At 41.6% G+C, this 220539-nt stretch overlaps 4 protein-coding genes across 15 annotated transcripts; 2 read left to right on the top strand and 2 right to left on the bottom strand.

Annotated features, from left to right (window-relative positions):
• Window positions 1-16485: 16485 nt before the first annotated feature.
• On the top strand, window positions 16486-49988 carry XPO1 (exportin 1). Its single transcript, XM_030235537.2, has 25 exons — window positions 16486-16959; window positions 20517-20648; window positions 24306-24407; window positions 28245-28317; window positions 35492-35553; window positions 35630-35674; window positions 35762-35943; window positions 36414-36462; window positions 36555-36674; window positions 36778-36906; window positions 37493-37651; window positions 39133-39330; window positions 39920-40058; window positions 41375-41556; window positions 42353-42509; window positions 42618-42781; window positions 43345-43479; window positions 44355-44538; window positions 45615-45721; window positions 46077-46271; window positions 46714-46882; window positions 47621-47755; window positions 47885-48044; window positions 48123-48219; window positions 48933-49988. Exons 2-25 carry the CDS (start codon window positions 20523-20525, stop codon window positions 49077-49079), a joined length of 3216 nt encoding a protein of 1071 aa, XP_030091397.1. The 5' UTR covers window positions 16486-16959; window positions 20517-20522; the 3' UTR covers window positions 49080-49988.
• A 6855-nt stretch (window positions 49989-56843) lies between these two features.
• On the top strand, window positions 56844-170448 carry USP34 (ubiquitin specific peptidase 34). Of its 12 annotated transcripts, none has more exons than XM_050972978.1 (81): window positions 56844-56987; window positions 74097-74184; window positions 77524-77944; window positions 82948-82998; window positions 83150-83299; window positions 87466-87533; window positions 94413-94605; window positions 97329-97390; window positions 103750-103831; window positions 103924-104016; window positions 105994-106119; window positions 106498-106627; window positions 107179-107214; window positions 107548-107678; window positions 108126-108742; window positions 109430-109644; window positions 111331-111446; window positions 111531-111658; window positions 112902-112991; window positions 113482-113577; window positions 114646-114728; window positions 115314-115468; window positions 116329-116442; window positions 117098-117200; window positions 117341-117500; window positions 117914-118040; window positions 118131-118278; window positions 119926-120026; window positions 120796-121005; window positions 121612-121737; window positions 122481-122603; window positions 122720-122803; window positions 123123-123209; window positions 124836-125036; window positions 126377-126459; window positions 127939-127979; window positions 129673-129797; window positions 130955-131107; window positions 132129-132233; window positions 132715-132770; window positions 132864-132984; window positions 134195-134378; window positions 137793-137956; window positions 138965-139030; window positions 140474-140620; window positions 140713-140769; window positions 140862-140939; window positions 141593-141687; window positions 142578-142750; window positions 143333-143486; window positions 144217-144295; window positions 145139-145192; window positions 145288-145383; window positions 146298-146362; window positions 146459-146534; window positions 146632-146679; window positions 147041-147172; window positions 148268-148348; window positions 149461-149546; window positions 150959-151127; window positions 151210-151284; window positions 151789-151940; window positions 152318-152366; window positions 152458-152562; window positions 152685-152729; window positions 153701-153805; window positions 155692-155839; window positions 156806-157440; window positions 158485-158642; window positions 159476-159554; window positions 161794-161920; window positions 162249-162356; window positions 163346-163450; window positions 163575-163699; window positions 164725-164877; window positions 165789-165912; window positions 166609-166688; window positions 167212-167352; window positions 167480-167626; window positions 168016-168175; window positions 169181-170448. In XM_050972978.1, exons 1-81 carry the CDS (start codon window positions 56945-56947, stop codon window positions 169765-169767), a joined length of 10854 nt encoding a protein of 3617 aa, XP_050828935.1. In that variant the 5' UTR covers window positions 56844-56944; the 3' UTR covers window positions 169768-170448. The 12 variants fall into 12 exon arrangements, with proteins under 12 accessions (XP_050828935.1, XP_050828940.1, XP_018773617.2 ...); XM_050972983.1 differs by having other exon boundaries at window positions 163623-163699; XM_018918072.3 differs by having other exon boundaries at window positions 147041-147106.
• Window positions 170449-173386: 2938 nt separating this feature from the next.
• Window positions 173387-181866, bottom strand: AHSA2P (activator of HSP90 ATPase homolog 2). Its single transcript, XM_009093710.4, has 9 exons — window positions 181710-181866; window positions 181442-181632; window positions 177831-177916; window positions 177098-177212; window positions 175850-175938; window positions 175523-175645; window positions 174686-174787; window positions 173833-173884; window positions 173387-173685 (listed from the first exon to the last, which is right to left on the bottom strand). Exons 1-9 carry the CDS (start codon window positions 181787-181789, stop codon window positions 173510-173512), a joined length of 1014 nt encoding a protein of 337 aa, XP_009091958.1. The 5' UTR covers window positions 181790-181866; the 3' UTR covers window positions 173387-173509.
• A 100-nt stretch (window positions 181867-181966) lies between these two features.
• Window positions 181967-187817, bottom strand: LOC103819317 (cadherin-1-like). Its single transcript, XM_050972986.1, has 10 exons — window positions 187629-187817; window positions 187384-187518; window positions 187093-187229; window positions 186720-186917; window positions 186271-186365; window positions 185152-185307; window positions 184389-184586; window positions 183727-183849; window positions 183133-183343; window positions 181967-182669 (listed from the first exon to the last, which is right to left on the bottom strand). Exons 1-10 carry the CDS (start codon window positions 187642-187644, stop codon window positions 182487-182489), a joined length of 1452 nt encoding a protein of 483 aa, XP_050828943.1. The 5' UTR covers window positions 187645-187817; the 3' UTR covers window positions 181967-182486.
• Window positions 187818-220539: the final 32722 nt, after the last annotated feature.

The raw sequence follows: 220539 nt of genomic DNA on the forward strand, positions 1-220539 counted from the left end.
TATCTCCAAGGAGGTTCCTTCTTTTCCCCCAGTGCGCACCCGAGCCCGTCCCAGCCCCGGCTCCGAGCTGACGCAGCTCCCAGCGGCACCAGTAGATGGCACAAAGCATTTGTTTCACTGGATCCATCACCAGAGGCATTGCAGCGTCTCCGAGGCAGAGCCAGCTCCACAACAGCGCCGGGATACCAAACATCTGCTGGGATACACCCCTCTAACCCCTGTCATCTTCAAATTAATCACTTGTTCTAGAAAAGCTCAGAATATACATCTAGAACTGAACGAAAATTATATTATATACATATAGATACATTGCATACCTTCACAGGTAGAAGTGAGTATAGATAACGAGGAGAAACACCAGACAGCAATTAACTGCAGCAGCTGCTAAAATATCCTGTGCTTAGGAAATAAGAAAATAAATTAGAAGTATAGAAGTTATACAAATCAGGTTAAATTCGCCAAAAAAAGCAACTATTTATTTTAGAATTAGATAGATTGATAAATAAATCTTCATCTAGATTTAAAAGAAACAACAAACCTGACAAAAATTTTAAGAAAATTTGACAAGGCAAAACCAAAAAAGGACTAAATATGTCTAAAGCAAAAAAATTAATAGCTTATCAGTCATACACTATCATCTATGAAATTCACATGATTTCTAAAGAACAAGTAAAATAGACACAAAAATTTGATTTATTATTTTAAAAAAGAATATACACACTCCTGGAAGAGCTGCTTTGCTGTTACAAACATGTTGGAAAACCCCAGTTCCTGGAAAGAGAACAAAAAGGGAATTACACTGAAATGCAGGGCTGGAGAAGCAGCTCATGTTCTGTAAAGCACAACACTTGCTCCTGTACAGTTTTGACAAAATTCCTGGAATACTACACAAGGAGAATCAGGCTGCCTGACTCCATTTTTCAAGTTGCAAATATAACCTATAGCTACCTAATTATAGGATTTAATGATACTTAATTTTGTATTTTCAGAGAAATATTATGACATCATGTCATTTTACAGGGCAAACCACTTAGCTTAATAGCTGCTATTCACTGCAGAAGCACACATTAAAAGCTATGCAATCATATGGTAAATTATGCTCATATCTCTTGTTCAAATTACAGCTTAATAACATGAGAAAAACTGTAAATAACGTGAAGATTCATGGTTTAATTATTGTAATAGAAAATAGTGTATCAAATAATTATGAAAAATAAAGAAGCAGCCAGGTCTAATGGGCTGGAGTATAGAAGCAACGTTCTTCTGTGTTAAGCCAGGAGCTCCTGGACCAAAATGTTCATAGGAAGAAATCTTCATTTTTCCTCCAGTCCAGGACAACTCCAGGCAGGCAAAGCACCAGGCAGTGCTTGCCTCTGCCTCTCCCACCCCTGGTGAGACCCAGTGGCTGTGCAGATCAGCTCAACAGGTTGATCTGAAAGGCAAATTTGATTCTGGCAGGTTTGTTCTCTGCTGGCCCAACCCAGGCTGTGCCACGTGCTCAGATGTCACCCATGGGGACAGCAGGGAATATGCAGCCAGGAGTGGAAGAGCTGCTCCACACCAAAGCCTGCTTACCCCAGATTAAGGTGTAAGGCCCAGCTGATTAAATTTGGGACCATTCAGTCAGGAGCATTTGACAAGAGAATGTTTGGATGGCAACAATTTTACAGATAAACCCAGAAATAACAGACATGCCCACCACTGTAAAGAAACCTTATTAGTGTCCTGTTCCCAAAGCAATGCTGTGACACAGCATTTTGCAGGGTAAATACCCCAGTTCCATTGCTGCCATGCACAGCTGGGCTGTTTGCCTTCATTCCTGAGCAGCTCGGGTACCCACAATGGCATCCAGGGGAAGGTGTCCCTGCCCAGGGCAAGGGGCTGGAACAAGATGGGCTTTAAAGCCCCTTCCAACCCAACCCATTCTGGGAGTGACAAGTGGAAAAACATCTCCTGTGAGTCTTGACCACGTTTGCTGCTAGAGAAGTGAGACCCTTGAGAATCTGGTGGGGGCAAACCCCAGTTATAACCTTTGTACACAAAGCTTTTTTAGCTCCTGGTGCCCTTCTCACTGCATATCACCTTAAAATTCACCATGGAGAAGGTACAGACTGATGGAATGGGATTGCTCCTGCTCTGAAGGGCTGCTTTGCTGAGGAAGGCAATGCTAGCAGTCTTCACAGTTTTGATCACCCCACAAAGGGCTGAGGAGGGAATCAGAGATAAAGTGAACAGGAAGCAGAGGTAAGTATCTGTCTGTCTCCAGGACATGGGAATTCCCTCCTGCCTGAAGCTCTCAGCTGCCTCTCCACCTGACTCACCGTTTCTCTGTAAGACATTTCTGCTGCACTGAGTACACCTGCTAGCAGGGCTGTTTATAGTCACCCACCTCCATTTGACTTCAACAGAGCAGAGAAGGAGCATAGAAAAAGCTTAATTGGCAGTTCTGGGGGAAAAAAAAGAAAAAGTAGTAAGAGGGATTAGTTATGTCTGTAACCAAAATGGAACAGCACTGATAGTCCCTCGTGGTGGAAGCAGGCAACAGTCACTGTGCTTGCCCTGGAGATAAGAGAAATGTGTTTCCAGAGTCAGCAAACTGTCACTGCTCCTCTCCAGAGCAGCTCGAGGGTCACACAGGGCTGAAGTTTCACTCTAACCAGGCATCCTGTCAGTGGTGATTTCCTGAGGGGCACAGAAAGCAGGGCACCAACTAAACCAGACAAAATGGGCACCTTTAGGAGTCAAGGGAAGGGGTAGCAGTGCACATTTCTCTGATGGCTGCACCAAGAGTAGCTTTGCATCTCACAAAGATGTCCATACAAACACAGAAATGCAGTGGAGCATGGATAACCTGAGAGCACTTTGGGTACAGGAACACCTTTGCCAGGCCTGCACTGTGATTATAACCCCAAATTTACAGGACAAACTTGAAATTTCATGGACCAAGATCCCAATACTGCTGGCAGAGAAGCAAATTGTAAAACATCAACATCCCTAACCCCTTACTTCAAAGTGCAAGCTGCAATTTTGCATCAGTAATAATCCAGGGCAGATTTACAAAACAAACCAGAATTTATGTTTTTGTTTTTCTAACCCCACAAGGAGGCAATTGGGAAAAGGTTTGCACAAAACTCAAATCCCATTGTCAAAAGAAGGAATATGCTGGATCTGAAACAGGCCAAAAAGACAACTTCAGCAGGAGACAGGAGGAAGATGAACAAGTGAAATTGCTGTTTGACAATGAGTGCTGCTGAGATGGAAAGCACAAAGGACTGGCTGACAAAAATAATTATTACATTCACAAGTGGCTCAGACGCAGGATGATGGAGCTGATGATTTCTCTCAGCTCAGCAATAAAATACTCCTGTTGGCTGTTTAATTGCAAACCTGGCTGAGCAGCCCCCTCCAGGACACAGAAATGTCATACATTAAGATTTAACTGGAAGTTTCCTTCCAGTACAAGTCATGTGACTCTTATCATCCCAAAACTTCAGTAAAATTCTCCTTATTAACAAAAGAAACATGAACCACACAGCAAAGGGAAGTTAGTTTAAAAATAAAAGCTATTCTAGGTCTCTGAGAAGACTTTAGAGGTCCCTTCTCCCAACACTGGGAGACAGAAATAGGCTTATTGAATTTGCAGATTGGTCAAGGTCCAAAAATTTTCCAAGGTCCTTAAAATTTTATTTTCTGAAGGCACAAAAGACACAGCTTTTATTGCTGCTCAAATTAGCTTCCCTGGGTCACAGGCTACCATTCAAAGAGTGATTACAAACTAAAGAGCTTTTCTCCAGTCAAGAAAGGGAAATAAATGCCATACTTACAGCATTTTAGCAGCTCTTGCCACTGAGAATTTATTGTCTCAGAACAATGAAAATAAATGCAAAATAACTCAATTGAAAAATGCAGGCTACAATCTGCAGAGAAAAAACAACCACCCAAAAGGAGAATAAAACCTATTTCTTTGGAGCCTTGCCAGCTTCTTCCTGAAACACACTGATTTTGGATGCCTTCCAAGGCCACCATCTCACCTGTTGTTGCAGTGGTCTTGTAGCAAACATGTTTGACTTCACAGTTTTAGGTCAAAAATATATTTTTTGTACAAGCATGAGCAAGCCAGAGCCCTGAGACATCTCAGCCCTCACTTTGTGGGGATGTTGAGAGACTTTTTTTCCTACATTATTTTCTGACTTGGTAAATTTTCTTGGGGGGATATCATCAGTCTTTGGCTCGGAGTGTGCACTGTGCCTTCAACTACACCAGGACCCAAAACTTATGGTACCCTCAGTTACAGAAAAAAAATTATAAATACAAATTATAGCTCAGAGGTAGAAACTCTTCCTCTTGTGGGCAGCAATTGCAAAGCTACAATTAACCTCAATTAATAGGAAGGGTAAACTTTCTACCAAGAATATGCTGTTCAGGTGTTCTTGGTGAGAGCACTTGGCACTGCTTCATCTCTCTGTAACAGGGAGCTCTGCTGGGGTGAAAATTAAAGTGGCTAACCTTTAATCCAAGTGCAAAGTAGGCTTTTTCCCCCCTAGAGAAAAGCAATCTTGCTTATAAAAGCTACCTGGAGAAGCTTAGAGTCTGTTTGGATCCTGAGTGCATCACTGCCCTGAAGAGCCTCCCCTGAGACCCCCAACCCACGCCCTGGCCACTGCCACATTTCAGCTCAGCCTGAACTCTTTGGTTCTTCCCTGAGGTCTGTGCCCAGTCCTGCCCCTGCTGTGCCTGACTCAAGTGGACTCCCCAGGTTCCTGACCCCCAGCCTGCCTCATCACCACACATTTGTGTCATTTCTGACAGTCACCACATGTCTGCTGATCACTGGGCTGCACCCAGAGCTTGGGAGTGCACCAACCCTGCCAACTCCTGGAAAAGTTTCTGCAACCCTCACCTTAGGCAGCAATGCAACAATAAGGCTATTTTCCCTTGCTCTCACTGTTCCTTCCTCCTCTTAGAGGAAGAAATATTCAAAAGTGCCAACTTCCACTCCACCTACAAGATTGGTGAAACTGACAGAAAAAGATCAAGGTCACAAGATATAAGAATTTGGGGGAAATTACTAAATCTTGTACAGAACTGTCCCCTTCATGGTTTCTACTGTGTTAAGATTACAATTTTCAACCCATCACATCTCCCTCACATGCATTGAGATATATTTTACAGTCCATATCCAAAAGCCATTTCCTATTGGCTTTCTCAGTGTTACAGCTGTAGTAATTATGAAAAAAATAGCACTCCATGCATGCTATTTATATGGGTTATGTCTATCCCATAGACCAGCAGTATGCACCTTTAGTTGAAGCTTTATGCCATCAAGCCAGGCTGCTAATTACTTACATATACTAATGAACTTGTAAACAGTGCTGCCCAAAGTAGAATATACTAGACCATGCTTTCTAGAAAAAAATAAATTACATCCCTTGAAGTCAAAGGCTTTGACTTCACAACTTTAGATTTTTAATTTAAAACCTCCCTGTGTATCTGAAATGACTTTATGTGCATTTCAATGTAACTTGGCTTTTTAGTTGAGTACTTTTGAGGGGACTTCATACCACCTTGTATTCCATACAATTGGCTCAGTGTGAAGGAAGAGAGCAAACACCCCATCACTGCCTGAGATCAGGTGGCCTTTGGCTTGGGAATGTCCTCACCTAACCTAAATGGAAGGTACAACAGAAGATCTGAGTAAGAGAGACTGAAAATATAAAAAGCTTCAAAAGAAAGAGGATACATTTGTCTTATTTTCCCCTAATTTTTTTTTGTATTCCTAAATTCCAGAAAGATACACGTCCTGCACCCCCCCTCCCACCTAATCCTAGCTCCATACTCATCCCTACTGGAAAGAATGTTTTCTACAGCCACAGTGCTGCATATCCAGGTTAAAACTAATCACATTTGTCAGGTGAGATTTCAGTGCTGGCTTAAAGCATATGTGAAACAATGGCCTCGTTAATCAGCAGATTTTACCTAATTACCAGAAGCCACAAGGGATGATCCTGCTGCTGTAACATTTCACAGCTCCCATTCCCAAACTTCATGGGCTGTGTTGTCCCCTTACATCAGGCTTGTGACCCAAATACCAGCACACATGAACAAATTCCCATCCCCCTTGAGACCCAGTTTGGATCTGCAAAGGGCTCCAGCTCACAAATTGCTGCTGCTCTGCAGAGTGAGCTCTGAACAGAAACTTCTCCTGGTTTGGCAGCCCTGGCCTCAGGTGTACCTCATTCCACCTGGGGCCAGGAGGCAGAGGGAGGTGCAGGATCAGCATGGGAAGGTACAAACAAACCCAGGCCCCTCTTGCAGTGTGGCTCCCTGACCCCCACTACAGGCAGCAGAGCTGAGGAGAACCTTTGTTTCCCACTTGGGAAATCTGTTCCATGGAGGATTGCAGCAAACAGAACCATTTCATTCCAGCTCAACTCCACAGCTTGGTTTGTGCTCCTCTGACAAGCCATTAATCTAGCTCACATACACAAGGATCCATACAGGAGAGGAAGAGCCTTGCTCCTGGGCTCTTGGGAGACAACACTGGGCTTTTACAGGCCCTTATCACCCACCCAGCAGAGGAGGGCTGACAATGGCACATTTTCTTCTAGAACAATCTACTGCAGCAATTTCCACCCTGCTAAGAAAACAACTGAACTATTCTGAAAGGTTGGAGATTGGACTACTTATCTAAAAGAGATGAAGAATTGATTTTAGTCTTCTGTTATCTGTTTCCATGAGAAAACCTCCATGCTTGCTCCAGAGTTCCCCTTTTGTGTCTAGTCTAGACTATCATAATAGATCTGACAATTGTTTTTATTACAAAACTTTGGGAAACAGACTCAGAGAATTTAGTTATTAGAAAAATTCTCCTTTGAATAAGATAGGACAATGTGTGGCTTTTAAAAAACAAACCATGAATGCCTCTATTGTTGGTTTGCTTTCAAACTTGATTTCTCAGTATTAAAAAAAAGGCAAAAGCCATTAAAATATTTTAGATTGTGCTAAACAGTAATACCCATAGGAAGATTTCCTTTTCCTACACTTCTTCCTGTGGATAAGAACACTGTGGAATTCTTGATGCATGGAAAAATAGGATTGCTGTCCCAAATGACAGTAAAGTGATAATCCCAAACAAGCACTGGATAAAACTCATGGCCACCAATTCACCAAGTTAATCTGTTAAACCACCAGGGCTGGCCATCCTGCCAGTCACTCACAGCTAAAAGCTCTGAAGTACTGCTATCATCCTTTGTCGTGACTTGCTCCTGCAGGCTGGATGCACTCCATGCTGCTGAGGAGTGAGGGGTGATAGCTCTTTGCAAAGCAGTTTTCTTGCACTCATGGCCATGGTACTCCACTGTCTACTGAAGAAATGCCCTCACCGTGCCCCTCAGCTGCCCAGACATTCTGGATTACAATTAGAGCTGATTCAGATGTGGTTTCTGCTAAGCACCTTCATATTAAACTAGTTTTGGTGCTATTTTGACTTCCTCCTCAGTTCAACCTTTCAGATTATTTCTCTGTCCTGCTTTACACTTGGAAGGGATGGGAAAACTTCTTAGTGGTGTTAAATGGAACAGAGATTCCTGCTAATGGATTATTGATCATACCTGAATGATCTTTAGAGTATCACAAGCAGAATGCCTTTCTTCCCTCTGTAGAAGAATCTAATATTAAAAACACTAGCATTACATGCTGATTATTTTCATGAGGGAAAGCATTAAGCACAAAGCCCACCTCTGTAAGAGGAGGTAGCATCTCTAGTTTTAACCAAAGATTTTTGAGGCTATTTCATCAAACTCAGAGAACGCCTTCAAAAAAAAAAAAAGAAAAAAATGAGTATGAAAGTTCTCCATTACTCAGCCATAACCATGGGATTGTTTGGCTGAAATACATCACAAAGTAATTTGCTACCTCCCCACAACACCAATTTTAAACAGAGCAAGAATGAAGGACTTGGCAGATGAAAAGCACAATTTTATTTCATGTACATTGTCCTAGAAACATTTTCAAGCTTTGTGGGCTGTATCTAACAGGCATCTTGAAGCCAACTCAAAGTCCTTTTCCATCTACAGTCCAGGACATATTGGACAGATTTGGGTTTAAGGTTAATTTGCTGTTAGGTGACACCTAACTAAACTATAACATTTCTTTCCTACAGCTGGAGTCAAATGCCAGTATTTAGTTTTACTTTTTATAAAGTCAGTTTTCAGAAATAACTTGGGCAATGGGCTAGTCAAAAAATTATATGTAAATATAGATCTTCATCTAAGATCCAGCCAGGGGAAAGAAATCACCAAACTGGAGACCCTATGAATAAATAGCCCCTGTTTTCAACTCAGTTTGTAATGAGGTTAGAATGGTTAAAGGCACCCCAGGTTTGCATCTGCACAGAGCTGTCCCACTGTGCTAATCCAGCCCTTCACTCTGGCCCAGACAGCTCCTGGAACACTCACAGCACAACACATGCTTCTCATTACCCATTTTCTCTGTGCAGGCAGCTCTCAAGACCTGCATTTCCCAAATGGCTGCAGTCTAATTCCCCAGGAAGGAAAGAGGGAGTGACAAAGGCCTGTCCCCTCCATCAGACAAATTGCTCACCAGCACCAGCATCTTTCACATTTTGGGAAGTAACTTGGAGATGTTTGGACCCAATCCTTCCTAGCAGGAGAAGTGAAGGTGGCTTTTGCCATGCAAGGTGTTGCTGACATGCCCCTCAGAGGTGTGGTGACCTCTGTGACACAAGGAATGTGTGGCAGCCCTGTCCTTTTCAGCCTGGGATGCCAAGATTCTCACTCTACCCCACCTACAAAATTGCTTATTGCTACCTGAGCACAGAGCTTGCAGGGATGCTCTCTGCAAATCTAATTCTCCAAAGGATGCTCACAGGGGAAAAATGATTCTAAGGATAGAAATACATTTTTTTTTTAGTTCTAATTTTCCCTTCACAGTGGAAAAGACCAGCCACAAAGGAACACGATCAAAGACTAAGTTTAGTCACAGGTATGACAGAAGAGAGCAGCAGTTTAAAAATACAGCTTGCCAAAGGCTGAACAATAATTTATGGACTGAAATAGAGAAATGATTGAAAAACAAAGCTTAAGCAGAGAAAAACCCCCATACATAAAATCAAGGAGTTCACTGTGAAAACATGAATAATAACCAAGAATTCTAATGAATTGGAAGATTGTGTACATGCTATGTACATTCAAAAAGCTACAAATCATCAAAAAGGTCGGGAAGAATGTGACAGCTTTTCCTTCAGCACAGGTTATTTGCTCAAAAATGAAAACTGCATTTTCCTCCAAACTGTTTCTTAGTATCACCTCTCCAAGAAAAACCTAAATAGTGATTTGGTTTCTGCTCCTTCCATCCTTCTACCTCTTTCTTTGCCCAAAAGTAAAAAAGACGTTGCTAATTTCCAAAATGATCAATCTAAAGGAGCCTGTTTTGGAATTCCAGCCCCATGTTCATCACTTGGGGAATACATTTTCATTCCAAGCTGTTCACTGGAGCACTGGGAAGGGATAGCCAGGCTGTACATGTGACAGCAAGGAAGGTAAAGGCAGTGCACTAAAAACACCTGGAACTGCTGAGGGACAGTTTGGAATTTAGGCTCAGTTATAAAGCTGAGACTGGCCTGAGAGAAAACAGTTATAAAAAAAACCAGTCTCCCTTGGAGCTAAAACCTGTATTTGATCCTGATGTGTTTATGAATTTGGCAGCCCTCAAAGCCACCGATGATCATGGAAGTGACAGCTACCACACTCTCCTTAATACCTGGCTCTCACATCCTGTGAGCCACAATCCCAGCCACAGAAGGCTGGCTGCTGTTCCAGTACTGTTACCTGTGGATATAAAGTGGTTTTTTTTTTTTCATTTTAAATCAGATTAATGACTGAAAGTTACCACATGCCTACTAAACCATAGAGAGGACAGGGCTCCACCCATCTTGTAAATACCAAGAATTTACTAAAGACAAAACAATCATCTTTAGTGGAGCTGTTCCTCAGTTGCCATCTGGAGTTATTTTACTTGTTAGAGAGAGATTATTGCCTCAAAAGCTGAAAGATCAAGTGATGGCCCAAATAAAGACACTATCACAATGAATTGAGCAGTTCCGTTTGAAACACAAAGTGGACCTAAGTACCAGACAATTGCCCAGAGACAATTGTTAGATTTAACACTGCGGTAAAGTTTATTGGGGAGAATCAATAGTCTCTGCCAATGGCATTTGGAGCACTGACACTATAGAATACTTTATCTCAGATTCCTGAGTCTTACAGTTTGATGGCTATTTTGGGACACAAATCCTATTAACTTTGCTAAAAAAACCCCAAACCCTCTAAAAGTTGCGATGGGTTAAAGAAAAAAATAAAGAAATTGTATCAAAAGCAGGTATTTAAAAAAAAACCACAAAGCAGAAAAACCCCCAACACCTCCAAAACTAATTAATGTTTCAGAGATTAACAGATCTGGTTTAACAAAAGGGTGACATCTTGGGGTTTGCCTCCTTGCAAGATTTTATTACCATGGCTTTATGGCAGTGCCTGTGTCAGCAGAACAGCTCTGCTGGGACACACAGCAAACTTCCCACCCTCTTACTGACAGTCACAGCATCACAGAAAACGCTTCACAGCTGCAGATTCCAGAATTGTTCCTAGAGCTGAGCCTAACAGAATTTGTGCTAAGCTTATTACAAGTTAAACAGCTTTTGAAGAGCAGCTGATTTCTCTTAAGTTATGAGTATCACTTTATGGCTCCATAATGCAAAAGGAGGATTTATTTCTCACTGTGCTCACTTGCTACATAGAGTCCCACTTCAAAGACTTTTTTCAGTAAAAATTTTCTAAACTCACTTATTTAAACTTCACTAGAGAAAGGGGGAAATCTCTTACCTTTGCCTTCTGACCTCGTTTCAGCATCAGCACAATTCCTATGAATATGGCAAGCAAGGTGTGGCTAACAGAAGACTTCAGCTGGCAGTGGGACACCAAAAAGGAGGCATCTTTAAAAGGCTGCAGATGGAGAATTTGTTCCCTGTAATACAGGGTGGCTTTTCTCAGTTCCTTCTTAGAATCTGTTTTTCATGGATTTGTACATACAGTGAAAAGTTACTTGACAGTTTGAAGTTTAATACCTAAACCTTTCTGAGAGCTACTTTAATTATCTCAAAATATTAATTAACTGACTAACAGTTCATGACTTGAGGAAGTTTATTGATGAATACATCCCTATCTGGCTTTCCTTGGTCATGTTTCCACATTTCATACTTTAATCACCAATCATCTCTGAAACTGTGCCCATCTGTTTAAAACACATTGATACGAGACACCCAGGTTCAGTAAAATATTCTATGCTACTGAAATTACTTTAGGCCACTTTTCTGCTGCTGTTTCAAGCAAAGCCCACAGATACTCCCTCTGTTGTCCTTTCCTGTGCCCTGTCACCAAGCAAAGGAATATTCAATTTGCTCTCCACTTTCTCCCTCAGCTCTATTTTCCAAGTTTTCCCTTGCACTGACTTCTGGGTTTTTTTCCCCCCAAGACCACATCAGTTTTTATTTCTCCTCTCCACTCAGTTACATTCAATTTCCTGTTTCCAAGATTTTTAGGTTAGGTTTTATTATTTCTTCCTACTTATGTTTGTTGCACCTGACTTATGATCATCTGCAAATGCTGTTAATATTCTTCTTACATCCAGTCTCTCTGAAATCCTTGATCTGGGACATTCATTAAAACAGACAGTTGCTTTCTTCCACATAAGATTAAATTAAATTAAATGCAAAATTGTTTGGCCAAAGACACTGTAAAGGTGGAGTCAAAAGTAATTAAAGAATAAAGAAAGTACATTAGAAGCTCTCCCAAAATAAAAATAAAACAATTAAGAATGGCAGCAGATGCTCAATGAGAAGAGGGATGCTCAGGCAGGATTAGTTCTGCCATTTCTAGAATGACACGAGGCTAGAGTGGAAGGACAGAACAAATTCTCTGCATTCCTTTCATTAGCCAAATATATTTCCTGGTCCTGGCACGTCAGTAGCCCCAGAACAAAGTGGGACAGCTGCAGGAGAAAGTGCAAACTACAAGGCATCTTCCCTGCTTTGGGAAGAAAGCTCTGGCAAGGGCCACAGCGTGGTGAAGTGCGAACCAGCAGTCAGGACACGCCCCCCATAAAGGCAGGGATGGGGAAAGGGCCTTTCCCGGAGGATGAGGCGGAGGCTGGAGCTGTTTAGAAAGACCCCCGACATTAACAGATTGTTTCACTTGTGTGTTGCCCAGACATCCTTGAAAATTTACAGCTGGCAATTTCCTCTGAATGCCTCACTCCTTTCACTTCAGCCTCACCCGACACCTGCCTTCTCTTTGCCTTATTTCCCCAGCTCTATTTTATTCTCTTCCCTGCTCTTCCCACTTACAAGTCCTACATCACCAGCCAAGAAATTATGATACCAACAGGATTCTTTTATTTTTATGCCTTCTCCCTCAGCTTTCCCAGCTGCTCAACTCCTAATGCTGACACACCACCCAAGAAAATAATTCTGGTTCTGAAAAACCAAATTGACCACAGCTAAAGGAGATAATCTGCTAAAGCAAATTTACAGGAAGAGTGTCCAAAAACACACAAAAAAGCTTTAAAGAATAAAAGAAAAATCTTTAGTAAAAAGAGTAAAAGGAAGAGCTCTCTATCTTCAGGGTGAAAGTTAATAAGCACTGCTTACCTATCCCTGTAACCTTTATTTTGTGACACTCCAGCCCTTGGTGGCTCATCCCATCACCCCTGAACAGAGATTAGACAAGTGTTCAAAATATAACAACTCCACAAACTCCCCTGAGAAGAACAAACAGACCACAAAAGCTCAGTTGCTCAATTCTGCTCACATGGTACCCACTCCCTGTTTTGCTTTGTGCTGCTGGGTCTCCCCTCACCCTTTTTTTTTTTTCCAGGCTGAAGAAGCCCAGCTCCCTCAGCCCCTTCTCTACCTTGAGGATGGGCTCTCTTGGACTTGCACAGGGTTTTCCACATTTTCTTGTAGTGATGGAGCAAAACCCAGTCATGAGGTGCCAGATGCAGCTGCTGAGTGAGAAAGAGTCACTTCACTTGATGTCCTGCTCGTGCTCCTTTTGATCCAGCCTAGCGTGCAGTTAGCTTTTATCACTACCAGGCCACACTGCTGACCTGAAACCCAAGCAAATTTTTCTATTGATTCCAGCAAGGCTGAAATACCAGACTGGACATCTAATAAAGGAGCCATCAAACAGGGAACAGTGGCAACAAAACAGCGAGCACAAGCTCACAGCAGCTCCTGATAGCATGTGTGGGAGAAAAGCTGTGATCAGATACACCCATCCTGCTGGAACAGCTGCTTTTTACTGCCTGCCCCGAGCTCCTGAAGCAGCCCTCACCTGGCTCCCTGCAGAAGGGACGTGGGAAGAGTTCAGTTTGCCCAGAGCACAGCCTGCAGGAAGATAGGAAGGCTATTTCTAAAAAAAAATGTATTTGTTATTTGAGGTAACAGTGATGAGGCTGGAACCCTCCCCTACTCAAGCACAGGATTTAGCAAACAAACTTTAGCAGAGCCAACCCCCGCTGTGTTTGTTACTCCTGCAGTTTATTAAAACCACATTGCAATCTGGGCATTACCAGCACCTGATGAAATTGTGAAGCTGCATCTACTCCCAAAGCAGTTAGCATTCATTTAGGAACCTGATTTAAGGATTTAAACATTTGTCTCTTACATACATGTATACACTAAAAAAAAAAGGGAACCTTCTGCACAAGCAGAAGGAGTTAAAAGAATCTGACTTTTTTGGTCTCTTACATCAGTTTGTTTTGAACACCAGAGCTAGCTAGAACATCAAAACACACATAAGAACTGTTTATTTTAAGTGCTAGAGTTACAGCCCTGCTTTTAACCCACCAGCAGCTCGCTATGCCTGTCCATTCTACTGGAATCACTCTCAAATCCAATCCCAGCAGTTCCAGTGCAATCTTTAATTACAGTCACTCTGCAGAGGCCAACCCCCCAGAGCAACACAAACAGGCTGAATTAAACAAAGAACTGTTGCCACCCTGACACAGATGTGAACAGGATGCAGCTCCTTTTAGGCACAATAAAAAAAATTAAAGAGACCACTCACATTCAAGCTCTTCAAGCCTTAAATCCTGCAGAAGTTTTCCCAAGAAACTTAACTGAGGAATTAAGTGCAGTAATACATCACATTTAGCCAGTATTGCATCACACAGGGTCTGATTTGGCACCACACCATCTTGCATCCTCTGGGATTCTGCCCAAAACACAATTTCCCCAGCTGTCCCAGAAACAAGGTAAAAAAATCACATAACACACACCCACAAAATGAAGATTGAGGAACTGGAATCCCCACAGCACTTCTAGAATTGGTCAGGCAATTAGAACAGTGAATGTGTAATTGTATTTATTCATATGTTATGGTTTGCATTGCACTGGCCATCTTTCTGGGATGACTACAGATGCCTAGTTTTAAACTGCTGCATTCCACAGAAGGTATGGATTAAAAAAAATCCTGTGGAAAAAAAAAAATACAGGTTTTGAGCCCCATCCAGCAGCTTTATGGCTGAGCACATAGCCTGTAAAGCTAGAAACCCAACAAAGGCTATGAAAACACAATTGACTGTCCTTCTTACAACTTCTTAGCAACAGCACGGCACCTGCCTGCTAGATACAAACTTCACACCAGTGGTAATTTAGCCACTGCTCACAAGCAGTCCACACACCACAAAACTCTACTTATTTTTCCTTTTAAAACTGTGCAAAAGTGCTCAAGCATCTGTCCCATACTCCCAGCCATAGCAGAGGTAAATACCACCTCAGCAAAGGTATAGAGAAAGCTTCCTTTGGAAATCACCCAGAGGGCATTTCACAAATCCAAAGTATCACTCCTGTAACAAGTTTCACTGACCAGTGTAATGCTATCCCAAAAACAAAGTAACTGCTTGAATTGAAGTGAAAAGAGAGAAAGTTTGTTCCAAGAAGGGTATTTAAATACTTCCTAATAGTAGCCTCCTCATAGGAGCGAGACATAAGTTTCTACAGCTATAGCTTTTGCAAATGAGGAGGTAAGACTGAAGAAACCCATCAGCTTTTCCACCTGGAAGTTGGCAAGCACGTTCTCCGTTCCTTCAGGCAGCGATGAAATGAGGAAGCACAGCGTGCTGAGCTTGTGCTGCCACAGAAAAGCCCCAAGCTCACCCCTGTTCACACCTGGTTACCTACAACACCTCACAGGGCTCGAGATTTGGATAAACCTAAAGCCAGCCTTGCCTGAAGCACGCTTTGGAGGGCAGGTGCAGGAAGCTGGACACCCTACAGAGACATCACAGAGGAGGGGACACACACCTCACTTACAACCTGCAGAGGCTCGGGTGGAGAACTGCGGTAAGGGATGGCAAGGACACACCGAGGGCTAGGGCTCCTGCTGCTCACAGGGCTCACTCTACAGCTGCAATATCCTGCTCCACTCCCTCCCAGAGAGAGGCCTGTGGGATAATGCCTGCCATTTCCACACAGCCCTCACACCCGGGATGCCCCATCTCCCTCAGATGCAGGGCCTCAGCATGAACAGGATGGTGCTCGAACCCCTTCCCCTCACGGGCCAATTCAATGAGGCTCCTGCCCTCACAGGCCAGCAGCCTCGAGTCCCTTCCCCGCAGTGAGAAGAGAGACTCCCAAACCCCTTCACCTCAGTGAGCAGAGAGGCCCCCAACCCCCTTCCCCTCACACGGATCAGCCCCTCGAGTCCCTTCCCCTCACGGACCGCCCGCCCGGCTCCCGCCATTGCGCCTCAGGCACGCGCCCGGGGGCGCCCAACGGCCGCGCCTTTCCCGCCCCCTCCCGCCGCAGCCCCGAAAGCCGCGCTCTGGCGCGCGCGTCACACCGCCACAGCCACCGGCCAATGAAAGCGCGTCCAGGCCGGCGCCCGCGCTTTACGAGGACGGAGGCGGGGCCTCTCTGAGTGACAGCGCGGCTCGGCCTATTGGAGAGCGGCAGCCCCCCCCTTAGCGCGCAAAGCGCTGCTGGAGAGGGGGCGGATCCCCTCGGCTCACCCCCCCCGCGGCCGCACGCTCCCCCCGCCCATCCGAGGCGCGCAGAGAATTGACAGCCCGTCCGACCAATCAGCGTGGCGGCCGCCTTCGCGGCGGCACATCCCGGGACCAATGGGAGCGGCGGCTGGGCGGGGCCCCCGAGGTTTCCAAACGCTCCGCGGCGCCATGGGCTGAAAACTAAACCGAGATGGAATCTCCCAGTCTGAACCGGTTTGAGCCGGTTCCGAGCCTGTGGCATTAGGAGGGGGAGACGCGCCGCGCTCAGTCCCCGTCGCCGCCGCCGCGTGTGTGACCTGCTCGTAGGGGACCCGTAGCTGAGGGGGCGAAGTTTAGTGCGAGCCGCGGGGGGGGCGGCGGGAATGGGGGCGAACTGAGCGCCGGGCGGGGAGGGCGGCAGCCGCAGGGGCAGCGAGAGCCGGCGGGGCCGGGCCTGGGCGGCGCGGGAGGCGCAGCCGGGTAGATCCCCCCGCACCAGCGAGGCCGGAGCGCCGCGCCGGCCGCTTTCCCGGGGCTGAGGGGAAGGCGCGGAGCCCCGGGGGCCGCTGCGGGCGCCTGGTGCAGCCAGGCCGGGCACGCTGCGAGGGGAGGAGTGGCGCCACTAACCCCGACCCACCGCCGAGGAGGGAGCGCTCGCCTTCCCCCCCACCTCCTGCCGTGGTGGTTTTTTTCCCTCCTTCCCTGCTGATTTTTTTTTCCCTCCTCCTTCTGTGGTCCTTTTTTTTTTTTCCTATCTTTTTGTGAGGGGGTTATTTTTGGTGGTCTTTTTTTATTTTGCCTTTTTTTTTTTTTTTTTTTTTTTGTGGCGTGTGGTGGTTAGAAACTTGGCTCGCTCGCCCCTACTTTCTGAAGGAAGAGGCTGTGAGAAACCCCTAGGTAAGCCAGGGTTGTGGGGGGGTCGCGATGGGCAACGCGGAGGGGGAAGAGGGGGGTATTTTGAGGGGCAGAACGGGGGGATGTGCCCGTGTAGGGGCCCCAGAGCCTGGCCTGTGTCAGGAGAGATGTGATGGAGACCGTGGAGAAGCCCTGAGGGGCGGGGGTGCGCTCGGATGGGGTTCGGGGTACGAGCATCCCCGGCCTGGCCCAGCGCAGCCACGGATGCTGCGGGGGATGCTCCTCGTTAGGAGGGGGCCGGGCCGGCTGGGATCGGCTACGGGCAAACCCGGCGACATAATCTGTAAATTATTAGGAGTGGAAGTTTCCAGAAATATTTTTTTGTGTGTGTGTGTGTGTGTCTGTGCAGCAGTATTGAAACGTCCGCCTGGATCACGTGGGGAGCCCTGTATAGAGCGCAGGGCTGGAGCCCAGGGGAGGAGGAGGAGGAGGAGGAGGGAGGGAGGGGCTGCGGGGCCACCGCGCTCCGCAGGGCCCCGGCCCGCCCGACCCACCGCCCGGGCCCGCTCCCCGCCGGGACGCGGGGCCCTGCCGGCCCGAGCCGCAGCCGGAGCGGCTGCCCGGGAGCCGGGGCGCTGCCCGCTCGCCGGGGCGCTGCGGCAGGAGCCGGGGAAGGGCCGCGCCGCTGGGTGGGTGTGAGTTATTTCCAGCCGAAAATGAACGCTCCGAGGTGCCGGGCAGATGTTGCTTAATCCGTCTCGTCCTTCTCCTTCACGTGTGTGTGTGTGTGTGAAGGGGCGAAGGGAAGGGGCGGTTTCGTTGCCATTGCTGGTGTGTGATGCGGACGCGTTTGTCGTGCGCTGCGTTTCGGAGCCACTCGCCTCTTCTGGGTGGGATTTACAAGTGATGCAGCTAATTCCTCGGAAGAGGGAGGAAATTCATTTGCATTGCGTGCTTGGAAATGGGGCACAGTGACTCTCCCAGGATGGGTTTCCTTTTTTTTTTAATCGCTGCCCCCGATGAGCTTTAAATATCTGGGTTAAAGGTGCTGTAGGATTCATGGTAAATGTTCAACGTTTCTTATTATTAAGTGCCTGCTGTTATTCCTGTGTGCTACATGCCAAAATGAATCGGGTCTACCACAACAAGCTAACTGTTGTGTTAAAGGTCCAGGGTCATCGAGAGTTGGGATAACTGTGTAAACAGTGCTGTAAATGCAGTTCTTATGACCTTCGGTAGATGTCACATTCTTGCTGTGTTGTAGTTCAGATTTTTTTTATCGTTTGGTTTTTGTTTTTTTTTTTTTTTAACTTTTTCTCTTTTGTTTCTGTTCGCCCATTTATTGAAGGACTGATCAGTGGTGGTTCTTGGAGCCGAGGCTTAAATCTGTTCCGGAGTTCAGGCATGATGGGGGAGGGAAAAGTGTAGGAGTACAGTAAATCAGAGATTATGAGCTTCATGTGGGTACAGGGTTAGGAGTGGGAGATGGAGTTGGTTGCAGGTTCTGCTGGCCACAAAGCCGCCATTTCTGTGTTTCGGCTGGCCAAGTAGGTAGGTCATTTTGAAGATAATGCTGGGAGTGGCGAAGGGCCCTATTCAAAACATTTCCTTTCTGCTCCCATGTGTTGAATAACTTCTCTCGGTCACGCTGCTCCTCCTCGGCGCTCTCGGGGTGGCCTGAAAACCACCGAATGAGGCTCAGGGCTGAAATGAATGGCCCTACCTGGGTGTACGACATTTATTGTAGTTTGGAAACCGCTTTCCCGGCTCAGCCATGGAGGCCAGATGTGGACAAAAAGGGGCGTGCCTGGGAGCAGAGACTGCTCTGAGCCTCTTCGTGGGGGCAGTTTCCTTCCAGTGGGGCTGCTCACTGCCCCTCATTTGCCAGGTGACATTTTCTGCGTCCTCCTGAGCCAAAAGAATGAAATGAAGAATGAAGTCAGCCTTTTCTGCTGCTGTGTTTCTTGCTTCCCGAGTTCTCATCTCAATTTTGAAAACATTAGGAGTTGAAGGAGGGAAGAACAGACATGGAGTGTTATTTTTAATTTATTTTGTTCCCTACTTGATGTTTGTTTTCTCCTGGTTTTGCAGGAACATGTAAAAAGATTTGACTAGATGTTGAGATGAAGCCTTTAAAATGGTTGTGTTAGTGTAGTAATACTGAGTTTTCTAGTTGAAAATGCAATTAGAAAATTTCTGTTCGAAGCTATTTTTATACATAGAAGTAACAGAAATTCCTTGACACTACTTGCAAATACACATTTCCAAACAAAAGATTTTCCTTGTCTGGATGCTGCAGTAAAACTTTCACTTAATTAGTAATTACTAGGGTTGGGGCACAGGTTTGTCTTGCTCCTTACTTTTGAGCATGACTTGAATACGTAAAGCATGAAACAAATTCTTCCTTACACATGGAGTTATTTAGTGAGAGCACATCTGACTTTATGGGGTGTGTTCCTGGAAGAGTTTCAGGTTGTATCTTTGGGCAGGCAGATGGCTCTGGTGTAACTTTTTCATTGATCTTGCACTTCCCAGACTTCACACTGTGAAGTGAGCAGTTTCATGTGGGATCTATAGGTTTACAGGGTTTGGAAAGGAGGGTGAGTGGCACAGAGGTGCTGTAGATGGCAGGCTGGGAGTATGTGTTAAGAGTTGCCATTTTCTGTGAGAGCAGGGCAATAAACTTGATTAGGTGTTTCAAGGTGGTGTGAAAAAGGTAAAGTGTAACTTAGCATCAAAAGTTCTGTGGCTTCTGGCTTGTTTTCCTGCTCTTCACAAATGTCTTTATCTTGCACCAGTCTCTGGCTAGTGAAGAATCTCACACACCCCACCTGACTCCCTTTGCATAATATCAGGGCTGCTCTATCTAGGACAAAGAGTTAATGCTTGTGTCCCTGGGCAGTAGTAGAATTCCATTTCAGTTTGGAGTGATCTCACATGGCACACAGAGAAACCTGCTGATTTAACAGCCCCTGTGCTTCATGGTCTCAAAGTGCCTTCAGTCAACTTAGTTTCAGTGGTAATTTTTTACTTGGATGTGGTTAACTTGTAAGGTGGTTTTCTTTTTTCCCCCAACAATTTGAAAAATGCCCTGTGGCTAATTTCTTGCTCTGTGTAGATCACGTTTCACCTCCATATTCAAGTGTTTAAAAGCTTTTGGAACTGAATCTTCTGAATGTGCTTGTCGGCCTTGGGAACTCGATACTGGCTGAGATTGCCAGTCTGGGGTTTGGGTGTAGTGGCACCAGGCTTTTTGGCCAGCAGACATGTAGGGGTTGGTAGGTGCTGTGAAAAAAGCCCCAGGGTGCTGGTAACAGAGCCCATCCTCTGCTCAGACTGTCATTGTGTTTTACCTGTTGAAGATTCTGAGAGTTGAGCTGGGGTAGTGATGGGTGAATTTTTCAGGGGGGAAAAAGAAAAGTTTGTCCTGGTATGTGCCCCACAATCAAAGCAGTGTTGTACCCAATGTTATCTAGTACTGCTAACATAAGCATCTTGTTTCAATGAGACAAATGAGCTAAGTTGAAGCACTTGCTTTGCAGCTGCATCTGAGAATGATTTCTTCCTAATTGATCAATTTTTAAAAATTTATTTTGCAGTAATCTATGCCAGCAATTATGACAATGTTAGCAGACCATGCAGCTCGTCAGCTGCTGGATTTTAACCAGAAACTGGATATCAATCTCTTGGACAATGTGGTGAACTGCTTGTACCATGGAGAAGGTGCACAGGTAAGGTGGACTTGGAACACACATTTATTGACCATGTTTAACCTTACAGCAAATCAGCTGAGCAAAATCAATTGACTTCAGGAACAATTAGTAATATGAGTGAATTTTCTGAGCTAGTGACTGGAATATCACTGGCAGTCACATGAAACGTGAATTCACATTGAAATGACTCTTGGAGAAATGTTTATTTGGTGTGTGATCATTTCTGATGGTGAGAATTATTAGCAAATATGATTTGGTGAGGACACTTGGTGCAGCTCACCTTTCCTGACTTAGTGCTTCAGGAAGGTCTGAGCTACCTGTTACTTGCTATCATGGACAGGATTGTGAAGCCATAAATGAAATGTTTGCTTCGGTGAAGAATTGTATTTGAAAGAAAAATCATTGTGATGCTATTACTGTGTTTATATTTATAAAGAAACCTATCATGCATATTTAATAGAAGAGTTTGTTCTTTTCTTGTATCTGGGCTTTTTTATTTTCCATTACAATTTGCACAGGTTCTTGCATTCTTTCCTTTGGACTTAGTGCAGATTGTTAAATATTAAGTTGAAATGAAAGGACTGTGCATTTGTGTGTTTGAATATATTGCCTTGAAAGTGAATCTTGTATTGCTTTTTTTTTTAAATCAGTTTCTTGAACTTCTTTGGAAAGGAGACTTAAATGTTGAGAGCAAGTATTGCTACAAAGGGTGTTGGCATAGTTCCTCTCCTGGCAGATTTTAATTGTTCAGGCTCAACAAATTGGGAGTTTCAGTGTCAGGCATCTCTTACTAAGATAGTCTTGCACAACAATAAGTGAATTAAATGGGACGAAGTAGTTGATACTTTTCTATTCTTTCCAGCTGTTAAAATAAACGATACACAAAGCAAGTATATGCAAGTATATCTCTTTAGGGAAAAAAAAAAAAAAAAGAAAAGCTTTTGTAAAGATTACTAATGTGAATTCCAATAGGTTTTGAAATACCTTGTTTTTTGAAATATTTGCACTTTGGGTGTCCTACATTCAAATAGCTAATTGCTGTAGTTTTTAAGTGCTTAAGACTGACAGAAAACTCCTTTTAGCTTTTGTCTTAGAAGTATGGACATCTGTAGCACTTATCTTGTGATCTTTTACTGCCTGCAAAATAGGTGATGCTTATAATGTTGTTTGGTTTGAAAAGAGTTGAAAAAGTTGGGAAAGTTTGTAGGGAGAAGAAAGGATTAACACTAAGTACAGTGATCAAATTGCCATTGTTCTGGCATTGTGAGAAGTTGCTTCACTGAAAACAGCTGGGAAAACTCTCCAGTGTTTAGAAAATCAATGCTATAAATGCAAAAATTCAAGAGGTGGTGTTTAACTGGCAAAAGTAAATGATGATATGAACTTGTTTAAATACATTTACTTACACGTGTCACCTCAGTGAAACTTTGATCAGCTATTGTAGTACCTTTCCAAACTGGAGACATTTCTGGGAGTCTGAGCTTTTTCCTCTTCCAAGGAGTTAAAAACAAAAAATCAGGAAAATGGTTCTCAGTGGAGTCTGATAGCTCAAGTCCTTTACTAAAGGGTGACAGGAATAATAGGAGTTGAGGAAACTGAATATTAAAATTGAGAGATTGCCAGTGGTTTTCCTGGAACAGGTCAGGGTAATGTCAGGGTAAAACAGGTTTAGAATGCAACCTGAATGGCCTGTGCTGAACTTGCTTTCAGATTCACCTGCCTCCTCCTTCTACTTAGTTCTTATCTCTGCTTGCAAAACTGTTATCTGCTGATCTGTATTAGGCAAGAAAGAAGCTATTTTCTGTCCTGGAGATTTGAATTTTTTCTTTCAGCTTTTTTGGGTATAGTTCTCTGAAAAGAAAGAATGTCCTCACCCCAGTGCAACACATGACTAAGGAGATTTCATGCAACTCATAAATGTTTACCTGGACTCATCCCAGCCTCTTAAATCCATTGATTTGTTAGATCTTCACACATCCAGAAAGATTATTTGCAAATTCCTTTTTGGTACCAGCAACATGATAAAGCTTTGTTCTTGATTAACCATTATTACTAAATTTGTACTGTTTATGAAACTACAGGATTTGATGTCCAGAAAAGGGGTTAGTGGGTATGAGAGCAGACCTCTCAGCACTGGGGGAAGGACATAAACTGTTTGTGTTTTGTTGGTGTTGAAATTTGATCCTGGGATATGTCACCAGTATTAGAAGCAAACAGGAGGCCAATATGAAAACACACTTGCAGATTGAAATACAGCCATTCCTTCCCTTTTAAAACTAAACTGTATTAAAAGTGCTGGGTTTTCTGTTTGGTTTTTTTTTAGTTCTGATGTCACACTGGAACAATAGGGCTGTACTGGTTGTGTTCTTAAACAGAATATTGGTGTGGTACTTGTCCATATCAGATCTGCAGGCACTTGCTGGTCCAGTTGCTCCACTGTGCTCAATTAGATCAAGTAGGGGTGCAGGTGGTTTTGTACATAGTTTAGACATCCTTGCCTTTTTCTGTTAAGACCTTCAATTTCATTTTGTAAATCACATGCCAAATTTGTCAGTTTATTGTGTTTTATATATATATGTAGATATATAGATTTGGGGTCTTGATTGGGTTTCTAAGTTGCTGAAAATACAGGTTTTCCTACACCAGTTGCTGATTAGCTCAAGTATGCACTTGGATGAGAGTAGAAAGCTGCATGGCTGTAGTGAGTTGAAACTGTTGAAGCTGATCCTAAAGCAAAGCTCTAAGTGCTCTGTAACTGCCCAGCTGGCTCTACAGTGCAGTGAAGAATGAGCTGAGTTGTGTTAATGGTGCTGTAAAATGTCCACCTTGTTGGTGTGGCAGTGTCTGGTGCTTGCAGGGGGTACAGCTTGCAGCAAGATTTGTCAGTACGAGACACTTCAGGAAGTGACTGACATCACTTTGGCTCCCTAAAAATTCCTGAGGATATGCAGGTTTCTGAAGAGGATAGCTGAAATGAATTCAGCTATTTCACGGTGTAATTGCTGCAGATGAGGTTTTCAAGAAACCACAGCATCTAGGACAGTAATTGATAATGTCAGTCCCAAGGAAGAGCGAACCATTAGCGTGACCAGCTCCCTTCCTCCTGCCAGCAGGTTTTTATTATGGTTTTGTAGGTTGGTAGGTACACCAAGGATCCCTCAGAAGGAGGGATTGGAGACCTCTTAATGCTCTGCTCTGTGGTTCTTCAAAATAAAATCAACAGTTTTGCAGCACAAAACAGTGTTCCTGGAGCCCGGCACTTTGTATGAGTGTTTCCACTGGAGCTAGTAGGTTTGGGTGCCCTAGAACAAAGTTTTATCCAGAAGGCTTTGTGGAAGGGAAGAGAACTTCCTTCCCTAGTAGGTTTTCCCCATCATGTGTGCTGTTCTTGCATGTTTGCTGCTGGTCTGGATGAATCATTCAGGATGGAATAGTGGAAATGAGGAATTACTGTCCTGCCTCAATGGGCTTTTGGAGTTTGGTTGTTACTGACTTCAGCTGACACAGAAGGTGGCTTAAGGGACTTGTTGCTACTGGTTGAGTTCTGCATAACTCTTAGATAAGTAATTGAAGTGGAGTGTTACATATTGATGTCCTCAGTGACAGTATATAGCTTCTTAAATAATCTAATCTTAAATAATCTAAATGCTTTTTTCAAATCAAATTTTCTTTCAGCAAAGAATGGCACAAGAAGTGTTGACTCACTTAAAAGAACATCCTGATGCGTGGACAAGAGTTGATACAATTTTGGAGTTCTCTCAGAACATGAATACCAAAGTAAGCAAATTAACTTTTATTTATTTGGTTTTCCTCTTTCTTCCATTCATAAACTTTGAGGAAGGTATCTCAATTTTAGTCATAGACTTTCTTGATTCAAACAATATTTTTTTGATTGTCTTGTTCCCAAAGATTGCTTTAAGCAAGAACTGTGAATGAAAAAAATACTCAGACTTCATTTGACATTGCCAAGAGTTTATCCCTCCCCCTCCCCTTTTTTTTTTTTTTTTTTTTTTTTTTTTGAGGATGAGCTAAATTGGATACACAGAATTTTTTTTCAAGGCACATCCAAGCATTATGCCAGTTCCCAAGATTGGTATTGTGTCTGTATAAATCTGAGTCATGAAAAATCTCCTAGAGCCACATTTTGTCCTTGGGTAAGTGCTTGGCTGTGTGTGATCATAATGAAAGCCATGTGCACGTAACTGAGGAGGAAATTTGTCCCTAGGTGTGTTAAAGACAAACCAAACCTCATTAGGTCAAGGTTTTGAGCAATCAATGAAGGTTAAGCACCCCAAAGTTTGTAGCACATCAGTTCTTTGCTACTATGCAGAGCACATTTGCTTTTTAGTGCTGTTGGAAATCCATCCATCATGGTAGAGGCTACAATGGGCAGCACTCAGGGCTTATTCTGCAAATTGAAATGCTGTACCTAAGACCTGTGAAGTTTGAGCCAAAAAGATGAGCAAAATGTGTTTTCACTGTCTTAAGCTTGATGATTATTATTTCAAATAACTGACATGCATGTTTTTCTGCTGGATGCATACTGTGTTCAAACAGAAAAAAAATTGTGTTTGGATGGTTTCTGAAATCATGTGGTATTCATGAAGCAGTTCATATTTTTTTTTTCATTGCTCTCTGAAGTTGAGGGGAAAGCAGTTTAAAGAACTTCCTCAAAGTAATACCTTTAAGCACCTTTAAGTAACAGTGTTTGCCTGTTTGCTTGCCTGGTAAACTTTGCTTTTTATACTGACAGACATTACTAATGTTTAAGTTGATTTATCAACAGTATTTTTAAAAACTCAAATTTGTCTTGTGAAAAATGAGATGATTAGAGGAACAGAAAGAAAGCAACAGGTAAAGAATTCTTCAATTTACATAAATTGCAAATGATTTGGTGCTAAATTTATGCACTATGACATTTGGCTTTTATGCAATCATATTTTTTCTTTAATTAAAGCTGTTAACACTACCTGATATTAATCATAATGTTCCATTATGTTGATTGCTTGTAATAGGAAGAAAAGGGGTGTCTTCCTGTGCAACTGACACAGCTAGGCTTTGACGGCAGGCCTCCACAAGGTCTACCCTTTTGATTCCCTTTAACTGAATTCTGTTCATCAATTGTTTTTTGTTTCTTGGGAGGTGGGAGGGAAAGGGATTCGGTGCATAAAATAAGTAATAAGGGTGCCAGAGAAATTTCTACCATAGGGATCATTTCATGCTATTTTTTTTTTTTTTTTTTGAGTCTTTTGCTGTTGCCTGTCCCTCATCTTCATAACTGGGCAGTGAATTAGTGGTAGACAGTTAGCAAGCCAAGAGCAAATTTGTTTTTGAAAAGCTTCTGTCTTACACAGAGATAAGATGTGTTCTCATGTGCTGGTGCAGTAGTTTGATTACAAGGCAGGACTTTGTAATTGGTTATCAGAGACTTTTCTGGGAGTGGAGTTCCTCATTGTCAGAGAAATGAGAGTAATTAGAGCCACCAAGTAAATGAAACAAAGTAAGGACCTCTGAAGGCCCCTGCAGGATGTTGGGCTGCTGGAGCCCTTGCAGTGAGGTGTGGCAAGAAGGAGGTGCAGGTGAGGGCTGGACACAGTGGTTTTACTGCTGCTGCTGTTCAGTGTCACCTGGGAGTGTCAGGGAAAAGGATTAGTTTTGGGACTGAGGAGGAAGTGAGCAAGGCACTGCAGGGGGCAGAGCTGAAGGCACAAAAGGAGTAGAAACCTTTGCAGTATGAACAGCTTAAGGTCCATGAACCCAAATGAGATGTTTGAGCAGGTAATGAGGGATAGGTGTGGCAGATGGCTAGAGGTGTCTGTCCTTTTCTTTGACTCCAGGCAATTCTCAGTGAGGGAAAAACCCACTGAAGATGAGGTCTGTCCTTAGTCAGTTGTTAGGTTTTTCATTTAAGTTTCATTTGGCCATCTAATGTTCATTTAAAATGAAAGTAGACTTGCCATTCTGGTGTAAAAGCTAAATAAGTTCACTTGTGGAAAAAAAGTTTGGGGGAAAATGAGCATTTCTAGTTAGTTGATACCTGAAAAATTAATCTATGTGCCTGCAGAAATAGAAATTTCACTAGAGTTTAGATGTGCTTCAGGAAAGTTAGCACTGTCTGATATAAAAATTCATACTGTCAACATTGTTAGGAGCTTTTGTGTGTTTTGTATAGTGAGCCTGTAAATTTATAGGAGTGGCTGAAATCAATTTCTGTGAAGCATTTTGCTTAAGAATATTTTTGCACCTTTTCCTACATGTAAATCCCCTTGATTTCATTTAGCTTTTATGTCACGTAATTAAATCAATTTTTCAGGTTAAAATCTAGTTGATAAGCTTTTGCTGCTGACCATGGAGGCAATAAAAATACCCTGCCAACTTTCTGTGATTCATAATTTCTCTTGGTGCCAAAGGTTTTGGAAGGGGACAGAATATTTTACAGATGCAGAATGTGCACCTGGGATCTCTTGAGAGCTGGGATCAGATAGGGAAGGAAAGGGATGTAGGTTATGTTAAGATGAGAACAGCAAAACTGCTCTTTCAGTACAATGTAGCTTGGGACAGTCTACATTGTGTATTTTTTATGAAACTGAAGTCTGGATGATCCCTTTGGTGGAAATGTAATGATCCTACTTTGTGTAACAACTAACCATTTTAAAGAGGAACTCTTATTCTCAGCCAAACTTGGAACTGTGAAAACTTGAGTTTACCTTTCAGGCATTGATTTTTTTGGTTTTTTTTTTTCTTCCTAATCCACTGTAGATAAAGTAAATGCAAAACTCCTCATCCCCTTTTCTCTCCTGTCTATTCATGCTAATGGGGTTTTACATATTAAAGGTTTTTGGTTGTGCTATGACAAACTTCTTTCCCTGTTACTGTGAGTTGGCAGTAGGGACAAATGGGCAGAGGGAATGGCCATTTGCAACGTGAATGGTTTGGGTAAGAACATAGGAAGGAATTCCTGAAAGGTAAAATGATTTCCAAGAGCTTATTCACGTTTTTATTGTTCTTTGACTGAGCACAAAAGTTCATCTTTAAATATTAGAAATAGCTGCCATATTGGGGTGGGGATTGAAATGAATTAAACCTTTGGGTTGTCTTGCTGTTCCTAAAGTACACACCAGTGAAGTTTGGGAAATACTTTCTCTAGAAAGTGCCAGGGTGAGGACATGTGATGCTAAGACAAGATTTTTTTTTGCAGCTCTTAGAGGAACAGTAGGAAGCTTGAGACACCATCCAAGCTGCTAAATATTTTAGGAGCCTGGTTGTGTTAATACTCAAACTTAGGAGCAGTCATTTGTGATACAAATTCATATCTGGCTGCTACTTTTCCAGATAGCCAAAATTGTCTGCCAGAGAGCTTTCCATTATTGTTTTTTCCCCCTCCTGGTGTGAGCATGATCAAACAGCAGGACTTAGTATAGCCAAGAATAAAACAAGAAAATACGATGCATGAAACCTCAGTAAATGGGTGAATAGACATATATTTAATAAAATTGTTAGTTTAAGAATCTTGAAGTCTTAGGTGTTAAGTGTGAATGTCTGATTGAATGAGAGTCCTGCAAGTTACTTAGTCCTACAGTAATGTACTCACATTTTCTTCTTCTCCAATTTCAGTATTATGGACTGCAAATCTTGGAAAATGTGATAAAAACAAGATGGAAGATTCTTCCAAGGAACCAGTGCGAAGGTAGGGAGGGATTTTTGTCTTTTCCTCAGAAATTTGTCCATTAACTGAGATTTAGACTGTCAGTCTCCAAGTAACATTCTGTCATGTGTTATGCTACCTTGAATGATGAAACCACATCTTTCACTTTTGTGATAGTGATCTCAGTGGGTTGGGGAGCAGCTGAAGTTCTGTAGCTTTGTGGAAAAGGTGTCACTGATAGTTTTGAAACATATGAGGTGAGCCACTGGCATTGAGGTAGAGTTTTCATTCCCTGTGCTTGGCACAGGAGGTTTTGTTTTCTTCCTCTGGAAGCTGTGTGTGCAGCCCCAAGCAGACTCTGTGGCCCACTTGTTACCTTGTGTAGGTTTGTGCTATTATTTTGGAATTGTAAGCAGTTACAATGATTTTAAAATGGAAACAGTGAGTAGATGGACTGTCTTACATGTTGATGGTCACTCATTCTGTTAGGCAGGGAGGTGCTGTGCAGTTGGGTTTAATTCATGAAGTGTATAGCCAGGCAGGTTGCTGGACTTGGTGCAGTGTAGGGTAAGCCCCAGTCTCCCTCCCATCAATGCAAGGAAGTTGCAAGTCTGGAAATCAATTCTGTGTTTAGTTCGTGGGTTTTCCCCTCCCCTGTAGCTTGCAGTGTTGCTGACTTTGAGACATTGGCTCCAGTAGATCGTTGCAGGGTTAGTGCTTTTCACATGGCTGGCTGGTCAAGTCATCACAACTTGGACTTCAAAACATTAAGTGCAACCACTTCAAATTCTTGACATTAAATGGTGTCACTCTTCTATACTTGGCTTTTTACTAAAAGCTGGTCTTGGAACTAATTAAAAGTTCCATATTTCTGTGTTCTGCTGAGAGCTTTTATTAACCATGCTGAGACATGCTTTGAATTTTTACTGCCAGTGCTTAGGTCCTGAAACTATATTAATTAAACCAGAATTTGAAGTGCTGATGAAAACAAATACATAGAAAGGGACTTTACACTTTTGGGCTTATTCCTCTTCTCAACTTTCCCCATCCCTTCCAACGGTAGGTTGGCAGAGGGTAGCTGTCTTTGAAAGTAAAACTGAAAGTTAAGTTTGTATTCATGCTGCTGTTGGAGGTTTCTAGGGAACAGCTTCAGCTAAGGCTCAGACACAGCTATGCCCTTCTGAGAAACTAAACAGAACATTAGTTAGCTAAAGTTAACTGTTCTTTGTGCTTTTATTTACTGGAGTAGCTCAGCTCAGTCATACTTTGTTACATCCCTGACTATGAGCACTCAGTTTCAGCATTTTGAAGTTGTTGTCCTACAGTTTTTGGCTGTGGGAGCAGAGCAGGAGGAAAAGGAGTTGGGAGTATTGCCCACTGCTAGAGGGAGAGGTAGAACAGATGTCACAGGGATGGACCTAATTTGGTAGTCTGGAACTGAACAGGTGCCAAATGCAGGATGTAATTCAGGAATTCAGTCTTTAAATTCATGCTCTTAATGCATAGGAGAGCTGAGAAACAGTGGTGGTGGGATGAAGTTGCTGCTGGCTGTGGTTTGGGTCATTTTATCTCCAGCAGTGACTGCTGTTGGAGTGGTTCCTGCCATCTAAGAGAATGCAATAACTCTATATGTTACAAGGCAAAATAAAGTTACTGTCTGTAGGTGTGTAATCATCTTGAGGTATCTTATTCTTATTCTTTCTGACTTAGATAGCTATAAGAACTCCAGAGGAAATACAAAAATCCTTTCTAATAGCAAAAGAGTGTTGTTTGTTCAGCTTTGAAAATGTTTCCCTTTTACAGAGGAAAACTAAAATTGGGAAATTGGTTTTTATCCTGTTCTAGGGAAACTAGATTAGTGGCTTTCACTTGTGTGGTAGAAGAGGAACCAAATGTATTTTCTGTACCATGGCATTTTATCCAGCTTGGCCTCAGTGGTGTAGGAGGGAGAATCTGTTTCATCTCTAATCCAGTTTGATCTGGTCTGTGGTAGTTGTTTTTTAAGTTTTTTTTATTTGGCTGATGATACTGGCTGGTACAAAAGAGCTGCTGCAGAGCTCATTCAGGTGGCTTGATTACCTGGGAGATAGTAATGCTGGCTAAATTGAGGTTTCCTTGACTCCAGCCATTCTTGGGTTGACAGGATTTTCCTGTTTGAAGTGTAACTGGTGGAATGTGTACGCAGGAAACTGAAACTCAGTGTACAATGGAATGCTTAGTGACAAAGCAAATCATGCAGGTTTCAAATCAGTTTTACCTTATAATTTATAAAACATGACTTCTGCATGTCTGCTTGGTTTGTGTAGTAAATACAGCTGACAAATCTTATTGGTGAAGAGGAAATGAAATGCATTTATGAGGAAACCAAATGCATTTATGAGGAAACCACTGTTCCCCCTTTTTAGCAACAGCAGTGCTTAAAAGTTAAAGTGAAGAGCAGATCTGAATTAAATGGTCAGTGAATAAAAAAAGTTCTTGAAACGACTTCCCTGAAACCTGTTGGTAGAAATAAAGCAATGTTAATTACAGAGCATGAACTGGAACTTTTTTACAGGTTTTTTTTTTTTTGTTTTTAACAAGTTGTACATCAGAATGACTCGTTGGGCTGTGAGGTTAGCCAGAGGTTTGTTACTGCTGCTGTCTGTGTGCTGGAGGCTTTTAGCTTCCAGCCTTGAATTTCAAATGCAAAGAGGAAAATGTTTTCTTCAGATGTCTTCTTTAGACTTGAAGCTCTGTTCTGAAGCTTTTCTTTTGTTTTAAAATAGTTTTTGGGTTTGAGCTTTTTGGCCCTGCTGGCTTTTAAGTTTTGTAAAATAGCTTTCTGTTCCTTGGGTGGTGGTGTTTGTGAGCACTTACAAAAAGTAAGTTTTATCTTTCCATGATTCTGAAACAAGAATAAGGCAAAACAATCAATTTACAATTCTAAAATACTGATGTGATTTTGGTTTTTGTTTTTGATTTTTGGTTTCCTTTTGGAGTTAGCAGTGGGAACTGGTTGGTTCTGTAGACAAAAGTGGAGTTTGAGGCACAGAAGGGGTAAAATTCAGTTAAATCAGATGCCTGACCTGCGTGTTCAGCCTTGAGACATGTTTGGTCATAGCCCCCAGCAATGGTTAGCCTTGTCTGGGTGATTTATTTAGTCCTGGGAGGGTGCTTGGGATGGCTCTTCCACGTACACAGATGATGTCATGTGGTTTTCATTGAAGCCTGGCTGGGGTGGTGATGGATTCCAGAACATCCCAGGCAGTGCTGAACCTGGCTGCTGGCCAGGGTGTTGTGCCATCATTCTCAAGTTGAGTTCTGAGCTTATTGAGGTGTGCTACTAAATTGCTTTAAACTCTGATATCCTTTAGAGTTGATTGTTTAATAACACTCAAAAGGATGGCATTTGATTAAAGTGCTGTGGTCTCAAAAGGATTTTCTCTGGCAGTGTGAAAACCTGCCTGGAAAGAAAGGCTTTTTGGTCTCCAGTGCAGTGATATGTTTCATTAATCCTGCATTGTGGAATGAAATGCTGTTCCCCTGAACAGAGAGAGCTTGTCTGGAGTGTTTGGAGCTGGAATGGATAAAGCACTTCTTCATTGAGAAACACAAATTGCTTGTACAACTTTTCTCATTCTGAAATGAAAAATTGAAGTGTTCAGAGGTGCTGCTCAGTGTTTTCCAGGAAGGTCCTGGAGTTGAGTGTAAAGCTTTTGATGCAGTGGAAGATGCTGTAGAGGAGGTTTTTCTGTGCAGTGATATTTTAGTGGAAATTCCTGGCCTGCTTCATGAGGAAGATGTTTCTTTGCTTCTCTGTAAGGAAGAGGGGATGAGCTACATGGCTCTTCTGTGTGTGTGTGAAGACAAGTTCTGTGCCTTTTCTGTTGGAAAGCAAACAAATCATGGATTGATTCAGTTCACCACTAATGGGTAAAGGTAATTTGGACTGTATGGGAAAGCAGTGTTTCTTAACACTACAAATAAGATGGTATTTTGGCTATATTTGGGACTAAACAATTGAGTATGAGTGTGTGTGCATACAAATGTCCCCAGAGGGGACAGCTCAGCTTTAGCATTTGAAATTCTATTTTGATTGCAAAATAATGTTCATTTGCTGAATACTGTTGCCCACCTGATTAATTTGTGCCTATTATTCTTTAATACAAGCAGAGGCTTTATTAATCACAGTAAATTAGAGTGAGCTTGCATCTGTAGCACCAGCTAGGATAATTTTGGACACTTGTTAAATGCTTGTGCTCTGTGATTGCACAGAAGGCTGTGCTTATGTGCCTCGAGGACAAGAGGGTTTGTTGCAGGTGTGTGTTTGCTGAGTGTGTCCTGCTGTCCTGGGCTGTGGCAGGAGCTCTGTGCTCAGGGTACACAGAGTGCAGGAGAGGTAATGGCTTCCTAGAGCACTTCCAAAGGTTAAACTGAAGAGATTTCCTCAAGTTCAGGCTGCAGAAATTACTCATAACATGACTCTGCTCACTGTCCCAGTTCCACTCGAAGCACTGCAGAGCTTGGGTCACTTGGGAATACAACTTTCCCTCCAGGAAGGGTTCAGTTGGACTGGATGTTTGCCTCTCTGTCGAGGAGCAGCTTTCACAGAAGGATGACAGTATCTAATGGATATCCAGGAATGTTCTGCAAGGCCTCAAGTTCATGCCCCTGTTCTATCATCCCCTTTATGGGACTTGGTACAAAAGCACTTCTCAGGCTTTGCTTTCTAGAAAATTCCAACCTTGGGGCTGGTCCATGTTTGTTTGTCCTGAGATCAGTACAGTTGCAAGGTCAGATCATCTTTGAAGAACATTTTGTGTGTCCTGGCTGTTGTGGTTGGTGTGGTTTTGTTTTATTTTATTGGAAGGTCTGTTTTCCTGCACTGTCTGTCTCTTCCTGCTTGGCTCAGTGAAGGGCCTGAGCTTGGCAGTTGTGGTGTTGGCCTCTTCAAGACTTGTTCAGCTGCTTCAGTGATGGAAGGAGACCTTCTAGGCAGTGGTTGTGGGGTTTGTGCATGTCCTGTGCTTTCCTTTCTAACATAACACTTCCTTTGAAGTTCCCCAAACACAGTGCTTTTAGCTTATCCCATGGATTACTGCCCCTGAACAGTTTCTTGGACATGTTCTGCTGAAAAATGGTAATGAGCCTCTGGGTTGATTTTTGTCAGAATATAAATTTGGACATGTATTTGTTCTGCTGAAAATGATCTTTCCTATGGAATGATAAATAAATGAGCTATTAAATATGGAGCAGGAACCATAACACTTGAAGTTGAAGAAGTATAAAATGACATCTGTGCCAAAAGGAGCATTAGAGAATTGGATAGCTGCTGCTTTTAGGGGATTAAGAGTATGACTTTGTTCAGTGGATGGACGATCTCAGGAGCCAGCCTGTGAAAGGGAGCAAACTTTTTAGGTTGTCTTTTGAGCACTGGTCACCATTTTTACTTTTATTTTAATTTTTTTAAATTAAGAAACTGTGAAGCAGAGCAGCTGTTCTCCTCTTGCTGGTCTCAAGGCCGAATCGATGGCAGCACAATACTGGAGCTGTTAGTGAACAGCACACTGCCATTGATGCAGCAAGATGGAAAATGCCATGGATCTGCAGTTGGAACTCTAAAAGCAATATTAACTTTTTAATTCCTTTTTGAAATGCAAAGAGTTGCAACAGTAGGCTTCCCTTAGTGGTTTGGCAGATGGTTATAACAGTTTAGTTTCTGAGACTGCAAACCTATTTCCCTACTGTTGGGAGGGCTTTCATATCCCATTTGTGAATTACTGTAATGCTTCAGCAAAGAGTGTGCTTTAGGTGTAAAACTTCAGGTCTGTGATGCTTGGTGGTAACTCTTACCCAGTGCCTGACAGTGATCCTTTAATAATGACCATTCTGGAGCAGTGGGGATTGATCCCAGCTGATGGTGATGAATAGTTCCACTTGCAGCTACCTGTAGAACAGCTCCTGTCTAGGATGTATCTAATGGCTCAAAGGCTGGATCTAGTTTTTCCAGATTTCACAAGAATGCAATTAATAAATTGTCTTTTCTAATCCTCTTGCTTAAGCCTGAAATGAAAAAAAAATTACCCTAGTAAATTTGGTCAAGTCTTAGAGAAGTTTTGAAACTTAGTGTCTTCAACAGAAGACATTATTTTCTGAAAGTGACAGCTTCTGAAATCTTCAACATATGCATGTTGTCTGCATGAGTCAGCTGACTTGTTTTGTAGAAGAAATGATTAAAACAAGGTTTTTGGGTTCATGGATTTGAATAGCAAAGTATCCAGCAAATATCAAACTTCCCTATGACAAGAAAACACTTGCCTGGTTTGAAGTGTGGTGTCAGAGCTGAACTCCTGGAATGTTGACCTGGGTCATGACTCCAGGCCCTCTGAGCCTGCCTTTTCCTGGGATTTGGGTGGATATTTTCTCTTGGAAAGTTATTGTTCCCATGGATTTAGGAATTAACAGTGAGTTAAGGGTTAAGTGGCAAAAGGAAACTTTGGGGGGCAGTGTCACTTCCCTACAGTGATGTGGGTTTTTCTGGTTTATGATGGAGCTGAAAACTCTAAAATAACTTAAAACCATTAATAGAAGAAACACAACCATATTAACAGTTCTAGTGCACTGTGTGTACCTGGTTGTCCAATTGCCAATGTAAGGTAAAAAAAAAATTAAAAGCAATAAAGCAGAATTTACTGAGATGGTGGACTCACAGCATCCATGTGTGCCAAAAAAGCCCAGTGGTTCACACTCAAATTGGGCTGTATGAATGAAGGTTGGAGTTCTGTTCCTACAAGATTTCACAGGAGAAACTTTGCTAAGCTTTTACTTTAAAATGCTGTGCATTCCTGTTTTTAAAATGGACCACCTGAGTAGACTGGAGCAACTCTGAACTTCTGCCTGCCGTGCAGGTGATGTGTCAGACCTGGCATTACAACTGGAGTCACACTTAGGAAGTTCTGTTTATTCTTGGAGTTCACTTCCAAATTACTACAAGGACAGTAATCCTTAGTCTTGTGCTTCATTGAAATAGTTATGGTGTAAATCTAAGATATCCCCCGTCAGGATTGATGAAGGTGCATTTTCCCCATGTAGATGCTCACTGCCTCAGGCTTGTCTGGCCTGTTAGAGGTGTTTCTGCTTTAAAACCATGAAGAATCTGAATTCAGAAATACTTGTTGCTACATCTGTATTGCTGATATCTGGCATAGCTGAAAATAAATCCCTACCTCTTCTGCAGGTATTAAAAAATATGTTGTTGGCCTAATTATCAAGACCTCATCTGACCCAGCGTGTGTAGAAGTAAGTGAGGAATTCTCAGGGGAGGTGAGGGAGGGGAGCATTATGCAAAACCTGACTGCTCTCTTCTCTTTTCCAGAAAGAGAAAGTGTATATTGGGAAACTGAATATGATTCTTGTTCAGGTAAGGCAGAGCTCATAACACTTGAAACCTTGCAGTAAAGTCTGTGCCTTTGCTGTGTGTCTCACGTGGGGCTGGCTCCCTTGGCAGATCCTGAAGCAGGAGTGGCCGAAGCACTGGCCCACGTTCATCAGCGACATCGTGGGGGCCAGCAGGACCAGTGAGAGCCTCTGCCAGAACAACATGGTCATCCTCAAACTGCTGAGTGAAGAAGTGTTTGATTTTTCCAGTGGCCAGATTACTCAAGTAAAAGCTAAGCATTTGAAAGACAGGCAAGTATATCTGTTTAAATCTTAATGAACAGAGTAGACTTTGTGCTTGCTGCCAAAGAGTTGCTCTCACTTGGAGCCTTTGTGTGAGCACCTGCAGCTGTGTAATTCCATTTCTGAGCCCAAGAGGGTTACTGATTTTTCTTTGAAGCGCTACTCCTAGGGAATCCCTATCTTCATTTTGTACACACAGGGATTTGTACCTTGCTACAAGTAGCATCTCTTGACTGATGGCTCCTACTCTTTTAACACAGCATTCAGCATTGATTGATTCTATTTCCTTCTTTCCTTAGAATTTGCAGGCACAGGCTTCAAGCTACCTCAGATATGCATTATTACCGTGAAAATGGGGATAAACCAGGTGGCTTTAGAATGCCTCCATGGGCCTATGTCTTAAGGCCTGTCCTGTGGGCATAGATATTTTGATTTATGAAATGTGGAAATGGCTTAGTTTTCAAATTTTTTTTTTACAGCATGTGCAATGAGTTCTCTCAGATATTTCAACTGTGTCAGTTTGTGATGGTAAGTCACATTTCTTTAATGATGTTTTCCAAATTCCCCCCTTTGTGCCTAACAGTCTCACAATGCCATAAACTGCAAATTGTCATTTACAGGAAAACTCCCAAAACGCTCCCTTAGTCCATGCAACTTTGGAAACTTTGCTACGATTTCTGAACTGGATTCCTCTGGGATATATATTTGAGACCAAGCTAATCAGCACACTAATATACAAGGTATTCTTGCCAAAAAATGATAGCTCTTAAGTCTAAATGCAAGTGTCAGAAAAGCTCTACAACACTTCTGTAATGCTCTTTATTTTTTTTTCTTCCTCAACAGTTCTTAAATGTTCCCATGTTTCGAAATGTCTCTTTGAAGTGCCTCACAGAGATTGCAGGTGTCAGTGTAAGCCAGTATGAAGAACAGTTTGTAACACTTTTTACACTGACCATGATGCAGTTAAAACAGGTAAATGTTGATCAGAAATCTCCCTTTGAATTTCATATCACAAAATCCATTTCTGTAGAAAGCTGACAGGTTTATGTTCATTGCAGAGCTCTCTATAGGAAAGGTATTGTTCTTTGGTGATATTTGTGGCTTGATCAGAAGATGCCAAGTGTGTTTTTCTGAACTTGGTTGCAGCTGTATTTCTGCTCTATTGATTTGATTAATTTAAGAGATATTTTGAGCCCTTGGGCTGTCTCCTGGGGAAATGTGAACTATGTGTCTCAAGACCTAAACTGACCTAACTTCTGCAAGTTTCTTTTTGATTTTTGGAACAGATAGAAACATTTCTCACTAAAAGCCATACACCAAATTTATACAATTTGATGATTCCCCTCTGAGCAGTTCAGATTTAGGTACATGAGTCCTTTCCTCAGTGGATTTATATAATAAGGCGATGGGTGAAGGGGTATTTTGTAACAGTCTTTTCCTCTCTTGTCAATGTTGGTGCATCTTGAAGGTTCTTTATAAAAACCAAAAAGCTGCAGACTTGTTAATACAAAGTAATTGTGTATAAAAAGGGAAATTCTTGCTGATTTGTTTTTGTTAGATGCTTCCTTTAAATACCAATATCCGACTTGCATACTCCAATGGAAAAGATGATGAACAGAACTTCATTCAGAACCTCAGTTTGTTCCTCTGCACGTTCCTCAAGGAGCATGGTCTACTTATAGAAAAAAGGTTAAATCTGAGGGAAACACTAATGGAGGTAAGGAGCTTGGTTTATCTGGTTTAGAAATGCAGGTGTGCTCAAAGAATGTGACATTAATGGAATTTCTAGATAGTTGTAATTCAAGTTGGTAAGAGAAAAAAAACAGTCAAATACAAAGCCCCCCCTCAAAATGTTTGTTTCCTAGTATGCTTCAATAGTGATTCTTTACCAGTGCAATGGCTGAAAACTTAACTCTTCTTCCTAATTGTTCCTGCATGGAAGAGTCAAATAGTGCTTCAGAGTGAATGAATTTATTTTTTTTCCATGGGTTTACATGTTCTGTTTAGCTCTCCCATGAAGAAGGGGTGTTGCTATGACTTCATCAGTCTGTGTTTTCACTGAGCACCCAGAGCTGCTCCCTAGGGACCAGCACATGCTCCAGGCCAGTTCCTCCTTCCTGGTGTAGATTCTTGCCTGGTTTGCCAATTCCCAGCGTTTAAGCAGTCTTCAAGGATGAGATTTCCATGCAGTAAAGACTGTGTGTGGCAGTGGCAGAGCCCTACCAGGTGACTGGGACAGTAAAACCACTGGGACTGTGGCAAATATTGGAGGTTTACTTTAAAAAGCTGTGTGTCATTCTAACCTGTTAATTCCTGCACTTTGGGTGTAGCAGCTGAAATCATCCCATGATTTCAGAGGAATCTACATCAGTTATTTGAAGTGAAATTACCTAGAGAAATTGATGAGTAAAGACTAATGTATGGCTGTCCTGAATCCCTCTATTGACACTGTAGGTGGAGATGCTCTATCAGGTCTTTATCTTTCAAAGTGCTTAATATTGGAGTGTTTAAGCTATGAAAATATCTTCAGATTTTATCATTTTCTTCTATTTGTTCACTAATGGGCAATTGCTTTGATATCTTTCACCAGGGACTGCATAATAAGCTTAGGCAAAAGAGGTTTGTCTGTGTAGTTTTAATTTCTCTGGCTGGTATCTGAGCTTGTCAGAATTGCATCAGTGGCTTTCCCTGCTCAGCCTGCTCTGGCTGTTCTGTCAGGCAAGAAGTTGAAAATGTTCTGGTAGATGACTTCTCTGAAAGCAAAGGAGCAGTGTGCCAGGGTCAAAGGATCCAGAACAAAGTAGCAGCAATAGTCTTGAGAATAGCAATCACTGACACCAGCTGGTGAGGCTTTTTTGAGGTTCTGGAAATGCCTTGCAGAAGCTCCAGAGGCTGTGGGTTTGATAATTTACAAACAGGCTGGTTTGGTGATGGCATTTCTAAGATGACTTTAGGCTATTTCAGATTTAAGAATACAAACACACTTTGAAAATAACAAAGTGACAGGAGTCCTTGGTTAGGAGTTCTGCCAGTCACACCTGTGACCGTAAGTGATGTCACTGCAATGTTAATGCCTCTTGTTCCAAACTCTCAGATTCATTTGGCATTTGGTCAGGATTTGGATAACTGAACTCGAAGCCATGAGGTTTGATCTGCAGATGTACTCACCAAGTGGGTGTTCAAACCATTTTTTTCCAGGCTCTTCATTACATGTTGTTGGTATCAGAAGTTGAAGAAACTGAAATTTTCAAGATTTGTCTGGAATATTGGAACCATTTAGCTGCTGAGCTCTACAGGGAGAGCCCGTTCTCCACGTCGGCGTCGCCGCTGCTCTCGGGGAGCCAGCACTTTGATGTTCCTCCAAGGAGACAGCTGTACTTGCCTGTCTTGTCCAAGGTAACCCATGCTCAAGGGAGGGCACTCTGCAGATTCAGCCTCTCTTGTCAATTAGAGATTTCACTTGTGTAAGGAGGGGCATAAGAAAATTTACCTTAGAGTAATTGATAGTTGATTCAATTCTAGTTATAGAATCAATGTGGAAATACTTTAAGATATCATCAGTATGTAATAAGATAATGTGATATTTCAGGTTTTTTAAGATGCTCAGTTTTAACATAAATTTGTATTAAGCAGTTTCTGTAAACAGAAAGTCTGGGGTGTTTGAGTTAGAGGAAAACCTGTGTGTTTGGGAAGAGTGATCCTTAAAAGCCCCCTAATGTGACATAAGCATTTTGAACTTACTGTTGTAGTATAAATACTGCATAGGTTGGGGTTTCTTTAAGTACTCCTCTTGTTTATTGGAGGGAGAGAAGTCAGCAGGCTCTATCTTCCATAGAAGAAGCTGGCATTTGTTAGCTGCCATTTCTGTATAGCTGGCTGTACCCTGTCTGTGGTTGAGGCTGCCTGGGCAGAGTGCTCTGCAGGCACTTGTGCAGCTGGGAGAGAGGTGCTGGTTGCAGTTTGATGGAGTTTGAACTTCCCCCAGGTTCGATTGCTCATGGTGAGCCGCATGGCCAAGCCTGAAGAAGTCCTGGTTGTGGAGAATGATCAAGGGGAGGTGGTTCGGGAATTCATGAAGGACACGGATTCCATAAACTTGTATAAAAATATGAGAGAAACCTTGGGTAAGTGAACTGGCTGCAGTTGGTGTGCTGTGGGTTTGTGCAGCTCCACCAGAGCGCTGCAGTGTGTTATCTTAGAATCTGAAGCATTGTGTGGGTGAAATGGTTATCAGCAAGGAGTGCTACACAGACTGGAAGGGGAGGAGGCAGTGGCTGCTCTGAAGTTTCCTGTTTAAAGCATGCAGTGTTTTATAACCTGATGGAGTAGTAATACACTACTTAATTTTGTCCTTAGGTATTGCAATGATAATGAGATTTTTGAGGCAGGAAACAATATTGAGAGTGCAAATTGTAACTTGAGAGAGCAAAGGGAGAAGAGTTGTCAGATGTTCAGGACATTAAACCTTCAGTATTAAGTTTATTTCCTCAAATGCAGATAGGAACACTTGAGTGTTGAACATCAGGTTGATGTACTAGAAATGTGTGTGTTGAAGACTTTGTGAGATGCAAAATAGATGTGGGTGTAGTGAGTATTTTTATTCTCACCTGTCTGCTGAGAATGTAGGTATAGCCAGTGTTAAATTAATTGTTTTAATACATTCGCATGTGGAATGTGAAAACCATTTTTGTTTTGTGAAACAATTGCTGTATATTCTGAGCCTGCGTTGTTTTGCCAGCTACAAGATTATTTCTGTGAAAATGCAGTTTTGTATTAATGTTGTGTTACCTATAAGATTCACCTGGAGAAGAAAAAAGAAAAGGAAGGAGAATATAGTGGAAGCTGTATTCTGTGGTACAGTAAAAATCTATTTCTGAACCTGGCCATAAATTGCTCTTGACTTGCTGGGATTTAGAGTTTTATATTGGAGACACTAATCCTATTAGGGGCTGATGCAAGTGACTGAGTTGTGATACCTGAATCTTCCACCTAGAAGATTCAGGAGCACCAGCTCCACTTTAATTGTGACTTATTGCAACCAGCAGTAAAATCCAGAGCTGAAGAAAATGTGGGGGCTTACACACTGTGTAATGTCCCCCATAGGCAGCCAATCCCATATTTGCTACAGGCCATCGCTACAGATGCTTTTGATAAAAATCTGCCTTGGTGTCACATGGGATATGCATTGATTTATGCTTCTCACATCACCTGCATGTGAAGTTTTCCTGAGGTCCCTCAGAACTTAAATGCTCAATGAAATTTGTTGTCAATCTTTAAAATAATACGAATAAATTTTTGCTTTAACTACCTCGTGCTGTCATGACTTCAGGAAGGAAACAGGCCACTTCTACCTGAGAACTTCAGTGGGTTTTGATGGAAGTGCTTATGGAGTTGAGCTCCAGGCTGCTGCTTTCAAAGGTTGCACCTTGGTGTCTTTCAGTGTATCTGACACATCTGGACTATGCAGACACAGAGCGAATTATGACGGAGAAGCTTCACAATCAGGTGAACGGGACGGAGTGGTCGTGGAAGAACCTGAACACGCTGTGCTGGGCCATCGGCTCCATCAGCGGCGCCATGCACGAGGAGGATGAGAAGAGGTTCCTGGTCACAGTCATCAAGGTATGCTGGGGCAGGGCCAACAGCCTGCTCACTCTCCAGTTGGTGCAGCAGAATCAAAGCTTGCAGAAGTACTGCTCTGTCATTTTAGAAAGCTGCCCTAGTGGAGAAGAATAAATGAGTGGGAAATCTTCCATCCTGAATTTAGGGGTGATGCATAAAAATGCCTTGATCCAAGGAACCTTTTAATCAGATAACATTTAATTTATGGTTAAATGTGTTCTTTGGGGATGCAGAAGAGATGGAAAGGGATTGCTTCTGGAATACAGCAGAGTGGCAAAGTAACCCATGACTATACCTAGCCTAACACACTGCTCTTATGCTATATCTGTATATTCATTGATCAAACTCAAAGTTTGGTTAATATCTGGATAATATTTTTACAAGAGTAACAGACTTTTTAAAGTCTTGCGAAGATGCTTACAGAATATTTTGTTTTTAGTCATACAGAAGATGTAGTTTAATTTCTTCTACTTGATGTGGAGCCTGTGCTTTTATCTATCAGCTTCTCAGCCAGTATTGAGTTCTGTGAGGCTTGTTGAACTCCCCCTGCAGGAATCCTTAGGTTATAATTTAAAATGTAGATTCCTTAGTTTAAAACACAGTGATCAGGGTTTGGGTAAAACTTCCATAATTGCATCGCCCCAATCTTAACACACTTGTTTGGGGTTTTATTTTTCATTTGGATTTTGGATTGTGGGCAGCCACCTTTAATATAGCTGCCTATAGGATGTTATGCTGTTGTAATGTTTTTAATGAAACTACTTGGAGAGGGAACTGAGAATCTGTTGTGTTGCAGGATCTCCTGGGTCTCTGTGAACAAAAGCGAGGGAAGGACAATAAAGCCATTATTGCATCAAATATAATGTATATAGTAGGTCAATACCCACGGTTTTTGAGAGCTCACTGGAAATTTTTGAAGACAGTAGTCAACAAGCTGTTTGAATTTATGCATGGTAATTATCTGCTTTTCTTAATTTTCTGTTTTAATTATTAAAAAAAATAATATGGCTATACGTGGAGAGGAAAAAGTACCAAGCAGTAACTGCCTGAATTTCATCTAGAAACCCACGATGGTGTCCAGGACATGGCTTGTGATACCTTCATAAAAATAGCACAAAAATGCCGCCGACACTTTGTCCAGGTTCAGGTGGGAGAGGTCATGCCATTTATTGATGAAATCCTGAACAATATTAACACAATCATCTGTGACCTTCAGCCACAACAGGTAGGTTCTATTCAGGGTTGTGGATAGTTCCTAAAGATGATTGCACAGGTCCTTCCTGTTGAAATAGAGGGGTGTTTTGTGAGGGTTGAATTATATTCTTTAGTTTTTATTAGGGACAGTGTCAGAGTATGAATGCCATGATCAAGATGCATTGCTGAGATGGCATTTGGAAAGTTTGGAAGGAGAATTAAAGTGCATTTAGTTGGAATTTTGATTTCTGGAATGTCTTCAAGAAGACACTGCCTGTAACTTGGTGATTCTGCTTTGGGAAATAGCAATATCCTACTCTAACAGTGTATAACTGCAGCTCTTGTATTTGGGAAGGAGGGAGTGAGGAGCAATCCAGAAAGGGAAAATGGAAAATCCAATCCTTTCCAAAAAAGGACCAGTGTGCACCTGCAGAGTGAATGCACTGAAACTTCAGGCAGAGTGCATCTGGCACCTGGAGAAAGATACCTCCAGGATTGATGGGAGCCAGTGCACAGTTCAAACATGTCTGGTAGAACTGAGTTTTTCCTTAGTCGTTTGTAACTTGGTGCTTGTGGTGTTGCTCTTGCCATCAGGTGCACACATTTTACGAAGCAGTCGGATACATGATTGGGGCACAGACAGACCAGACTGTGCAGGAGCATCTGATAGAAAAGTACATGTTGCTGCCCAACCAGGTGTGGGACAGCATCATTCAACAGGCAACAAAGGTGAGCTCTTCCATTTGAATGTGTTCTGTGTTCAGGTCAAAACCCCTGCTAGCTGTTTGCCCTCTCCTGGCTGTGTTTTTCACACTAAGTGCACAGAGTTGGCCTGGACTTCATTATATGATGGCTGAGACAGAGATTGACATGACAGTGAAGGTGTTGTTTAGAGAGAGGAGACTTAAATGACAAAATAAATACCTGTTTAAATCTGATTTCAAGTACAATCTGTTACTGTGCAGAATTCATTTCAGTAGTTTTTTCTAATGCCTCCCTTTCACTTGGCTTTTGGGTAACAGCAAAGTTAAAACGCTAAAAATACTGTTCACTGTTCTTCCTTTCTGCTCCCACCACTCTCTTAAAGTACATCTTTTCTTGCTTTATCTTCTATTTCTTTCAGTCTGCTGAAAATACTTTTATCTCTACACATTAAAGAACAACAGTCTTGCACTTCACAAGAGACAATCCATTTGCAGTTAATCTAATTAAGGGCCTGAACCTTAAGCAAGCTTGAGTTACTTTTCCTACCCTGACTTCTCCCAAGAACATACTGCATTTTTATTGGACCCCTTCTATCTGTTTTCAGCTTCTTAATCTCCTTAGTTTTTCTTCTTTCTCTAACTAGAGTAATGCTTGTAGCACTGCAGCAAAATAATTCTGCAGAAAAGCAGAATGAAATGAAGTTTTATCCTGACTCTGTTGGAGGTAGTGGCAAACGCCATGAAATAAACTGCAGGATCTCTATAAAAAGTCCATAAATTTGAATGATCTGTACTTTAAGGCAGTGTATAAAAGAAATTGTTTAAAGTTAGGCTTTTATATTGCAAGCCAAAGGGTGGTTGTATTCACTAATGAAGATAAACTCTTAATTTTCTTCACAGAATGTTGATATTTTAAAGGATCCTGAAACAGTTAAGCAGCTTGGTAGCATTCTGAAAACCAATGTACGAGCATGTAAAGCAGTTGGCCACCCCTTTGTGATTCAGCTTGGAAGAATTTATTTAGATATGCTGAATGTGTACAAGTGCCTAAGTGAAAATATTTCTGCAGCTATTCAGGCTAATGGTAAGAGATTCCAGGTTCTCCCTGAAAATGGGGTTTAGCAGTGTCTGCCTTTGGGTTCCAGAGTACATCCCAGTTAGGTTAATTTTACTGTTTGGGAGAAAGTGCTCACTTAAATCTTTGCTTGTTAGCAGATGTTGTATTCAGATAAAGAATTCCCAGCTTTAGAGGGAGGAAGAAACATCTCTAAATCATCAAGTTTAGGAGAATGCAGAACACCAGGGCTGCTCACTTAGAATTGATGAGCATCTTGCTGAGATGCAGTGTAGCCTGTGTTCTTTTAGCTTGCTCTGGTTTTGAGTATTAAAGGACTGTCTGTAAATGGGATCTTGTTCATTGCTTCAGAAAATGTCAGCAGGGTTTGGGATGAGAGTGTGCTGCTACAAGGCTGTCTTGCAGAAATGTGATGAGTGAGGATGCCTGAAAGCCCTGGTAAGCCAGGCTTGCAATCACAGAAGGAATTCTCAATTACCTCCCTTATTTTTACCAGCTAACTTAGGGCCTGTGGCATCTCAGCAGAATGTGCTTCTGTGTTAGTCCATTACAGGATGAAATGAGTCAGTTGCTGAATTCTGTGCTGTGCCCAGTTTTCTGGCCAGTGCACAAGGTGTACCTGGAAACTGGAATGTTAAATGCAGCTTGGTAACTGCACAGCTGCTTTACCTTGAAGTGGCTTCTCGGAATTCAGAGTAGAACTGGCAGAGAAATCAATAACTTTTCATTCAGCTGATCTAATGGCCAGAATTCATCATTGCCAGACACACTGAAGTTAAGGGAGCAGTTGCTGAGGCTGAGGGCCTGGTGGGCTCTTAGAGAATAGCAACTGCTGTGATTGCAGTTGCTTCTGAGAATGTTTTTACAACTGGCAAAGATTAAAGACAAAGGAAGTCTTTAATAGTCTTTGTCATTCAGATATAACAATCAAGTGTTCTCTGTTTTGGTAGTATCAAGTTTATTTGGTGGGGGTTTTGTTTTGGGTTTTTGTTTGTTTGTTTGTTTTGTTTTGTTTGTTTTGGGGTTTTTTAATTTGAGGTTTTTTGGCACCTCACGCAATTGACTGAAGCTTTAAAATTTTCCAGGTGAAATGGTAACAAAGCAGCCCTTGATCAGAAGTATGAGGACTGTAAAAAGGGAAACTTTAAAATTAATTTCTGGCTGGGTGAGCAGGTCCAATGATCCACAGATGGTAAGTGGATGCATTTTATACAAATAACTCCTAAGACAGAATTGGGAAGAACTCTGCTCTGTGTTCAGTTGTTGGTCACAGGAGCTTGCTTCAGGAGGTGTGTAAAATATAATGGAGGAAGTGGAATTAGAAGAGGTAAGCCTGAGCAATGCTTGAGACACTTCAGTTAATTTTAGCTGGGAGTAATCTTGAAGGGAGATGAGGAGATTTAAGATGGAGACAGAGGATGGAAACTTCAACTTCCTCAGGAAAAGTGTCACCTGCAGCTGAAGGAGGAACTAACTTGGCTGCTAACTGTGCTGGAGACTGTGCCCAGTAGCTGCTCTGCTATAACCTGGCTTACTCTTCCAACCAGGTAGCTGAAAACTTTGTTCCTCCGTTGTTGGATGCAGTTCTCATCGACTACCAGCGGAACGTGCCGGCCGCGCGCGAGCCCGAGGTGCTCAGTACCATGGCCATCATTGTCAACAAGCTGGGGGGACACATCACTGCTGAAATACCTCAGATCTTCGATGCTGTGTTTGAGTGCACATTGAACATGATCAACAAGGTATTCCTGTTTGAAACCTGACATAAGGCATCTCCCTGTGAACATCACTGCAGCGTCTGGGATCTTGGGAATTTATGGGGTTTTCCGGTCACAGAGCGCCTTTGTGGCACTGGACAAAATTTCTGCTCCAATGAATGTACTTGTTTTATAGTTGAGCTGTCTAGTTAGATGCCTTAAATTGCTTTCAGTTTCCCTGGTTAGCTCTTGATTTTAGCTATTATTTTTCGGGGGCCTTGAAGTGCTGCACTTCTGCAGGCAGAAGTCAAATGTCAGTGCAGGACAAAGTGCTAAAACTGATCAATATTTAAAGTGTAGGAACACCACTTCTGCTCAGTCCAGTATTTCCTCACTAAGTGTGCAGTAGTACTGATTTGCTCTGTTTAATGGAAGATGCTGTGATGGAACTTAAGGAGACTTGGCTTTTTTCCCCTTAATCTTCTAGGACTTTGAAGAATATCCTGAACATAGAACAAACTTCTTCTTGCTGCTTCAAGCTGTAAATTCTCACTGCTTCCCAGCCTTCCTGGCCATTCCACCTGCACAGTTCAAACTTGTCCTGGATTCTATTATTTGGGCTTTCAAACACACGATGAGAAATGTTGCAGATACAGGTAAATTGAAGTATTTAATACAGATCAGAGATTTTCTGATAGAATGCTGTTCTTTTTTCTTCCTTTTCTTTAATCAAGCTTAGCCTATTGTTCACATGAATCTGCATTTGCACAAGGATAGAATTCCTCTGTCTCAGTTTCAAGGTGTCAGCCAGGGATCCATGGATGGGCTGAGATGTTTGGTTGTTGTTTAAGTCCTGTAGCTGGAAGAGAGCACTGTTACAGTTTCTTCTTGCGTGCTTTGCCACCTGAGCATTGGCAGTCTTCTGAAATGGCTGAATATTTTAAGCAGCAGCTTAAAATGGTGCCACAAAAAATTGTGGAACCAGGGATTCTTTTAGCCATTTGGGAATGGGGAGAAAGGATGTTTTTCAGTAGCATTTCACCAAGTAAAGTAATTGAAGTTTCCATTTAAATCTAAACATTGAGACATCTTTCCCTGTTTAAATAGCAAACACTTGTCTGGGTAGAGAGTTTTGCACATCAAGAAATGTGATTGGCTCTTTATGCTAATGATATGCTAATGATAGGATAATGAAGCTGAAGGGGTGTGCCGTGTCTGGGAGGCAGTGCCCTCTAGTGCCAGCCTGGGCAGTGCCTCACAAAGCCAACATGTGTGCCCTGCTGGGCATCCTGCTGCCCCTCAGGGTTTCTTGGGCTGTTCCTGTTGTTTGGAAAAGGCCAAAATCTCCCAGCTGTTGGAATATTGTTCTCTTGGTCACTTTTCCTGTTTTGCAGGCCTGCAGATCCTTTACACCCTGCTGCAGAACGTGGCTCAGGAGGAGACTGCTGCCCAGAGCTTCTACCAGACGTATTTCTGTGACATCCTGCAGCACATCTTCTCCGTGGTCACGGACACCTCGCACACTGCAGGTGAGCACGGGCCTCTGGTGAGGCAGGTGCTGCAGAGCACCCTCTGAACATCACAGTAAAGCTCCCATCCTGCTCTGAAAAACAACTGCTTCTGAGTAACAGCTGCCTGTGTCTGCCTTTGACCTGCAGGTTTGACAATGCACGCGTCAATCCTTGCCTATATGTTCAACTTGGTAGAAGAGGGAAAGATAAGTACTCCTTTAAACCCTGGAAACCCAGTGAACAACCAAATGTTTATTCAGGAGTATGTGGCTAATCTCCTCAAATCTGCATTTCCTCACCTGCAAGAGTAAGTCTGCCGTGATTCATTCATGCTTCTCCGTGGGTTTTTACTTCTTGGAATTCTAACTGATGTGTTTGCTGTTAGTGCCCAGGTTAAGCTGTTCGTAACAGGACTCTTCAGTTTAAACCAGGATATTCCTGCCTTCAAGGAACACCTAAGGGATTTCCTGGTCCAAATCAAGGTGTGTTGGGCATGCTTTTCTCAAGAAATTAAAAGTAATTTTCAGCAGGATACTGTTGGAAAGCTTTTGGACAGTGTGGAGTCAGTGCTTGTTTGAGAAATAAAAGTTATTTTGCATCTTTTTAAAATGCAGTGAGAACTCTGTCCAATGGCTTGTATGACTGAGTAGTGTTCATGGGACCTGTTTCACTGGGATTTCACTTCACAAATTGGGTTTGAACATCATTGCTTGTGTTATGCATTGTGCACACAACCCTTATGTCTTAGGACAACTGCAAAACTAAATCTAATGGGAAATAAGTTTTTAGTTTTAATCTAATGGGAAATCTGTTTTTTAACCCTATTTTTTTTCGTTCTGCTTGGAATTGGGACCAGTTTTGAAATTGACTACACTAATGCTATGCCTTTGATAAGATTGTAGGAAGTAGTTTGTTAATTTGTTTTGAGATTGCAAGTGTCAAGTATTTCAGAATTGTAATGATTCTACTTTAGTGGTGATAGACTCCAGATGCTGGGTTTGCCATCCCATTCTGTAATGTACGGTGAACATCTTTAAATACTGCTTGATATTGGTTGTGACCTTAGGAACAGAAAACCGTGCAAGTAACCTGTCAGGGAGCAGGAAGGGAAGATGTTTCCTCTATCATTTTGGAAGCTGTTACTCTGCCTTAAGCACTTGACAATAAACTGATGTTTTTGTGTGAATTATCCCAGGAATTTGCAGGTGAAGACACATCAGACTTATTCTTGGAGGAGAGAGAAACAGCCCTTCGGCAGGCTCAAGAGGAGAAGCATAAACTTCAGATGTCTGTACCTGGCATCCTTAATCCACATGAAATTCCCGAGGAGATGTGCGATTAAAACAAAAATAAAACAAGTTTTGCGGTTTTCTTTCTGTACAGCTACTTTGTTGTGATAGAAGAAAACAGCACTTGGATATTTGTTGACCAAAATGATGCCAATTTGTAAATTAAAATGTCACCTAGTGGCCCTTTTTCTTATGTGTTTTTTGTATAAGAAATTTTCTGTGAAATATCCTTCCATTGTTTAAGCTTTTGTTTGGTCATCTTTATTTAGATTTGCATGAAGTTGAAAATTAAGGCATTTTCAAAGTAATTACTTCATGCCCATTTTGTGGCTAAGGGGAAAATAGGCAAAGCGTAACTTGTAAAAGACTATATTGCAAAATAATACAATTTCCTGTAAGAGTATCGATTTTTAATTCGGAGTCATTTTCTTTCTAGTCTGTCCTGCAGTCTAGGAGAAAAGGTAAAGAGTAAAGCAGACAGAATGAATTGTTAAGCAGAGGATTCTAGTGCTGCGTTCGTTCTGATCAGTTAGCAGCTTTCTGGACTGAGTGGTAAGGCTATAGGCTACGTGTATTTGCAAGTTGTATGGCAAGTTTGCAGCAAGATCATGTGCATATCATCCCATTGTAAAGCAACTTCTAAAGAGTATGGGAACACAGTACAGTTAGTTATTTTTACACAGTTCTTTTGTTTTTGTGTGTGTGCTGTCGCTTTGTCGACAACAGCTTTTTGTTTTCCTCAATGAGGAGTGTTGCTCATTTGTGAGCCTTCATTAACTCGAAGTGAAATGGTTAAAATATTTATCCTGTTAGAATAGGCTGCATCTTTTTAACAACTCATAAAATAATAAAAAAAAAAAACAACTGGCTTTTGAGATGACTTATACTAATTTACATTGTTTACCATGCTGTAGTGCTTAAAGAACACTACTTAAGAGCAAAATAAACTTGGTTTACATTTATTTTTCTTTCTTTGGCTTATTCTTTTATTGGATGAAAATGCTGTGATCATATTTAAGATTTGTATTTGAAGGCCTAGGAAAAGCTCCTTGAGGTTTAGATAACTGTTGCTTCTGGCTTGCCTCATCTCAAGGACTTTGGTTTGTGCTTGAAGTTACCACGAACTAAGTTGGGTTCCATTTGGAAGTACAGTAGCTGTTCTGACTTACCTCCGTGGATAACTGTTCCATACCACGTTACTATAAAATGCCAGGAATGAGGTACTCTTGCTCTTTCTCTCTCTGGACTCTTTGCAATTTATTTCAAAGAGGTATTGCACTGTATCTTGACTAAACAGTTAATAATAGTCCATGTTAATAACATGTGTAGACAAGATCTACGGTTATTTTTCTACCTAAAGTTTTGTAGTTAAATGATTTTCACAGATATATGAAGCAGTATGAACACTAAGGTTGTGTACAGTCTTGGCTTCCCCATCTCTGTCGTGTCTTGTCTCTGTTCTCTAACAGTCTGTGTCGAGCTCTCCCAAGGTTCTCCATGGATTTGGTGTCCGTTCTCCAGGCTGTTCTGGGATGAAGTGTAGCCATTGTCAGAGAGCTGCCACAGGGGCCAGGCAGGCGTGGGGCTGTCGTGTGCCCCTCGGGGCGCTGTAGTTGTTAGCTTTGTGCTGTGTGTTCCTTTGGAGTAGAAGTGCATGACTTAGTGGTGTTCCTGTAGGATGTAGCTGTGCCCAGGATGTTTCCCCTCTGTGTCTGGGAGCATTTCCTGTTCCTTCATGTGCTCGGCCCTGGCGAAGCTCAGCCGCTCCCATGGGAAGGGCCTTGGGCAGTGGCACTGAGCTGGCACTGCTTGGAGACCTCCTGAGAACCCCCCATGGCTGGGACTGCCTACAGCCTCCCAAAATACTGCCAGTTACAGAACCCATTTCTTACTCTCCTGAAAGCTCCCAGTTCCAGCTTTTTCATGTCTTCCCATCTGCCTGGAGCCTTCTGCTCCACCCTCGAGGCAATATTGCCTGTATTGGGCAGGGTCGAGTGCAGCAGGTGCTCCTGTTGAGGGACAGGTCTGGAAAGGACATGAAATGGCTCGTGAGCAGCAGCAGAGCTACAGCTCAGCAAAAGCTGTGCAGAGCAGTAAGAGCAGGTTATTACAATGGAGATGAGCCCCAGCACTAGTGTGATGGCAGATCACATCCCGTGAGTCACAGCTGAAGGCTGAATTGGTTCTGACTCTGCACTCAGAACAGTTCTGAACAGAAATACACACCTGTGTTTGTGCTCCTGCCCTCCTTCCTTCAAGGCTGGAGTTCGGCTGAGGCTCACGGACTGGCTGTTCACTGAAATTTAAATGTGACCTAAACTGGCAAACAACAAACCCAAAATGTATTTTTTATGTTGATACAAAGAGGAGTTGTTTGGTTATTTTGATACCTTAAGAGTTCTCTAGTAACAACATTCTAATCTTAGGTTTTGCTTCCCTTTTAGATCTAAAAATTTAACTGTGGTCTTGTCTTGTTCTCTTAAGATAATTGGTGCCTTTCCCTGATCTCTGCAGCTGCTATAAAAATGCAGCTTCTGTGGAGTTCTGGATACCATTAAAAATTTGACTTGTGTGTGTGCATATTTCTAGTGCAGTTATCCTGAATGTGAAAAAAAAATATTAATAGACAATGTACATCTAAGAAAGTTCTAGTTCTAATGCACACTCTGTAAATCAAAATATATGGATAAAAAGCATGAACCATCATATAAAACATCTCCATAACTTGTAATTATATGTAAACCAATGTTTTGTGCATATTTCTATACAGATTTTACTAAAAAAAAAAACCCGAAAAACAAACCAGTTCTGTGTACTCCAGGTACATTGATAAATACAAATATTTTGGGGTGTTTTCTGTGTTTACATGGATTGATTGTCAGCTGATGAAGACACCCCAAGTACTTTGTTTCAGGCTGCCATGATGTGTTTGCTACTGTAACTGAAGCAGATTATCTTCCAAAGCATTTTAGGTTAGTTGGTTTTGGTTTTTTTAAACTAGAATAATTTGGTGTGTGTTAATCTGACTGGTTTAAGTGAACTATTTTCCAATAAAGCTAATATTTATGCAAAAAAAAGCTTTAGAAATGCTCATCTCTCTAGGAAGCTCTAAAAGTTACTGCTGATACTTTTTAGCACTGGAAAGGCAATAAAATTTCAGCTCAAAGGGGGGGAAAAAAAGAGGAAAAAAGCTGAAAATGATGCATTAAACTGCCTGAGGTGAGGATTTGCCTTGGTGTTATGGTGAGGGACCAGCCTGTCCCAGAGTCCATTTCTCAGTGGGTAAATGAGAATTGCTGATCCCAGGCTCCAGGGGTGCTGGGAGGTGTGGCTCAGCTTCCTTCTCCTCACTAGGTCTGTTTCAGGGTGTTATGGAGCTAAACTGGAATGCTGGAGCCAGCTCTTTAAAAACCATCAGTAAAAATATGATCCTGTCCCCCTGCCCATCAGGAATGTACCCCTGCACTTCAGTCCTTGGGAGTGAATTTATTTTTAGGCTTTCTGCTTCAGGACATCCTCACCTCATTTTCCAAGGCTGGCCCTGGCAGCAGGGTTCCCTTGGGAAAAGGCTTGGCCATTCCCATTGGGGGAATAATTTTTGGGTCATTATTCCATGTGCAATGCACCTCAAGGACCCAAAAGTCTCAGAGTTTATACCTACAAACCTGTGAGCACTTTTCTTTTGGTTTTAAGTCCGGATAGGCGAAGATGGGATTGAGGAGGAAGGAGCATTATGGAGGTTAAGAGTATGGAAGAAAACAAACCACTCAGATTTTCAATTTTATTTACTCCTTGTAAATCAAAGTCACCCAGCCCTTGTCCTTGGGTAATCTCTTCCAGTCTCAGATCAATGTGGGGTGCCTTTTTTGGTTGTGAACACCCTGTAAATCTTAAATCCTTTTCAATAGTCTCAGCTTTTCCCGAGCCTTGAAGTCTGCAGTCTTTTGTGGATCTTGTGATTTCAGCAAAGATGATCAGCAAGAATGGGCCAATTTAACAACTGCAGTGGGGAGGGGAGTTCAAATTTTCCCTCATGTGTTGGGAGCAGGCTCCAGCCCAGTTCCTGCCCCACTGCTGGTTATTTTAGCAGGGACACTGCTAAGCAGACAGGAAACACTGCCAATGGGTGTCACCACTGGAAAGTCCAGCAGAGGTCCAAATGTACAACAGGAGCAGCCTGGACCACTCTGGTAGTGGCAGCCTCTCATGCTCAGCAATGCCTTGTCTGTACTTACGTGGTATTTCTGGCCAAATTTTGAGTATTCTGTATATCTGGGGTCAATCAATTTGGATTTGTCTTCTCAGGGTGCTATGACACCAAAGCCCAGTTAGACATGGACCCTGGTAAAAAGCTCAAAATGCTAAAGAGCAGTGAAAGTCAAGTGCTGAAACAAATGTGGGTAAACTTAAAACTGACTGTTGCTCGTGGCTTCCAGTGGTTTCCAGCAGCATTCCAGACACGAGGTCAGGGATTTAACTGGACTCCAGTTAAACTGCTAGCTCAGTGTTGGGGCATGAATTTTGAAAATTCCTAATCCAGCCCCAAACTTGGATTAGGGATTTTAGTTTTGCCCAAGTCTTGCATTTATCTAATTTACTCCTCCAGAAGAACTGTGCTGGCACTTTACCAGAGCAAATATTCCCAGAAGAGGAGCACTGCAGCCAGGGGAAGGGAAGAGGCCTCCTGGGGATATAACAACCTTGCTGGGCTGGCACACAGAGAGAATAAAGGTTAAGAGGAAAAACAAGCATGCAAGAGCTGGAGGCTGATGATCTCTGTAACCAGGCCACTGACAGGTCTTGTCTTCAGCTTGGAAGTTAACATTTAATTTCATTTTAAAGAATTCAATTTAGTCTCCAGCTTAAAAACAAACAAAAAAAAGTGTGCAGTAAAAGGAATCAGGCTTTCAATACTGTGTTCTGCTTAAAAGCAGGAGTGACTCAAGGTCACCCATGCTCTCGTGCCTGTACCCCTTGAGCCTGGCATGTGACACCAGGCTCCCTTCTGCTGACTCTGGTGTTTGTGTGGGGCTGCACTCAGATCAGACAGCTGATTGCTCAAGAAAATCCTCTCTGAAGATGTTCTGGCAGTTCATCTTGAGTCTGCTGGAAAAGGTACTTCAGGGCCTGCTTGAGGAAGAGAGAGCAGAGAGGAAAGTGCAAATTCCAATGAGATGATGCAGACTGTATGGGGTGTTCCACAGCAACTGAAATCCTCCTGGACACACAGAAGGTAAGGCAGCACAACATCAAGTGAAAACTCACGTGTAGATGCACAACATAAAATCCTCTGATCTACCTTTTGATGGACCTCAGGCTTTGAAATCGGTGCTGTAGAAGAGAAAGGTGTCACTACATTAATTCAGGCAGGAGCAGAACACAATTGCAATGTTCTGTCCTTTTATTCTCCCATTATGCATTCTCAGGCTAGCTGGAAGAGATGAAGCAACCAAAAAAGGCTTGACAGGGTTCAGTACATCTGTGACATTTTAATAACTAAACCAGTTAGCTATTAAATAGTTGTTATTACTATGGAAGTTTAGTGATGTAACCAGTTTAATAGCTAACTGGCTCAAGCTGGTCAGATTTCTATCAACAGAAAATATATAATTCAGAAAAGACACCGCCAGGAATTAAAACATCTATAAATTAAATATAAGCAGAAAGATGAGTAAAGAGTTTCAGAGAAGTTTTAAAGTTTTTACTCACAGTCTTCAACCTCTCTCTTGCATTACTGCCCCTTGTTAGTCCCATTTGAAATACTTCTGCATTAACACGCTATATGAATTCAAGTTGACAGACAAGGAATCTCTGTCTCCTGTAGGCTTTCAGGTTAATTTTCTCTATTAGTTTAAAACAGTAAAAGGAAATTTCAGCAGGGAATATTTATGAATAGCTGTCTTTATTGATAAGCCTAACTTTGGAAAGTATTTCAAAACCAAGCAGTGACAAGAACTCTGGGTGAAACATCATTCTAGTATATCCTGACTTGTACTCTAGTTGTTCCCTACCTGTTGTTTACAGTAAATTGTCTCTTACTTTTGAACAGCAGTGGGATTTTTAATCTTAGTTTAACAAAGTGACACCTCGAGGATTGTCTGGAGTTGAGCATTCTGTGGCCTGTAGTGGGAGGTTACACACACAACCACCACGCTGTTATCAGCCTGGATAAATATACACACGGGATTGAAACAACCCCAGAACTGCATCTCCACCATGCCACCAGAGTTAGCTCAAGTGGAAGAAATACGAGACAGCCACTGAGCAATTCAAAACAACTTTCTTTTTCTTTCCTCCCCCTCATTTGGTGATTCTATCTGACTTTCTGCTAAGCTATATTGCATCTGCATTGCGGCTATGAACAGGTTTGGGTTTTTAATCCGGGGTTCAGGTGGGCGCACTGGCAGCGCTCGGAGCAGCGCCCGGGCTCGCCGCTGGGGGGCGCCGCACAAACACAAACAGCGCTCCGCACCCGGCAAGGGCCGGCCGAGGGCAGGAGAATCCCCACTCCAGTTACACCTACCTGGCAGAGGGAGCAGGACTCGGAGACGGCAAAAAAAAAAAAAAAAATTAAAAAGAGGGTTGGGCTTTTTTTAAAAAAAAAATGGAAAACAGATGTTCGCCTGAAAATTCGTCATGCGCGGGTTTGAAACCTTGTTCGAAACGCACCCAAGGCAGAGTGAACTAACTGCTAGTTGTAACAGCGTAAATTATGCATCCTCAATTAAAGTTTTTCGTTCATTTTGACCGTGTCTTTTATTTAGAAAAGGCTATTTCCAGCCAGTGACAGATGCCATTACTGATTCTGCAGAATAAATCACGGTGCAAGGAGAACAAAAAAAAGAAAAAAACAACCAACCAAAATCCCCCCCTCCCCCCCAACAAACCAGGGCAGAAAACTACGAGGTAAAAATAAATTAGTTATTAGTAGAAAACGCTACCGTAGCCCTCCAAAGGCCCATTCCCCGGGTCCGGGTCGGCGGCGCCCACAGGTGCCCCCGCTCCCCTCAGCCGCGCTGGGCGGGAAGGAGATGGCGGCGGCTCTTCCGTCCCGCGCCCCGACAGCGGAAAACGCCAAGAAACCACCCCAAAGACCTGGAAACGCGCCTGGAAGCTGGGAGCTTCCTCGCCACGGAGCCCGGCTTAGCGTGCTAAGCGCTCTCTTCAGGCGGGAGGTCCCCGAGGCAGCCCGGCGAGCGCGGCTCCAGGCACCGAGGGAAGGGGCGGGCAGGAGAAGCCGCTCCCCCGCCGCTGTCAGAGCGGCGGCGTGCGCGCGTTCCTGGCGGAGATTCCCGGCGGCGGGAGGCGGGAAGAGGGCAGGGAGAGGGCAGGGAGAGGCGCTTCCCGCCCTTCCCCGGGCGCGCGCCCAACCGCCGCCGCCGCCATTTTACCCTCCCGCCCCCTTGCCTCCTCCTCCCCGCTCGCCATCCCGCCGCTCGGAACCGCGGTGGGAAGGCGGGGCGAGAGGGAAAAGGGAGGAGGAGGGACTCGGCCACCTTCGCCTCCTCCTGCCTGGTCGGAAACTGCCGAGCGGCGCTCGAGCGCCCTGTCCCCCCCTTCGCTCCCGTCGCCTCCTCCTCCTCCTTCCCCCTCAGCAAAATGGCGGCGCGTGGAGTCCCTGGGAGCCAGTGAGTGACTCGGCTTCTTCTCCTCCTCCTCCTCCTCCTCCCCGCCGCTGCCGCCGCCGCCGCCACAGGCTCATTTGCATTGATCAGCCGCCCCGGATCCCAGACCGGCCCCTGCCTCTCCCCCCCCCTCCCCCCCCTCCCCTTCTCTTCCCATTCCTTCCCGCCCCCTCCCTCCCCTCCCCCCCGGTGACCCCCGCCCCGGCCCCCATCAATCATCAATCAGCAGCACCGAGCGGATCAATCAATGGTCGGGAGGAGGCGGCGGCGGCGGCTGCTGCTGTTAATGAACAATGTGTGAGAGCTGCGCCGAGCTGCTGGAGGTGTTAAATGAGAGTAAGTGCGGCCGCCCTCCCCCGCTTCCCTCCCCCCGGGCCGGGACCCCGCGGACCCTCCTCTGCACCGGGTTACAGCCCCGCTTCGCTTCCTTCCTCGCCTCTCCCCGCCCGCCTCGGGCCTCCCGGCCGCGGGGTTCCCTCTCTCCGCTGCCATGGAGGAGCTCCCTCCATGCCCTGCTCGGCGCTTCCTTCCCCCTTCCTTCCCCGCTCCCCGCGGCCTGGGGCGGGCCTGCCGCCGCCGTGTCCCCGCTCCATCCCCCCTTTCCCTCGGGATCCGCATCCCCGGCAGCCGCGGCGGGGCCTGGCCGGGCTGAGGAGCTGCCGGGAGCCGCTCCGGGGCAGCCGGGCCTGGGCTGGGTCTCTTTGAACCGGCAGCAGAAGCAGCAGCAAAGGCGGCTCGGAGTGATCCTGCCTCTCCCTCCCCGTGCCCGGCCTCGGTACGCGGTGCAGGTGCTTTTCGGGCGCCGATTCTCCCGAAGCTGTGAGGGAAGCGGCGCCTGGAGGAGCCTGGCTCGGCTTGGCGAGGTTGGGAAGCTGCTGCCGGGTGTTTGGCTTCGGGGGTGGTCTCTGGCTCCCTCCCGAAGTTTCCTCTTTCCGAGTGTTACCGGCAGGGTCGGAGGGGTGATACAGCAGGTGTTCCCCCCGCTGCCGCTGGAATCGGGAGTGTTTGGGGCACGAAATTCCCTGTAGGCCTCGTGTATCCCTTGGAACCTGCGCTCCGTGGCAGCCGAGGTACCTTCCCAGCTTCTCAGGAGCTCTGCCTCACGAACAAAGACGAAAAAACCACCATTTGTACGGATGCTGAGGAATTGAAACAACTTACCAGCTGAAGTTTGTGATTAGAGGGAAGTTTAACTGTCTTGGATGTTAAACATGGCATTTTTCCTGGTTACACTCTGCAAATCCTGTTCCAGCAGAGTGGAGCACAGAATGCAGCCTAGGACAGGGTTTGGGTAGAGTTGTCCTCACTCTTCTGAGGCCCACTTCCATGTGCTGCTTGTTCTTCCCTAGGATCCTACAGGAGTTGAATGTTGGCCTCTTTCTTGGTGGGGAAATAGGGTGTTCAGTGCTGGCCAGCGTTTCATTTGAGAAGTAAAAATGTAGGTGTAAAAAGTAACTTCCAGGAGAGTTCAGAGGCTGGATTAAATCAGATTATGTCGATATTACACACCAAATGGTTATTTAAACAGTAGGTTCAAAATAAGAATTATCAATTGTATATGATGACAGCTGCTTGTTGGAAGAGAAAACTTTGCTTGCTTGGATGGATTGATTAGTAATCATTGCTTAAACTTGATTTGGATTGGTATGATCAAACAGAAAAATGTTGTAACATTACATTTGATATTTCAAGGAATCCCTGAAATTTCAGTATGAATTGATTTTTGCAGATGTTTTAAGGTAATTGGGATTGATGAAGATAGATATTTCCCTATAGATAAGCAATGTCTTCAATCACTTTAACAATTCTTTTTTAATGTAGATATATATATTTATATATATATATATATGTGAAACTGGAGTATGGATAATTTAATGGTTCTGCATTATATAAGATATATCTCTGCTATTAAGTAGAAGGAAATATGTCTTTGGAAGTCAAAATTCATTAGGAAAATTCTGCAGTACTGCTGCTATGTAGTTAATTTCAGAAAATGCTGCTTAAGTGACATTAGGTTTGGCCTTCCCTTCAAGAAGGAAACCCAGTGTAAATCAGCAGAACTGTTTGGTGTGTGTGTTTGGCTACAAAGACATGTGATGGTGCTCCCTTCTCACTGGATGAGACTGAGTTGTGAGGAAGGGATGGTTTCTTTTATAACTTCCAGTTGACTTCTTTGTGTTCCTTCAGTAATAATGAAAGGTACATAGTACCAAAGTGATGTCAAGCTTTGTTTTTTAAAATGCTGCAACAGAAATGAAAAGTGGTAGTAAAGAAAGAGGTCATGCCCGAAGTGTGTGAGCCACAGGCTGCCAGCAGCTTCCTTTGCTGCCCGCGGAGCATTTGGGATCAGCTCTGCACCTGAACTCCCCAAGCAGGGTTTCCAGAGAGGCCCAGGGAACAGCATCTCCTTCCTTTTGGAATTTTCTTGCTGAACCAAACATTGTTAGGAGGCACACACTGGCCTTTGTGTTCATTTGCTCTGATGTTTACAAAATAGGGTTTGGTGTCAGTTGCATTGCAGGTGACTTGGAGAGGGGAGTGACAGCAGCTCTCAGCCTGGTGTTTGGGAAGGAGCACGTGGGAAGGCAAACACTCCCTTTGCTTTCCTAGGAAGTTCCCAGCTGAGGGGTGACGGAAGGGTGAAACTGAACGGGTGAAACTGATCAGCTCTGCCCTCAGACAGAGATGTTTGCATTAGAAGCTGTTAGTCCCACCGCAGAGTGCCCCAGTGCTAACCCACAGCCCATAGCTGCAGAGCTGGGCATTCTGTCCAGCAGTGACCTTTGTGTAGGCCCAGGGTTATGTCCTGGGAGCACTCCAGGTCCTGATTTTGTCACAGGCAGTCAGTGGTCCTGGCTCTGGCACTCAGGGGCTGCCTGAGGTGCTCAACTGGACACCTGTGGATTGGTAAGCTTATTTTTTTTGGCCAAAAGTGTGTAAGTATGCATGTATGTATTTAACATACATTGCTGTGCTTAAGCATGAGAGGCAGGCAATATTCTGTGGGCAGGATCAGCAGTGTTGGGTTTTTTTGTATTTATTTCTTTCTCTTCTCTTGCAGCATCTTGATTTTCAGCATTTGATCTGCATGTTCAACCCAGTAAATTCCCTGATCTTGAAGTTATTTCCTGAAAAGTAGTAATTTCAAGTTATGATTAGATCCAGGAACTCGATAAAATGCAAATTCCCCTATGAAATGTCCAGACTTTAGAGGAGTTTTTGCAGTATAATACAATCTGTTCAATCAGAGCAAACAGTCCTAATTTCTCACTGTAGGTTTCTTAGCATCATTTACATTATCCCAGGCAGGGTTTAATAGGAGTAAAGTCTATAAAGAGTCTGATTTTTCTTTAATTAATCTTCCACAATATAAACATTTTTAGTAGCCTTTAATAGAAGGAAAAAAAGGGAAGACACAATGGGCTGCTTTTTAAGATAAGGCCACTTATTTGCAAAAGGCTTAGGAACAGATTCTCACAGCATTAATTATAGGGACTCATTTAAATGTGCACAAATTTTACAGGAAAAGTGCACCGAGGACATTCTGTGCTTTTGTGTTAATCTACAGCATTCTGTATCCCAAAATGAACCCTGATACACTTTGCATTCCTTGGTTTCTTTGGATGCCAGGTCTTGTCAGTCTAGGAGGGTTTATATTGAGTTTCATTTGCTCTTGAGTAGTATTTACATTTCTGTGCTGTCCAGAGGCCCTGATCAGGACAGCTCTGTTTTGCTAGGCACTGCACGGATACCCAGATAATCTCAGCCCCAGAGTGAGCCAGAAGACACAGAAATGCAGCCTCAGAGGTGGGTTGGGCTGTCTCAGGTCTCTCCCAGGAGTTCTGCAGGTTGCTGTGTCCCACTGGAGCCAGGAGCCTGGCTTGAGCTGCCTGGAGATCCTCGCTGTCCCTGTGGAGGCTTCTCTCCCCAGTGTTGAGGATGTGGTGCTCGGTGCTGTGTTTGAGTGCCAGGCTGTCCTGGGAGTGCCTCTTCTTAGCTGGAAGTGCCCAGTGGTTCTCAGACCAGTCCTGAGTCCGTGTCCCCACAGTCCTGGCCGTGGTGTGTCCCACAGAGCCCAGCTCAGCTCGGTTGCTACGAGGCTTCCCTTTGGGACTGCAGCTGATCTTGATGTGTGTTGACTTAAAACCCTGTAGATGATTTTGGTTTAGGTTTGGTTTGTTCTTCTTGTTTGGGTTGGGTTTTATAAAAGTAAGAAACAAAGATTACAACATGGAAAAATAGGTTTTATTATGTAGTGACAGCTGTGGTTTTAGGTTACCTTGGTAGGCCTCGGTTATTCCCAGTTCTTGGTTTCTGGGAACAAAGTTTGTTTTCTTCCTAGCATTCTGCTTCACTTTTTTCAATTACTACCTCTTCAGCCCATTTTTTCCCAGTCAGCTCTGAAGTCTTGTAAAATCAGTTCACACTGGTTATTAGAGCCTTCTAGATGTTATTCTACTACACCAGCTCTCAGGCTATTATTCTTCTCATGCTTTCTCTTTAGTAAACCAGGAAAATAAAAAACCCCAAGGACCAACCCAAAACAAACCCCCCCAGTTTACTGAAGCAAGAGATGAATGTGGACTCACACTGTTGTTTTTCTCTCTGTTATCACTGTCTGCAGAAGTGCTCCCTGAGTGATCAGGTCCATAAAACACTTGAGGTGCTGGAGTGCTTGACTATTTGTGTAGTTTCAGGATAGCCCTGAATTTGGGTGCTGGGGATTCTTGGTTTGACTCCTTGTCATGGTGTTCTGGCATGTAGGGAGTACAGAGAGTAGTCTTGGAAGTTGGGTTGAGGGTGTGTTTACCTTGAGGTAGGTGAGAAATTGTGTTCCAAAACATTGTAGCATTCAGTTTGCTCTTTGGGATCTGGGGAGGATCAATATTTTATGCTGTGAGAACTCAGATATTGAGGATGTGTTATAAAATTATTACAACTATTGCATCATTAACATCACTTGGTCTCCAAGAGCTGCTCTCACTTGTTCCGTGGTTACCTGCAAACTTCAGGATTGATTACTCTGGTGTTTTGTGCAGATCTAGGGTTTCATTTGGCTCTTTGATGATTCCTCTTGTGCAAAACTGTAGAAGTTGTCTGTTGCATGGCTTTTTCCTCTCTTCTTTTTTTTGCCTTTTTAAAAAGATTCATCTTTTTTCCCCTTAAGGGATATTTCCATGTTCAGAATCTGCAGAGATGCTCTGGAGGATTTATTGGGGTAACTGCCCAGCCTGTTGGATCATTGCTGTCTCCTGTTGAAGAAAAGAAAGTCACTTGTTTATAACACTGAAATTCTGTAATATTTTCATGTTTACTTTAATCTTTGACCCTTTCTAAGGCAATGAGCAACCAGGCCTAAAGGAAAATGAAAATAATCTTTTCTTTATAGAAGCATTGCCAGATTGCAGTTATGGACTCTGAAGTGCTACTCCAAATGAACTGGAGTAAACAGAGGGAAAAAATGGAAGGAGAAACTTGTATTCTCACTAATTGTGAACTTTCTAAAGTGAAAGGGAAGGTGGCACTAAGACAAAGTTGGTTTGTTTGTAAAGCAATGGAAGGAAAAACTCTGTGACTTTAGTAGCTAAAGGGCTTCTATTTTTGGAAAGATGTTTCAGCTTTTGTTCTGTGCAATTATTTTGGTTCATGCTATTTGATGTGATCAGGAATGATTTTGTCCTGAGACTTTTCCTGTTCAGGCTGCTGCAAACTGGTTCCTTCTCATAGCTCAGGCCACTTGGTCAGTGATGCTGAAGATGAGTTATGTAAATCCTGTTCTGCTGAGTTTTGGTGTGAGTTACACAGAACTGAGGTGTATTTACTGAGATGCTTCTCTTTGTATACAGGGAAATCTTCTGTTGGATAAGTACTTGGAATAACATCCTTAAAGCCATGAGGTTCTAGCACTGTAGATAAGTTCAAGGAAACTGGCGAGAGCAAGAAAGGAGAAGAGAAGCATCCCTTGCTTCATGTCCAAAAGAGACTTGATCAGTGTAGAACTTGAAGTCATCATGTTTCCCATGCAGGAAGTCTTCCTGTTGGATCATTCTTTTGGTGTGCTTGTTGCTGTATTGCTTTCCCTCCCTAAGGGTGGTTTTCAAGTCACCCAAGTCCCAGGCAGTTCCTGAGCCAAATCCAAGACAATGTGCTTTAGGCTGTCTGGGATGTTCTTGGTGTTGGTTCTGCCAGAGCAGCTCTTGGAGCTGTCCTTGGATGCAGAGGTGGTGCAGGGTGTCGTGGGGCACGGTGGATGCTCAGGCATCCACTCAGGGGTTTTGGGGGCAGGGTCCTGGGGAGCAGACCTGGCTCCATTTCCCTTGGCCTGCCTTGGAGGTGATGCCTTGGCTTTGGGAGATTGGTTTTGTCTGCCATGGAGACACTTATGAGCCTCACCCCTAAGAATTCCTTTTTGCTTCTTCTGTGTTATTGCTAATACAGACTTTCTGTGTTAGAGGTTTTAATTCCTTGCTTGCTTGATTTCTCCATGTCACTGCAGTTTGCTTCCATCTTTCTGTGCTCAACTAACATTGAGTCAGAAAAGCAGATCCTGGAATTGTGTCCTGTGTCCAAGTGATGAGCAGGCTGTGATTTGGCATTTTAGTGATTGGGAGGGAAGAGCAATGTTTACTTCTTGGTTCCTTTTATTTCATCTGTTTTCTTCTCTGAGGTTTTTTCAGGTAGCTAATAGGGATTTCTGCAGCCCAAGCTACACCTTTGTAGTTGTCTGGATGCTGGGACAATGTGAAAAAGATTCTTACCATCCTCAGGAGCAAGTGGTTGTGCTGATTGCTCAGTGCTGCTTGTAGTAACAGCATGCTGCAATTAAACAGAGTTGTGGCCATTTAATTTCTGCCATTTAATCTTACATTGAGGTGATTTCTTCTTTCATTTTGTGCAGCAAATTGGCAATTTCTTGAAAATGTGAAGAGGTGAGAAGCCATTCATTCCACTTTGTTCCTTTCCTTGTATGGGAATTGATTTGCAATCTGAATGCTAAACACAGACATGCAACTCTGAGGATTTCTGTGGTGTTCTTAACATGTAGTAAAAAAATCCAGCTTGTTGGAGATTTGCAAAGTTTTCTTTCTGGAGTTGTTCAGATCCAGCGTTCTGGTGGACAGTGAGCTTAGAGCTGCTCATGAGATTTAGTGCTGGAACAACTGGTGGAAGAAGTAGAAACTTGTCAGAAAAAGTCCTTGTGGAAAATGCACCTTTGGGGGTGGACCTTTTTTCAGCTAATTTGTAGAAGGGCTGTGAATAAGACTTGAGAAACCTCTGCCTATTGAGACTTATTTCTAGATCAGCATCCCTGCAGATCATTGGTTCCCATCAAGGAGATGAGGAACAAAACTTTTTTTGCCTTTTTCCACGCTTTCCACACGTTGAAGAAGCCTCCAATTCATTGCACTGACTTCCACCTGAGAGTTTTTGATCTATGTAATTGTATATAGAAACATGCTTTATGCTGTGTTGTTCAACATTCATTGTCTTTATTTTTCTTTTGTGCTGCTTGGCTCATTTTGGGGGGATTTGATAATTTTTAGCAAGAGTTTATTTTCATCTTCAGGAAGTGCTCAGTTGCCTATTTATTATTCTGTGACACGTAATTATTGAATTCTTCATAAAAAACCCATGGTTTTCACCAGCAGTGAAATTACTTTTAAGTGGGTGTGAACTGAAAAACTGGTATTTTTCAGAGTCATTTTCTGCCTGTAGTCTCTGTTCTTTGCAAATTCCACAATCAAATTTCATTCTAAACTCTGTGGGCATCAACAAAACTGCCAGTGCTTTCACATCTGTGCTCTGCTTGGAGAAGCTGTGAGCAGTGCTGGAAATGGACAGTGAGGTGTTTGCTGGGGAGGGCAGCTCCAGAAGAGCTTTAGAGGGGCCAGAATATGTGCTGAGGAGTTTGGGAAGTGGGCTGTCTGTGGGAGGCTCGTGGAGCACAGCTTACCCACCCTTGTCAGGCCCCTGGCTTCTGACAGGAGGTGTGTGCTGGGGTGGCACTCCAGGCTCGCAGGCAACAGCTGATAGGAGAGACTGAAAACTTTGGTTTTCCTTCTTGGAGCTCCTGTGGGATAACACTGGGCAGTGTGAGCTCAAAAGCTTGATAAAAATAAGTTCTGCTTAGGTGAAGGATGGTGAGTGCAGTAAATCCTTGTCTGTCTTGGCTGCTCTCTGACTTCTTTCACAGTTAATAACTGTTAACTGTTGCTGGTTTACTTTGGGTTGAACTATTTTTCCCTCTGAGCTACTTTTTTTCCTTTATATTTGAAGTCAAACTTGTGCCAGAGTATTTCAAGTCCTATGTGTCAGTGCTTGATCTATAATATTTAGAGTAGATGCAGTCTGGTCAAGCTGATCAGAAACTGAAATCAGTTTCCATCAATGTTTGGAAACTCGGTGGGTGTGAACAGCAGTGCCAGTTTGAGTCTTTGCAGAGTGGATTGGCTTTGAACTCAGTGTAGCCATAGCTGTACTTGCTGATCTGAGACCTGTAAGAACATTTGTTTATATTAAAATAGCACCTGTAAATATGTTTTCTGGTCATGGGGGATGCTTGTCATGGAACTTGACTGCTCTCTTGGATGTGCTTCTATAGACCCTGTGCATTGCCTTCAGCCATCTCTTATTTCTCTTACTTCTTTCAACCTATCAGCTTTTAAAAATTATATAATTGTTTTAGCCAGTAAATTACCTAATACACCATGTGTTTGAGAGAATTACTAAATACAGATTATCTGGCACAAAGGAATGTGAAATTTGAGTGTATATCTGAAAGTTGAGAGACAGTGACTTCATTGCTAGCCTGTCCTTTCTCAGAATTTTATTGTCCTTTCTGAATGAGTGTAGCTTGCACCTGTGCTGCTGGAAACAAATAAAGCCTCGGAGTTCAAATGCTGAGCAAGCTCTTCTGGGCTTTCAATGAACTGCCTGAAGCTCCATTGAGGATAATGACCCATTGCCCATTTACCTCTCATCTCCTTGTTCAAGCAGCCTTAAATATACTCTGTGAGAAATGAATTCATCATATTTGTCTCTCACAGATTTTGTCCCTGAAACCCAGGGCACAGTCATTACATGCTTTTGTTGTAAATCTACTGGTAATCTGTTGCTTCTTATGGGCCAGGGTGGCTCAGTCCTGGGCCTTTTCTTTCTGGCTGTGGGGGAAAGCTGCTCTTGTTGTCTGAAGCTGATTCACAGCGTGCCAAGTAGTACAGCTGAACTAATTTGCAAAGTTCTCTCTTGAAAATAGAATGCTTCCTGGAGTAGGTATTTTAATTTTTGCATTCCTTGCTACTTTTAATTAAAAATGATAGAAAACTCTTCAGTGTTTGGAACCTTGTTCATGCAATTAAGTCTTTGTTCTACTTATAATGTAGTTGGATAGACTGAGTTCTGTGTCTTCACCTTAAAGTAGTATTTAAAAAGAAGTTCAGAGCTGGAGTATTAGAGAAAATGACTCAAACCCAGAGTCATTCAAGTACTGATACATTATTTGATTGAAAGGGAAGAATGCAAGAACTCTCTTGTAAACTGAAGGCGAGCAGTCCTTTATCTGAGCAGTAATTTTGGCACTGACACTGTCAGCCCTAGCTTGGAAATTCACCTTGGGATAATTAGTGATATGCTGGGAAATGCTCGAATTATGCAGCGCTTGTCCAATCCTGCACTGATTCCTTAAGAAACTTGCAGTGGCTGTTGTCAAAATATTATGATGGGCAGCCTGACTTTCCACATCTAGTATGTGTTTTGGTGATGTCAGGCAGACTTGATTGTGGAAATACTGCCTAAATTGAGCTGGTTTTTTTTTTTGTTTTGTTTTGTTTTGTTGGGTTTTTTTTTAATTGAAAGAGGAACTATGACAACTTCAATACAAAGAAAAAAACACAGCCCTCCCAGAATTGTAACATCTTGTCTTGGAGTCAAAGGCAGTTCACAACACTGAGTTAAAATAGAAAAAGTAGCAGTCAATTTAAGAGTCCTTTTTTTTTTTTTTTTTAAACTCCAGTGAGTGGCATAGATGCTTTGAAATTGCCTTGTGGGTTTTTTTTCCTTAGTAATATGTAACCTGCCTTTCCCTGGAGAGGGAGGACTGCAATATCTTGGCTGCTGAGAATCCCAAGATAACAGAAGCATTAGGAGGTGCAGTGCAGATCCCACAGATCTTCCATGAGCTGCTGTCTGACATGGCTGCAGTGCTGATGAATGCTGCTGGACCCAGGCTCAGCCCTGCTGTGCTGCCAGGCTTCCATGGAAATGCAGCAGCCTGGACATCCCACTGGCCAGGAGCAGCTTTGTGCATTCCTGCTCCGCTGTGCTGGGCCCAGGGAGCCCTCTCAGAAGCTGGGGGTGTGATAAGGACAGTGTGGAGACTCCAGGTCTTCTTGGGCCAGCAGAGCCAGAGCCAGATGCAGCTTGGCCTGGTGAATTCCATCCCCAGCCAGATATCCCACAAGCTGATCTTACCCATTTCCTCCTGGTGTTTGATCAAAAAGGCCATATGTACATTACACAGTGTTGAACTGGTGGAAGCTCATTCTGCTCCCTGAACCTGGGATGGGAATCTCCTTTATATCCATGCCACTCAGTGCTGCACGGGGTACTGCTGGTTCCTCAGTCGTTGGCATAACTCAGCCTCAGTTCTGTATTTCACATTCCCATCTTATCCTGGCCAGATTGCCACTGTTAGGCATCTGTGGATTCAGCATTGCTGAACTTGGAGCTGTGGCTCACTGAGTGGCAAAAGTGAGTTTGCATGGTGTAGTAACTTAGGCTGGGCTTTGTGTGCAAGGTACAGTACTGCTGCTAGACCTGGCCTGGCTAGACCTGGCCTGCTAGACCGTGCTGCAGCACAGCTGTCCTACATTTGAGATGCTGTATCTAAGAGTTTATTTAGATTGTGGTTCGCTAGGGTAGTTCTGGGTAGAGCCAGCTCCAGTGTGCTGGGTAAATCTGGATATTGTCTGATAATTGGCATTTGACTGCATTTAAAACAGTGTGGAACTGCTCCTTGGACCCGTGGCTGTGTCAAGTTCTCTTTGAGAAGGTAGAAGTCTTAAGATGCTCTCAAGAAGGACTTTTTTTTTGTTTAGGTGGACATCTGCAGCCATTCTCAAGAGGGCATTTTAACCCAAAGCAAACGTGGCCTAGCATGATGAAAACCTCAGGGTGACATCACTCCTGCAAGGTGCCAATTCTTAAATTGCACACAGCTGCCCAGAGCCAGCTGCTGCTGGTTTGCTCCAGAGTGCATTAATTTATGATTAAAGGAGGACAGGTGTTTGTTGGAGAAGACAGGGAGTTGGGATGGGAAGGGAAGTGGAGAGATTGAAAGAGAGAACTTGTTGGTGTTTGCAGAGGAACAGAAGATCAAGGCAGCAGTTACCTGGGATCAGCTGATTTGCCCTTTCTGGTGAAGTTGTTTCTCAGAAGTGCTGTTTGGTTGGTGAACATACCAAGGCTGGTTGTGCTCTTTGTGTAACTGTGCTGTGCCCTGGAATATTGAATTAAAACTCCTCAGTTCCTTCTGATCTCAGGGTGTGAGGAATTACCCAGGTGCTGAAAAACCAACAGATGATGTTGGGACACCAGTTGAAACTGCTTTTTCCTTGCTCTTTAGAGTAGCTCCTGTATTTCCATTCCTAAGAACACAGTACTGCTTAGACTTGCAAACCTTTGCCAGTTTTGTTGAAATTGCCTTTGTTCAAAAGTTGTGTCTGACACAATCACATTTTGGTTTTTTCTAGGGAAATGAGACTCTCAGAGTTGATAATTCATGTCTTTAAGCCATTAGGTTGTCTTCAAAATATTTGTGTTTTAATATTTGTATACTTTATAGTCCAAAAGTTGCAGGAAAGAAATCTATTTCTCAAGGTGTAATATTTATAAGTACAAGAAGTTAAGAGTTTGATGTAGACTTGAAATGAATGGAGGTGTGTTATGGGATGGAAATGGTTGTAGGTATCTGTCATGCTCTGGTGGTGTGATGAGTGATCATCAAGGCAGCATTAAAGACACTCAAGCACCTTAACCAGGCCATTATTGTAAAATTTTATTGTGGTAGAGTTTGGGGTTACAGGTCTGATTGTTCCTGGCATTGGAACAAGTGTTTGTAATATCAAAGAATAAACTTTTTGTGTTTCCTAGTACGTTCTGCACTTGTGTTTCTTTTTGATTATGAGTATCTAGTGAGTATTCTGGGATGCTTTTGTGCTACAGAGACTGAGGGGTAGAAAGAAAACTTTATCCTCACTGAAAGGTTGTAGAGGAAGTTTGGCCAGTTGAATTTGAAGCTGACACTGTCCTATTAAATACTTGTCAAGGATGGCTGCATAAAGGTTGGGGAGAGCTCTGGAGAATCAATTTAAGGCAGTCATGAATTCTCTATAATAATAATAGTAATTCTAATAGGTGAAAGTAGAAAGGGAATGGGAGATGCTGGACTCTGTGGCTATCATCTTACATGCTGTTGATCCTAAGCAAAAGAAACCCCCTACTAATCACTGAAAACATCTCAATGCATTGAAAAAAATGTGCTGGGTCTCTGTGTGAGCAATGGTACTCACACAAAAAGTTACACATTTATATATATATATATATATATATATATTCACAAATAGATTTCTTTCAAGATTAGTATTATTGCTCCTAATGCTGTTTTGTTTAGTGCATGGCTCATTTCCTCTGGTTATTCTGTATCAATGACCAATTTGTGATACTAATGTTCATTCTCCAAGTGATCTGGTCTTTCCTATGAAAAGCTGATACCAGAAGAGGCTTGGGGGAGGAGGGGGAGGGAGCACAATCCATATGCAGCTGGACCTCGTCACAGTTTGGAATATGGAGAAATTAGGAGTTACAGATCTTAGAAGAGTTTGAATTATTGACTTTTGACTCTGTTATGTTGCTGAAACTAGAGAAAGTATGCTTTTAAAAATGATTATTTTTGCTTGCCATTTGATTTTGTACTTGGTATGATAAGTGACCTTTGGATACAAGATATTCCCCACAAGTCCAGCATGATGGTTGTCCTTGAGGTCTAATTACAGTGTGTTCCTCTAGCTCCCAGGTTCTTGCTAAAAATGCACTTAGGAGCTTAGCTCCCTTTGGCCACAGTTGTATTTTGAAATTGTATTGCCTGGTTCTTTGCAGTTGATTTGTATTTTCCTCATCCTCTGTCATTTTCTTGGTTTAGTCAATTTATTTATAGGGGTTTTTCTGAGTTGAGGAGCCTGTGTTGTTTGTAGTACTGTAACACACTTTTAGCAAATCACCCTTCTGTGAGAGATTAGGTAAATCACCCAAGTTTTCATTTAGAGCTGGCCAAGTAAAACAGGAGACTGGGGAAACAGCAAGGAAATTTTCTTTTCTTTTTTTTTTAATTTTTATATGGAATGTTTTAAATTTTTACTTTGACCATGGTGTGTTTTGGCTTCTCATCAGCTGCTTGAATAAACAATTACACTTCAAGTCAGTCTGTTTTGGGTTTTTTTTTCTAGTTTAAGAAAACTTATAGACTAGATGTTAAGTCAGGTTAGTTCTGAGCTCAGCTTTTTTTACTGTGATAAAAAGATCTTGAAACTATCTTGTGACTCCTGAGTGAAATGAGCCCTTGCCTGTATGTGCAAAGAACCCATTTCCTGCTTTATATTGGTAGAATGTATTTAGCTGGAATTTACCTGCATCCTAGTTTTCCTTCTTTCTGCTGGTTAGTTCTGTGTGTTTAAAGCCTTCAATGTTCTGGTTTTTGAGACTCTAATAGTAACCACATCTTTGCCCACAGATGAGCAATGTTGGGGTGAAGTTGCTCCAGGTGAGGCGGGGCAATTTTACAACTCTGGTTACTGCAAAGGTGTTTACTTCACCCAGCTTCACATTCCTCACACTTCTCTTCCCAGCTTCCCCTGCTCCCAAGGTGCCAGCCTGTGTTCAGTGGTTTACAAAGCCAGCAGGAATGTGGGCAGATTTCAGCTGGATGGGCCAGTTGGGTTTGTGCAGTTCCCAGGGGTTCCTGCAGGAATGCTGATGCTGTTGGACATGCATGGCTACAGATGTCATTGCAGTGTGGGCTTGAACTGGGATCCACTGGTTGTGAACTTGGATCTGGTGCAGGGGGAAGGTGTCTGTGTGCATGGAATGGAAGAGGGAGAAGGAGAGACTGGAGGGTAGAAAGGTCTAAGAGGCTTTTACTGAGCAGGAAGAGTTGGTAGAACAAATTTAAGGAAGGAGAAGAAAGCTGAGCTCAGAGGTAGGGAAGGAGAGATCTCTAACATTGCTGCCTTGTGAGTGCCTGGAGGAAGAAGCAGCCATGCAGATGTGAAGGAGCTGAGCCTAGGATGGGAGTGCCCCTGCTGAGACAGAAACTTAGAGATCCTGGAATGCCTGGCTGGAGGATGAGCTGTGGAGCACATCTCATCAGTTCTTGTTCATGAAGGCACTCTGGCAGCTCTGGAAGGACACAAGGATCACTTGGTGCATTCTGTGGGGATCTCTGTCTTAGGTGGGAAACCAGGGAGAAGTCTTGGCTACCAAATCAATTTGCAGGATGGAGGCTTGGTGCAGTAGTTGGTTTTGGAAAAGTTTGGCACATTGGTGCTGCTGGATTTGAAACAGTGTAAGTGTGAGAAAGTGGGGAGGCAGCAGACTGAGGAGTTTCTGAGGCATGGGAGAGAGTAAAGGACAGGCTTTATTTTAAAGTCTGGTTTAACTACTGGCCCTTTCAAGGTAGAAGAGAACTGATTTAAAAAGGAGAGGCAGACATCATCATTTGGAAGTGAAATCGTGCAGCAAGGAAGTTCTTACAGAGCTGACAGGAATCAGAAAATGCCCAGGAAAGACAATGAGTGCATTTGTTCCTATTGCTTTTCCATCTGTACTTTCCTTAATGAAAAAATCTTTGAAATGCTTCAGAACCAATTGTATCTGTACTTGGAGGTGCACGTGGCCCTAAAGAGAGGTGTTGTAAATCAAGAGCATCCACAGAGCTGATACTCAGAGGAACTCAAAGGCCTAAGACTGAAATTTTGGTTGTGAGGACACAAATTAACTTAACAAGATAATTTCTGCTAAGGAGCAAAAGAGAACTGGAGCTCAAGTCCAGGAGGAGAAGCCCTGCCACATGTGTCACTGCCCCTTTTGATAGTGGCACAGACTTAGCTAAGCTCCATGGAAAACTGCAGCCTCCCTGTGGTTCCTCCTGCTAGGAGCCTCCTGCCTTTTCAGGACTAAACCCAGGATTATTTCTAGGCACAGAAACCCAAAGGGAAATCACCTCTGTAGCCACTGTTAATTAGCAGTGATTAATAAATAAGACCAGTAGAAGTTGGTCAGTGTGTGAGATGTAGAATGCATAAACAGGCAAATAACAGGTTCTCCAGCTTGTGCAAATTCCTCCCTGTTTTTTGACATTAGTTTGGCATTAGTCTCAGTCTTCCCATAACTTCTCTATTCTGTCTTCTTTACGTGGCAGTTGTAGCTTTTAAGGAGCCAGTTTGCTTAACTTTCAGTTCTTTATAATCTCAGAGAGGGAAATTTCGGAGTGATTCAAACTTTTGCAATGAAAAGGCTGCTCTGTGAGTTGGAGTTACTCCTGCTTGTTAGAGTGGGGTCATGTGGGGGTGAGGCAAGTGTTAGAAATGTATGTGTAAGATCCTACAAGGTAAAATCACATTTGTTGCTACTAAATTGTCAACAATTTTTTTTCTGTCAAGTTTGAAGGAATTAATCTTAGTGAATCATTACTCACAAAATTGGGAAAACAGTGGTTTTATGAAGCTTTGAGGCTGGGCAGGGTTTTTTTGGTGGCTTCTTTTTTTTTTTTTTTTAGATACTATCTATAGCTAAAGATCTGTCTTTTGTGGTAAGCTTGACCTAAATTGTGTGATGGAGTTCTTGATTTCTTCAGCACTGTGCTTTGGCTTTCAGAGAGTTAACTGTCCTGCTAATTTGTGGTGTTGGAAAGAAAAGGTGGTATTGAGTGATTGCCATCTTTTAGTCTGCTTCTCCATCTTGAGCTGTGTCCAGTGTTGTGTAGGATCTTTAGAGCCTTCTAGGAGTGAGACAGAAAAGTGGTTTTTAGAGTTTGATAACTCTAAAAACTGCTCAGAGGCTGCTTTTTGGGTAGTTTTTATTTGTATGTATGCATAGGTATGGAAATGTGGATGTGTGTGCATATGTGATGTCCTTAATTCAAAGAAGTCATAAGTATTTGTTCAGTGTGATTATTCTGTGAAGTGGTTTTCTTCTGAGCTTTGCTTTCTGATCCATGCCCACAGACTTTCATTAGCTTTAGCTCTTGGGAACCTGGTTGGATGGATGGATCACACAGGACCTTGCAGGGCTGAGGTTGGGACAGGGATGCTGAGGAGCTCAGTGCTGTTGGAGAGCCTTTCCCACAAAGTTTGCTTGTGAAGTGGATTTGTGAGTGTGTGATACTTGAAATGCCATGTGAAATGTGGAGATGGAAACTTAGATGTGTTATAAGTGCAAAGATCCACTTAAAAGGAGTGCTGACCTTGATTTGTGTAGCAATTAGATAATTGTACAAATGTTTGGAAGTTGAGGACAAGGAGGAAGCGGGAATTGTGCTCTGCTAGTTGGGGAAGGCTGTGTGGCCAGGAGGCAGAATCCAGTGCCCTGGGATATAATCAGGTGCTGCCTAAGTGGAACTTGGACCTACTGATGTTGGCCTTACTTGAGTGTAGAAGCATTTCTGGAGGGAAGTGGGACATTTGATAATCCCTCAGTGAAGCATTCGGGGTTTGAACTCAGTTCTGGTTTCCTGTGTAACAAATGTGGTAAGCCTTTATCATTTTGCCAATTAGTGATTCATGATGGTTAAATGTCATGCTAGATGTGTCTGGATTTGAAAGCAGTGATCGTCAACTCAGGCTGAAATAACCTTCTATGTACACAGCATGTTGTTCTTATCTTGATAGTTCTGTTGTGGTTTAGGTTTTATTTGTTTGCTTGTTTTTCTCAGTCTTTATCTGATCAGGAGAAGGAAGTGGAGGTCTCAGGGTCATCTCAAAATGCAGGCATTTAAAAATCTGGGGGGGAAAAACCCCAGCAAAACAAAAGACCAAACCTAAGGTGGCTGGTTAATGAGTAAAGTTGTTCAAAGTTCATACTTGAAAGTGCCCATCAATCAGGAGTTCCCAGTAAAGCTTATGAGGAATATTTGATAAAAATAGAATTACAAGAAGGGTCTGTTCCCAATCACAAACCTTTGGAGCAATATTCAAGAACATTGTGCACTTTGAGTTTCTAAGTCACTTGCATCTAAACCTTGTTAACCAAATCTGCAAGTTGTTACTTCAGTAAAGTATTTATTTTCTGTGCTATCAAAGGTAGTTTCTAGTAACAGAACAAGTGAACTTGGGTTTTTTCCTCCTAAAAATGTGTTAATGTTTTTGTTTATGTGTTTGGTTTTGTTTTCTTTAGTATCAGACATTGAAGGTGGTGATGCTTTGCAGCTCAGAAAGGAACATGCCCTCAAGATATTTGCTTACATCAATTCATGGACGCAAAGGTAATTTTGGATTGAGGTTGAATGCTGAGGATGCTGAATCTCAACAGCAGCTTTCCTTTTTAAAAATACAGTGGAGTGTTTAGAATTAGCAAATTATTAATGTGTAGCTAAATGATACCTGGAGAATAAAGACAGTTTTACTGCTTAGGAAATAAAACCAAACTGGTTACCCAGTGCATTTTGGGAAAAGCCTGTTTTGAATGCAGTTGGCATTCTGGATGCTGTAATAATTGTGTAGAAAAACAAACTGCTCTCTTGTGGTGACAAACAAGAGGTCTTGCTGCTTTAACCTGAAATTTTGGGACCATCTTCTGAAGGGCAGGATAGGGTAAGAGGAATTTAGAAAAGGTGACTGAATGGAACCATCATGGTAAATTTTTCTGCATGTTCTGATACTCTGAGTCCAGGTGATGAAGGATTGCAGCCTGTAGCTAAAGTGATAAAGAAAATGCTTTGCATGTTTTTGTCTTAAATTACATTATTCCTTTTAATCTAGTATTTAAATTCTTGTTTTGAGTTTGTTTCTTTAAAGTAATGATATCATTACATTATGATATAATGATAAATTACTTCACAGCTACCTATTTTTTTCTAGCATGAGGAAATGTATGGATATTACTTTTTAGAAAGAATCTACAGTGAAAGTGTTTGGGATTTAGTGTTCAGCAGTAGTTTTAAAACCAAACTGAATCATAAGTAATACTGGGAAAAGCATGGAGGATAAATTGGAAAATACCAGTGGGTATTTAGAAGACTCCAAAAGGAAAAAAAAAAAAAAAAAGAATGTCACATTTTGGATACCTGTGAAAGTAGGAAACCTCCTCTTCCTCATTTTGCCCAAAATTACAAGCCAAGCTCATTTTCTTCTGCCATGTGCTTTTAGACACAGAGAAGGAATTTTTAAATCAAAATAAACAGCAGGCATGGAAACCAGACTCCTGACATTTCTTGACAGGTCCTAGATGCCAAGTTTGTCAGAGAACAATTGCAACCCAGTTTTCCAGGTCATCATCTGTTCAGAGTTTTGTTCTGTTCTATAGCTTGACAAATCCAACCTGAAGAAAAAAAATCAAGATTGCATAATATTTAACTCTTTATTTTCTTCTGGTTTCCTTGTTGCCTTCCATATGTGGTGGGTTCATACTGGAAGAGTCTAGGGAACAGTCCTTAGGCTGGCTAAAGGGGTCTAACAAAGGGGCCACAGGAAGGAGTTTTAGTTGATATTTTAATTTCATGTCCTGTCTCTACTCTGCCAAATGGGCTTTTGAGAGTTCTGCTAGTTTTGGGTTTGAGGCCTTCCTTAAGAGCTGTTTTTGCCTTTGTTGCCTGTAGTTTAAATATCTGCTTTCCTTCAGGAGATCACTTGGTGACTGATCCTGAAGAGCCCCTTTTCCTTCCATCTGCATGTAGTGTTTCCATTTTAGTTTTCTTCTGCAAATTGTTACGTTCAAAGAAGTAGCATCCTCATTTTTTATTGATCTCCTCAATTTTTGGTGGAGCTCTTCTTCCACATTCCAACAGACCAAGACTTAAGAGATTTTGCACATATATAAAAGAATTCTCCAGTGTGTGAGAAGTCTTTACCAGACTGTTTTCATTGTTATTGAGGATGATTTGGTGCTCTTAAGTGGGGCAGTAATTTGTAGGCATAAGTGATGGACCTTTAGAACATCATTTTCCCTGAGGATAAATGCTTGAGGATACCCTGGGTTCTGCCTGCAGTCCCTTGTTGTCATTTGCTAACATGAAAATACATTTCCAAGTAAATGACAGGAATGTTTTTCACATGGGTGAAACTCATTTACACAGTGTTAAAGGGATTTTTCTTCCCTGCACAAATGAAACAAAGAGGTTTATGTGCTTCAGTCACTGTGTCTGTTCTGGAATTAGGGAATCCTGAATGTTACCTTTTGGTCTAACCCACTGAAAAAAATAAATATCTGTGTTCAGAAAGTATGTGCTTAAAGAGCTGTAGCTCAAAGGCATGTTGGTGTTCCATCAAGAGAGGCAGCACCCTCTACCTGTCATAGCTCTGGGTTCTCTTGATTTTTTTCCCCCCTAAAAATTATAATTTATTAATCTCAGTCTCTAAATTAAATGCTGTGTTTGCAGAAAAAAAAATTAGTTGCTGCTTAGTGAGGATTTCTCACCCTGTCTTTTTTCTGCTGATTTCTTTTCCAAGTGGTACATGTGATTTTTGTGTTATTGTAATATCTGAGAGCTCTGGTTGTGGAGTCCATTGTTCTGTGTCTGACAGGAGATGGAGAAGATCTCTGTGCAAGACAGCTCCCAGTTTATGTAGCAGTTACTTTGTGTGGTAGAGTTTGTCAGAAAGGGCAGAGTCCATCTCCCAGAGTCTGCCACAAGCATGCAGCCTAATTTTGTTCTCCAGTAAGTAAGGACAGTGCAGTGATGGCTTTCTTTGCTGTGTTCTCCAGGATTTAAATCCCTCTACAGGAACATCTTCCACCTTTTTGGTCAGAATGAAGGAGGTGCTTGTGTGTATGGAAGAAGCAGCTGTTCCCAGACCATAGGTTTAGGTACCTACCTCAGGGGTTTATGCACCCAAAATCTGTTTGGCATCCACAGCTTGCCCACAACTAGAGTCACATTAGAGCTTTTAAACTTGATGATTTAATTGATGTTTTTAATGATATTGTCAAAGGGATGTTTTCCTCTCTTGTTCTTTGCAGTTTACAGTGGGTCAGTAGATAGGCAGGGGAATAATCTCTGAGCCTGCCAAGTGAAGAAAGTACTGAAGATACTTGAGCTGCCTTTTCCTAGATGGAGAAAGGATATCAGTGTGCATGGGATCACCATCCACATGCAGACAAAGGGAGTGAACTTGAATACTCCATTAAAAGTAAAATTACTTTGCAGCCCTGTTGATTTGAAAATAACAATAACGAGTTCTTACACAGCTGACAAGAATGTCAGGATGATTTATTGCAGTAAAGAGCAGCAGAGAAAGCCTGATGAGGAAATGGAGTCAGAAACATACTGAAAAATGTGACTTCTTCAGTAGCACAGTGACCTTGCCCACAAGGCTTTTTTCCTGTATTTTACTTGCTGTACCAGCTGCTAAGTGATAACAGGGACATCATAGTTTGGGTGAGCATTTGGAAATAATGGGATGTTCTCAGGGCTTAAGGAAGGTTCTGTGACTCCCACTTGCTGCTGGGTAGAGTCTGTTTCATTTGGATTGCCTTCATTTTATGATTCTGTCAAATAACTTGTTGTTTAAAATGTTTTAATGTGAAGAGTTCTCTTAGGTTAAGTACCCGGCTGATTTTAACAGTAGGAATTTTTATTCATTTATTTTTTTCTCTTTTCTTCCAGACAATGTTTGTGCTGTTTCAAGGAGTATAAACATCTGGAGATCTTTAACCAAGTAGTTTGTGCGCTGATTAACTTAGTGATTGCCCAAGTGCAAGCTCTGCGGGACCAGCTCTGTAAACATTGCACTATTAACATAGATTCAGCATGGCCAGAGCAGAGTCATCATGCTGATGAGCCCCTGAATGTAGAAAGAGAGTCTCACCAAGAAGAAAATGGAGAACGACAAAAACCTCTAGAGAAAAAGTTTGATTCTGCAAGAACTTGTATCCTGAGCGAGGAGGAGCCCGCCAAGAGCACGGAGCCCTTTGGCTTGTGGAGCACTGATGAGAAGGAGAAGCTGCTGCTGTGTGTGGCAAAAATCTTTCAGATTCAGTTTCCTCTGTACACAGCTTATAAGCATAATACTCACCCCACAATAGAGGTATATCTTCTATTTGTGTCTGTCTTGGTGAAAAGTTAATTGTTGTCATTAATGAGCAGATTGGTGTTTGTTGCTTTCGCTCAGGATGGGCACATTCAGCTCTCCTGTTGACTTCAGTAGAGCTTTTCAGAGAAGCTTTCTAAATATATCCATACTCTTCCACTTTCCTTAATTGTTATAGGTAATATATTGGTAAGAGCTGGCTGGAACTGTACACTGAATTATTGTGCTGTTTAAATAACAGGTAGGCAAAAAGGGGACTAAAGCAAAGCCTTTCTTCCAGAAGGTAACCCATTAATAGTTTACTAATTTTTCTTTCCAATCTGTGGTTCTAGAAGGAAAACTTTATAAACTAAACTTCGTGCAAGACCAAACTTGTTGGAACACCTGGTTAATTGACTGGGATAGCTGAGATCAACACAGATTGCTTTGTTCCAGGGTGCTGGTTTTTCTCTCTGATATTTGTTATGGCTGCCATTCACATTTTCCCTGATTTTCCTGTTAAAAAAATTAATTCCAAAATCCTGCCATGTTTAATTCACAGTTTCTGAAATAAATATGGTGGTGTTAGCATTTCCTAGTGGAAACAACACGTTTTTGGAATGGTTGGCTTTTGATCCAACCTGTGGTAGTCTAATAACAAGTAAAGAGTTATTTTACAAAGTTTGTATGCAAATTAGATGTACATTTCACTACATAGGAAAAGCTTCTATCCAGCAAACTTCTGAGAAAGAGTGGAGAATTAAAGTGCAGCTAACCCACTCCTTTTATTTTATATTTAGAGAGTTGTGGGAGCTCAGTGGAGCCCCGAGGGTTGAAATTTGCTTTATAAACTTAAGTCCAAAATGAGGAGATGCTGAGTCAGCTACAATGATGTGAGTTAGGGTGATCACAACATCTGATCAGTTCTGATGGAATGGATGCTGCCCTATCTGACAAGAAATGGAGTTAAAACCCCCTACACAGCAGGTTTTTTAGGTGGGCTGGATCTTGGTTCTTGTACTCTCCAAACCATATGGGCATCAGTTAACAGAGGTAGTTTCAAGTCTATCTGTATGGCTGTAAAGTGAATTGATTTATCTTCTGCACTCCTGTGGGACATGTACTGGGACTGGCTTCAGAGCAATGTGCAATGAACAATTCTGGAACAGCTTTTCTGTGGACTATCACACATCTTTCTTTTAAATTACTATTTCATGTATTTTTTTCCTTCTCTTTGAATTTCACTTCCAAATGATCAAAAGGAAATCTCAGGTGCCTGCTGGGATTTCTTTTCCCTTGGTGTGCAGCCTTGGAGTGATTCAGGCCCAGGTCTGTTGTAGCTTGCTGTGCTGTGATGGTGCCCATCACTCCAGACGTACCCATGTCTATATATTATATGTACCATCTCTTATACATCACTTGAATTATCAAATACATTCATTAGCTAGCCTAAAAACATAATTTAAGGAGAAGATGGAAGGAAAACCACTGGCCTGAGGTACAGGCAGGTAAGGGAATTTTTTTTTTCCTTTCTGCTAGATTTTGTGTGTTTCCAGGTCTGGATTATGGAGGTGTGCCAGCCTGCCGTATTTGTATACCTTTTTTTAGGGGGGGAGATTTTTAAATTTTGCTTTTACAAGGTCCCAGCATCAATAATTTTTCTTACAAACTGATATTTTCTGTATCTGGGAAGCACTAGGATTCTGTTCTGCTGTTTTAATGTCAGAACTTTCTGCTCCCATGAGTGACTCACTGAAGTTTAGAATTTAATTTTGGATTTCAGTCTAGAGCACATCTTAGCTGAACTGAGACAAGTTATTAGTCCCAGTAAGAAGAGCACTTCTTGCTTTAAATCAGGCTTGGTTTCAGTCCTCAAGAGATCCTAAAATAAAAAAATCTCTGCTTTGAGTGCATTAGCTATACTTGTAAGTTAAACAGATCCCTGAACAGCCTAAATCTGCAAAAATATATTGGGAGAAGCTGGTGTAGCTCTCCCTCTCCCTCCAAACATTTCCTTTGCCCTGGAAAAAAGGAAATTTGCTGATCCAGAACAGACTCCAGTCTCCACTCTGAGTGACTTCAGGAATTCCTTGTTTTAGATTCTTGAGGTGAACTTTGACAGCTTCATGGAATTATCACATCCATTAAGGTTTTGCTGTGCCTAGGCTGCCATTTAGGAATTCCCAGTGTGAGGCTTTCCCACAGTAACAATTAGTGGTCAATATTTCCCTTGTCCTTTGCTCCAAGACACCTCCAAGGGCTTTGTTCTTAATGGCAGCAGACAATTCTTGAAGTCTGCTCCCTTCTCAGCTGCTGGCCAAAGCCATTGTACCCTGGGCTGTCTGCTGGAGAGGGAAAACATCCATGTGGAAGCAGGAGGTTTTCCCTTGCTCAGGAGTTCATGAAGCTGGGTGAAAATGAACAGCAAAGCAAGATTTGTTGGGAGTCAGAAAGGTGGCTCTTCCTGTAGGATCATGCAGATCTTTCCTTAAATGATATGGGCTAGGAATTGGTTTTGTCCCTTACAACATCTCTGAAGTGAGAGGGAAGACCACAACAGCCTGACTGGTACCCAGAGGAGCCATGTACACTCCTCTCTTGAAATTCATCAATGTTTTTGGTGCCCAGGGGGGTATTTGTGTCTATTTTTCATCCTGAACAAAATTAACTCAAAGTATTTTTAAAAATATGGTTGGTTTTTTGAGGAACGTTCATACTTTGAAATTAATATTTTTTTTAATGGGATATTTTTCTCCCTTGCCCACAGGGTGGTATTTATTACTGTATGCTCTGTCCTTTTCATACTTAGTGCAGCCAGTGAATGGGCACTTCAGAGGAGGGGAAAAAAGAATTTATAAAAGGAAGCTCTCAAAATCCTGTCGAGAAGGAAGCAGCAGTGTGAAGTGCACTCCTGAACTTTGCACTGTGTCAGAATGAACAAAGAATCTGAAGGGAGTTCCCTGACCATTTAACAGATCTTGACAGGATGAAATGAAAGAGGAAACAAAATCAGTTGTTGAGGTGCCTCTGGCTGCAGTCCCCAGCTCTCTGGGGTCTCGTGCTCTCTGCTTCTTCTCAAGTAAATATTTTCTTGGAAGATGTGTGCTTTCTGCCAGGGATGTGTCCAGGTCAGACCTCAGCCAGTGCATTTTCTTGTGGAATGTTTGGAATGGACCTTAAAGCTCATCTCATCCAGTCCCCTGCCATGGGGACACCTTCCACTGTCCCAGCTTGCTCCAAGCCCCATCCAGCCTGGGCACTGCCAGGGGCACCCTGTGCCAGGGCCTGCCCACCCTCCCAGGGAAGGATTTCCTCCTGATCCCAGATCTAGCCCTGCCCTCTGGCACTTTGAGGCCATTCCCCCTTTTCTTTTTGCTGTGGCTTTGGGACAGCACTGTCCCTGCCTGCCTTTCTCCAAAGTCCCTCTCCAGGTAGAGGTCCTGGAAAGCTGCTCTGGCTTCTCCTGAACTCATGGTGGGTTTTAATGCCCTGTTAGATTCTCATGAGGAATTCTCTAATTTCCTAATCCATTTGGAGGAGTAAGAGGAGGAGAGTAAGGAACTTCAGCCTGTTGTGTTTGCCATCTGCAAGAACAGAAGTCACATTTCCAGACTCAGTCTCTCAGAGCAGCCTTTTCCAAGCTTTGCAGGACTCGTGCAGCAGCCCTCTGTGAGTTTGGGATTTCTGCATTCTAAGAACTTCAGTTCACTTGATAACAAAGCTCTTGTTTTTTCAAGAAAACTAATGAAATTTCTCACACCATTTCTGCAGTTTTCATGAGCAGAGCGCTGAGCACCTTTTCTTGCTGCTTAAAAACATACCACCTACTGCCTTCAAAGCTGGGTTAAAAATAACTGGTAGAGTATCACGAGTTCAGGCATGACTTAGAGTTCAGCAGAAGAAAAAAAGAAAAGAAATGCTTAGCTATAATATGAGCATATTGAATAATTCAAAATGTTTGTATCACACTTAATCCATCCAAAATTGCTTGCCTCCAGCATCCTCTGGTACAGTTCTAAGATTACTCCTACACAGCTATTTAAAATATATTCAGGAAATTTCATTAAAAAACTTAACTTTGTGTTAAACTTGCATTTGATTTGTGACTCTCAGTACTGGGTGTTTGCCATGGAGGGATGAGAAGAGGAATGTGTGGTTTTACCTACAAGTATCCATGGCAATGTTGGGTTTTACAGCCACTTTTTATACCTCCAGTGCCCTTTTGCCCCCAGCAAGTGCATGAAACCCACAATAGGTTACAGCCCTAATAAAGAAACTTCCCTCTCTGTACTGCCCAACAAGTGGGTGTTGTGGACATTAAAAAGAAAAGCTGTTTTCCTAAACCATTTTAAGTTTAGTGCTTCTAGGAAATAGATTTCTTGTTGCAGCAAGTAGCTAACAGAGTGATAGGGTGATAGGATTCCTTCCCCTTCTTCACTTCACTCACTCCTGTAAAAGTCTGACATTTATTTTGTATGAGGTGTTTTGTTATATATAAAAATGTAGTAGTTGAAATTTAATGGCAGTGAATATTTTGACATTTTAACCCTTTCAGTCATTACATGTAGGATGTCCTACAATTCTTCTAAATTCAGAAATTTGCATATGTGTCTCATCTTTATTAGAAATTGCATTCCAAAGTTCCTGGATTGGTTCTGTTCTGTATTTCTCAGGCTGGTGTGACAGAGTGTGCCCTTGGCCATATTCCTGTGGAAAAAATGGCTGATCTGAACAGGGGTGGGATTGAAGAATAATCTGTTCATCCAGCCTTTGAGAGACACTGCTGAAATGTTCTCTTAAGTGTATCTGTGTGTTTATATATATTAAAAGAGGTAAGGAGTATGGAAAAGTCTGTTTTGCAGTGGAAAAGTGGAGCAAAACTTGAGATTCTGTCTTCCTCTGAATGAGGAATTTGGGCTTTTTATTGTTGACTGTGATACCTGCTAAATGGCAGTTGGTTTTTTTGTTCTATAAATGTGTTTTTATTGCTTGAGTTAATTTGAATTTTTTTCTTTAAACAGGATATTTCTGCTCAAGAAAGCAATATATTAGGGGCGTTCTGTGATATGAATGTAAGTTATCCACTTTCAAATGGGTGCACATTTCCTAGAAACTTAAAATAACCAAGTTCTATGGATTTGTGTGACACTGATGCAGCTTTTGAATTTCCTCTGTGTGTGAATGATCTGGTGTTGATTCTGGTGCTGGTTTTTCTCTTTGCAGGATGTAGAAGTCCCACTGCACTTGCTCCGTTACGTGTGTCTGTTCTGTGGCAAGAATGGCCTTTCCCTCATGAAGGATTGCTTTGAGTTTGGAACCCCTGAGACACTGCCCTTCCTCATAGCTCATGCATTTATCACAGTGGTGTCTAATGTAAGTATTCCCTTTCAGCTCCTCCACTTCAACACCACCACTAAAAGCCATCTGAAGGCTGCAAGAGCTGCCTGGGACCATGGAGGGATAAAAAGGCTGTAAATTCTCCATGTTGGGAAGGAGGTTTGCTCATGCACAGAGTGTTTCATTATCCAAGCCCTCTGCCTCTCCTGGCAGCACAAGGAGTTTTCCAGGTTGTGCCTAGATAGGAAGATTGTAACAGCCCCTAAAGATACTTCAAAGAATGTTGTCTGAGGCCATTCTATCCCTGAAATTGTGCCGTGGAAGTGGTTTTAGTTTCTTCAGGGTATTTTATTTCTTAGCTATTCCCTATGAGGCACAGAGGAAAAGCCTGTGGATTTTTTTCTCTTCAATTTCCTGTGATTTTACACCATTATACACATTTGTAGCATTGAGGTAATCATCTTTTTTCCCACTTAAAATCCATATCCTCCATCATGTCTGCATTTTGAAATCACAGGGATTTTTGATTGGCAGAATTATGAATTGATTTTAGTGGAGATTTGAGGAGATTGGTGCTAAAAATAAAACCCAGTCCCTGAAGAAGGAGATATGAAGACTTAGTCAAATGTCAGGATAGAAGTTGTGACTTGTCTTGTGGATGGACAAAAAGAAAAACCAGAAGTTTGTTACACCTTGTACAGAGTGAGTTTGACATGATTTTGACACTGATTGCAATTTGAGATACTTCAAATCAGATCCTTCCTCCCACACACCTTCCCTCCTTCCTCACTGCTGTTACTGCCCAGCCAGGAGGATGTTTTGGGGGAGCCAGTGCTGAAATCAGCCTGGTGCTGGGCTCTGTACCCCCCTGTGCTGGTCTTCAGTGAGCTAATTCCTGACTTGCAGCTCAGAGAACAAATGGGGGAGGCCATGACCTGCCCCACTCTTTTCCTCCTGCCCAGGAGGGCTGAGCAGCACCTCTGCATGTGCCTGGGAGATGTTCTCTGCTGGCCCTTTTCTGTGAGCTGGTGAGTTCTTCATCTCCAGCTCTGGTTCACAAGGAAATTTTTAAACGTTTTTGCATTTTTATTTCTTGTGAGAAGGGGCAAAGCTGCTTGAATAATGAGTGGCAGCTCCCTATCACTGCAGCATGTTTTTAAACCAGCATTCTGCCTTTCTTCATTGTCCTTTTTGAAAGTCTCAATTTTTCTCCACATAAATAGTTTATTTTCTTTATTCTTTGTGATGTGCCCTGTTCCAAAATACTTCCCAGCAAAGGTTTCTCCTTTCAGATATTTACTTAGCAACTTTGCATTTCTCTTTGGTTCTAGCAGGTAACCTGTTAAGCTGGCTCTTGCAGCAGTTTTAGATGAGTTCTATGGCTAAACCTGGCAGATAGAATGAAATTCAACCCAAACCATAACTAAAAGTGCTGTTTCTTCAGCCTCTTCCAGCAGTGCAGCTTTTACCATTCATCAGGCATCTTTCTTTTGAACTCTGGATTTGCTGACAAATCTGTGTGAGTTGAGGAAAACTGTTTAAAAAAAAATTATTTAGATTTATTTTTGTGTCAATTCACTAGAGAAGGAAAATGTTCTGTGTGGAAGGGGCTTTATTCATCCACTTGCTGCATTTTGGTATCACTCAGTGTCCTTGGAAGCGCTGCTGCTGCCTTTCAAATACAATATATTTATTACAGCCAAAGCAGCTAATTATTTTGGACAAAATACATTTTATCCTGCCAATATTAAAAAGATATTTCTCCACCTCTATAATGATGCATGAACTTAGGATTTTGATGTAATGTTTCTCTTTCCCTGTTTGGTTTTATGTCATTTCACTGTGTAATTCTTAGAACTTAGGTAAATAGAAATAATTGAAGAAATGTTGCTGATTGTCAACCAATGCACCAAACTCCACTAAAAGAGAATCATTCACAAAACTAAACAGGATAGTGGTGGTCTCAGCAAGAACTCTGCTAATCTGCCTTAGTTTTATCCCAACACGTTTGATTTTATGAAATATAAATATTTATTCCAGTAATAGCTCAGCAGTGTCAATTGTTACCTTGTTCCCAGTGTGTAAAGCCAGCCCACAGTGTGTAGTAACCCTTAAATACAATTTCACAGCTGTAGGAACTCTTGAGAATGGCACTGAAGTGGCCATTCTTATAAAGATTCCTTGAAATATCCACGCTGGAATTTTTTTTCAAGTCTGTAAGATGGAGTTCTTTAGCCACTCTCTTCTAGAAATTAATTACCTCTGGTAAAGAGCAAATAATAGGAAAAAAAAACAACCTCTGAAACTTGAGAACAGAACAGATGCAGTGAATACTTTGTCTTAAAAGCAGGTGGAAGCAAAAAGTGATGTAATTTTATTTTTTGTCACTTTACAGGTGCTAGTTGTTATTTTGTATATGTTCTTTTATGTTCTTATTTTAACAAGTTAGGATGGAAATGTGAGTCCATGTTCAAAATCACAATTTCATTTGTAGCACGTGAAATGATTCTTTAATTGAATTCTGAGGCTGAGGTTGTGTGCAGTGCAAGTTCACAGCTGCATGATTGCAGTTTAGGAGTTGGAACTAATACAGAGTGAAGCTTACTGTGAACAGTGAAAGCTATAAAAACCAAATGATAAAAACATTTCATACTCTCATTTCAGAAAGAAATGTATTTTCTTTGGTATTTCATACTGTATTTTAAAAAACATTTCATGCTCTTATTTCAGAAAGAAATGTATTTTCTTTGGTATTTCATACTGTATTTTAAAAAACATTTCATGCTCTTATTTCAGAAAGAAGTGTATTTTCTTTGGTGTTTCCTACTGTATTTGAAGCAGAGTACATGATGTTAAAAATCAAAAGTGTAATCACAATAGTATCTTTGTCCCCCCTGCAATTCCTTGTCAAAATGTTTTTTAATTCCTGTTTCTAGAGCAAGCATCTTCTAGTGACACTTTGTATCTTTGGGATGTTAGCATTTTTTTCCTTCTTGAGGCTGCCAGTTGGATCAGAAGCTTATTCCAAGTGTGGTCTTTTTTTGCAGTGGGAAGATTTGGCTGGTTTGTCTTGCAAAGTAGGTTATATTGTTACTGTGCAGTGCTTGTTGCCTTGTTAAAAGTAAGCCTGCAAATATTTTTGTCAGAAGTGCCTCAAAAAGTTCCTTGGCAAACGCTGGAAAGTTGAAAAGAAGCTGCTGAGAAGTTTGACTGCAGTCTAATATTTTTCTCTCCTGTCAAGAAGGAATATATCCATTTTCTGCATATGGAATTGAGTCCTTAGGCAGAATTTCTTGCATCAGCTGCAAAGCTGAAATTCTTTTTAAGAGCAGAGGTGGGGATGCAGAGGGCCCTGAGTGAGTGACTGGGTTGCTTTTCACGAGGTGCTCATGATTGAATTTACATTGAATTTACATTGAATTTACGTGGGCAGGAGCAGCTGCTGCTGCTGCTTCATCTGTGCTCCAGCCCTTACCTGGCACGGAGTAACAGGTTTAACAGGCTCTGGATTCCTGTTTGAAATGCAGATGGCACTTCTGACTTTGCCTCTGGAAGTCCTTTGGTTGGTGCTTTTCCTCACAGCGGTGCTAAGTAGCTGTTTCAGGTTGTTTGTTTGCTTTTTGTTTTTTTACTCTGCATTTATTTTCTTCCTGCAATCAGTTTTGCAAAGGTGGTAAAGGCAGAATGGTAAATATGAGAAATGCAAATATGGTAGTACAAAACTGTGCTTAATCACTGCTTGTAAAACATCTTATTTTAAAGGATATGTAAGCCCTAAGAAGCAAAACAACACAAGTCAAAGAGTGTTACTTGGTTTAGGAGTGGTTTGCAAGGAACTGAAAGAATGGAATGTTTTTCATGTAAACTATAAAAGAAAAAGGAAAAAAAAAAACCCACAAGGCTGACTAGGAGTTTTTCCTACTGAAGAAATTACAGAAAATACAAAATACACCTGGGCAATATGATCCTATTTATACAAAGTCTGTATTTCCAGCTGACTAGCAGGAAAGATGCAAATCCTCTTTATAAGTCTGAAAAGCATTCCTCAGGTACCAGTTTGGAAAATCAGGAAATGAAGTTGAACAAAAACCACCAAGAAAGCCTTTTTTTAAAGTGGGGTTGCATGTGCAAATGTACCAAGAGTATTTCAGCTCTCTTTAAATGTCATTAATGAAATCTTTATTTATGTTTTTGCATTATAGATCAGAATATGGCTACACATCCCTGCTGTCATGCAGCACATTATACCCTTTAGGACTTATGTTATCAGGTAAATTTTTATTTTTAAGAATTTTTCTTGTGGGGCTTTTTGACAGCACCTATTTCTAATTGCAGCTGCTACTTTTAATTGTACAGGTTGTTACTCTGACTATCATTTCAACAAGGAGGGAGGAGGGTGGAGGTCATGTTTAGAGTAGTTTGGGCAGCTCCTTGCATCTGATTTCAGGATCAGTCAGATCAGTCTTGTTAAGAACATTGGGAGTGTGACACCCAGCCCCGTTCTGCCATGCTGGGCCAGGTCCAGCTGTACTCCAGTCTCCCTCCCTGTGATATCTTCAGCAAACTGCATCAAGTTTGCAGTGAGGAGCTGGAAATACAGGAGCAATGTGCAGTCACTGAGATTTCAGACCCTGAGTTTGAACACAGCTTCACATTCTGATGTTCTGGGTTTCCAGCTGGCAGGAGCTGAAGTGTGATCAAAAGTCTGCTTGCACTTTTGTGGAGCTAAATATATCCAGTCCCAAAGATTTGCTTTATATCAAGCTGTCTATCATGAAAATAACACTTTCAAATGGAAGTACTTGTAAGGGTATTTAATTATACAAGCAATTTGTTTTTATTGGCCTTCTCAGGACAATAGAAACATTGCAGTGAGCTCCTGATGAAATTATCTCTGTGTGTGTATCTGCCTGGAGGTGGAGGGGTGTGGTCACAGCTAATTCCCATCCCAGTGGCCCAATTTAAAATTTTCCTGGTGCAGGCCACTGCTTTTGCATGGACCCAGAGCTCCTCCAAGGCTCTGGCTTTCCTCTAACTAATGTTAGAAATGTGCTTGTACTGCTCATAGCAAGAAATGGGCCTTTACACGTTATTCTGTCTTAACTCTACCACTGTAAAATAACACTCAACAGAAATATTTACATTGGCAACAAACAGGCTCCCAGAACAATGGGACTGGGAATTGTTTCATATTTTAAGATGGTCTGGTTTTATATTGACTGTAAAAATTTAAGTACTGACTTGGCTGTCAGTCTGTTTTCCTATACTGTGGTTTCTGCTAAAATGATACCAGCAGACAGAAGAGTATTTTGATCTTTTATTAAAACACATCACTCTTGAGTTCCAGTCCAGCCTTGTGCACTCCTTTAATGCTGATGTGCTATCTGTGAAATCTTCCAGAGGTAATTATTAATCATGAGGCAGTCAAGAGAGGGCAGGCAGAGGATTTTCAAGTGCTTGTCTCTGTCCATACTCCATTAATGCTTGTTGGTGTACCTGGGAATTTGGTCATGAGCCCTCCTTGTCTTCTTGCAATGTATGGAAATGGAAAAGAGCATTGAGGGATCAGCAATTAGAGTTAGGCTGATGATAAGGAACTACTTGAGGGAGACAGAATAACACATCCTGTAGTTGCTGCTGCTAATCCTTGCTTGTCATCCTGTAATGCTTAAAACATTTTCTATTTTATAGCTATAGGTGCAACTGGGGTCACTGGAATGTATAGAAGATTTTTTTTGGGGGGGTCCTCATGTCTTCCTCTTTACCCATTCGAAGATTTGATTTGCAGTTTGATTTGTCAGCAGCTTCTTGCCATAAATAATGCCCCTGATGTCTGTTTGTAGAATTTACAACAGGTTGACATCAATCAGAAAGGTAGCCCTGACACAGGATACATCCATGGAAAACCCAGCTTAGAGCAGGAAGGTGATCTTCTCCCAGTTTTTATTGTTCACAGCTGAATCCTGATGGGATCTGAGGTTGCTCAGTGTTATGAAATCCAGAGCTTTTTTAGTGAAGAGTTGCTGATGGAGTGGGACTGAAGCTTGGAGCCAGATAACAGCAATAAGCTCTGCTGTGGGACAGAAGTGAGCCCAGATGCCTTCAGGGAAGGATGACTTTCCTCACCCCACGTGGTTGTCAAACTTAACAGATCTTGGCTTAGCAGATCTTGGGTCTCTGGGTCTCCATCTGCTTTTACTTCAGGAAAAAGACAGAAAGAAGGGGACACAATCCAGGGCACAGCAGCTCAGCACCTTCTAAAGAAATGCTGCAGAGCTTCTGCTGCCCTGCACACTGTGGGGCTTTGGAGAGGGTTTCAGTCCAGAAGGAGCTCCTGGGGCTCTGATTTAGTTCCAGTTGCTGCTCCTGTAGATTCCTGGCAGGAAGTGCATTTTGCAGGGCTGAGCAGCAAGAGTCATCACCTGACTGTATCAGCTGAGGTTACCCTCATGGAATGGTAATTTCTACAAGGAGTGGATGAAGGAAACAGCCAAGTGTGTATTTGTACAGAGGAGGCCACTGCTGGAGTTTCCAGAGATCATGGACACAATCCTGTCATTATTGCTGCCACTTGAAAAAGATGAATAAATGTTATTTTCTGCCTGGCCAATGAAGCACAGGCATTCACATCTTGCCTCTGAAGGGCCTGTGCTTTGAAGCAGTTTAGGAAAGAAATAAAGGATGAAATTTAAAATTATATGAAATAAAGTTTGCATCTTTCAGTAAGAAAACAAAGTGAATTTGACCTCCTCATAAGGAAGCTCTTACTGGTCCTAATACTTTAGAATTCTGCATTCAAAATTGCAAAACTCCCATTCAATGAGACTTCCAAAAGTGACTCAGGAAAATGAGTCCTGACTTAGTGCAGTTGTAAATGAGGGTGAGTTGATGATGTCTGTTTATGGGCAAAGCCATTGGTTTCATGTCTTCTGCCTCAGGATCAGAGATGAGAGATTCTCTGCAGGGTTGCAGATCCTGCCTGTCTCAGGGGGGCAGGAGCTCTCAGCAGTTTTGGAGAGCAGAGTTTTTTCACTGGGGAGGCTTTGACTGAAGGTGCCATGGAGAGTTCTGTCCTGCAGAAAGTGCAGCAGTACCACTGCCCAGGAGCAGGTTGTGTTCCACCCCTTTTCTCTCCCATCACCTTCTCCTGTCTCCTGCTTGAATATGGATCTGGAGACATTTTTTGTGAAGGATTCTGTCTCTGCCCCAGTTGGGCAGAAACAGTCTGTGCTGGAGAGGGAATTCCAGGTGGCAGTGGCTCCTGGATGGCTGTGGCACAGGGCACACACACAGCCCTGGTGAATGCAGAGGAAGTGGAAGCTCCAAACAATTCCTGATCCGTGATGCTGCCTGTAGAAAATGCAGCTGAAAGAATTCAAATTACTCTCCTGTATTAAAAATATTCATCTTAAAATGGTGTTTATGGGAGTACCCAAGACTACTCCTTGCCACTACATGTCATAAAAACCTCTTGTAATGAGCTTTGAAGGTTTGAATCACAAAAAATATTTGCCTCCTCCAAGAAGTCTGAAAATTTCAAGTAAAAGGAATAGATAAGTCAGAAGACAATAACCAGACACTTCAGGAGAACTGACTCATTCTGCTGGATGCCCTTTTGCAGCTGTGGTCCAAAGCAGTCAGATTAAGGAAAAAAAGATGATTTCACAGCTGAGTAGCTGAAGTCCTGAAGCATAAGATGTGATTGTAAGCATTACATTAGCATGGAACTGCATGTTTAAAACTGAACTCTCTCTGTCCCCAAATGCAGCAAAGTGAAATCATTTTAGTGGGTTAAAACTGATATTTAAAAAATGAAATGTAGATACTATTTGTTATTTGATTATTTTAAGTATGCCAGGCTGGCAGGACAGATCCTAGAGTATGTGAAGTATCCTTTCTGCAGATGTATAAAAAAGTTATGTTTTATTCTGAAAGTCTCATTTAGGCAAAAACTAAATAGACTACACAGGTCCTGTCATATCATTCATCTCTTCCTTAAAGAATGCTCATCAGACTCAGAAAGATAAAAAGGTAGGAATTAAAAAAATCATGAAGGACAGAATAGAAGCTATTATTAAGCCAATACATGAGTCAGTCACACATTCACATTTCTATACTGTCTATACAGTTCTGATCCTTCCATCCTGCAGATAATAACAGAGCCACCTCAGTGGTAGGAAGGGTGACAATAAAAAATGTACAATAAAGAAGGTGGCAATAAAAAATTTACATTGAGAGGAGGAGAGACAGAGTCTAGGAGGGTTTTTTTTTTTTGACAGGGCAATTCATATCATGTATGAATTATATGAAGATAACAAGTAGGAAATGGTAATTCACAGGTTTTTAAAAACAAGGGATGGAGAAGGTGCCACCCAATTGTCAGGTTGCAGGTGGAAGAAATGAAAGGAGTTTGTTTTTTACTCAAGCATAATTGTCAAACTGACTGGCACAGGTTAATGAGAGAGCTAAAAGTAGAAATAGAAAGAGATAAATGAATTCACAGTAGTAGATGGGTTCATCCATTTTTTTATACATGGGATAAATCTTTAATCTGCTTTTAGAGGGGTTATTTTGGCTTAAATAGACATTTCCCTTGCTCCACTGTTCTTACATCAGGCAGTGCAGCAAATTTACAGCTACTCAGTGCAGGGGAAGGTGTGAGTTAATTGCCAGTGCTAGGTAAAGATCTCTTTTTTGTTAATGTTATACCTCTAAAAACATAAAGTGCTACTGATGCAGACAAGCTTAAGCCATTCAATTTTTCCTCAGTAAAAAAGGAGGTGTGGCCTACTTGGCAAGTTTGTGTGGTTTTAATCTTTGCAGTAAAGATAGGATCATGTTTGATTTATGACCAGTGTAGTGGTGCCAATAAATTTTCTAGTGTTGGCTGCTGTTACACTTCTAGAGAGAAGTTTGTCATTTTTTGCTTCTTTTTAGGTCAGAAAAGCCTGTTGTGTGAAAAACTGTGGTAACAAGTGCTCTGTTCCCTTGCTTTAGGGCCTTGGCAAAACAGAAGAGACTGTTAAAGTACTTCTGTGGCTTTGAAAATGCACCTACACCATAGTTCCAATTGCTATAAAGTGCAGGTTTTTTAACAATACACTCTCAATATCATAATAAAGAAAATATGGCACAAGTCTGATTCAGGTTCCAAATATGGCTGTAATGTGAATTGTATACATGAAAGTCGGTTTAGACTGATCATTAAAATAAGAAATGTTCTATTTTATAAACTGTATTAATGTAGTTACTTCACCAGACTTTGTAGTGTGAGGAAGAGTTCAGGTCCAAGTCCTGTTCCAGACATTGAGTGAAGCCACCACAGCACTTTCCTTTGTGTGTGTAGGTGTGTCCATGCCCCTGCTCAGTGCATGCTAACACTCCTCTGTCCTTTGTGAAGTGAGAGAGTTCATGGGGTGTGTTTGGACATGTCTGAGATCTTTAGAAATGCTTCACCAAACCATTGAGTCTGATTTGATGGGAATTATGGGCACAGAAAAGCTCTGGGAGCCAGACCTGATGAGAGTTCACAATAAAAATGGGAAGGTGAAAATAGGTCTGATATTGCTGAGAGCTGTTGAATCATGAAGGGTGGAAAACACCCCTGAGATGGAGTCCAGCCTTTGACCCAGCCCTGCCATGCTCACCACTAAACCATGTCCCCAGGTGCCACTTGTGGCCTTTTTTGAGCACTTCCAGGGATGGCAACTCTGAAATCCCAAACTCTGTACTTGCTTAGGGTGTGGCAGCTTAATTATGGCCTCTGTTCTTTCACTCACTGCCACTCCCATAAAAGAAATGCTCAATATTTCATTTGCTCTTGGCACAGCTGGACAGAGCTGCTGGATGTCCCTTTGTCAGAAGGGCAGGACATACAGGATGGTGGCTGGAACACAAGTGCTGTCATCACTGTTAGCTGGTGACAAATCACCTGGTTTGCTAATCACCAATGATTGCTGGGTAACACAGGCCAGGACATTCCCTCCTCAGAGTGAAGCTCTCCCCTGTGTGCAGGGTACAGGCAGGGCCCTGGCTCTGCTTTGCTGCTGCCCTTTTTCAGTGCATGTTCCCTTTCCATCCCTGTTTGCTGCTGGTCTGAGCTCATAGCACAGAAGCTGCATTTTCTTGCCAGGACTTGATTTCCAGTGCTCCACACAAGGAGACAAATTTCACAACAAAGAGCAGGGAAGGCTCTGATTGCCTGGGCCTGGAATGGTCCTGCTTTTGTCCTCCTGTTCCTGATGTGTGATTCCTGTCTACATCTCCACTCCCTGGGATTATTTGCACTGAAGTCTCTTTTCTCTGTTTGACAGTGTTAAGTATCATTTAAGTGTGTTTATTTTAGGCTTCTACACAAGAGCTGTGGAAAAGAACCATCATCTAAATAAGAGTCACAGCCTGTAATTTTGCTTTTGACAAAAAAGCACTGATGTTTATATGATGTAAATGCAAAGGAATGGTGCATAAATCTGGTTAAGTGTAGTTTAATATCTTGTGTGTTTTTTAAAAGATTCATGCATCTATTTGGCCAGTCTCCAAGGAGAGATCCAGGCTTAGACTGTCAAACAAATGGATTTTTAACACATTTCTGTGTAGTTAAATCTAGTTTGGATGTAGCTGAAACTTCAAAACCCTGAAAAAAAGCAGAAAAAATTAATTATGCTAACTTTGTATGCATGTACCTTTCACTGTGCCATCTTTAATGGCATCAAAATAAGCTGAGGAAGGCTTGGTTCTAAACATTTTCCTGTTACACATTCAGTTAGGGGAAATTCTCACTTGTGCTGGTGTTTTGTATGTGAACTTTGCTGGCATTTCACTACAGATTTTCTGTGTGTTGGTCTTCTGAGGTTCACCAGGTTCTGTCCATTAGCTTTTGTAAGTATTTCTCATGCTTTCCATTTGCAGAGAGTATTTGTGTTGCAACTGATTGTGCAGGATTAGAATCCTGCAAGAGAAAGGGTTTAAGGAAAGTTCTTTACCAATTGACTTAAAAAACATTCTACATATTTCTGGTGGTTTTCATTAATTGATGCCAACTTTTAATAGTGGCATTTTAAGATGGATTATTGGGAATCCATCTTTGCTATGAGCAGGGTGGCTCCAGGAATGCTGTAGTTAGAGTTTGTTTTTGCTGTGATTTCTGCAGGTATTTGTGCAAGCTGTCAGACCAGGAGTTGCGGCAGAGCGCGGCGCGGAACATGGCAGATTTAATGTGGAGCACAGTGAAGGAGCCCTTGGACACAGCCTTGTGCTTTGATAAAGAAAGTCTGGATCTTGCATTCAAATACTTCATGTCACCAACTCTGACCATGAGATTGGCTGGGCTGAGCCAAATAACAGTAAGAACTTTTTAAAAATACCAATTACATTTGCAATTTATGATTTACAGGCTTGTTTGGGGGACTTTTTTTTCATGTGTGAAAGCAGCAGGATCCTCTTACATGAACCTTAGGAAATTGCAGCCGTGATGGTGAGGGTGGGGTTTGCTGGGAGCTGCCTCCAAGTGCTGCCTGTGTTTGCACCATATGGAACTGGCTCACATTACCTGAACAATTCACTAAACAGCACCCTTAGAACTGGGCTTTGTGACTACTGGGTTGAAATGCAACCCCCTGCCCCAGCAATCTTTGGTGTTGAGAAAGGCTTTTAATCTGTTTGCAATTTTAGCTTTGCAGCATCTTGACCCTGCTGCAATTAGCTGCTGCTTTGTCCTGCCCAAACCTCATTTCTGTTCATTAGTGCAGTCTGCTCCTCCAGAGAGAGCGTTTCTGCACTCGTTAGCACAAGGTGCAGCTGAAGAGGTGAATACATGCAGCATCAAATGGAAAACAATTAAAACTAAAACAAATCCCCATCTTTTCCCTTTCCCATGGAAATGCTCCACGTTGCACCTTGTCTTCATTTGTCATTGCTGCCTGTAACCATAGAGAAACAATCCCAAAGTGAAGTTTTTATCCATCTGAGCCTTTTCAGTTTTGTGTTTTCTGAACATATTTGGCCTTCTCTCTTCTGATGATGTGGTGTCACTGAGTACAAGTTTACTTAAACTTGATTTTGCTTCTCACTGGAGCTATAGATAGAAGTACCTTCAATTTAATAAATGGCAATTTAAAGAGATCTGTAAGTACTTTTAATCAGATTATTGCTGGTTTTTACCCAAAGTGAATATTTGTTTACATACAGGTAACTTACTAGGTTGTGAAAACAGGCCGTGAACTACATCCACCACTGTAATTGATCTTAAAATCTGTTTCCACTTTTGCATAGTTCCAGTTACATTAGATTTCAATTCCTATAAATCCTTTGGCTTTATACAATTCTCCTTGTTCAGCTACCAGTGTGTGGTTTTTTTGTGTATCCTTGCCAAAACAAAGTCTGAAAACAAGAATTTTTCAGCTGCTTTATTTTTTCAGGCATTTTCTAGCTCATTTAAGGGAGTGTGAAGTTGTATTAAGTAGTTACATGTTTTCACCTGTTGTGATGGATGAATATTGCTGTAAAAATGAGAGTTTTTAAAGAACAGACCTGTATTACCAGAGGAAAAAATTTGCAGTATTTTTAGATTAAAGCAAATAGATTTCAGCTTGTAAAAATGGAATATTTTCAGCTAATTTATGCTAATAAGTTACTGAGTCTGGGTTTTTTATGTGAATAGTCTTTACAACTGCTCTGAAACACTGAGACAATTTAATCTTACTCAAATCACAGCAAGTTTTGTTTTTGTTGTTACCTTGTTTCTCTTCCATTTCATCTCTCAGTCACCTGTAGAGGTGGTTTAGCTCCAAAATACCTTCTCTGTCCTCTCTTGCCTCACAAACAGAATATTATTTTCCTGTCCTTTGGTGCTCTGGAGATGAGTCCAGGGACAGTTTTAGTGCTCAGCTTGGTCTGCTGAAGCCTTCCCACCTTTGTGTCCTTTATCCTGCCACATTTGTGCTGCATTAATTGTCTTTAGTGCCTTTGGTTTCTTGCCATGTTTCAGAGATAATAAAAAATGAAAAAGGATTTTCCCCCTCTGGCATTCAAGGAAACAAAACTTGAAGTGAGGAACCTGTTAGGAGGTGAGGGAGAGCAAGGTGTTGCAAACTGTCCCACGTGTGCTTTGTCTTGTGCTGCTGGGGCAGAATCCTGAGAGTTTGGCTGAAGTTATTGGAAAAATTGTTTGCAAATCCCAAATAAAACCAGCTTTTGTCAGAATTGCTTTGGAGCAGGGTTTGGTATGGGAGGTGTTGGTCAGTGCTGAGCCTGCATTTAAAACTGGAGATAGGAACAGCTCAAGACTGTCATCCTTTCAAAATATTTGCATTTAGAGGTGAATCTTCAGAAAAATCAGTGAGCTTCCACTGTGCTGTGTGACCCAGGTCTAATTTCCACTCCTAGATATGTTTCATTTGAAATTCTCTGTTGGTAACCAATCTGTTCATGGTGTGTGCTCAGGCTCTCACATCTCTCCAATTGCAGTCCATGTTCCCCATTTTGCTTTCTCAAAACTGTTTTTCCCCCCTGAAGATTGTTGAATTGGACACCAATAACTCTTGAGAAGTCTTTGCACACAGAGTTACTGAGAAGATTAGTGAATTCACCTGAATTATGGAGTGCATGTTCTAGACTTGTTTTAAGAGAGTAAATATTTTGACAAAGTTATGCAACAAGTTTAATTTTAACTTCAAAAATTCACATTAGTGTGCCTTTAATTCTTTTTTTTTTTTAAAGAAGATGCCAAGAAAGGTCTATTACATAGTTTAAAATATTTTTAAAAAGGCTGTGTACATGTAAAGAATTGGATACAGAGCCATTGATGCTGAGGGAAGAAGTGGAAAAGAGATTTAAAATTTTTAACAGGCTGTTTTTTTCCTCTTAAATTGAAGAGCTTGGACATGTTTGAAAGCTTCATTTCCTGTAAAAATACATTATTTTTGTTCTCTAATTTTGTCTAAACAACTTTCTTAAAAACATATAAAGTCCTATAGTGTCACTAATATTATTTTGAAATATAAGAAAACTGCCTCACCAAATAGTTGGATGAAATAGTAATTTTTTTTCTTCCTTTTTCTAACTATAGAATCAACTTCATACCTTCAATGATGTGTGTAATAATGAGTCATTAGTTTCAGACACAGAAACGTAAGTAGGAACCTTATTCTGAATACTTCAAGTGTTTTACATGATTGCATTTCTTCTCTGTTGTTGTTGTGGATTGTACACAGTGGGGAAGCAGTGAAAATCTGAGACATTTATTAGAAATATTCTAATCAGGGGGTTAATAAATGCTTTTCAATGGTAACTGTAAAATATTTCTAAATGTTTCTGTCTTTTTTTTTTTTGTATTAAAATACTTAATCAAGGTAAGCTTTAGAAAAACAAAGATACTGAAATAATAAATACCTATAATGGCCAATTATTTCCATGGTGATCTATCCAATTCATATCATTTTTGCCAGTTTCTCATTTCTCTGGATTATTTGTTTCACCAAGACTTGTGTTGCCATCAGTGGCTCCCAAACTTGTTATTTTTCCACCCAGTTTGTGAGCAATGCTCTTGTTGTTGTTTTCCTTCCAAGTCCATGCTTGTATAACTCAGGTGTGCTGAGCAATTCTAGAGGGACTCACATAAAGAAGATTCCCCTGTGGGATTGTATTCCAGCCAGGAAATGTATTCACTTCTCTAGTAACTCTAAACTTCATGGTAGAACTGTCAAGAGCTTAAATTAAAAAGTTGTATTTTGGTAGCTGAAATAACTGTTCTTGTGAAATAACAGGGAAAATGTGTAAATGGTAGAATTTTACTCACAATATTCTTAAGTTTCTCTTGGGGGGTGATGTACTCTGCTGGTGTTGGGAGCCACAGACACTCTCCAGTGCTTTATTAGTGGCAAGTCTCTCTCAGCAGCAGTCTCTTGCTTTTGTCTGGATACTTTTATTACTAATTGCATTTGAACACTTTCTGAAATCTACCTTCAGTCATGACCACAGTTCTGGAGATTTCATGCAAAAAGCACCTTAGATATTTGAAGAGAAGTTTCTGGGAATGTGTTGCTATTTGAAACATGAAGAACCAGAATTTAGGGCACTTTTGCCTCCGTGGAGATGTGGAAATTCTTTGGGAATAAGAACTAAATAGTAAATAGTGCAGGAGGGGAACATGTTGGGAGTGTGAGGTCAGCTGGGGTGTTTCCTACACTGTCCTCCCAGTTCCTGCTGTGTTCTTACACTGGGACTGACAAACCTCAGATTCACCCAGTTCTTCTCCTTCCCTCCCACTGAAAATCTGAAGCAGAGGTTGATTTTAGGTCGTAATAACAGTTACAAGTGATTGTACCAGTTACACCTAATACAAAGCTGTTTGATTTTCTGTGGCAAATGTGAAAAGTTACCAAGGTGGAAAAAGAGAAGAGTGGTTAAATTTCCCTGCAGAAGAGCAGATGTACTCTGCAAGAGCATCAGAGTTCTTTTAAAGCTGAAGGAAATTGTCAAATTCTCCTTTGGGATGTTACTTTCTTGGCAGGGGCATCTGTAAACAGGCTGTCATTTGAAAGGAATGCAGCACGAACAGAAAATGTTCTTTTCCACTTTTGTAGTATGTGATTTTTTTAAAAAATCAGAATTCCAGTTGTTCTGGTGTCTTACCTGAAAGGTTGGTTGCAAACCAGTATCAAGCATTGCTGCTCATCTTCAGATATCTTGTGGAATCACTGATGTCTTCCAGCCAAATAATCAGGAAGGGCTGGAGCAGAAGGATGGGGAAATGTCTCACTTCTCCAGTTTGTCCAGCACAAAGCTTCCCTCTCATTACAGACTCTGCTCATGAAAGAAATTTTTGGATGAAAAGGCACTTAGGGAGTTGGCAGTGACTGAATGAGCAGCAAAAGGAAACTTTTCATTCCTGTGTTCTTTCCTCAGTGGAGAAAGGAAGTCTTAAGAAGTTTTATTTTGTACCTTTGTAGCCTCTGCAGATTTGCCAAAAGAAGATGTCCTGCATTATGTCTGGTCATCCCCATTATATGTTTTGACTTTTCCAGATGCATTTGGAACTGTCAACCTTTGGGATTTCTCCTTCTGTATCTTGATAAGGTGGGTTTGCAGGAGGTACCTGTAACAAAAAATCAGCTCTCAGTTAGTCCTGGCTCTTCAATAGAGGAGTTTTTAGCAAATATTTTGCGATGGTGGCTTCCCACCTTTATCCTCAGCACTGCAGCTTTTCCTGGTAAGACAAGCTAAAGCATCTTCTGTCTAGGAAAACACTGGATTTCACAGATTGCACTGGGGAGCAGCAGAAAGCTGAGGCAGAGGGATCTGGTTTGTGGCTGCAGGTGTTTTTGAGATTTCCTTTGCCTGTCTTCTCAAGGCTGAGGGTTGTGCTCCAGGTGTGGGCAGTGGCTCAGCCACCCAACTTCATCCTTCCCCTCTGAGATGGACTTCTCATTTGGCTGTTCCTGCCTCTAAAGATAGAGCCAAATTCTTTGCAATCTGAGGTACTGAGGAGTGTGAAATCTACTGAAGCTAAAAATAACAAGCCTGAACAGAAGAGGCTCAGAGTCTTTGAATAAGTGATTCCTGCAACTGTTTCATTGATGTCACTTAGTGAGAAATGATGATGCTTTTCAGGAAGTGAAAGATACTCCCTTTTTTTTTTTTTTGGTGTTACTTGGACCACCAGAGGAAAAAGTGTTGGTCTTTTCTTGGGTGAGGACACTGGCAGCTTCTGGAAATAACATGTGTAAAGAGAGATTTTGTTTTGCTCTTCCCTTGGCAGGCAGCCGAGTGTTCGGGTTTCAGGTTCCAGGTTGACACTGAGGCAACTTCCTGACTCATTTAAAAACCTTGATTACCCTCCCCTGAAAAGCTTCCTGCAGAGCAATTTCAGGTGTCCAGAATTCCTTTCACCTGTTTCTGTTTCTGTGAACAGAAAGAACTGGAATATTTCTTCTTTCTTTCCTTATTTATTGAAGTACTCAATTGCAAGTCCTGTGTTGCTTTTTCCCTTCACTGCAGTGTTTTACCTTATGTTAACTCTTGCTTTCTCCATTTTTGTCTGAGCTTACTGACTTGAGTTTCTGGCAGCATTATTTAAACACCTCTACTCTCTCTGCCCCATTTCAAGGAGGTTTTCAGATTTTCTCTGAAAAAAAAAAAAAGTGAATTTTTTCACTCAGCTCACTAATGTTTCTTTCTTGTGGCCACACAGCAGTTAAATAAATATTCCAGATGATGTCAGAGTGGTGGTTTCAGAGCATCAAAGAGGAAAATTTGTGCTCAGAAGCAAAAACATGTGCTTGAATGTGTGTCAGGAAGGTGCCTTCTGTATCCTCTTTGCATTTCTGATCCTAAATAGTTGAGATCAGGGTTTCACATCTGTTGTTGTGTTATAGATCCTATTTCAGTGATGTTGTCAGGAGGTGTTAGTGTTCCTCCCTTGCAAGCTGCCAGTTGCAGAGCTGCCTTTTTCCCTTGGAGCTTTTCTGTTCTGTGTTCAGTGTCATTGTGGACTGGCTGTTGTGTTCCATCCAGCTCTGAGCTGCTGTGGTTTTGTAGCTTTGTGGGGAATGGACTGGTTGAATAAAGAAGGTTTTCTTTGAGGGGGGTGACTTTGCTGTGGGATTTATTGCTGGATGCAGGTCATCATGTGGGTAGCAAGTATTGCACCACAGCCTTAGATTAAAATGTTTCCAGGACTTGAACCCAGTCCTTTCATTGAGAGGTGTTCTTTGACCTGCCAGGAAAATGCATGAACTGGAGGATAAGAATGAACAAAATTCAGTGCAGTTCCAGACATCAAGTTTATCACCAGCTGCACAGTCCCCCTCTCTTCCTTGTAGACTCATAGAATGCCTGGGAAAATTGCTGTCAGAAGTGCTTGAGTTACATTTCTTGGAAGTAAAGCAGTTATTTTTGACAGACATGAATTACCAGTGAACTCCAATTAAAAATCCTGCAGAGAAATGGATTAAGTGTTATGTACATTTCCAGTGTAAGAGAGATTTAGAGACAATTCAACCAGAGTAGCTGCTACCTTTGCCTTTTTATTCTCTTCTCCTCCCTCAGCCACAACACAGAGCCATAGAGAATATCAAGTTCTTTAAATGACTTTTCCTATTGCTATCCAGTTATTAAATCCATGATAAACAGCTACCATGTATTACTGCCAAGGTGAATTTTCTTACTCCTAAAGTCTGTCTGATTTGGATATCTAATTTGTAAAGCCATTCCTTGTGCTGCTCCTTTGATGTGAGAGGGAAAAGCACATTAATGCTTTGATCATAATGCATGATTTTCACTCTCATCATTTCCTTTAATACAAAAGAGTAACTTTTTTCAGGAAAACCTTTGCTGAAATGGAAGTGTTGAGGAAGAAGATAGACACCCTTCATTTACACTGAAATTTGCTTTTTTGGTGAATCCTTGAATCTGATATTGTAAATATATTCCTTAGTAAATCAAAGAACTAAACACTTAGTGGGAGGAATAACTTGATCATTTTCAAAGGTACTGATTGCTGTGCCTTCAGCCAGATTTTCTGGGAGGAGCAGTTCTCTCTGGGAAACACAAGGGTTTCATTCTGCCTTGCACAAGGATCCTCTTGTTTCTGGTCACCCTCAACAAATCCATATCAAATGCACACTTACCTTCAGAAATCTGAGATGTTGTTGTACCAGAGCTGAGCTCACCAGAAGGATAAAGAGTTTGTTACTGCTGAGAATACATCCATTTAAAAAGGCATTCCTTCAAAAGAATTATCTGTGGTTTTTCAGAATAAACATGGTGTGAATTAGAGAACCAGCATGGTAATTTAATAAAATGTGAAGGAACTCATTCTAGAGGAGAGCTTTTGTTCTTTCCTTTGCAGTGGTTAAAATGCAACATATGACTGGATACAAAGCCTGATGGGTGTTGTGCCATGAGCAGAAGGGCTGGGATGAAGAGACCCCATGAGGAATGTGTCCTTTCACCCTGGCACTGCCAGTGAGCCCAGCAGTGGTTATGGATCTGGGATTCCTTCTCAGAGCTGCAGGCTGACAAACTCAGATGCTAACCAAGGTCTTCCTTCAGCTTTGGTTAGCCAGAAATCCAAGCCCTGGCTGAGTCACAAATGTGCCAAAGTTTGGTTTGGGTGCTGGAGATAGTTGGGGTTTGGTTTGGGTTTGAAATGAGGCTCTGTGGGAAGCTGAGGACATCTTGGATTCATGGAACAGATGCAGTTTATCTTTTCAATCCCTCTCTGAGCAGATCCTCTGTCAAACTGACTTTACAGTGTGAAACTCATTTATTGATAAGCCAGAAATGATAACTGCTGGCAAACTTTTGTACCCTGCAGGCCAGTCATTCCTTCAGTGTTTTGGGACATTATCTTTGAGCAGTGTGGCAGTGTTTGATTGCCAGTGTCCTGCAGTTAGAAGAGAACAGTCCAGAAATGATGTGGAGTAACAGAAGCTTTGCTCCTTGAGCTCAGCCATGAGGATCAGGCAATTCAAAACAATGGAAGCACTGGCAGTGTGCCCCTGAGTAGTGAATCCTGTTTGGAAAAGCTACAGAGGCAATCTCTTTTTACCTGGAGAATCCTGGTTCCTTCTTGAGGGTGATAAAGATTTGGATTTTAATAGTGACCATAAATGTGACATGAGCAGAAGTGGTAAAAAGAATTCTTCCTCAAGTCCTCTAAGCATCCCCTCCCTCCATCCTCTCCTCCCTGTGAGACACAGCTCTGTTATTGCAGGGCCAGTTAAATAAAAGCTGGGCTTTGAATGCTCTGATGTCCTCTGATTGCTTCTGCTGCCAAAATCAGGGTAAACAAACATTTCCTTGAAGAGAAGGAATAAAAAGGAGCTTTGGCACTGCTGGGCAGACAGGGCAGTGCTTTCTGGAAGTTCAGCTTTTGTTTTGGCAAACTCAATTTCCTTGTCCTGGTCAGTTTGGATATTTGCTCAAGGAATGGCAGTGGGTAAAGTTCCCTGTTGGTGTGGATGAGCAGAGTGAGAATTTGGAGGTATCTGTGTGCTGCATGTGAGTATGACCATGGCAAACACAGTTTGGGAGAGTTGCTATTTGTGTAGGAGAATCTAAAAATATATCCATGGCTTCCTTAAGGAAATAATTTCTGTCACTCCCACCTTTAGCTACATTTCAATACTTGTGGAATTTCATGATAAACTTGGATTAAGTGCAGTGTCAGAATCTTACCTGGGAGGTGTTTGCACATGATGTGTTGCACATTAACTAATACAATTAGTAGAATTATTGCTTATGTTTGCTGATGATCCACTGGGGAAATGTTGATATTTAGTCTTCCAGCTAAAGAAAAAAAATACAGAAATCATTTGCTTCCTGCTTGGAAAAATGAAGATTGGCCATGGTTTGTGTTCAGAAGGTTTTTGTGCCCTCACTACAGCTGCAGATACCAACTTGCAGGATGTGCTGTGCTAGAGGAGAGCACAGAGTAAATATTACAGGCAGATCATTTCATCTTTCCACTCCTTTTTCATCTCCAGGTCAATTGCAAAAGAACTTGCAGACTGGCTTATCAGCAACAATGTAGTTGAGCACATTTTTGGACCAAATTTACATATTGAGGTTTGTATTTGATTATTATTAATTTGGTATAAACATGGAGCATGAACTGGTTGTTCTAGTAAATCTTTCCTCGCTGTGTTCTCCCTTTGCAGATCATCAAACAGTGCCAAGTGATTCTGAATTTTCTTGCAGCTGAAGGGAGACTTAGTACTCAACATATAGACTGTATTTGGGCTGCTGCACAGGTATATATTGAATTTTTGTAATTGCAGGAGGGATAAAAGAAAAACAAAATAGAAATTAAGTTGATTTTGTTTCACATTGTTAAATTTGAATTTTTTTGCTTTTTTTTTTGCTGTCTGAGCATTTTGCTGACCAAAATGTCAAGTTAGGTAACTGCCACAGTTACTGGGTTATTTATTAGATGGAAAAAAATCACCCTGGTTACTTCTATACAAGGGAAAAAATGAGGTTGTATAGCAAGGAGAGAGAGTTTTCACTGGGAATGGGGAGGAAGGTTGTAGGGTGGTTGCAGTATTTTTACTGTTGTGCTAAATTGCCTTGCTCCTGTGTGTTGTAGCTTCCATTTCTGGTACTCCTGGTGGGAACAATCAGGTGAAAATTGTGGCAGTGAAGTTTACAGCTGTGCTCCTCTGCTGCTGTTAAAATCTATAGAAGGCACTGAAATTTTATTTTTTGCTTGCAAAAGCTGGAAACTCTGATAGGCTTTTTGCCTTCAGAAAGATTTATTTGTGTGCTACTTTTAATGGGTCACTCTGCTTGGTATTTTAGGTTTTGACATTTTTTATTTAGGGGATTTGAATACAATAGGCCATGAGCAGGCCTAGGGAACACACTGTTACAACAGGTTAGAATTTAAAGAGGGTTTTTTATGTGTTCAGTATTTCTTTGTCATTTATTTCAAATAGTATTGAACACACTCTCTGAACCAGTGTGGTCCATTGGCATTAAGAAATGCAGCTGGAATGTTAATTAAATGCTCATTGGAACAGCATTTGCTCCACCATTTTTCTGTGTCAGAGTAATTCATAATTATTTATTTTACACTACATTTTAAAACAGTATTTTCACTTCCTTGATGTTTTCACACAGCATGTCACACACTGTAAGAGCTCTGGATTTTTTCAGTATATTTTATACTGCTTTAAGAATAATATAATTACCTAATTTTGATAGTGCTTTTACAGTTGTAAGTGTTCATTCTGACATAGTGATATTTTCACAATATGTTTGATACCAGAATTAAGCATGTCCTGATCACTTCCTGCCAAAGGCTTAAACCTCTAACGTTGTTTAAAAGGCTGACACTTTTAGACTGAAAGAACAGAAGGCCTTAAAGTGTATTTTCCACTTTTGAAATGAGCTTTCAGACAAAAATTAATCTTCCCTAAGTTGAAGTTATCTCAAGATGTTTAAATGCATCTTTGCATAGCACGCACATGATTTCCCCTCACTGTGAATCCTGTGAAGGTTGGCCTGTACCCAGTGAATTGCTGACACAGATATTGTAATGCCAGGAAGGCAAAATGAAAGAAATCACGAAAAAACCCCTTTTGAGGTGCAAGTGTGGCAAACAACGTAAGAATTTTTTTTTCTAGAAGTTTCCTGTAACCATTATTTTATCTTTTGAATAAGGACGTCCTTACAAACGTAAAGAAGCTCTTTGAAGTGGCTGTGAAAAGCAGCATTTAACCAAAGAGGAGTCATCCAGGAGCACTGTCCCTTTCATGTGGAAATGGAGTAGTTAGCTGAACACTCTGTCATGGTTTTTGACATCCATCACTGGAAACACAAAAGATTTCTTTATAATCCTCACCCAGTCTGTTCCTGAGTAGTCTTTATTTGTATTTACCTCTGCTAGTAAGGTAATCATTGCAAATACTGCTTCCCTCAGATTTAGCATATAAAGTTAATATTTTTGAAGTTATATTTAAGTTCAAATACAAAACAAACTTCCAGTTCTTCTTCTCACCCAATCTCTCAGAACTAGAACTAAGGGAAGAACTGTTGCATTTGATTTGTACCTTTGCAGGCTTTACAGTGTCCAAATTACTTGAGTCAAAATTGCAGATCTGCTGGAGTTTGAAATTATTCTACAGCTGCTCCTGAGAACTTGTAAATAAAAATGTTTATTTGCTGTAATATTTGATTTATTTGTTGATTTTGCTGTTCCTGTCACCTCCTCTGTTTGTACCTTGTAGCTGAAGCACTGCAGTCGGTACATACACGACTTGTTTCCTTCTTTGATCAAAAACTTGGACCCTGTCCCACTTAGACACCTCCTTAACCTTGTCTCAACTCTTCACCCCAGTGCTCACACTGAACAGGTAAAGACAAGGCCAGCAACACCACTGGCATGAGAAAAGCAATTAAATGAGAGTGTTAAACATGATGGGTTTGTCTTCCTGAGGGAACATTCCCTAATGCAGAAAAGGGAAACTCTAGGAGTAAAGCTGTCATGGTTCTTCAATTGCACTTTCCTGGCTTTTTGAAGGATCATTTTTAAGAGATTATGTAACCACTGATGGAAGATTTTAACTTCCTGTCTGAAGTTGGAATGTGTTTCACACATTATTTAATTGAGTTGTTTATTTTGATGAGTTTATTTTGGTGAGCTGTAGTATTGGCCTAGAGAAAAATGAGCAGTGGATCTTTCTATCCCAAACCTGCTGCTTAATGGGACTTCTCCCTGGTTTTCTTTCCAGACCTTGTATTTGGCATCCATGCTGATCAAAGCCCTGTGGAATAATGCACTGGCAGCTAAGGCTCAGCTGTCCAAACAAAGCTCCTTTGCATCTTTGCTGAGTACCAACCTGCCCATGGGAACCAAAAAAGGTGTGTGGTTTTCCAGTAGATCTGGGAGTTAAATTTGGAATTTTCATAGTCTCCATGTTGAGTTTGGACAAAAAGCAGGTATAGAACTTTCTCCTTTAAGTATTTCTTGAAAGTGTCCTGCTGGTATATTTTTCCAGCAGAACTTGAGGCTGTAGATGAAAGCATGAAAAGTCTGTGAGTGCCTTTGGGAGGCTTTGTGTTTCAGACCCATTCTGTTTGTATAGCTAGAGTAGTCTGTATTTTTCTTTTTTCTTTTTAATTCAGAAAATGATCCATAACTATTCTTGTTCTGGTGCACATCTGTAGCTTAAGAGCTGCACAAAAAGCTCACTTACCTTTTACCTAGTTTTTGGTATTACATGCTGTTTCTGATTTGGTGATTGTGTTTTTTACTGGACTGTGTGTTTCCCCACAGTCATTACTAAAGGTGCTGCCAAGCCATTTCCCTGTAGTTTCTCTTCATACTGCTGGCTTTTATGAATCATTGACAACTATATGCTGACAAAATGATTTTTAGTCACTTATTTTTCCATCCTGCTTCTTTCCTTCAGAAGAAGAGGAGCTCAGAAGAGCAGCCCCTTCCCCTTGTAAGTATAATTTTAGTTGTACACCATTTGATTCTACAGTGCTTTTGAATTTGAAACAGAATTAAATTTGAAATTTGGTTTTTATGAGAAATCAAATGAAATGGTATTTTGAGTGGAAATTTGTATAACTATGGCAAGAAGAGACATCAAAGTACAAACTTTGTAAAATGCTCAGGGTTGTGAGTGAAATTTTTACTGTTTAGGTACACATAGTTTAGGTTATATCCCTGTTTGCTGCAAGAATGCTCAATATTTGAGGCAGATTTATGCAATGCTGTTACATTCCAGTAATTTCCTGTCAGTGAGTAACTGGGAAATGTGCTTTTGAATTAGGGTCACCAGCAGCAAGCCCTCAAAGTAGTGACAACAGTGACACCCATCAGAGTGGAGGCAGTGACATTGAAATGGAGGAACAGCTGATTAACAGAACAAAACACGTCCAGCAGCGACTTTCGGACACAGAGGTGAGAGTGTGGCTCTGACTCGGGGAATTTTGTTACTGAGCTGCCTGTTACTAGCTATAAAAATGATCTTTTATCTGTACTTGTTTCCAAACCACCTGAGACAAATGTATTCCTGCATTTAAATTGTGTTCCAGTTAGGTTAATCTCTTAGTAATGGACAGCAAGACATTGTCACACTGGGGCTCTGTGCACAGCAAAGTCTGCACATAGACCCCGTTAGCAACAAGGTAATGCAGAAAATCAATTATTAAATCTGAATCTTGCTTGGAGCATTTTGTCATCAGCAACCAAATTGAGAAAGAATGGATGGGAACTTTCAGAGGTGACACATTTCCTCCTAAAGGAAGAATGATGTTTGAATGATGATGATGATGATATTAATTATGTATTTCCAGCGGTGCTTTATTTTTCCACCAATCTTAAAAAAAAAACCCAAAATAATTTCAGGAATCCATGCAAGGAAGCTCCGATGAGACAGCCAACAGTGGTGAGGATGGCAGCAGCGGGCCTGGGAGCAGCAGTGGCCACAGTGATGGATCCAGCAATGAGGCCAACTCCAGCCACGCCAGCCAGTCCGCGGGCAGCCCCGGCAGCGAGGTGCAGTCCGAGGACATCGCGGATATCGAGGCTCTCAAAGAGGAGGAGGACGAAGAGGAAGAAGACAGGAGTCACAATCCCCAGAAAAGCAGCAGGAGCACAGATCTACGAGGCAGAAAACTGGAATCCCAGGCGGGCATTTGCCTGGCAGATGCCCAGGGGGCAGCGGAGAGGAGCGGCACCAGCAATGGGCAGGGCAAGGAGCACGTGTTCAGTGCGGACGCCGTGGCGCCCGTGGACGGCCGCATCCGCATGCTGGACACCTGCCCCCACGGCGAGGATGCTGAGCACGACATGGCAGGGGAGATGAGCACTGCTCACATTTCACAGGGCTCTCAAGATTCCTGTATCACTCACACAGGGGACTTCCTTGGGGAAACTATTGGGAATGAGTTGTTTAACTGTCGGCAGTTCATTGGGCCCCAGCACCATCACCACCACCACCACCACCACCATCACCACGATGGGTAGGTAGCTTGGCATTCCACAATCACAGAATGACTGGTTTGGGAGAGACCTTAAAGATCATCGAGTCCAGTCCGTGCCCTGACACCTCAACTAAACCATGGCACCGAGTGCCACGTCCAGGCTTTGTTGGTGACCCCACCGCCTCCCCGGGCAGACCATTGCAGAACTTTCACCCTTTCTATAAAAAACTTCTTCCCAATATCCAACCTATATTTCCTTTGGCTCAGTTTCTTCTGACTCCTTCCATAACAAAAATAAAAGTGGTAGCAAAATCCTCCATCTGGGCCAAAATTGGTGTATGGACATTCTGCTGTAGCTCAGGATGATTTTGTCCTGCAGAGATGATCATTGTCACAGACAGTTACACAGATATCTGACTTATTAACATCTGATTCAAGGTTTCCCTTAAGTTTTGGTACTGAATAAATGAGACAGCATTTAAGAAAATGTTAAAAATGTTTTGCAGAGTGCTGCATTTAGTTAACATTAAGAAGCCAACTCAGTCATCAAGCTAGTGAGCCCTTCAGTTTATTTATCTGTAGTTGTTTTTCCAATTCATGCAAGGGCTGCTGTTCAAACAGATGATTCATCCTGACTTTTGCTTTAGGGAGATGTCTGCTCACTTGTAGTCTGCTATAAACAACTTCCTCTTTGATATTGTCCATTCTGATATTCTTCTTTTACAGGCATATGGTTGATGATATGCTTAGTGCAGATGATGTCAGCTGCAGTAGTTCTCAAGTCAGTGCAAAATCAGAGAAAAATATGGCAGATTTTGATGGGGAAGAGTCTGGCTGTGAAGAAGAGCTTGTACAGATTAATTCCCATGCTGAGCTAACATCTCATCTTCAGCAGCACCTCCCAAACCTGGCCTCTATCTATCATGAACATCTGAGTCAAGGTAAGAGTGATCAAAGAAAAACTGAAAAACTTGGTTTGGCATTTTGAATTAGTCTCCAGTAATTAAAATAATGACGTTAATTTAACCATTTATTTGTATTTGTCCAAAGAAATCATGATGACTGCTGAGAACTTAATATTTCTCCAAGAGATTCATTTTTGTTTCTCTGTTCATTTGTCAACACAGAAATATTAATTTGTGTTTAGTTGTGTTTATATTTTTAAATCCCCCACTTTTCCATTTTATCTGGAGCTTTGAATGCAAGTTGAAACAAATAAAGGCACAAAAGAACCTAGTAAGTGTTTTTTAAATAGGTTATTAAAGTGTAAAGAGAGGTGGTACTGAAATGCAAAACTCTTTAAAAGATTTTCCACTCTGAAACTTTCTGCAGTTTTTGTGCTGGTGGGTGCACTGTACTGTGATTTTGTACATTTGACATCATAAATTAACCTATAAATGAATTAACCATAATGGGCTCTAGAGAAGATAATTCTGGAAAAATGACTTAAAATATGACCTGATACTTTTGGGAGTTGCTGTAAAGGGCATTTTATGCTATTTCATCTTACACTGCCAAATCTTCTGCTTTACTTCAGGGTGCAATTTAAAATGCTCCTAAAACACTTCACAAGAGTTATATCATCTTTCCATATGCTATTTTGGCAGCTTTATTTTCTCTTTTACCCTGTTTTTAAACATAGTGGAGAGCAGGGTTGGGGAAGGGTTCATGTTTTTCTTCACTGGCCTGCAAGAACCAAGTTTGCTCTCATCCAGCAGACAGCAAACCCAGTGCTGTTTATATATTTCCCTGAAGCAATTGAATGAAAAGTTTTTATGATAATACTTTTAGCCTGACATTGAAAATTTGGATTTTTATTTCCTACACTGCAGAGTTGAATAAACTATTAAAAACTTTATAAATCTATAAATCAGCATATTTTTTTCAATATTTTCCATCTATATTATTTGTCTAACTGAAGATTGAAATTACTGGTTGAGCATGAGGCCTTTAGTGCATTTTAATTTTGACACCCCTAGTTTTGCATGTGCAAATAATTACAGTGTTCTGTGTGCAGTCTGAATTTTCTACTTGACTTTGCTGTTCCATGGAAATGCTATTAAATAGCAGATCAATGAATGGTGCCAGCTGTGGGCACAGAGAGGCAAGAAAATATCTATCAGTGTTTATGAAAACATGATGAGTTTCTAAACCCCTGCACATGGAAAAATGCTGTTTGTTTTGCCTGGTTTTCAGTTGGATGAAGGGAATCCTGTAGTAGGAGGGGGATTTATTGAAATGTGCTCCTTCCCTGCATTCCAGCCCTGGTGGTTATGGAGATAACTCCCTTTGGACCACAGCAACACAGAAAGGCTTAAGAAATGTATTAATTACAGTATGAATTCAATTAAAAAGCAATTGCATTTGCAGTTCTTCAGTGCTGTTTTTAATTGCACTTTGCCATTAGCCAAAAGCAGTGTAAATATTGGCCCAACTGCCCTGTTGGCTTCTGGTATGGCTTTTTAAGAACCCATATGTGAAAAAAGGCTGCAATTACAGTGGTGTTGCACTTTGAAATCGCCCAAGTTAACAAATAAAATGTGGTGTTGTTTGTGCACTTAGGGAATGGTGTTCAATTCAGCTGGTTCCTTCTGTTTGGTCACTGATGCTCTTTCTATTTTGTGCAGGACCAGCAGTTCACAAACATCAGTACAACAGCAATGCAGTGACAGACATTAACTTGGATAATGTTTGTAAGAAAGGAAATACCCTGCTCTGGGATCTGGTCCAGGATGAAGATGCAGTGAGTCAAAAACCAGAAAACACTGTTTTTAACAAAAAAAATAAATACAAAATATTCATTGACCTTTCTTTCTACTTGCTGTAGATTCATCTCTCTGAAGGGTTAATAAATGAGGCAGAGAAGCTGCTCTGTTCTTTGGTGTGCTGGTTCACTGACAGACAGATTCGAATGAGATTTATTGAAGGCTGCTTAGAAAACTTAGCAAACAACAGGTAACTTCAACCAGAAATTATCTAGTTTAAAAATGTCTTATTTTTGCAAAATACCAGCAATCCAAGTTGGCTGTAATGGTTCTTTCATTTTACAAGAAGACAACTTAAACTAGGCAAAAGCAGAAGAATAAAAGTAGTTTTCAAAGTGTCGTGGATGTTTCTGGTGCTCCATTTCTTTTTGTTTTGGTGTCCTGAGTTTCTCATTTTGTTGCATTTGTCTGCTCTCCTTTGTGCCAGAAGTTATTGCTTTCCTGCCTTTGGTAAAATCAGGACTGCACCTCAGTCAGGTGCCTTTGCCTGAGCATTTTATACTGAATATTCAGATTTTACCCACAGGTGACTGAGGAACAGACGAGTCCTTTTCCACCAAGTCTTTTAGGGGGTCTGGTTTCTGTGAGGAAGGAGCACCTTGACATCAGAGAACTTGTTTTAATACCAGCCAAAGCTGTGAGATTGTGCTGGTGAAAGTGGAATTTGTTTTCATGGTACATATGGCTGCTAGACATCACCTGCTGTGTTATGGTGTTCCCTTTTTTGCATTTGTGAGATGAGTTAGAAGCATGCTGAGAGATTATTCTCAGCTCTGTGTCCAAGGAGTTGCATGTAAAGAAATAGAAGTAAGTGTAGTTCAGGTTCAGAAAACTTCTCGTTTGACTTGATGGGAGATTTCCCAGGCACAGGAAGGACATGAGCCTGTTGGAGCACCTCCAGAGAGCTGAAGAGAGGGATGGAGCTCTCTCCTGTGAGGAGGGGGTGAGAGAATTGGGATTGTTCAGCCTGGAAAAGAGAAGGCTGTGGTCTCTAATTGTGGCCTTCAGTTCCTAAGGGACCTGGGAGAGAGACTTTTTACAACAGCCTGGAGTGACAGGACAAGGGGCAATGGCTTCAAAATTAAAGAAAGTAGATTTAGATTAGATATGAAAAAATAGTTGATTGTGGGGGTGGTGAGGCCCTGGCAGAGGTTGCCCAGAGAAGCTGTGGCTGCCCCATCCCTGGAAGTGTCCAAGGCCAGGCTGGATGGGGCCTGGAGCAGCCTGGGATAGTGGAGGGTGTCCCTGCCCATGGCAGGGAGTGGAATGAGGTGATTTTAAAGTCCCTTCCAACCCAGATCACTCTGATTTATGATTTACAGCACATTCCTTTAGCTGGTTTGCTCACAGAAGTGGAGCTTCTCAAAGGAATTGTTCAGTCCATTATTTCAGTTTTGTAACAATCTCATCTTGCCATCCTTTTTCTCCCTTAGATCTGTAGTAGTTTCACTTCGTCTTCTCCCCAAGCTGTTTGGAACATTCCAGCAATTTGGGAGCAGCTATGATACACATTGGATCACAATGTAAGTAGGGCCCTGTGCCAAGAATTTAGGGGGCTCTTTGGTGTATAAACCATGTGAAAGGTAAAGATAATACAGAGTTCAGCATTCCTTAGCAGAACAGCCATGTCTGGTGGAGCTGTAGAGAACAGACTGGCAGCTGAGAAGGGGACAGTGATAATCAGCAATTTTCCTTGGCCTTTTTGATGTGACATTCAAACTTTTGCCCAGTTCTTTGTTAAACCTTTTCTGAATTAAGGCTTTCAGGAGCAGCTTTCATGGGCTCCTCAGGGAGTGTTCTGTCAGTCCTACACCTGGAAATAGCATTAGGAAGCCTTGAGGATTGCAGGGAAGAAGAGAGTGCAGTTCTAGGAAATGCTCCTGGGATGGGAAAATGAATGTTCACTCTGGGGGTTACGTGTGTGCCATTTCCTGGAACAGCTGGCTGCTTCTTGGGGCTTTTCTGATCTTTTTCAGCAAACCATAATACTTTCTGTCCTTTAAATTGCCACAGGTGGGCAGAAAAGGAGCTGAATATGATGAAACTTTTCTTTGATAATTTGGTACACTACATCCAGGCAGTCAGGGAGGGACGACACAAACACGCACTGTGAGTACACAGCTGACTTGGGCTGTTTGATATTTTTTGGTTTTAACCACTGTTGCTGCTGATGTGTTCTTGTAAGTAAAGGCTTTCTGCAGGGACATTTCCTGCCTAAGGAGACAAAAGTCTGTAAAAACATTTCAAATAGCTCCTTTTTCTTAAAAACCCACCTCTTGTGTCATGTTTTGTTAGACATCGTTGAATATTTGTGTGCAAATTTAACATGAAAGTTTTGATATTCCAGTTAATTTTAAATTTCATATACCAGAACTGTTGAAATGTTTTTGTTTTAAAATTTGTCATTAGCTTTTGCATGGTTTTTTTGTTTGAATACATCTATCTGCACTTTCTAATCTGTGTGATTCAAATCAGGTGTATATAAACAAGCAATGCAATTTCCAGCTCCCCAATCCCAGAGGAACAGGCTGTTCATGTTTTGACAGATGTCAAAGTCAATATGGGCACCCACATCTGAAAAATGTTGCTATTTATGGGTCCAATTTAACTCCTTCAAATCTAACTTCACCCTTTATATTGGATGTTGCTTAAGTGAGGAATTACTTAGGAAGGTGGGATCCTTTAAATTCTGATAAAATGGGAAATTTTTCTGCTCCTTTTGCCGTTGAGCTTTTACTGTATAAGTGGAAATAAAGTCAATATTTTTTATGTAAGTTATGAAAATATTTTCATAAATATGTATCATTTGGAATTGGAAATTCAGTGTAGAAATGTCAGCATTTTACAGCTTAGAGGGGAAAATAGGGTAGATCCTGCAAGGTGACAAAATGACACACTTGAATTGAACTGTAAGACAAAAAAGCCACTCCTGTCCCCCTTCTCAATTCCAAAATAAAAAGGACTATACCTAGTGACAGCTCTTGTGTCATTCTGCTCTTTGGGCTGGTTCTGCTACATCTTCAGCTGGGCTTTGGGCCATACATGAACTAGACATTCAGAAAGAAGCTTGTAAGAAACAATTATTTCTGCTTTTAAGAGGCACAAGGATGAATAATAAAGAAGTTATGGAATAAACAATGAAACAAACTTCCATTTTTTGTCCAAATTTTCATTTAGATACAGCCACAGTGCAGAGGTTCAGGTTCGTCTCCAGTTCCTGACATGTGTGTTTTCTACTCTGGGATCCCCAGATCATTTCAGTGAGTATTTCAGGTCATCTTACCACAGCAGCACCCCAGAGTGAGGCAAAAATACCTCTTAGCAGTCCGTGTCAGCTTAATGTGTTACTTTAAACATACAATTTAGAATAATCTCTGAGACAGTTTCAACAGAAGGAAGATTTTTTTGGCAAAGGCGCAGAATCAATGTTGGAGTTCAAATTTTGTTGCAGTTCTGTAAGAACAAATTTTCATCTTCTCTGTGCTGCAGTTTTCCTAAAAAATAGGATTGTAGTAATTACTAAAGGAAGATAATACATTCTGTACTTGTGGGCTTTGCTTTGTGTCCATAATGTTCCCAGAGATCTTTTACTGGAGTACTATAGTCCAGAAAGAAAGAATTCTTCATATTTAATACTGTAAGAAATTAATTTTCCTTATGAACAAAGAAATGACATTTTTTACAATTAATATTTGGGTGGTCTCACTATAGCTAGTCAAATTGTCATATGATACATTTATATGCTGTGACCTGACCGAAATATTCTGATTTTTCTGCGTATTCTCGGGTTTTATGGAATATTTGGTGTTATAGAGGAGTAGTTAAAAATGCTTCCCCAATTGTAGGGTTGAGTTTAGAACAAGTGGACATCCTGTGGCACTGCTTAGTAGAAGATTCTGAATGTTATGATGATGCACTACACTGGTTCTTGAATCAAGTACGCAGCAAAGACCAGCACGCCATGGGTATGGAGACTTACAAGCATCTTTTTTTGGAAAAGGTATGTGCAGAGTTAATTGCAACCTCATCATTCCAGTAATGAATAGAATGTTTCATTCCACATCAACACTGTTTATTGCATTTAAAATAGTTTCTATGGAAATCATCTCTTATGTAGTCCAGGAGGGCCCTGCTTGTCATGGGAAGGTTTTTCTGTGCTTGGAGAGAGGAAGGAAATGGATTAGTGGGAATTCTTTCACACCACAATTTACCTGAGTGCTTCTTTACAATTAGCCCACATGTTCTGTCTGCAGCTGTGTAGCACTTTATTTTAATTTGGAAAAAAAACTTCACAAAACTATAGCTTGCTTTATGCTGTACAGCTCCACCTGACTGAAAAATTGACTTTTCTTTTTCCAAGGGGCCTATAAATATCATCAGTAGAGCCACTGAAAAGACAAACATGCAGAGCTTTCTCCAGGGGGTTCTGTTCCATCCATCTCTTCTGACAGATGACATTACAAAATGGACAGATTGTGCAATAATTAATGTAGTCTAGTTCTTTCCCAAGATGTCACAGGTTTTTGTCTGGGTTTGCACATGTATAAGTTTTTTGGATGGGTGTCACATACACTAAGAAGTTCTCCTGCTGTTGAGAAGTTAAGCAGCTGATGTTAAAATGGAATAACTTTGTTCCCCCTCTGCATTGTTGCAGTTCGAGTCAGTGGTGAAGTGAACTGTTTAAGCCAATGATAGCTGATTTTTTTATTCTGTCTGAAACTCAGGGTATGATCATTTTCAAGAACAAATCTATTTGAGTGGGATGAATAATAGCAGTGATTAGTAATAACAGTGCTAGTGAAATAAACACCCTGCAATTGCTCTCTGTTCCAGCAGTGACATTGTTTTGCATTTGTTTAGATGCCCCAGCTAAAGCCTGAAACCATCAGCATGACTGGCCTGAACCTCTTCCAGCATTTGTGTAACTTGGCTCGACTGGCTACGAGTGCCTACGATGGTGGCTCCAACTCCGAGGTGAGCCTGCCCTCTGTCCTTGCCTTTCTTCTCCCTGCCACCTGTGGATTTTGTCACTCAAGGCAAAGATAGGAAACCACCAAAACCTGATCCCTGTTGCCTGCATCTCTTATATTTTATTTTTATATTTATAACTGAGCTATATCCACTGTTGAGTTTGTAGCATTTACTTATCTAATGAAGAGTCAGATGACATTCTGTTAGTCATACTTAACTCTGACTAGAAATGTGTTGTAAAACGTGTCTCAATTTATGAAGTTTTTAATCCAGAGCAATTACCTCATAAATAAAATGATAATTAGAATATATTCTCTGAATTGATTTGAGGCGTTTTTGTTTTCTTACAGTGAATATTGATTGTAGTTGTGGTTTTATAGCTTCATTTGGAAGTACTCCTGTTTGTCATAAATGAAATTTCACTGTTTTGAATTTCAGCCAGTTCTCCTCATGTGTGACTTTGAAACTGTTTCTGAGAAATTGAGAGTTCTGTAGTAATTGGTGTGTGCAGTGATGACAGTGCAAGCAGTGGAGAAAATGAGATGTTGTTAGTGATTGAGTCAAGAGGTAAAAAGAATGTCTCAGATCAGAAAATTCTCACTCCCAGTAAAATAATGAGGCAATATTTTGCTTCTGTGCTTGTTTTCCTTTTGTCCAGCAGCTGTGTGGCATGGACCAGTTCTGGGGCATTGCTCTAAGGGCCCAGTCTGGAGATGTCAGTCGAGCAGCCATCCAGTACATCAACTCCTACTACATCAACGGTATCAGCTTGCATTTTCATCTTGCTTTTGCTGTTTGAAATGCTTTCAAGAACACCCTGCACTATCCTTGTATTACTCTTAGTATTAAAATGTGTTGTTCCAAAGCTGTGCCTATAAATTGACTTGAACTGGTGTTGCAGGTAAAACTGGTCTGGAAAAGGAGCAGGAGTTTATCAGCAAGTGTATGGAGAGTCTGATGATAGCTTCGAGTAACCTGGAGCAAGACTCTCATTCAAGTCTGACCATTATTGAAAGAGGGCTCTTAATGCTGAAAACACACCTGGAGGCTTTTAGGAGAAGGTAAAAACCTCTCTTGATCTATTTGGATGCAGAATTTATTTCTGTTCCTCTTACCATAATGATGAGTGTGTTAAGAGTGATTATTAATTTAAGGAATGGTTTCTTTGTGTAAAGGAAAGACAGTAGGGAGTAATTGTGAAAGGTAATAAATAAAGTTTAAACAGTTACCAGAGCTGGCCCTTGTTGTATAAAAATGCCTGGATGTGTTTGTGTTTCCCCATCCCTCACCAAAGAAACTTCTTAAAACTTATTTTAATTTTATTTCAAACACAGTGAGGCTGTCAATAACTTCCTCTTACTGAAAAAAAAAAAATCAAAACAACATTTGCAGGTTTTGCCTTCCTTTCATGTTCAGCAAACATTTGTGTTAAACAGGCTTTGACAAAACCACTTTTTCCATGGTTTTCCCTAAGGTTTGCATATCACCTGAGACAGTGGCAGATTGAAGGCACTGGCATCAGCAGTCACTTGAAAGCCCTGAGTGACAAACAGTCTCTGCCTCTAAGGATTGTCTGTCAGCCAGCTGGGCTTCCTGACAAGGTGAGGGAAAATCCCTTTCCAAGCACACCCTGCTCAATGCCCCTAATCCCCCAGCTCTCTTGGGAAAATGAAACCCCTTTTTCCTTGCAGATGACCATAGAAATGTACCCCAGTGATCAGGTGGCTGATCTGCGAGCAGAAGTCACCCATTGGTATGAAAATCTGCAGAAGGAGCAGATCAATCAGCAAGCACAGCTGCAGGAGTTTGGCCAGAGCAGTCGCAAAGGGGATTTCCCTGGTGAGCTCTTCCTGCCTGCAGGTTTTGCCTTTACAACTTAAATGATTGTGTTTTTTTTTTTTTCCCCAGATACCTCAAAGCAAGCATTATGATTTATTTATTTTCTTTTCTTGCAGTTGAAATTAGTATCACCCTCTCTTCTAATTAATAGTGCTGTTTCTTAATCACTACCATTTATTTGAAATAGCAAAGAAAATGTAAATCCTTTAAAGTCCTTGAATCTGTCCAAATTCCATGTTCTAAGAGATTTTCCCCCACATTATTTTTCCTTCTTGTTGTTTGAATGATGTAATTTTCTGTAAACTGGAGATTCTGTTGCACATGCCTTGATAAAATTCTACATTTCTGTGTATCTTATGCTGTATTTCATCTGATTCATCCACTTCTGGCTCTGCCATTGAGTCAGAGTTTGAAGCCACAATTCAAATCCATAATTTATGCTCTGTATACATGTATTCCAGTCAGGTGGAAGATTTTCCTTACTCCTGCAATTGCTTTTTAATTAATGGTCATCCAGTAGCAGAAATGATTCTTCCTCCTGCTTTGAGGCTGCTAATTTGGAATATCACCTTGCTTTGTATAGTGAATATGCATCCTCTTGTAGTTCCCTCTTTGTGTTTGTGAGTGAATGAAAATTCCTGCTTTATCCTTCAGGAGGGTGTTATATTCCTGATATTACAGCATTCTCATCACTTATTGCTGCTCAAAGCGTTTTCTGAATTTTCTTTTATGTTTTCTTGGTTTTTCTTTCTCATTATAAGGATGAGTTAGCACATCATGAACAATAATCTGAATAAATTCTGTCCATGAGCAGCTCCTTCCAACACCACCATTAGTATATGTTTAAACATGATTTAAAATTGCTGTTCACAGTTTAACAACTTCTAAAAAACACGTTTTAATGAGACACAATGTAAGTAAACCAGACTGACTTTTGGACACATTAATTGCCTTCTTTGTAGGGAATCCTTTTCCAGCCTCAGAAGCAGTTGTAGTAAAGAAACTCTCTTGTTTTCCACCACATAGCAGAAAATATTTATTTTTGTTGTAACTGGCATTTTAGAAACATGTGGTCATGTTGGGCAAAGTGTGCTTGTTAGAAGAGAGGCTTGGTTTTCTGCACCAAATGGAATTTAATTCTTCATCTTCTATTTGTTCAGGTTTCTTGTTCAGTGTTGAGTTCTTTGCAGGGTGTTCTCAGTTTTTCCCTTCTGAAGTGGGTGTGACTTCTTTGGTTCCAACTTACATTTAAGTAAGATTAATCAATGTTTCTTTGACTTGACCCCAGGTGTGTGGTACAAGGGCATTTTGTTGATGATCACAGTCATTTTCCATTATCCTTCTGTGGCACAGTGTCATTTACTACAAAATATGGAAGGCACGTTTGAAATTGTATTATAAACACTTTTCACTACAAATTTGAGTGACCTGGTATTGCAAAGGTTTTTTGTGAATACAAATGCAAGTAAAGTAAATTTATGCAAGTAAATTTAGTTTATTTATGCAAGTTTGAATTAGTTTCATGTAATAATCGCTTTTCTTAAGGAAATGGCAGCAAGTTTTTGCCTCTGCTGAGGGGTGTGCTATCAAAACTGTGAAACTGAAACTGTGATTCCAGAATTGTGCTGAAAGAAGCTTTGATCCTAGGTGGCCTGATGGGACCTGTGAGAATGATTTCATCTGGGCACGAGCTGACAACTGACTATGATGAGAAAACGCTCCACGAGCTGGGCTTTAAGGACATGCAGGTACTGCCAGGGGGAGCAGGCCCTGCAGCTGGGGCCAAGGCTTGGCTCCTCTCTTCTGCACGTGGGGCTGGCTGTGAGCAGTCCCTGGCTGATACCAGCTCAGGATTGGAGTCTCCCCAGCCTCAGGGGCAGAATCAGAGTGTGATTGGTGCTTTGTGAGGGTTCACCTAGAGCAGAGGCTGCACAGAGCTAAAGAATAGAGCAGGGATTTATTAAAAGGATCTCCTCCATGGATCCACCTTGAGCAGCACAAGAGCCCAGCCAGGGCTGCACCCAGGATGAACCAAAATGGTCCCAAAATGGATCACGGGGTCTCACACTTTTATAAGTTCTGCTCCATTTGTATATTGGGGTTAAATGTCCAATTACATCTCCGGCCCATCAAGTCCCATCCTTCTTGGTTTTTTTTCTTTATTCTACCATTATTATGCTCCTGGGCCTGAGATCTGGGTCATTTGTCCTTGGTCCCCAGCTGGAGAAGGAATTGTTTTGTCTCCCTACAATGTGCAGAGAGCTCACCATCCCATAATATGAAGCTCAGACTAAAGCAGCTCAGAATCTGATCAATAGAAAAGCTAAACCTGAGGCATCAAGTGCAGCTACCCCATGAATGCCTTAAAGCAAACCCAAACTTCATTTGTGGCACTTACTGAAAATGCTGCAAAGCTGAGATTTGACTACAAAACAAAAAAATTGTCTTTAATTTTTTATTTCTGACCCTTGTGAAGACATTCCATGCTTGTCACAAAGCTGTGTCTCTGACCTGCAGATGGTGTTCGTGTCCCTCGGGGCCCCCAGGAGGGAGCGCAAAGGGGAAGGTGTCCAGCTCCCAGCCTCCTGCCTACCTCCTCCTCAGAAGGACAACATTCCAATGCTCTTACTCCTGCAAGAACCTCACCTCACCACCCTGTTTGATTTGTTAGAGATGCTGGCCTCTTTTAAGCCTCCTTCTGGAGAAGTGGCTATGGAAGATAGTGAGGTAATGCAGAGTCATTTCATTAGAACAATGACATTTCAGTCTTATTTCACTGGACCTGGTTTCCCTGTGCAGCCTATTTTTTGTCTACTCTGTTCAGTTGCTAGAGATGTTTGATGCATGCTCATTCACGTGGTAAAATCTTCATAATTCCCCTTTTTTCTTAGCAGTAATATTGTTCTGATACATTTGTAGAAGCTATAAAAGCAATTCTTAAGAAATGATATTGATTATTTAAGTTGATGTGGTGACTCACAATGGGAATTGGCTTGCAGAAAGGTTTGTAAAATTTTATTGCAAAAACCCAAGCTTCATCTTGTATGCCATCATCAGCTTGAGGGAAATGAAATCATATATAGTACATTTGAACCTGTAATTTATTGATAAGTTTTATCTGCATTTAAATATTTCAAAATATGTGATATGATTTAAAGATCATATAACTTAGTTTCTTGCAAGTTGAGACCTCAATTTATCATATCCTAATTATAGATTTAGTTATTAGATAGGAAACAGCTTCTTAATTACAAATAAATACATTTTTGGGCTTTGACATGTCATTTTCTCAAAGAATTTCACAGTAAGGATGGTTGTGGTTTACTTTTTCAGAGTGCAAGGTGTGAAGAGCTCCATCTCCATGCAGAAAACTTATCCAGACGTGTCTGGGAACTCTTAATGCTCCTACCAACGTGCCCTAATATGCTGCAGGCATTCCAGAATATTTCTGATGAGCAGGTGAACAAAGTTTTCCATGGTTTTCTCTGTTATACTCGAATTTTTTAGCATCCAGTGCTTTAGTTGAAATTTCCCCAAATAGGAATTTTATGTAGTAAATCTCTTAAGTGTCCTGAGACAAGAGTAAACCTAATAAATCTAAAACTAACAGAGATGTCAGCTGAGCTCCCAAAGTTTGTTTTTATCATTTATTTGCAAAGTTTATTTTATAAATCAAAAGAATAGTCAGTATTAATGATCACAATCTTTTTACTTGGGTGGAAAGAGCAGTTTCTTCAGCTGCAGCCTGGCTTTAACACTGTGCCTGTTGTGGCAGTGATACTTTTGTGCTCTGTTCCCTCAGCTCATAGCATGGGTTGCTTGGAAGCACAGTTGATTTCTACAGATAAAAATATTACTCAGCCTCTTTAAAAGTGGTTGAAATTACATCCTAACAGATTGTAGACATTTCAGCTTTTTATGCACACATGCATCAAAATGTTGGTGGCAGTTACAGTGTGACATTTGCTTTCTAGTGTAAAACTGTGTGTATTTTAGCATGGAATAATGTTGCCTTTTCATTATTCAGGTTGTTAATCATGTATAGAAATCTGCTTGATAGTGTCTGATTTCAGATACCAGCTGAAATTAAACCCCAAATAATTTGTCTGTGCCACTTGAAAAATCCTCTCTTTGAATTTTTAGATAGATGAGCATTACATATACTTGTATTAATTATTTTCTTTTTTTTTTCATCTTTTCAGGGTAATGATGGCTTTAGCTGGAAGGACCTTTTGAGGATTAAAAGTGCCCATAAACTTTTGTATGCCCTGGAGATCATTGAAGCTCTGGGGAAGCCCAACAGGAGGATAAGAAGGGAATCTACGGTAATTTCCCTGCACAGAACCTCGGTGTTTCTCTGAACCAAAGCACAGATTGATGGTTTATTTTAGAATATTGCAATTCCTTTGCTGTTTTTACACCTAATCTTATTTATCTTCAGGGAAGTTACAGTGATCTTTACCCAGACTCAGATGATTCGAGTGAAGATCAAATAGAAAACAGTAAAAACACTTGGAGCTGCAAGGTTTGTTTTTCCTGCAGTATTTTATGATACCTAAGACAATTTTTTAAGAGAAATATAAAATAAAAACCCATTTAAAACATTATTTACCCTAAAATCTTTTATCTCCAAATTAGGGATAACATTTGCAAGTTTTTCTGTGTACCAGGCTTGTAAATTTGTGGTAGCCATGTACAATTATTTCATTTGTTTTCATAAAATATCCAGCTGAATAATTTGTAATTTATTTATTAATTTATAAAGCTTAGGTTGGTATCTCACTGATCTTTGTGGTATTTCTGCATCTGCTTTTTCTCACATTGATTCCATCATATGCTTACAGTTTGTTGCTGCTGGAGGGCTCCAGCAGTTACTGGAAATTTTCAATTCTGGAATCCTAGAGCCTAAGGAACAGGAATCGTGGACTGTGGTAGGTGTTCACTCTGCCTTTCTCTCCAGAAGAACATTCCTGGTATTTTAAAGACTTTTAATACTTTGAGCCTTTGGTACAGTTATTTTTCTGTTGTGAAATAGATCCATTCTCTGATTGAAACCACCAGAGTCTAAGTAGTAGCATCTTTTTTTTTTTTTAATATTTTATATTCCTGGAAGAGCTTATTTAAAAAAAGAAAATATATACTTCTGCTTTTTTATCTTTTAAAACCACCCTTCCTGTTTTTCGATGGATTTTAGGGAGGGTTGTCTATTCTTAAAATTGTAGAACTTAAAATTGTAGCTCATGGAACCTTAGAGGGGGAAAAAAAATCTGAATTCCTTCCTCAAGGATGATTGCAACAGCATTGGTGTTACTCTAACAGATCATACTTCTTTAAAGAAGTCAAAAGTAGCCAAACATGATTGGAGTAAATGTTTATTTTTGCTCTTTTTTCTGCTTATTTTAGGGAAGGTTGTTATTTGGAGAATTATTTATTATAGTCTGCATTAAAAGCAGCAATCTGTGAATGATCTTTCCCTTGTCTAAGAGCCAAGGAATACCATTTTCCCTTGCTGTCAGTGAGACAATTAGCATGGTGGCTGTGCTGCTAATAAAGATACTTCTCAATAATGAACATGTTCTATAACAATGACTAATAATCATCTTTTCCATTATTATTCTATCATTACTTTGAGCTAAATTCAAGTTACTTCTAGATTTTTCTCCTTCATACCTTGCTGAGGTTTTCAGTTGTAAATTCCATAGCAGGCATTGAATTATGTGTTAAATAAATCCCTCGAAATTGAAGATTTCTCTTGTATTTTTGGGGTTCTCCAATGAAGGGAGGAATGATGAATCTGACTCCATGTTTTTAGAAGGCTAATTTATTATTTTATTCTATTCTATTCCATTAAAGAATACTAAACTAAACTATATTAAAGAATACAGAAAGGATACAGACAGAAGGCTAAAAGATAATAATGACAACTGGGGACTCCTTCCAGAGCCCTGCTTGGTCATTTGTCATGGACATATTTTATGAAAAATTCTTTTGCTAGGGTTTTTCTCCTGAGAAGCCTCAGAGGAAAAGAAGAGCAGTGATTATCTGCTGCTGTGGAATGCAGCAGGTGCATCTGTGCCTGGTTGTTTCTAATTAATGGCCAATCCCTGTCAGCTGGCTCAGGCTCTCTGAGAGCCATGAGCTTCTGTTATCCTTCCTTTCTATTCCTTTCAAGCCTTCTGATGAAATCCTTTCTTCTGTTCCTTTAGTAAGTTTTAATATATCATTTTCTTTTAATATAATAAATATCATAAAATAAGAAATCAGCCTTCTGAAACATGGAGTCAAGATTCTCATCTCTTCCCTCTCCTGGGACCCCTGTGAACACCTCCACAGTCATTAAGTTCAAACAATTCACATGAGACCAGTGAAACAACCACCTGTTGGATAAATAATCTCCAAATACACTCCAAAGCAGCAAAACACAGGAGAAGCAAACAAGATAATATTGTTTTCCTTTTCCTCTGAGGCTTCTCAGCTTCCCAGGAGAAGAATCCTGGGCAAGGGGATTTCTCCAGAAAATATGACAGTGACAGATTTCTTTTCCTTCCCCTTCCCAGTGGCAGCTGGACTGTCTTGCTTGCTTGCTGAAGCTGATCTGCCAGTTTGCAGTGGATCCCTCAGATCTGGATCTGGCTTACCACGATGTCTTTGCCTGGTCTGGGGTAGCAGAGAGCCACAGGAAAAGGACATGGCCGGGCAAGTCCAGGAAAACCACGAGTGACCACGTCAAGGGCCTTCACATCCCCCGGCTGACAGAGGTAGGAGACACACAGAGGTTCTGGGAGCTGTGGGAAACAACTCCTTTGCTGAAAGAGTCAATGTGAAGTCCTTATTTTAGTACTAAAAGCATGGAGTGGAAAAGTTAGTACTAGTAATTGATCTCAGTAGTATAATTGATCTCTAGAAAAGAGATATAAGAAAGAGATATTGAAAAGTATTTGAATAGCTGTAGACCTGGCAACCAAAAGGTGCTTTTTGGTGATTGATGAACATGTTAATTGGGAATTCAGAATTCCAGTGCTTTGTCCCTGTTTCTTAGATTTTGTTTCCTGAATTGATCAGTCAATTTTACAGTAGCATATTATTGACCTGTATTTATAACATGAGCTGCCCTTGTCCTCGCTAAATCCATGTTGGATTGCTTTAGTAAACACTAAAATAACTATTAGGGACATCTGAGTGGGTGTGAACCTACCTGCAGCTGTGAACCTTCCTGCCAGATGGCTGCATGCTGATTTCCTAAGGCAGGCCAGGCACATGGGATATTTTGGCATCAGGGAAACGTTCAGTGTAAATCAGCTTTCTTGGGCACAGGACCAGCTGTGACTGCCAAAAAGTGCAGGTCTGAACTCTGAGCTGGAGCCAAACTTCCCCTTTGTTATACCTGGAAAGACCTTAACTGTTCTATAAATATCAGCCATTTTTGCTAAATCCCTAAATCACCAGGGCTGCTGTCATACAGGGAACTTAGCATATCTATTAAATTTTTGAACATGTAAATGCTGCTGTTGTTTCCTCTAACTGGTTTTAAATCTTTAGTTGTCAATGGATTAGTAGTTTTGATTGCTGTGGATTTGATATTTAAGTATTTTAAGATTGTCTTCACACTTGCGTTTTAAAATTCTGTGTAGTCTGTCAGATTGATTGGCTAAAGATGAATATTTTTAGAAAGTGGTTAGTCAGTAAAATGTGTTGATCACAGAGATAGGCAAAATTTAAGTGTCCAACCTCATCCTCAGCCCTGTCTCCTCAAACCTAAGGTTTTTAAAAGGCTGTGAGTAGTTTATGCTTTAAAAAAATACCATGTTTTTACTAGAAGGATTGAATAAATGGTTGATTTTCCTATTCAGTTGAATTGTCTTCTTTAGAGAATGAAATTGTAGCATCTAGACCTAGTCAGTGAAACATGGCATTTAATAAACCCAGTAAATTGTTAACTGTGAAGATGCTGTGATTTGCCTTTGGCCCTTCCTCCTCTGCACAGGTGGGTTTATTTAGATTCACACAGTGTGTATAATTGAAAAACAGATCAAAAAGCTTGTTGTTATATTAACTTGTTTTTTTTTTTTTTTTTTTCTTTCGACTTCAATTTTTAAAGGTGTTTCTTGTACTTGTCCAGGGAACCAGTTTGATTCAGCGACTTATGTCAGTTGCTTATACATATGACAACTTGGCACCTAGGTACAAATCTTCTTATCTTTGTGATAAAGCTGATGAGTGTGCACATTTCCATCGCTGCTTCCCTGCAGGACCCACCCCGGGGCTCTTCCAGCTGTGCTCCCGCTGGCAGCCACATCACAGCCTGAGCTCCAGAGGCTCTAACTTGCTTTTCTTAGTCACCTCCTGCAGTGGCACAGGGGAGAGGGGTGAGAACTCTGTGCTCAGGGTGGATAAATTTAAAGGACACAAATTCTCATGCCAAAATGTGGGAATGTTCCTCACTGGGGTCACCAAATGTGGAGGTGTTCACAGGGGTCCCAGGACGAGGGAAGGGATGAGAATCTTGACTCCATGTTTCAGAAGGCTGATTTCTTATTTTATGATATATATTATATTAAAAGAAAATGATATACTAGAACTATACTAAAGAATAGAAGAAAGGATTTCATCAGAAGGCTTGAAAGGAATGATAATAAAATCTTGTGAGTGAGCAGAGTCCGAGCCAGCTGAACTGGGATTGGCCATTAATTAAAAACAACCACATGAGACCAATCAAAGTTCACCTGGTACATTCCACAGCAGCAGAGAATCATTGTTTACATTTCATTTCTGAGGCCTCTCAGCTTCTCAGGAGAAAAATCCTAGCAAAAGGATTTTTCATAAAATATGTCTGTGACACCCAAATAAATCCCTTCTTTGTTTTCTCCAGAGCATTCTCAATTTCAAGGCAGCGTAAAGGAGAAATTCAAATAAATTCACTCTCATGTTGCTTAGTTGTCTGTCAGTTTTGACTTATTTTTCCCATCCTGCTGATACTGAAGGCAAAATGTGACCTAGAGGAGATTTTGGTCCTGTTGCCTTTTTAGGCTGCATTGTGGCAGGCAGACTGATGCTGGGAGCTCAGGTTTTTGCTACATTGCTGTTGTAGAATTGATCCAAGTGATGGATAGTTGTTTTACCTTATTTTTAAAAGATTGTTAAGGACATTCAGAACATTTCCAGTCTGCAAGTGTGCTTAACTTTGACCTCTAGTTGAGTTGCAGGAAAATTTTTTAAGTCTATATGCTATATTTTTGGTTTCATGACCTTTTATTGTAATTAATAAAAATGGAAGTAACTAAATAGAAACATTTAAAGTTTGCAAATGTTTATTCAGAGTGTGGTTCCTTCATGAAGAAAACTAAATTTCTTCTGTATGGGTCAGTTCTTAGCTCTGACATCTCTGTTTTGGATAAAATAAAGAAGGGGCTGTGGGAACTTCTCCTTGGCTTTTAATCTTGCAGTCAGTAAAGCTTTATGGGGGGGACTTGAAGGTTTTGATAGTTTTATTATTGTTGCTAATTTTGAATACTGCAAGCAATGAATCCTTTTGAGATGAATCATTTTCCAAGTGGTTACTTAAGAGTAACTGTGTTGTGCCTTGTGTGTACTTGTGTTTCTGAGAGAGGATCTGTTATGTGCTGTGATAAAATTCAAATGATTTTCTCTTCTCCCCACCAGGGTGTTGAAGGCTCAGTCTGATCACAGGTCAAGGCATGAAGGTCAGTGCTGCAAAACAGCTGTGTCAGGAACTAATAACAGGGACAGCAGATTGGTGATAGTTTATTATTTTGGTTTATTCCACCATTAGAATGATGGAAAATCATGTTACTCCAGGGAAATATCCCTGGTTCTGAGTGCAATCCAGTCTGGATTCAGGGTGAAATCTGGTTGTGGTTATTCCCCAATCCACTTTCCAGAGGAAATCCGTTCTGTGTTTTCCCCCCATCTGGATTTTCTGTGAAATCTGGTCCAGGTTTTCCCTGAGCCACTTTCCAGGAGAAATCCAGTCCAGTTTTCCTTCATTCCTAATTCCAGGAGAAATCCAGTCTGGTTTTCCTCCTGTCCCAATTCCAGGTGAAATCCAGTCTGGTTTTCCTCCTGTCCCAATTCCAGGTGAAATCCAATCTGGGTTTTCCCCTGATTAAGCTTTCCAGAGAATTCCTGTCTGGCTTTTTCCTGCTTCTGTTTCTGGCTGAAACCTCATTGAGATTCTCCCAATCCTCTTTCCAGGCTAAATCCCATCTGGATTTTCCCCCATTCCTGCTCCCACCCCTCATCCCCAAACTTTATCTAAGACCAGGAAGGGGGGAAATTCAGTTTTATTTTGGGAGTGAAGCTGGGGCAGTGGTTGGAGGCATCTTCTGCTCAGTGAGTTCTTCAGCTGCTTCCCTCTTGCCAAAACATTTCTTATTGGGCTTGTGGCAGAAATTCCATGTGAGAATTTTCAGCTCAGGTTGTATCAATGAGGAGAACAGCAAATTCAGACCAGTGCCATGCTGCACTTCATCCTGCATTAGTAACCAATGGCAGAGGTGGAAATGTACCACTTTGCAAAGAAGAAAATAGGAAATTCAGGTGGAAGTTAAGTAGAAGGTGAGGGAGATACCAGGAATAAACGCTGGTTGCACCTGAAAAATTAAATTTAGACCTTATTCCAAGAGCAGCTTGCTTTATTCTGCTTGAGGAAAAGCTTCATTGGCAAAACAGGTGGGGTCCTATTCCATAAAAAGCTGTTCTGGACACCCCTGGACACATCTGTAATTGAGTGTTCAGGCCTTGTTTGCTAGGAATAAATCCCAGATGATATTGGCCCCAGAAATTGCTGCCATTCATTTGATAGGTCTGTGCTTGGGCTCTTGCTGCTGGCAGTCTCTCTCCTAAATAATGAAAGATGAAGAATGGTTTCTCTGTTGATAATTCCTTCAGAAAACTGAGTATTTGAAATGGTAGTCCTGGAAAACTTGCTGGCCTTATTACAGAGGAAAGGTGACACTGGATGGAGTCTGAAGCACTGCAAAATTCTCATTCTAATTTCATTACAAAGATGTGACCTAAAAATTTCCAGAGTTCCTTGGAGGTTGAAGGTGATTGCAATGGAACTTTTGTTTGAGGCAACAGAAATTAGTAGAGAACAGGAAATAATTGTGAAGATGTAATAAAAAGCACCAGCTCACAGGTCAAGAAGTAGAGATTTAGGAAAGGACTGTGCCCCTCACTGGTAATATTTCTAATATTAATTGACCATCTAATTGGATGGTCAGCATTAGTACAGTGCTCAGTACTGAGTGCCAAGAGAGAAAAACTCTGAGTGCCAAGAGAGATTTTGTCTTGCCTGTTGCTGTGACAGAAATAAATGTTCCTTCTGCCCAGGAAGCCTTTGCTGTGCTCACAGGGGTTCCTCTCCTCTTGCAGTCACTCACTATTCCATGTGGCTCTTGGTGAGCTGGGCTCACTGCTGCTCCTTGGTGAAATCCAGTCTGGCTGACAGTGACCATTTGCAAGACTGGCTCAAGAAACTCACCCTGCTTATTCCAGAGGTATGCTGATGGGGAGCTTGGGCCATTCCTAATTCCTGTCATTTCCTTGGCCTTGCCATTCAGTCCAGGGCTGGTGTTTTCCTGCTCCAAGGGACAGGATCTGCTCCAGTTCCTTGCAGTGCTGGGTAAGAAGTGACCAGTGGAAGGTGACACCTGTGCTCAGTGGCAAACCAGGTTATAAAATATAAACTCTCACCTTGCTCCTTGGCTTCTGTGTGAAGGTCATTTTTAATTACTGATTGTTGAAATTTCTGGGTAATTTGTTGAAATTTCTGAGTAATTTGTTGAAATTTCTGAGTAATTTGTTGTAATTTCTGGGTGATGCCACCTGACTCGAATTAGCTGAAATATTTTCCTCCATTATGTTTTTCACATTATATTTTTTTTTTACTATTTATTTTTCTATACTTAGAATCACAGAATGAGGTGAATGACAATTGATACAAAGATCTTTGTCATGACCAAAGATTGGTCTAGCTTTAAGTAATTTTTTTACTAAAGCTTGACCAGATTTTTACTAAAGCTGGCCTATAGGCTTAAATGGAATAAAGGCTTAAAAATTGCATCAATTATAGTGGAATTTTTTTTGTGTTTATTGGTGATTGCTTAAAGGTGCAAGGTGGACATGGTGTGATAATTCTTAGCTCTTGTTTTATTACTCAAGCACAGAAAAAGCTTACAGGCTGGCTTGATTTAAAATCCCTGGCAATGAGAGAGTGCAAACTTCCAAAGCTTGATTACATGGTGGATATTTTTATTAATAAAATGAAGAAGAAAATAGTTTTTGTAGTGAAATTAAATTAATTAGCAGTTATGAAAGAGTTAGGGTAAATTCAGGATTCATGTAGGTTTCCTTGATATGCCTGATGTGATATTTTCTATTCTAGCCACTGTAATAATTCCCATGGAAATACATAACTTGAGACACAGGGCACAAGCAAATAATTTTTTTAATTAGAATAGTACAAATTGCATTTTTCTGTAAGCAGTTGAAATGCACCTTATTTTTAATCCCTCTTTTAGAAGGACACATTCCACCCTGCTAACCTCTTAGATATTGGGAGAGGAATTGATGTACCTATGAAAGAAAAACATACAAAAGTAAAAAATCTTCCAAAGGATGTGTGTAATCATGTGAATTTCATTGTTTTTCCTAGACTGCAGTTCGCCACGAGTCCTGCAATGGTTTGTACAAATTGTCTCTCTCTGGCCTGGATGGGGGAGACTCCATCAATCGTTCCTTTCTGCTGCTGGCTGCATCAACCCTGCTCAAATTTCTCCCTGATGCCCAAGCTCTGAAACCAATTAGGGTAAGAATTTCAAAACTGATAAGACTTCCTCAAAGATCAATTTAAAATTAATGTCAAAAAGTAAAAAATTTAAAATAAATCCAAAAAAATAATTAAAATTTGAAATTAATATTAAAAAGTAAAAATTAAAACTAATGTTAAAAAGCAAAATATCAAACTATAATATATAAAATATATAGTTTAATATCATCTACAATAATTTAATATTATATAAAATATAATAATGAATGTACTATAATATAATGGAATATAATGCAATATAATATAATCTACACAATATACAGTATAATATATAATATAATATAATTTAAGGATTTATGTCCTTAACAATGTAATATATAATATTAAATTTTCATAATATAATATAAAAATATGAAATATAAAAACTAAACATGGTAGCATATTATTGCTGTGTTTGGCACACTCTTTCAGATACACAGAGGTATGAAGGCTTCTGGTTTAGATGTTTCCAGAAATTTTCCAAAAATGGTCAAACTGTGACACTGCAGTAATTTCCAGCTTGGCTGTGCCTGGAGAAATGCAGGACAGCTTTTGGAAAGTGCTCTTGGTTTTAAATTTCAATGTCCATTTACACAGATATTTTAAAAAAGAGTTAAATAAAACAATCTACAGAAGATTTTGCAATATGTGTCTGCTTTTTAGGAGAGTTTAAAATCAGAGATGTATTTACTAATTGAAATCAGCTCAAGATTTTTATGTTTTGTCCAGTCTAATCCTGAATATTTTTGTGATTTGCAGTGGGTGGGATGAACTCCACACTATTCTACAGATCTTTTACAGGTCTGACAGATCATCCTGACAGTTTTTCAAGAAAATTAATAAATATTGCAGAAGAAAAGCAGAGCATACACTGTTACCCTTGTAAAATACATTGTTCTTATACTTACCTTGGAGGCTTGAAGAAAGTAATACTCTTGTAACACAGTTACTGGCTTCCTGTGCTGTTTTAATACACTTATTTTGTGTTCTACTTCAGATCAAAAGCAATTTCTTTCCACAGATAGAGGATTACGAAGAGGAAGCTGTGCTTCGACCTGGGTGTAAGGAATATTTCTGGCTGCTGTGCAAACTGATTGATAACATTCATGTCAAAGATGCAACTCAGGTGGGTTTGCCTTGCATTCATACCAATGTTTATTGCTTTTAATTTGTGTCTTCTGACATTTGTTCTTAAGAGCTGATGGACTCTGAGCAGCTCTTGGGTGTTTTCCATCTCCCACTTTACTCTGTACTCAGTAGCTCTTGGAAGCTTCAGGGAGTGACTCTGTAGGGTCAAGAAAGGGGGGTTGTTACACAAGGTGAACTTAGTTGAAGGTCACAGACATGGGAATAGTGTAATTATCTGTGATAATTGCACTGTTGATAATTCCAGTGTGTTCCAAGGAGGAGCCAATCAAGTGTTTGATTAAAGCTGAAAGAGTTAAATTCAGTTTACAGCCACTTAGCATAAATCAGAAAACTCCCCTTAGAGCCTGCCTGAGAATGAGTTTTGATTGTCTCTGTTTGTCTGTGTGCAGTAATAACATTCCTCCAAAAGGAGTCCATCATTCTTTCCCATTTGTTTTCTTTTCTTTCTTTTGCCTCAGACAACCCTGCTCGATTTGGATGCTCTGGCCAGACACCTGGCTGACTGCATTCGGAGGTGAGCCTTGCCCCCAGCATGTCCCCTTGCAGTGTGCAGGGTCACTGGGGCAGAGCTGTGACATTCCTTCTGTCCCTGTGTGTGCATCTCCAGCAGGGAGATCCTGGACCACCAGGATGGGAACATTGAGGACGATGGGCTCACGGGGCTGCTGCGCCTCGCCACCAGCGTCATCAAGCACAAACCACCTTTCAAATTCTCCCGGGAGGGCCAGGTGAGGAGCACACTGCAGCACCTCTGACAGATCCAAACTGGGCCTTTCCCACCACATTTTGATTGCAGGGCTCAGTATATGAAAGTTTGTCATATTTCTAGCCTTAGGATGATGGACAAACCCACACATATTCCTTTATTAACAAGCAGCACATGCAGTTCCTTCCCTCTCTATGTAATTCCAGGGTAGAATTCTTCCAAGATAGAATTCTTCCATGCCTCAAGTTTTATCTGCTTTCATTTCTTGTCTTTAAATGTTTTTCTGTTGATCAGCATTATCTGGTTTAAGTCCTTAACAACAGCTGATTTTGGCCAGATCCTGGGCAGTCCAATCTAAAAGTAACAACAGTGGCAGAGATCTGTTACAAGATTGTTGCATTCTTTCCACCTGTGCTTGTGAGGTGCAAAAGTGGTGAAGCAGGGGAAGTTTGCTAAAAAACTATTTTATTTGTATTCAGACTGTTTATTTATATTAAAACGATTTAATTTGTATTAAAACTATTTATTTTATCTTTGGAACTGCATTGTCTTAAAAAAAGAGCAAATTATGTGTAAAAAAAAAAATTAGATTGATTCTTTTTTTATAGACTCTACAGAACTTATTATTGGGCCTTTTCAGCTGAAGAGTAGGCCCTGGTGTCTAATGATGTTGTTTGTATCTTGTCTGTTTATTCTGTTGCCATAAAATGGCCCTGAAGGTAATTTGACTGTCCAAATGTGACATTGCTGACAGCATTTGAACAGACTGCTTCTGTTGTTCTGCTGGATAAGTGTATTTAACTTAGGGAGAGCTTGCAGATGAAATGAGAGTAAGAACTCAATTCACAGAATGCAGTGTGGAGGAGGATGTGGAAATTAAAATAGAGGTATGCAAAGAAAGGTCAGGTTTATGTAGCTTGGATGTATGGAAAGCTTAAGAAAAGTTTGAGAAACTAGTCCTAAAAGTTACTGAAAATCCATGTCTGGTTTGTCAGGTTATCAATCATAAAACCAATTATATTTTGTGATTCTTTTTTCCAACTGGTATGTTCCTCTTTAGACTGTAATGTGGTTACAGTGCACTTTGATTCAGAACTTGTATTCAAGTCAGAAATTTCTGCATGATAGAGGTCCAGAAAGTCTACAGAAGTTCCTAGAAAATTGTTGCTCTATGGTTCATGTTTTAAGAATGCATTCAGGCTGCTCAGTGTGCCAGTTTGACTGTTTTCCAGGAGTTTCTGAGGGACATCTTCAACCTCCTGTTCTTGCTGCCCAGTCTGAAGGACAGACAACAGCCTAAGTGCAAGTCCCACTCCTCCAGGGCTGCTGCTTATGACCTGCTGGTGGAAATGGTGAAAGGCTCAGTGGAAAACTACAGGCTGCTCCACAACTGGGTCATGGCACAGCACATGCAGTGTAAGAACCTCTGGAGTGTTTGTGGCCACTAACTCTGCTCTGGGAATTCACTTCATAGCTCTGCTGTTTAGCCCCTGTCACCTGGAGCAGTGTCACACAAGTGTTGGCATCTTTTGCTCACCTACCAATGAAATCCCATCATAATTTCCATATCAGCTGTTCTGAAATATGATTATGTAGAGGGTGTGCTCCTGTTAAATGACAGGTACACATGGGTAGCACTGGCTTTTACATGGTTCATCCTCTTGGGCTGGATTTTAAATTCCCTTTCTGACATGAGCCATGGAATATTTCTACATAAACCAAAGTGTAGAAACCACATGGAGGAATTGGAGTTGTGAGCAGCCCTGGCTTGTTTTCAGAGCCTCTGGTAGTTGACTTCAGTCTGTACCCAGATATCTGCATCAAGCAGTTCTGCTGTGCCTCTTGGCTTCCATGCTTCCTGCCTGTTGGAACCACAGTCCTGTGTATAATATGGAAATCACCAACATTTCTAGCTAATTAATATTTTATCTTTGGTTTGCAAATCCTCATTATGCATTTTTAGCATTAGCTAGATTTCCTTTCACATGCCCAGTTAAAATTTCTCTAACCTGAGGTTCTGTAATTTATTAGAATCTGTGGAATTGATTTTAGTGCCTTACAGTTCAGCCAGTAAAGATCATAATAATGCTTTTGTTCTATTCTCTTACACCTGGGGCCTTCCAAGGTCTCCTGTGTACAGATGAAATATTATGAATAGTATATTTTATGAAAATATTGGGTATTTATGTTTGCTATGAGCACATTATCTGCTGCTGAGGTTGTCTCTATCCCTCCAGGTGCAATCATTTGTTTTTAACAATCAGTGTTTTCCTCACTCCAAGTCTCAGTAATTCCTCTGTAACATTTACCACAATTGTTATTTCTTCCAAACACTCCTCCCTAGATTTTGTTCATCCCAAGTTCTCCAGAGCCATCTGCTCTGTGCTCCTGCTCCATATCCAGCATTTCTCACTTGCATGAATGTTAATTTTATTACAACTGCCACAGTGCTGTTATCCCTGTGATGTGCACCCAGCACAGGACTTGTGAAACTTCATTTGTTTAAGGGCTTGTTATTCCACTGTTATGATCCAAAGATTGTTGAAACTGGGCTTTTCTACTTTGTTATCCTGTAATCTTACTTGTCTTCAAAAATCTTGGTCTTAGGCCTATCCCTCCATCCTTCTTAGGAGAAATATTAAGGGAGAGAGTAGAAATTTCCATCCTGGCTTTGGTTTTAAATGTGGTTTTTTGGCAGGCAGGGCTCCCAGTTCATTCAGGTTGATCTCACTGAAGAGTGGATTTGGGTGTCTTCAGTTGTTCATAACATTTCTTGCAGCATTTTGGACTTTTGCTTCTTTAAAGTCTGATAAAACCCTTCAGTTCAAAGAGCGGGTGCTTCACTTTCCAGCAAGTCAGAGATCGTGTCTGGTGTTATCAGTGGAGCAGGAGCATCCTCAGAAGGTGGAATATAAAGAAATGCATGGTCATTCTGAGAGGAAAAAATTCAGCTTTAGTTTGCTTAAAATAGAATGTGAGCATGGCAAGTTTGGTTTCAAGTTTCCCCATCTCTTCCTGAGAAAAAGCTGGTTTCTATAACAACAGTGAGGAATAAAGAAGATAGACATCAAGGAGCCTCAAATTTGCCTTTCTAGTTGAGATCCATATGGAGAAGGAAAAATTTTATTACACAAATGAAGTCAGTCACTTAAAAAATCCCAGGGTGGGGAACACAAGGTCATCCTGAGAAAGTCCTTGTCAAATTCCTGAATGCTCTTTGTCAGATGGAAGGAGGTGGAAGATCCTCCCAGCTGCTCTGTGAAGTACAGAGGAGTCAACTGATTGCTTTGCAATTAGAGCTTGATGAGCTCTAGGCAGGGAGAGATGCTGAGCCCTTACATCAGAAAGGCTGAATTAGGATGCTCTCATTTAGGGATTGCAGTCAAGGGAGGGAATTTTGGATTATTCTGCCAGGCTGATGACCTCCTTTAGGAGGTGAAATGTGCAGGGGAGCTTTGTTTCAACTGGCTGACCAGCCCAGGTAACCTGAGGTCACAGCACTGAGGTTTGCTGAAACAGGAGAATTCAACTTCTTTTCTTCCCTCCTTGGAGCTTCAGGGCTAATAGTTGTTTTGGTGCCAGTGCCAAAATGAAGATTACAGCTATTATTTGTTGTGCAACAGAAAGTCTTGAGTGTCTGGTCTCTGAAGATGTGAGGATGCCAAATATTTCCTGAATTTCTGTCTGATAGCTTGGATTGAGAAGAATCCCTAATGAGTCTTTCATCTGTGACAAAATAATTGAGGATTTAAAGTTCAAATCTTGAACCCCACATAGCTTTTATGGATTGTAAAATAAATCCAGACTATTTTGGGGATTCTTTTTCCTCTTTACCTGAAAATCCACTTCAGCAGAGTTACTGAATGATTTGTGGGACACACTGTGCTTTCAGAGAGTGACATCTTTGGGGGTGAACAGCAGGCTGGATGCATTGCAGGGGTCTGTGTCCAATTTCTTGGGTAGCAAGGAGGATTGTCTAAGCTGGTTCCATCTTCCTGACTGGCAGATGAGAAGAACTTTGCCATTCTTCTGCTTTCTTGGCAGCCATGTCAGAACAAGGCTCATGAAAGAGTCACTCAGCCCTGCCAAACTTGTCTGGTGCCTCCCTGTGTAAGAAATCCATCTCTACATCTGGTATGAAATTCAGAGCACTAGAAAGCTTAGAGGAAAAGAAAATGGCTTTTTCAGTCTGATTCACTTGACATTTGGAGAGCACAGAGAGCCCCTTGCAGCCCAGAGTGGTGTTGCAGGAAGGCTGCTGCTCTTTCCAAAGATTTTAAAGATTTTCCTGAGGAATATATAATCCATTTTCCCAAAGATCAGGCACAGTCTGGCTCATGCCTGTAAATGTACTGTCACCATGATATTTCCTAAAAAATCCCTTAGCCAGGAATTCTTCTCCTGGGAAGCTGAGAAGCCTCAGAAAAGAATGAAAACAATAATTATTTGATAGTCTGGGAATGTGCTCTGGAGATCATTTACCAACAGGTGCCTCTTTGATTGGTTCCATGAGAATAATTTTTAATTAATGACCAATCTCCATCAGCTGTGTTGGACTCTGAGGAGTCAGTCACGAGCTCTCATTCTTGTCCAGCCTTCTGATGTACCCTCTCTCTTTCTGTAGTATAGATTTAGTAGAGCATTCCTTTTAATATAATATCACAAAATAATAAATCAGCCTTCTGAGAGCTTGGAGTCAAATTCTCATCTCACCTCATCCTGTGCATTTTATTTGATTGGAAATGTTATGAGTGTGAACATCAAGCTTTTCACTGCATTGATATTTTTGCACATTGCACTCTGCACTGACTCTTCTCCTGCCCTCCCCAGCTTCCCATGCCCCTTACAAGTGGGATTACTGGCCCCACGATGACGTTCGTGCTGAGTGCAGGTTTGTGGGTTTAACCAACCTTGGAGCCACCTGTTACTTGGCCTCCACTATTCAGCAGCTCTACATGATCCCAGAGGCCAGACAAGCAATTTTCACTGCAAAGGTGAGTGGGGGGCTTGGGGAGAAATTCACATTCAGAATCCCTGCAAATACTGAAAAAATACAGATTGCCTTCTAAGATTTCCATCTAGATAAAGAGAATTTCTTCAGGCTTTGGTTTGCTTTTTGTGTGCTTGGATGCTTTTGCTGGTGTCTGAAGTGATTTTTTTTTCTTAAATATTTCATGTGGTAGGTTCTTAAGGTGGCAGTGAAATAAAATGTTATAAAAGTCATTTCTGTTGCTTTCAAGTAGCTTGATTCAGGCTTGGGTTTATGTGAATTGTCTGTTGTTTCTTAACTGCTGATTTGTCATTTTGTTAAGAAATGTTTTTCTGTGAATGTTTATAAAGTCCCAGATCATGTTATCTCGTGCTACCAGAAGTACAGCAGGCCCTGTAATTATCATACTTTGGTTGACATCCAGAAATGCAATTTTATCATTTTTATCTCTTGATTGTGAGAGAGAAAATATCACTTTGGTCCCTGACCTCAGCAGGGCACACAGACTGTGTGAAACACCCTAATTGGCAGTGACCTCATCAATTTCTCTTCTTGTTCATTGCTGCTACTTGTCATGGAACTTCTGGATTTGCCATTTATTAATGCAAATAAAAAGCTAAATAAGAGAACTGCTGGTCTGCACAGGAAATACATTGTGGAGAGGGGCTGCTCAGAGCCCTCACAACATCTGGGAATTAAAAACAATATTCCAAAACCACTCATACTTTGTAATACTTCCCCAAAAGCTCCTACCTTCAATAAAAATTTTTAGAAAGTGGAGTTATTTTATTCTCAGGTTTTTTAATGTTGACATGCCAAAAAAAGTATAAAATAAATATAATAAATATAAATATTCCAAGTAGAAGCTAATAGACTGTGTGTTCCTGTACACAATCATTTTTCTTAATGATCCACTATAAAGTAATTGGGTTTTTATTTGGATATTGCATCTGTTTAATGTATGTTTTTGGAAAATAAAAAGATCAAGTCTTCTTTCATTAATTTCTGATAGTATTCAGAAGATATGAAACACAAGACCACTCTGCTGGAACTCCAGAAGATGTTTACATACCTAATGGTAGGTGGGAAAGAGGCTATTGTGGAACTTGTCCTATTTTAGAGGTTCTTTGTACATGGTTCAGGTGAATCAGTGAATTACAGAGGTGTTGGGGAGGTGGTGATAAAATAAAAATCATGAGTTTTATTATTTGCATTTTCCTTGCTCCAATATTTAAAGATTAATCCATTGACATGCAGCAAAATTTTGAAATTTCAGGACCAAACAAAATTCCAGCAGTTCCCCGGTGTTCACTGCTGTTAAAACACTGAAACAATTCTGAAATAAACAAAAAAAAACTGAGAAGAGTTGAGTGTCTTGACACTGGTCTAGTGTAAGAAATTCACAACCACTTTGAAGAGAGGTGGGGTAAAGAATCTTCACTTGTAATGCCTCCCATGAATCATAGAAATTATTAAATTAGGTGTTCATTAAGCAGAAAATAACATAGGAACAGAAAGTCATAGCAAGACTTACCATTGAAATCTTGGAGAAAGCCTTTTTTCTCTAAAAGGCACTATTTTATTTTTCCTGTGAAAGGCAATATTTTATTTTTCCTATAAAAGGCAATATTTTATTTTTCCTATAAAAGGCAATATTTTATTTTTTCTATAGAAGGCAATATTTTATTTTTTCTGTAAAAGGCAATTTTTATTTTCCTATAAAAGGCAATATTTTATTTTTCCTATAAAAAGCAATATTTTATTTTTTCCTATAGAAGGCAATATTTATTTTTCCTATAAAAGGCAATATTTTATTTTTCCTATAAAAGGCAATATTTTATTTTTTCTATAAAAGGCAATATTTTTATTTTTTCCTGTAAAAGGCAATATTTTATTTTTTCCTATAGAAGGCAATATTTTATCTTTTCTATAAAAGGCAATATTTACAGGAGGTGCTGTCCTGCTGTACATCCTTAAAAGAGAACAGAGTAAGTCCTGCATTCCCAGTGTGCAAGGCAGTGGATGGGGATGGATTCTAAAGAATTGCTTTGCACTGCACATTCTTCTCTCTGGCTGAACACATCCTGGTGAAAAGTGGATGAAAGCAGAGGAGTCTGAATGAGAATTGAGCACTTGGCAAGATTAAAGTCAGCAATGTCCAGAAATACATAAATACAAGCTGATGTTCTCAATTTTGTGTTGTGTCTGAGCAGATATGCAGAAAGTGCACGTTACATCTTCAGCCAAGATATTTTATTTTAATGATTCATTTTATGAAGTATTTCCTAAATATTTTAATGCTTTTTGACTAATGATATTTTACTCACTGGTATCACGATAATGGTTATCAGTTAAAAACTGCTTTGCATTTCAGCAGAAACATTTAAACATTTAGGAAATTATTGTATGTAAAAATTCTTTGTAAAAGCAGATACTCATATATGTATGTGGTGCATCTGTGTAACTTGAAAAGAAAAAGCTTTGGGTTGATTTGGTGTTGTTGGGTATCTTTTATCCAAAGGAAAGTGAATGTAAGGCCTACAACCCAAGGCCTTTCTGTAAAACCTACACCATGGACAAGCAGCCCTTGAACACTGGAGAGCAGAAGGACATGACTGAGTTCTTCACTGACCTGATAACAAAAATAGAGGAAATGTCTCCAGAACTGGTGAGTTATTAAAAGGTAGCAAAAGGGAGATTGAGAACTCAGGGATTTGCTCAGATTTCCTTGACAGAATGTATTTATTCTTTCATTCCCAGAAAAACACAGTGAAAAGTTTGTTTGGAGGTGTTATCACAAACAACGTCGTTTCTTTGGTAAGTGCTCCTTCTCTAGCCTGATCTTTTACAGATAATTATTTCCTAACTTCTCCAAAGAAAGGGATTTCATTGCTTTTCTCTTGCTTCAGGACTGTGAGCACGTGAGTCAGACAGCTGAGGAGTTCTACACAGTGAGGTGCCAGGTGGCAGACATGAAGAATATTTATGTGAGTAATGCCAGGCTGAGGTGAAGCTCAGATCTCAGCTCCACAGGGCACAGAGCACTGCCACACACTCAAAGGTGTCAGAGCTTTTTGTCTGCACTCCAGTTTTGGGCTCTTTTGGGGTTGATCTTATGAGGTCATTTAATTTCAGCTTTTCACTGCTGTGTGCCCTCAGCTGGAGCCAGCAATAGTCACTGGCTGTTGTTTTACAGTCAATAATCACTATTTACTTCTTTTAAACATGCTGTGGTCATTTTATAGGAGATCTGTAAATGTCAAAAGATTTAACATTTGCAAGTACTACTGCTAATGCTTACACCAGCATAATTCTGTGTTTTCAAGCTTTTTAAACAACCATTATTCCCCAGTTGAATTTTGAATTTAACGAATTTGAATTCTTGGAATATTGAGTACCATTGTTAAGAGCTGGTTCCTTAATTCTGAATATGGGTTAGGAACTGTTTTGCCTGTCAAGCTCTTCTCTTAGTTCAGGTGTGTAAAAGATTCTGGGGCTTTATTTTAATAACTTATGGAAATGTTAATTAAACTGAAAGTAAGATGGAAAGGGAAGGGTTTGGAAAGCAGGCCATGTAAGCACAAGATATGAATATCCAAGATAAATGTAACCTCCTTTTTTTGTTTTTTTTTCCATGTAGGAATCTCTTGATGAAGTTACAATTAAAGACACCTTGGAAGGTGACAACATGTACACCTGTTCTCACTGTGGGAAGAAAGTGCGGGCTGAGAAAAGGTGTGGCCAGGAAGAAATAAATATTCCTGATGGTTCTTTTCAGTAAATCCCTGGAATTCCATTGGGAGTAACAGGAATCCTTCAGATTGCACAGGGATCAGTCCTGCTCCAACCAGAAATTAGAAGGAAATCAGATTTCCAAAACAGAAAATCCAGAGTAGCTTAGCAAAAGACACAGGAAAATGTTCATGACCTTTTAAATTTAAAAACCCAGAAATTGGTACCTTTGGAAACATTACTCCTGGGTTTAAAATCCTGAATGCTTTCAGAGGTTGGTTGGTTACTCATTATGCAGGATAATTGCTTAGGTTTCATGTCACCCTGAATTTCTTAATTAGAATTTGTAGTTTTAAAAATTTTTCCATGCTTTGCAAACTCTGCTTATAAAATAAATTAAAATTTTATGTTGTCTTGGTATTGGAGCTAAGACATTCCTTTGTTAGAGTTGGAAAATTTTGTTGTTATAAATGACATGGGTGAGAGAGTAACTTCCTTAAAAATCATGATTGGAAATTTGCTGAGATTTTATGCAGGAGATGTTCTGCCTCTGTCTTTTGGAAGATGGTAACTCCCTGCACTGAGGGGGTTTGCATTGTTGAATTCATTCATGGCTTATTTTATGAACTGTTTTAGAAAGCTGCTTCCTGCCATGTGAGTAAATTTGCTGTTCCTTCCAAGGTACAAAGACAGCCTGAACAGAATTGTTTAATGGGCTGAACTTGACCTTCCTGCTGCCACTCAGTCTGCCCTGCTCTGGGGCACTGAATTTGATATTCATGTCTTAGCAATAGATCTCCAATGTTACACTTGAAATAAATGTTTAAAATCTGGGAAAATCCAGTTCACCCATGTAAGCCTTTGTTAAATCAGGTTTATTTGTGATCCTCCAGGGCATGCTTTAAGAAACTACCTCGTATCTTGAGCTTCAACACCATGAGATACACCTTTAATATGGTGACCATGATGAAGGAGAAGGTCAACACCCATTTTTCATTCCCTTTACGGTTGGATATGACACCCTACACTGAAGATTTCCTCATGGGGAAGAACGACAGGAAAGAAGGTTTGCTCTTTAAATGGATTCAGCAAGCTTTGCCTCTCTGTCTGTGTTACACACTGTGTTCATTTGTGTATTCACTTCCTGTGTAGAGAACAGAAGCAAATAAAATCAAACATAGCTTTAATCAACCTATATGCCCAAAGTCACACACTGTATTTCACATTAGAAAAATGGCCAATTTTTGGTTTCAAAGATTTTTTTAATTTGAATTGCTCTTCTATTTTTTCATAAAGTATGAGAGGAATTGCAAATAATTGCATCCAGTTTGTTGCTAATGTTGAAGTTAGGAAATATCTGATGAAATATGGTGTTGAATTATTTCAGGTTTTAAAGAAGATGGTGGTGTTTTAGTTTACTGCATTGTTTAGTTTATCTTTTTTATTTTCTTCCCTAAAGAACTGTTATTCCTGCTCCTATATTTTTTGCCTGAGAGCCCCCCTTTAATTTAAAATTTATGGCAATTTGCAGGGAGGATATGGTTTCCATTTTCCATTTCAGGGGAGGCTCCTGCCTTCCTTAGCAAACACCTGTCTTTAAACCCAAGACAGGGAATAACTGATGAAATATGGTGTTGAATTCTTTCAGGTTTTAAGGAAGATGGTGGATATCTGAAGGAAACTGAGAGTTATGAGTATGACCTGATTGGTGTGACAGTTCACACAGGAACAGCAGATGGGGGCCATTACTACAGTTTCATCAGGGACATTGTCAATCCTCATGCTTACAAAAACAACAAGTGGTGAGCTGGGCCATTTCTCTTTCCATATTTTGAATAACTAGAGCTTAGGTGCAGTTCCATAGGGGATGCATCCTGTAGGTTCCTCTGGGAAGCCCAGGATGTTGGAATTGCTAGCTGGAAGGTTATTGGTTTATTGGCCTGCAGATCAGTAGCCAGGAGGGTTTTGTGGTCCCCCAGACACAGGGCTGGCAGGGAATGCTGTGCTGGCCTCCCCACAGCCAGGGATTGCTTCCTGATGGGACTAGACTGGAATTACTGCAGCACAAAAGATTTCCTAGATTGTCCTTCCTGAAATCTGCTTGGTGCCTTGGATGAGGATCCAGCTACAGTTCTGGCTGGAGAATTTGGGAAAGGGGAGGGACATGGGCATGGGAAGGAGGAGAGAGGCAGGAGAAAGCAGGGAACACTGCCTGCTGGTTTTGGATGGGGTATCTCCATTTCTCACTGGAGCCCTGGCATGGGAGATAAAGGTTCCTTTCTTTCTGTGCTCCAGAGCATTTCTGAAACAGAAGCAGCTCATGACCTAATCCCTGCTCCAGTGGGGATCCCAAGGTTCCTCCTTGTTTGCTGTTATTGGAAGGAAGTCACTTTGGGACCAGATTTTCATTTGCTGGGAATTAAACAAGACATTAGAAATGAATAGGAATATTTCAATCTGAGGAATTTTGGAGGCTTTATTTGCCCCTGGAGATGAGCAGCAGTTGTTTGAAAGCCTCTTCCTGCCTTGCAGGTACCTTTTCAATGATGCTGAAGTTAAACCCTTTGACTCTGCCCAGCTTGCTTCTGAATGCTTTGGTGGAGAAATGACTGTAAGTTGTCACCTGAATTTTTGTCATGTTCAACTCTTCCAGTATCTGTTACAACCTCTTACAACCCAGCTCTTTGTATCAGCCTTTAAAAGGAAGCTCTCAGAAATACAGCACAGGTATTACCAATGAAGCAAAGTTAATTAGTGAAGTGTCATTTCTGAACTAGATCTGGTTTTTATCATACCATTTATTCAGGGATAAAAAAGTGAGTGTGAAGCTGATTTAGGAATCCTTCCTTGGGGTGGCTGCTTAGCTCAGGCCATTGATGAAGGAATCATTGCTTCAAGCTTAGGTGTATTCTGGGAAAAAAAAGAGCATTTTGATCTTTGTCTGTGCCTTGTATTGCTGCCTGTATGAATAATTTTTATCCATTATTAATGCAAACAACAGTCAGATGTTGTCAGTTTGTGCCTGAATTGATCATTATTTACAGCTGTGTACAGGATTAAAGCACATTATGGATAACACAGTATCTTACTAAAGCAGTCCTGGGCATCAGACAACTTCTCTTGTCTGGGAAGGACATTATGCTGAAATAAAACCAAAAAATCCTTTGTTTGGCACAAAGATAAAATACCTTTAGATGCCTCTAAAGAAGAGGTGTCAGGGAGATGGATGAGCCAGGAAATTGCTTGGGATGGAGGCAGAGTATTGCATAGTAGCTTTGAAAATTCAGAAGAGGCCAGAGAAGAAAAAAAGAAACAAGATTGCTTTGAGCAAGAACTAAATTGTCAGCAACCCTCATAAATATCATGAAAGAAATGTGCAAGTGAACTATCACAAACTGTTAGAAACTAAACATTAAAAAGATTGTAATTAATGGGTTTGCTTTCTTCTTGACAGACAAAAACTTACGATTCTGTTACTGATAAGTTTATGGACTTCTCCTTTGAAAAGGTATTTCTCTTCCAAACCTTTATTGTGTGATTATATTTCTGATTTCATGATTTCTCTCTCAAAGCAAAAATGATACAGATGTTTTTTTCTCCAAGACACACAGTGCTTACATGCTGTTTTATAAACGGATGGAGCCAGAGGAGGAAAATGGCAAAGACTACAAATTTGATGTTTCATCAGAATTGCTGGAGGTACAAGTTGATTTGTTTTAACACCAATTTTAAAACACTCTAGGAAGCCCTAAACACATCAGAAATCTGAATAAACATAGGAAAACAAAAATAATGTAAAGCACTAAGGTGGCAGTCCTTTCATTTCGCTGTCCTCCTTAGGAGATGGTCATGGAAAGAAGGGAATTAGGATTTACATTTTATGTGAATTTTAGATGTTTTCTCATTCTGTCCTGTATATGGGATAAATCCCTTTTTGCCACCTGGAAATTTTCATGTCCCTGCTCCCTCTGGCCAAAGTGTTGCTTCAGCATCTGCCACGTTTTAGGTTCTTAATTGAAATTGTCTCTCCATTCCAGCAAATCAGATCATGCTTTTATCCTTCTTGGTCTTCAAAATATTAATAGATTTTTATCAGAATTAAATGTTTAAACTGTATTGCTGTGAAAATCACTATGAATTGATGTGATCAAAAGCTTCACTTTAGAGAGAGGAACAGTGGACATGGCAGAAATCCTGTTCTGCTTTAATGATGGAGATTGAAATCTTACTCTGTAGGAATTTATCAGAAGTTCTCAGAGCTCATCAAACTTTGGGTTAGACTTCAGCTGTGATTCTTTTTAAACTTGTTGTTCTCAAAATTTGAGCCCAAAACTCTGAATAATTAAGTTGTAAAAATGAGGCCACAGAAGGAGGAGAAGGTTTGAAGCTCTGATCTGCAATCCCATGGCAGGCACAACCAATACTCCCTGTAGTATGAATAAAACTGCTTTGAGCCAATTCTTTAAACTAAAGAAAGTGCTTTCAGAAATAGTTTTTCATACAGAAAAATCTTGTGGCTTTTAGCCTTGGAATCATTTAAATATTTTTAAAATCATGCTTAAGTAGTGAAGTAAACTGCTTTCTTGTATCTGATGGTAGCATTTTTTCTTCAGTGGATATGGCATGATAACATGCAGTTCCTTCAAGACAAGAACATTTTTGAACATACATATTTTGGGTAAGTTTTTCTTTAAAAATGTAATATTAATGCTTCTTTTCTTCTTGCAGATTATCATTGTTTATTTTAATTAACAAATCAAATTACTGACTCTAGGTTTATGTGGCAGTTGTGTAGTAGCATCCCAAGTACACTACCAGATCCCAAAGCAGTTTCTCTGATGACAGCAAAGGTAAGGATTTCCAAAGAATCTCATCTTCTCTTAACTATTTCCTTGTTGACATTTGAATTCATGCATTCTAAATTAATGGTTCCATTTTTTTTTCCAGTTAAGCACTTCCTTTGTACTAGAGACATTTATTCATTCAAAGGAAAAGGTATTCCATTTACTTGTAAATTCTCATTAAGTAGCTGCATGAATCTAGTGAAAAGCAGATCTGTACTTTCCATTTTAAAAGTGGGGTTTTGAGCTGTAATATTACTAAATATGGTGCAAAGTTAATGTTTAGAGTGCCATTTTACCACATTTATAGTGAGAATGCACAATGGAATATAATGTGGATGTAAAAGTGTATGGACTGGTATTATCTGTAGGTGCAATGTATTATTAATTCATAAAATGTTTCTTGTTTATAATTCTTAAGATGTGGTGCTTTACTGAACCATTTAAAAGTGTTTAAAGATGATGCTGAAATTCATTATTTGAAGTTACAGTTTTTCCTGTATTTCTTTCCACAGCCTACAATGCTTCAGTGGATTGAACTGTTAACAAAACAGTTTAATAACAGTCAGGCAGCTTGTGAAGTAAGTGACTTAGGAACTCAGCAAAGTACAAACCAACTTTCTATATATTGTTTAACTTTCCTGGAGGTTCGTATCCCTGGAATATTTTGGACTATGAACTGCTGTATTTGGTATATTTGTGCTCTGTGAGATGAAATTAGTCCTCTCTGATTACTGCAGATCCTGGGGAATGACTTAACTTTTATTTGCAGAATTCTCTGTTGAGACCACAGGCCAAAATCATTCTGTCACTGGAATAAGAGAGAGCCAGTGTCACAAGCTCTTTATTTGATTGATTTTTATGTAGTGACTTGTGTAGTGAAGACCTGCTTAAATTAACTTACACAAGAGACATGGAAAGACAAAGAATTTGCTGTGGTCTTGCTGAAAACAATTTTGAGATACTGAAGAAAAGTTTTGGGAGTGTTTCTGTGATCATTTAAATGTGCAAGGAGCCCAGACTGTGTCTTGCCTTAGACTCTATTCAGTAGAAATGAGTTAAATCCATGATGCTTTTGTAAATTGATTCAAGGCTGGTAAATTATGTGACATTCAGTATTGGGGTGTACAGTTACCTCAGTGGGGTGTAGTAGTAAAGAATACTCAAGTGCAGTTAAATTTAGAACATTGATTCTTCATTTTAAACTATCTTTCCTTGTGACTCAAACCAAATTCTGGGAGTGAGAAGACTGAGCTGTGTTATTTGCTGAGTCTGACTTGGAATGAGTCATTCTCTGTTAGTTTTCTACTTCTTGGGTCTCTGGAGGCCCTGAGGCTTTCCCACATGTTAAAATGCAAGAGAGATCTGACTGGGGAAGCTCTGTTTAATCCTATCACTCTTCTACAAAATTCTGCAGGTTGTGCTTTTTTCTAAGCCTAGTTTTTAATGCTGTTGACATCACTTTGCAGGATAAGTGTGTTCTTCAGTAGTTTTCTAATGGCATGCAGAGCACAGGGATAAGAAGATACCAGATATAAATTCATATTGCTCTTTACTGCTATTGATCTTTATTTCTTTATTCCTTCATGCACAGAAGAATTTAGATTTCCCTTGGATTAAAACTTGCCTATTCCTTAATAATAGTAACATCGATTTCTCTTCAGACTTTATTATCATGCAAAAAAGAAGATTGGACTAGAGCAAGTGTGGAACAAAACTAACACAGTATGTATCTTCTGCAGTGGTTTTTGGATCGTATGGCTGATGATGATTGGTGGCCAATGCAGATTCTAATAAAGTGTCCCAATCAGATTGTGAGGCAGGTAAGAAAAAAGTTCCTTTCCAAGTCAGGTGACTGCTTGAGCCATGACCAGAAACAGCCAGCTCTGGTGGCTGTGACTCTGCCAGTGGCAGTGAATTCCTGCCATTGTCTGCAGATGTTTGGCCATGGGAGTGTTACTGTTTGAAACAGCCCCAGCATGGCTGTACAGGCAGCATCACTAAATCACAGTAGATGCAAATTAAGGTTTCTGTGACTCCCTCTTGATCTCTACAAATATGAACACTTTATATTTAAAAAATGGTTTTTTTCTGAATTAGTTCAGCAATAGTTCATCAAGCTCCACCATCAGAAAACAAAAAAAACCCCAAACTGTTTCCATTCAATACTCCTCAAAGCTCCAATTTGAAACTTCTGTAGGAAATTTTTGTGGGTAGAGGTAATTTTACAATATTATGCCACAAAGCTTTTTAATGCCCTTTTCTGGAAATAATTAAACCACCCCCCCCCCATATTAGTAGCATAGTAGCATTTGGACGTTGACAAATTTAACTATCACTTACAAGTGTATTTCTTTGCAAGTTGTTCAGGTATAAACTTTAACAGTTACTTTATGTCACCTGAATTCTTTAGTTGGATTTCTGGTTATTAAAGTGATATTTCCATGCAGACCTATACATAGTTTTTGGATGCAATGCATCAGTAAAAGAATATATTTCATGGGAAAAGTCTGTGTAAGGTTGGCAAGGTCTTCTCATGAATGCTTTACAAAATAAAAATTACTGGAAGCAATTTCCTTCAAATTTTCACATGAATTCCTATGAGCCAGCAATTAAAATTAAAAAACATCTTGCCAAAAATACCAAAATGTTTCAGACAGTAGAGACAGAAGGAAACAAGAGTCCTGTTTTAGAGTCAGGTTTCAGAGCACACCAATAATAAAGGCTGGGTTTAGGGTTCCTCTGTGAGATCTGCTCATAAAAACCAGGTTTGGCTCTTCTGTTAAAATGCCATCTCAGCTTTGTTTTTGAAACTTTGAACTGTGAGGAGCTGGCAGTGGGACTTGAGGACAGAATATTCTCTGCTTAGGAGTGACACCTTGCCCTTTGTGTGAAGGACTGAGGGTGTGCAGCTCACTCCCTTCTCTGCTTGCAGATGTTCCAGCGCTTGTGTATCCACGTGATCCAGAGGCTGAGGCCAGTGCATGCTCACCTTTATCTGCAGCCAGGAATGGAAGACTGGTAAAATAAACCCCCTGCCAAGTGCTGTTCATTGCTGCAGCTGCTTTTATTGATCAGTCACTCAAAACAGCCATGTAAAGCTGAACTAGTGCTAATTGTTCTTCATTATTCTGCCCAAACTGCTCTGATTTATTTAAAAGTACCAGTAGGGTTGCAAAGGGCAATGTCACATGGTTTGAAACATTTGCTCCCTTAGAGTAGGTTTGCAGCATGGTCTTTGTTTTTCCTGTCACTTGGATACTACATCTCACTGCTCAGACTTGAGAATCCTTCTGTGACTTGGATCTGGAGGCACAAAGGTGGAAGTTTTTATTTGTACATCCTGTAAAAGAGTTTGGAGATCAGAGGTTAATCCTATAACTAAATCACAGGTTTTGGTAAAGAGGAGGAAGAGCCCTCTTGGATTCTCCTTTGTTCTGACAGTGAAAACTGTCACTTTTATCTCCAATTACAAGATACTTAAACTCTTTTTGATACATGATGAGGAGAAAAAAGGTGTTTTTTCTTTCACCTCTTGAGTTAAAGTTGTGATTGTGATAAAAAATTTTCCCCAGAGCGAAAATGGCAGAGTTAGTAATAACTTTGCTGCCATATCAAAATTGAGGACATGAAGATACAATTTTCATGGCAAAAAGCAGAATTTAATTTGTTTTGGAAGCCTTACTCGTGTCTGTGACTTGGTTTTGTTCAGTGACAAGGTCCAACCTTGCGCAGATGTCTGAGGCTGAAATTCTCATTAAGTAGCTACATGAATCTAGTGAAAATAGATCACATCTTCAGCCAGCCTACCTGTTGCATTTGTAAATACAATTTTGCTTGTGCAGAGTTTCAATGTGAAAATCAGTTGATTAGATACTTACCTGGTTTGGTTCATGCAAGTTGATGAAGTTGTTTGCAATAAGGACAGGGTAGTGCAAAGGCCTTTGAAATGAAGGCACAGATCTGTACTTTCCATTTTAGAAGTGAGATTTTGAGCTGGAAAATGACCATTTATGATGCAAAGTTAATGCTGAGAGTGTCTGAGGCTGAAGGTGGATGTTCTCTGCCTTGCCAGGGTGCTCTGGTGTTCAGGAGGGTGCCTTGCCTCGCTTCCATAGCTGTAATTACATTCCCATTAAATTCAACAAGCAAATCAAGAGGATGATTTGAAGTAGATCCCCAGTACTGTTCTGAGAGTTCTTTTCCTGAGCAGCATCTTGGTTCACAGCCCCAATTTGCTGAACTCTCCAGCATTTCAAGTGCCTGATGCTCCCTCGGGTTGGGCTGCTTGTCACCCAGGCTGTGGATACGGGCTGAGAGATCAGAGAGGAGGACAGAGCAGCAGTTTTGGTGAACTCCTCCGTTGGCACTGGCTCAGGATGGCTCTGTGCTGTGTGCTCTGTGTGCCATGCCCACGCTGGCTGTCCTTGCAGCTCTGATGACATGGACGGGCCCGTGGAGGACATCGGGAGCCGCTCGTGCGTGACGCGCTTCGTGAAGACGCTGCTGTCCATCATGGAGCACGGCGTCAAGCCCCACAGCAAGCACCTCACCGAGTACTTCGCCTTCCTCTACGAGTTTGCCAAAATGGGAGAGGAGGAGGTGAGTGTGGCCTGGCTTTGGGCAGGTGCTGCTGGCTGTGCACAAATGGATTTTCCAGTAATCCCATCCCTGCCTTTTTCAGAGCCAGTTCTTGCTCTCTCTACAAGCCATATCCACCATGGTCCACTTCTACATGGGAACCAAAGGGCCTGAGAATGTAAGTGGAGGATTTGATGGAACAGCAACTCTTCTGTGATCATTACTGATGTGTCTTGAATCATCTTTCAGCTGCTACATTAAAATTGCTTCACTTCCACAATTTTTTCCAACGTTTAAGTGAATATAATATTTAAAAATTATGTTGAATTGACTGTTATTGTTTAGTATAGAAATAGGCACTGAGTAAAAGCAATTAAAGTTGCCCTTCATACTAATGATAATGCTATTAACAATTGAGTACTTACTCCTATTGTACAACTTAGGTTCTTAAATTTACCTGCTCTTTTTGATAAATAGATCTCATCCTCAGCCAGCCTACCTCTTGCATTTGTAAACAGAATTTTGCTTGTGCAAAGTGAATGTTTCAATGGGAAAGTCAGTTGATCAGGTACTTACCTGGTTTGGTTCATGCAAGTTGATGAACCAAAGGACAGGATAATGCAAAGGCCTTTGAAATGAAGGCACAGAATGTCCACATTGAAGTTCTTTGGTTTTTCCTTAGCCCCAGGTGGAAGTGCTTTCTGAGGAAGAAGGGGAGGAAGAGGAGGAAGAGGAAGATATCCTCTCTTTAGCAGAAGAGAAATACAGGCCTGCTGCTCTTGAAAAGATGATTGCCCTGATTGCTCTTCTGGTGGAACAGTCTCGCTCAGAAAGGCAAGAGCTCCTGAAAAAAACAAAATCAGTTTAGAATTTATAGTTCAGAAAGGAGTCAGAGCTTTTGTGGGTTTGTCTGAGGTTTTTAACAGCATAAATAGGCTTGTATATGAGCCCATTATGGTTTTAATAACTTAAAAAAGGACTGTCATTGTTGACCAAATCAAAGACTTGGGTTAAATACATGAACACATTCAATTGCCCGCATTTGGTTTTCTTTTGTTATCTCAGTCAAGTACAGCTTTATTTTTTTGTTCAGTTTTACATCAGCACCTTTATTGTCTCTTGTGATACTGAAGAATCTGAACTCAGTCCTGAGTGTCTCCCTAACCATAAGCATGGCTGAAGTAAAATGATCATTTTCTTTTGTATTTTAGGCATTTGACCTTGTCACAAAACGACATGGCAGCACTGACAGGAGGAAAGGTAATCAAGTTAAAAATGACTGCTAGAGCCTCCCAAGCCCTCTGTGGTGTGTAGCTGTAGGCACTGAACTGTATCTGCTTGTTTCTTGCAGGGTTTCCCTTTTTTATTCCAACATATCCGTGATGGGATCAACATCAGGCAAACCTGCAACCTCATTTTCAGTCTGTGCCGCTACAACAATCGCCTGGCAGAGCACGTGAGTAGCAGGGGCCTGCAGCTGCTCTTGGAAATCTCCTCTGATCAATCCCATGAGGGAATTGGTGTTGTTTTCATTGACTAAACACAAGTCTAATGAGTTTTGTGTGTTTTCTTTCCAAGATTGTGTCCATGCTGTTCACATCTATAGCAAAGCTGACTCCTGAGGTATGTAACCACATCACCTGTCCAGTAAATGATCTGTAGTCATAATTTCCTGGTTTGAATCACAGAAATAATCCTTTGCTCATCAAAAATCTTGCATGGAGGATGGAAGTCTTTGTGCCATTGAATGAAATCTAACTGCACTGTTTGGAGTTTTGTAAAACAGAAATTTGCTGTGCCACTTGGGATGAAAGTTTTATTCAAATCAAATAACATTTCTAGATTCTCCACCCATATGAGTTTCTTTTAAAAAGTTGGTAACATTGAAGTATTGTGTGCAAGAATAAGTGGAGATAATTACTTATTATCAGACTCTTCAAGATTTGGGGCACTGTTTTGCAGTTCTGTGCTGGCAAACACATTTCTCATTCAGAGTAAATTCCTGCCCTGGTAATAACAGAAATACTGAGAGTTCCAAATGGATTCCAGATGCAAAATATATAATTATAGTTGTAACCACTTTGTTGAAATGTTGTTGAAACTGGATGAGTCTTGGCACTGTAAAACCTCAAAATGGGATGCTTTTGGATAAACTTCCCAGGATCCATATTCCATGTGATGTAAATACATAAAAATTATAACTTATCTGAGCTAGTGATATAAACCATGATAAATTGGTGAATTCTTCCACAGTGGACAGCTTGATTCTTTCCTTTTTTCAGAGTAATGTCTATATTTCCTGTAATAAATGCACAGTTACATACCTATGTACATACATATTTCCTGTAACTTCTAGACTGGTCCTGTCTCATGTGATCCTGTTGCTTTGCACTGGCTGTAACCAGTGGCTTCCTTTATAGCTATATTTGGATTATGTAGAGATTAAATAGAAAAGGATTAAAGTATTATAAATGCTCATGTCTGAAGTTCATCGAATTCTTACAGACATTGGGATTTTTAAAAATACTCTTTTAAAAAAAAGTGGATGAAATTAAATAGATGAATTGGGTATGTTTCCCTTTTCTGCATTACAGGCAGCCAATCCTTTTTTCAAGTTGCTCACCATGCTCATGGAATTTGCTGGTGGACCTCCAGGAATGCCACCCTTTGCTTCTTACATTCTGCAGAGGATATGGGAGGTACAATATGTACAATAAAACAGAAGCTAAATTGTCTTTCTCTTGTTGGTTCTTCTATGTCTCTTTTGCATTTTGTTGTCATCCTTCCTGCATCAGCCCATGATTTTTTAATTATCATTTCTCTTCTGAATAAGTAGCAACAGCCAATAGACATTAAAAAGTTCTATTGTAACTTAATGGCTCTTCCAGTTTAACTTCAAATTTTACTTTAATGAGAAATGAATTGATTCATAATAAGAGCCTAGAATGCTTTTTCTAGACAAATCCCACATTGTTTTCTGTTTTCCTTTTGCAAGGCCTTTTGTGAAATGTTTCAACAGCCATCATTTGGTTGTGGGCTTTTTTGGCCTTTATGTACAGATTCCTTGAGAATTCATTTGGTGTTTTTGGTTCTCTGTAAAATGTCCATGAACACTTTTAATGCATTAAATAGTGCCAGACTGAGTCTGCTGGATAATTGCTGTGTGCAGGACCAACCCTGCATGTGTTTCCAAATGAGAGAGACTTTTTAACCAAGTTGGCACAGGGATGAATTCCTTTATCTGAGCCATAGATGAGCCATTGAAGGTTTCTCTTCACCTGCTGCTCTCTGAGTTCCCAGTACAATTCAGTGTCTTCATTGCTGGCTGAGAACAGCATGGCCAGCCTGGAGACTGCTGAGGAGCAGCTCATTCCCTTTAATTCCCTTTAAAAATGGGGCTGGAGCCCTGTGGGAGGGAACTGGATTGCTGTTCCAAAGGGTTTCCTCTGCTCAGGAGCAGCTGTAGGATCACAAGAGATGTGATGGATGAGCTGTAACTGCTGCACTTCAGGTAAAGGGAGCTCAAATGGCACATCTCAAGGGGCACAGTGACACCCAGCTGGTGACACAGGTGCAGGGATGTGACACCCAGCAGTGAATGCACAGGCTCAAGGTGTAGAATCTACTTTCTCAGCCTCTCCAGCTTCTGGAAGTCATTAAAAGTGATTGAGCTCTGCAGACACTGAGAAATGATTGTCTCTTTCTTGGACATTCCCTCCAGCCATTACCCAGGAAACCTGACAGAGTAATTTGTCATTTCTAAATAAAGGGAGGAGATTGTTCTTAAGGTGTTTATTTTTAAAATGAGATTAAAATTTTATAAAGAGAATTATGGTCATGTCAGCTGCTCATATTCCTCAGGTGGAGTAGGGGAACTGGGAGCAGCTTCAGCAACCCAGTTTCTACCTCTGGTTCCTTAGGGTAAAACTTCTTGTTTGGCCACCTGGGCCTTGAGGTAGAAAGAAAGTAGCTTTCAAAAACTAACAGAAGAATAAATGACATTTATTGGCCTCATGTCAACAGATTTCCAGCTACACAGAGCCAGAAAAGCACAGGAAGCCTTGTTTTCTCCTTATTCTCTCAAGGTTTGCACAAGAGCACTCATTGCCTTTGGAAAGGACTGGATGAATTTATTCCTTGAAACTGTATATTCAGTAAAAAATGCAGTAGTTACCCTCAGCATGAAGCTGTATGAACATCTTTGCATATTATTTTCTTTTGTTGTAACTTATAAAAATACTGATTTGGTGTTGAGGCTTTGAGTTAGATATTTTTAAAAAATACTTGTCTATAAAGACAAGGTTTTTCCATCTTGGTGCTTAATATTTCTACTTTAAATATCTCATAATATGCAGAAAGAATGGGCAGAGTAATTTCCTGGGCTTAGGCTGAACTTTCAAAACTCAGAACAAGGTTCAGAAGCACAAACCAGTGAAATTTAATGAGGTTTTCTTTGTGTGCAGTCTGGCAGGTGCTTTGATAGCCCTAAAAAGAAATGTTGAAAGTGATTTTAGGGGTTTCTACCACAGTCAGTGCATAGTAGGAAGATTAATGTATTCCTTTTGCTTTTCCCCCTCTCCTGTAGGTGATTGAGTACAACCCCTCGCAGTGCCTGGACTGGCTGGCTGTGCAAACCCCTCGCAACAAGCTGGCTCACAGCTGGGTCCTGCAGAACATGGAGAACTGGGTTGAACGTTTCCTCCTGGCACACAACTACCCTCGAGTGAGAACTTGTAAGTGGATTTTAATTGGAGAAAATTTGTCACCTCTTGCAGTGAGTTGCATGCTCCTGTGTTTGTCTTTTTTCCTTTTCTAGTTGTTTTAGAATTGCTGGGTTTTAAAATCTTAGGATCACTGTGGTAGTGGTGTTAGCAGTTTTGATGAAAAAACTGTGTTTTCCTTTGGTACCTTGAATGATCCATTGGTAGTTCTTTATTTTAAGTGGTTAATCTGCAAGGTCCAGGAAAACCTAAAGAAGGAAAAGGGGTAATTCCAGAGGTTTTCCATTCTGTCCATCACGTGGCTGTACAGTAGGTGGGAGGAGTACATGTTGTTCTTCCCCAGGAATCTCCAGCTGAGTCCTTTGAACTTGTGGATCAAGGAGAAGCTGTCTATGCTTTCTCCCAGATTCCAGGGTATCCTGGCTCTCTGGTTTGTCCTGCTGGGAATCACGCTGTCACATTGCCAGAGAACATTTTCAGCCTTCCCTGTGTCCATTTTTTTAACAAAGGAGGCTCCACAGTACAGGCCCCTTTACACCTTTACCACGTTTCTGTGGCTGAGGGAGATGGGAAAGCTGGAGGTACAGCTTTGCAACACGCTCCAGTTGTGAACATCTCTGAGGAGGTGATGACCTCTTGATTGAGCAATGGACAGCTTCACTCATGGAAAACCTCTGGGATGCTTTGTGTGATGGGATCTGGGGTCACATTCTGTGGTGGGGTGCATTGTGTTAGCACAGGGAGAAGCAGGCAGCAGACAGGGATGTAGGTGGCACATCCCAGCACCACTTTTACCGTGCTTTGTGCCACTGTTATCCCCTTGGGTTTTCTTTCTAGTGTGAATGCAGCAATACCAGCTTCTGTAAAATGCTTTGAAATGTGTAAATGGAGCGCGGGGTGCAGTTGAATTGCTGTTTGCATGGCTGTTAAGCAGGTATGTCACTGTCAAAGGTGTAACAAATCTGTTTTTATTTGAAGCCGCAGCCTATCTCTTGGTGTCGCTTATTCCGAGCAATTCCTTCCGTCAGATGTTCCGATCGACGCGCTCCTTGCACATCCCCACGCGGGACCTGCCCCTCAGCCCCGACACCACAGTAGTTCTGCACCAGGTCTACAACGTGCTCCTCGGCCTGCTCTCGAGAGCCAAGCTCTACGTGGACGCCGCCGTGCACGGCACCACCAAGCTGGTGCCCTACTTCAGTTTCATGACCTACTGCTTGATCTCCAAAACCGAGAAGCTCATGTTCTCCACTTACTTCATGGACTTGTGGAACCTCTTCCAGCCGAAGCTCTCGGAGCCGGCCATCGCCACCAACCACAACAAGCAGGCCCTGCTGTCCTTCTGGTACAACGTGTGCGTGGACTGTCCCGAGAACGTGCGCCTGATCGTGCAGAACCCCGTGGTGACCAAGAACATCGCCTTCAACTACATCCTGGCCGACCACGACGACCAGGACGTGGTGCTCTTCAACCGCGGCATGCTGCCCGCCTACTACGGCATCCTGCGCCTGTGCTGCGAGCAGTCGCCCGCCTTCACCCGCCAGCTGGCCTCGCACCAGAACATCCAGTGGGCCTTCAAGAACCTCACCCCGCACGCCAGTCAGTACCCAGGGGTGAGTGACCGGGGCCACCGTGGGCCACTCCCTCGTTCCCGTGTCCCCTCTCGCCCGGCGTCTCTTAACGCGCCCAGTGGTGAAAGTGTTCCTGTGGGTTCCTGAAGTAATTCCTGTCTTTAAATCCATTCGATCTTCTGGGGGGGATTGGTTTGGGTTCTCCTTGCTGTGCAGCAGCTGCAGAGCTGTTGTTGTTTTCTGGGAGCAGGCACTGGTGTTTCCACTGATCCAGCCTAGTCATAAGAAACAAGGAGTAAGCTTTGATGGTGGTCTCTAGGCAGGAGGTTGGAGGTGGAGGAATAACAAAGGTGGAGGAATTCCCAGTTTCCTTCTTTGCTTTCAGCTTCTGGAATAGGGCCAAGATTTAGCCTGTAGCATTCTAGGGGAGGAGAGCCTGGTGCTCCCCTTGGGAGAGCACCTGGTGCTCCCCTTTGGCAGAGCTGGGAGTTGTGCTGTCAGTGACACACAGTGACACCCAGGAGAGAGCAGGTGCTGGGTAGAGCAGGCTGTGTGAGATGCTCAAACAACAGGCTTACAGAGGTTGGGAGAGACAGCAGGCCTGGCTGTGAGTGATCACACTGTGAATATTGTTTTGGGATCCTTTGGGCTGTGCAGGGACACAAGGAATACAAAGCTTCCCATCACTGTGAAGAGGAGGAGGATGCAGGGAATCTTCCATATTGAACTTCAGCCTAGATCAGCTCACAGGGAAGTTTTACATCTGACAGTCCCCTTGCTCTCCTCAGAAGTCTGTCTGTCTGGCAAGGGACCTGAGTTACTCCACTGTGTTTGGTGTTTGCCAGGCATATGGGACTGCAGCCTGGTTTGGCACAAGCAGCTGTCTGGATATTTGGTCCCAGGGATGGGGATTTCAGATTGCTTTGTACATATATATATGGCACATGTACATTATGTACACATAAATGCAACAGTGAGCTGTGCTCTTAGGCAGCATCAGAATATCTCATTTTATAACTTTGAAAGAAAGTCTGAACAGTACCAGAGTGAGAGAGCTGACTAACCAAGTCTTTCTGTGTGTTTTAGGCAGTAGAAGAGCTGTTTAACCTCATGCAGCTGTTCGTAGCTCAGAGGCCAGACATGAGAGAGGAGGAGATAGAGGACATAAAGCAATTTAAGAAAACCACCATAAGCTGTTACCTGCGCTGCTTGGACGGACGCTCTTGTTGGACAACTCTCATAAGGTACAGCCCTGTGCTCATCCACAGCTCAGCTGGAATTCCATCCCCAGCCTCCCCCCACGAGCTGAGCTGTGGCTCCAGCTGCTCCTGCTGTTACTTTGGAGCAGAAATGGGATGTAGAAATTGTGCCTGTGGGACAGTTTTATTGGATCGTGTCTTCAAAGAGTGTTTCATCTCTGCTCTGAGGAGGTACAGCTGAAAGTGCTGCTTGGGCATTCTCAGCAGAGCTATAAATTGCTGTGCATGTAGGTCAGGGCTGGGCTTTTAAATGGAGCTGTTGGTGCACTGAAAGCCTGGTGGAAAGGACAGGCTGGGTTACCTGGAGGGGCTGCATGCACTCACCTGGCACTGACCTGTCACAGAGCTCAGCCACGTTGTCCCAAATCATCTTTATGGGGAAAGAAACCATTCATTAGCATAATGCTAATGCTTTCCTTGCTGTTCTGCTGTAAGCATAAAATGTTCTGATAAAAATGTTTTCAGACGTTTAAAAGGCCAAGCAGATGCTTGACTGAATCTCTTTAAATGGATCATTTAAGAAACATAAACTTCTGTCTTTCCAAGTACATAATTGTCCACATTTTTGCAGGGTTTGTATGGGAAACATTTCTGTAAAGGTTTTATATAAATTTCTTTCCATAACATGAAGGAGGTTGATGGCAGAAGCTTTTTTAAATAAAAAAAAGGGGGGGGGGAAGTAATGATGAGAAGAATTATGTTATTTTGGGGTTTCTTTGTTCTTTTGTGATTATTTTCCAAAATAACAGCATGAGTGTAACAATTTTAATCTTGGGATGAGATTTTCAGTGTTCTCAATGTTTGGTTTTTTTTCCTAGTGCCTTCAGAATATTATTAGAATCTGATGAAGACAGACTTCTCGTTGTGTTCAACAGAGGATTAATTCTGATGACCGAGGTAATTACTTTGTTATTTAATTATAGCAAACATCTCACCCTGGTACTTCCCCTGTCAGCTTTAATAAGATTTCTTTTTAGTACTACAAAGATTGGGAAATTGTTTGTCTGCTTCTCAGGACAGAGGGAAAACCACCAACAGTTTATGCTGGGAGGAATAAATTTAGGCTTGTTTGGTGTCATTCCTTTTATTAGAGGTAATTGGGACTGAATGGCTGAGTGCAGTTACACAGTTGTTAGCTGTTAAAAAGTGTTAAGACAACAGGTCAAAAATCAGAAATAACTTAGAGGGTGCTCAGCTGCAGTTGTAGTTGAATTTTCTGATCCTTTGAGGCCTTTCTGAGGCAATTCTCCTTTTCTTTCCTACCTGTTGTGCCTTTGTTTGCAAGGAGTGGTCTGAAACACATAAACTCCATTTCTTTCTAATGGAACTAAAGCTAAAAATGCATTTCTAGAGCACATCTAATTGTTGTAAATGGATTTTTGGTCCGTGAGACCAGACCAGAATTATTTCAAAATTGAATGGAAACAAATGAACTCATGCACCTCTGAAGTGGATGCAGTTGGAATGTCAGGCCCTGCTCCCAGCAGTGTCACTGTGCTCATCCACATGTCCTGAGAGCTGGAACATCCTGGACTCCATTCAGCTCCATGGGGGAGGTGATGGATGAGAGCCTGTGTTCATGGAAGTGCTCCATGGGGAGGATCCCTTTGAGAACAAGAATAAAAATCTGCATCTGCTGGAGAAAGCACAAAGCCAAGATTCACTCTTGGCACCTGTAGATGGTGTATTCAGGAGAGATATTAAACTGGGAAAACCCATGGTGCAGGACAAGAGGCTCAGAGGTCATTGTGGCTGTGCAGAAAATGGGATTTTGGAATGGGATTTTTGCTGCTGGAGGGGGCAGCCAGCACAACTGGAAGTTGTCAGAAGGACTTGGAGCAAACATCTGCCTTTAGCCATGTGGCTGGAGAGGGTGATGCTTTCAGGTTGAGTCCAGTCCCATTTTTATATGGTTTCTATAAAAAAATTCCTCTAACTCTTTTTATGTCACTGGTTTGCATTTTCTGGGAAAAAGTGTAGTAGAAAGAGCTGGAATTACAGAAACAGTGCAGTGCTATTTGAAAATGGAGTTTTCAGGAGCTTGTTATAAATACAAGGCTATAGATTAATTAACTGTGGTTAATTAGTCCAGCAAATCTGTTCCTTTTTGTTGTGAAAATATCTCCATCCACTAAACTGGGTGTAACTAGTCAGGAACTGGCTATAAGGTTATCCATACCTGAAATGTAAATAGATCAAGGTACCTATATAGATATCTATAAAAAGAATTTGGTTTAGCTTAGTTAGCCCTTATCCTTGCTAACAATGGATAATTAAGTTGGTGAAAATTGTGTTATAAAAAATGAATTTATCCTGTGTAAAACATTGCTAGAAATTAAATTAAATTGATGCTACTTTCCAGCTTGAGGTTAGCAGGGCTTATATTGTCACTTGCTGGCTGGAAGTGTTGTGCCTGGAGACAAAAAACTGCATGAAGGAGTTGTCACATCCAGGAAAGTTTTCCACTTAAGGGTGGCTGTGTGTCTTTTGTCTTCACTGTAATATAAAAAGGGCCTGGCAAGGGTTTGCATTCTAGGGGCTGAGGCTGCTGTTCCTTTATCTTTCAAATACCCCAGCAGATCAAATATCTGCTCTTACATCCTGTGCTGGAATTTTTGCAGCTCGGAAATGAGTTGCTTTTCCTTCCCAGTATTTCTATAAATCACAGATGCCCACAAGGTATAAAAGGAGAAGTAATTCATCTGATGTACAGCCATATGTCCTTCAGCAGCATTTTGAAAAATGACTGGCATCCATCTTAATCCTCCCTTTTTTTTCTCAAAATTCATATATCTGTCTGTCTGTGTGCACCTCTTGTATCGCTTTGTCTGCTGGCTAAGGCAGTTTGGGATTACAGGGATATAAAAATACTGTCTCAAATGACACTTTGTTCACTGAGTTGTAGATAAAGGTGTGAAAACTTGGTAATTATTTTGAGCTGGCAGCACAAACCTTTTACCTGTAAAACAAATTAAGAACTTAGTGATTATATCCAACACCTTCTATTTTTTGAGTATAAAATACCTTGTTTGAGCATAAAATAAATGTAAATCTATCTGCAGGATAAAAAGAGGAATACTGACAAGTACCTTAGTATGGCAACATCAAGTTCTGGCATTTTTTTTCTTCTTCCCAGTCCTTTAACACGTTGCACATGATGTACCACGAGGCCACAGCTTGCCACGTGACTGGAGACCTGGTGGAGCTTCTGTCCATTTTCCTTTCGGTTCTGAAATCCACACGTCCCTATCTGCAGAGAAAAGGTTGGAGGAGAACTCTTGAAAGGATTCATTTTCCTCACCCAAACCCTGGTGGTTTTTCTTGCTTACCAGCTGTTTTTAAAACTTGTTGTACAGTAGAATATATGTTTGTTAATGGCTATTAAATTGTTACTTATTAAATTACTGACTTCATACCAAACTGGATTTCATCAGTTTAACAGCAGTAGACCAGTGAGATTTAACAAACTCCTAGATGCATTAAGACCATGGTAGAGGAAAAAAGAGACTCCTCAGCAGTAAAATTCTGTGCTTTTTCTAACAAGCTTTTGAGCCATGAGCTAAGCAGCCTCCTGGGATGTTTGCATTGCAGATGTGAAGCAAGCTCTCATTCAGTGGCAGGAGAGGATTGAATTTGCCCATAAGCTCTTGACTCTGCTCAATTCCTACAGCCCTCCTGAGCTGAGAAATGCCTGCATTGGTAAGTCCTGGCCCTGCAGACCTGTCCTGCTGTGAGATGGAAATGCCACTTGCACAAGGGCTCTGCTAGCAGCTGAGGTCAGGGTGGTTGGTGTGGTACTGTCAGTGCCTCTGTTCTTGCTCAGACAGCTCTGGGTTGGTCAGCTTGCTTTGAATATTCCTGTGGTCAGTCAGGGCATGCAGACTGGGGGCACAGAAAGTCACAGGTCACTTTGGGAGACTGATTTGCCACCTGATAAGGGGCTTGACTGAGGAGTAGCTGCTCAGTTCAGGTGTCACTGAGTTTAGAGTCAAATCTCAAATCTGAGATTCAAATTCAAACATGAACTAAAGCTCCCCTCAGAAGGGAGTGTGGAGACCAAATTATTCTGAGAAACAGCTTAGTTATTCTGAGAAACAGCTTTTCCTGTTCATTTTTATGATTCAGTACTGTGAAGTGCAATAGTGGAACTAAAGCATAAATAGCTTGTAGAGGGGAATGGATTTGCTTTTTAAAGTGTAGACTCAGATAATACATACAAATGCTTCTCTTGCATTAGCAGAGCTATTTCAGAAAGGCCCAGGTTTTTTCTAGTTTAGATTTTTTTAATATTATTGACTGGATTGCTGGTGTGTCCAAACCACCCTTTGTGTGTTTTGTATGCATTTCCCCTATTTTGAGTATTTTCTCATTGTCCTCCTGACTGCTGCTGGTTGCCATTTTCCAGGCATCAGACCTGCTCTGCTAAAGAAGAAGCAAAGAGGGTAATTGTGCAGAGGCTCTCTCTGTGCAGGCTGGCCCCTCCCTGGTGGTTGCTGCAGCACGGAGCAGGGTCTCTCCCAGGGGCAGAGGTGAAGGGAGTTGGGATGGAGTCAGGGGTGTCACACTCTGGTGCTGCTCATGGCAAAAGGGATACGAGAGAGAGTTTGCAAATGTATGAGCCTTAAGTTGAACTGCTTGCTGTTAAGAATAACAATTTTGTAATAGCAAAAACAACTTTTTGTTTGTAGATGTCCTCAAGGAGCTTGTACTTTTAAGTCCTCATGATTTCCTACATACTCTGGTTCCATTTCTACAGCACAATCATTGTACATACCACCACAGTAATATCCCAAGTAGGTATTTCAGTGATTGTCTTTTGAAGTTCTCTTACACTGTTATTACTCTATCGTGTTCCTTGCTGATGTCAAATATTGACCTTTTTAATATATCCCTATTTTATCCAAACTTACACTACAGTGTCTCTTGGACCTTATTTTCCATGTCGTGAAAATTTGAAATTAATAGGGGGGAAAAGCAATATTCGTCCTCCACGGCCCGAGCTCAACATGTGCCTCTTGCCCACCATGGTGGAAGCCAGCAAGGTATGTAAACAAGTGGTCCTGTAAAGAAGCATTTCTCTGTTGTTTTATAAAGGTATTGGCAGAATCCAGTAGCTCGATGCATTTACCTTTCTTTTGTAAACAAAGCATAATTCTTCTTCAAGATGTGTTGTCCTCATATACTCCATTCTAGATGTGCACTTGAGAGGCACCATTCCCCTGCCCTTGGGGATACACAGCTTCATACTGCAGGCACCAGAAGGGTTTGGGCCTTGTGTCACAGAAAAACCCCATAGCACACATTTTGGTAGTTTCCCACTCTGTCTGTGGCATTTCTAAAGGAAATTGAGGCACCACCCAGGGATTGGCTAGATGGGTTTCACACTTCTTTAAGATTTATTTCCAGACAGCCAAGGAGACCCCGCAGGTTCCATTCGAGTCCGTTCAGCTGGGGCTGAGGCATAACCTGCTATTTGTTTGGGTAAAATCCAGTGCCTGAAATGTCATAAAGGGCTTTAAGTCTTTTCACTTGCCATTTTCCCTTCTGTGGGCTTCCTGACGGGATGCCAGCTTTGGTGGGGCTACTCCATAGTGACTTGCCACATCCCGTTGTTACAGCTGCAGCAACGGTGGGATTCAGCTCACGTCACTTTGCCTATCTAAAAGGTCAGCATCCAGCTCTTCCTGGGGCTCCTCCTGGAGGGCTCCTGGCCATAAATAGTTACCCTGGGAAGGAGAGAAAGAGCTCCCCTCCTTCCTGTCCCAGGCACCTGAGTGTGGATGAGGCGAGTCCCTCTGCACGGCGTGCAGGGAGCAGCAGTGCCTGGATTTTGGATAGCTAAAGTCAGGTCAGGTGAATCCCACCCCAAAAGGAATATGTATGGACAATCATTTGAAGCAGGAGAACTGGTTACTTGCTCTCCAGTAACTGTGGTTCTTCAAGATGCTTTGTCCACACAGATTCTGTGCTCCTCCTGCTGTGCTAATTCCGAGTCCTGTCCTAGGGGATTCTTACGGGTGAAGGAATTGAGTGGTGGTTGAAGCCGCCATACCCCTTGTGCCCTCAGGTACAGTGGTCGCAAGGACACACTGGGTGCAGGCACAGCCCCAGTGGACACAGCTATTCAGAAAGAATCCAATCTCCTGCACATGGGGCCTATGTGCACGTAGATGGGAATCTGTGTGGGCAACACATTTCGAAGAAGCACGGTTACTGTAGGGTAAGTAACCCTTCTTTTTTAAAGCTTTCAGAATGATGCTGTGTCTATTTGTGCACCATCAAATTGACTGTGTTTGAAAAGGTGGTAGAGAGCCAGAAATCCAAGTGTTTGAAAAGATGGTAGAGAGCCAGAAACTGCCTCTAGTGGGCTTCCCCATTGTGCATCCAGAAGTGACACTACAAGGTGTAAATATAGAAAGTTGTCATGTTACATGACAGTATTTCACCTTTTATATCCAATTCCTAATACATTAGGAAGGAGAATATTTTTAAAGCTCTAGAATCACATCCACAGTCACATTGCCCTGTGGGTTTGCATGCTTGTTTTTCATTCAGTTGCTTTGTATAAGGTTGCATTTTTTTGCTTGAGATTTAGAGGTTTCCTTGTGGCTCTCTGATGCCATTCCTCTGGCTGATGCCATTTTAAGCTTACTTATGTCCAAAATATTAAAATAATCTCATATGTGTATCATTGGGTTTGAGACATTCATGAAAATTCTGCTCCGAAGCTCAGTCTTGAGAAAATTCTGATTTCTACAGATCACAACTGACAAGCAGTAGTGTGTACATGTTTAGGTGTCTGTATGTGATACAAACTTACTGTGTTCTTTTCTTGTCCTCTTCAAGCCCTGGCATTTGCACAGCTTTGCACCCTCTGGGTGCTGGCTCAGAACCCTCCAGTAAGATTTTCCTGGCAGGGAATTGCATTTGCCATCCCTTCTCCATCACACCCTGGTGCTTGCCAAGGGCTGGCTGAGGAGGCACCTGGAGGTTCCCACTGTTCTCCTGTAGGCCAGGATGAAGCATTGCAGGGCAGCTGGCAGGCAGGGAGGTGCTCAGGGCAGGCTGGCAGCTGGGCTTTGGTGCCTTTGGTGCCTTTGGAGGTTAAATGAGGCTCCCTTAAATCTGCAGGGCAAGGATGATGTTTACGACAGGATGCTGCTGGACTATTTCTTCTCCTACCACCAGTTCATCCACCTCCTGTGTCGGGTTGCAATCAACTGTGAAAAGTTTACTGAAACTTTAGTGAAAATGAGTAAGTATCCGGGTGGAACAGCCACAGGATTATTTTTTTTTTGGTCTGTGATAGCTCTGAGTACTTCTGCACTAAGTTTTATATTCAGAGTTTTTAAGGAGAAGCAGAGCTTTTGAAACTTGTGGTTTTGGGTATTATTTTTATCCACAAAGCTTCTAATGTGTGTATCAGAAAGTGCAGCCTTACCCACATGACTGAAATGTTTTGGGCTTGTCTAAAAAAGACTGAGGTAACCACTGAGAATTCAGTCTTATTGTACATTTAGATTTAATGCAGGACTCAGGCTGTTTCTGGGTGGTTGGCAGTTGAAATGGCTTTGGATCACATCATGAATCCTCAGCATCTCAGCAATGGCAATTAACTGACAATATTGTAATTCTGTGTTCCCACACAACCCCGAGGGCGAGTTCCTCGGTGTGCACAGAGCACAGTGTCACACCAGTAATCTCATCCAAAGAGCAATGAGAGAATGTCCTTTATCCCCTGGATCACCCATCTGATTGTTTGTCACACCTTCCCAATGTGTTTATTATCCAACTGTGAAAACCTCACGGACACTACAGCTTTCTGATCATACAGAATGCTTGGAATGTGATCCTCCAGAATGGCAGGGCACCTTGGCACTGCTTTTCTGAGGAATCTGCCTGTGTCCCACAAAGTTCTCCCACACTGACTTCTTCCCTCCTGCCATTGCAGGTGTCCTGGTTGCTTACGAAGGTTTGCCGCTTCACCTCGCGCTTTTCCCCAAACTCTGGACTGAGCTTTGCCAGACCCAGGTAAGAGTCAGAGCCAACAGAATGGAAACAGGCAAAACACACTGAATGTGGAACAAAGAACCCACAGCTCTGACTGGTGGGTGGTGGTCAGTAAAATACTCTGCCTGTGTTACTGCTGTCTGAGAAGCCCTGCTAAATCAAATACAAAAATCTGGTAAATTCTGATTGCTCCCTGTACATCCCCCAAAAGCTTAACACGGTGGGGGTGCAGAAATCACCTCATCCTGCCTCTGAAATTCCAGCTTTTCATGTAGCACAAACACTGGGATGATGAAGGAAGAATGAGGAGGTGTCAAAGCCTGGGGGTGATTGCAGAGCAGCCTATGGTTGGCTCTGTCCCTGTCACACACTGGTGGGGATAAACTGGTCTTTCTGGGGAAGGAGCTTCATCACAGCAAAATGGGGAGTAAGAGTTGTCAGTAATTGATTTGTACCATTTACTGGCATCTGATAGAGCTGAGCTCTGCCTCAGTGGGCCTGGTGCAGTTCAGTGCTGACTCTGCCACCTTCTCTCTCCTTACAGTCTGCAATGTCCAAGAACTGTGTGAAGCTGCTCTGTGAAGATCCAGTTTTTGCAGAATATATCAAATGTATTCTGATGGATGAAAGGACCTTTCTTAACAACAACATTGTCTACACCTTTCTGACACATTTTCTCCTCAAGGTAAGTGGTCTTTTAGCAATAATTATTTCTCCAAGGAATGCAGGCACTGATGCTGCTTCCTTTTTCAATTTTTTTTTTCACAGTTCCAATTTTTTGTGGCTTTTAAAAAAATCCTTTGTTTCCACAGGTGCAAGGGCAGGTATTTTCTGAAGCAAACTGTGCCAACCTAATCAACACTCTCATTACAAACCTTATAAATCAGTATCAAAGCCTAGAATCTGACTTCAGCAACCAGAGAGTTGAAATTTCCAAAGCAAGCTCTACATTAAACGGGGTGAGTCTTTTCTAAGGAACAGGAGGCAGCTCATTTCCTCCAGAAACACCTCAGTGCCCTGTGCCAGGTGTTGGGCACTCCCTGCCTCACCTGAGCTCCTAGAGGGGCCATGGGAAGTTGGGAATATGAAGCTGTGAGGAGCAGAGTGTTAACTGCAGGAGCATTAATGGTGGGAGTGCTGTAACCCAGCAAGGTTTTGTGTCTCAGCACAGATCTGTGTTCAGGTCAGCAGATAGTGAGTGGGGAATTGCAGTGGTGTGAGTAGCTCCAGAATGGGATCTTTGGGCTGCTCAGATCATGAACAGCACCTCTTATTGCACAGCCTCAGTGTGCAGGGTTCATCAAACACCAGTTTGAAATAAGGCTCAAGTTTGTTTCTCTGTTTCCAGGACCTCCGAGCACTTGCCTTGCTGCTTTCGGTGCACACTCCCAAACAGCTCAACTCGGCCCTGATCCCAACTTTACAAGAGCTTTTAAACAAATGTAGAGCTTGTCAGCAACAGAGGAACTCATTACAAGAGCAAGAAGCCAAAGAAAGAAAAACTAAAGGTTTGGTGTTATGAGCCTGTTATCAAATGAATGTAATGTTAATTTGTTACACAAAATGCAGGGCGGGCCATTCCCTGGCTCCACAAAAATCCCATTTGATGGAGCTGCAGTTTGTGAATGGCACAGACTGAGAGGAGATGAGTGTTAGTGCAGTGCTGTGTGCAGGAGGGTGGCTGTGAGCAGCGTTCTGAGCAGTGTCACAGACTGAGAGGAGATGAGTGTTGGTGCAGTGTGAGCAGCGCTCTGAGCAGTGTCACAGACTGAGAGGAGATGAGTGTTGGTGCAGTGTGAGCAGCGTTCTGAGCAGTGTCACAGACTGAGAGGAGATGAGTGTTAGTGCAGTGTGAGCAGCGTTCTGAGCAGTGTCACAGACTGAGAGGAGATGAGTGTTAGTGCAGTGTGAGCGGCGTTCTGAGCAGTGCCACAGACTGAGAGGAGATGAGTGTTAGTGCAGTGTGAGCAGCGTTCTGAGCAGTGTCGCAGACTGAGAGGAGATGAGTGTTAGTGCAGTGTGAGCAGCATTCTGAGCAGTGTCACAGACTGAGAGGAGATGAGTGTTGATGCAGTGTGAGCAGCGTTCTGAGCAGTGTCACAGACTGAGAGGAGATGAGTGTTAGTGCAGTGTGAGCAGCGCTCTGAGCAGTGTCACAGACTGAGAGGAGATGAGTGTTGATGCAGTGTGAGCAGCGTTCTGAGCAGTGTCACAGACTGAGAGGAGATGAGTGTTAGTGCAGTGTGAGCAGCGTTCTGAGCAGTGTCACAGACTGAGAGGAGATGAGTGTTGGTGCAGTGTGAGCGGCGTTCTGAGCAGTGTCACAGACTGAGAGGAGATGAGTGTTAGTGCAGTGCTGTGTGCAGGAGGGTGGCTGTGAGCAGCGCTCTGAGCAGTGTCACAGACTGAGAGGAGATGAGTGTTAGTGCAGTGTGAGCAGCGTTCTGAGCAGTGTCGCAGACTGAGAGGAGATGAGTGTTAGTGCAGTTCTGAGCAGTGCCCTGTGCCCGCAGATGACGAAGGAGCCACCCCAGTGAAGCGGCGGCGGGTGAGCAGTGACGAGGAGCACGCCGGGGACGCGGGTGACACCAAGGGCGAGCCCCGCGAGGCGCTGACCCCCAGCAGCGCCTCGGACAACGAGACCAGGGACTCGTCCATCATCGACCCGGGTACGGAGCAGGAGCCGCCATCCCCCGAGAGCGCCTCGGGCCGCGAGTTCAGGCTGGAGGGGCCCCCGTTCCCCGAGGAGGCGGCGGCGCAGCACGAGGAGCAGCCGGGCGAGGCCAAGTTCGAGGAGTGCAAGGAGTTGAAGGAGCTGCAGGTGTCCAAGGAGGCCGCGGGGGCCGAGGAGGACTCGGAGTTCCCCTCCACGTCCATCTCCGCGGTTTTATCCGACCTGGCGGACTTGAGGAGCTGCGATGGCCAAGCCTTACCGCCCCAGGACCCCGAAACTAATTTATCAATCAGTTGTGGCCATTCCAGAGGACTTTTTAGTCACATGCAGCAGCATGACATTTTAGACATCCTGTGCAGGACCATTGAGTCTACGATTCACGTGGTCACACGGATATCCGGGAAAGGAAACCAAGCTGCTTCTTGACATTAGATGGAGCATGTCTGCTTTTAAGTCTTCTTTTTTTTCTTTTTTTTTTTTTTTAAAATCCTTCTTCCCCCCAAAAAATGCTGTTTGTATAAGTTTTGCTTATTTCTGTTTTGTGCTTCAGTTTGTCCAGTGCTCTCTGCTTGAATGGCAAGATAGATTTATATGCTTAATTCTTGGTCAGGCAGAACTCGAGATTATTTTTTTTAAATTTTATTTTATTTTGCATCTACCGTACACTTTCTTAAAGGGCAATCAGATAATGGCTATGTTTTATGTAATTAAGAGTTCACTGTAGTGGCTTTCATTTAATATGGCTGTCTGGGAGACAGGGCCTCCTGGCCCTGTATGATGTAATTTAAACTTATGGCATTTTTACTGTGTATAATATGGTGTCCTCTGTGCCAGTTTTGTACCTTATAATCGAGGCAGATTGCCTCAGATCGCTGTGGTTCTTATTATCAAAATTAAGTTTACTTGTATACTAAACAACCACAAGAAATTTGATTCTGTAAAGAATCCTCTTTAGCTGTGGCCTGGCAGTATATATATGGTGCTTTATTTAACAGAATACCTGTGGAGGAAATAAAGCACACTTGATGTAAAATTAATTGTTTTATTTTTATTGACATGATCAATTGCTATTCTGTGCACTTCATTAAACTGATTGTGATGACTTTTCATTGGTTTATAATATGTTGCTTCAGTCTTTGGATTTCTCAGCAAAGAACGTCGTAAGTGACATGGCAGCAGAGAGAAATGATGGGCAGAGCTCAGATTTGATGCAGATTTTGGTGCTTGTTTGGTGTGCAGTGTTCAGCCTCACAGTGCAGAGGGACTGGTGCCTGTGTTGGAGCCTGAAGTGCTGTCAAAAGCCAGGGGAACCTGGCATCTCACTTCCCTTATTTTAACATCTCTTATGCAATTTCTCTCCTGCACCATTTACAGACTTCTTTTCTTTTTTCCCTCTGCTCTCTCTGGCTGTGCCCCTCACTTTCTGACAGCTTCTGCACTCCTGGAATGACTTTATCATCCCTCCCATTATACTTCCCCCTGTTATTTCTGAGTAGTACCAGTTTCCTATGTGACCTTTTGGACTGTCAATGCTACTGGTTCTAATATCTGATTAAACTCCATTTTCAGCTTCATTTTCCAGTTGCTCATTTGTTTTTCTATTGTCTTCATGTACCTTGGTCTTTTTTCTTCGAAGTTCTTTCATTCCATCTGCCCTTCACTGCAGTTTTGCATCACTTGCTTCTCCTTGAGTCTGTGATGCTCTTGCTCCCTTTGAATTTACTCTCATTGGTTTAAATGTTCTGTAATTAATTTGTCTTCAAAGTTTACAAATTTATATGCGTTTTTATCCTGCATTTACAAATTTATATCCATTTTTATCCTGCATTTACAGACACTGCTGACACTGGTAAGTGCTTAAGTTGGTATCCTCATTATTCAGGCATGAAATAATTATGGTTTTGTTCTCTTTAGGAGTAATTTTATTACTTTCTCTGATAAGCTTTCCCCAGATTGTAACTCCAGAGAAATCATCAGCAGCTTCTAGTCATAGTCAAGATTTCTACACTCAAAATTTTTCTGTCAAGGAAAACATTGGCCTATGGATGAAAACCTGAGCTGCAGCAGCTGTTGGAACCCCTGTGGGTGAGTAGTTTTCTTAATTAATTAATTAATCAGCCTTATTAACAGTGTGCAGTTGGGATGGTTCTGAGCTGCTGCCTGTTGCTTTGGGATTTCATAGAGGACACACAAATACTGCACCATTGATCATGTCAGGATTACCAGAAATGGGATTACTCTTACTGCTCTTCCCTTTCCTCCTTTCCCCCTTGAGTATTCCTGCAATTTTTACAAAGACTTTTTTTGCAGTAGACTTTTTTGGACAGAAGTAAACAATACCTGCAAAAGGTGTTTTCATTTTCCAGAGCATGTTTCCAGGTGTTTGTCCTCTGTCTCCCTCACCTTCTGTGCTCTCTAAGTCATCATTTCTTCCACTCTATTCCCCTTCTCTCACTTTAAATCAGTTTTCTGGTTTGTATTTTTCTGCCTTTAAAAATGTTCCCTTACCCCACCTTTGAAGGCCCTTTAACCCTGAACCCTTTAATCTTCCACTGGCTTCCTCAGTCTCTTAAAAGCTTTGATTTTCTTCCAGGTTTTATCCCACTTCCCATTTATTATTACTTATTTCTACCTCCCATTTAACCCCTTCAAAATGAAGCTTTTCAAGACCTTCTCCATGCACAGGCAGCCTCTCCTATGGCACTTAGCTGAGATCTGTGAAGAATTTTGCCCATCATCTTACAAACCACATCTTTCCCACTGCACTGTTTTTCTCTTTGCCTTTCTCAGAGAATTACCATCTAACATTTAGACCTTCATTTCCCTTTGTCAACCCCTACCCTGAGCCATTTTTGTACTCAAGACATCTGGCTTTTCTTCCTTGCATATTGAGGGGGGGAAAAGGTAACTAAATTTTGAGCATTCAGAAACAGATGCTAAAATAGAACCTTTCTCAGGGAGTTGCTGCCCACCCAGCACCTGGACACTTCAAGCAGAGCAGCCAGGAGTGCTCTGTGCCTCTCCTGTCCCTGTGGGGACTTTTTGTTCTTTTCAGCACCACAGAGCTCACCTCAGTTCAGAGGGGTTAAGAACTGACTGCAAACGTTGCAGGAGAGCCTGGCCTCTAGCAGGGAGCAGCACCTCTGTCTCCTCAGGATGATGGAAGCTTTTGGGGTGGTAAGGTTGCCATGTGTTGGCATTCTGTAAAAATAAAATATGCAGGATTTGACTTAACTTCTAAGAAACTTATTTAGTGTGGCAGTATCAGTTTATGGAGAAAATCAGCTTGATGTAAAGTCATCTTTTTATTGAGCCAAGCATGTTTTCCAAAAGCAGCCTGCCCTGTTGTGGTCAGATTGTTGTTTCAGATTGCATGTTTCATTTGTACACTTTATTTATAAAGCATTTGAGACCTAAGTCATCCTTGCTCACCTCGAGATGGTTGTATTAGGAATTACAATCTGTTCCTGCCAAAATTCTCTTTACAGTTTGAGGTACAGCATTGCAGAGGGCTGTCAATCATTGCAGTGGAAGGTTTTACAGAACTGCAGAAAGAAAGCACTACTACTGTTTGTTTCTTCCTAAATAAATGTCACACCGAGGTCAAGGAAGGGAGTACAGTGCATGCAGACCTAATAATTACATGATATTGTTAATTATCTTTCCTAACACTGCAGCTGCAAAGAGTCTGCAGCTAAAAGCATCTAGCAAGGGTTCCACAGAGGCTGTAAATGATTCCCCCCCATCTACTGCAATGGAGCAGCAGTTTTGTAATCCCTTGCAGCTCACCTCTGCTGGGAACTCCGTCTCCTACAGGGATTTAATTTTGCCACTTGATACACTGAGTATTAAGGAACTGGAAATGCTTCTATTGATGGTGTAGCTCACCTGCCTCTGAGGCAGGGCTCACTGCAATTGAATCATTATCACTGTCAAGTTCCAGGCAAGCAGAACAGAGATCACTGTCCCCAAGTAAAGCTGTTGATATACACAGTCTGACTTGCCTCTCATTCCCTAAAAACCCATAAATAGTGCTTAAACTATGTACAGTCTCATAGAAGTGGGTCTTTATTCTTCCCACAAATAAATTATATTTTTTCTTTTTTTAGAAAACCAAATGTTAACAAAGTATAAAAAGTAATGCCCTAACAAAACTACAGTGCTGTTATCATTCCATGTTGTCTTTTGATTGCTGCAGTAAAATATGTATTTCTTCAAAATATTGCTTCTTCCAGCATTGTCTTGTACTCTCTTCATGGGAGACAGGAACCCCTTTGCACTCCAGCTCCAGCTCCGACTGAGCCGCCAGGTCCTGGAAGGTCAAGGCCACGGTTGCGTAATGTTCTGAGGGAAGAGAACAGGAGCCTTCAGTGAGGAGCTTTTAAAGGATGCCATTTGCTGCTGATTCCCTCTCTGCTCTGCCTGTTTCACAAGGACAGGGACCAAGGGCTGGTCCCTACCCTGCCATAGCAGAGCTCCTGGGACACTCACCCTCAGGCCAGCTCCTACACCGCCACTTCAGGACCAGTCTTTGGCTGGGCACCTGGGGAAGATAAGAAGGTTCTCCTTGTTAGCACCTGAGAGAATTCCCATTCCACTTCTCCCTGCAACACAGGGAGAGAAGCAGCATCTTCTGCCATACTGGACACATGCATGAGAACAAGAGCAACACTGGAGTCTGGTTTTGGAAATAAAAAATGTTTTCATGGAGCTCTCAGCGTGCTGCATTCCTGTTCTGTTTCTGCTGTGGGGAAAGACCAGGACTCACTGGTTACTGCACATAAAACACTGATTTTTCTTGCAGATTTGGAAACAAGGACAAACCCAGTTTTCCCCCCTGAAATTTTAAAGCGTGACTGAGTGATTGTGTTACACAACCCAGCCTGGCCCAAAACACAAGTCGGGCACTCCTGCAGATGAAAATGGTTTTTAGGACATTTCAAAAATGCAGCTGAGCTCTAATTCTCAGGTTTTTCCCTTCTCTGTGCACCAGCATTCAGTTGGGACAGGGTAACACTTGCCCGGGATAGAACAGAGATAATTTCCCCAGTAAAAAGAGGGATTTGGTTGATAAACCCTAAACCTTTCTCCCTCCTCTCAGTTGCAAATGATGGTGCTGGGTTTTCTGTTCCCCATGCAGGTCCTTAGGTGTGGTCAGTCCCTGCTCTTTAGATGAGACAGAAAAACCACACAAAAAAGACCAACTGTTTGGCTTTGAAATAGAGGAACTGAAACACTCACTGGAGAAGCTGAAATTCACAAATTTATGTTGCTTTTTAGCTCAGAGAAGGAGGCACCCTCCCCCCCCCACCTCCCTTTTTAAAGTAGAGCAGGAGCTTTTTACCAGTTCTGTGTATTCACCACTGACACAGCCCTCAAACATCTGGAGCTTGCCTCCTTTCTCTGCTTCAATCACAGCTGGGCACTTGGAGAACTTCTGTACCAACTAAAAAAAAAAAATAAAAACACAAAATGCACCAGGCTGGGAGAAAAGGGAGGGGAGCTGCAGGAATTAAATGAACTCTGATACACCTGGAAGTCTTTAAACACTCATCAGGCTTTTGATTTTATTCAGCATTGCTGGGGTCATGGCAGGGCCCAGTGAGGTGCCATAGTGAGAATGTTAATGCTGAGGAAGTTGCTCTGGTAAATCCAGACCAGCACAGGCTCTGCCCCCAGCACATCCCCACTGGCTGCTCCCAGTCTGGGAAATGAGGGAAATGGAGCAGCAGCTTTAGGAAGGTGCAGAAGAGCTGCTAAGAGCCATTGCTGTTCCCAGAGGTGGCCCTGGGGTGGTAGTAAGTTCTCCAATACCAGCCCAGATTTGTTTGAAGGACACAAACCCAAAATTAGTGATTGTGTTTCATACCCTTTAAGTAACAGTATCATCACCTCCAGTAATTAATCTAATTAAGCTGAGGGCAGCAGCAGGGCCATTACTGAGCCCTTCAGGCTCCTCAACATCAAAGAGCAAAGCTTTTGTTAAGGACAGCACAAGGGAGCTGCACCCCAACACCACAACAATGCAGCCTCACTTTGTTAAGGGAACAACTGGCAAAGAAAGTTCTAAGGCAGCCTAATAAACTCTCATCAAATGGAATTTGTACTTAACACTGTGATGTGTTTATTATCTACACAACAGCCACACTCAGTTCAAATGCCTCCTGGGAGTATCACTTACTTCCTTCTTTGTGAAGATGCTGTAAAGTTCATCAGCTGGAGAGTTGAAGACTTCCCTCATATGTATCCTCACTGTTGGAATTTTTACTCCAACCATATCCAGAGGCTGTGGTGTGACAGAGTCCTGCAAAGCAAAAAAACATTCACAGGAATGGATTAGTGTGAGATCTTGACCCTTAGAAGTGCAGGCAGGGCCAGGGTGCTGTCACCTGCACCTTCTCAAACACAGGCTGTGAACACATGGCAACTGCAGCCTGTGTTTCTGCACTTCCTCAGCAGTTTTATTGCTCAGGACTCAGTTCAGAGGGAAAACCTGAAGCCAACACACCTGCACAGGGCTCCCACTTGGTTTTTGCTCCGTGGCCAGTTCCTGACCTACAGGAGCTTTTGTTGGCAGAATCATTCCCAAGGTGAACTCTGTAATGAAGAAAAGCACTTTTCAGTGTGAAATTGAGCTGTTCAACCCCCCTGACACTCAGAGAAGATCACCAAAACCCTGGAGAACGGGTACAACTGGGCAGGACATAAAACTCAATCCCGTTTTCCCATTTTTACTCTAAGGCTTCCATCAGGAACAGACCTAACAGCAATTTCCCTTCAAAAGGCTTTTCCAAGTTACCTGACCCCAAATCAGAAACATCTGCACAGACAGATGTTCAGATCAAAGAGGAGTAACACCCAAAGAAATTATTCTAAGTGTGAAACTCAGTACAGCATAGGAGCCATCCCAGTCAGAGGCTGCTGCCCTTGGGAGTTTCCAGAGTTAAAGAATCTTTGGATACCCTAAAAATCATAGACAGCAGCCTCTCAAGCCAGAAACAGGTGGATCCAACTTGGGAAAATTACACAGCATTTAGCAAAATAAAAAAGGGAAAGAAAAGAAAAAAGTAATAATTTAATGAAGTATTTCACAATCAGAGATGTACCTGTTAACAATTTGACTACAAGCTGTAAATGCATCAATTTTTTTGAGCATACTTTCCTGGTTCTTGGAAACAGCTGAAATTCACCAAAATACCAGAGTTCAAAAAACAGAAAGGAAAACTTAAATTTGGTTCACCTCTGGTTTAGAAGAACAAGTGAAAATGTATAATTTTAGTGAGTTTAGGATAATAAAACCTTAGAATCTCAAATGATAATGGCAAGCTTAAAGATGAGCAGAGAATGAAATTGTAAAGAACAGAAATAAAGACAGCATTATAAATTCTATATAACACTAAGGGACACAAAAATAAGGCAGCAGTTCAGGCAAGGAAAGCAGTTCTTTAAAATCAGGCAACAACAACAAAAAAATCCTAATATTGGCCAGTCCAAGTAGGGCCAAGCTGAGCCCTGGCAGGGCCTGGGACCCAGCACAGCCTCAGTTCAGCCACTGCAGAACCTTCTGGACACGGCCACCTTCAGAGCAGAGCAAATCCTGAGTGTCAGGACTAACTCAGCCCAGCTCTCTGGTGACAATGCAAGATCACAGCAGTCCAAACCCAGGGGTTTGTCACTCTCTGAGAAGGCTGTTCAGGAGAGGCCCCTGCACAGGAGCCCTCCCCAGGTGCTGACTGATGCACCTGGTTCAATTTACCTGTTTTAAGTGCTTTCAGGTAGTCCCTCAGGGCCTCTCTGACTTTGGTGGTTCCTTCAGTTCTCATCAGCTCCTTCAGAACATCACCTTCCCCTTTCTTCTTGCTAACATTTATCTAGAAACAGAAAGATGACAGCATTGAAGGGACCCCAGCCATGAGCCTCTGGGATCTGGCAACAAAGGGAAGTGTTTGGGCTTTGTTTACTGTGCTCAGAGGACAGCTGCAATTCCCAATTCATGATCTTGGGGGAGCCAACCTTTGCTAAAAGTAAGTCCTCTTAAGACATCAATAAATGTAGTAGCTCTACTCAGTCTAGTTCATCAAGCATAGCCAAGAGCTGCTTCTGAGCAGAGGCTGAAGGATCTGTGGGAGCCCAGTATCCATCATTATCCAGCCAACACAGAGATTCCCTCAGGTCTTAGGGCTGGCAGTGGTTTGCTGTGTTGGTTTGCGGGTTTTTTTAAGACTATAAGCAGAGTTCTTCCCAAATTTGTAGTTAAAATATTATCCCAACCAATAATTAGCAAAGCAAACTGCACATTCCTCACTGGTTAATTTGAGAACAGAATAAGGCATAATTCCAAGTATAATAAACAAAAGCATGAAATAAACTATCCACATAGTCATTACCCCACTTAATAACAGGACAAATCAAAACGTGATGCCTAGATGTTGATTAACTTTATTTAAGAACTGTGGACCTATACAGCCATACCAGTGTTGCACACCTACCTCTGTATCATCTACCTCATTTTCTTCTGACAGGTTAGGAATTTCAAGAGATCCCTTATGTTTCTCACCAGACTCTTTCACTGTACCTGTATCAACATAACGAATTCTTAAATGCATCATTACAAACTATTTCCCCCACAGCAAGAGTTTGACACTTGGAACTCATTTGTACAAAGGTGTTACCTGAAGGGAGGTGCCTCAGGGTGAGTTAGAGGAACTGAACAGCAACCTGAGCCTCTCCTGGGAGCTGTGTTCCCCCTCCAGGTGCACCGAGGGAAGGACAGGGACCCAGCTGCTCCCTGCACTGCTGTCACCTGCTCTGACAGCCCTCACAGCCTGTCCCCAGCCCTGACTGTGCATCTGAGGGTGGGAAAGGAAAATCTTCTCCTTCTCCCCTGAATGTGTCTGCCCTGGCTCAGAAGCTCCCTGGAACGCTGACCTTGCCCTCTTTAATTGTGTGAAAGCTCCCACCATGCAGGCAGTGACCAGGAAACACACACGTGTAGAATGGAGAGGATACAACTGACACTTTAAAAAAGGAACTTCAGGTGCACATCCAGAGCACTTGGTGTAACCTTTAACCACTTTACAGTGACCGCACGCTGCAGAAAGAGTCAGCCAGGACAGGAATTCTGCTCCACTTCTGATCCTTGGGGGCCAAGGCCCAGCCCACTGAGCTGCCCTGCCTCAGATTACACTGGGAAGACTGAAGTGAAGGGCTGAGGCTTTTCTTATTACACTGAAGACTCTTCCCCTGGCCTTGCAAAAGTGCTTTGTTATTTAGATTAACCCACTAATTGGTAAAACCTCTTCAGAAAGCAACAAGAGAAACAGGCAGGTCTGTCAGCTCAGTGCCAGAACATTAAAAATCCAACAAGGTGCTTCATCAGCAAAAGTTCAGTTCCAACAGCCCATGGCTGAGCAGGACTGCACAAGGGGAATCAGCAGGAAGGCAGATGCAGAATTTCTGGGGAAATCCCTTTCACAGGAGCCACCTGGGTTCCCCTGCTCCTGATCATCACTCTCATTGTTTTAATGACTTCCCATGACAGAACCCAACTGGCTGAGATCCCAACAAAAGCCCAGGTGCCTCCTGGCATGGAGAGAAGTGCAGAGCTGTGGTACCAAAGGGCAAAGATCCCTCCCCACTCGGGTCTGAGGCCATGAGGGATTGCACACACACAGAGCTGTTAATCCAAACCACACAGGCACAGCAGAACCAGAGCTGGGAGGCTCCCAGGAGAACCTGTCAGTAAAGCCCTGGGAAGTGGTTCATGCCATCCCTGGAACACTCCTGGGCCCCCAGAGCCACCTCAGGGTGCTCCTCCCTGCCCTCTTCCAGCACAGGAAAACCACACAACGTGCTCTCTGCTGACAATAAAGCCCAGCTTATTTCTGGCTGCTCCCCAGAAAGGAAGTGCAGGCATGCAGGAAGGAGTTTTGGGGAGCTAAACACAAACCTGACTTCAGTCAGCTAATCCTGCCAGCTATTTTCACAACTCTTAAAGTTTCACAGTGGCAGTGTCTGTGCTGGGCAGCAAAGTCCAAGCAGAGAACAAACAGAGCTGGTGGCTCCACATGACACAGGCAGAACCCTGGTGCAGCTCTGCACTTTCACTACCACTGTAATGTGAACAACCTTTTTATCAAGCAATCAAATTATGTGGTGGAATTTCACTGGAATTCAATAACAGACCTGAGAATAAATTATGTTCTGGTTTCCTGCCAGTCCAGTGTGAAGCACAGATCTCAGAAAGAGCCAGCTATAACACACTGCTGAAATACCTGCTTTAAAAGGACAAGCATGTTTTCACAAAGCTTGCACCACAGTGTGGAATGATCCATTAAAATCCTCCTTACATCCTCTAAAAAATGAGAGAACAGCCATTTTTCTCAATTTTAGTGCCATTAAGTACACTCAGTTCGTCACTTTCTTGTTTCTTTCTTACCTAAACTGCTAAACACAATGTTTTTCCTACACTGGACTTTCCAAACCAGCTGCAAACCTCAGGGTTTTTATCACTTGTCCTTACATACCCACCTTTTAATCAAAGCTTGCAGTCCTAGTTATCCTTGCAGACTTGTAGAACTAATTACAGCTTTTTGGTTCAATCTGAACTCTCACTTCTAATTTAGAGCCCTCAAAACACACAACACGATGGCTATCACAAAAAAAATAATCATCAGCCTCTGGGGTTTTTTTAGAATTTCCTGTGTAGTAGCCAACTCATTTCAAATGAAGCTCTCAAAGCCATGATTCACCCAGCATGGCAAAGCAGCCAGCACAAGTCAGAGCTGTCTCTAAAACACCGACCAGCACAAACACCTTGCAGAGAAACAGTTTAGAGAGAACTTACACAGAAACACAAACAAAACACTGCCTGCCTGCTTCTAACTTTACACTCTGAAATAAACCACACAGAGCCAAGCTAACCTCTGTTAAAGCTTCAAGTGAACTTAGCTGAACTTAAAGAAGCCAAAAAACTGATTACAATGGTTTTATCTACAGTGATTTAAACTGCACGAGAGTCAAATGTTTGCCTTGCTCTCTGTTCACATTTACACCACAGCTGTAAGTGTGGTCTCAGTTTATAACACTTGGCACATATAAAACTACCTAAAACAAACAAGAGTACTCAGTTTAAAGTCCCCTCTTATTGTGGGTGCAGACTTCAATTCCAGATCTGTTCTGGTCTCAGCCATATTCCAGTCAGGCCAGCCTCCACACCCCAGGGCTGAGGAATAAGGAGAGCATTTGGGGAAGGACAGCCTGTCACCTGGCACTACAATATCCAGGGACAATTTCCTGTGCAGGCTCATTCCATCAGCTGCTCCTGCGTCTTGCTCCAGTGCAAGACACGGGCCACAATGTGCTCTCAAGTTTTAGGCATTAATAAACGGGAAGAATTCCTTGGCATCACCTAAAGCCAAACTGCAAACAAAGAACTCGTCATGGGACAAGCACAGCAGAGGGCAACTCCAAGAGCTGGGATTGCAAATGGATATGGCACAACAAAAAAAATGCACGGGCACGGCCCCCAGCACCCCAAATAATCAAAAATTATTTCTATTTCCCACTAAAGAATTTTATCCTCCTGTAATTCGTAATCCTCAACGTAAACTACAGTTCGTTTTTGGAGACAGCTGTAGTGTGACGTCTCCTAGGTTTTCCTGCTGCCCAGAGGCACGGAGGAGCACACAGCTGTAATTAGGAGCTGTAATTTGGGCAGAGCGGAGCTGAACCAGCCCCGGCACTCTGCTGTCAATGCCACCACAATGCAGGCATTCGCTTCTTGCACAGCAACGGGAGCAACCCGTGCTGACAGACCGGGGACGCAGCGCTGAGGAATATGCGGTGGGGAAAGCCTGGCTGGAGGGGAAAGCCAAGCTCGGGTTTCAAGGTTATTTACGAACACGCACTGATCCCGTCCGGGCCCACGTGGCTCCCGCAATCGCCTCCAGCCCCGGCGCGGAGTCACCGCAGCGCGCCGAGACACCGGGGACGGCCCCGCCGGCAGCCGGGAGCAGCGCGGAGCCCCGGGCCGGGCCGGGACACGCTGCCAGGGCCCGGCGATCCCTGCGGAGCCCCCGCGTCCCCCTTGCCCCCGTACCTTTCCAGCTGAGGCGCAGGTTCCACTCGTAGAAGAAGATGAGTTTCCCTTTGCGGCTGTTGCAGGACGCTTCGCCCTCCACGTGTTTGAGGTCGCCGATCTCGCAGCGCCCGGCCTCGCCCTCCACCACCAGCCCCTCCAGCACCTCCTTCAGCTTCCTCTTGGACCAGCTGGTCGCGTCCCGCTCCGTCCTGCCCCGGGAGCGGCGGGGTCAGCGCCGGCCCGTTCCCCCCGCCCTCCCCGCATCCCGGCCCGGCCCGGCGCTCACCAGTGCCAGTTGTTCACGTTGGTGGCGTCCGCCCGCTCCTCCACGATCCAGCGCGGGTCCCCCTGGCCCCACTTGGCCATGGCGCTGCCGCGGCGCCGCCTCCGCCGCTCCCCCCGCCGCCCGCCGGCTGCTTCCGCCGCCACCGCCAGAAGGTGCCAGAAACTTCCCCGCCCCGCCGGAGGAGGAGGAGGAGGAAGGCGAGGCCCTGCCCTGCCCTTCCTCCCGGCGCGGGGGGCGGAGGCGGCAGCGCCCGGAGTCTGCGCTGCGCTGGTGCTCGGCGGCCGCTCCTGAGCCCGGGAAAAGCCGCTCCTTCGGGGCTGCTCCCGGCTCCGGGGAAGGCACCGCCTCGCTGGAAGAGAGGAGAGAGGGGGAAAAATAAATGGAGGAAAACAGGAAAATTAGAAAACCGACTCTCGTTTTCAGACGCTGCGGCGGACGCTCCTGCGCAAAAGAACAGAATTGATGTCCTAGCATGACTCGATCTGAAGCAATGACAAGGCAGCGCCGCTGGAATCGGGTTTATTGTCTTGCCCATTTGACACGTGCCAGAAGAAATTAAATACACAGTGAGACAGCGCTGCTGCTGGGAAAGCAACCCTGCAGCACAGCACTGCAGCCCTTCCCGCACATTGCTTGTCTTCTTTATCCATCTTTAAAATAGCAACAACATTAAAATCTGGATAACATTCCCATATTCTTATAGCTCATTTAATTCTGAGCTGTTCCAATGAGTCTCATTGTGGTTTTTCTAAAAATGTTCTTCATCGAGTGTCCTTATCAGAGGGATATATCATCACCAAATTCATCGTTTTCAGACTCATCATCTCCAGGCTCATGGTCCAAAATCACTGCCACCTCTGAAAATTTCACTCCTTTCACCTCTTTCCCAGGGGCAGGCAGTGTGGGCTGAGGTGTTAAGGGGAGAGCTGGCTCCTGGTTTGTGTCTCTTGGAAAGGAGTCCTGCAAAAAAGCGTAGCACAGGTGAGGCAGAAAACTACAAATGGTTGAGTGTGGAGAAATTAAAAACGGTGGAAATTATAAAATTGTGAGCCCCTTATTGTTCACATCCCATAAAGACGAGAGTCATCACTTCTGGATGAAAGTCCCGCTCCTTCCTCTAAGCATGGACAAACAGCCCCTCCTCTTGAGATTTTTTTAGGGAATCACAGATTGGTTTGGGGTGGAAGGGACCTTAAGAGATGGTCCAGCCCCAACCCCCTGCCATGGGCAGGGTCACCTTGCACTAGACCAGGTTGCTCCAAGCCCTGTCCAGCCTGGCTTTGGACACTCCCAGGGATTACTTCACAAGACTTTTTTTGTGTTAGTTCCATCAGATTAGCTTCTTTAATAATTCCTTCAGTTACTTGGTGAATAACAATAAAACTCCTTTCACTCCATGCTTTGCAGTCAAAAATTTCCTCACCTGTTCTGTTGTGAATCTCGCTGTGGGCTGGACCTCCACATTTCTACTTTCAGCAGCTTTTTCAGGGGCTCCATTTTCCCCACTTTCACCCTTGTAATACAGCAGCACTGTCTCCAGGTAATTGTCTTTTTCAGGGGCCTGAATTTCATCTTTTTCAGCATCATCTCCTCTGGTGCCTTCCAGGTTGTCAAATGACATCACCTCAATTCTCCTAAGAGAGGTCAGAGAATTCACAGCAGCATAGACAAAAATCTCAGCCTCTCTACAACCAAGAGCAGCATGTACACTGATCTCAAAATTAGTGGGATTGTACCCAGGAGAGTTAAGTGGCTTCTTGTATCCTGAAGGGTCTTTTCTGCATTAGGATTAACAATTTGCTAAAGAGTAAGTAGGAATCTGCCTTTGATACAAGATTAAAAGGTATTAACTTCCTTCAAGTGTAGAGATTTTTAATTTGTCATTTTAAGGGTCCTTAAAAATGGACCTACAGCCTAGTGGGAGATCCAAGGAAAATCCTATGGTACCAAAATAAACTAGAACCATGGTTTTTGTATGCAGTTTTTTATAAATTTGTGATTGCAGCAGTCTACTTACCCATTATTCATGTGCTCTGGTTTCTCTAAGCTTTTCAGACTTCCATTTTTGTCATCTGCCCACGGGTTATCAATGCCCTCCATAATATCAACTTTCTTAACCAAATCCTGTTTCCCATACTTTCTGAAAACAACACATTAAAATAATAATAATTAAAAAAATTTTGGAAGATTTGCTTTACAGTTGTTTTAGAAACAGAGGATGAATTATTTGTGTTAAAAGTTTAATACACAACATTTATTTTCAGTGTTGTTCTAGGGATTAGTTTGGAGTATTTCCTATTTTTCCATAATGGTAGCAGGGTAAATGTTTGTTTCCCTTCTGGAAATTGTTTTCCTCTACCATGTGGCCATGCTGCCACCGAAGTTAAGCAGCAAAACCTCCCTTGATTTTGTCATTTATGGGGTTGGAAAAGACCCATGTGCCCCCTTCACAGTGAAAATTTCTGCTGCCCGCATCTCTCTGGTTCAGAAGGATTTGTTTCTGCTTTTGCTGTGTGACAAACACAAGAAGAAACAACTTCCAGTTGTGTGTGGTGCCTCCAACATGACAAATCCCGGGCAGTGCTCCTGGCACAAGCCGGTAATTTATCAGACAAACCCCTGTCATTAAACCCAGCAGCTGTGGAGGTGAATGACATGGTGAAGGCAAACCCTGGGTACCTTTTCCTTGTCAGGTCCAGCAGGACATAGGCCAGGAAGGCGATGAAGGTGCAGGCCAGCAGCACCCCGAGCACGATGGCAGCCGTGCGCTCCGGGGCCGCCGGGACCGCCGGAGCCTCGGCCACGGCAGCGCTGACGGATGCTGAGAACACCTCCTGCAGCCCCAGCTCAATGGCACCCCTCTGCTCCCTCAGCTTCCTGGGGACACAAGGGGAACATGGGCACCTCACCTGCCTTCTGGCTGCAGGAGGAGCGAAGGAAATACAGAATATCCCTCCCTGGTCTGCCAAGAGCTTCTTCAAGGATTCGGGCTTGTCGTGTCTTCCCTTCAGGAAAAGCTCTGTTTTCCAGCAAGCAGCCCTGGGGCTTGTGACCTAAAATGCTGCAGAGCTTGGACACTTGAACTAGAGCCACATCACTGACAGATTACCAAAGAAATGTAAAATACACTTGAAGTGTGGGGTTTTAATCAACATTCTGCCACTCTGATATATATATATATATATATATATATATATATATAATGTGTGTGTGTATATAGATATAGATATAGATCTCAGGTCAATATATATTTTAATTATATTCTTTCTTTTTTTCAAACTGACATTTAAATCTAATTTGCACAACGAAACAGCCTTTCTCATGGTTTTTTTGGCAAACTCGGAAATTAGCTTTTGGTAAATAGTGAATCAGCCTTATGAAATCTAAGATGTCCTGTCTGCAGGAGCTGTGAGCCCCAGAAGTCAGGCTGTGCCATACAGACCTTTTCACATCTTCTGCAGGTACTTCCTGGTGGGCCTCATCAAAAGCAATGATGTCTACTTGGGTTTCATCAGTGCTGCTCCTTGAATTTCTGTCAGACTCTTTGGAATAGATATTAAGCACATACACATTCCATCCAAGTTTCTCTTCCAGGACCCTGGCATCATATGAAGAAAACATTTTTAATTAACTGGGCAATGACAGATTTTTTACTCTGGAAATTAAATGAAGTAGTATTTAATACAACACCAACACTTGGCAGATATTAATTGATACTAATAAAAGTACCTTGGCAGGTATTTTGATTGAAGCATGTAAAAATGTAGGATTATCAGGATTATCATCAGCCAAGGAATTAAGATATTTGTCCAAAATTGTTGAGTGATTGAATAACAGAAGAAAAAAATATCTATAGATTACTATAAACAGTAAAGGTGGGGAGGAGGGAAATTTGGTTTCATAATCCTCATTGTTTTCTCCTCTTCTTCCAGAGATTTTGTGCTGGATGGGACCAGTGGCCCAGTTAATCCATCATTCTGGTAGCAGTCAGCACCAGCTGCTTCCAAGAAAATTTTCCATTTCATTTTTACCAACAAGAACTGGTCCATAATAGCACCAACATCACAAACTCATTTCTCCCACCTTCAGAGTGATTTCCCTCATAAGCACAGGGCTCAATCTTTCCAATATAAATATATGTTTATGTGTAGCCAAACAAAAGATCTTCCATCTCTGTTAACATGCCCAAAAGGCCAACTGTGGTTTTAATTTAATGGTGGGTTTGGTTTGTGGTGTCTGCCCTATGTCTCCACGTTTTTATCCTGCTATCCATGAAAACCTTTTTCCTAGGCTGTTAAAAATGACACAAACATCGAGGTGGGAAGAGACCACATGAAATTGTCTGGTCCAGTGACCTCTCTGAGATGTGTCAGCTTCTGGGTAAAAACTTACATGGCAAAAATTGGTGGATTCCTGTGAATTTGCACAAATTATTCTGAGCTCTGTCAGATTGAAGGCCTGGCTTTTCCTGAGCACTGGCTGTAGACTGTCAGACCCCAAAGGGACTCTGAATTTATCATTAGATATCATGCCAGAATAAGTTTCACAGTTTCAGAAATACCTTTGTACTTCAACACGCTTTCTTTCCACAGCACTGATCTTCTGATTTAGCACCAGCATCACAATGTTGCTACTGGAGCTGGAATCAACAGTTACCTAATAAAGAATCACAGATAAGATTTTCTAAAGCATTTGTACCTCTTGTAGATTGATCAAAAAAACCCTCAAACTAACAACAATAACAAAAACCCTCTGATACATAATAATTGTCCTCCAAAAATCAGTTTTGCCAACATATTTATATATGTCAATGAAAATGGCAACCTCTTAATTCTACTATGTAAATATTAATGTATCTGACAGCCCTGTTGACAGAGTTAAGTAATTTTGTAGTTTTGCCATTACCAAAATGGCAAAACTACAAAAGTACTTAACTCTGTCAATTAGCCCTTCTTGTTTACAATTTTGACATGGAAGTAAATCAGGATGATAGACAAAAATCTTCCTTACATTGACTGTTGTCTGGGCTGTGAGTCTTCTTGTGCCTTGGTCTGCAGCTTGGACTTCCAGATAAAACGTTCCAGCTTTTCCTGCTACAGAAACTGTAAAAATCTGCCCTGTTTTTTCATTGATGTCAAATTCGTTGGTCTGACCTCCCACTAAGCTGTACTGCAGATGTCCATTGTCTCCTGAGTCTGGATCTGTGGCCTGGGTTTAAAAAAGGGGATTTGTGACACTCAGCCCGTGGCCATTGGGCTGCACCTTGTCCTTCAAGCAGCAAACTCAGCTCTCAGGAGCAGATTGAAGGCTCCTCTAATGCAGTGGGAGAAACCCAGCTCTGTGCCAGGATTTGCCCTCGTGGGGAGCACAGGGAATACTCTACCTGGACTGTGGTGACAGGGTATTTGTAGGGCACAGAGCTGGGAATGCGGGCAGAGTAGGAGTGGCTGGAGAACACGGGCTGCTCGTTCACGTCCTGCACGGAGATGGTCAGCATGGCTGCATTCTCAGCAAACAGCCCTGGGGAAACACCAGGGAACAACCTGCACCGGCAGCTCCTCACCTGGTCCATCAAACTTTACAGCTTGAAGGGAATCACAGCTCCTCTATGGATTGCAAACACAAAATGTGTCCAGTGGGATGCCCTGGGATGTCGTTCAAAGGGAGGAGTTACCTGAACGCTGGACTTGTGCAGCAGAGGAGACTCTTCTGTTTGCTTGGATTAAAATCACATACTGGGAAACTTCCTCATAGTCCAAATTCACTGCTGTTCTCAGCTCACCGCTTTCAGGATCCAGTCTGAAGTGACCTGAAAGGACAAACACACACTTCTGCTGTCACAGCTGCCATTAGCTGCCCTTGGGATGTTTCCATGGCTGCTCTGCTCTGAGCCATGTGAAATTCAGCACTTCCACTGACCAGGCAGCAAAGGCATCACCACAGCTGGGCTCCCACCCCACACCAGACAGCTCTTAAAGGTGCAAAGGAGCAGCACATGTGAAAAAGGATTTCACATGATTTATTTCACAACTAAGGAGAAATGCAGCTCCTTCTTGCACAGCTCCATTTTTTATGCATTTCCAAGTTTTCTCTCAGCTCCTATGTACTTCCTTTGTTGTGGGCCAAATGGAACCCTGGCACAGCTGCAAGAGGGCAGATGCCTTATTATAAATGCAAGGAAATGATGGACTAAAAGTGATTGGCAGGGAGGAAGCTGCTTGTTAACAACACTTTCTATTTTGTCTCCCCCAGTCTCTAAATTACCCTTATCTTATAGTTTAAGATGAAAAGAAGCCATTTCTTAGCAAGTTACCACCCTTCCTAAAGCCAAAGATCAGCAAAGTCAATGCTGAAAAGCCCTGAAAAAATTCTCTGTGTACTCCTGTTTTTAAAAAAAGTTTTATCCATGCTCTCCATCTCCTCATTTATGCACAGCAGCACCTGCCATGCAAAAGACAGGTTGTGATGTTCTCCTGGCTATTTTGACTCATAAGGGGGCTGGCACTCACCTCTTTCATTGCCAGATACAATGGTGTAATCAATTGGTTTTCCTGAAGTTTCAACCACAGCAAAATCATAAATGAAATAATCCACTCCAGTGTTTTCCAAAACAGAAACGCTGATGCAGGAGATAAATGATGAACCACAATGTTAAATTTGCCAACTGTGGTTGCCCAGGCAGACTTTGAAATTTAACTTTTTAAAAGAGAGTTCTCTGTGGAACATCTTGCTCCCTCCCCCCAGTTGTTGGCCAGTTCTGCCCAACTTTCAGAATGCAGTGGAAGCCTCTGGTTTTCCAGCCAGATTTTAGGTCATCCTTGTGTAAAACCTAAGGAAAAATGTTTTATAGTGTTCAAGAGAAAAGGGACAAAGAGCCTGGCTTATAAAAGCTGCAAAGTAGAGAAATAAAAGGCAATGCCTCAGCTCACATTCACAGAATTCATAGCAGAATTCCCTCTGTTTCCCTTTAAAAAAAACCCCAAAACTGATGTCCTTTCTTCTGCATGGAAAAATATGAAAGTAACCTTCAACTTTGCTCTGTTTTGCACCACCTGCTGAAGACATCCCAGTTATCTAAGTGGATGTGAAAGCCTCACCTGATCTCACTTCTGTTGAAGCGAGGCACGAATGGGCGGTTGTCAAACACACTCAGAGTAACCACAGCAGTGCCATTTAGAGGAGGAGAGCCTTTGTCCTTTGCCATCACTGTTAAATGCATCTCTCCAGATCTAGACAGGTTTCCAGTTGTAATTATCTTCCCCTCACTCAAATCCTCTATCAGGAAGAAGGGGCTCACGGTGGCATCCGGGAGGATGTAATACTCAATGAGGCCGTTCTGCCCCTGCCAGGAAAGGAACACAATTTCATGGAATGGGGAGTGTGTTTGGAAGGGTGGGATAAACACTGAAACAAGAGATCCACAAACCATCTAAATGTCTCTAGTGAGATTATTTTGAAAACAGTGAGTTTTTTTTAAGATTGAAAGCTATGGGAGGACGTGTACAAATAAAAAAATAAACCACAAAGCAGAAGAAAACACTCAATAGAATGGTACTTTAAACAGTAAAAACATGGCAATGAAAATAAAAACTCTCTAATGAAAATAAGTTAGATGTGTAGAGGGGGACAGTCAGAGTAGTGAGGTTGGCACAGGGAGGACAAGTTCCACTCTGCACAGCTGAAGGAGGAGTTTCACTGGGGTCTCAATGCAGCTCTCCCACCATTCAGCAATTTTCAAAGACAATTGCACTTTTTATACAGAATCATTGAAAAGGCTGATTAAAAAAGGGCTGTTGGATGATTTGCAGCAATGTACCACAGCTGCAGCTATTCCAACCAAAATTATGCATGAAGAAATAGGAAGGCACCTGCTACACCTATTTTGTTGTCACTTGGAGATGTTTCATCTTGTAAATGATATAATTACTAGTGATGTTGTCATGGTGATGTGGTTGACTGCTGGATATCCCTGCCAGTGCCTGGATCCTATTTGATGGGTGTAGTACAGATATATCAAACAATATTACATTTAACAATGGGGACAGAGAGAATCAGCTGGGGTGCCACGCTTCAGGAGTTTGGCAAGCAGACATTCCCTTGCTCAAAGCAGCTATATGATGTTTAGTTTTTACAGATTCTTCTACCTCAAAAGTTCAAATAACTTCAGAGACACTAATTTGCTTCAGTCCTTGTATACCTCTGAAGCACTGGTGCATGCAGCTCTGTGTAGGAAAGGGTAAAATTAAAGGAAATACAGCTGAGGAAGCATGCCCAGAGCCAGGGAGTCAGTGTCAAAGCAGAGCCAGCAAAACTCCTAATTTCCAATTCTCAAGAGCTGGCAGTTAAGCAGGATTCACTTCTGTTGGGTTTGGTGCTGCATGCCAGGAGAAGGAGCAGGATGTGGCTGTGCTGCAGCCCAGAGCAGCTCAGGGTGACAGAGGAGTCACTCACCTGGTCGCGGTCGGTGGCGCTGACGGTGAGGACAGGAGCACCCACGGGATTCACCATGTTCATGGCAGCAGAGTAGGAGCTCTGGGCAAACACTGGGGCATTGTCATTCACATCCAGCACTGCCACACTGACATGGCTGGCTGCCTGGAAAACAAAATGGTGCCATGCATCTCAGAGTATTTAGAAACTCTCATTTAGAATTGGTTTTTCTTTACGTGCGCGTGCAACAGAAATGATAAACCAGGCTTTGAAAAGGCTGCAGTAAAATATTGTCTGGGTTTTATTGTGTGAACTCAGCATCAGAGATCACTACAGGAGTTTGACAGGAGAGGCAGGGGTTGAGTGTTGCAGTAGGATTTTCCTTGAAAGGTGTCTGAATGAGTAAGAACAGGACATGTTTAGGAGACCAACATGTCCTCCTTGCAGTTAAGGAAACCACACACCTTCTGATTCCGTTAAAGAAGTGTCAAATAACTTTTCAAATAAAAGAAATACAGCAGCACTAGAACAATCTGCTGAAAATACTTCTTCTCCCACGAAAAATTATCACATCAGTTATCACTTACAGTTCTAACAGCAGGAGACCAGCTCCAGTTCCCCAGCACAGGTCAGTCACCAAACAATTAAGGGTCAAAGCCTACCATGCATATTTTGGAAGTATTTCACATAACTAAAGTATACTACTACTTGATATGGTTAAAGGCCATAGAAGTCTGACTCTAAACATGATGAGGTGACTCATTTATTCTACACAATAAATGGCTGGGATAGACCCCCCTCCCAGCAGATCAAAATCCACTCTGAAGTGTTGCTGTTCATTACAGTAATGGTCTCTTACCTGATAGAAAGGGGCAGATTTATTGTTGACTGCAGTCACTGTGAGGTTGTATTTATTCATGGTTTCATAATCTGGAGAGTTCCTTATCTTAATGATGCCCTGTATTGCATCTATTTCAAATATATCTTCTCCCTCACCTGAGACAGATTTAAACAAGCATCATTAATTAATACGTCTTAGCAGCTCATAATTAACTACACTCTTAAATTATACGTTTACTTGTGCCCTGAACTCATCAAAACAATTTTTTTAAGTAGTGTATGGATAATGTAGAAGAAGAGCAGAAATATTATGAATGGATGGGCATTTGAAACATGAGCCAAGGTTTGAAAATTGTATGAGCATGAATTAGTAACGTTCCAAACCAGGAGAAAGTGAACATTCTTGGCTTTGGTGGAAAGAGGTTGGGAAATAACATGGGTATAATACTAATTATGCTCATAATTGTATGGACAACAAATTGCCAGTGCAGTGGCAGAATTACCTGTGAGGTTATACAGAATAAAGGCATTGTCTCCTGTGTCTCTGTCTGATGCTGTGATTTTTCCAACTATGAATCCCACAGGCACGTTTTCCTGGACACTGAAGTCAGGCACTGGGTCAAACACAGGTGGCCAGTCATTAATGTCAGTGATCTTTATCACAACTGTGCAGTAACCCCTCTTCTTCTCAGGGATCCCATCATCTTCAGCATAGACCACAACCTGGAAGTTGCACAGTTATGGCTAGTGAGGAGTCATACAAAGAGGTTCTTGCATAAGGATTAAAAAACCTTGGTGAATTTTAAACTTGGAAATATTCTTATGTAAAGTCCCCTTCTGAATTCACCTCAAAATGATTATTGAAAATTTAAGGAGTGTTTGGGTGAATAAAAAAGTCCTTCTGTGTAAAACCAACAAATTCACCAATATTTTTGCTTGAAGCAAAATAAGACCATAAAAATATCCAGTAGAGGCAAGAACAAAAAGGTGATGAACTGAGAATCATATCTGCAAGATCTCAGCACAGGTTCAGGCAACAGACAGTGCTGAGTAGATGAGCTGTCATTGTGAAATTAGTTATTCATGTGCTGAAGTGTTTCCAGGGCAGGTGAACAATGAGCTGTGCTTGAATTTCATTCCAGTCAAAAGGCAGTGGCTTGTTTTAATAATGCCTCATGCCTTGAGATGCTCCTGTTCTAAACCAGTGCAGAAAATGTTCAAACATTATCAAGCTAAACAAAAGCACAAGTGCCACCTGTTTTCCAAGAGAAAAGTAAAGAGTTCTGAATAAAGAAGATTTAAAAAATCTCAAGCAAACCTGATACTCTGTGGGCTCCTCTTCATAATCAAAGGGGGCAGTGGAATAAAGGATTCCAGTGGTTTCATTTATCCTGAATTTCAGTCCTTGTGCATTGAGAATGCCATATGTCAGGAAACCATTTCTGCCTGTGTCATTGTCGTGAGCTTTCAGCTGCACAATCTGAGTAGCAGGGGAATGCTGGAGGAAGAAGGATTGAGGCTCTCAGACACTGCTTTGCTGCAATTGCTTGAATTATGTGAAAGTAACAGGTACTGCATCCACTTACAGTAATATAGGCATTTTAAAATCAAAATTATACAACTTGTTCAGCACTGCAAGAGAGTCTCTTGCTTTCTCTAATTTAGAGAAAATCACTGTTTTCCTGCCCCCTTGTCTCTACCTATAGCTGCAATTTTCAGGAAGAAATATTATTTCAAGCAGCCCAAATGTTAACCTCAAGCATCTGACTTTGTGTTATTTCTGTGTAACAGCCTCTTCTCCTCTCAAACTCAATGGGTGTTCTCAACTCCAAAACCGCATTTCTCTCTGAACACTATTTGGCTAATAATTATCAAAATAAACAATCAACTTTTTCCTTTCTAACAATGTTCTTTGCACCAAGATTGACAGAAGGTATCAGTGTTTCACTTGCAGGGCCATTTGAGACCTGAAGTTATTTGATCCAACAGGGCATTCAGCAATTCCCACTGTGTAAATATTTCACATGGAAATCAATTTTTAAAGGTTGGGAAGTGTGATTCTAGTTCTTCTCCATTAAACTCACTGGGAACATTAAAATTATGTGTAATAAGTTGTACCTCTATTTAATTCAACAGTAGGAATGGAGTAGCCTTTAAATCAGTTGTGGCTGCTAAAGACAATTTGTGTGCATCAGCCAGGGATCTCCAAGGCAAGGTATCTGCTCCATAAAATATTAACATGATCAGTGTACTTCTTTTTTTTAAAAAAAAAAAAAAGCAACCAGCAGATTAAAGAGTGAAAAGTGTTGCTTAAAAATTGAAGAGAGGAATGTTGAGCAAGATGCTTTTACATATTTAAGTGCTGTGGCTTCTTCTGTAGAGAACCACCATGTCTGAAAATCTGTCTGAAATCTGGCTTGTTCTCTGCTGCTGATCCCTTGTGCCAGCAAAATCACAGCAGACTGTATGTGAGCAAGAGCAGAAATATTGTTAAATTAGAGACTGTGCCCTGGTACTTCCCTGGATGCAGCTCCCTCACAAAAGGCTGAGTGAGGGCCTGTGGGGTGCCCAGCACATCCAGGGGATTTCAAATGCACCTGAATATTCTCTGTGTAAAATATTCAAAATGGAGTGGTAGTTCTTCCTTCATAGAGCCCCCTATTAGAAAAGATTGACTTTTCCTTCAGTAAGTCCACACTTCCAGATCATTCTTGGTGTGCATTGGGATTGAAATAAACCTCACATGTGGTAGGACAGAACAGCAAGTCTGCCCAGATCCAGAAGGTTTACTTGAATACTCAGCAAAAGATTCTTTATATTATTATTATTTTGAAGACTTATTTTTGTGATTCAGTTTGGATGACTCTTTCTTACCTCTGGCAATCTCTCTTCTAGTAGAGAAGAGGGGAAAACTGGGGGGAAATTGTTTTCATCAATGACTTCCACCTTCACTTCCACTTCATTAAATATGGCAGCATTAGATGAGTCTGTTGCTCGTACCTTGAAATTTACTGGAAAATCTTCCAGTTTTAGATTCTTACTTGTTCTTACAATACCATTGGATGGATGGATAATGAAATATCCTGTTCAAAAGAAAGAAAACAATCAACCAGAAATTAGTCTGGTTATTATTTCATTAGTTGAAACTGAAGATATGAATCCTCCAGTGAAAATAACACATTATTTCTATGAATATTGTATGCTACAGTATTCTTCAAAGAATAAAATGAAATTCAATGTTTTTACAAGGTTGAAAAGAATGTCAGATATATCCAGGGCTGTAATTAACAAAAAGAAACAATTCAGAAGGTCAGATGGGAACCAAAAGGGAGAAAATTCAACCCAGCACTCTCCAGTCAGGTATTCACATTTCTCTGAAACAGTCAGAGCTTATTTATCCCTCTTTCAGTCAGAAACCTTTTATATTTCCTAACAAGTCCTGTTTATAATGTTCAACTACCTTCAAGATCGTGACTTCATACAAGACACTTTACAAAACTGAAGTACAAATTGGCTGTTTGATGATAGGTTCAAATCAGCTTTATATTTAGCAAAAAACCACGTGTGGCAAAGCACTGATGCACTTGCCCACATGCAAACTCACTCTAGGCACTCATGTTTGTTAGGAAAACTTTGCTGAGTTAGTTTTTCTCCTAGAAGATTTTGTGCTATTAGTTATTTTTTGTCCAGCCAGAGTAACTTTAGGCCTGAGCAGGTCCAGCCTGACCTTCCTGCAGCAGACACAGCACACAGCTGGGGAAGCCAGCCCTGCACCACGTGTGCTGCTCTGACAGAAATCCAATCCCATGCCACACCTGATCCACCTCAAACTGGTGCCCTGGCTTCATTCCCAGCCAGGGTTCATGGCTGTGGAGCTGAGGTGAGAGCAGACAGCAGGAGAGAAGAAACCATCCCAACACTCAGTGTTCTTCCTGTGATCCCACATCCAGGGCTCACCCTTCTCATCTCCAGAGGTGATGCTGTAGTTCACAGGGAGCTTGTACAAGGCTCTGACCTCCACAACAAACGTGTCTGTGGGGCTCTGCTCTGACAGAGGGGCAGGGTGATAGGCTTCTTCCAGGAACACTGGGAAGGACACATCCATGGGAGCAACCAGGACTGACACCTGCAGAGAAGAGGATGTGGCCATGGTGGTGATGTTTGATGTTTCCTACTGAGGTGTGGGACAGCACAAGTCCAGGCCTTGGCCAGTAAGGAGAAAGCAGCCTGGGGTTGCTGCCTGCTGTGTTTGACACTGCCCTGAAGGCAGCAAATACTGGTGGGAAACACCAAAAACCTCATCAGTTTAGGTTCACTGGGTGCTTTGCTAAATGCAGAGCTCCAGTTCCTCACACACAGCACATTTCAAAGGACCTGTCTAACCAAGGAGCTCTCAGAGAGATGCACTCATCTTCAGCCTTCCACTGGAGAGGGTGTAACCAGAGCAGGAGTTTGCACACACAGTATTTTAAAACGATTGTGACTGATTTATAGATTAAGAACAAAAGGTGATATGTGGTAAATAAAAAATGCCCACTGCTTCACAAAAATAGTTTATTTCTGTTGCCAGCCAGCTACTGTCCAATCCTCTGAAGAAGGATGGCTTGTAAGTCTACATTTTAAGGTTGTTGAAGGTAATTTTCTACATCTTTATCCATATAGATTTCTAGTTCTTTTTTAAATTCTGCTGTGATATTTAGTGGCAAAAGATCACCAGCAAGTTATAAGCACTGTGTAAAAATAATTTTTAAATCACATTTAAATTTCTCACTCTTCAATCTAGAAATTATTTTTTTCTTACATGAGGGGAAAATAAACAGGAACACTTAATTTGCCATCTCCTGTTTATTTATCACATATTTCCATTACATTCTTTCTGGCTGTCCCACTCTCTGACCTTGCACAGAAATCTCTACTGCTCTAACCCTCCTCCCTCAGAGCCTGGAGCTTCTGTCTGTCTTTTCTAAAGTGGAATGATCACAACCATTTTGGGTGGTGTGCCAGCAATTGCTAGGGCAGCATAACTTGGTACTGCTATCTTGTAGCCTGAAACAGAAATAAATCAGACATTTATGTCATTCACGTCAGAAATAAATCTCTGCCTTTCTGATTCCTGGTTTGCATCGTTTTGCCTGACTAATACCCCTCTCCTGGTGTGGCTATGCTCAGTTTAGAATAAAGCAATCTGGGGAAATAACTGTGCAGTAAAGGGAGGGCCAGGCAGAAATGTTGGTACCTTTACAGAGGCTGAAAGAGGCGGCAGACCCGAATCCGTGGCGGTGACGTTCAAGGAGTAGTACAGGGGAACAGTCTGTGTGGATAAATCTCTTGTTAACCTGAGCTCTCCTGTGCTACTGGACAGACTAAAGAGGCCTTCTGAGTTTCCACCTGAAAACAGAAGGAGAAGTGTTGGAGATGTTCCCTGGAAGCAGCAGAGACAAGTGACTGAAGGGTATGCCCAGGAGTGAGGAGACACAGGCTGAAATCCTAGACTTGGAGCAAGACACCCCCTCTAGTCCAACATCTTGGCTCAAAACATGGCCAGGAGTGAATTCAGCACGGGCTCTTCAAAGCTTTGATCCATCAGGTGAGGATCTCCAAGATCAGCCTCTCTGGGCAACCTCTTCCATTAATTACTGATCTTCACAGAGGATTTTTTTACCCCTTCTATCCAGTCAGAACCCACCAGTTCAGTTTATGACCTTTCTCTCTCATTCTGGTGTCATGCAGCTGGCTTTAGCAGTGTCAGGTATCCCAGTGAGAAACAGCCCTCAGATTCTTTCCTAACATACCTGAAATAGTGTAGAAAATGCCTTCATCATAACCCTTGCCTTCATCTCTTGCATTGATGTCTACTACCAGTGTGCCAGCTGTAGAATTGTCTAGGAGGATCTTGTAGTATGAGGACTGGTCAAACACGGGTCCTTCTTCATTGACATCTTCCACAGTAACTGAGAAAGAACCATCACATTTGGTGAGTTTTACCCAAATGGTTACAAGTTGGTTTTTTCAGCTGATATAAACCAACACAGCTCCTCTGAATGAGACTATATCCAGTCATACTGATCAAAAGCAGGGCTGGTCAAAAGCTAGGATACCAACTGCACTTTTTTCCTCCAACAGAACCAATTTGTTTAATTTTTTTTAAGGAAAAAAAAGCCAGCAATCAAGCATTGTTATTTTAACAAGACTAAAAATCACTGTCAATACTGTTTATCACCCTAGAAACTGCCCTTCTGTTTACAAGCAGAAAAAACCACTGAATTATGTTTTTGGAAACATTTTCAATTGAAATGTCACTAGGTTCTCAGAAAACAGAAAAAAAAATTGTGATTATATTGAAGGAAGTAATGTCAGTTTGTGTGAAAAATCCTCATTTTTGACATGGCAAGCTTTTTTTAGAAAAATTTCATTTGCCTAGAGTGAAAAGATCACACTATCATTTTTGATAATTTCCTCTAGCAGATGCATGAGTATTGGTTTATGCCTCAGAATTACACATGCTGAAATATTCCCTAGGGCTGTTGATGAAAGTTCATTTTCTGTGGTAAAGTAGAGCTACCTGTAATGTTTGCTGTGTCCTGGAGATGTGGCTCTCCAGGATTGAAAGCTTTCAGAATAAACATGTACTGGGATTGACTTTCATAGTCCAGAGGTTGAAGGGTTGCAATATCTCCAGAAAGTTCTCCAACATGAAATGAAGTTGTCTCTCCAGTTATGGTGTAATGAATGATGGCGTTGTACCCTATATCTGCATCTGTGGCTACTGCACTCAAAATCTAAAATAAAAGGGAAAAAAAAAAGTCAGCAACAAAAGGTTTAGAGCAGGACAAAGAGAGTGGCAAAACATGCCCCCAAGGCTGTATTGACCCACAGAGTGTTTGCTGACTGAATTACTCATTCATTGATTAGTTGCACTGCTGGAATTGTGGCCCAGCTGGTGGCAGAGCAGTCACAGACTGTCAGGTGCCACCTCTCCCCTTGACTCCTGTAAACCTCTAGGGCACATTGCAAGGCAGATATGGATGCACTGGGAGCTGCCCAGGGAAGTTGGGATGCCCCATCCCTGGAAGTGTTCAAGGCCAGGCTGGATGGAGCTCTGAGCAGCCTGCTCTTAGAGAAAGGTGTCCCTGCCCATGGAGGGGTTGGAACAAGATGATCTTTAATGGCCCTTCCAATCCAATCCAACCCAAACCATTCCATGATTCTAAGACAGAAAAGCTTAAGAACAGAGGGATGCTGGACAAATGCACAGCACCTACAGCACAAACCATATTTAAAATGCTGTCCATAGATCCAGTGAAAGCTCAGTCTGTGCAGTGTGGAATCACTGCTGGGGACAAGAGGGAAAGGGGGAGCAGCTCTCACTCTGTGGGAATTTTAGGAGGAATCAGGTGCTCTCTGTCATACAAACCAAACACGCTGTGTGATTCCACAGGCCCCACAATCTAAAAAATGATGTTCCCCAATGCACAGCCATGAGAGGTTACTGTCCCTTCCAGGTGCCCAGAGAGAAAACAAGTGCAGAAGAGGCTGTTTATTCTCAGTGCATCTCACCACATGTGGAGGCTCATTCTCCCTCACTGTCACGGAGTAGGATTTTTGGGGGAGCACTGGTGGGTTGTCATTCACATCTTCCACAGTGAGGCTCAGAACTAAGCTTGCAGATTGTGCTGGTTTGCCAGAGTCAGTGGCCTGTGAAGGAACAACTTGTCATTAAAAACAGCATTACTTTGATACAAATTTACTCTGCCAGTTCAATTTTGCTCCAAAAATTGAGAGGTTTTGCCTCTGAAGTCTTTCTGCTGGACCAGTTATCCCTCAGTGACACCTCTCTACCCTGTGCTTGGTTAGTTGCCACATCTTCCTGCAGCTGGATCCTCACCCCATCACATGCTCTCTGCCTCTCATTAACAATTAATCAAAAGCTCAAGCCTGGATGCAGATCAAGCATGCCATGTGATCAGATGTGGCACAAATCAACACAAGACTGTGATGTACAGATAGCTGGGCTGTGGGAGCTGAAAGAATGAGGAAATCCCTTGCATTTTGAGGGTTTGAAGTGCCAAAATAGCAAGTTGTGAAAATCATCCAGTATGTGGCAAATTCACACTCATTTTTACACTGCTTCAACACCTGCCATAGAAAATTCTCCTCTGTAGGTACATATGCACAGCTTTCAATTAGTCTTAAAAAGTGTCCACTTTTATGAACTTGAATTTTTTCTGAAGACACTGCTCCATTTTTAATATGCCTCCTCTATATCTTCCACAAGCTCTCTGACCTGTAAAAATGTCCCTCAAATATATTTGTACTTGCTGGAACAAACAAATATATTTGTCAGGACTGGAACACTTCTTTGTATGCACAGTAATTGATCTGATTAGTGGCAGTAAAAATCCATGAAGTCAGCTAGAATAAATAGATGACCTCATGGAGGTTGAGTGAAAGTCTATGCTTTTTCTTTTTTTTTAACTTAAAAAATCTCATTTCAGGTATTTTTTTAAAAGATCTAAGGACAAATATTTTGGAAGATGAAAAAAAATTAGGGAAAGGGACAAATAACATGGATTGGCAAGGCAGCTGTGTGGTCAACAATGGACCCAGGAATGCTTTGCAGATGTCACATTCAGCTATTGTGTGACTGTGACCTTTGAAATTTAGGGTTCACAAATCATTTATTCACTAATACCAACTTACAGAGCAGAAAACAGAGCTCTGCATACAAAACATAAGGAACAGTCAAAACTCATGCATGAATTCAAATGGAATTCTGTAAGATTCAGTGGTTTTCTGAATGGTTGTGATGGTTCAGTATTTCCTCTTTATTGATGCTGAGAATTGTGTGAATTTGCATCAAATTTTTCAACTTACAATTATTTTCAATTCATAACTGTCCATTGCTTCTCTGTCTAAGGGTTTTTTTGTCATCAGCTTGCCAGTAGAACTGTTAATATGGAATGTTCCAGCAAAATCATCTTGCAGAGAGTAGCTGATAAGTGCATTGTCTCCTACATCCAGATCAGTAGCAGAAAATGTGCCCAGGTCTAGACCAGCTGCATTCTCAGGAGCTGATAAATGAGTTTGGATCCATGCTGAGAAAACTGGAGGGTTGTCATTGATGTCTTCAACTCTCACAGTTACCTATATTAAAAAAAAAGAAACAAAAGGAGAAAAAGACACAAATTTGAGCCGTAGAAGCTGTATCCAAAGGAGAATTTTGATTTATTTTTGTCCATGGAAGCCTATAGGAAAAGAAAGCAACCAAGGAACAAAACCCAAAGGGAACAAAAAACAACTTCAGCATTTCTGAGCATTTGAGCATTTTCACAAGCTCTGAATTTTTAATATTTTAAAATTCTCAGCTGCAAGATAACAGATATGTAAGATAACACTCTCCAACTGGAAGAGATGCACAGAACTAATAACCTGGGGCTCTTTGGCTCATCTGCCTCATGCATGTGACAGAACCATGCCCAGAACCAGTTTTGGTGTTAATCAGTTTCTCTGGTTATGAGTTGTTCATAAGGAGCTCTCAGGGAGTGACACAATCTGTGAAGCTGACAATATCTCCAGATGGTAATATCTCCTCAGGATATAAAAAAAAGGGAAATTGAATAGAAGGCTCTCAAAGCTTCACATTTGCATGACAGAAGACAATTATCTGGATTTTGCTTGGTTGTTAATATTTTTTAAAGATACTTTATATTCCTTGATAAAAAATATTTGGAAATGCATATTCCATACCAAAGCAACAGCTGTGTTGGGTGGCAGCAGGGAATCCACAGCTTGCACAAGGATGCTGTACAGGTCTCTCTCCTCCCTGTCCAGCCGGACCAGGGCCACGATGTCACCTTGGTCCCCGATGGAGAACTTGTCCCAGTGGGATTTCAGGGAGTACCCAACCTGCACAGCTATGCTGCCAGTCAGAGCCTTCACAGAGCCCACCGCAGTCCCTGGGGCTTTGTCCTCCTCAATGCTGAACTCGTAGCTGGAGCTCTCAAAAGTCAGCCCAAAGCTGGTGTCATCTACCAGCAAGTAGAGAGTAACAGAGGCTGAGGAGAGAAAGCAAATGAAAATAGAGAAGTCACTGCTCAAATCATCATGATCTGTGCTCTGGTTCCTTAAGCTCTTGAGGAACCAGTGCAAACTGATAGAAATTAATCACACAGGAAAGGGAAATGATAAGAAAAAAGAAACCAGTAGTAGCAAGGATTAATATGCAGCACTAAATGTGATGCTTTTACACCTAGTTGATTTTCCAAGTTTCCCTGATTAGAGAAGTGTTGCTTCAGCAACAGTTCAGATCCTTGTTCAGAGAGCAAGGATCACCAGTCTGCATCTAATGGGATGTGCAGGTGTTTCACACTGCTTAAAAACCTGCCCCTTAATTGCTTTGTAACAAGAGAGGAGGGATGTACATAAACCCACAAGTGTGATTTCTGTTGTGACCACTTGTCCTGTTTTAAGGAAATCAGTTGTTTTCTCCTGTTCATGATAAATCAAAGTTAACCTCCAAAAAACACATGAAAAACTTACAAAAATTACTCCATGATTAAATATTTTTTGAGGAACAGAAACTCAGTTGAGGGTGATTTGCCAACTTCTGATTGTTTAAATGTTTCTAATTTTAGGAAGATAAAGGAAAACAGAAAAAGAAACACATCAACAATATTATTTGAATACATCTTCTTAGAGTGACTACAGCTGTGGAGTCTTGGGTTTTGTACCATAAGCAGTAGATGAATTTTAAAGAATTATTTCTAACCAGGGTTACTAAACCCAAGTTTTCTGTTAAAATGATCAGCATGGAGGAGATCAGAAAGTAAAAAGCAAATATTCATCATTGTTCATATGTAACTTTTTTTTTTGCTAGATTCAGTTTGATTGACAGCAATGGGATTAATTTCAAATTTAAATGTTTGCAAGGCTTATGTTTATGTGGGAAAAGACAAAAGGGTAAAAAAGATGGTATACCACTTGAGGTAAGCTGAGGAACTCCATGATCAGTGGCAACAACTGTCAGTGTAACAACTGTGTCAGCTGTGATGTGCTCCAGGTTATTGCTGAGAGAGATTTCTCCAGTGCCATTATTTATATGGAAATCATCAGAGTGGTTCATGAGGCTGAGTAAGGAGCAATCAGGAGAGCATTCATATTAATGACCTTGGAAGTGCCATCTACTTACTGCTACCTCTGCAAGGAGCACTCAACAGACAATATTTGCCTATTTATAAAGAGCAGCTTTTAATTGCTGTCTTTAGCCTAAAACATATTGGCCTTTTCTTTCCATGGAAGTCTTCCCTCATGAAAAGGTGCAGCATTCATGCCTTCAGTTCCCATTACACCCCAGGGCTTTGATGCTCCCACCAGGAGAAGGCAGATCCTGCACACTCAACTGCACATTCAGCAGTGGGAGAAGCCCAAGTGACATTCATCTGAAGACCTGCTAATTCCTGGCCTTCCATGACCCCTCCCAGATAACTGGATTGCTCACAAGTGATGTGGTTTAGGTAGAATGCTATCTCACAGTTAAAAATAACTTCTTCCAAGGCAGTAGTTCTAAACCTCCACAATTTTACTGCTCGTTCATTTGTCCTTCTCAATCTATGCTTTTCATGTCAAGGTATCCTGGTATTTTCCATGATTTAGGGCTCACAGAAATATCTTTCTCCACTGATTTTTTCCTATGCATTAAGGAAGTTATTTTCTTATCTCCTCCCAGCAAGCAGAAGATATGTAAAAAGATTCAGAGATTAATTTACTTCCTACCCAGACACTCCAATGTGCTATTCAGAATTTCAGAAACTGAACCAAATCTTGGCTGTGGGTTTTCATTGCTAGTTTACCATTTATTTGTGCCCTCTTATGACATAATCATGATTTGATAAGCTCTGAACCACCCAATAATGACTGTCCTTCTTCCTAAGTATAGAAACAAGAACTGATTATGGCACTTGTGAAATATTTATGAAGAGATCTTATCCATCTCAAGACCAATGAAAGTACCTTTCTGTGTCTGTCACAGCAGGTACTTATTAACCTGACAGAAATGTACCTGTATGAAATGACAGCGTTGTTCCCAAGGTCAGGGTCGGTGGCAGACACTGCCAGGACTGACTGTCCCTCCTTGGCTGCTGCCACAGGGATGCTGGCTGAGTACTGTGCCCTTGTGAACTGAGGGGGGTTGTCGTTCACATCCAACACCCGAATGCTGACGTGTGTGAAGTTCTGGGGTGGGGCAGGAGACAACCGTGATTCAGAGAGTGCACAGGCACTCAGGTGTACAAATAAAAGGCAGCACTGATAAAGCAAAACCTGCTACTCCTCACCTGCCTCAGAGGCACTCCGTTGTCAGATGCCAGCAGGAGCAGCTCATACTTGTCTTTACTTTCTCGGTCGACAGAGCCAGTAGCCAAAATGGTTCCGTCCTAGAGAAGGCAGTGGTTCAATACACAGTTCATCTTGTACACTGAATTCTCAGAAGGGATGAGGGATTGAAATAATCGATTCTCCTTTGGGCTAGTTCACATTCCAAGCAACACCTGACCAGGAATGTCTTGTTTTTTTGAATATCAACATAGATTTCCAGCCTACAGGGCATAGGCTGGTTGTGATGTGCTCTAGAATGGTACTGCTTACTCTTTTTTACCTGAGGTATATCTTACCTATGCCAAGTCACTTCATGAACAGCAGGATGTAAATCTTGTTTTCAGCATACCCAAAGCCTTACCTGCTGGATGCTGTATGGATTATCCCCATCCTCAGCTGACAAGTAATAAGTAATTCGTGCATTCTCTCCCTCATCCAAATCAGTAGCAGTCACGTGTCCAACTCTAGTGGGATTATTCAATGTGTATTCCCCTTCCAGAGCCTCAAAACTGTATGGCTGATTCTGAAACTCAGGGTTGTTATCATTGACATCCAGAACAGTGATGTGGAACAAGGCACTTGAATTAAGCCCATTTATTACATTATCAACTGCCCATACCTGACAAAGTAAGAAAAAAAATGTCATTTTAGTTGACTGTGTTATCATTTTTTACCTCTTATAAAGATATAAAAAGGCACTCAAGGGAATGAAGTAGAGATGAGCCAAAGGTGCAGAGTCTCTCCCCAAATTTACTTGTAAAGTGAATGCAGATGTAGTCTCCCTGTCCAGTTCTGTGTCATTCCTTAATGAGAGTGTTCCAGGGAAATCCACAGTAAATGAAGTGCTGCTGAGAATAAAGTATCCCTGAGAAAAGCCAGCCTAAAAAGAAAGCATTGTTCACGTAAGTTTAAAATTATTAAGATTTAAGGTCAACAAATAATCCTATTCATACCAATACCTGACCTTTTTATGGGACTTCTCATTACATAAGCACAAGTGATTTGCCAGGTTTAATAAATGAAATCCTGCACCCTGAGCTATTGGAATAGACTTCTTTGGTAAACAGGAACTGGGCTATGTAGAAGCACTTATGGGCTTCCCTGTTTGGGTCCTACACACTCTCTTTCCCTAAAGCTCTCCAAGGCACATCCCTGTGATGGAAAGGGCAGCAAAACAGTTCAGTGGAGTATGAACTGAGCATTTATGCTGCTCTAAAACTGACAAGAGCAAGAATCATATTGCAAATCAGAAATCTGTTCCACCAAAGCATCTCCCCAATGCCACAGATACATGCAAAATATATAAAACAAGGGGAGAAAGAAACCACTTGTTATAAAGCAGGGGGAAATTTTGTAATTTCCTATTACATAAGAAACAACTCTATCAGGGTTACAAAATGCCTCTTGCTCTGACTGAGTTGAGACTAAAGGTAAGTTAGCAAGTTTAGTTTATCAAGCAACATTCAATCAGAAGCTATTATTGGTGTAATAATATATAATCAATTCTCTGTCTGGTATAATAACAGATAATCTATTCTCTGCTGTGATGCATGCATCTCATATGCACATTAACAGAAGCAAACACCACTCCCTGTCCTGGATCACATATGCAGTGGGAGAGAAGCTTTCCCCATCTTCTCTGATATAGCCACTACACTATTTTGTACAAGGTCTTAACTTCCTTGGGTTGGGAAGGTTTACTGCAGGCTCCAGAGAAAGCAAGACAAAGTTTTCACGAACCAAAACATACTTAGTGCCAACCATTTAAGAAATCTCCTTTTGCCCATCTATTGCTATGCTTTTTTGCAGGTTAATAGAGAAAAACATGTCATATTGATTTATCAGGATGAGATTCATGTGGTACCAACCTCGTCCTTGTCATCAACACTGAATGTGTAGACAGGACTCCCCTTCAGATGGTTTTCAAACACAGATACATCATAAGCTGCCTGACTGAATTCTGGTGGGTTATCATTGACATCTTCTACATGAACAACTACGAGGGTTTCAGTGCTAAGCGTTGGCTGACCTCCATCTGATGCTTGCACTTTCACTTCAAATTCCTTTACAGTTTCATAGTCCAGCTGCTGGCCCAGGCTGAGCTGGCCCGTGCTTGAGTTGACAAGGAACACCGGGGAGGAGGTTTGAGGTCGCTGCTCAGTGATTCGGTACGTCACAAGGGCATTGGCCCCAGCATCCCTGTCTGTAGCAGACAGTGTCAGCAGGACACTTCCCAGGTCCTGGTCTTCAGGGACCTTCAGTTCATACCTGCTTGATGAGAAGACCGGGGCGTTGTCGTTCTCGTCATCGATGACGAGGGTCAGGTCGAGCGCTGTAGATCGCGTGGGTTGGCCTTGGTCACTGGCAATCACAGTTAAGTTATAGAAGCCTTGTTCTTCTCTGTCCAGCACCTTTTGCAGGAAAATGAATCCTGAACTGTCAATATCCATCTTTCCTTCTCCACCCTTCAGGGTGTAAACCACTAATCCATTGAAGCCCTCATCCACGTCCGTGGCCGACACGCCGGTGACGTTGGTCCCTGCTGGCGTGTTCTCCACGATGGCAACGGTGGTGTTGGTTGTACCAAACACAGGGCTGTTATCATTGACATCTGTAACTCTGATAAACACTGTGGCATAGTCAGCAGCACTTCCATCTGACAGGGAAATATTGAGAGTGTAACTTTTCTGGGATTCGTAGTCCAGTTTGGTTGTGGCTGAGATGACTCCTTTGTCATCGATGGCAAATGAATCAGATTCTGTCAGCACCCGAAACTCAAGTGTTATGTGGGGATTTAAAGCATCATACTGGACCTGTGTAAGATACAGCACATCATCAATAAATGAATTAAAACACACAAACCACTGTTTGAAAAAGAATAGCTGTTTTAACTATGGCCAGACTCATTTTATGGTTGATATTGTGGATCGATATCAACTTATGTGATACTGTATCCTCTTTTTACTGTATCCTCGTTTTACTGTATCCTCGTTTTACTCTTTTAATGAATTTTCATTCAGATACTTCTTAACTTCCCAGATTCTTTAAAAGAAGTAAAGATCAAGCCTCAATATACATAAAAATGCAGAGAGGACTGTCCTTTATTAAAATGTGAATATGTATAACACAGAATAAAAATAACAGACTGCACTTTAACCTTTGGTTCTGCCTTTCTTTACGGGAAAAAAGGGGAAATTAACTCAAGATGTCTATAAATCAAAACATTAAAACACATCACCTTCTCACTGCTTTGATATGAAACCTCCCATGTGTGTTCAGACCTTCATTCTGGAAGGAGTTATCATGGTGCATTCTGGTGCTCTGCTTGTCTGAGCATTATTTTTTGGATCAAAAAGAAGAGCAAGTTCCAGAGCCTTCTTTGAAAATGCCTTTATGGCATTCCTCTGATGGGAATTCTCATATCATGTCACAGGGTTTTAGGTTTATCACCAAGGGAATATTGCCTATCCCAGGCTTTGAGCCACTAAACCCTTTGAAGGTTTAGTCAACAGAGGGCTATGCACAAAAGTTTACTTTCTCAAGCAATTCAGGGGTTAATTTTATTTGATTTGGAGAGCTGCTTTGGGGCTTGTTTTTTTTTAATGCTAAATGGTAGCAGATGCTGTTTAAATATTTGCAGAGGTTTAACTGGAAGCAAACCCACCTTTGTGGGTGATTAGCTTCATCTGAGGGATGCACTGCATGTGAAGCTTGTTATGTAGAACACACAGTATCAGGGAGATTTGGATATTCAGAGCACATCCATTACAAAATTGGGATTTTCTTAGAGCTGCCCTGTCGTTTTTAGAGATAGAACAGAGTTCTTCTTACTTGTGCTACTTCAACAGGAGGAACCAGCTCTTCTTCCACAGACACATTGTATGTTTTCTGTGTAAACTGTGGTCTGGAATCTGCAAATGCATTGATTTCTACTGGCACTGATGAACTTCTTGGAATGATCCCACCTGCAAGGAAAAGGAAATAATTTCTCAGCAGATGCACAAAATACCTACTGACCCCCCAAAAAATACACTTTTCTATGGGTACTGCTTTTTTTTTAATATTTAATCCTTGGGGCTGCTGTTATGGTAGTGCCTCAGAGGTCCTCACCAAGACCACAGACAAAGGATGGACTGAGCAATCCCTTTTGTATCCATATTCCCCACAAGACCTATTTTATCCATGTGACCCTAGATTTGAAGACACAGAGCTCATATTGACCAACTAATGGAAAAATCACAAGGCTGGAAGCCACTTTGTATTCTCATTTTACCAGGAGTGGGATGCCATTCCTAGTTTACACTTATTTCTGGCCTTGTTCAGGTCATGAATGCTCACTGAGTTCTCTGTTATTCTTTTAAAACAAAGAAACCCCCAATAACTAAGGATAATGAAATGCTGTTCATCCTAAAAAGGGACTTTGCATCTCCAGTTCACCCACAAGGATGTGCAAATAATGACCAAAATACTCAGCACATTTTACTTTCCTTTTACTCCTTATTGACTAATGAGAGAGTTTTATATGCCTGACTTCTGCCTGAATTTCTGCTACCTGTGCTGTGCAACACCAGTCGGTAAGTTAAAGGAATATAGGATTAAATTTTTATATATATATATATAAACAAACATGTATGTTATTTCACCTGTTCTTCCCACAGCCATAAAAAAACCAGATTTGCTATAATGCCATCAGCAGGAACAGTTTTACCAGAGATGCAGAAATTTCTTTGGATAAATAAGACAGTTTCTTACCTTCAACAAACAAGAGCTGAAAAAATACATGGTATTATTCAAACAAAGCCTGTGAACCTATTTGACAGCATTCCTTCAAGTAAAAAATCAAACAAAACCAAAACTCATCACCAGGAATAGCTGTGTTGACCAGTACTAAAATCCTCTCTTACCATCAGTAGCTGTTATCCACAAGACAAACTTCTTATGCTGGTCGATTTTTAATGGGATTACTGTTTTTAAACTGATTTGTCCTGTGGCTGTATCTAATTCAAAGTGTCCATCTTCATTGCCACCAGCTAAGATGAAGCTTATCTCTCCATTTATGCCATCATCTGGATCAGCAGCAGTAACCTGGAGAAAAAAATTATTTCTTTTACTCTAGGTTCTGTGCTTTCATCAAATTTTCTCCCATTTTAGATGTACAGGAAAACCAGGTAAATATTGTTGCAGTTAAATTTGGTTGTACCTTTGACTGTCCACTTCCCATGTAATTCCTGGGTTAAACCTCAGGAACAAAAGTTTGCTCTTGGATGCACACACATGATATCATTCCAGCAGCACAAGCAATATCCTGCTCCTGTGGAACTCGTGAATTACACCAGGTTTGTATCTCAGAGAATTGGTTTCATAACAATTCCAAAGGCACTGGAGCAGATTGTTCAAGATGAAATCTGCACATCTGGGTATGAGCATTGATAGTGACTCTCTACAGATCTCAACTCCTATTTCCTGTTTTATTTGGAAAACTGGTTTACTATGTTGGAAAAAGTTTATTGGATCTATAAATTATCCCTAATGCTCCAGCATTCAGCAGCCTTTCAAAAATGTTGTGCCCTTATTTGAGTTCCTGGACTCTAACAGCATTCAGTTTTTATTAAACACTTTACAACTAAATTCAAGAACCTTATTTTCTGTCATATATTTGTGGAGTTGAGGCTGGTGCACAGTACTGGAATAAAAATCCTTTATAATTTATTCCCCCATCTGGGATGTGATTAAAATATCCAGGACACTGTTTCTGAACTGAGAGCTGTTCCAAAAAGATTCCCTACTCAACAGAACTGCTTCACAGGTTTAAGCAAGGACTCATGCATGCATTCCACCCAAAAATGCCATTTTTGCTCAGTATTTCTAGTACCTGGAGAAGGGCCATTCCTGCAGTCATGTTGAGGAAAATGTCTCGCCTGTATGGTGTGTCTGTGAAGGTTGGGCTGTTGTCATTCTCATCCAGCAGCACTATGTTGATAGGAGAGCTCACATTTTGGTGAGGTGGCAAATGATCTCTAGCAGTGACCTGCAAAAACGATGCAGTGAGAAGACTGATGTTCAAAGGAGTGTTGTGGAAGCAGTAAAAAAAGATGAATGAGAACTACAAGCTGAGGCAGCTGTATCAGCAGTGGTATTTCCCTGCGGATAACATTGCTGCCATAGTCTGGATTTGTTTCTTCAGTTAAGCTGCTGATCCCTACTCAAGGTTCAGCCTCCTGCCAGGACAGATCAGGTCTCACCTGCTGGCCTCAGGTTACCTTGGACAGGAGCAGGCTTGTTGTTAATACCTGTAGGTGAATGGAGGGCACTCTCTCCCTGTCCAGCAGCGTGGAGTTGCTCACAGTGAGGATCCCAGCTGGACTCAGCTGGAAGGGACTGTCACCTGGAGTGAGGCTGAGTGTTCCGTGGAAGCCTCCCTGCAAAGAGGAAACATTTGGCATTAAACAGGACAACCACTGAGCTGCTCCCTTAGGATGCTCCTTCTTCTTTTCCACATGGAGAAGATGAAATCTCCACTTTAATTGAGATTACAGTTCCAAAAAAAAAAAAAAAAAAAAAAAAAAAACCAAACAAAATTAGAGAGAAGCAAACAACATGGAAGAAATAACAGGCTGAGAAGGACTTGCAGCTTTGTGCTCATTTTGCACTTGCACTCTTCCAGATTTGGGACCTTATGCAAACCAGAGGAGTTCCAAAGAAAGACAACATTTATTCTTTTTTTGCAATGCTCTACCCCTTAAAGAAGTGAAACTGAGTTTGCTTTGTTTAAGCATATTTAGGCAGTCAGTAGGAAAAATTCTATTCACAATAGCTGTATAACACAAATGCACTTTATATTTTATTTCAGAAGTGCAACACTCGTAGCAGCCATAAAACCATCATCTTTTTACCTCATCTGGGTCAGTAGCTGTTATTTGAAGAACTTCCATCCCATTTGGGAAATTTTCTGGGAGTGAGACATCATAACTTGCTTGTGACAGTACTGGAGCATTGTCATTTTCATCTCCAATAGTAACCAGAACTACTGCATCAGCTGTTTTGAAAATCTTGTCTTGCTGAGCTGCCTAGAAAACAGAGTTTACAGCTGTAAATTCCATACCCTGATAACAACAAGCTAAACACAAGGACATGCCAACTGCATATTTGTAATTAATTACTTTTTCCTTTATTTTGATTTTTGAATGGCAGGATGGAGCCTTGATATCAATGACTATGAGAAACGCTGTTAGCAGCAACTTGGATTTACAGATTATTTTCTGAAATTGAGACTAAAATACCAAAACCATCTCTACCTGAATGCCCACCACAAGGTTTGGACATATTTCTCTGTCAATTGAGGTCTTGACTTCCAACACTCCAGCATCATTGATTGAAAAGCTGTTGTTATAGGCTGGGGGGTTCACTGGAAAGCAACAAATTGGGAAGGGTTAATGAGAGTGAACCAGAACTGGAAGTCTGGTCTGTCCTTTGTATGAGTGTTAACTTCTCAGCCACAGGAAAAAGGAACAGCTTTTCAAACACTCTGCCCTCTGTGGAAAATACACTCACACTTCAAGGGTCTCAAATTAAGCATTTCATAAACTTCTGGACATTTTTTCAGGAGAAGGAACAGCTCCTGATGGAATTCTCTCTCTAGATGGAATTCTTTGATCAAATTGAAGCCTCTAGAGTGGCTTACACTTGAAAACAGGAATTGATTTTTGTTCCTTGGAAGGAGGATAAGAACAATCAAACATTTAGAAGTAGCTGGACCCCACAATAATGACTGAGATCAGGCTGATTTAGCTCAAGGAGCAGCTCTGCAGTGAAGCTGTGAGCACCTCAAGACATCTGAATGGACCCTGCTCTTCCTTATCATTCCCTCCAGTAACAGATAAATGAATCATCCTGAATTACTGTGTCAATGTCTAGAAGAAAATAAAGGCTCTTACCCAGCTTGATGCTGTAAATTATTTTTTCATTAATACCTTTGTCTCCATCTTGAGCCAAGACCTCTGGGAGAACAGCCAGAGGACCCACCTGGAAAAAATACATTAACCTGAATATCTTGGAAAAAAACCCACATTAACTTCAAATTTTCCTTAGATAAGTCACAGTTTTGATTAAAGAAACAAGAAACATGTATTTAATCAATGTGGTCCAGAAAAAAAATATTTCTTTGCCATATGTGTTTTACAGAGGAGAATGATGACCAAGATACTCAACGGGTACATTGTGTTTAAGAAACACCAGATTATGAAACTGCAGTCACAGATGGAATTTATGTTAAGAACATTGATTATTTCAGTTCCATTCCTCTCCTAGAAAACAACACTCAAGTCTATACTGCAGCCCATAGAAAAACAGTAATTTAAAAGATAAAAACATTTTAGAAGGGCTAAAATTATTCCTTTCAGAGAATTAGAGATGAACTTCTAACAAAAGGAACACTGGATGTCTAACACTAAAAGTCTATGTGATTTGAAATACTTTAACAGGAAGATAGTGACATAGAAATAGGGATAATAATGAACCTTTTTAATTTTAGTGGGTACACTGATAAAACTCTACTGTTATTTTTTTTTCAGAGTACATACAGAAACCTGAGTCAAACAAATACATTTCACCAAGAAATCTCTACTCTATATAGAAAAAAAGGACAGCCAGTTGCCCTTTGAATTTTACATTAAAAGCTCTTTTAAATCAGGAATATTTTTTTTTTTTTTTTTTTTAATTTTTCCCCCCAAAATACAAAATGCTGTGTTTCTATCACAGAAAATTCTGTGCTTCATATAACACACAGCCTGTTGGAGATCTATAGCTGATATCTTTTTCACTGGTCAGCACAGAGGAAAGCAGCTCCATCCATCTGAAGCTGCTCAGGGAGGAAGAATCCTTGGAAGAAAAGCCCTCTGGATAAGGATAACAGCAGCATTCAGGGAAGAGCTTTTACCTGGTTTTCAGTGATATTCCCACTGTACGTGGATTGACTGAAATAGGGGTTCAATGTATCATAATCTTCCACATTAATTATTAATGGTGCAGTGGCACTCTGGGTTCCAAATTTTTCCTGCATCCCAAGGGAAAGAAGAAAATAAGAACAACTGTCTTGGAAAAAAAATATCTCAGTGGAAAATACAGCAGAATATTATTATATATATTGCAGCATTTTTAACCTGAGAACACTCAGTCTGTCAGATTAATCCAGTTCCAGGAACAAAACTATCCACAGGTAATCTTCCTTTAGTTTCTCATTTTCTATCAGGCATGTAGAATATAGAATAGAACATTTGCTACAGCTGTACTATTTGCTGGGTACCACAGTAATCCTAGCAAAACTATTTATTTTTAGTTCTAAAAGGAAATGAAGGCAAATACATACTCAAATCTCAAAAAAAAAAAAACAAACAAAAAACCTGGTAAGATGCAACAAAAATTTGAGAGATCTGCCAGAATGAGTAGGTGAATATCTGTTACAGTAGTGGAGAATTAATATGTACAGTATTTATACTTAGAAAAATACAGAATGAAACTTGGGCTGGTATTCGAGAGGAAATAATGGCTGAAATATTAAGAATGTGCTACTTTGTCTCCAGTATAAACCAAGTGACAGACACAACTTTTAGGTTGGGAACTCCCAAAGCTGTCAATTTATAGAAACTGGGATGCTATAAAACAAAGGAAATGTCATTGTAGAACTATGGTGGGTATCATTCTTCTTTTAATTTGCATCATACCTTTGCTTGGACTGTTAAATTGAAAAAGTTGACCTCGTTGTAATCCAGTGGTTTTCTCACCATGACATTTCCATCTCCTTCCCTTATAGAAAAGTAATCAGAGTTTGGGCCCTATTAAATGAATAAATCGAATATTTTATATGATTAATGATGAAGTACATTTTATTTTCCCTTTTTTTTCACCTTTCCCATTGGACTATTTTCATAAAGGTGCAGGAATGTCTCAACCACCACCAATGGAAAGAAAAAGGCTGATCCTCCTCCACACATGTCAGTGCCAACAGAATTTCTATCTGATTTATCTTATCCTATGGCACACAGGGGAATGGCATCAGCTTCCCTTCACCAGCTATAAAAGGAGCAGAGACAAGCTCAGATGTGAAGATTTCCACTGCAGATATCTACATTTAGTTGAGCTGATCTTACTTCAGTTGGCTTTAGGACTGGAGACTGACAGCAAATCAGACATAAACTTTAAAAAGAGGGGAAACAGCTCTCCCTCCTGCTACTGCAAAGAACCACTGAGCTCCTTAGCTGTAGCTGAAGAATGCCATAAATCATTCCACAAATGTTAAGAAACAAGATTCAGGCCTCACTGCCTGCCAGGCTGATCCTGTGGTATAACTTGAAGGGTGTCTTGCATGTTTTGCAGATTTTTAATCTTCTCAGTGCAAGGGAGCACGCTGGGATCAGGCCCCAGGCTATGGATCTGTGAAATTCAAGCTGGTGTTCACAGTTGCCAACTAACAAAGGGCACTCACCCAAAGGCTGTAAGTAAGGATGCTGAATTCTGGTGAAATGTCCTTATCCTCAGCTTCCACTTTTACAACCGTGGAATTAATTCCAGCTACCTAAGAGGAAATAAAGGTCATCAAATCAGGAACTCAGTCACAAGCCCCCATCCACACCCTTCCCAACTTGGGGCAGGAAAGTTGTGCCACCTGCTTAACAAATCCCCTGCTGTTGCCATTTTTGGCTGGGAATGTTTCTCCATCACCCCACTCCCCCATCTGTATGTGCAGCCCAGCCTTTCCTTTCCACACCCACGGGATGTGGAGGATAAGTCCCACAAGGGTGCACGTGAGGAACTGATCTCAGTGTGCTCACAGTAGAAGCTTCCCAAAAAGTAATTTAAAAATATCCCAGGAAGAAAGTGTCAGCATTGGCCAGAACCCACCTCTGACACTGCAGCACTGTAAGTAGCTTGTTGGAATTCGGGAGCATTGTCGTTTACATCTATCAATTTTACATTCCGTCCGTTCTCTATCTCATCAGTCTTGGCAGTGGAAGAAATGACAACAGTGAGGTGGCAGCATTCTGCTAACATTTAATTTCATCTAGATGAGATCCTCAAAGAGACACCCTTTCATTAAACTACCATTTAGAATGAGACTACCATTGCTAAAATTACCTTTTTAAAGTTTACCTCAGTTTTCTGTGAACAAAAACACTCCTTTCTATCGGCAGACTTCAACAGGTTATCTTCTACCAGGGACTCTGAACTCCCTGCATCATAGCTTTCAATTAAATAGTATTGCAGAAAATAATCATTTGGATTAAATTAGACCATAAATACAGTTGGTAAAGCATGGTTTGTACTCACTGTTCCAATCCTTTGGCAAACAATAGAATACCAGATCATATCACCCTGAAATTGAGCAAACAAGCCAATAAATAATATAATTGATGAACTAATAATATGATTAGCAAAGATAATTTTTGCCAAAATTATAAAAAATTACTTCTAGTACTTGAATCCTCAGGTGTGCTGTACCAAAACACTCTGTTTAAAATTAACACTTTGTAATTACTTTGCTTGGATTCTAAGGTTTCCTGGACTGCCATTCCTCTTCTACTGATACCCACCTAGCCAGAGCCCACCATCCCCCTGTACCTGACTGCTCTCCCCAAAAAAAAGTTGACAGAGAATACAGGAGAACATGTGCAAGAAGCATAAAAAATGTTTTAATCCATTTGGGAAATATCCAAATGAGAAATGCAAATGTAAAAAAAAAAAAAAAAAATACAAGATATGTTTTTATCCATTACAAACACTGTAACAGTGTTTTTTGCAATATGCCTGGTCCAGGTCTGTCAGGTACAGTGCTTCTCTGAGTGTCCCAAACACAAATCCAGTGCTACTCATAACTTGTATAATAACTCTCTATTTACTCTGCAGGACTACACCATTTTCATATTCAGAGGCAACTTCAGCCAGGCAAAACACTGATATTGCTTTCTAAATTCCTGGTAATCCTCCAGAACAAGAACTGCCCAGGAAGAAGGATCCATCCCTTTGTGCATCAAAAATCCATAAATCCTTTAGGGAGTGAAGTGCTTGTGATTCAGGATTACCTTCTACCAAGTCACATCTGCTCAATCTCACTTTGGTGAAATGACTCATGCTCCTGAGAGGGGAATTGTAAGGCAGTGGCACCTCTCACAGTGCATGTTTACAGCTCTCAGTACAGTACACAACTAGGGAAGAGCCTGTCTGGCTGTCAGATGACAGGAAAGTTTAGTTATAGGAAACTGAAGACATTTATCAGATGTTAGTAAGAGGTAGATACTGAATTCTATTCAGACAAATGACTTTTTTGAAATGTCAACCTGTATTGTGAGAGAATGAACAATTAAAGTGCATTATCTGAATGCTATTTCTTTTTCACTTGTCAAAACTTTTCTCTCTAAGCTTTATATGCAGGAAAAATAATACCTCAATAGCCTCAACATCCAATGCCTTTCTGGTTCTCACAGTTGCATTGCTAGACTGAGAATCAGTTATCAGCTCTACATAATCCAAGTGTTCAGGGAACACAAATTCTTGTAATTTCAGATGCACATTGGGTGGGATATCTGTAATCCATTCTATAACACCTGTAAGAGAAAATGGAACAAAATTAGATTGCTTTATGGAAAAGAAATCCATGGGTTCATTTCATATGTATTAATAACTTGATTACTGGTGAATTTTGGTTGCATTTTATATGATTTTGGCACTTTTAGTTAAACTGTAAGATCTGTTAAAGTCCCCTTAAGTACCCTGCACAAGTATATTGATTTGTTTTTAAAACCACATAAACCAAATTTTTCCAATATATACACACAATATATCCAGAATTAAAAACCTTGGCATAATTAACACTGAAATTTCCATCAGTTTTTTGAAAATAGCTTTATGCTGCAAAAATTTTTCCCACATTTACTATGAAAATGTAATCAAAGTCCACCAAAGCCATTGAGAGGCTGCATGGGGTCAGTTTCAGTATTTTCCAGACACAAGGGCCTTTCATATATTTTAGCTGCATCTCTCAGGCACTAGAATCCAGTGTAAATCTAGATTCAGGTGGAAAGTGGGTAGCCTTTCTCTTAACGTGTTCCTGTTTTTACAGGACACAAACACAAAAGGCTGCAACCTTCAAATCAATTCTTATGAGATTTTCTACAACCATGCACTTAGGACCTATCCTCCTGAAAATAGGATGACTTGTTATTTGTAGTGATCAGGATTCCTGTTAGACTGACTGTGCACTACTTGCTTGGTTAAATACCAAATCTGTCTGAAATTGCTTTGGAAAGGTATCCTTTAAACCACCCAGCATGGTGTTACTGGCAATTTTATTAAAGAAAGTTCCCTCACTCACATCATCAAGACGTTTGTGTTTATGTAATCATACTTATCTTCTCATGGAACACATTATCTGGATTGCAAACCCATAATCCCCTCTCCTTTCCAAAGTCTTCCCTGAACAGCTCAAATATTTTCCATGACCTTCAGGAAATTTCCAAGCTGTGTTTCTTCCTTATCCACTGGTTTTGTACCCCATCACTACTAGTTTAGGTTAGTAAATGCTTTCTGCAACAGTCCCATCTCTAATCTCCATGCACAGCCCTGTGCTCTTGGTCTCCAGGTGTTTCAGGAATACAACCTCATCTTCTTCCAGCAGCAGGGAGTGTCTGGAGTGCTGTCAGCCACCAGCCCAGAGGCATTGGATTTTATTTGTGTGTGAGGACAAAGTGCAGTGATCTGACAAGCAAGCAGGGCTGGGTCTCAGGGGCACAGCTTTGTGTGGTGCCACCCAGCTGGGTGCAGTGCTGAAAACCCTCCAGGAAAACAAAATCCAGCTTTGCCTGCTGCCATAGGCTGTCCAGTCCTCCATGCAGAGCTGGATACATCCAGCCAAGAAGTATCAAGCAGCAGCCTAGGAAACAGCATTCCCTCCAGAGGAGAAAGACAAAAAAAGAAGTAATGGGGAAAAATTAAAGCTGATTAGCCCTCTTGCTCATTCATCAGATATGCCAGCAGATTCATTCACACATACAATGCACACAGAAGGCCAGAGTTCTTGCTGGCTGATTAAAAATCAAATGAAATCAGAGTAAAATGTAGTTATCTTCCTTTCCAACTCCAGCAGCTAAGCTTCCACAGCTCAAAAAGAAATGTTTCAATAGTGATCATAAAAAACCCCAGTGTTCTGGATCACGTTTGTTTTCTGTATATTGTTGAAAGCCAGAGCAGTGAAGTTTGCCTGTGGACAGTCAGCACGAGACCCTAAGGGTTATGACATATCCCAAAGGGAAAGCTTGGGCCATAACTTAATGCTTTGCCTTGTAAAACTGCTGGATGTCCATTAAGGACATCCAATACTGGCTGACAAGGTGAACTGAGAACATTTTCTACACTCGTTTTCTTTCCCATTGATGTGTCTATTCAGACAATGAAATCCTTGGATCAGGGAATTTGGGGGTTATATTTATTTATTCCACTATATTTATTTATTCCACTATATTTATTTATTCCACAGTATTTCACGTAGGCAGCTGCTGCATCCAGCCATGGGCACTGCTGTAAATCAATTAATAATACACACTCACTATAAAATCCACTGAGTATGAGAGGCAATAAAGTGCATTTGGGAGGAGATCAGACAGCTCTAGGTTAGAATCCTGATTTTACCTGTATATTCATCCAAAAAGCTTGAGAGCACCAGTGGATTGGGTGGTACATCACAGTTGATAGTTGTGATTTCTAAAAAGAAATAGAAATGTTCATGTACAAAGAACACAGAGGGACTGTGTCCAGAAATAGAAGAAGGTAAATAAGCTGATGCTATGTAAACCCAGATGCACACAAGAGTTCAAATTAAGCTCCCAGACATTGATCATGGTGGCACCTTGAAGGGTTTAAAGCAATACCTGACAGGGACTAGGCAAACAGTGGTGTCCTGGAGCCAATCTAGGACTTTACTGCCTGACAGGAGTGACTCACTGCTCAATAGTGTCCTGATGAACCATTTGTGGAAATCGTAATCGAAACTGCTCTTGTACCTTGGCCCTGGAATTGTTTTCTGCTCCCCAGACAACTACAAACACAAAGCTACTCCCCACAGAAATGGTAGCAAGAATCCAGGAGCTTTTAACCTAAAATTTACTCTCCTTAGACCTTTAGAGAAGGAGCCCTTTGGGAGTATATTTTTTGTTCATGAGAAGTGGCTTTCCTAAGTGGCTTCTTGTATCTCAGTCACCTCTCTACATTTTCTCTGTGTGACAGAAGTGACAGACTTTTTTTTTTAATCATTAAGATCTGCACACTATACACACAAAAATCCAAAAATCTACTAAAGCTTTCCCCCCTTCCCTGACTAGACTTCAGCAGCAAAGCTTCCAGAGGGCAATCCATGCTCTTTTTAGCATTGGTGCAAACCCACATAAAGCTTCCAGAGGGCAATCCATGCTCTTTTTAGCATTGGTGCAAACCCACATAAAGACCACAGGAGTTGCACAGATACCTGTGCAACTCCTGTGGTCTTTATGTGGGTTTGCACCAATGCTAAAAATGTCCCTGCTCCTTATCCTTGCCATCCTAACGGATACTCAAAGGGACATTTGGTATAAACAAGTAGTGGGCTGCTTTCCCCTGGCTAGGTAGGTGCCTTCATATCTGCATCACTTTATATGATCTCATTTATAAGTGAGCAGATTTCTACACAAGTCACTGAATAGAATCCTAATGACTATTTCTAGTCAGCAGCTGCTGGTTTTAGGTTTAATTCCCCACCTCCATCTCTGAGTATGCTAAAGTCTAGGCTCTGGAGCAGTGAAAAAGATAAAAATTTGGCAGTTTTCACTTTCAGGAAGCCTCAACACATCAAACAGAACTTTTAGTGAAGTACTTATCACTGTGAATAGCAGAAGTAACAATATTAACTACTTCAATCTAATTTAGCTGAGCAGCAGCAGCAAGGAATGCAACTGATTCCAACTTTAAAATTTTCCATCCTCAGACTCAGCTTCAGCCTAGGTATTTAAATTATAGACTACTGCAGATATAAAATAATCAAACACACCAAAGTTAAAGAAAACTTGTAAAAACCCTTGTGCATACAAGAGCATGGTCTTCACCTGTCCATCACTCAGTCCCTGAAAGCCCAAACACCACTTCCAAGAGCACCAAGATTGCTTGTTTAGAAATTATTTTATCAATAAATCAAAGCATTTGAAACTTCTAGGTTTGTGACCCGCATGAATTTAACAAATTTAATTTTGTTCCATTTCAATAAAAGCAGTAAAATACTCAGGCATTTATAAACACAACAATACTCACTTTGTGCGTCGAGACAGAGGAACACAACCCAGCCAACCACGGCGGAAACTAGAGCTCTGGAGAGAGCCATGGGCACTGCAGCAGAAATATCCAACTCAAGGCAAAACCAGGTGGTTGTTTCACATATGGAATGCTAGCAAAGAATCATTTCATTTGCCATATCACAGCTTAGTTATTATCCTGAGAAATGCTCCACCAAGAACAGGGCAAAAGAATGGAACGAGGCTCTAAGAGCACCTCACAAATTATATAACGTGCTTATCATCTTCAGCTTGTGAGATCAAAGTCCTTCTGGGCAATAAAAAATAAACCAACAAGGAAACCCACATCTGTGCTGTGACACAAAATGTGACAAGTGCATTTTTATTGTAACTTTCCAACTGAGAATAAATGAGCAAGGTGTCCTGACCAATGTGAGAGAAATGCACATATTCCCTGGGAAAGGAAATTAATGGGGTGTGTCAAGAGGCAAAGGGACCAGCACTGCCCCTTTTGATCACAGTGATGGCAGAGTATCTTCACATAACTCTGTTCCACAAGGAATAAATCCAGAACTCCTGTTTGAAAACTGGTTACTATTTGATGTGATGAAAGCAGACACCTCTGAAGCATATCTAGTATTTTACAGATATTACACACGGGAAATAAGTTCAGCAGGCAGCTAAAATATTTTACCTCAATGAAGTTAGCTAAAAAAAAAACCAGCCAAAACCACCAATAGTTTAAGCTTGTAGAGAACTTCAAAGACCACAAACAACATGATTAAAAGTATCACTTGCAGGTAAATATACCTTGAATTGGAAGGAGCAACTGAATACACAGCAGGGAAACTGCTGCCAGCCCAAGGTCTTTCTGTGCCAGCATG

This window comes from Serinus canaria, chromosome 3, assembly GCF_022539315.1.
Source record: "Serinus canaria isolate serCan28SL12 chromosome 3, serCan2020, whole genome shotgun sequence".
Lineage (NCBI taxonomy): Eukaryota > Metazoa > Chordata > Aves > Passeriformes > Fringillidae > Serinus > Serinus canaria.

Excerpts from the sequence above, each read along its gene's own strand:
- XPO1 (XM_030235537.2), top strand. The coding sequence starts at position 20,523 with ATGCCAGCAATTATGACAATGTTAGCAGACCATGCAGCTCGTCAGCTG. Across the intron at positions 36,675-36,777 it reads TCAGCACACTAATATACAAG|TTCTTAAATGTTCCCATGTT; the intron begins GTATTCTTGCCA and ends CTTCCTCAACAG. Across the intron at positions 39,331-39,919 it reads ACTTGCCTGTCTTGTCCAAG|GTTCGATTGCTCATGGTGAG; the intron begins GTAACCCATGCT and ends AACTTCCCCCAG.
- USP34 (XM_050972978.1), top strand. The coding sequence starts at position 56,945 with ATGTGTGAGAGCTGCGCCGAGCTGCTGGAGGTGTTAAATGAGA. Across the intron at positions 82,999-83,149 it reads GGGCGTTCTGTGATATGAAT|GATGTAGAAGTCCCACTGCA; the intron begins GTAAGTTATCCA and ends TTCTCTTTGCAG. Across the intron at positions 129,798-130,954 it reads TCACCCTGCTTATTCCAGAG|ACTGCAGTTCGCCACGAGTC; the intron begins GTATGCTGATGG and ends TGTTTTTCCTAG.
- AHSA2P (XM_009093710.4), bottom strand. The coding sequence starts at position 181,789 with ATGGCCAAGTGGGGCCAGGGGGACCCGCGCTGGATCGTGGAGGAGCGG. Across the intron at positions 175,646-175,849 it reads CAAGTGGGAGCCCTGTGCAG|GACTCTGTCACACCACAGCC; the intron begins GTGTGTTGGCTT and ends TTTGCTTTGCAG. Across the intron at positions 174,788-175,522 it reads GCATCTTCACAAAGAAGGAA|TTGGTACAGAAGTTCTCCAA; the intron begins GTAAGTGATACT and ends TTTTTTTTTTAG.
- LOC103819317 (XM_050972986.1), bottom strand. Across the intron at positions 186,366-186,719 it reads CAGCCCAGACAACAGTCAAT|GTAACTGTTGATTCCAGCTC; the intron begins GTAAGGAAGATT and ends ATTCTTTATTAG. Across the intron at positions 183,850-184,388 it reads CTGGACCTGACAAGGAAAAG|AAAGTATGGGAAACAGGATT; the intron begins GTACCCAGGGTT and ends TGTTGTTTTCAG.